The following is a 248,963-nucleotide window of genomic DNA, read 5'->3' on the forward strand; positions in this document are numbered from 1 at the left end:
CTATCAATCAGACCAGGCTTGGACCGGGTCTGATGTCAGGAAGTAAGCTGTCGATATTGGAGAAGGGGAAGACCTCAATGATATGATGCTCATGTGCACTTCGATTGACAATTGCACCAGACATGCAGTGTGTAAGGTCTTTAAATTCTAATTAAAGGCAATTGAATCGAATCGAATAGAATAGAATAGAATAGAATAGAATAGAATAGAATAGAATAGAATAGAATAGACAACCCCTGTGTTTGTAACTGTGGTGCAAAAATATGGAATTGTATTCCTTTGTATGACGCAAAAAGAACAAAGAAGAAAAACACAAACAAATATGGCAAGTGAAAACAATCAAAACATTCTAATCAAATGAGGCAACTGAAAGTCATCTTTGTTTTTATTAAATTATTTTAATTTGAAGTCCTATTTCATGCATTATTCTCTAACGTCACGGGAACTGACGGGAACGTCTTCTCGCGAGAAATAAGCGTCGTCGTCACCGGTTTTTATCACGTGTCTCGGTTTGGCCAATCAAAAGGCTTTTCTCTGGCGCGTTACTTGAATCATGATTTTCCGTCCCTCCCCGGAAAACTACTGCGGTCAAGCCAGCCGCCATAAAAACGAAGTCAAGGGAGCCGCCACTTCGACTGACAATACTGTGCATTACGGTAGTGTGCGGCAAGCGAGCGGCGTGAGCCACCTTCAAAATGAAAGAGACACAACGAGTTTAAAGACTTTGATGGTTCTCTTTATTTGTAAGTATGTTCGTTGTCAGATCTCCCAGGTGGGTGATGCGCAGAACTTGATCGTGGCGTGGAGTCGAGCAAGTCGTGCTGTGAAACTCCGTGCGATGCTGAGCAGGTCTCTGCGAGCGGTGTGTCTGTCTGGGTCTGAGTCCGAGATGATTGTGCCCCGTGGTTCGCCCAATCTCTCTGCTCCACGCTGGCTACTTATATACCCTTGGCCTGCGTGGGAATGAGTCAGGGTCACTTGAAAGACATCACGGACATCAAGGAATTGAAAGACATGAAAGGGTTGAAAGGTGCACTTCATAATCATACACACGTGTGACGCCACAGGGCTCCCCTCCTGGATCCGAAGTCGGTGAAAGCGATGAAGGAAAAAGACATAAAAACAAAAGTCATTCTGCGACATGGTGAGGCCAGGCAAGATGACGGTCACCGGGCATGGCAGGCGTCAGTGGGGTGGTTGCCGAGGAAGTTTCGTGGTGCCTGAAGTCGTTGTACGGGGGAGCACGGCAAAGAGTGCTCTACGACTGCCAGTCTGAGTCGATCGATGAGGGATGGTGAGGACGAAGAAGCGTGGGGTTGGTCATGCTGCCGGGCACGGACAGGCCGGTCATCGGCGACGGTGGCGATGATCGCGCTGCCATGGCGCTCTGCAGGACGCTGAGGAAGAACGCTGACGCCGGCGGCCGTGTCGGCCATGAAGCGTCTTCCCGAAGTCCCATCGTGGACATAAGCGATGTCCGACGATGTCCGATCGTGGACATATACGATGTCCGATCGTGGACATAAACGATGCAGCTAGTTGCAGAGTCGCCAGGCGAATTGGACGATGTTGGCCATCAGGGTGCGGCAGGTTTCACGGTGGGGTCGGGGCGCCCACGGGTGGTGGCGGCCCATCGGGAGCTCGGATCGAGGGGTCTTGCTGTGAAGATGCCGGATCACGGGCGGCTGGGAAATCTGGTTCTTTCCATTTGGAGAGTTGATTGGGCTGAGGAGGATTAGAGAAAAAAAATCCCATTGGCTGGCTCGCCAATAAAGAGTTTGATGGTTCTCTTTATTTGTAAGTATGTTCGTTGTCAGATCTCCCAGGTGGGTGATGCGCAGACCTCGATCGTGGCGTGGAGTCGAGCAAGTCGTGCTGTGAAACTCCGTGCGATGCTGAGCAGGTCTCTGCGAGCGGTGTGTCTGTCTGGGTCTGAGTCCGAGATGAGTCTGAGACGATTCTGCCCCGTGGTTCGCTCAATCTCTCTGCCCCACGCTGGCTACTTATATACCCTTGGCCTGCGTGGGAATGAGTCAGGCTCACTTGAAAGACATCAAGGACATCAAGGAATTGAAAGACATGAAAGGGTTGAAAGGCGCACTTCATAATCATACACACGTGTGACGCCACAAGTTCATACCTGGCAGTGGTTTGGATGTAAATAAACAAACAAAATGTAAAACAAACACTTTCTTGGCTGTCGGTCACCTAGAAAAAATAAGAACTCTCAGAGCACTCCCAAGAATGGAGATCGAAAAGATAGTTATCATATTAATATTAATAATAATAATAATAACAGTGGCGGTCCGTGCATTTCACACCTCGGCCTTCAGTGAAGTCCTGCTTAGTCCGACTTGAACAAATATCCCTCGTAATACTGTAATTTATGACACAACGGCTTGAGATATCATTTACAAATCACACGCACGCAGGACTGGGCGTGGCATCACCTTAATCGTCTACAACACAGGCTATTTTCCGGAGCAATTACACATCAATAAATCTGCATCAGCAATTAGAACTTGTCACTATATGTGATACTGCAAACACTTAAAAATACAGTAAAGTCTTGTTATATCGATATCCAAGGGAGTCCGAAAAAATATCGATATAACCGGGACTATCGATATATCCGACCCTGTTTGCATGTAATTTTCCCCATGCGTGTATAGAAATAGTATCGATATAACCGGGACTATCGATATATCCGATATCGATATAACGAGACTTTACTGTAAAACGAAATTTAAAATCATTTGTCCACAAAGTTTTATTAAGTCCACCAAGAATATGCAATCTTTAACAAGATTTGACGCTAAATTACAAAATGTCAGTTTAATATAAGAAAAACAACAAGACGTTCACAAAACGAACTATTTGTTGAAAATAAAAGTAAACAAATCTTTTTCATTTGTTCTTGAGAATAGGCCTACATGCGACAGCGAGTTGTCCTCTCCTTCAGCCATTGTGGGTTAAAAAAGCGAGTAGATATGCTTGGTTTTTCTGCTAAAGTTTCCGGGTCTGATCTGTTGTAGCTTGGTTGATTTGCATAGCGCTGCCTCCACTGAGGGCTGAGGTAAAGTGAGTAACCAATCACAGGACGCGAACATGTCATGTTCAACGCGAGGCCCTCTAGCTGGCCTTACTGTGCCAACTCGTGATCTGATTGGCTATCACAACTATATAGCAACTACATGTGCCCGTTCATGTACAGCGCACAGACGCCCTCACTGTTGATTCTGAAGGCGTCGGTCAGATTTCATACAGCCTGGCGACACAAGTTCGCTGAATTCTGATTGGATTAAAAACTGACCTAAAACTACAACACTGAAAGGAGCATAACCAAATGGATATAATATAACATCAAGAAAACAGTATGTAGAATAATTATATATATATTTAGAAAAAATACTTTTTTAATGAAATTGACTTTTATTATAATTATGATAATGATGTCTGATTATGTTAGGCCAGCAGAGAAGGCCTTGCTGGCTCTGATGGCCCACCACTGAATAATAATAATAATGATACATTTTATTCATAAGCTCCTTTCAAAACTCTCAAGCGCCTTTAAAAGCACTCAAGTACACTTTACAATTAAAAAAAACAATAAACACCTTCATAGTTGAGTGCATGCTGACATGTTATTTTTCATCAATTTTTAAAAACTTCTGTCTTCCTAGGTGAACGTGACCCTTACACGACAGCCAAGAAACCGCTTGTTTTACATATTTTTTGTTTATTTACATCCAAACCACTGCCGGGCATGAACTCGTTGTAACACTTTTATTTTGAAGGGGCCCGCGCTGCTCGCTCGCTCGCTCGCCTCAGACTACCGTAAAGCACAGTGTCGTCAATCGAATCGATTTTGCGAATGGGAGCTGCCTTGACGCAGTGAAAGATTGCAGTAAAGAAGCAAATTTCAGCCAAATATGTGCGAGGAATCGGTGGTCGCTGGGGGAATGGCGTTTGGAAAAGATGACAACGTGTATAAACAGGGTGAGAAAACAGACCCGTGTTGTTTAGTTGCTTTGCCGTTGTGATCAAATGCACTCGCTAATGCATGTCGTTGGACCTCCCCACAGTTTTGGCCTCTTTTCCACTTTGTGACATGATAGAGGAGGACCTGATCCAGAACCCCCAATTCTGTAAACTCATGACTAGCCTGGCACGTCATGTAGATAAAACAGGACTGACTCGCCCACTGAAAACTGACCTGGAGAAGGTATAAACAGGCATTCATAGAGTTAACTCCATCTGCAACACATTTTTGTCTCTTTTAAGTATTATTTTGTTATGCCCTCCTCTTTATTTCTTGCAATTTTCTTCAGGCTGAACAGGAACTGCTAAGCCAGCGGCGTGTCTGGCTGCAGTCTGAGAGCCTTCACAGAGCGCTGCAGGAGATGAGCCAAGACCATAGGATGCGGAAGCATCATTCTACTGTATCGCCTGACGAGAGCATGGTACAGTACAAACACATCCAAGATGAACAAACATCTATGGATCAATTACAGCATTTCTCCCTTTTCACCTGTTCTCAGCTTTACGAGACAATGGAGAAGTGCCTTCTTGTTACCCAGTGTGCAAGAATGCTGGATCCGAGCAACACCACCAATAAGGACCGACCATCCATTCTGGGTTTGACCCCGCAAGATGTCATGGTGCTAATGCCTCCTGAGAAAGTATGTGATCAAAACGCACTTTCGCAAAATGTGGATTGTTCCAATGTTGCTTGTAATTTGCAGAATATACAAAGAATGAAGCAGAGTTTACCCGGCGCACTGGAGAAACACCTCAAGACAAAATGTTTTACTTTCCTCTCCTACTATCGGCCGGAATGGGGTCTGTCTCCCCCCCCCCCCCCATACATAAATTAATCATATGTTGTTTGCCACGTGTGTATGGACATTGATGTGTTTGTGTTATTATTTTTTTCTTAGAGAGTCAGAGTGATCATCTGAAGACCAGTACATTGTCTCATCTCTCAGCGATACTGGATGAAGAAAAAAAAAAGGTTGAGTGTCTGAAGGAAAGCTCCTGGGAAAAGAAAGTGCTCCTCCAAAGGCAGACACAACTTTACCTTTCTGTAAGATGCATACAGAACATTTTGCATTCATTACAGAAACTCAATCATTGTACATGAAGTAGTTTGAAAAAGTGTCAAGCGTGGCATTTCAAGCTTCTATTTCCACTCTCCAGGAGATGACAAATTGTGTCCGGCTTCTTCAGTCCTTCATCCTGGAGAACCGCTTGAAAATCCAGCCTGATTTGGACCGGAAGAAGTTGGAGTATTTTGAAGGCAAATGCGAATTAATCTTGCAAAAAATCATGTAAGCAGTTTAATCTCCATCTCCTAATAGTTTGATCTGTGTTGTCATTGTTTTATTTAAATACAGAATTTATCTAATTATTCCTTCATTATTTTAGGGCTGAAATGGTTTCAATTCAGCTGGATACCTACACAACTGACTCCCTATCCGCCCACAAAGAAATAAGGCAAGAGGAGTTTGGGGAAAAAGAATTTTACATGTTACTGTCTGGTTTTGAAAAACATTCATTTTTTAATTTTCTTTTTATGCCCAAATTGCAGAAAAACCCTGCAATCGGAGCTAGCAGCTTGCCAGGTGGAGAAACAGGTTTTGGAGTCGAAGTTATCTTCCTTTGAGACCCTTGGCAAAGAATTTGGAGCACTGGTGGCAGAATATGGGAAATTACGAGAGAAAATTGATATCAAGAAATGGGCTCAGAAGGAATTTACCAAATACAATGCCAAGTGATGATTCTAGCTGAACTGTGGTGACTATGATAATATCATCAACCCCCCTCAGAAGGTTCTGAATATATTTGTCCAGATTTGGAATCAATCTTTGTGATATTTGATATACACTGTATACTTTACGTGTGTTCCAAAAGTGGACTCAATTAATAAACGTGACATGAGGACAGGTTCATTTTTAGGGCTTGTCTGCAATTTTCCCCTTTTAATTTCACCATTTTATGCAAATTCTTGATGTTCTTTTTTATCTGAATCATAACCGAATGGCAGTGGTTAACTGGACAGTAAATCAACATGTTTTTTAAATCGATTGGTGCATCATTTCATCAGGTCGGAGATCGTTCATATATTTATTTATTTTTCACTTTGTGTTTGTCTTTAACATTCTGATTGTGAAAAGCTTAATTTCAGCGAATTGCTCTAAAATATTAACTTACTCCAAATATACATTTGCAGCCGCAAATGGAGACCTACATCACTGATTTTGCTCGAGATGGTATAAGTCCGATCGACCCGTTTCCACCTGCTGCCATTCATAAAAAGGCAATTATGGATTTATTTTACTTCATTTCAACTTCATTCCGCCGTTTGCTGCTGGGCTGTAAGACCTTTGTAAAATAGTGTGCCTTGCCTCAGAACCGCGACAAACGTACGTACGCAAAGATTGGGAATACAATGAAAGCGGGCAAAACAAACGCGAGAAACGGAATTTTATGTGGTGCACATTAAATTCCACAAGAGGGCAGCAAAAGACCATATAAGGAAACATTACAATCAAACCCCAGCGACATTTTATTTTTGTTCCACGCCTATCGTGCGTTACTCAAGCCTTGTTTTTACAACTCTTTCTTTAGCATTGCTAAATTTTCCAGCGACAATAAACAGAACTGAGTAGATTTGGAGCCGGAAGTGAGCGCGAGGAAAGCATCCCGCTTAGCCCCTCCCCCTGTTTGGCCTCCTCTCATCAGCATCACGAGAAGCGGCCGCCCCTCCGCGACGTCGAACCGCTGCAGCTGGCTGGCTGGCTGGCTGGCTGACTGGCCCACAAGGGACACACACGCGTCGTGGGTGTTTATACACGTACGGTATACATCTGGAAATCACTTTACATCGTTATGTCCGAGGTCCGGAAATTCACCAAGAGGCTTAGCAAGCCCGGGACGGCAGCGGAAGTCCGACAAAGCGTGTCTGAGGCGGTGAGGAGCTCCGTGGACCCGGTGGTGAGCAATAAGATTTTTTTGTTGTCTTTTTATTGCCGAGCTAATGTGCTTTACTACGCCAAAAGACAGAGGTATCCCGTCATTCACAAGCAGTCACTTCCTGTCAGTATTATGATTTTTAAATCGGATTACATCTACGAAAGTTTACATGTATATTAAAGTACCAAAAAAATGGATAATAAAAAGTGATAGAATATTTTATGGGGTCCATCCACTGATAAAGTGAATTGAAGCACAATATCGTCCAGCTTTCCGCAGCTCCTTTTGTCTGCCTGTTGGACAGGACATTCTTGCCTTGTCATGTCTGATGGAGTCAGCCACATGGTGCAGTGAAGCACAGTGTAACCATGGACTCATTCATTCATATGCAGCGTTTTTTTCCTTTCTTGAGTTAATAGCACCCGTAGCTGGCTGCAGTCATGAGGGGATTAGGCGGTCAGTGGTTTGATGCAATCCTAGAAGAACCCTGCTGACCCAGCGCTGGTTGCGCATGGATTTGGTTCCACAGTGTCAAAAGTGTCGCTTTGCTTACTCCGATCATCTGGAAAAGTAGAAAGTGATCACTTTTTTTGTGATTTGCTGTAAATTTGTGCGTTCGGTTTTATAAGGTCGAGCCCATGGTGGATTCGTGATTTCGATTTGATATGTGAGAATGCAGTTTGGATCATTAGTGGGAATTCCTTCAAATGTACTTCCTGCGACTCTGTGTTTAGCGGTCCTCTCTTTTTGCCCCTCCGGGGTGTTTTTGTGGTATGTTGCTACATGATGAGTCTCATTTTTTTGTCTGTACTGGGATTATAATAAATCGTGAATTTTATGTCATTTACATTTTTTAAGTTACTTTTTGTTTATTTTTTATTAGCTTTAGCAGTCGTTCTACTTTTTGTTTTGTTTGTTTGTTTGTTTTTTAAGGGTAAATCCAGTCAAAAAAATTCTTGAAGATAATGTGTTCTCTGCACATTAACTTGTCTGAACACAGCATTCTGATTAATTTTCTATTTGTGAAATATGAATTGAAGTAGTAAAATACACTCATATTTATCCATTTCAAGGAGGCGGCCATTTTGCCACTTCCTGTCGCCTGAAAATGACATCACAGTTGGTCAGGGTTCAACTGTTTTCTGACTTGGCTCATGAGACGTAAGTCGAGGCGTGATTGGTCGCTACCTGAGCCACGAGCAGCTATGATGTCATTTTCAGTCCACAATCTGTTGCAAAATAGCGTCCCTCTGGGTCCCCGGATAGTAAGTGATGGATTTTTTTGTGCTTATTTTGTATTCTACCTAAATGAAATATTAATCACAATACTGTCTTTACACTTGTGGGGCTGCAGTATTTTAAACACCATTTTTGACTTGTCCTTAGTATGCAATACATAAATGAATACATAGACAAATACATAAATAGATAGACAGGTAGATCAACTGCAATTCTCAGACTGTTTGACCTTACTTCTTCCTCACAGACATATTTGTATGTATTTTTAGTTTGCTAAATGTAGTGTTTGTCCTCTATATGCACATAACAACTATTAAGGAGCATCATGGTATTCACTGGACATGTGTACGCATACAAAATCAGATTCATTGTATGAAGTGTGTCAGAAATGTTCCAGGACTGGTTGGTTGGGTTAAAAAAAGGGATACAAATGACGCTTTGCTCTTGTTTTTATTTTTCTGCTATTGTTGTTGTTGGTGTTGTGAAACTGCTGCTCATGAACTGACAGGGCTTGTCATGCTGGTAAAAAATTTGTTGGATGCACTCATCCGCACGCTTGCATGAATGCACATGTTGCCCCCCTTATGTAAAGCTCACCGATATCATCTTCAAAACCCCAAGTGTGTCCTTTACAAGACATTTCTTATAGCCCGCAGATTATTTACACGTACGTACAAAAAAGTAGCAAAGTCTTTTGACTGCCTGGCCCCCTCCCGCCGTCACCTTCTTGTGTGTAACATGATCTGCCCCGCCGGTCCTGCTCAAAGCTGGCCCGTGACTTATGGCTCTGCGGTTGAGCTTGTTGCACATGACAGGAAGGAGGACTGCTGCTTTTGGGCCCGAGCGTGTGCGCCGACCTCAGCAGACTATAACCTTGCGCACAAGTGGCCAAGTTCACACAGTAAAAAGATTTGTGAGCGTTGATTTTTTTAATATTATCATTTTTAAATCATTGCTGCCTAAAGTGATTTTCTTGGGAATCAATATGATTTGACAAGTGAGGATCAACCTCACTTTTCAAGGAAACTCAAAAAGTGGAAGTTATAGTACGGCATCCTGTGTTACGTTGTCTGTGTTTTTATGTCTTCACATTTCCATTTCTTGTGAGTTCAGGGTAGATTTCAAAGCACAATATAACTGTCAGACTTTAATATCCACTCCCCCCCCCCCCACCAGGAGCAACCCAAATTTATCGAACCCCTGGACTACGAAGCGGTGGTGTTCCAGAGAAAGGCTCAAATCCACAGTGACCCCCAACGAGATTTGCTGCTCTGCCCCGTCGACGATGTTTCGGTGATGTCTTATTTCTTCCGCTTGAATGAAGTGTAGCTGCGAGCCAATTGGCTGAGACAAAAAAAAAGAGGGGGTGGGGGTGGTGAACAGCGACATGCTACTCAACCAGACTTTGCAGTAACACATTCCTAAAAATGTCATGAGCCTTTTCCGTACCCAAAAAAACATTTCCATTCATAATAAAGTTTTTGGAGCCACAGTCTATGATTATATAATGTTTGCGTTTACCATTGAGGGATTTGTTTCTACGTAACTAACAACAAACACACATTTTCCTTTTTTGCTGTTTTGGAGTCCAAATTGGACCATACGGAGGGTGGAATTTATTTTCTTCCCCCCAAACTTTCTCTTAAATGAGATCCAATACAATGTAGCCAGACACCACATATGTTTTGATTTATTCATAAAACTACTTTCACCCTGAGACAATCGATGTGACGCTTTTGTTTGCTTTCGTTATTTTTTTTCTTCTTTCCATGCACATGCAGGAGTCCCAAATATCCCGACAGAGACGGACCGTGGTTCCCTCTGTGCCGCAGAATGCTGAGCGGGAAGCCAGGAGTTTGTTTGCCAAAAGGGTACGACAGTGCTAACTATGACAATGTGTTGCTGGTTAAAGGATCGTAACGTAGAAGAACATTGCTTCAGTGTCAGTCGTGGGTTGAAAGTGAAAGTCAACATGCCAAATATGTGCCTACCCTGGCATTCTGATTAATACTGATTTTGTGGCATATGAGCAAAGCAGCAAAACCCACTTTTTTTTTAACAGTGAGCGGCCATTCTTCTTCCAGAGGTCAGGTAACGATCAATCGCAGCTCATCTCCTATAGAACTGAGCTCTGGTTGGTTGTTAATTGAGGCCTGAGCATCTGTGATGTATTTTTCAGTCGACAGAGGACTAGAGGGCTGCCTAGAACATATTGTTAAAAAATAAAAATAAATAAATAAAAAGATAGATAAATAAATACATGGCGAAATAGATAAATAGGTAAAGACATAAATAAATAAGCAGATACATAAATGAATATGAAATAAATCTAATACTACTACTACTACTACTACTACTAATAATAATAATAATAATACATTTTATTTATAAGCGCCTTTCAAAGCTTTCAAGGACACTTAAATACATAAATAGGTGTGTTGACTCATTTACTGCCAGACGATGTGCAAAAATGTGTCCACTCCTGTGCCAGGGTTTTTGTCATTTTCACTCAAATTGCAAGACCCACAGAATATTGACTTCTAGGACTACATAAACATTCAATGCAGCGTAAGAAACCCTAGACTCTCTTCTTTCATCAGAAAATAAAAGTCCATTTTGATCTTACTTGGTTGTAGAGTTATCTGCATTGAAAGTGGGGGCAGCTGTACAAAAGGTGAATACTGCCCCCTCGTGGGAGGGAAAAACATTGCCAGAGGTCTGACCGAAGCTTGAAACGCACACCCCCGCAAGAAAAAACAAAACTCAATCAAATGGCGCTCCAGGTCATGCTTTTTAATTCCGGAATAAGTTCGGGATTGGGAGCGAATAAATTCATAAATAAATTGCCATATTTTCTGTACTATAAGGTGCACCTAAAACAAAAGTTATTTTTAAAAGCTGACAATGGCCCTCATAATCCAGTGTGCCTTATGTATGGAAAATGTTTTAAAATATGTCATTCATTGAAGGTGCCCCTCATAATACGGTGCTTACCTTATGTATGGAAAAGGTTTTTAAATATGTCATTTGTTAAAGGTGGGCCTTATATTTCAGAAAATACGGTAATTAATTAATACATGAAAAGGGGGTGGTAGTTTATGTCCCCTTTAAGGAAAGCATTTAGCGATGCTTTGTAGTCCTAACTGGCAGGATTTTAACTTGTGTGATTTTTAGTGGACTCCTGCCAAGCTGCGTTAAACAGATCCGTGTGTCCTTGTCGTCTGCTCGGCTAAGCACTATTAAAGCTGGCTTAGGTGAGGTTTCCCAACATGTGTAAGTAGGTCCTTTTTCCCCCAACAATGCCCCAGAAACAACTCAACTTTAGTCCAGGCCTGTGAGTCACAGTCAGAGGACAGAATTTTCTTGCAGTGGTGTGCTCCTGTCATTAGCGTGTGTGTTTGTGTGTGTGTGTGCGTGTGTTTGGCAGTGCATCAACATGTACAAGACCGACTGGCATGTCATCAACTACAAATACGAGGCCTATTCTGGCGACTTCCGCATGCTACCGAGGTAAGGTGGGGGAGGAAGTTGTGTTTACTACCATGGCGGTGGTTCGCAGCTGAGTTGAAGTGAAAGCCGAGAGCTGCTTCGAATCATTCTCCCCATGTGGCTCTCTCTTTCCGTAGCAAAGGCCTCAAGGCAGACAAGCTAGCGGCTCAGGTGTTTGAGGTTGATGAAGACGCCAAAGATGAGGTATGGGGAATGCGTGTATGTGTTGGGGGGGTGTCAACTAATTTAACGTCACCAAGCTCTCAATCATCACACATGCCTTAAACACACGGGGTGTCCAACTGATGCGCGGTGCTTCAATCCAGGAAGCAATGTGATCAACACAGGGCCGTAAAACCAGAAGCCGTCTGTGAAAGGTCTATAAATAGCCCCGCCCTTATTGATTTCCCCCTCGCAGTCCCTCTGGCCGGATGCGCATGGATTCAAATAGAGAAATTAGAGAAAATAACTGCCGCTCTGTCATATAGGAAGGAGATGGGGTGGGGGGGCGGACGCATGGGTGGCTCTGTTGCTTCATGAAACCACGTCATCGCCAGCGTTTGGCATTTTTCAAGGTTTTTTAAATTCACTTAATTTTTAATTTGTAATCATTTTTTGGAGCTGGTATGTCACTTCATAGTTTAATTATTTTTTTAATTGTAATTTCTTTCTGAAAAATGGTTTGTTTTAGTTTAGTTACATTAGTTGTAGTTTTTTTGTTTTATTTATTTACTTATGTATTCAATTATGTATCTATTTATTTATGTATATGTGTATTTATTTATTTATCTATTTATTTATATGTGTATTTATTTTTTGTTTGTTTATTTAGTTATATTATTATTTTTAAAACTATGCAGCATATGTAAAGTGCAAGATATTTTTAAAAAGTCACAGTGGGGTCTAACAAACTCAACGACAATTCTCTGTTTGGCTTTCCTTCGCCTGTCAAGATGTACAGCGATAACGAGATGAATGCATTTGAAACCTAAAAAAACTTGTGAGTGATATCAAGTGCCAAATACAAAAAAAAGAACATCTTTGCCGTAACTATCATTTTAGTGAGCAAATGTAAAATGTAGTTTCACTTGGTTTTAGTTTTGGTCACAAACATTTTCGTTGTCATTTTGTGTCATTGAAAATAGTTGTTCAATGATATTTCTTTCCAAGATTTAATTGCTGTTATGGAATATCATCGACAGCTCATTTCCAGAAAAAAACAATCGACATTGATTTTGTGTGTGTCAGGACACGTCGTCACTGTGCTCGCAAAGGGGCGGCATCATGAAGCAGGGCTGGCTTCAGAAAGCCAACATTAACAGCAGCCTATCTGTCTCCATGAGGGTGAGTCACCACCACCGACATGGTGGCTCGCACACACAAACAGAAGCTTACACGTCCACCGCCGTCCTTGCAGGTGTTCAAGAGAAGGTACTTCTACCTGTCCCAACTTCCGGATGGTTCCTACATCCTCAACTCGTACAAGGATGAGAAGCACTGCAAGGAAACCAAAGGCTCCATCTACCTGGACTCTTGCATTGACGTCATTCAGGTCGGGGGAGCGTGAATCGCAGTGTTGCATTTACGACGTCCACATCCGCTTAGATTTTTCTTTTTGAGATACGAGCGCTTTTAAATCTGCTTCTCCTCATGCCGTGCATGTGGCTGCCTGCTGCCAGAAAGCTTTTTGTTTGATGAAGCGACTCACAAGATGAATGGGAAAGTCTCATTCGGGCTAATGGGTCCCGATGGGAAATCTTGTAATTTATCCCTGGGCGTGTGGATTCAGTCCCAAACCCCTCCCCCCCACGTTCATTGATAATATGAGTTTGTCAATTCTAACCCATCCAAAGTACACAAATCTTCCTCTCTCCTCCAGAGCCCAAAAATGCGTCGGAACGGCTTTGAGCTGAAGATGCAAGAGCGCTACAGCCACTTTCTGGCAGCTGACAGCGAAGCAGAGATGGAAGAGTGGGTGACGACGCTTAAACAGGCCCTGCAGAACAGCACCGAAGCCTGCCAGGAGAAGCGGAATGGAGGAGAATCCCTGGATGGTGCCTTGGGTGAGACGAGGAAAACCCGGTTTAAAAAAAAACAACAACTTTTTTTAAACTCAACATTGCAATATATTTTAAGGCCCTCGTCCCATTTATTTTTATTATATATATTTTTATTATATTTATTAATTGTATTTATTTATTATTTGTTTATTATTGTTTAGTTTTAAACAAACAGCCAATAAGAGCATATGTGTTACAATTAACATCTACTATTTTTTGTTCTTACAGGCGAGCCAAAGCGGCATTGTTTATATTTCATATTTCATACACAAGTCAACTCAATGTTCTTCACACCAAATTTTTTAGCGACCATAACAGTAAAAGCCATTGGAGAGCAAAGCAGAAAAAAAACAAGAAGCTTACAAAAATTACTCAAAGAACGTATATTGTAATGTGCAATATACGCAAAAATATATTCAAATTTAAGAACATTTATACTATTTTTTAATTTCTGTTAGGAGCGTATTCCACTTGCGAACAGCACAACGGCTTAATGCAGCTTCACTGTGTTTACTTTCACCTCTGAGCACCACTAAATGGTCCCGAGTTTGCAGATTTCTATTCAAGAGATTCAAGATATCATCATATATCCAAAGGCAGTTTATTTGTCTATTTCAGTTCCTTTTTGTTTACCAAACCTGTTGGCTTGTGGCCATTTTAAGTGTTCACGTTGTTTAGCCTCTATAAGAAATTAAAGTGGCTTCTTGTTGACGTAGTCTGCACCATGCCTGATTTTTTTTTTTGCCATCCCAACCACTGCCCTGTCCAATCAGATGATGACACCACCAGCAAAAGTGAGAGCCTGCCAGAAGGTCTGGGGAGGAACCTCCAACCCGAACTTACAAAGGTACATATTATCTACCTACATATTATATCCATAATATTCATTGCGTGTACACAAATGCAGAACTGCTCAAAGGATTTATTTCCACTATGTTGGTCCATTTTTCTTTTTAGATGCCTTAACGCATCCTAATTGAAATGGATCCCAGAACCGGTCCGATTTTTTTTCATGTCATAAATGAAGAATAAACTCTCTCAACCTTTTTTGTGTGTAGTATGCGCGGGAGACGGAGCAGCTCAATAAGATGAACCGTAACGAAGGCAGGCAAAAGCTTTTCTCCCTCGACCCCGAGACACAGAGGTTGGATTTTTCCGGCATCGAACCGGACGTGAAGCCATTCGAAGAGCGTTTCGGCCGGCGTATTGTTGTTGGCTGCCACGATCTGACTTTCAGTCTCCAAGGCTGTGTCAGTGAAAAGGGTGATGGTGTCCTGACCAACGTATGGTGTCATTTTTTTTTCCACTTCATTTGTCTCGCTCGGCCCGTCAGATAAATGTGTGATTCGATTTCCAGGTGGAGCCTTTTTTTATCAGCCTTGCGCTTTTTGACATCTCCAAAAACTGTAAGATTTCCGCCGACTTCCACGTGGACCTCAACCCGCCCTGCGTGAAAGATATGCTAACCGACGCCGTGGGCCAGCTGTCGCCTTGCTCTGACTCCGAGGGAAGCGGAGGAGGAGGAGGAGGGAGCAAGCCTTTAATGAGCTGCGACCCGGGATGGGGGGACTGCCTGCCTGTCCTTCAAAGAGTATCCGTGGCTCTGCTGCATTTCCCGACGCAGGTACAAACGTGCCCGTAAGCCTTGATCAGCGACGGGACTTCAAGGGCAAACCTGACCCGATGCTCGAAACAGTCGCCCGCAGATTTCACCAACGTCTTCTCTATCTACTCTTAGGCCATTTTTTCAGTAACCAACCCCCACGCTGATATCTTTCTGGTGGCCCGTGTGGAAAAGGTGTTGCAAAACGGCATCGCCAATTGCGCCGAGCCGTACATCAAGACGTCTGACACCAACAAGGTCTTTGTTTGCCCTAAAAAGACACTTAATAGTCATAATGCCATCCCCATTGCTCATTATCCTCTGTCTTCCCAGACCGCTCAGAAGGTCCTCAAAGCGGCTAAGCAGACGTGCCAGCGCCTGGGCCAATACAGGATGCCCTTTGCTTGGGCTGCTAAGTAAGACCGCGGCACATTCCAAACATTTCGTCAAGATGAGACTTTCAGATGTCGCCATAATGTGTCACCCCCGCTAGGCAAGTGTTTAAGGACGCGCAGGGCAGCCTCGACATGGACGGCAAGTTTTCTCCTCTTTACCGCCAGGATAGCGGAAAAATCTCCACTGATGACATCATCAAGCTGCTGGCTGACACTAGGAAGTGAGTCACGGACACACCCATGTTATTTTAACTTTTTTTCAATCCAAACAGAATTGTTTTTTTTTTTTTTCATTTATTAAATATAGTAGAAAGCCTAAAATAAATAAATAATATCGTATTTATTCGTTCTTTCATATATATATATATATATATATATATATACAGTAATCAGAATCATCTTTATTGCCAAGTATGTAGAACACACAAGGAATTTGTTTCCGGTAGAACACGCTGCACTAGTATCGTTGTCAAAAAAAAAACTGCTAAGTGGCACTATACAGTTCCATTTTGGCTACTGTTGAAAGAGTTCAAAGAGTTAATGGCTTGGGGGAAGAAGCTGTTTAAATGTCTGCTGGATTTGGTGCGCATGGATCGGTAGCGCCTGCCTGAGGGGAGTAGCTGGAAAAGGTGGTGGGCAGGGTGCGGAGGGTCCAGTAGGATTTTCCGCGCCCTAGTTTGGATTCTTGCAGTGTGCAAGTCCTCGAGAGTGGGTAGGGCGGTGCCAATGATTTTTTCCGCCGTCCTAACTGTCCGTTGAAGTCGGATTTTGTCCATTTTTGTGGCGGCCCCGAACCAAACGGTGATGGAAGAACACAGGATGGATTCGATGACAGCCGTGTAGAAATGTTGCAGCACCTCCTGTGGCAGGCCATGCTTCTTTAGCAGCCTCAGGAAGTACATTCTCTGTTGGGCCTTTTTCAGGATAGAGTTGGTGTTGACCTCCCACTTCATGTCCTGGGAGACTGTGATTCCCAGGAACTTGAAGGTCTCAACGGTTGACACCAGGGAGTTGGATAGTGTGAGGGGTAGCTGTGGTGATGGATGTTTCCTGAAGTCCACGATCATCTCAACTGTCTTGAGCGTGTTCAGCTCCAGGTTGTGACGGCTGCACCAGAGCTCCAGCTGCTCCACTTGTTGTCGGTACGCAGACTCGTCGCCGTCTTTGATGAGACCGATGACCGTGGTGTCGTCTGCGAACTTTATGAATTTGACAGCTGGGTGCGTTGAGGTGCAGTCGTTTGTGTAGAGAGAGAAGAGCAATGGAGAGAGGACGCATCCCTGCGGGGCTCCAGTGCTCGTGGTTCGTGTTGTGGATGATATATTTCCCAGTCTGACCTGTTGTGTCCGTCCTGTCAGGAAGCTGAGGGTCCACTGGCAGATCGTGGGGGACACACCAAGCTGGAGAAGTTTGGGGATGAGGAGTTCTGGGATGATGGTATTGTAACAGTAAAGTCTCGTTATATCGATATCGGATATATCGATAGTCCCGGTTATATCAATACTATTTCTATGCACGCACGTAGAAAATTACATGCAAACAGGGTCGGATATATCGATAGTCCCGGTTATATCGATATTTTTTCGGACTCCCTTGAATATCGATATAACGAGACTTTACTATATATATATATATATATATATATAGGAGCCCTTGGCTCCTCTCTGAGCCAAGGGCTCAGAGAGGAGCTGGAGAGAGCCTGGAAGGTAAAGGTGACAGTCGTGCCTGTGGTGGTCGGAGCACTTGGGGCAGTGACCCCCAAACCCGACGAGTGGTTGCAACAGATCCCGGGAACAACATCGGATATCTCGGTCCAGAAAAGCGCAGTGCTGGGAACAGCACGGATACTGCGCAGAACCCTCAAGCTTCCTGGCCTCTGGTAGAGGACCCGAGCTGAAATGGGGACAGACACCACCCATGGTCGGTGAGATGAGGATTTTTTTTTTTTTTAAGGGGGGGGGCAACACGTAAACGGGGGAGCTTTGATATGGCATGTCATTTTATCATTGGGTTCATGGATTGCGTATCTAACATGCTTTTTGTACAGTAGTGAAGTGAAAAATAAATTTGTGCATAAAATAAAAACGTCTTTACACTTTTTTAATGACTATTTCCTTTCAAAAATGCCACCAATGCAAAATCCTCACGTTCTATTTACACGAAACCACGAAAAAAACAGTGATTGTTGCAAGTGATATAGATATCTGAATGCTACACAATTAAATACAGTACATGCATGAAAAAAACAAAACTGCAACGTTTACATTATTTACGTTGATGAAGTATGTTTGGTCTGAGAACCGTGTTGCGCCCAAAAGCCGCCATTATATGGCATCCAAGCGCCATATAAGAAACGGAGGTCGCCTTTGTGCCTCTTTTTTTGGGGGGTGAGAGATGTTCCCCCAATGTTGCCTCAAAATGGCACATATAATTCTTTAATCGATTGCAAACATGTCTGCCATTGTTGTCGCCATTGTTGAAGACGGTAGAAAATGTCGGCTGCCACACACGAGCTGGCGTCTGCTACACGGGAGCTGGTCACGTAACAAACTCATGTGACCACGTCACGTGACCAAGTCGACCAATGGCGCGACCGATACAGCGACCGATATAGATTTCGATAATGGTGGTTCTGTGTAGAAACCCCTAAGCAAATATCGATTCACCTTAAAGAGCAACCGACGTCCCCGGACAAGTCGTGTCCATAATTTGTAAAATCACTTCAAATGACTTCTACTGAGCGTATTTTAATAAGATTCCACCGCATATAGCTATATTTTATGTTTTAAGACTCATGCTGAATATTCAGGAAGTCTTGTTTTTGAGTTGGTGACGAGTCCGTCCGTGACGTCACGAAAGGACCACCCACTGACCGTGAAAAGGACGCATTGTCGCATTGTCCTTCCATCACGTCAATGTATTTTACTGTAGTTGTTTTGTCTGGGGACCTCGTGTTGCACCCAAAAGCCGCCAGAGGGCGTCCAAGCACCATTTAAGAATTTATCAGCCTGTGGAAACGGAGGTGGCCACAGGATGTCGCCATTTTGTGCCTCTTTTTTTGTGAGAGATTGTCCCCCAATGTTGCCTCAAAATGGCCCAAATAAATTCTTTAATCAATTGCAAACATGTATGCTTTGCTCTTCAGAACTATTTGAATCATATTCTTAACTGGATGTGTAACAAGAAAGCATATTCTCCAAATCTGAAGCCATTGTTTTGATTCACAAGCAATGCAAGACGTCTTGGCGTGACGTCACGAAATGGGGGCGGGACTTTCTGCCCAATTCGCAGCTCAATTTTTTTGCAGATTTTGGACACTTTAAGTCATTTTTATTGGTGTTTTGCATTTGACTAAAAATATCATTCTTATAAAACAACAAAATCCTTCATTAAACCGGTCTGGTGGGGTGAGGTTCAATTTGGATCGTTCATACAATAGCCTGCTTATAGCTGTGTCCGGCGCCGCCATGGCTGGACATTAGGGATATATAAATAGGGCCGATACGACCAGTCAGACTTTAGTTCGCTGACGACTCCCTTGAATATCGATATAACGAGACTTTACTATATATATATATATATATATATATAGGAGCCCTTGGCTCCTCTCTGAGCCAAGGGCTCAGAGAGGAGCTGGAGAGAGCCTGGAAGGTAAAGGTGACAGTCGTGCCTGTGGTGGTCGGAGCACTTGGGGCAGTGACCCCCAAACCCGACGAGTGGTTGCAACAGATCCCGGGAACAACATCGGATATCTCGGTCCAGAAAAGCGCAGTGCTGGGAACAGCACGGATCCTCAAGCTTCCTGGCCTCTGGTAGAGGACCCGAGCTGAAATGGGGACAGACACCACCCATGGTCGGTGAGATGAGGATTTTTTTTTTTTTTAAGGGGGGGGGCAAACGTAAACGGGGGAGCTTTGATATTGCATGTCATTTTATCATTGGGTTCATGGTATCTAACATGCTTTTTGTACAGTAGTGAAGTGAAAAATAAATTTGTGCATAAAATAAAAACGTGTTTACACTTTTTTTAATGACTATTTCCTTTAAAAAATGCCACCAATGCAAAATCCTCATGTTCTATTCACACGAAACCACAAAAAAAACAGTGATTGTTGCAAGCGATAAATATATCTGAATGCTACACAATTAAATACAGTACATGCATGAAAAACCAAAACTGCAACGTTTACATTACTTACGTTGATGAAGTATATTTGGTCTGAGAACCGTGTTGCGCCCAAAAGCCGCCATTAGAGGGCATCCAAGCGCCATATAAGAAACGGAGGTGGCCTTTGTGCCTCTTTTTTTGGGGGGTGAGAGATGTTCCCCCAATGTTGCCTCAAAATAGCACATATAATTCTTTAATCGATTGCAAACATGTATGCCGTTGTTGTCGCCATTGTTGAAGACGGTAGAAAATGTCGTCTGCCACACACGAGCTGGCGTCTGAAAATGAATATGGCGTCTGCTACACGGGAGCTGGTCACGTAGCAAACTCACGTGACCACGTCACGTGACCAAGTCGACCAATGGCGCGACCGATACAGATTTCGATAATGGTGGTTCTGTGTAGAAACCCCTAAGCAAATATCGATTCACCTTAAAGGACAACCGACGTCCCCGGACAAGTTGTGTTCATAATTTCTAAAATCACTTCAAATGACTTCTACTGAGCGTATTTTAATAAGATTCCACCGCATATAGCTATATTTTACGTTTTAAGACTCATGCTGAATATTCAGGAAGTCTTGTTTTTGAGTTGGTGACGAGTCCGTCCGTGACGTCACGAAAGGACCACCCACTGACCGTGAAAAGGACGCATTGTCGCATTGTCCTTCCATCACGTCAATGTATTTTACTGTAGTTGTTTTGTCTGGGGACCTCGTGTTGCACCCAAAAGCCGCCAGAGGGCGTCCAAGCGCCATTTAAGAATTTATCAGCCAGTGGAAACGGAGGTGGCCACAGGATGTCGCCATTTTGTGCCTCTTTTTTTGTGAGAGATTGTCCCCCAATGTTGCCTCAAAATGGCCCAAATAAATTATTTAATCAATTACAAACATGTATGTTTTGCTCTTCAGAACTATTTGAATCATATTCTTAACTGGATGTGTAACAAGAAAGCATATTCTCCAAATCTGAAGCCATTGTTTTGATTCACAAGCAATGCAAGACGTCTTGGCGTGACGTCACGAAATGTATCGGGGCGGGACTTTCTGCCCAATTCGCAGAACACTCAAATTCCTTTTTTCTGCAGATTTTGGACACTTTAAGATCGATTTTTATTGGTGTTTTGCATTTGACTAAAAATATCCCTGCGATGTTGATAAAGTCTTTTTTTGAGAATTTGTTGAGTCTCCCCAATGTACTGCTCTTTACAATTTTCATTCTTACAATGTATCGGCAGTACATTTGCACCTAAAAGCTAGCAACCACTCATTTGACGACAATGAGGTTAAAATCTTAGCGAAAGAACATAGATGGTTTGAAAGGGGGGTAAAAGAAGCGATTCTTATAAAACAACAAAATCCTTCATTAAACCGGTCTGGTGGGGTGAGGTTCAATTTGGATCGTTCATACAATAGCCTGCTTAGGCAAAACAGGTTAGGCAACATTCGTAATGCTGATGAGGTGATACCGTTGGGAGTGGGGCAAATAGGCCAGTCGTTACTCAGGAACGTAGGAACAATCAGTGGGGCCACAGGGAGGGCTTCTCTGCTCCCCCCAACCTGAGAGTAGGGACCTATCATAGCCGTGTCCGGCGCCGCCATGTCTGGACATTAGGGATATATAAATAGGGCCGATTCGACCAGTCAGACTTTAGTTCTGTGACGACGCTCGAGTGCAAAAAGGCAGGACTCGAGCGACGGGGTTTGGCGAAAGGGAAGGACCCGAAATACACGACGTGACAGGCTTGGAAGGAGCAAGAGTCTTTACTGAAACATGCATCAAAAATAACAAATAGGGAAGAGTGGAGGAAGATAACTAACTAATAGCAGACCTGGCAACATCCAGAAATACTCCGACGGCGACGGTAGTGAGCGATAGGCAGATATAGACAGAAGGCACAATCAGTGAATGACAATCAGCTGTGGGAACCCAGGTGAGTGATGATTGGAGGGGCCGTCTCCCGGGAGTGGCGGAGGAGGTGACAGGAGGGGCGGGGCACGCCCAGGATGGCAACGAGATGTGACAAGTTCGCTAACGAAGCCTCTTGGATAGGAGGCGAAACGTCCGAAACCTTCAAATTTGTACAGATGACGGCTGAAGAAACCTTCTCATCGATATTTATGTATTTATTTATTTATTTATTTATTTATTTATTTATTCATTCATTCGTTTGTTTGCTTGCTGGTTTGTTTGTTTGTTTGTTTTTTGTTTGTTTGTTTGTTTGTTTGACTGTTTGACTGTTTGTCTTGATTCCAGACCCGAGAAGAGCAAGCTCCCGACCATCCCGGGACAGCTGAATGTCACCATTGAGTGTGTCCCACCTGATTTTTCAAGTATGTGCTTTTGTTGTCAACACGCCCCAACCAGACTCTTCATCATTTCAATCTCACCGTTCTATCCGAGAAAGCGTCTTATGCGAAGGTTGTGCAGATAAGACACTGCCCGATTGGGACAACATTATCTAAAAATCACAAATTGCCGTAGCAGTGCGCCGCTGTTGCATTACGGTTTCTCTTTCATAGCAGTATTGGTCAATTTCTGTCTAGAGAGGGAAGTTGTGTGCTGCAATGTTACTGTTTTCGTTATTTACAGCGCATTTTCATTGAAACCAGCATTGCATTTGAAGCGACGGAACGTGTGGTTCAATTGGAATGTCTGAACTAAAACAAATTCATGCATGCATCATGTAGTGGAGGACAGATTCATGATAACCAGCAATTAGACAGGCCAGGCTTCGCTCTGATCTCTTCATTTGTCAGAAAAAAGGTTCTCACGCTGAATCTCACATGCCAAGAGTACGTGATTCCCACGGTTGGAATGCAAACAAAAAATTGACAGATGGACAAAAAATGCTGGAAACCCAGGTAACACGGCGTGTGCACGCTTCCCTCCCCAGACACATTGACATCCTCTTACATTCCCTTGAAGCCCTTTGAAGAAAAGTGTGAGCGCTTATCCGTGGAAGTCGAGGAGTTCCTGCCCGAGGAGGCCAAGTACAACTACCCCTTCACCACTTACAAGAACCAACTCTACGTCTATCCTCTGCAACTCAAATATGACAACCAGAAAAGCTTCACCAAGGTGTGTGCGCCTCAAGAATCAACGTTCCCAGGGGATGATTCACAGTTTTTGATAGATGTGAACATTTTTACCGACGCTAGGCACGAAACATTGCTGTCTGCATCCAATTCCGGGATTCTGATGAAGAAGGTGCAAGCCCTTTAAAGGTGAGCAAAGCAACTCTGTTGGATTTGTCGTTGGACTCTCAAAGGAGACCCATCCATGTCTCAATTATTTATGGGTGGAAAGAGCCGCCACAGCACAGCGGATTGTTGTTCGTACTTGTCCCGATTTATTTATTTTTGGCCTTATGTTTTATCATGGTTTGAAAATGCTGGCACATAAGATGCTGGCCCCCTCGCCTTTCACTCGAGCGGGTAATCTGGCTTCCCATCTTATCACTGTGCCAGTCTTGCAATTTTGCTTTGATGGTATGAGGCAGCATGTTGTTGAGACATATCTTCCATCCATCCATCCATCCATCCATCTATTTTCCTTATTCCTCATTAGGGTTGTGGGGGTGCTGGAGCCTATCTCAGCTGTGTCCGGGCATCTCCACCTTTTTAAATAGGAAGCTTGAAACTCATCCAAAGTTAGTGTTTAGAAAATGAAGCTTCAAATATGCTTCATGAACCAGTTGTATTTTTATCATTCCACTGTTGGTTTTTAATAAAGTATTTTAAATGTACTTTCAGCACATAGTGTTAAGAAAATGAAGCTACAGATTTGTTTCATGAACCGGTTGTAATTTATGACCCCACTGTTGATTTCAATAAAGTATTTTAAGTGTATTTTTAGCACAAAATTAGTGTTGAGAAAATGAAGCTTCAATTAAAAAACAAATAAATAGACAGGTCATTAATTAATTAAATAGATATGCAAATACATAATTAGAAATAATCACAGATATGTTTATGCTTCAGTGCATCTATGGAAAACCGGGAGACTCACTCTTCAGCGGCAGTGCTTATGCCGCTGTCCTGCACCACAACCAAAGTCCGGAATTCTACGATGAGGTGAGATGCTTTTGAATAAAATCTCTTATCTTTCTCTTTATTTCTCTTTATTTCTCTTTCGCTTTCTCTTTCTCTTTCTCTCTCTTTTTCTCTCTTTTTCTCTCTTTTCTCTCTTTTTCTCTCTCTCCTTCTTTCTCCCTCCTCTCTCTCTCTCTCTCTCTCTCTCTCTCTCTCTCTCTCTCTCTCTCTCTCTCTCTCTCTCTCTCTCTCTCTCTCTCTCTCTCTCCCTCTTATGTAAGGGAATATCATTGATCATTGTGAAAAGAATTAATAAGGATCTTTGAGCCTCAAATTCCCTTGGGACTTACTGCCATGCTGTCGCTTTGATGATCCAATTGTCATTTAGTGTGAACACATACCGAGTGACAGAGATTATCAGTATATGGCCAAAAAATTAAATGGATTATGATTTTAAGACCCCCCCCCCTGCACAGTTTTAGGTAGACATGCATGAACACACAAGATTTGTGTGCTTCAAATCACGGGAAACAATACATGACATGAGTATTTAAGTCTCATAGATTCCTGTCTGTAAATTTCTGAGCTTTGTTGTCTTAACATTTACTGTACATTATTCCATTTTGCTCGTTTGCTACCCCCTGGTGGTCCTTCCAATGCCTTTGGAAAGTTTGACTAACAGAGTAGCATGGGCAGAGGTCCCTATTCATTCTAGTGCTGTGTGTTTTTTTGTGGATTTTATAAGCGTTTAGAGCAGGGGTCTCAAACTCAATTTACCCGGGGGCTGCTGGAGGCAAAGTCTGGGTGAGGCTGAGCCGCATCAGGATTTTCACAAGAAAAGCACAGATAGAACATTCCAATGTTCTCAAAATCATTATTTTTAACACACCAAAAATGAATTAAATGAATAAATGGAAAAGTGAATAAAAACATACATTAACCAGTAATAAATAAATAAATAAATAAATAAAATAATTATAATAATCATAAGGCAGATACAAACGACTGAAAAAAAAAACTCAGGAAACTAATTATTTTAATAAAGTCTCAAATGTCTGTATTCACAGTTCTTTAACCTTTAACTTTCTGAACATAAATAAAATATTAAATATGAACTGTCCTAAACATGGCTTCTCTTGCCTACTTCTTGCTGCTAGAGACCTGGCAGTGCTTCTTTTCACAAAGCCGAGAAACATTTGGCTTGAGGGAGGAGGCAGTGGACACTCTGAGTAGGGCTTGAAGATGCTCATCAGTAAGTCTGGACCTGTCCTTGGACTTATTGAAGTTCAAGGTGGAGAAGAGCTTCTCACATAAGTATGTGCGCCCAAAAAGACACATGGTCCGCTTGAACATTCGGGAAAGTTCAGGGAAGCTGGGGGTTAACTCTCTCAAACATTGCCCAAGCTTGTCTGCTTCTCCATTCGCATCCCTGAACTTGTCTTTGAGTGCAGAGTGGCACTGTAGGTCACAGAGCTTCATTTGGAACACAGGAGGGGCATCTTGCACATCAAAAGAGAATGGGTCGGCAAAAATTTGAAAAGTGGCTTTGTGCATCCTGAAGTCTGCAAATCTGTGATTAAATTCCCTCTGTAGCTCCAAAATGGTGGTTTGTTCCGTGGTTTGTTCAGCTCCACGCACAAGTTTTCATTCATATCAATCATGCGGGCCGGACTAACATTAATCTTTCATGTCAAGGCAGGCCGCAAAACATTCTTTTGGGGCCGCAGTTGGCCCGCGGGCCGCGAGTTTGAGACGCCTGGTTTAGAGAGTCTTTATTTGAGTACCATTGTCGTCTGCATGTTTCATAGAAGATAAAATATCATTTTGGTCAATAGGTGGCAGTAAAAGACTGTATTTCTGCTTGGTTCGCTGGGGTTAAAGATGACTTCGAGTGCATGGGCAGCCATTTTCCTCATCGCCAAGTCGAACTGACTTTGGACAGCGTCACGAACTCTATTCAGGCCAACATTTTAGTTGTCATTTTACTCTAGTAAGGTGACATTTTTTAGTTACTTGAGGATTATTAATGACAAATTTATAGTTAACCATTTATCTAACTACCTACCGACCGACCGACCGACCGACCTGCCTACCTACCTAACCTACCTACCTAACCTACCTATAGCCATATTTCCAGCCAACTATCTGTATTATATCTATATACAGTAGTTATATATTGCTTTTCTTTTTTTCATTAACTGATAGCACAGTAGGATGCAACATGTGTTTTTTTCTTGAGAGGAGTGGGAGTGAATTCATAACTATTTGTAGTGGAGGCAACATCAACATTTCTGTTAAGATTTTGAGTTTAGCGTTGATAGATTCATTGCTGAAAGCAGGGTTGGAAACAGGGGTGCCAAGGCTTTTTATCAAATTGGCGGATGCCACCCTTTCACACCCCGTCAGCAATACATGGCCTTTTTTTTTATCACGCAGGTAAAGCTGGAGTTACCTGTCCATTTGCACGAGAAGCACCACATCCTTTTCACCTTTTACCATATCAGCTGTGAATCGAGCAGCAAAACCAGTAGCAAGAAAAGAGAGGGTGTGGAGTCGCTGGGTAAGTATTTATTTACTTTAAAAAAAAACGTATTTTTTGCACTTGACATTTGTTGCTGTTCATCATTTTCTTGCTGTTGTGTTGTCAGTTGGTTACTCCTGGTTGGCTTTGCTGAAAGACGGCAGGATGCAGTCAACTGAACTGCAGTTACCCGTTGCTGTGAACCTGCCTGCCGGATATCTGGGTCAGGATATCAGAAAGGTTCGTTGGGTGGGGGGAAATAAATCAATACATAAATAAAAATCACCACATTTGCATCTTGCTCACGCGCTGAAGCTTAAAAATCTCAATATCTGCACAGTCTCAGCCAGATATCAAGTGGGTGGAAAATGCCAAGCCGCTGTTCAAAATGAGAAGCCATGTGGTATCTACGATTTATGCTCAGGTAAAAAAAAAAAGGCAAAAAATAATGTATTGGGTCAGATTCTTGGGCTTTTTAGAGATGGTTGGGTCAAAATAAACCCAATGTTGAGCTATTGGGTTATCAAATTATATTTGCTCGAGCAGACCTGATGAACATTTACAACCCTAAGAGCCATCAACATCCCTAATGCACTTTTTTGGGTTATTGATTTAACTCAAGAGTGTCAAACTAATTTTTTGCCACAGGCCACATTGTACTTCCGGTTTTCTCTCAGAGGCCGTTATGAATTCATGACAACAAATTGCTCAATGACTAGTTTTCAAATCAGAAGTCAAAAATAATGACGGTTATTGTGGAAATGGAGTTACATGGGACAATTTGAAATTTTGGTTCGGGCTTTAGCGAACATCATGGCACTTGACATGTTTTATTTGCTTTTGCGGACCAAATAAAATGATATGGTGTGCTAGATCTGGGCCCCGGGCCTTGAATTTGACATCAATTATTTAATCCATGAACCCAAATGAAGGTTAGTTTTGTAATTTTTTGAGTATGGCCATTTTATGGCGTTTCCGTTTTCATCCACAGGACCTCCATCTCCACAAATTCTTTCTGCACTGCCAACTCATGAGAAACACATCAGAGGACAACCGGGCGGAGCTTATCAAATACCTGAAGGTCCGATTCTTTAAAAAAAATTGGGTGAAGATGTCGCAATCGTGCCACGAGTTCTCTTTTCATGCTATGCTTAGTGCCTACACGCCATGGAGACGCAGGCCATGGTCCACTTCCTCCCCACTGTTCTCATGCAACTGTTTGAGGTGCTCTCAGCAGCCGCCAAGGAAGCCCAGGAAATTGCCGTCAACTCTCTCCGGTTAGTTCATCGCTTGTTTGCGTGAAAATACGGCCTCACGTTTGTATTCCATAGCCACAAGCCGACATCCTTCTCTGTCCCTGCAGTGTGATCATCCATATCGTCTCTCGGTGTCACGAGGAAGGACTGGAAAACTACCTGCGTTCTTTTGTGAAGGTTTGGCTGCTTTCTAGGTTTGATCAGACATGGTGTTCATATTTTGACTTTTTTATTTTGTATTTTTTCTCAGTATGTGTTTGTATCCCAAAACCCTGCGCCTGGGAAATCAGCATTTCCCCACGAGGTATTGGCCACGGCGGTCACAGCCGTCCTCAAGCAGACGGCGGATTTCAACACCAGTAACAAACTGCTCAAGGTGCGAGTTGTCATCACAACATTAAACAGCAGGTGGCACACTTGTCCGTGAAATCACATTTTGCATTACAGTCGCTAACTTTCGAAATTCATTTGTCGTCATCCAAACCCCTTCCTCATTTTCTTCTGTAGTATTCTTGGTTCTTCTTTGAAACAATGGCCAAATCGATGGCCCAGTACCTGCAAGAGGACCACAGAATGAAGGTTGGTCCTTATTCATCACATTCGCATATGCGCAGCAAAAAAAATCACGTGACGCGACGTGCTTTCAGATGCCGCGAGCACAGCGCTTTCCCGACACGTTCCATCAAGCCCTTCAATCCCTGGTGCTGTCTATCATGCCTCACATCACCATTCGCCACATGGAGATCCCTGAGGAAGCCCGCTGCATTAACCTGAGCTTGGCCAATTTCATCAAGGTGTGCTGGAAAATTAAAAAACTACCCCCAGCGCAGCTTCACTTCATCTTCCGGCTCCTGTTTTTGCTCCGCAGAGGTGTCTCACCTTCATGAACCGTGGATTCGCTTTTGGCTTGGTCAATCACTACATGTGCCACTTCAGTTTCAAAGACCCCAAGGTACTTATGCAACAAACGTGTGGATTTTGATTTGTCGGATACCCACGTGTCTCCTTTCTGCAGGTGTTAATGGAAATGAAGTTTGATTTTCTGATGGTCGTGTGCAACCACGAGCACTTCATCCCGCTCAACCTGCCCATGGCCTTTGGGCGTACTAAACTGCAGCGGGTGCAAGGTGAGCAATGTGCACCTGTTGAACTCTGATCATAAACCCAAGTCTGTCACATGGTCACCCCATTCTCACATTGATCCCCTATTAACCGTTCCACTTTCTTTGGCCACTTCATTAAGAACATTTTTTTTAATATCGTGCAAAACAAATGACGTTGTTGTTTTAAATTGCATTTGTGTCGTGTGTCATCACGATCCTAATGTTGATGCATTTTCCTGTACTCTAAATGCTGCATGGTTGATATAAAGCATCCCAGATTTTCTTGATTTGTACCCAACACCCGTCCCGTCTGCCCCCCCCCCCCTTCCCCCTTGCTTGTGGTCAGATTTGATTCCATATGCGACGGAGCTTTTTGGCCCTGTAGGTAGGTGATGCTCACCGTGCCGTACCTTTACTTCTAATCACAGCGTGATCATTGGCTCGTCCTCCTGCACTCTCGCTTCCATTAACCCTCACTCGCCGAGTGCACGGCGCCAATGCTTAATTGAGGCTTTTGCTTTTTTTTTTAAGAAATATTTTTTGTTGTGAACACTTTCATTAATTAATCATTTGATATGTCAATCATCTGAACCCATTCAATTGCCTCCATTCAATGTCCAATTGTAGGCTACGGACCCGCGTGGATTTTGACCACTGAGTCGATACGGCTCACTATTTTAATCCACAATATGATGACAAATTTTGATAAGTATTGCTTTCAATCATAAAATCTATATCACAGGGACCGTTCAATGTACTTGGTTATCTGGGATGCCTGTTCTGATATTAACACGGCATTATGGCCTTGCGCACGGTTGCTTTCTGACTTTAGATTTCTCCTCATCTACGCCGTGATGGAATTATACATTTCCTGTCTCAGGAAATATATAATGAACTGAATTCTTCTGAATGAATCACTTTGTGGAGAGGTTGGGGGGGTGTCAGCCTATAACAATTTGACCACTTGCACTTTTAATTGAGTGCAAGTGTAGACTTTGAAATGGTACCAGAATACCGTATTTTGCACACTATTGAGCGCACCGGAAAGCCTTCATTTTCTTTAAAAGATGACATCGCACCTGATACGCCGGTACGCCTTATATGTGAAATAATATTGAGCCGCAACAGGTGTCGCAACTACTGTACGGTCAGCATCCACCAACTCCATTTCCCCTTCCGAGAAGAAGTAGTGCGCAGTCCATATTGGGATGTATAAAATGCCATTTCATTTCGGTAATCTCTTAAAATTACTTTGCAGGTGGAATTTTTTTTCTTGATTTTGCCCTAATTTTCCTTTTATTTGGCGTACTGATTTTAAATGTAAACATTGGAAATGTATTTATTTATATTTATTAATATTTATTTATCCATTTATGTATTTGTCCATTTATTTATTTGTTACTTTTTGTCACAAACATTTTTTTTATTTGTGCAAATTTTAAGGCGAAAATATTCAATTAAAAATATTAAACATAAAAGTTTTAAAGAAGAAAAATTGGTAAATTCTGACAATTCTATTTATTATTGTATTGTGATGAACTAATAAAACCCTAGAATATTTTTGAGGTCATAAAAATACAGAAAATACCACACATAGTACTATTATCCAGTTTCTATTTTCATGTTTGACATCAAAAAAGAAAAATGATGGCAAAATTGACGTTTTATAATATGTAATTTCTTAAAGTTGCGCTTTATAATCTGGTGTGCCTTACAGTGCAGAAAATACGGTAAATAATATTGCTGGGAACTCTTTGAATGTGTCACTCAACTGAATCGATTCTGAGATATCTCACAAAAAACCCGGTCAAGTTTCACTGGGTAAGTCTCATTTGATTGCTTGAACCTGACCCGCTGTGTTTACTATCCCGGGCGGGGGGGTCACCACAGACCAGAGTCTGGAATTCAGCCTGACTGAAGACTACTGCCGCAACCATTTCCTGGTGGGCCTGCTCCTCCGGGACGTGGCTGCGGCCTTGCAGCAAGGACCCGAGGTGCGGCAAATGGCAGTTAGCACGCTCAAGAACCTGCTGATCAAACATGCCATGGATGATCGCTACACAGCCTTCAAGGTGAGTAGAGTGACAAACTGGATCCTGACCTCAAATTGTGTTTTTTTTGTAACTCATTCACTGCCATTCACGAATTTATTCAGGACTTTTTTCCATGTCAGCTGACTGTTCCAGCTTCAGTTGTTTGTTAAAGCGCTATATCAATCATCATGTGTGTATTGCATTGCATTTTGGACTACCATCCTCATTTCAAGCTCATATAACTCCAGACCCGTATAATTTAGGAATTAACGTTAAAATGAAATATTTGAATTTATTTTGGATGAGTCAACACATGAACACTTTAGGCTACATTAAAAATCATGCTAATGTCTCACAGGCAACAATCACCTCTTTATTAACTCATTCGCTGCCATTCCCAAATTTATTTGGGTTTTGTTTTTTTCTTGCGGGGGAGCAAGACGCTAGTCAGACCATCGGCAATGTTTTTCCTCTTCAACCAGGGGGTAGTATTTGCCTTTTGTCCATGTTAGCGCTTTGTTACAGCTTCAGCTGTTGTTAAAGCCCGATATAAATCAATATGTATGCATTGTATTTTTTACAGCAGATAAGACCTATAAAACTTAATTATTATTAACTCTAGTCGAAGGTTTTTTACGATGCATTGAATGTCTATGTCGTCCTAAAAGTCAATATTCTGTGGGTCCGTTAATTCAAGTGACAATGACGAAAACCCTGGCACTGGAGTGGACACATTTTTGCACGTCTGGCAGTGAATGAGTTCACATATCATATATGTGTGTGTGTTATTTATTTTCACCAGAACCAGCAAGGCCGAATTTGTTTGCTCTACCTGCCACTATTTGAGTTGCTTTTCCAGAACTTAAAGCAACTCTCCGCCCAGCCATCAGTTTCCAATCTCAATGTGAGTAATCCCCCCACCTCCCTGAAATAAACACACAACCGTTTTTCAATTAATTCCCCACAAAGTTGACATGTCACTTTCAAAGGGCTCGAGAGACGACTTGGTGTCAGGTGGCTCGGCGGACAGCAGGAGAACCAGCGCTGCTCTCGACAAGGACCACGGTGAGTTGACAGACATCAGAGGAACTGGTTGTAGACATTGAGACAATCTCAATCAATCCCTGTCCTGTATTCTCATGGTGATCGTTCGTTGTCGTCATCAGGCCCGCCTCTCCTGAATGGCCACGTGGTCAGGAGGGACGACTCCAGAGGATCTTTGTTTATGGATCCTGGGACACCAGATAGCATTGACGTGAGATTGTTTTTATATCCACTGTATTTGGCGTTGCCCTGGCAACAGTTAACCTAGATTTGTTTGAGCCGAATCATTACTCACACCTCAACAACGCTGTTAATCATCAATGAAACACATATACGCTCACGCAATGATTTGAATACCATTTATTGTGTTCACATTTGGATCCCAGCTTATATGTTGAAATGGAGTTTAATGATTTACTACGTGATAAATTTTCATTGTTTTTTTTTGTTGTTGTTGTCACGTGCGGTTGCAGCGACGTTGTTCCACCGTGAGCAGCAGTCCCGGGCCCCCCAAAAGCAGACTGGGCGCTTATGAGATCAAGGGTCTCCTTCTTACCTTTTTACATGTAGTCAAGACCTTGTCAGAGGGTTGGTACACAAGCGAAACGCCGCACAAAATGAGTCGCCCTAAATGACATGTCAACTACGCTTTTTTTCATTTTTATTTTTTGTCCACAGACACTCTCATGGCCTATTGGAACAAACTCAACCCTCAAGATGTTTTGAACTTTCTCAGCTTGCTGGAGTGAGTAGCTTCTAGTTCGGTGTCCAAAATGTCACCTGCAAAGGCTAAACTGTGCTCACTTGCATCCTCGCAGGGTCTGTCTGGTTCAGTTTCGATATATTGGGAGAAGGAACATCGGCAGGTGAGACGTGACAGGAGCAAAACAATAATGTAATTTGCCTGATACCCCTCCCCCATGTTTGTGTATGTGTGTGTCTGCCATCAAGGAGTCAGGAGATGCACGCGTCCAAATTGTTCTCTTCGGATAGGAAGTCGCAGACAATGCCGACCATGCGCTGCAACCGAGCGAGCACCATCCTGACCAAAATAAACCAGTTCGGCACCATGGAGGCCTCGCTCACTCTCAACATAGGTGGGATGTGCTAACTACTTTATTTCCGGCATGTTGGAATGAGGCCTAATGCAGGGGATGGTAAAAAAAGCGAGCCAGAAGCAGTACAGAAGGCAAAAGTGCACAGTGAGTCATGTTTGTTAGACATTCCCTGCTCAAAAGTGGGTTCACCTTTATCAGATTGGCCTGGAATGTCTACACAAACATAAAATTCAAGTTAGAACACGACTTTCAAAGCCATTAAACTCAGGATGAACGATTTTGACCAAAAAAAAGCATTCAAGGACCTCGTGTTTTCATAAAAGCAATGAATGGATTTCTATGATAAATAAATGTATATTTGTATATGTTTGGTCGCTGAAATAAAGATGTGTGTGTGTGTGTGTGTGTGTGTGTATATCAGGTATGGGTGCATCCGAAGCAGAAATCCATCACCAGGCTCTACTCGAGGGCAACATTTCCACCGAGGTCTGCTTAAGCGTCCTGGATGTTCTTTCCCTTTTCATCCAGTGCTTTAAGGTGCGCGCACGTTCTCTCTTTGCGAAATCGTCGCAAAGAGCCGTTTTCAATGTTTTGGCCGTGTTCCCATCAGACGCAACTGACGGAAAGCGAGGGTCACAACGCGCTGATGAGGAAGGTGTTTGACGTTTATTTGACCTTCCTCAAAGTGAATCAGTCAGAAGCTGCCCTCCGGCACGTGTTTGCCGCGCTGCGAGCGTTCATGAGCAAGGTCTGTGCAGCAGCAGTGCAAGGCTTCAGTTGATTTTAACATATCAAAAAAAATAATTGACCAAAACATTTTCTGGTCAGTTCCCCGCCGTCCTATTCAAAGGTCGTGTGACCCTTTGCGAGCTTCTGTGCTGCGAAGTGCTCAAGTGCTGCGTGTCCAAGTTAGCCTCGCTGAGGGCGGATGCCTCTGGGCTACTTTACCTGCTTATGAGAAACAACTATGAATACACCAAGAGGAAGACATTCCTGCGTACACACCTGCAGGTAAAGCCTAAGCCTAATTTTTACTTCTGGCTCGATTTCGCCTCCACTTATTTTTCTCGACAGATTATCATTGCGGTGAGCCAGCTGATCTCCGACGTGGCTCTCAGCGGAAGCTCGCGCTTTCAAGAGTCGCTCTCCATCATCAACAATTTTGCGAACAGCGACAAGGCCATGAAGGTACTGTTTAATCACTGGACCGTTAGGCTGTCCAAAAACCCAACCAAAACGTCATATTAAAAAAAAATCTGCATCGACGTTCAAAAATGTGATGATTATTACACGATAAATGTAGAAATAATGGTATATAAATTTTGACAGTATTAACAGATAAACGTGTCAGGCGAATATTTATTTTAAGTGAGGTCTAGAGCCGGTTGTATTCATCTATCTATTTATTTATTTATTTATTTATTTATTTATTTATTTATTTATATTTAATGCAAATGCAACATTTTTTCTTTTTTTTGTGAATTTTTTTTTTTTTATTATTTAACCAATTATTTTTTATTTGTTTATTTATCACTGTTTATTTAATAACACAATTATTTATTATCCATTTATTTATTTATCTGTGCTTATTTATGTATTTGTTTATTTCTCTGTTTCTTTATTGATTTATTTATCAGTGTATTTATTTATAGACAATTTATTTATGTATTTATCTGTGCGTATTTGTTTATTTATCTGTGCTTATTTGTTTGTGTTTTTTGTTTCTGTTTATTTATTTTTAAAAAACAACTAAAAAAGAATCATGTTTTACCTGTAAATAATTGCTGGTTACTAATTTAAAAAAAATGCTTGTCTTTATTTATTTATTTTTTTGAACAAAAACCTTTTCAAGCCAAGCCTTCAGTTACTTTTTCACGGTCACTGTGGCTTCACTGATCCTCTCATCTTCAACATCTGTAGTCCACAGGCTTCCCTTCGGAAGTCAAGGGACTCACCAAGCGCATCCGCACGGTGCTGATGGCCACGGCCCAGATGAGGGAGCATGAGAAAGACCCGGAAATGTTACTGGATCTGCAGTACAGCCTGGCCCGTTCCTATGCCAGCACACCCGAGTTGAGGCGCACCTGGCTGGACAGCATGGCTCGGGCGCACGTCAAGAATAACGATCTCTCCGAGGTCAAATTCGCTCATCTGTTCCGAGGTTTGTGAGATCGCGGTTGGATTTGCATTCACGTGTTGGTGCTTGTCTCCGCAGGCTGCCATGTGTCACGTACATGTGGCTGCGCTGGTCGCCGAGTACCTGCACAGGAAAAGTATCCAACCCATTTTCAAAACATATTCCAAGATCTTTTAATTAATTTATTAATTCTTTTAACTTTTGCCTTTGGTTCCCAACGAGCAGAGTTGTTCCCCAGCGGTCTTTCTGCGTTTAAGAAGATCACGTTTAATATTGAGGAGGAAGCCGCCATGAAGGAAGACACGGGGATGCAAGACGTTTATTACACGGAGGTTCTTTCTGACACAGTGTTGGCGCAGAATGTTGACGGCCATTGAAGTCAACCGTTTTGCATTTGGTGCTTCTCGTCAGGAAGTACTGGTGGAGCACCTGGAGGTCTGCGTGGAGGCTCTGTGGAAAGCCGAGCGCTACGAGCTCATCACGCACGTGGCCAAATTGGTGATCCCCTGTTACGAGAAGCGCCACGAGTACGAGGTAGCGGAATGGGAATATTGTCGCGTGCCGTCGCGTATGACTATCCGTCCAAATGCAACAGTGTCCTTGCAGAAGCTGAGTCGACTCTACAACACACTGCACAGAGCCTACAATAAGGTCATGGAAGTGATCCACACGGGTCGCAGGCTGCTCGGGACCTACTTCAGAGTCGCCTTTTATGGACAGGTGGATTTTTGGAAAAATATTTTTTATGTACCAGTACTCTAAAACAGCACTTCAAAAGATGACACCACATACATACATACATACATACATACATACATACATACATACATACATACATACATACATACATACATACATACATACATACATACATACATACATACATACATACATACAGCCAGCGAGACAGACAGACAGGTAGATAGACAGACAGACAGGTAGATAAGTAGATACTATAGGCAGAAAAGCGAGTGAACAAGCAAATGAATAAATAGATATCTAGACAAATAAATGAATAAGTAAATAATCAAGCCAATAAATAAATAGACATGAATGAAGTAATCAGAATTAGAATCATCTTTATTGCCAAGTATGTAGAACACACAAGGAATTTGTTTCCGGTAGAACACGCTGCACTAGTATCGTCGTCAAAAAATACTGCTAAGTGGCACTATACAGTTCCATTTTGGCTACTGTTGAAAGAGTTCAAAGAGTTCAAAGAGTTTAAAGAGTTAATGGCTTGGGGGAAGAAGCTGTTTAAATGTCTGCTGGATTTGGTGCGCATGGATCGTAGCGCCTGCCTGAGGGGAGTAGCTGGAAAAGGTGGTGGGCAGGGTGCGGAGGGTCCAGTAGGATTTTCCGCGCCCTAGTTTGGATTCTTGCAGTGTGCAAGTCCTCGAGAGTGGGTAGGGCGGTGCCAATGATTTTTTTCCGCCGTCCTAACTGTCCGTTGAAGTCGGATTTTGTCCATTTTTGTGGCGGCCCCGAACCAAACGGTAATGGAAGAACACAGGATGGATTCGATGACAACCGTGTAGAAATGTTGCAGCACTCCTGTGGCAGGCCATGCTTCTTTAGCAGCCTCAGGAAGTACATTCTCTGTTGGGCCTTTTTCAGGATAGAGTTGGTGTTGACCTCCCACTTCATGTCCTGGGAGACTGTGATTCCCAGGAACTTGAAGGTCGACACAAGGCAGTTGGATAGTGTGAGGGGTAGCTGTGGTGATGGATGTTACCTGAAGTCCACGATCATCTCAACTGTCTTGAGCGTGTTCAGCTCCAGGTTGTGACGGCTGCACCAGAGCTCCAGATGCTCCACTTGTTGTCGGTACGCAGACTCGTCGCCGTCTTTGATGAGACCGATGACCGTGGTGTTGTCTGCGAACTTTATGAATTTGTCAGCTGGGTGCGTTGAGGTGCAGTCGTTCGTGTAGAGAGAGAAGAGCAATGGAGTGAGGACGCATCCCTGCGGGGCTCCAGTGCTTGTGGTTCGTGTTGTGGATGATATATTTCCCAGTCTGACCTGTTGTGTCCGTCCTGTCAGGAAGCTGAGGGTCCACTGGCAGATCGTGGGGGACACACCAGCTGGAGAAGTTTGGGGATGAGGAGTTCTGGGATGATGGTATTGAACGCAGAGCTGTAGTCCACAAACAGGATCCTTGCGTAGGTTCCTGTGTTGTCAAGGTGGTCGAGGATGTGGTGCAGTCCGATGTTGACTGCATCCTCCACAGACCTGTTTGCCCGGTAGGCAAACTGAAGAGGATCTAGCAGAGGTCCGGTGATGTTCTTTAGGTGGTTCAGCACGAGGCGTTCAAAGGACTTCATGACTACAGACGTCAGAGCAACAGGTCTATATATATATATATATATATATATATTTATAAACCAGTGAACAAATAGGCAAATAAATAAATAGCTCAATAAATAAATAAGCAAGTAATAATGCATTTTTATTTAAGTCAATGACAGGCTGAATGAATGAACAAATAAATAAATACAAATAAATAAATACATAAATAAATAAACAAATAAATAAATACATACATAATAAGGGTCAAGTGAACTTCATTTGACCTTCTCTAAACTTGTGAACATTTGCAGGGCTTTTTGCACAACTTCCTGTTCACTCAGAGTCATCATCAAAATTTCCAAACCTCAACCACGATCACCCCCGTAAGCCCGCATGTTTTGTCCGCAGGGCTTCTTCGAGGAGGAAGATGGGAAGGAGTACATCTACAAAGAGCCCAAACTCACTGGCCTTTCGGAAATCTCCCAGCGCCTGCTGACGCTCTACGGCGAAAAGTTTGGACCTGAAAACATCAAGATCATTCAAGACTCCAATAAGGTGCGTCCTCGTTTGTCACCAATCTAGTCTCAAAAAAGCCCTACGAGAGCTTGCGTCCCTACAGGTGAATGCCAAAGACCTGGACCCCAAATTCGCCTACGTGCAAGTGACCTTCGTCAAGCCCTACTTTGAGGAGAAGGAGGCGCCGGAGAAGAAGACGGATTTTGAAAAGTGCCACAACATCAACCGCTTCGTCTTTGAGACGCCGTACACGCTGTCGGGCAAGAAACGCGGTGGCGTGGAGGAGCAGTGCAAGAGGAAGACGGTGCTCACAAGTACAGTACCAACGTCGGCTCGTCGGAGCATCCACAATGGAATCACGACCACGCAGAGATGCATTTTAGGGCGTATCTATTTCACTCCAATGCCTTCAACAGTGCACAAAATGGCTACACGCTAAACACTGGTTCACTAAGCCATCCAATAACATGACCAAAACATAAGATTTAAGAAAAAATAAAAAATCTTAGATCACCGTTCAAAAATGTAATGATTATAATTATCCATGCTGTACATCAGGGGTGTCAAAGTCATTTTTTGCCGCGGGCCACATTGTAGTTATGGTTTCCTCTGGAGGGCCGTTATGAATTTGGGGAACCCATTAGAATGTTTAAATCCCTTCAAATATTACATATAGAGCACACAGCAAATTAATGAATAACTCATTTTCAAATCTGAAGTCAAGAATAATGACTTTTATTGTGGTTGACATCCAAAAATATGAAATTTTGGCTCAGATTTTAGCAATCATCATGGAATTTAACAAGTTTGATTTGCTTTCGCAGGCCGAAAAAAATGATGTGGCGGGCCGAATTTGGCCCGCGGGCCTTGACTTTGACACCTGTGCTGTACATGATACATATGTAAATAATGGTTTTCTAAATTTTGCCATTATAACAATTAAATATGTCAGGTGAAAAGTGACGTCTAGAGCCAGTTTTATCTATTTATTTATTAAATACAAAGCGCCTGCGTATACTTTCGCATGTACACAGCCGGGTTCGAACCCATGACTGATGCACAGTGGGGCCAGTGCGCCAACCACTTGCAACCAGGCTGTCCAATAAACATGACCAAAACGTCATATTTTAAAAAAAAATCAAAATTAAAAATGTAATGATTATATTTACCCACAACTTACATGATAAATATGTAAATTATGGGTTATAAAATTTGCCATTGCCACATAATATTTATTTATTTAAATAATAATAATAATCATGTTAATCTAATTACTGATGTTAATTAAAAAAAACGCTTGACTTTATTATATGTAATTTATTGTATCTATTTATTTATTTAAAAACTCTTTTTTTAACTCATTCACTGCCAATCAATTTAGCAATTTAATCGGGAATTGAAATTGACGTACAGCGCTATTCCCGAATTTGTTCAGGTTTAGTTTTTTCTTGTTTGGGTGCTGATGAAGCGCTGGCCATGGCCTCTGGCAATGTTTTTTTCTTCATTTCCACAAGGGGGCAGCATTTCCCTTTCTTCCATGATAGCGCTTTGTTCTAGCTTCAGCTGTTGTTAAAGCGCTAAATAAACCAATACAGTCAAGTATCGATATTCTCAGGAGTCTGAAAAAATATCGATATAACCGGAGTATCAATTTTTTCCCATCCTACGCCGAACTGCATTAAAAAGGGACAATAAATGGGGGATATTTGATATGGCATGTAATTTTCTCCTTGAATTCATGGATTACGTATCTAGCATGCTTTTGTACTGTAGTGAAGTGAAAAATAAACTTATGCATGAAATAAAAACATCATTTATTATTTTCATAACGCACTCTTGCAATCGTGACTCTGAGTAGCACTCGACATTGTAGACATTGTACACACGAGAGAAACCACGAACGCCAGCATGTACAAACATATGAAAAACGGTGATTATTGCAAGCGATAAAGATATCTGAATACAACACAATTAAATACATGTATGGGAAACAAAAACTGCAACGTTTACATTGCGTACGTTGATAAAGTATTCTGCGGCACGTCGAACTCTTTCGCGATGGAGGATTTGCTCCTTGTTGGATTCTCCTCGACAGCCACTATTGCCTTGTACTTCTTTCCGAGGTCACAATTATTACGTTTCCCCATGGTTGAAATTGGTGTTGAACAACTGTACTGTATATAAGAAGACTGCAGTATGTTTCAGATGCTATTGCAGCTCTGCTACAATGTGCAAGACTCGAAAGCTGGTCATGTGACCAATGGTGTGACCGATACAGATATCGCTAATGGTGGTACTGTATAGAAACCCTTAAGCAAATATCAATTCAGCTTAAACTGCTTTTGTATTGATATAAGCAGTGCAAAATGGCTGGTGGGAGAGGAAAAGGGCACCGTAGTAACCGGATTATCGTAATAACCCGGTATCGTACTAAATGGAACTAAGTATACATAAAAGACCAGAAATTTGCCGGGACATGAAAATAGTATCGGAATATGCAGTACTATCAATATAACCGATATCGATATAACGAGACTTTACTGTATGTATCTATTGCATTGTATTTTGGACAGTCACCACCCTCATTTCAAGATCAGATAACTCCAGACCCATATTACTTAGGAATTAATTCGTCCTAAAACTCAATATTCTGTGGATCCTAGAATTCAAGTGACAATGACAAAAACCCTGGTACTGGAGTGGACACATTTTTGCACATTGTATGGCAGTGAATGAGTTAAACAATTACTGATGTATTTTTTTTTTGTTTGTCTTTATTTTATTTAGTTATCTATTTATTTATTAAAAATAATAACAATCCTGATTTAAACAGTTACCGATATAACTTTTTATAAAATGCAAGTTTTTATTTATTTATTTATTAAATACAAAGCGCCTGCATTTACATCTGCATGTAACAGATTGGCGACTCAGCGTTTCTCACTAACCCCTACCGATCCCCCCAGCGGCCAACACCTTTCCGTACGTGAAGAAACGCGTGGAGGTGGTCGGTGAGAAGCATTTGGACCTGCGGCCGGTGGACGTGGCCATCGACGAGATGAGGTCTCGAACGGCCGAGCTGCACAAGCTCTGCTCCAGCCCCGAAGTGGACATGATCCAATTGCAGCTCAAACTGCAGGGATGCGTCTCCGTGCAGGTCCGTGTTGGTGTCCAGGTGTGTCGTCGCACTTTGCCTCATGCTGTCGTCATCCTCGCAGGTGAACGCCGGGCCCATGGCCTACGCACGAGCTTTCCTGGATGACAGCAAGTGCAACCAGGCCGGCAAAAAAACCAAAGAGCTCAAAGATGTTTTCAGGTAAGTCACCCGGACGTGGAGCAAATCAATACGGTCATGCGGTGGATTGAGTGTCGCCTCTTCTGATAGACGTTTTGTGGAGGCTTGCAGCGCGGCTTTGGATATCAACGAACGTCTCATTAAAGAAGACCAATTGGAGTACCATGAGGGTCTCAAAGGCAATTTCAAAGACATGGTGAAGGAGCTCTCCGAGATCATCCATGAGCAGGTAACCCAGATTGCAACCGGCTTGCACTTTCATTCCAAGCCCCCCCTTTTTTTAAGCATACTCGGACATCTCTGTCCATTCCGGTGTTGCTGTTGTTAAAATATCGAGAAATTGAGCAATGGCGCAAAAGACACTCCTACACATCATTTCCTTTACCCCTCGTGGTTCCCAAAAAATGTATTGTAATGTCACAAAAAGTCAGACATGCCAACTTTCCGTGTGTGTGTGTTCGTGCGCGCATGCCGTTGCAATCATTTGTGCAGTCTGCGATTGTGACATCACGGCACCCTCTGCCATGTTCAAACTTAGTTTCCTAACTCGACTTTTTCTTTTTCCATCTGTGCTTAGCTTTAAGGAAAACAGGTAAAAATGAAATTTGAAAAAACTTTCAATTAAATGTCAAGAATTTTCAGGCATGATTTGACTGAGCATCCGCATGCATTTTTTTCCTCTTTCATCATCCGCAGATCTACCAAGAGGGCATGATGCGCTCGCTTCTGAAAAACTCCCTCAACGTGTTCCGAGCTATCAGCGGCACCTCGGCTGACCACGGCTGAAGCTCCGAGCAGGGAGGTTGGAGGGGTGCCTCTCTTACCCAACGCAATACGCAGGACACAACTCGGAGCACGTTTGGGGTGTCACGGTCAAGCCCTAACTGAAGAATGTATCGCGGCATGTCAGATTAAAGTGATGCTCAGATGCACTGCTATTTTTTATTTTTTACTTCTTTTCAAACGATGACACACCACAGACCTTGTGTACCTTTCCAGTCTCGACAAGACATCATTTTGTTCCACCCTAACAAAGCTGCAAATGGCCTTGCACGGCTTTCATTACACCAACCTGTCAATGTAAACAAACGGGTCATTTTGAAACAGTCACGTTGCTTCAAATGTCAACAAGGATTCATGCAAGACTGGACCTGCGTCGTAGCCTGAGAGTCGCTTTTAATGTATGCAGTATTTCACAAGTGCTACACTGAATAATAGCCAAGCAGATGTAGATAAGGTGATGTTTTTCTGTTTTATTCTGTGGTCCTGCTTGTAAGTATAGCGTATATTTATATTTGTCACATGCTGGACTTTGGAGTCCCAATGTGGGATTGTTGACTCTTTTTTTTTGTAGTTGTACACAATATATATAAATTTGCTTTTTACACGCACTTAGTTGTACAGTTGTCTCACCCCGCCATTAAAGCAACTGAAAAAAATCCTTCCTTCTTTGGACAATAGGGGGGCTGGTGGATTGTTTAAAAAAGTGTTGTCTTCTCTGTGTGTGTGTGTGTGTGTGTGTGTGTGTGTGTGTGTGTGTGTGTGTGTGTGTGTGTGTGTGTGTGTGTGTGTGTGTGTGTGTGTGTGTGTGTGTGTGTGTGTGTGTGTGTGTGTGTGTGTGTGTGTGTGTGTGCGTGTACTTGACGCCAAGTGTGTTTTTTTTTGCTACAATTTGCCATGCGAACACTAAACTACGGAAGATGATTAGGGCCATGTAATATAGAAAAATAAGGTTGGCAAGACACATTAGACTTTAAAGTGAGAAATTTAAAGTGATCATTCTTACTTTAATCTTAGAATTCGAAATGTATCTTCAGAATTCTCACTTTAAAATGAGAAGATTTTTAAAATTAAGATTCTCAATTTAAAGCCGGAATTCTCAGATTAAAGTCAGAATTCCCACTTTAAAGGACAACCAATGTCACTTTTTTGTTTCTTAACTGACATCAGAAAAACGTTTTATAACATCTAAAATACCCAAAACACGCAGCATGATATTTTTATTCAAATGCGAAACACCAATAAAAATGACTTAAAGTGTCCAAAATCTGCAAAAAAATTGAGCTGCGATTTGGGCATTTTCAGAAAGTCCCCAGTTTGTGACGTCATGCCAAGACATCTTGCATGGCTTGAGAATCAAAACAATGGCTTCAGATTCGGATAATATGATTTCTTGTTACACCTCCAGTTATGAATATGATTCAAATAGTTCTGAAGAGGAAAGCATACATGTTTGCAATCGATTAAAGAATTTATTCCATGCCATTTTGAGGCAACATTGGGGAGAAACGATCACCAGAAAAGAGGCACAAAATGTTTCCACAGGCTGATAAATTCCTTATATGGAGCTTGTACACCCTCTTCTGGCAGCTTTGGGTGCAACACAAGGTTTTCAGACCAAACAATACAGCAAAATACATTGATGTGATAGAAGGACTGCTACAATGTGTCTTTTTTCAGTCAGGGGGCATTCCTTCAGTGACGTCACATACGGACTTGTCACCAACTCAAAAACAAGACTTCCTGAATATTCAGCGCGAGTCTTAAAACGTAAAATATAGCTATATGCGGTGGAACCTTTTTTAAAATACGCTCAGTAGAAGTCATTTGAAGCCATTTTACAAATTATGGACACAACTTGTCCGGAGACGTCGGTTGTCCTTTAAAGTCAACATCCTGATATAAAAGCGAACATCTTGCCAACTTTATTTTCTATTCTTTGTTGGCCCAAATCCTCTTCCGTACTCAAACCAGTGGCTTAATATAATGTACATTCATTACAAACGCAACAGAATAATGTCGTACAAGCCGACATGACACCCGACGTCGCTGCGTTTTTCAACCGGCGTGTGCCGTGTGGGTGGGAAAGTGTTAGGAAACAGCTCGGACTGACGACCCGTCACTTTCCACTCACTCTCCACCCACCGTTTTCCCGGCACACAAGAACGGGGTCACTTTCCAGTGTGCCCGCCTCCGCTCCCCATGTTTTTCACTGACCAGTTTCCCTTAGCGGTGTAAAATGTGACAACACGAGCAGGAGAGAAGACGTCGGCGACCAAAACATTCAGAAACGAGAGAGAATGTGTTTCGCGGTGGCCGTTTTCTTCCATTTGGTGTTGTATTTTGCTCTGCGCGGCGAAGCAGGTAAGACATACGCGGTAATGTTTGGGTCGGCAAGACACTGTAGAAAAGGTGGGCAATTTGGTTCAGTTCGGTCAGAAACCCCCGTGACGGTTTTATGACGTACACAAACGCCGTGAGCTTCGCATTTTGATGTATTAAACTAAGCGGTAAAATACTCCTCGCTTTGTGTTTCAGTGTTTATAAGTTTGTGTTTTCGACGCATACCGTTTCGGTCCCGGCTGTTCAAAGCTGCTGTCAAATGAAAAGTGCGTTTTCCGTCGCTTGAAGGCAGTGCAACTTGATTCCTGCACAGTTTTGGTTCCAGTTCGAAAATCTTTTAAAGAGTATTAACTCAACTCAATTCAATTACAGTAAATTCTCGTTATATCGATATTCCAGGGAGTCCGAAAAATATCGATATAACAGGGACTATCGATATATCCGATCATGCGCCGAACTGCATTAAACAAAAGCCGCCAAAAGAGGGCAGCCAAGCGCCATATAAGAAACGGAGCTGGCCATTAGCTCCCTTTTTTTTGGGTCAGAGATGTTCCCCCAATGTTGCCTCAAAATGGCACATATAATTCTTTAATGATTGTAAACATGTATGCTTTAATCTTCAGAACTACAGTGTATTTGAAACATATTCATAACTGGATGTGTAACAAGAAAGCATATTAATCCGAATCTGAAGCCATTGTTTGGATTCACAAGCAATGCAAGACCTCTTGGCGTGAAGTCATTTTTATTTGCATTTGAATAAAAAGTGACATCGGCTGTCCTTTAATACACAGTATGGAATGTTAATAATTTTCAAAATCATCGCGCTTCAGCAGACAAAACAAGAAACATTGTTGCAAAAAACGATTGCATTCATATACAGTACAGTGGGCATGTACATAACACAACAGGGAAACTGCAACGCTTACATCTTACTGTATTATGTATACAATTTAAAAAAGTCATCAATCTTCTTCTGCTTCCCATTTTTACCTTTTAACACAAACACTTCAATCTCGTCTGCTACACACGAGCTAGCGTCTGAAAATGAAAATGGCTCTGCTACACGGGTGCTGGGCACGTAACCAAGTCATCTGACCAAGTCGACCAATGGCGCGACTGATGGCGTGACACGTAACCAAGACACGTGACCAAGTTGACCAATGGCGCGACCGATGGCGTGTCACGTGACAAAGTCACTCGGCCAAGTCGACCAATAACGCGACCGATGGCGGCTCATGTGACCAAGTCGACCAATGGCGCGACCGATGGCGGCTCACGTAACAAGACACGTGACCAAGTTGACCAATGGCGCGACGGATATATCGATATAAACAACAAAAATGGCCGGCGGGGGATGAAAAGGAGCACCGTAATAACCGGATTATCATAATAACCGGGTATCGTACTAAACGGTACTAATTATACATAAAAAGACTAGAAATGTGCAAGGGAAATGAAAATAGTATCGTAATAAGCGGTACTATCGATATAACCGATATCGATATAACGAGACTTTACTGTATATTTAAAGGACAACCGACATCACTTTTTTGTTTCCGAACTAATATCAGAAAAACGTTCTATAGAATCTAAAATACCCAAAACACACAGGCTGATATTTTTAGTCAAATGCAAAACACCAATAAAAATGACTTAAAGTGTCCAAAATCTGCAAAAAATGAAGCTGCGATTGGGCATTTTCAGAAAGTCCCTCCCTCAGTTCGTGACGTCACCACAAGACGTCTTGCCTTGCTCGAGAATCAAAACAATGGCTTCAGATTCGGAGAATATGCTTTCTTGTTACACATCCAGTTAAGAACATGATTCAAATAGTTCTGAAGAGGAAATTATAAATGTTTGCAATCTATTAAAGAAGGTCTTCAGGGTCATTTTGACGGATCAAGACTGATGTGTAGTGTCACAGAAAATACAGAAGATGGCGGCAGAGCTCAGTTGGAAATAGTTTTATTCTTCACCTTGGAATTTTTGTCAACGAATATCAAAGAGTTGTCTCGGTGTAAGATACAATGATTTACCATTGCGTTATTTATGTGTTTTCCTTCTAATTTCGCCATCAACACGGATCAACACGAAGTTTTCAGACCAAACAAAGGACCACAAAATGCTTTGAGGTGATGCAAGGTATGTCCTTTCTCGCTCAGGGGCGTTCCTTCAGTGACGTAGGGTGAGGACTCGTCACCAACTCAAAAACAAGACTTCCGGAATATTCAGTGCGAGTCTTAAAACGTAAAATATAGCTATATGCGGTGGAATCTTTGTATAATACGCTCAGTAGAATTCATTTGAAGCCATTTTACAAATTATGGACACAACTTGTCCGGAGACGTCGGTTGTCCTTCCAAGAGCACATTTAAACAACCATCTATGTTTCCAAAGAGCCAACCATTGAGCAAACAATTACATGTACAAAACGAAACAACACCCATTGATACATTGGCTTACGAACTTAATTGCTTCCCAGACAGTGTGTGAGGCGAAAAGTGTGTATCCCAAAAATTAATTTCCCATAGGAAACCATTTAAATGAGAATAATCCGTTCCCAGGTCCCCATAAAATATATTTTTCTAATTTTCTAAGCCTTAAAACTACACAAAATATACCTTATTTTATGTCTAGTAAATGTGCTTTGGTATTATAATTAAAGAAATAAACTGTATGTATAATAAAGATGTTTTATTTACCTTTGTGATGGTCATTGAAGGCTTTATGGAACGGAGTGGCCGGTTTCATCAGCATCAAACACTTGATGAGGAACGTAACCTTTCACCATCTTGAGGAATGATCCCTTGTAGGTGCTTTCTCTGTGATAATTGTATCTAGTTCCTCATCAATTGTGTTCTGTTTAACTGGGTTGATAGCGTTTTGCATCAAGTGTACAGACGGCTTGTGCGGGTTGTTTGTGGAGCCTGATTTATGGGATATTTTAACCTTGCAGTCTACACTCTGCCTTTGAACAATCCAAGTCTGAACTCTCTTACTGTCGTCTTCCTGTCTCTTTAATGTTTAAACCACCCATCCTCACTGCTGCGTTCTTGACCAATCATGTGGCTTTAACCGAAGACTGGGGTAATAGAGGACAAAAACAGTCGGCTGCCATTTTGTTGTTAGAAGAACAGGCTCGTTCGCGAACGACGCATCACTCATTGAGGCGGCTCCGTGTACGAAGAAAGTTCGTATGCCAAGGTAAATTTCGTATGCCAAGGTAAAATCTTCGTTCGTAAACCAAAAAGTAAGCCAAGGGGTTCATAAACCAAGGTATCACTGTAATTGATAACACAGACAGTAAAAAGCACCAAAAAAATAAGTCAAAACTGAGTCATGTGGTCTCAAATGCAAAAAAAAGAGTTTTGAGACACGGCTTGTGAATGTTCTATGAAAGGTCATTCCAATGAGTTGCGACCTCGATCAGCTGAGTTCTTGGTACTTGGTACTTCTAAATCATTCACTGCGAGACGATGTTCAAAATGTCTCCAATCCAGTGCCAAGGTTTTTGTCATTTTCACTGAAATTGCAGGAAACCGGAGATTATTGAGCTTTACGACTACATAAACATCCAATTCAGTGTAAGAAACCTTAGACTCTTCTTTAATCAGAAAAAAAGTTCATGTCAATTTTATTAGGCTCTAGAGTTATCTGCAATGGAAATGGCTGTACAAAAGGGAAAAACATTTCCAGAGGTCTGACCGAAGCTTGAAACGCACCCCAGCAATGTATTTTTCTGTTTCATGTAATATTTGTCCTGTTTTTAAATAGATATTTCTTTTAGTTGGCGGTGGGGGGACAGTTTTTCAATTTTTTGTTACCATTTTTCATAATCTTTTTTTCTTCTCTTTTTAAGGTAAAAATGTTTCTCAGCCCGATATATACTTTATCAGTTTTTACTAAATATTTGTATCCCCTAAGCTGGCCCAGTGATACAGCGGTTAGCACGTCGACCTCCCAGTACAGAGGTTGTGGGTCCAATTAGCCTTCCTGTGTTGAGTTTGAATGTTCTCCTCGTGCCAGAGTGGTTTTTCTCCGGGTACTCTGGTTTCCTCCCATATTAAAAAAAAAACATGAATAGCAGGGAGATTGAACGCTCAAAATTGTCCCTCGGTCTGTGTGCAAGCGCGGATGTTCGTCTATGAGTCTGTGTGCACTGCGATTGCCTGTCCCAAATACAATTGGGATAGGCTCCAACAACCCCCGGATAAAGTGGATCAGAAAATGGAGTGAATTTTCAATTTGTTCCACCAAATGTTCCAAATGTGCCACCACTGGTCATTATTTATTTATTTATTTATTTATTTATCTATCTATTTATTCGTATGTTTATTTATGTACACATTTAATATGTATTTATTATCTATTTATTTATTTACTGTTCATGCTCTAAAGGTCCTCTTCCTCCACCCACGGGGCTCTCGCACAAGTGGCTTGACCCGTTTACGGTGAACGTGTCTTGGCGGAGACCCAGCAGGTTGCCAGATTCCTGTGACGTGCAATACAGATATGGGCCTCACAATGTAGGAAACGCATCAGATTATTTTGAGATCCCGGCGGTGTTCAATGACTAAAATATTTATCGTATTATTTGTGGTATCAGTTCTGTACAGAATGGACAAACTTTACCGAGACCCTTTTGACGGATGAAACGAGCTCTTCAGGCTGGACCGTCACAATCCGAACTGAGGAAGTGCAGAACTATGGAAAGAACATAAGTGCGCCAGCCTCCATAATCTTTGATGCCCCGCAACCTCGAGGTACAAAAACAAGGTCACCATTTCAACAGAGAGCCGCGTTGCCTTCATTCACACAATTGTCAGCTGTTATCAATGAGGCGTTAGCATTGTTTGATTGTAGTACAGTATAGTTAATGTAGCGTGTAGCATAAGATGTTCATATTTGAATCCAAAATGAATTAAAATATTTCATTTCAATGTTGCTGTCATGATCTGGTTGGCGACCAACGGGGGGCGCTGTCAGCCCCGCCTGCACCTGCACTGGTGCTGGTCGTCCCGATCAGATTGGCGACCAACGGGTAGCGACGTCAGCCCTGCCTGCAGCCTCGTAGGTGCTGGTCGTTTTAATCACTGACACGTAAAAGGACACCCGGCACGACCATCCGGTGTCGGTTCATTGTTTGCTGCATGTTTGTTGCATGCTTTGTCTGCCATCGCATGCATTGTATGCTGTGCATGTGTTTGTTTAACCTTGGCGGACTTTTACACTTGATTTTCTTTTGATACTTTGTATTTTTCCCGTTCTGATGATTTAGATGTTTTACATTTTGTTCCTGCTGACCTTTATTTGAATACAATTTGTCAAACAACCTCCTGCTCCCTCCTGCCTGCTTCTTGGGATCCGCACCCGCCATCACCACCTTGCAAAACGTGACAGTTGCAAGAGCATTATTGTCTTCACATCTCATTTTAACTCATTCACTGCAAGACAATGTGCGAAAATGTGTCCGTCCACTCCAGTGCCAGGGTTTTTGCCATTTTCACTCAAATTGCAAGACCCACAGAATATTGAGTTTTAGAACGACATAAACATTCAATTCAGCGTAGGAAACCTTATCCTCTCTTCTTTCATCAGGGAAAAAAGAGTTAATACCTAAATGATATGGATCTGGAGTTATCTGAGCTTGAAATGGGGGTGGCTGTACAAAATACAGCACATAAATATTGATTTATATTGCGCTTTAACAACTGCTGAAGCTGTACCAAAGCGCTAACATGGACAAATGGCAAATGCTGCCCCCAGAGGTCTGACCAGCATTTTATCGGCACCCCCGCAAGAAAATAAATTCGGGAACGACGCTCCTCGTCACACTTTTCATCCATTCATCCATCCATTTTCCGTACCGCTTATTACTCATCAGGGTCGCGGCGTGTGCTGTTGCCTATCCCAGCTGTCTTCGGGCACAAGGCAGGGGACACCCTGAATTGGTTGCCAGCCAATCCCAGTCACACTTTCAATTCCTGAATAAATTCGGGAATGGCAGCGAATGGGTTAATAAAGAGGTGATTGGAAGGTATCGCCTGTGAGGCATTCGCATTGTTTTGAATGTAGTTCATGTTGCGTCTAGCATAAAGCGTTCATGTTTTGACTCATCCAAAATAAGGTCAAATATTTTATTGAAACGTTACTAGAGCACTATAGTCTTCATATGTCATTTTTATAAAGACATGATTGTAAGATGTCACCGTGAGGCGTTAGCAATGTTTGTTTTTTAGAATACTTCACGTAGCATGAAACGTTCATACTCTGAGTGATATCAGAGTGACACCGCAGAAGACGACTTAAACGATTTTTCATCGTCAATCATAGTGAGATTAATGATGTTATTGATATTTTGCCTGATGTTTTTCCCGTGACCTTGTTACCATTATCATTTCCGGCCAAGTATTCTTTACATTTGTAGCTATGATTCTACGTAATTAGCAGTGAGTTGTCATCAAGCTGGCGGAGTGGATGACTCGAGTAAATACAACAACACAACACATCGAGGGCGATGCCAGTCAGTCAGTCACTTCTTTTTTTTTCTTGTACTTGACAGCTCAGCTGGTGGCTGACTTCAAATGTTTACACCGAGCGGAGACGACGGATTGTTCCTGGATCCCGCGTGATCCCGCCGTCAACCTGACTTTCTCTTACAGGTGAGGAAAAAAAACGAACAAATGCTGAATCAGGCAAACACATTTGGACCATGTGTCTCAATGCCCCCAACTATGCCTCTTTCTTTGGTCGGTGCAGAATTTGTGGCATCTCTGCAGAAACAAGGCAAACTTTGCAAGAGTGCAATCGGCCTTATCGTCACCGGGGCAGAGACGGCTGCTACCTGAGCGCCGATTTTGTCTTCGAAGACGTCTGCGTGCTCTTCAGGAGCAACTCTTCGATGAGAACGTTTAAACTTCAGGGAGGTCTGTTCCTGCATTCATTCCGCAAATTTCAAAAGTGCACAATGGGAATTTGCCCACTTTCCCTCAGCGGTTGACCCTCCAGATCTGAGCATCCGCGTGGAAGGTGACAAGCTGAACCTGAGTTGGACCCCCCCGCAGGTGTCAAATGACTGCAGTTGGACCTACGAGTTGTGCTACAGCAAATGCGATGAGCACGAGGTACTTTTATTGTGAGTTTAACCCTTTCAGGCCCACCCGCTGTCCCTGAAAGGGTGAAACAAAATATTATTTTTTCAACTTTTTTCATCTATTTGATACCTAGAAATGCGAGCGCTTCATTCCACATGGAGAGACGAGGCAGATTGCTTATGATAGAAGGTGCCGGTATGAGTTTCGTTCTCGCGTCACAAGTGGCAACTACTGCAGAAAAGTGCAAAGCGACTTCAGTGCCGTTGTAGTTCATGGTAAGGAAAAGTCAATGATATGCATGTCGGATTTATACGTTTATGAGTTCAACAAAGTCACAAATTTGCCATTTAATTTTCAGCCAGATCGTATTTTTTTTGCCTTTTTTTTAAAAAACATTCAAGTCTAAAAAATATTCTAATCATACGCATACCGAGAGATAATATTTGGCCATAAGTAATATTTTTATTGGTCTCTCCTACTCTCTCTCTCTCTCTCTCTCTCTCTCTCTCTCTCTCTCTCTCTCTCTCTCTCTCTCTCTCTCTCTCTCTCTCTCTATCTATCTATCTATCTATCTATCTATCTATCTATCTATCTATCTATCTATCTATCTATCCCTCTCTCTCTATTCAAAAGGTTGCTAATTAAATGATTCAATGTGATTCCACCCCCCCCCCCCCAAAAAAAAACAAAATCAATTGTCATTCTGGGCTATGAGAAAATGTTTTGTTCATTTAGTTAAAAACGTTTTATTGTCATCTACAGAAGCTCAACAGAAAAAAAATATTATATGAATACTTTATTCATACAATTGAAGTATGATTAATTTTCTGTTATTCATACCTCGGTTGTTTGAATAATTTGGGGTTGACTGTTTAAACAGTCAAAAAAATCTTCACTTTTTTCCCCTGAAAAAGTATATACTATATATATTTTTGAACTTCAAAAGTCTCTCCATTTAAATTGAAATTTGTATTTATTTATTTAAATCAGTGATCTTCTTTTGCGCCGCAGGAGTGAATGAGCACAGGGTATCACTGACAGCCGTGGCCATCGCCGTCAGCGTCGTCATGTCCGCCGGGGTCCTTTTGGCTTGCTATTGCTTCCAAAGGTGGGCTCGACAAAAGTGTATGTTCAAGTCTTTGAAGGATTTGGGTCTAAAGCTGTCATCTGGGGATATCTTGATAGGCACTGGGCCGTTCTCTTTCCCGTCATACCCGATCCATCAGCAATATTAAAGGACATGATGATGAGTGGAAGCACGGAAATTCAAGTAAGTAAAAATATTTGAGTCCATTATTTTCTGACCACTAAAGCACTCATTTGGTACTTTTTTTGTCTTTTTCTTAAAAGGCTTGCACACATTTTTACACCCCTGTGCCCGAAGCCATACAACCGTGTAAAATTATGAGAGCCTGTGAAGTCATCACCCCCTGTGAACACAACCTGCAGCAGGAGCTCCCGTCCTGACGAGAAGCTGAAATGGTCCAAGTTGGACCACAAGGATATGGACCTTCTCACCCTCAAAAGATTTTGCCACTCAGGGCGTGCAACGAAGGTGTTTTTTCACTGGCCCTGGGACTTGTTGGCATGATCAGTGTGTAACTGCTGCGTTAGAAGAAAGCCTAAAGCTGCTGCGTCTGTCAAACTTGCACTTTGGTCCAACTCAGGAAAGCTGTTATTGTCATCGTAATTAAATTATATGACAGTGCTCACCAAATTATCATCTTCCTTTGGATATGAAACATGTCAATAAATGAGTTAAGATGAGCCGCCATCATTCAAAAAGAACAGAGCTGTAATTAACCTGTTGTCTTGCTCATTCACCAAACACTATGTTAAGTGCAAAAAAGCTAACTTTAAGTCGTCAAATTTATTTATATAACACTTAATTACAAAAACGTCACAAAGGGGTTCGCATGCCCACAGTTGGCAAATATTAACACCATCCATTGATCTTAACCCTCCAGGAGAGCAAGTAAAAGAAAAGAAAGAAAAAAAACATCTGGGGTAAAATTACCCACCTTGAGAAGGGGTGCAGATGGGAGAATTCCCCTCCTAAAATGACCAGTTTGCAATGAATACCAAGTGGGCAAAATTTTACACAAAATATGATGCTACTTATACCGAAAGAACTAAATCCCGGGTATAAGCTTATGAAATTAATTTTATTTGCAGGGTGTCTGGGCTCCCCTTTCGAGATAAGGTGCGAAGCTCGGCCAATCTAACATTCATATTTTCTCATAGTGCTACAGTTGATCACACGTTCAAACTGTTTTTCAAAGCCCCCAATGGGCAAACTTAAGATCACAAAATCGGGAACTGGGAGTACCAGCTTGTAAAAAATATCATTCTTAATCTCAGATTTTTTTTAATGTTCAGTATTAGTAGCGCGTGTTTTGGCGTTCTACTAAAAAGGAAACTGGCCGAAAAATGTTTGGGGGAAAAAAAGTTTTTATTTTTATTTTTAATGTGTTCTGCGTTGGTTTTAATGGGAGCTCTGCCCTTTCCAATATGGCCACCATGCCGGCTTCGAGGACCCTTCTCGCTTCCTTATTTTTCACCAATCACACAACACGCCCGAACCAAAGCCGAAGTCTCCGGACAGGTTGTGTCCATAATTTGTAAAATGGCTTCAAATGACTTCTACTGAGCGTATTTTACAAAGATTCCACCGCATATAGCTATATTTTACGTTTTAAGACTCGCGCTGAATATTCCGGAAGTCTTCTTTTTGAGTTGGTGATGAGTACTCACCCTATGTCACTGAAGGAACGCCCCTGACCGAAAAAAGGACACATTGTAGCAGTCCTTCCATCACATCAATGCATTTTGCTGTACTTGTTTGGTCTGAAAACTTCATGTTGCAGGAATTAATCAGCCTGTGGAAATGGGCTGATTAATTCCTTACATGGAGCTTTGTCGCCATTTTCTGCCTCTATTTTAGTGCTACATTTCCCCCCCCCCTATTGCCTCAAAATGGCACGGAATAAATTCTTTAATCGATTGCAAACATGTATACTTTCCTCTTCAGAACTATTTGAATCAAATTCATAACTGGATGAGTAACAAGAAAGCATATTCTCCAAATCTGGAGCCATTGTTTTGATTCTCCAGCAAGGCAAGACGTCTTGGGGTGACGCCACGAACAAGGGGGCGGGACCTTCTGAAACTGGCCACTTCCGGGTTCATTTTTTTGCAGATATTGGACACTTTAAGTCATTTTTATTGGTGTTTTGCATTTGACTAAAAATATCATACTGCGTGTTTAGGACACTTTAAGTGTTTTGCATTTGAATAAAAATATCATCATCAATGTTTTGGGTATTTTAGATGCTATAAAACGTTTTTCTGATGTCAGTTAGGATGCAAAAAAGTGATGTCGGTTGTCCTTTAAGCGCCACTCGGAATTCAAAAAGACCCACTTATTCCAATGGGACTTATGATTTTATTTGCATCTGTCGTTAGTCAATTACAATATATTCGATGCACAATTGATGTCATTAATGGTTTAAAGTGATAGATTGTCAGCAAGCACCCGGCATCAAACTCCACCCATTTTCCAGCAACCATTACGCTTTCCCTTTCCTCGGAAACCCAAATCGGTCCATTGTGACCGATTATGACATGCGTCCGAAAACATTTGCGTGAAAACGCGAGTTTCCCAACATTGAAAATCGGTGTGATAGGACTTCAAACCATTGTGTTTCTTTGTAAAACTGAGGATGTCTATGAAAAGTTTATTTTTATCCGTAGGAATTTGCTTCTTTGTTGAAGTTGAGTCTCGAACACAAACAGGTAAGAAAGTGAATTTGTACCCCAATATAATCTTTAAAAGTATCATGACTGTTTTTTGTTACTAATAGTTGTGTGAAAGGCGCTTATACATTAAATGTTAAATGTATCATCATTATTGTTGTTATTACGTTGACAGCATTATTGACGCCACAACAGGTTACCCCAACGTCACAATAGGTTACCTGAACAGCCGTGTTTACTGTTGTATTCCCCTTTTACAATATGTTTATTTTTCCTTTGATGCTGGCAATATGTGTCCACCACAATGAGTGAAAGGGGCACTGAATGTGGTTTCGTGGAAAAGGATGAGGGGAGAGGAAGTTTCGAAATAGAAACAACTTCCTTCAAGGCTCGTAGTTTTGCAATTTTGCAATGGCACTCACATTCAAAATAAGTCATTTGAATATATGAAAGCAATTGATTCATCTGCATCACACCCAAGTATGACCCCGACGTTCGTGTATTTGTGTATTTCGTTTCCGTGATGCAGTCCTCCTCTGTTCTAAGACAAACTCTCGGCTCCGAGCAACTTGACCCTTCGGTGGCTGAGCGACTTTGAGCCTCAACTGTGGTGGCGACATGAACATTTACCGCCAAACTGTGAATACACAGTGTTTAAGAGGACAATGGAGCAAAATAGCGAGGAAGAGAGTGTAAGTAAACAAAATCATCAAGGCGCCCCTTATTTTTTTTGTTTCCAAACTCATAGTGTGAGGAAAACCCTTTGAACCAATCAGAATGCAAAATGACTTAAAAAAAGGACATCCAGACCTCTGCAGCTACTTTAACCGATTTGTTGTCCCTTTCAGATCCATCAAACTCCTCCTTTAGTGTACAACCTCGCAATGGAGGGGGGGTCCCTGTTTTTCTCTGTCCAGACCGCTTGTCGCCACGCAGATAGCGAGCCCGCCTTCCTCAATGTTACATACCCAGGTTCAGCGCAAGCCTGATTTGGATATTTTTGGACTGACCTTTATGGTTATTATTCGTTTCCTTCCACTCAGATCTGGTTAGTAATGTGCAATGCAGCATCATTTCGTCGACGCTGACTCGGTGCGCATGGGTGCCGCTGGGCTCTCCTCCAGATTTCGCGTTCTATTATCGGTATGATTTTTATTTTTATTTCTCCTCTTAGTAAACATGATGATAGTAACGGTCAATTTGTTTGTCATGTACATAAGGTTAGTGAATGAGGTGGAAGACGTGCCCTCCGGTGTCATGTCCTTGTCAGAGTGTCCGCGGTACACCATCACCCAGGGCGTGAGAACGGGCTGCAATCTGCAGTCCAAAGTCTACCAGTCCATCCACATGTTGTTTAACGCCACCCTGAACGAGATCCTCGTCAGGAACACCTTTGAGAAGAACCCTGTGACAGGTAGACAGCTTATAACATGCCTCTGAGAAGTATCTCTTAGCCTTTATGTGCATGGTTTGACACTTTGAATAAATTTTCTGCTCAGTGACTCCGCCGCCTCTAAACTGGAGCGTGAGCAAGGTCGCAGGCAAATTCAACCTGACCTGGATTCCACCGGATGTGTTAAGTCTGACTCAGTGGACGTTCATCATAAATTACACAGAGTGTGATAAAGAAAAGGTAAGAGGACTTGTGTGGCTAAATAGTCTGTGTAAGCTCTCAGTCGTACAGGTGGTCCATCGATGAGAAGGTTTCTTCAGCCGTCATCTGTACTTTTTGAAGGTGTCGGACGTTTCGCCTCCTATCCAAGAGGCTTCTTTAGCCTTATTGTCGTCAATTGAGGTTAAAATCTTAACGAAAGAACATCGATGGTTTGAAAGGGGGGTAAAAGAAGCGATTCTCATAAAACAACTAAATCCTTCATTAAACCATTCTGGTGGGGTGAGGTTCAATTTGGATCGTTCATACAATAGCCTGCTTAGGCAAAACAGGTTAGGCAACATTCGTAATGCTGATGAGGTGATACCGGTGGGAGTGGGGGTAATAGGCCAGTCGTTAGTCAGGAATGTAGGAACAATCAGTGGGGCCACAGGGAGTGGTCCTCTGCTCCCCCCAACCTGAGAGTAGGGACCTATCATAGCTGTGTCCGGCGCCGCCATGTCTGGACATTAGGGATATATAAATAGGGCCGATACGACCAGTCAGACTTTAGTTCGCTGACGAAGCCTCTTGGACAGAAGGCGAAACGTCCGACACCTTCAAAAAGTACAGATGACGGCTGAAGAAACCTTCTCATCGGTGGCTAAATAGTGTTAATGTGATTTGACATTTGTGTCTATATATAATAGTCTAAATCAAGGGTGTCAAATTAGTTATTTTTTTCCACAAGCCACTTTGTGGTTTCCTCTCAATGTTCATTATGAATTTGGGGAAGCCATTAGAATGTTCCATCTCCACTACATATTACATATAGAGCTAGCAAAAAATAGTTTTAAAATTAAAAGTAAAAAAATAATGACTGTTATTGTGGCTCACATATGACAATTAGAAATGTTGGTTCTGATTTTAGCAAGCATCATGGAGCTATCATAGCTGTGTCCGGCGCCACCATGTCTGGACATTAGGGATATATAAATGGGGCCGATACGACCAGTCAGACTTTAGTTCGCTGACGAAGCCTCTTGGATAGGAGGCGAAACGTCCGAAACCTTCACTTTTGTACAGATGACGGCTGAAGAAACCTTCTCATCAAGCATCATGGAATTTCACAAGTTTTATTTGCTTTCACGGGCCGAATAAAATGACGTGGCGGGCCGTCTTTGGCCGCAGGGCCTTGAGTTCGACACCTGTGGTCAAAGTTGTTGTGAAAAGACGCTGGAATTCAAATACTAATATTAATAATAATAATAATAATAATAATAATAATAATAATAATAATAATCATACCTTTCATTTATAAGTGCCTTTCAAAACTCTCAAGGTCACTTTAAAGTCACAGGATAAGTTTTTCTGTGGGTGAGCGGTGGCAGCCACACGCGCCAGCGTTCACTCAACCCGGAAGTAACTCAAATAGATACAAAGCTAGCTCGCTAGGTAATAGATACATTCGCTAATAGATAGCTACCTAGCCAGCTAGATGGCTAAATGATAGCTAGCTAGATAGCTAGCCAGCTAGACAGCTAATAGATAGCTAGGTAGCTAGCTATGTAGCTTGCTAGTGAACTAGACTGTCATAAGGTAAACTAGTTCAGGCTGTCGGGTATGTCATCCAATACTAATACCATTTCACCATTCCTTTCTGACAATAACATGCAGAACATGATCGGTTTTGATTATGAAATGCGCTTCCAACATCCTCTCGAGGCATACCATGTACTCACATGACCTTTCGACACCCCAGTTTAATCTACAAACGGGACACCACACCATTCCCACTTTACAATCGGAATTTTTCAACCTCCCTGCGTCCTTAACTCACTCACTGCCAGAGCTGGAAAAATGTGTCCACTCCAGTGCCAGGGTTTTTGTCATTGTCACTTGAATTCCTGGACTCACAGAATATTGACTTTTAGGACGACATAAACATTCAGACAGCAGAAAGCAAGCGTGCAAGCTATTGAGCAGTGTGCAAGCTAGCTAGCAGTAGCTTGGCCAATGGACCCGGCAAATTGACTTTTATTCCGATCGTTTGGCTGGATTTTTTTTACCAATCATGAGGAACGGAAAACTATTCTTATTAATGGTGAGTATTATCACAAATTTACTTTAAATCATATATTCTCACATTTTGTTGAAATCGCGTGTGTGTGTGCGTGTGCGTGTGTGTGTGTGTGTGTGTGTGTGTGTGTGTGTGTGTGTGTGTGTGTGTGTGTGTGTGCGTGTGTGTGCGCGTGTGTGCGCGTGTGTGCGTGTGTGTGGCTCTCACTGAAAAACATTTCTAACTATTTATATTTATGGCTGTCTTCGTCAAAAAGGTTCCCGGCCCCTGACCTATACTCTCATATTTCATCAAAAAAAGTGTTAATTCCTCAATTATATGGGTCAGGAGTTATATGACCTTGAAAATAGGGTGGCTGTCCAAAATACAATGCAGTACATACATGTTGGTTTATATAGTGCCTTAACAGCTGAAGCAGGAACAAGCACTCACATGGAAAAAGCTAATTCTGCCCCCTAGAGCACTTTATCAGCACCCAAGCATGAAGAAACAAAATCCGAATCAATTCGAGAATAGCGCTCTCTGTCATATTTTCAATTCCAGAATAAATTAGTGCATGGCAGTGAATGAGTTAATGTCTTCTTCTCTCATCTTAGATTCAAATGGTCGTGGGAGAGACGTGGAAAGTAATGAGCCGCGTATCTCACTGCCACTACCGTATGACCCTTCAGGCACACAGTGATCGCGGAGACTCTGAATGGAGCGACGTCAAATATTTTGGTATGTCACCAAAGAACCATGACGTGTTTTTGTCCAACCTCGTCTATTTATGCTTCCTTTGCAGAGGCAGACATAGAATCAAATTCCATGTTGTACGCTGCCATCGTCATCCCGCTGCTGTGTGCCAGCCTGGTATCCCTGACGTGTGTGTCCTGCAAAAGGTGGCTGAAGGCGCCATTTTTTTTTCAAAGATGACTTGCCGGATTCTAACCGTCACTCTTCCCGTGCAGGAATAAGGAGAGCATCTTCAGAAAGGTGCCAGAACCTCGGGATCTCCTCAGCGATATTTGTAACAACACCAAGGTGATGCTTTAAAATGTGGACAGCAATATAAAATATCAGTTCATTCACTCGATAATATAATAATTCATAAAATATCATCTCTGCCTTCCTTTTTAGAGTGAGACAATATTCAAGCTTTATTTTCCGGAAAAGGAGGAGCCGTGTCAAATCAGTGTGGTGAAGGATCAACAGCGACAACCATACATGACACATTCACATCTTATATGTTGAATTGAGTTGCATTTCAATGTTTTTGAGTAAGAATCTTTTTTTTGTTTGAACTGCAGTCTGAATGTAATTTATACTTTCTTAAATGTGTTTTTCTTGATGCTTTTTTATGGTTAGATATTGTTGTCTTAAAATTTCCAAAACAAAACGCCAACATGCTGCATTTCTGGGAGGTCTCAACGGATGACGGCGTTCTAGCGCCCTGCCGTGGTTGTTTATAGAACTACATAATGTATATGGCCACTCAGCTCGGTCCTGATGCTGCACAGACGGAGGAAGAACGCTTGGCGATGCTTCGGGTTGCGTTTGCGTACAAATTCGACTGTGTGTCGTTATTTTGACGCAGTCTCTGTGGCGCAATGGAATAGCGCGCTGGACTTCTAATCCAGAGGCTCCGGGTTCGAGTCCCGGCAGAGATGGTTCACGGGAAACCTTGATTGTGTGTCGGTATCTTTTTTGCGTTATCTGGCATCTTTTGGTGAATTGTCGACTCGATCGTGTTTGCATGTTTTTTTTCTGGGTCGAGAGACACGTCTATTAAATATGTTTTAAATATTATTTTTCATCTACACGAAGCAATTAGAAAAATGACGCAATTGTTCATGACAGTAAAATTCTATAAAAGAATGCTATGTCGTTCCTTCTCATTGAATGAAGATTGAGATTTATACCAACACACTAAAATCTAGAAATGTATTCGATGTGTTTCAATAAATGAGAATATAGCAGAAGCATCACCAACGTTATTAGAGATCGTTTTAGAAAACAAACACTAACAGTTCCCTGGGTTTAGCCTTGACACGAGTAACAAAACGACGCCAGGGGGCGCCCCGGCCTCACGTTCTCTGCTGGCGGTCAGCTGACTGACCCGTATCCAACCTTCTTGATGGGACCGCAATTAATCACCGAGACTTGTGTGGATTTGTCTTGAAGCATTCCCAACTCGTCATTGGTGGACATCTGGTTAGGCTTACGGACATTCCGACACCGGTTTTGTCCCTCTTTGGCTTTCTTATTGAGCTAAATGAGGGTTGTAATAGTAGTAACGATGACGTCACATTCACCAAACGGCGGAGGATTCGATTTTGAAATAAACGTGATTACGGTAATCATTTTGTTTCCACTGTATGCGTTGCAAATGTAACTGACTAATAACACCCTCCCCACGACAAACGTACAATTTAAAACGTTCCAAAAGGCAATCTAGATTTTTGCTGCGACAACACAAACTATCTACATGTTGTTGTTTTTTTAAGCGGTCAACTAGCGATTTATAATAACTCGAACGCTTCAAGATTTGATAAGAGTTTTTGGACACAGTTTCGAAGACAAGAAACATTGACCAATGAGACAGCGAGAGAAACAGAAGCAGAGGAAAAGAGATAAAGAGAGAGAGAGAGGAATGTGCCTCTAATGAGGATCTGCCATCAAGTTGAGCAACTTCATTACCGGAAGTGGCTGCTCGCAATACGAAAATTTAACATTTAAGAGAGGCGTATTTGTTTTATTCTTCCGTGATTTTGCTTAATTTTAAGGAGGGTTTACATTACGACGGGCTATTTTATACATTTGTATTGGCCAAGTGCTGCCTAAATATTCAAAATCGGAAATAGAAAGTGCTTATTCATATGTGCCCCCACCAACAACTTAAATTGCTCATCCCGGTTCGACATATTTGGTGTGGAATGTGGCCTAAACCTTTTATTTTGAAGAAGACTACCGGAAACCAATCTCCCATTCTCATTTTGGATGCGAACCGTGCGCAGCAGAAAGCGGACTGCTGCCACTGAGGGAAGATGATAGTAGGGGAGACGAAACGCAAAAGCAGCGGAATGGTGTAAAAGCCGAGTGAGAGCTAGCAAACATCGAGGACGTTGCGAGTCTTTCTCTTCTTCGTTTTTTCTTTCCTGTATGTCCCCGTCCAGCCTTGCCTTTTTTGATGCCGGCCTCACGGAGTTTTTTGGGCCCGATACTGGACTTAATATTACTGGTGGGCTGAACCATGCAGAGGCTGCTGCTGCTCCTCACTTTGCTGCTGACTTTACAAACTGGTAAGGATGCATTTTAATGCAGCGTTGAAATGAAATGACGACTAATGTGGACTCACACCGATGAGGCACTGTTGGTATTCAGTGTGACGTCGGTTGGGGGATATTGGAGCGGGTGTGGGTTATTTTCTCCCTCCCTTTCTTTCTTTTTAAAACCACGCAATCCGATGTCCCGACGTTGCACAAATGACCTTTGCAGATGTGTGAACAATGCAAAGCGCCTACGAGGACGCCGGGACTAACTGACCGACCGTGAACGTGACGGGAATGAGTTTGAATGATCAGCTGTACGTGGCTTGTCACTTGCTCTAAATCTACTTGTCACTATCTTACCTGGGTGCACCTTAGAATGCCCCCACTCCTGTAGACTTTGTCAGCATCCTCCCGCAACCCAATCATTTTTTTAAATGTAATTTATTTCGTACCTGTGGTAGGTATTTAATACAGTTGCTAGGCGACAAAGGCTGCGAGGATGTGGAGCATGTAAATGCAACCTGTTTGATGGGACTACCGATGTATGTCCCATTGTCTACTGTCATAGGTAGCGGGCGATTGGGGAATGGGGTGGGGGATTAGGGGTTTTAAGGGGGCGGGTTGTGGTAAGGGATGATGTCACCTGAATTAGGGAGGGTGGTTTAGGTGCAGCAACCGCCTATGCCATTGAATCCACATTTGGACACATTCCTTTTTAACACCCCCCCCCCACACACACATATGCACCTCTTTGTTCACATCACATGTTTTTCTACCCTTGAGTCCACATGACAATCACTCACGCGTGCGGCATTGTCTGTAAGGGCATCAGCCCTTATCACTTGCCAAACACCCGCGTTTTCCCTCCTACGATAGCCGAACATTGATGGGACGATGTCGCGCCGGGTATGTTTTTCCCTGCCTTTAAATGAACCATATTTCTCGGTCCGCAATTTGAACACATGAGCAAAAAGGATTCCCGGAGGGCAGTGTGGGGGGTGTTATTAATGATAGTGTGGTGATTAGCGCAGCAGCTCATTGTTTGGCAAGTTGTTTTCGATAGTACGATACAGCCGTGATAGAAATCAACGCCAGCGGCCTTGAAACGACATGCAAGGTGAGGAGCCTGCATAATCAATCAGGGCCAACGCACATTTGTGGAACACTTTTTGAGGACTGGGAGGAGGTCTGACCTGCGTTATGGCGCTAGAGGGGGAGGAGGAGGAGTGAACTGAAATGACTGAAAAAGGTTCAGAAATGCAGGTGTGCTTGGTTCAGGGTCGTGAAGAAGACAAAGGGAGAGAGTGTTGTTGAAACGACAATGACAACGAGCCTCCGGAAGTGCGGCCATGCGATAGCCAAGGTGCTCAAATAAACCGGCAAAGAGTATTATGGTGTCTTCTGGTCTGAAAAGGTAGACGAGGACTTGGTGTTGGACGCCGCAAAAGTAGGAAAGCATACAGGCAAGCAAGTTAGCAAAGAAGAAATGGAAAATAGAGGAAGTGATAAAAATCCATAATGATGTGATGAAAGGTCGAAGGTCGCGGTGACAAAAGGCCAAACGAGGCACATGTGAGCGTTTTTTGAACATGACGATTCAGCAAAAAATAAATAAAAATCCCTCAACTTAGGTTTGATAACAAATTCTCAAATGTGTAGTCATGGGTAAAGCAACAGCTGCAACGTTTTTTTATTTTATTATATTTTCTTTTTTTAAGCCCCAATAATGTGATCGTGTTTGACGGTCTGGAGGCTATCGTAGTTATAAAAAGAACGAAGCAAAGGAAAAACAACACATCCCTCTAAAAAGGTTTCTTTATGCACAGTCCCCCAAGCAAGAGAGGCGCACTTAATCACATCTGACTGAACCTACCCCACAACCCCCCCTCCTCCCGCCAACCCCCCCATATTACATACACGGTCACATCCTGCAGACAATATCTGTTTTTTGGACGGGGGGGGGGGGGGGATTGATGACGGGCAGGTGGGTCTGATTGAGGGTGGTTAGACAGAGGTGGTAGTGGAAAGCTCCATTGAGCGGAGGGTTTTGGATTAGCAAAGAGAAGAGAATTGTGTGTGATGGTGGGGGTGATGATGGGGTTGGGAGGGGGGGGGGGTCTGTCAAAAGAAAGAGACCATTACTCGAGGTCGACTGCCCTCTCAGCGAGGCTGCTCATTCACATGTTGCCATCGCCGCTTCAAAGTCGGCGTTGCGCCGTCATCGCCATAACGGGCCTCTGGCCCGATTTGTGGGAGTTACTTGTAACATTCCCGTTTTTTTCTTCTTCTTTACTTGGGCTTCTTTCTTTTCCCCTTACGCCCCCCCACTTCTCTTTCCATCTACCCCTTCCTCTCTTTGGCTCTCTTAATAGGTTCCAGATGTGTTTCTCACATTCCTCTGGTCGGTGGAGAGGGGAAAGAGGAGGAGAGGGGAGGCGAGAGGCGGGAGTGGAGGGCTTGTGGGGCAGTCGGGGGGGGGGGGGGGGGAGGAGATGGGGTGGGAGATTGGCGAATACACAGACCAAGCATATGAATTAAAACTGGGAACACATGATGAGACGGCATATGTGTACTGTCTCAAAACACACACACACACACACACACACACACACACACACACACACACACACACACACACACACACACACGTTTTCTGGGGACCATTTTTTCGGATGATCACTTTCGAGGACCACCCTTTCCAAATGACTTTCAGTTTAAAAAAAATCAGGCATGCACACAGTGGCTTTGTCAGCTTAGAGTTAGACACACCTTCAAATATTCATCTGTCAATTTCATCTGTGCTGTATGTCATGCATATTAGCATATTTGACAATAAAGCTGACTTTGACTTTGACTTTGAAATAAAAGACTTTATGAAGTCATGTTTCGACCATGTCTTTTAAGGACTTGAGAAAAAACGATTTTACACACGTATGACTAAATTTAAATACAGTGATACCTCGGTTTTCGACCATAATCCATTTCAGAAACCTTTTCGAAAACCGAAACAGCACTTTCCATTAAAATCAATGTAAAAAATCTTAATCCGTTCAAAGTCTAGAAAACAACTTTTTATTTCATCGCATAAACCAGATAAAAACTTAATAGAGCAGGTCATGTGTAAAATTCTATAAAAACAAACTTTTATTTTCACCAATTTTTAACATCAACATTAATATCTGTACATAAAAATCTCTATCTTTCTGCCACGGGGCGTGTTGGCACCTATTCAATGTCAAGGTTTGCAAGGTGGTGATGGCGGGTGCGGATCCCAAAAAGCAGGCAGGAGGGAGCAGGAGGTTGTTTGACAAATTGTATTAAAATAAAGGTCAGCAGGAACAAAATGTAAAAAATCAAAATGATCTGAACAGAAAAAAAGTATCAAAAGAAAACCAAGTGTAAAAGTCCGCCAAGGTTAAACAAACACATGCACAGCATACAATGCATGCAATTGCAGACAAAGCATGCAACAAACAATGAACCGACACCGGATGGTCGTGCCGGGAGTCCTTTTAAGTGTCTCTGATTAAAACGACCAGCACCTGCGAGGCTGCAGGCAGGGCTGACGTCGCTACCCGTTGGTCGCCAATCAGTCCGCCACTGATCGGGACGACCAGCACCTGTGCAGGTGCAGGCGGGGCGGACAGCGCCACCCGTTGGTCGCCAACCAGATCATGACACAACTTGTCCGGAGATGTCGGTTGTCCTTTAAAAGACTAAATTTTAGTCTACCAAATATTAGAACCTGCACCGGCCTAAAAAAATCTATGATCGATCGGGCCCTAAAACGCACTTAGATAAGTTTTGTCTCTCAAAACACTCTTCCCCATTAAAACGAATGGGAAAGCCATCAATCCGTTCTGGCCTCCCAAAAATAAATATTAAAAAATATCTCTCATCTCATCTCATTTTCCGTCCCGCTTATTCCTCATTAGGGTCACGGAGGTTGTTGGAGCCTATCTCAGCTGTCTTCGGGCACGAGGCGGGGGACACCCTGAATTGGTTGCCAGCCAATCGCAGGGCACACAAAGACATACTGTCACTGTCACACTCACACCTAGGGACAATTTGGAGTGGTCAATCTGCCTGCCATGCATGTTTTTGGAGTGTGGGAGGAAACCGGAGGACCCGGAGAAAACCCACGCGGGTCCGGGGAGAACATGCAAACTCCACACAGGGAGGCCGGACCGGGACGCGAACCAGCGATCTCTGCACTGTGAAGCCGGTGTGCTAACCACTCGACTACCGGGCCGCCCTATTAAAAAATATAAATATCATTATTATAAAGAAAAAATAGTGGATCATAATCCAGTCAAATCTCGGTTTTCAACCATAGACCGTTCCAGAACCCTGTTTGTTAAGGTCAGGGACCGATTTTCCGTTGTGATTTTTTTGCATGAAATAAAAAAAAAGATAGTTACAGTATATGTTGTGATTCACTCTGTTTAGTTATGTGATCTGGAAATGTATCGAGAAATATTTGCTGCTTGAAGGACCGTGGCATCCCAACTATTGATGCTAATTATTAGCCTTACATGATGTTTGTATGAAGCTAGCAAAAGTTATCTTCATTGTTGTTTTAAATCATCCATGCACACACTCACACCTAGGGACAATTTGGAGCGTTCAATAAGGCTGCCAGATGTTTGTGGAATGCGGGAGGAAACCGGAAGACCCGGAGAAAACCCACGTGGGACCGGGGAGAACTTCACACAGGGAGGCCGGAGCTGGAATTGAGCTCTGCACTGTGAGGTCAACGTGCAAACCACTTGACAACCGAGCCTCCATAATTGTTTTTTTTAATGTTCATGTCATGATCTGGTTGCCGACCAACGGGGGGCGCTGTCGGCCCCGCCTGCACCTGCACGGGTGCTAGTCGTCCCGATCAGATTGGCGACCAACGGGTAGCGACGTCAGCCCTGCCGGCAGCCTCGCAGGTGCTGGTCGTTATAATCACTGTCATTTAAAAGGACACCCGGCACGACCATCCGTTGTCGGTTCATTGTTTGCTGCTTGTTTGCTGCATGCATTGTGTATTTGTTTGTTTAAGATTGGTGGACTTTTACTTTTGGTCTTCTTTTGCTACTTTGTATTTTTTCCATTCAGATGATTTTGATGTTTTACATTTTGTTCCTGCTGACTTTATTTTAATACAATTTGTCAAACAACCTCCTGCTCCCTCCTGCCTGCTTTTTGGGATCCGCACCCGCCAACACCACCTTGCAAAACCGTGACAGTTCAATTTGCTAATCAACTTCAACTGGGAGTAGAATTCAAAAACTTGAAATGGCTCTTTTTTTAAATTCTCTCTTCGAAAAGTGAGCTAAGTTCGCTGCCATCTCAAGTTTGCACAAACTACAATATGGTCGACCGCCTGGACGGCCATAATAACTAATTTCCATGGTGACGCTATACGCCATAATGGTGATGGGGGATTTGGGGGCTGTTCAATGAAAGTAGACGACCTACTGTGCGCGCACTCACACTTGAAACACAAAAGGGGACACTTGGGCTATGTGTGTGTGCGTGTGTATTTTTATTTTTTGGGGGGTGAGTCAGGTTTTGGACAAAAATGGTGTTTTTTTTCTTTTCTTGCCGCATTGTCCACCAGCTTGCTTCTTTCCTCTGTCATTTTACTTCGCAGCCCCCCCCCCCTTTACAAGCAGTCGGAAACCTCTCTCTCTCTCTCTCTCTCTCTCTCTCTCTCTCTCTCTCTCTCTCTCTCTCTCTCTCTCTCTCTCTCTCTCTCTCTCTATTTTTGTCACCTACTCAATTCCCTTTTGATTAGCTTTTGTCCTCCAATCACCTTTCTGTTTCCACTCCCTTCCCACCAATTTTTTTTTACGTGATTAAAACGGCTTGTAGACCCACCCAAAAAAAAGGGGGAACGGGCATTTTAGTATCATGACCGCATGAATGGTTTCCACCCACTCCTCTCATATGTGTATCTGAAGAGGGCTACAGTATGTGTGCTGGGGGCGGGGGGTAAACCTCTGTAGCCGCTGTCGTTACCATGGTGACAGCCCGCGAGGACCACAGACACAATGATTGGAAGTGTGGCCATGGCAACTCCAGGATCACTGCAGGATAATATGATAATTTTGCAACGATGCATCTGACACAATACGAACGAATGAATACGTTCAAGAAAAGCCGAGCGCAGCCGCGCGAGCGCTCCGCTGGCGGCTGACAAAGACAACTCCGCTGTAACCAAGGGCGACCCTGAGTAACAATGGCCGATCTCTGGACACGCTCGAATGAGGCAGACATGCGCGCAATCGATATGATGGCGAATCGATCGCTTGCGGTGGTGGTTTCCGATTGATTTTGGGCAGCGACGCGTCCCTGAATAATGTGGTCACCGTCATTGTCTTCAAAGGACCACGTCAGTTCGACAGTGTGAAAATAATTTTCGCTGATGAAGTGAGCGGTTAACCTCGCCGAGCGGGTTTTAGCTATTCGCATTGCCACTGGCAGCCTTTTGCAATTAATCGCTAGCCAATCACTAGCTTCCATTTAGAAAAAGGTCGGCGACCCCCAGCTTGAAAGTCACTTGGACGTCACTAAACATGCGACGCGGGAGTACAGCGTGACTATTTTACAAGCAACATCACGTCGATAAATGATCTCTCCCAAGGTCCGATTTAATTGAATCCGCCGCAATCGCATTTCATTGGTATGTACTGTCGCTAGTTGCAATGTCATCAGTCACTGGAGGTGGGGGGCGGCAGCCAATAAAAACCCTGAGGCCTCGACACTTCCGACCTTTGGAGCTCGGCAAAAGCGTTCATCTGGGGACTCTTGCCAACGTTACGGCGCGAGCTTTCTTCAAGGTGAGAGTCTCTTTGCAGATGGAAGTGGTATCAAAGTCAAAGATTGAGCGCGTCTATACTCTCTGCGTCTTGTGACGTCCGAGGAATTAGATTAGCGACACAAACTTAACTGACTGCGGCAAGAATTTGTCCAGAGGGGATTTTTTTGTTTTGGTGACCAGGACATAGATGATCAGGAATGATCATCTAATGAAAAATGAAAATCACAAAAGTTTAGGAGCAGTCAAGGTCACGAAAACGCTCGGCGGGTTAGGTTCTTGGTAATCATACAATAACATGACCAAAAATTTGCATGAAGTTGCTTCCCGTTTGACATTTCCGTCCAGATAAAGAAATCACGGGATTGAATTAGCCTTTAATAGTCTCGCAGTGGATAATTTTATATTTCACAGCATCAGTGATGGAAGTATGAGGAAACGGAAAGGAAGAAGTAGAAAAATAAAAGTTGCTGTAAAGGCCCTCTTGAAGTCAAAAGAACAACAACAACAGAACCTAAATGACAAATAATGTGACGCAACACAAAAAAACAATGACAGTCCCTCAATCTTAAGCACTTTCTGCACTCTCTTTGTTGTATGAAGCACTTCTAGATGAAAGAGGAGAGGCTCAAAGCATCCTTTTCATCGGTGGATCAGGGACGTCATGGTGAAAGCTAATTGTTGAAAGCAAACCATTGACAAAAAGAGACTGTCTCACATCTCCTGTCCCACGTAAATCCGCTTCAATTCCAAGCCACGACATTTCCACATACGCATCGCGGGATCCTCAAGCCATGCATTCTTCCAGCCGCAGGCTAGATGGATACAATAACAACCAGATCAGGACCTTTTGAGAAGATCAGAGATCTGATTTTAAGGTACATCTAATACCCCGTAGCCAGCGGCATCTGGAAGGCCTCCGTGAGGTCAACGTCCTTCCGACATAGCGGGCGGTCCTTTCAACAAAACTGAAGCTGACTGGCATAATACGGAAAAGTAAATTAATTAGGAAGTTAGAGTCAAGGTAAACGCGACCTCCGGGGCATGATTAGGTCAACTAGGGCCGGATCTGACATACAAAAAATGAAACATGTGCACGGCATCGTTTTAATGACCGTCGATGATGGGAGCGTTCGCTCATTATTAGTTGCGCAATCATCGAAGGGCCCCCGTGGGCCGTTGCGATTCGAGGCGGGCACACTAGCGTGGAACTGATTTGGGTGGACGGCTGACCCTAATGTTATCGTCAAGGGAAGACGGATGGAGTCTCTCCAGCTCTTTAGCCCTTAACCGCCCCCCCCTCCCCCCACCATGCCCCTCCCTCCCTCTCCTCGTCCCTGGTGAGGAGCAGAAAGTGGGAGAGTGCCGAAATGAAGTCACATCATCAGTGTCAACCGCATTCCTGTGGAGGGAGGGGGTGGCTGTAGAGAAGGAGGAGGAGACGAGGACGAGGGAGAACAACTTTTGAGGTTACGGGGGCCGTTATCCCCCTCAACCCACTCCCCCGATCATCTCGCTAACACGCATTCTCAAACCTTACTACCACCGTGTGTTTGTGCGCGCACTCTAGTTTCTGTATGGTTATGGGGACACAAACCTGTTTACAGTTACGTCCTGGGGACCATTGACGTATGGCGACAAAAACCTGGTACCCAAAGAGAAAACAAAAACCATTACAGGAGCTGCTCTTATGGTGATTGTGAGTTTTTTAAAATACATTACAATACATTATTAATACAATATACAGTCCAACCTCGGTTTTTGTACGTCTCGGTTCTCATCCCATTCGGTTTTCAACCAAAAATGTCATATTTTTTATGCCCCGGTATACAACCGAAATTTGTTTGTCAACCAAACTGAGTGCATCTGAAAGCATCACTCGACTACCCTCTGCTTCCTTATACGTCACGTCTTCCTCATTGTTTTATTTTTGTGAAAATGCTGACATATTTGGTTAAGATCTCCTGAATAGCATGATTTTAAAGCAAAGACAGCTGGAATGTCATGATCTGGTTGGCGACCAACGGGTGGCACCGTCGGCCCCGCCTGCACCTGCACAGTTGCTGGTCGTCCTGATCAGATTGGCGATCAACGGGTCGCGATGTCAGCCTTGCCCGAAGCCTCGCAGGTGTTGGTCGTTTTAATCAGTGACACTTAAAAGGACTCCCGGCATGACCATCCGGTGTCGGTTCATTGTTTGTTGCATGCTTTGTCTGCAATCGCATGCATTGTTTGCTGTGCATGTGTTTGTTTAACCTTGGCGGATTTTTACACTTGGTTTGCTTTTGATACTTTTTTTCTGTTCAGATCATTTTGATGTTTTACATTTTGTTCCTGCTGACCTTTATTTTAATACAATTTGTCAAACAACCTCCTGCTCCCTCCTGCCTGCTTCTTGGGATCCGCACCCACCATCACCACCTTGCAAACCACGACAACTTGTGTCCATAATTTGTAAAATGGCTTCAAATGACTTCTACTGAGCGTATTTTACAAAGATTCCACCGCATATAGCTATATTTTACATTTTAAGACTCGTGCTGAATATTCCGGAAGTCTTGTTTTTGAGTTGGTGACGAGTCCGTACGTGACGTCACTGAAGGAACGCCCCTGACGGAAAAAAAGGACACATTGTAGCAGTCCTTCCATCATGTCAATGATTGTTTGGTCTGAAAACCTTATGTTGCACCAGAAAGAGCCAGAAGAGGGCGTCCAAGCTCCATGTAAGGAATTTATCAGCCTGTGGAAACGGGCTGATTCATTCCTCACAGGAGGTTAGTGGCCATTTTCTGCCTCTTTTTGGGTGAGACATTTCCCCCCAATGTTGCCTCAAAATGGCACGGAATAAATTATTTAATCAATTCCAAACATTTATGCTTTCCTCTTCAGAACTATTTGAATCATATTCATAACTGTATAAGTAACAAGAAACCATATTCTCTGAATCTGAAGCCATTGTTTTGATTCTCGAGCAATGCAAGACGTATTGGCGTGACATCACGAACTGGGGGAGAGACTTTCTGAAAATGCCCAATTTGCAGCTCAATTTTTTGCAGATTTTGGACACAAAGTCATTTTTATTGGTGTTTTGCATTTGAATAAAAATATCATCAATGTTTTGGGTATTTTAGATGCTATAAAACGTTTTTCTGGTGTCACTTTTTTGTTTCCTAACTGACGTCGGTTGTCCTTTAATTCTTATAAAAATACATTATTTAACTTTGGAGGCAAATAAAAATTGGCAAAAATGACACATCCTGACGATGTGACGCTATCGTTCGTCACGCGCCTCCCGAGGGTTGACTGAACGGCTCCCGGCGGTGAGTAATGTAAGTTTTGTCCTCAAACGATGACGTCACCCTCCTCTACGGCGCCGTCTGCGGGCCGCCTCGTCTCTTTGTTCTCTCTACCATATAGCGCCACCGCACACCGCGGCTGCACCGAATCGCAGAATTGATTTGAAGGAGCGAGGGCCGAGTGTAGTTGGATATTCCTCCCCAGATACATTGGGAGTGTTTCGGCAGACCACCAGATGCGCTGGGGAACACACCGGTGTGCAAAAGTTTTTTTTGGGGGGGGCTGGCTAATTTCCAACGTCATCTGTTGCTATGGTGACCCCAGACTGTCATCCAGCCAAGGCGTGGGATTGGGTGGGGAGGTGCAAGCGTGAGCGGGGGCACTTTGTTGGACAATAGAGGGGAGGCGGCCAGAAATAAAGAGGACGCGACGAATATGTAGGAATCCACGCGAGATGGAGAAAGAGGTGACGCAAGCCGGGAGAGGAAGGCTGAAATCAAGCCAGCTTTGACATTTGCAGCATAGCGTCGGAGGGTACGCGGGGGCAAATCGTCAGCATGCTGGGCTAAAAATAGATCCAGATGTCTTTGCATGCATCTGCTGTACCCTCTCGTTAGTTTAGGCACCGACGGATGCGCTGCCGCCTTGTACGGTGGTGCGAAAGGCGCTCGCCGGCCGAAACGCCCCGCGGCGTCTCACGAACGTGAGTCACCTGGTGATGGTGTGCTGGCTTTGGGTCGGGTTGATTTGACAGGCTGTGGCTGGTGTCAAAATGTGGCTTTAGTTGGAGACGACTGGGACGCAGAAAGTCAAAAATATGATTCCTAAGATGCATTTTTGCCGTCAAATGAAAATGCCCCCCCACCCCGAAAATGTATTGTCTTGCTTTGGGATCCAAGTGACACAAAATTTTTAACACACAAGCCAAAGTTGAAATGAATTTTTGCATTGACTTGCAAGCAAATAATGCCATATTCTTTATCCTCTCTGAACAACAACAAACAATACTGTCATACATTTGTATTACAGTCAAACCTGGTTTTCGACCATTGTCGATTCCAGATCACTGTTCGAAAACAGATTTGTTTGAAAACTGAAACATTTCCCATTATAATCAATGTAATCAATTTTTTGTCTTGATTGAATATTACAAACATGCCTGCTCACAATGGAACGCTACACGAGTATAACACACCAGATTTTTTTTATGTAAAAAAAAAAATAAATCTTGATTCAACAACAATAATGCGTCGGCTGTGTAATCACTCAGTCGTACAGGAGTGGTCCATCAATGAAAAGGTTTCTTCAGCCGTCATCTGTACTTCTTCGTCAGCAAACTAAAGTCTTTCTAGTAGTTTAGGCCCATATATATATATATATATATATATATATATCCCTACTGTCCATACATGGCGGTGCCGGACTCTGCTATGATAGGTCCCTGCTCTCAGGTTGGGGGGAGCAGAGGACTCCTCCCTGCAGTCAGAACAATAGGAACAATCAGTGGAGCTGCAGGGAGTAGTTCTATGCTCCCCCCAACCTGAGAGCAGGGACCTATCATAGCAGAGTCCGGCACCGCCATGCCTGGACAGTAGGGATATATATATAGAGGGCCTAAACTACCAGTAAGACTTTAGTTTGCTGACAAAGTTTCTTGGATAAGAAGCGAAACGACACTTTCAAAGAAGTACAGATGACGGCTGAAGAAGCCTTTTCATCAATAATGCGTCGGTCACAATGAGACGCGACACCAGGAAGTGACGTATAAGGAAGCGGAGGGGAGACCAGTGGTGCATTCAGGTGCACTTAGTTTGGTCGGGAACCCATTTTCGGTTGTAAACCCAGGCATTAAAAAAATGACATTTTTGGTCAAAAAACGAATTGGTCGAGAACTGAAACGGTCAAAATCCAGGTTTGACTGTACAACCACAGCTTCGGATAAATAGATATAGTCATGACAACAAAAATGTCTCATAAGAGCTCATTTATTTACCATTGATGGCAGTGAATGAGCGAGATATCATATCTTACCACTTTCTACCTTTCACTTTAGTTTTTACATTAAAACCTTTGGCACTCTACAGCCACCAAGTGGAAAAAACATGTTCAATTCTTGACATTTTAGATTTAATATTAATTTTTATGAAGTCTACTCTTACAATGTTTTATATTTGTCACGCCGAACGGATTCATGACATTTCTATTCATTTAATTGTGGAAAGATGATTTGAGTTACAAACTTGTAAATGTGATTTGTTTGTATTTTCCTGACAACCAACCATTAAGTTTTGGGCGACCTGCTTTTTTTTGACCGATCCAGCTCGAGCGGCGAACCGCCTCAATGTGTTGATTACACGTTTGGGGCCGAGTGCGGTCGTGTTTGCGTGCGTCCACAGGAAGTGGCTTGCCAGCCAACAGCGGCGGCTTTGTGTGTGTGTGTATAGGTATGCGTGTGTGTGTACGTGCGGTCACGGTCTTAGTTGTGCGCGACCTCTTTGTGTGGACGAGGAGCTCCGGTGGTATCTTGGGGACGAGTGACTCAAGGAAATCAGGACACACTCTAAATTTGTCACTGCAGCATAACCCACATTGTGAAAGAATACACATCGGCTTTGCACCGCTGCATGTGCCTTCATTTTATTTTTTATTTTTTTTGTCTTTTAGCACCTAAAACCAAACACACAAACATGTTCACTGTGCGGTGATGACAAGTGTTAAGTGGATAATATGCACATGTTTCAATGAGTCAGTCATTTTCTCTGCAAATTGTTCATCTTCTGTCGGGGACTCTATCACTTTGGATTACATTTGTTGGTTTACCGTTGAGGGAATACATCCAAATGGCCTCGCTGAGGTAGCTGAAGAGAGGAGGGCCGCCGTCGACTTTGCGGTATTAAAAAAAACAAAGGGAGGGGGAGAAAAACTGCCTTTTGGTGATTTTTAAAATTATTTATTTATATATGTATGTATTTATTTATCCATCCATCCATTTTCCTGGCTGCTTCATCCTCTTTTATCTATTAATTTATTTATATTTATGTATTTATCTATTTTTGTATTTGTTTATTTATTTTGCATGTATTAATTTTTTTATTTAATGTATTTGTTTGTTTATGTGCTAATCTATCTGTTAACATTTATTTATTTGTTTACTTGTATATTTATTTGTTAATTTGTGTGTGTATGTATGTATTTGTTTTTATTTATGTTTATTTATGTATCTATCTGGTTATTGTATTATTATTATTATATGGATGCTATTTTTCCCATTCAACCATTTGTGTCTCATTCATCCCGTTGATTTCAAGGGCACAAATGATCAGCTACAGTGTTTTCCCTCTTTTTCCCTCTCTTCTCGTTTTTTTAGCTCATTGTTGAATTATTCGAGGTATGCATGCCGCAGAGCCCCATCTGCATCTGATTCCCCCCTCTCGGTTCTCCGTGTAGCCTCGCACATCTTCTTTATCTTCAGAATATTAATGTGCGGCACTGTCAGAAGCTATTGTTGTGATTGGTGCCCGATTCTTTCTCTCTCTCTCTCTCCCTCTCATTTTTTTGCACGACTGACTGACTTCGATTGCATTAGTGGGCATAATGTACCTCGGAAAATCACAGCCAGTCTGTTCGAATATGCAATAACAGATCGGACGCGGAGAAGAAGGACTGAGGGTCATGACTGCGCTCGAATGAGACATATGGCGGTGTGGATTAAAAAAAAGTCAAAAGTGAGAAGCGGGGTGGCAGCCTTCACAAAAGCGCTTGAAGGCCTCGGAGGGAGACGTGTGAGGGAATGGGCCGGAGAGAAGGAGGGAACTGGGAGGGGTGGCGGGAGAGGAGAATTTCGTTGGGCGTTCAAATGGAGTGAAACGCCAACAGTGGGAGGCGACAAGCGCGACTGAAGGAGGGGGAGAGAAAGAGCCGCAGGGCTGATATTTAATGTGATAAACGAATTGTGACAGTGCGACTCGAACCCCCTTCCAACCAGCAAGGGGGAGGAACACAGAAATAGAAGGCGTGATGGCTGAAAACGTTTCTCACACGCACACACTCACATTTTTTCCTCTCTCTCTCTGTCTCTCTCTCTCTCTCTCTCTCTCTCTCTCATACACAGTGAGACCTCAACTTACGAACTTAATTGGTTCCCAGACAGAGTGTGTAAGTCGAAAAGTGTGTTTCTAAAAAAAAAAATTCCCATAGGAAACCATTAAAATAGGAATAATCCGTTCCCGGGTTTCCATAAAATATACTTTTCAACTAAATAAGCCTTAAAACTACACACAACATACCTTATTCTATGTATAATAAATGTGCTATTGTATTGTAATGAAAGAAATACACTGGATTCTATCATAGTCACTTTATTTACATTTGTGATGGTCATTTATGGCTTGATGGAATGGCGTTGGAGGTCGAAGGTCAAAGGGAATTGCTGTTTGGAAAGAGAGGTGCATTACATGACGACTGTAATTAAAGAAATAAACTGTGCTTTAAAATAAAGTTTTATTTACCTTTTTGATGGTCGTTGATGGCTTATGGAAGGAGAGTCACCTTCCATAAGGACTGTTGGTAACTTAACCTCTGGTGCTGTTCGGTCGTGTGCTTCCGCCGAAGATCACTCCGCCAGCCGTGGTGGGTGTGTATTATGAAAATAGTGCTTATTATAAGGTTTTATTTTCATAAATTTGACGTTTGTAAGACAAAAAGTTTGTAAGTTGAGGTCTCACTGTATATATATATATATATATATATATATATATATATATATAAATCCGAGAAAACTTGCTCCCCACACTGTGCGGGAGGGCTGTCTCAGAGGGACAGCTAATTACAATGTGTCATCATAAAGAGAGACACACAATGGCGTCTCTTGCTCTTTTTATTTCTTGATTTGCTCCATTTTCCACACCGGGCGGTTACCGCCAAGCAGCACCGCGTTGCTTCATCTGCCGGGGCATAATCGTGGGGTCCAGGCGCGTACACAATGATGGCCACTGTAGCTTGGGAAGCCTGCGAGATGACTCACAGGGAGGAATGAGCAAGAAGGGGGTGAGGTCGGGGCGGGGGATAGATGCGCACGGGGGTGGGGGGGCTCCCGAGACTTTGGTTGGAATAAGGAGGCGGGGTGGGGGGGCAAGACCCGAGGCTGGAATTGCCTTTTGTTATCTTCTTGACCGAGTCAGCTTGAGACGCTGCGCCCTCCTTCCGCTGAGTGATTTCCTCGTAAAATGGCTGAAAGTCAGCGTGTGATCAAAGATGGAAATTGCAACATTCCATTGCAGCGTGGTCAATTAGCCCGAAATAAAACCTCGGTTCAAAATGTGCTTTTCGTTGAAGGAAATTATATCGCTCGTCTGCCATCCGTGAGGACTCACTCTTGTTTTTTTTTTCTCCTCTGCTTTTCAAGTGTGGACCGCCAGGTTCTCCCAGGAACCAGCAGATCAGTCGGTGGTGCGGGGCCAGAGAGTGATCCTGTCCTGTGTCGTCTTTAACTACTCAGGCATCGTTCAGTGGACCAAAGATGGCCTGGCGTTGGGCATCGGCGAGGACCTACGGGGTGAGACATCAAGGGTGTTTTTCGTTGGCCGCATGTAAATGGGAAGGCTCTCATAAAACTGCAAAATCGTTTGGAATCCAGAGGCGCTCTCGGGACCTTTAGGGCCCTCAATCAATTTGATTGAAGAGACATAAACCTTGTGAACATAAAAAGTCCACCGAGAAGCGTTGCATCTGGCCCAAACACGTTTTTATGTACTTTTGAAAGTCACCCTTGTACGCTGCTTCCCTTTTTCCCCAGGTAGTTTTATTTCCATGAAAGTTCCAGGACATGAAAGTCCCTGTCAAGTGAAAATGAATGTATTAGAAATTTGACTTTTGAAAAAAAAATCCCAAACTTCACTCATTCACCTTGGTCTTTCTGAAATGTTTACTCACAGCTGACAATGAGGCACTCTAATGTGGCCACGCCACTCCAAAGCCTTAGTACACACGCCGGCTGACAAGTCAGACTTATTACCTAGCCTATTCCTCGCCCTTTTCACCTTTTATTCCATGACATGCGTGCACTCACAGTGGGCAACGTAGCGCTCTAATACTGCTGCACCAGTACCATGCTCCTGCCACATGATGCCTGTCGCTTTGGACTAAAAAAAGAAATCATCTGTCTTTACATGGCATACATACACTCATGGATGACAATAAGGCACTCTAAAGAAACCACACCAACCAAGTTTAATGTATTTAGAAAGACTCTTTGAGTGTTAATATTGCACTCACATCTATTTATTGGACCATTTTCTTGTCAAACTGAAAATGCAACGAAATCAAAATACACTCTTTAATTGGAATTTCCAAAAGGGCAGAGCACATTCAGCCCCAATAGAGAATATTTGTCGAATTTGAGATGCTAGATCAAGGATGTCAAAATCATTTTTTGCCATGGGCCTCATTGTAGTTTTGGTTTCCTCTCAAGGGCCGTTATGAATTTGGGGAAACCATGAGAATGTTTAATCCCTTCACATGTTACATACAGAGCGCACAACAAATTAATGAATAACTACTTTTTAATTTTGAAGTCAAGAATAATGCCTGTTATTGTGGTTTACATGAGACAATTTGAAATTTTGTTTCAGACTTTAGTAATTTGATGGAATTTCACAAGTTTGATTTGCTTTCGCGGGCCGAATAAAGTGATGTGATGGGCCACATTTGGCCCCCGAGCCTTGACTTTCACATATCTGTGTGATAGTATAGTGTAGATGATTGCACACAACCACCTTGGGAATTTTTGTGCATAAAACAGACCTGTTTTTGCACAGTTGTGTCTTCTCCGCCTTTTCATAAGTTGTCTTGCCCTCCACATTCGACATGCAAATGCACATACAAGCAAGGACACACAAGGTTAGAAGGCGAGCAGGCTAACAGCGCGGGAAAACTCTGGCTCACGCACCGCCACCGTCTGTGCCTGTAAATTGTGTGCGACACGCCACCGAGTCACTTGCAGTGCTCCAAAAAGAGTAAATAAATACATTACTGCTTGGTGACTGAGCACGTCAATGCCACCTTTTGGTGAGAATGTGCAGCAGTGGCGCAGCTGGCGGATGAGGGGAAGTGTGGGGGGAGGGGGGGTAGTGGATTTTGTGCAATGTGGGGGTGGGTGATGGTGTGATGGGCTTGTGTGTGTGCTTCACACATTTCAAAATAGGGCTAAAAATAAATAATGAAAATAAGGATTATTTCTGCTTAATTTAAAGACCCTCTAAAGTGACTAGTCCGCTGACATGGCCAATTTAGAGCGCCTCATTGTACACTGTGAGCGCACGCATGTCAAGGAGAGAAGCCATAAGAGAGGCGGAGTGGGGTGGTGGAGGGGGTCTCGACTTGAAAGTCAGCATATGGAACGAGGCTTCAGACTACTGTTTCCACTTTAGAGCGCCTCATTGTCACCGCATGGGAAAGACCCAGGATGACCTAAAATGCGATTTCACAATAAGAAGAAAAAAAGTATCTCAGCAGACAAAGATCAAGAATATTTTGCCTCCAGTTGAAATATTTCATCGTGGTTAGATTTGAGAAAATGCACCTTAGCAAAGCATCCCATTCTCCTTGGGAAACCTTATTTGACTTGCCATCGGCTAAACATGAATCGCGTTCAAAAAGTTGCGTTGGAAATTATATGAGGTGAACAAGGCGGCTCACTTTGTTTTTTTTCCTTCCCCAGCCTGGCCTCGGTATCGAGTACTGCGGGTCCAGGAACTGGGCCAGTACAACCTGGAGATCCTGTCGGCTGACCTGTCTGACGATTCGTTGTACGAGTGCCAAGCCCCTGATGCCGCCTTGAGGTCCAGGAGGGCCAAACTCACCGTCCTCAGTACATATATTTTTTTTGTTTTATGTACACGGTTTTACCCATGTATTCATTTATTTGTTTGTTTGTGTGTGTATGTATGTATGTATGTATGTATGTATGTATGTATGTATGTATGTATGTATGTATGTATGTATGTATGTATGTGTGTGTGTGTGTGTGTGTGTGTGTGTGTGTGTGTGTGTGTGTGTGTGTGTGTGTGTGTTTGTTTGTTTGTTTGTGTTTTTGTTTATTTATTTATAGTGTGTTTATTTATTAGTGTATGTATTCATTTATGTATTTGTTTTGTTTATGTATTTGTTTATTTATTTATATAGTGTGGTTATTGAATTATTTTTTCAATATTTATGTATGTTTGTATGTGTGTGTGTGTGTGTGTGTGTGTGTGTGTGTGTGTGTGTGTGTGTGTGTGTGTGTGTGTTTTAATTAATTTATTTATTTATCTGGATAGCCGTAAACCACTATTGCCCCCCACCTCCCCAAATTCTACCTGCAGTCCCGCCAGACGACCCGGTGATCGACGGCGGTCCGGAGGTTTTGCTCAACGCTGGAGAGTCCTACAACCTCAGTTGTGTGTCTCGGGGTGCGAAACCGCCCTCCATGATCGAGTGGCTTAAAGATGGATTGCCTATCGATGGGGCCGTCAGTGCCACTGTGAGTCACAATTCAAAACTAACATACGCGCACACAAACACATATACACACACAGATGTAGTCTTTAACCTGTTCTGTCATGACCTCAGGAAGTTCTTCCAGATCGCAAGAGGGTGACCACGCGCAGCTTCCTTCCTATCCATCCCATCGACACAGACACAGGGAGGAACTACAGCTGCATGGCTTCCAATCTGGCGGCCCCAGCGGGCAAGAGCACAACCGTTACCCTCAATGTGCACCGTAAGCACATTAACAGTCCCTTCAGCAAAAATAAATAAATAAATACAGGATGTGGTGTGGCTGATATTCAGCTAAGCAGTGAGTGTGACTTTTGGATTTAATGTTGCCATCTGTGTTTCACAGATCCACCAACAGTGACTTTGTCCATCGAACCTCGCTCAGTCCTGGAAGGTGACAGGGTCACCTTCACTTGTCAGGCCCATGCCAATCCCCCAATTATGGGCTACAGGTTAGTGCCTTTTGTGCATCTATCTTTGTGCAGTTGTACAGTTCAGTCTTCTGACCTTTTTTGTACATGCAATACTTTGTTTTGTTTTTTCTTTTCAACCCCCCACCCCTCCTTTGAATTTTGCTGATGTAGATTGCTAATTTCCCCATTGTGGGTCTATTAAAGGCTTTCTAATTCTTATTCTGATTCTGATATGAGTGCCTAACCAAGATCTGGTGAACATCAGACCTTATGTACTTAAGCACAGTGACTAATTAAAAAAATATCAAATAAATGAATCAATAAATATTAGTATGAGTCCAAACACTGATAAACCCCCTTAACTTCAGTTCTAAAATGTACCTCGTATAAAATACACATTAATTAGAATTAGCTATCATATAAAATATTATCATGCTAACTAGCTAGCTAAGTGGCTTATGTTTGGTCAGGCTTTTATGCCATCAAAAGAAAGTAAAAAAGGCTTCAGTGTAAGTCGACATACTGATTCAACTACTCAAGTTCTGAATCTTCAGTGTAAAAAAGTAGTAGTCTTAAAATTAAAATTTAAACTGTAAATCATAAAATATATTTGTGCTAGCTAGCGTTGGCTCGGGCTAACATGCTATCAAAACAACATGTCATACAAATCAAAAACAAGTTTCCTCACGACAACATGCTGAAGGGATTTTTTATTTTATTTTATTTTATTTTATTTTACAATGAGAATCTTGGTTTTTTTTGGCCAAGACAAATCATACACGGAGCGGAAAATATAAAAAAAAAACTCTGGTGGCTGCGTATGACAAGCACATTTTTTAAAAATTAGAATCCGTTACGTAGCAATTATTTTTCCATCTCAATACCCCAGAAATCATATTCAATAAAAATCTCAACCACATTTGAGTGTACCTGCCTCCAAACTTTATGTATGTATGTATGTGTGTGTGTGTGTGTGTGTGTGTGTGTGTGTGTGTGTGTGTGTGTGTGTGTGTGTGTGTGTGTGTGTGTGTGTGTGTGCGTGTGTGCGTGTGTGTGTGTGTGTGCGCGCGCATGTATGTATATATGTATGTATGTATTTTTTCTTGTTTGTTTGTTTATTTATTTCTTTTCAAATGTATTTATTTGTTTGTTTATTTATTTTGTAAACATAGTGGTCGTCATTTGAGGTGTTCGAAAAAAAAGAACAAACTTATTTTGATAATGCAAAGTGATCGAAAGTCGCGGTGGTAAAACTGCCCCCTTCTTTAGGTGGGCCAAAGGTGGCGTGGTACTACAGGGTGCCAGGGAAAGTGTGTTCACCACCAAGGCGGACCACTCCTTCTTCACCGAGCCGGTCTCATGCTTGGTCTTCAACGCCGTGGGAAAGACCAACGTCAGCATCCTTGTGGACGTTCACTGTGAGTGTAGACTTGTTTACACTGTTCCATCTGTCCATGACCTCCCCTTATGACTCATGTTTTTCTCCTCGCTAGTCGGTCCCATTCTCTTGGTGGAGCCCCAGCCCAAAACAGTGGACGTCGACTCAGACGTCACCCTCAACTGTAAATGGGCCGGAAACCCTCCGCTCACTCTCACCTGGTTCAAGAAAGGTTCCAACATGGTAAGAAGAAATAAAGCTCAACTTTTGTATAGCTAGCACAAATAATGTGACATAAATACATTTTGTCTTGCCTCCTCTCATACACAGGTCTTGAGTAATGGCAACCAACTGTACCTGAAGTCGGTGAGCCAGGCCGACGCTGGCCAGTACGTTTGCAAAGCCATTGTGCCGCGAATCGGGGTCGGAGAGACCGAGGTCACCCTCACTGTTAACGGTCAGGAAGTGAAAAGTATTTCAATGTGCTAATCATTCTTTTTGTGGGGTGTGGGAATTACAATTTCTATCTTTTTTCAATCCTCGCATAGGACCACCCATCATTTCCAGCGAGCCCATTCAGTATGCAGTGCGAGGGGAGCGTGGTGAAGTGAAATGCTACATTGCGAGCACACCTCCTCCAGATAAGATTGTAAGTTGTAATGAAATGGATTGAGCACCTTCTTTAGAAGACACCGCTTGGTTATGCACCGCTTTGACACTGCCCAATTCCCCCCACCCATAAATTCTAATTATTTATTAAACTACATACCCGTTGCGTTAAGTCGACCTTTTGCTTTTAGAAAAAAAAACATTTTGATCACTTTTAATAAAATCTACACTGTCACATAAACGGTACATTTATATTTTTTACCTTGACCAAGGCACATATTTACCCGAGGGGACTTTCTCTTTCAGGGATGAGCAACGTTAAAATAAATAAACACATACATAATTAAATACATAAATACATGGGTATGTACATAAATTAAATACATTAATAAAAACTAAATAAATAAATCAATCAATAAATAAATAAACAAACAAATAAATAAATAGGTGAGTAAGTAAATACAATAAATAAATGAATGAATTCACAAACAAAAAAAAAAGAACAAATAATGAAATAACTCATTAAATAAATAAATCGATAAATAAATAAATCAATAAATACATACATAAATAAATACATAAAGCAAGCTTCCAACAGCACAACTGGTTGTCATGACGGAGTTCACAGTCTTCTGCAGGAGAACAAAAAAAAAAAAAAATATATATATATATATATATATATATATATATATATATATATATATATATATATATATATATATATATATATATATATATATATATATTTCTCCTCCATCCCATATATCAACAAAACCAACACTAAGCCACTTTTAGCTTGTGCGTCAGAAAAGCGTCCCCGATACTTCCTCCGCTCAGCTGCATTACACGGGCGTCGCGGTGCCTTGACGGATGCGTCCTGACTGCCGGTGCGCTCCCCTAATGCAGCCACCGCAGCTTGGGACACGAAAAGATTTATAAAATATAAAACGGCAGCGGGTGGAACAGTTGTCCCAGTAAACGGCAGTGCCGAGAGAATCTCCTTTTCCGGAACAAGTGGCCACATTATGGGAACATGTGGGCTTATGCATAATTAATAAGCCTCAGTACAGTATATGCTGAATAATACAGCTGCTTTTAGTGGCTTTAAAGATGGAGGATATGCACATGTCCCCTCACCTTCAAACTTGCCCCTCTGCGTGCGGTGCAAATATATTTGTGACTTGTGCATGCTTGGCATTGGATGGAGAAGGCAAGTTATACAGTAAAGTCTCGTTATATCGATATCGGATATATCGATAGTCCCGGTTATATTGATACTATTTCTATGCACGCACAGAGAAAATTACATGCAAACAGGGTCGGATATATCGATAGTCCCGGTTATATCGATATTTTTTCGGACTCCCTTGAATATCGATATAACGAGACTTTACTGTATTTTGCCTCCCTGCCTCCACGACACATAAACTGAATATGGGATGGTGCGCAGGTGTGGGCGTGGAAGGAGAACGTGTGGGAGGAGGAGAAGGGCACACTTCTGGAGCGCTACACGGTGGAGCAAAGCAGAACGTCTGCCGATGGAGGCGGCGTGCTCTCCACCCTCACCATTAACAACGTGATGGAGTCTGACTTCTTGACCTCGTATAACTGCACGGCCTCCAACTCCTTTGGGCCCGGCACCATGATCATCACCCTGGAGGAGACCGGTAGGTTGGGTAATAAATCTGGAATGATTTATGATCAAGGCGATTTAATTGAATGCCTGCGTTTGTGGAAAAAAATGATATAAGCAAAGACCAACTCAAAATCGTGCGGATTAACCTGAACTGTGATTGTGGGATTTTAGAGGAGGTCCCTGTGGGGATAATCGCCGGCGGCACGGTGGGCTCCACCATCCTCTTGTTTATCTTGCTCCTGGTCCTCGTACTCATCTTCTACCGGCAACGCAAAGGCAGTGAGTCACACCGTCACCCAACACAACACATGCCGCTATTGTCATCATGAAACAAATGAAAATGATAGTAGTTGATAATAGGTGTGCCCGCACTAACATTGAAATATATGTATCATGTTAATAACAAATACAGACACACAAGTATGTATATGTACATAAATATACATTATCCATTTCTCTGTCTGTCAGTCAGTCAGAGACTCAGTCAGAGACTCATTCAGTCAGTCAGAGACTCAGTCAGTCAGTCAGAGATTCTGTCAGAGACTCAGTCTGCCAGTTAGAGATGCAGTCAGTCAGACACTCAGTCAGTCACAGACGGATGGACGAGGGACGGACGTTCCGCCCGTCCTTCCGTCCGTTTTTGTGTGCGGATGCAACTGTGTGACGTTGGCATGTTGTGCTTCCAGGTCGGCGAGGAGTCACGCTGGGAAAGCCGGACATTAAGGTGGAAACGATAAACAAGGAAAGCCACAGCTTGGAAGAAGACTCGGGTAGCGTGTCCACAGCCTCGCGCATGGTCAAGGCCATGTACTCGGTGAGCTGTGCGTGCATGTGTGTGTATGAATGAGTGACCTCGCCTCACCGTTAGTGCTCCTTTATTAACACCTTGAATTCCATTGTCTTCTTTTGTGTCACATTTCGTTGCATCCTACCCTCACTTCCTCATCTCCCTTTTGGTTTGGTTCTCCTCTTTGACCGTTTAGTTTCTCCCCTCTGTGTCCTTCTCTCCCTCCAATCAGCCCTTTAAGGACGACATCGAGCTCAAGTCGGACCTGCGCAGCGACACCCTGGACACCCGCCAGGACTATGACCTGAAGGTGAGTGTTCCTCGTTTATCTTTTACCCGTGCCAAGCGCAACTCGTCATAAATCACAGAACTGAGTCTGAAGACAAGTCAAGCCGACGTGCATATTTTCTGCATTCTGACCCCGCAGACTTGGACCGAGGTAATGAAACGACTTGATTTTCATGTAGCTGTCAAAATGTTGCCCGCTGCGCACGACCAGGCCTCCAGTCGGAGGACCATCATTTTAAAAGAATGTGGACGTGAATCCACCCTGGGAGGTGATGAGATCACCCCCTCTGCCCCAAACCCCCTCCCTCAGCCGCCTGAAGCACCAGCGCAGTGAAACAATGGCCCAGCGAGGCGTCTGGTTTCGTAAGAGATGACGGGATGGAAGATTTGTGTCAGGAATAGTCAGTATTCCTGTACCCAGTTTGTTGGCCAGATTCCAGTCTGGTTCATGCACTTGGACCATAGCAAGGATCTGAGTCAGGGGCAGTGTTAGGACTAGAAATCTAGGGCGGCCGAGCCTCTGGCCAGTCAAGATATGTTTTGCACATTGTAACATGATTTTGATGAAGTGGAAGCAAAACTGTTTGGTCTAGTGTCTGACCAAACAAACAAACCGTCATTGTAACCATTCAAATTTCTGGAGCAGGACAATCCATTTTGCTACAGTAGCACATCAACCTACACATTGGTAATGTGCTTTTTTCCTGAAGTAAACTGGAATACTTTGACAAATTTAATCTAAAAATCCCCATTTGCCTGTCCATTTTTCTCTAAAAGGGATCTATGATTACTACTTGCTACTTATACAAGAACACGTGCAAGCTTGTCCCATTCCAGGTCAACCAGAGATTGTGCTACCTCTCAGAACCTGAAATATTTCCTCACCAGAAAAAATGCCAGCTAACCTAATAATATATTAAAAAAGTTCAAAAATGAAAAAAAAAAGACAATTAAAATTATTCGTACCAGATACCACGACGGTATGCAGGGTATCACTTCAAGGACGCTTTTTGGTCTGTACAGATTTTTATGACTGACGTAGTCATGCTACATCTGAGATTCAATTTTGATTTGTGTTTTCCAAGGATCCCACCAATGGCTACTACAACGTACGCGCTTCCACGCTTGACGAGGGCCGCCCCGCTTCCCGCTCCACTGTGCACTACTCCGACTACCGCTCCCCTACCGGCACCCCAGGGGGCGCCGCATCCATCAGCGGCAGCAGCGCGGGAGGTTCAGGGGCCACGGCGAGTGGCGGCGCACCCGGTCCGCCTGGTCCCCTCACGTCCCCGGGTCGACCCCAAGCCTGCTATGACCCGCGCCCTCCTTCCAGACTGTCCCACATCAGTTACGCCCAGTTCAACACTTTCACCCGCGGAGCCCAGAACCAGCAGGCGCCCAGCAATCCGCCCCCGGCAGCGGGCGATTTCCCAGGCGACTGCAGCCTCCTTGACTCCACCTCCCAGCTACCGTACGACAACTATGGATACCCCTCACACTACCAGACCTATCGGATGGGCTTCGCCCCATCCAGCCTGGCTCCGCTGGAGGCCGGACCCTCTTATGAGATGTACGGTGTGGGATCAGGGGTCGGTGTGGGATCGGGGGTCGGCGTGGGTCCAGGCGGCCCCGCGCCCGCGGGCTCGGACGCGGGACTCGGAAAGTACGGCAGCTCCACTCGCTTCTCCTACACGTCGCAGCATTCCGACTATTCCCACAGCCGACACACACAGAGGATGCAGACTCATGTGTGAAACCGACCCAGCAGCACGAGGAGTGTCTTAGGCATAGCATTGCAACTAAAACCAACACGCACATATTTACACTCACACAATGACAGGCCGCAGTGAACAGTTACGGCGCACGCTCACTTATAGTGGTGCGTGCCCGAAAACGGAGACGTGTTAGAAAACGGGAGCTGGGAAAGAGCAGATGGCGGAGATGACGAGGAACCAGCCACAACGCTGAGAGTGTGAAGCCAATTTTGGTTTCCAATGTTTCCACGAAGCAGCACACCTAATAGGCAAGACAAACTGGTCGATTGATTGGCAGTCAAAGTGGGTAAGTTGCCAAGAAGAACGAAAGGGGGTTCCTAACCCCGGTGGAAGCCCAACTCGATCGACTTTTGATATGGTACCTATGATCGGGCAAAACCGTTCGCCTTTTTCTCTGATGCTTATTCGTAGTTATGTTCAATCACCTTGTTTTAGACCACTACAAGTACGATTATTCGTGAGTACGAGTCGATACCAGGTACTAAAACCACTACAGGCTTGAGATAAGTGGTTTCATGTCACGGTTTGCCAGGCAGTTTTCATTGAACGCGTCTACAAAACACATTGAATGGCATGACTCAAAAGCCAAGATGGCTCCAAAAAGCTGAACTGGGCTCACATCGTTGTCGGAAGTTGAAGGAAATTGTCCCCAAGCAACCAACCGCTAGCTAGCAAATGCTAGCTAGTAACCACTAGCTAGCAACCGATAGCTATCAACGACTAGCTAGCAAGCCGCTAGCTAGCAACGACTTGCTACTATTATGTCTAAACACGTTGCAGAGTCGCTCCTATATGAGTAATTATTGCTACTGTGGTGGCAAATAAGAAGCTTCATTTCTGTCATGTATAACTCCCACAGAAGGATGTTGAGAAAAGACGGCAAAAATAAATTGCTAATATAACACCAGAATTAAGGACATGGGGAATTTGGGTTTACTATTCTCAGACGTCTGGAGCTGCATTAAAGGACAACAGACGTCACTTTTTTGTTTCCTAACTGACATCAGAAAAACGTTTTATAGCATCTAAAATACCCAAAACATTGATGATGATATTTTTATTCAAATGCAGAACACTTAAAGTGTCCAAAATCTGCAAAAAAAATTAGCTGCGAATTGGGCATTTTCAGAAAGTCCCGCCCCCAGTTCGTGACGTCACGCCAAGACGTCTTGCATTGCTGGAGAATCAAAACAATCAGATTCAGCTTCAGATTCGGAAAATATGCTTTCTTGTTACACATCCAGTTATGAATATGATTCAAATAGTTCTGAAGAGGAAAGCATACCTGTTTGCAATCGATTAAAGAATGTATTATGTGCCATTTTGAGGCAACATTGGGGGAAAATGTTTCGCCAAAAAAGAGGCAGAAAATGGCGACCAAGCTCCGTGTGAGGAATTAATCAGCCCGTTTCCACAGGCTGGTAAATTCCTTACATGGAGCTTGGTCGCCCTCTTCTGACTCTCTTTGGTGCAACATGACGTTTTCAGACCAAACAAGTACAGCAAAATATATTGACGTGATGGCAGGAGTGCTACAATGTGTCCTTTTTTCGGTCAGGGGCATTCCTTCAGTGACGTCACGTACGGACTCGTTACCAACTCAAAAACAAGACTCCCAGAATATTCAGCGCAACTCTTAAAACGTAAAATATAGCTATATGCGGTGGAATCTTTGTAAAATACGCTCAGTAAAAGTCATTTGAAGCCATCATACAAATTATGGACACAACTTGACCGGAGACGTCAGTTGTCCTTTAAAGCGGAGAACATCCAACTTTGAACAGAAGACAAATTAATGTGTATAAATTCTCAAGAGCGAATAATTATCGCTAAGAAGAACCATGAACCAGAAAAGTTCAGTGATAGTGACCTTCAGTGAGGAAGAATCGTGTCAAATCTTTATCATATGAGTCATTTCATTTGTTTGTTTTCACGATGGAGTCCTGACTTTTGATTTGGACTTTTATGGTACAGCAGATCTCATATTTTTGTTATAATCAATACAATTTAATGCTATTTTGCGATGAAACTCCCAAAAAGCTGCTCAGTATGGCTACTCAGTATAGGACCAAATATTGTCAAGGAATCAAAGTTGGATGTTATTTTTTTTGCTTTAAATATCAGTTTCTGGCATCAGCAACCTTGAAAAGTACCCAATACCTTGAAACAAAATCAGTGTCAGCCCGATACGATACCTGGAATTGGTACCTGCCTTTCCCGACTCAACAACCATTGGAAACCATCATCCTTTTGCACTGCATCAACAGTATTCACGCTTGAACGTCTCTCATCTATATCTGTCGTTTTTTTAATTTGCACACATGACTAGAGCTTTGTATTCTATTTTTAACATTACAGAATTATTTTTGTCAATGTAAAACATGAAATGATGTGTATGTATGGACCAAAAGTTTGAAGAATTGTGCCATCAAAAAAGGGGTATACCGGTGTATCAAGGAAACCTAGTGCCAAGTGTATTGTTCTTCACCTTAGATAATGTACAGTAGATGCAGTAGAAGCTCCTTCTATTGGCGACTGTTGCTTTATAAACCAGGTGAGGGACCCTGGGTCAGACTTTTTCCTCAGCTTGGGCCTTTTATTTAATGTTTTTCCCCCTCGCCGAGCTCTCAAACTTAAAGACTGGTGCTGGCGGTGAGAACAACAAAGACGTGGGGTTTAGAACTGAGTGGCCTTATCAGGAGAACATTATCGTTTCTCATCGTCTGCCTACCAGAAGGGCCGGAAGAGAATGTGTATGGGGAGGTTCCATGAAGGCTGTCTACAATATTGACATATGTTGTGTGTGTGTGTGTGTGTGTGTGTGTGTGTGTGTGTGTGTGTGTGTGTGTGTGTGTGTGTGTGTGTGTGTGTGTGTGTGTGTGTGTGTGTGTGCGTGTGCGTGCGCGCGTGCGTGCGTGTGTGTGTGTGTGTGTGTGCGTGCATGCGTGCGTGCGTGTGTGTGTGTGATAGAGAGAGAGAGAATTCAAAATCGAGTGTGTGGGCATTGGCGCGCACATCAATTTGTACAGTGTGTTCGTATAGATGTGTGAATGGATACACGCATCCTCCAAACGTGCCGCGTCTGATTCATGTGTGCGTGGGACTGTTGTATGCATGTCCATATGTATACAATATGTACCTGTGTATGTGAGTGTGTGTGTTTCAATATATGTATCATTTCTCTCACGATCTAGTACTTTTATACCTCTGGTAGGACTGTATCCTGTATTACTGTGTCTTTGAATTTAGAATTTATGTTATTGTACTGTTCCGTAGCAGGAAAAATATGTTATTAAACTGTTTTTTTCTCTACCTTTAATATTTTTTAAAAATGTATGTAATTATTTTTCCACAGTATTACATAAATAAATACACTGTTTTTTTTTAAATAAAAAAATATTATTTTTTTGTGTTTGTTTTGACCATTAGTCAATCATATTAAACGATACATCCTGTGATTGGCTGACAAGCAGTTCAGGGAATCCTCCGTCTACTGCTTGAGGACCGCTGGGGTTCGGCTCCAGTTAGTGACAAACTGATTTGGATTGAATTTAATTGAATTTACCTCTATTAGTACCGCAGTGGAGAAATTTCAATGGCTTGATTATCGAAGACATTAATGTAACGTACATCTCCATAAATCACTTTGGAAATATGCAAGATACATCTGGATTATTATTATTATTATTATTATTATTATTATTATTATTATTATTATTGTGTCAGGAAGGGCATCCGACGTAAAAACATGCGAATCAAACTTCTGAAGATGGAGGATACTAATTTGCTGTGGCGACCCCTTGAAGGGAAAAGCCGAAAGGAAAAGTTGTTTTTATAACGGTAGGGATTCCAATGAACAGTTGGTGGCAGTCGCGGACGCGACGTGGCCACTATGACCACAGAAGAAGTCGTTCTATGCCGTCACTCACCCGGTCTGGCCTGACAACAAAGATGGCGGCCACATTGTTGAGGTCGCTTACTAAACTGGGACGTCCTTCAACAAAATTAATTTTAAATCCAATAAATAGTCACATCGGAAGCCCTAGCTGCGCTGTGCTTCAAAGCAGGTAATTTGGTGCAAGGTTTAAAATGTTCATTCGAACGCACCTTTTTACTGTCAGTCGCGTTCGTTTAAGCTGCAAAACTGGATGCCTGCACGAAAGCTAATGGTAGCAGAATGTCAAATGTACCGATGATCTTGTAACAGCCTCATCACGCCCGGTGCAAATAGATGCACGGCGGCTACTCACCTTACATGAATGTGGTGACAATTCTGTTATTGATTAGGAAGAAGCAGTGGCAGCCTGATGTAGAATGGACTGAGCAATTTGCCGGCGCAGTGATGTATCCCACTGCTCTAAATGCGAATTGGAAACCACCCCCATGGAATGGTATCATTAACATTTTCTCTATTGTCAAGTTTGTGCTGTGGTTATTTTCAAGAATTGCGTTTGTTTGGCCAGACAAGGATCCTCCGGCTGAGAAGGACGTCTCCAACCTAACCATCAACTTTGGGCCGCAGCATCCCGCTGCTCACGGGGTGCTGCGTCTAGTGTTGGAGCTTAGCGGCGAGTCTGTTAAAAAGTGTGACCCCCATATTGGCTTGCTTCACCGTGGCACGGAAAAACTAATCGAGTACAAGACTTACCTCCAGGTGTGACTCAGAGTATGTCAGCAGTACTACATTATTATTAAAAAAACAATCTGACGTCCTCCTCCTGACTCAGGCTCTACCCTACTTTGACCGCTTGGACTATGTTTCCATGATGTGCAACGAGGAGGCATACTCACTAGCTGTAGAAAGGCTGCTCAACATCAGGGCTCCGCCCCGTGCTGAATGGATCCGAGGTAACGCATTGCAAGACGGGCCAGTGTGCCTCGATGCAGAGTTTCCAGCCCAATAACGCTTCTATGACAAAATGGCAGTTCTGTATGGAGAGATGACCCGCATCCTGAACCACATCATGGCTGTTACCACTCACGCACTTGACATTGGTGCCATGACCCCATTCTTCTGGATGTTCGAGGAACGAGAGAAGGTGACGGCCGAAAACACATTTTTCGTCGACACGCAAAGACACTAAACATTGCGACTTCCCTCTCTTAGATGTTTGAGTTCTACGAGCGAGTGTCCGGAGCCCGGATGCACGCCGCCTACATCCGACCCGGTGGTGTCCATCAGGTAACCAAAGCTAATCTGAGTGAAACAGGTGCCTGAGTGCTGTTTGGCTGAATTCTCCATGCTGCAGGATCTTCCATTGGGCTTGATGGACGACATCTATGAGTGGTGCAAGAACTTTTCCATTCGCATCGACGAGGTGGAAGAGGTGCGTTCTTGCGTCTTGGGAGATGTGATGCAACATCGGCGGCAACTCTCAGTTGTTTGTTGTCCGTTTTTTTTCCAGATGTTGACCAATAATCGCATCTGGAAGAATCGTACTGTAGACATTGGTGTAGTGACCGCAGAGGAAGCCCTCAATTACGGCTTCAGGTTCGAGCAGCACAACCCCCTCTTCCATAATATGATTTATTGTGCATTTACTCTATTAATGTATGACAATATTTACGCATGACTGCTTTGCGGACCTTTTCATCCCCTCGTTCCTCCTCCAGCGGTGTGATGTTGAGAGGTTCAGGCATCAAATGGGACTTGCGCAAGTCCCAGCCGTACGACAAGTACGACGAAGTGGAATTCGACGTCCCAATCGGAAGCAACGGTGACTGCTATGACCGGTGCGTAAACGACGGGGCGCTCTACGTCACCCCTCACCCCTTCGCGCTCCTCGTGCTCAACCTCGTCTTGTGTAGGTATCTGTGTCGAGTGGAGGAGATGAGGCAGTCGTTGCGAATCATGCACCAGGCACTGAACAAGATGCCCGAAGGCGAGATCAAGGTGGACGACGCTAAAGTGGCTCCGCCCAAGAGGTCTGAGATGAAGGTGAGCGGAACGCAAAACGCAACAAAGACCAACCTCGCAACGCTGACACGCGTGCTTTTTTTGCCAGATGTCCATGGAGTCCTTGATCCACCACTTTAAACTGTACACCGAGGGCTACCAGGTACCCCCAGGGGCCACATACACCGCAGTGGAGGCCCCCAAGGTGAGGACAAGTTTACTTCAAGCTCATTGGACTGAATTAACCTATTCACTGCCAGATGATGTTCAAAAATGTATCCACTCCAGTGCAACGGTTTTTGTCATTTTCACTCAAATTACAAGACCCACAGAATTTTGAGGTTTAAGACTATGTAAACATTCAATGCAGCGTAAGAAACCTTTGACTCTCTTCTTTCGGCAGACAAAAAGAGTTAATTCCTAAATCATATGGGTATCGAGTTATATGAGCTTGAAATGTGTGCGGCTGTTCGAAATACAATATAATACATATTGATTCATATACAGTAAAGTCTCGTTATATCGATATTCTCGGGAGTCGGAAAAAATATCGATATAACCGGACTAACGATATATATCCGATCCTGCGCCATGTAAATTTTCTCCTTGCGTTCATAGAAATAGTATCGTAATAAGCAGTACTATTGATATAACCGATATCGATATAACGAGACTTTACTGTAGCTCTTTAACAACTGAAGCTGTAACAAATCGCTAACATGGACAAAAGGCAAATGCTGCCCCCTGATGGAAGGGAAAAACATTACCAGAGGTCTGACCAGCGCTTAATAGGCACCCCTCGCAAGAAAAACCAAAGCCCGAATTAGTTCCACGTCATGCTTTTCAATTCCCGAATAAATTCGGGAATGGCAGTGAATGAGTTAAGATTTGCGCATCAATTGTGAAAAATGGGAAAAAATCATCATATTGTTAGACTATTAAATTTGGCACTTCCCTAAAATAGAGCTGCAACGAATGATTATTTTAATGTTCAATAAATTGGATTTGTGATCTATTTTAATTTGCATCTCTTTTTTCACCAACATTTTTTTCAAATTGACCGTCAAGGAAAATACGACAACAAATTTTTCGTGATAAAGTGACGGTTTGGTGAGGTAGCATGTCAGAAAACAGACGAATCGATTTGCGATGGGAATGTGCTGACATGCATTGGTTTTGCATGTGACGTCTCCCCCCCTCCCCCAGGGAGAGTTTGGTGTTTACTTGGTGTCGGACGGTTCCAGCAGACCCTACCGCTGCAAGATCAAAGCGCCGGGATTCGCCCACCTGGTACGTACTTTCAAGACGACGCTGCAATATTTCAACACAACAGTCGCGTGGTGCTTTGCGCCCAAGGCGACGCTGACTTCATAAAATACAGACGGTGCTGTTTTTATTTATATGCTACCTCCTTCCTTCCGGCCTAGTTTTTAATCGAGTTTGCTTATGAAGTAACGGTTAATATTTTTCTTTCTTCTCTAGGCCAGTCTGGACAAAATGGCCAAAGGACACATGCTCGCAGACGTCGTAGCCATTATTGGTGAGTGACATCATCAACGGGCACGTGATTCCAATGGTCACCAACGTTTTTTTTTGACAGGCACGCAGGACATCGTGTTTGGGGAGGTGGACCGCTGAGCAACACCACGCCTGCCTGATATTTAGCTAACGCCGAATAAATATTTTATGCTCAGAATCCGAAAGAAAACTCTTGTCATTTGTAGAGTGAGAAAAAGAGAGAACAATTTTTTTTGACTTCGCTGTGGTTTGGTATTCAAAAGAGGGTGTGGCCTAAGCAGATCTGAGCCAGATGGACTTCAAGCTCAGACCACAACTTCCCCCTTATGGCAGTGACTTTTTTGTGCACTTCGTCATTCTTCAGCGTGCAGTAAAATTGTGTTTTGGACTTAATAGAACCATGACCTTATGGAGCAGGAGCTCGATACTAGCGGTCGTTCCTCTGTGGATGATGTTCGGTCGAGCTGGTGAGTCGCAGAAGGCTTGTTGATGCCCCCTCCCCACCTTTTGGAAACCAGCTTTTGCTAAGAGTGTTCACCTTGACGCGTGTCCTATTGTTTTGTGAGTGAAAACAGAAGTTGAAGCTCTGAGACGATGAAAAAAGTAACACTCTGTAATATCGAGGGGGTTGAATTTGTTCACAGAAAGGAGCAACTGGTCAAGTTGCTTCAACAAGTCGACACTATTTCCAAATTCAAGACAAATGACATTGCGGACATGTGATCACTCCACTGAAGAACGATTCAGTTCCGTTCAATTTTGGGTGGGGGCCAAAAGTTGGGTTGCTCGATGTGACATTAACTTGGGCCATTAAACAAAATATTTGCTGCTTTGCTGTTCTGAAAAGTGGCTGTCGCCCATTTCACAAGTACGAGAAGTAAATGTCCGTGATATTGTAAAAAGGAAACAACCAGCTCGCTTAAATATATTGCCAGAAATGTCAGAAAACTCTATTTTTAAGTTGTTTTTTACAGTTATTTTGTATTTTTTTATGGTGTTACAATTCAGTGAAACCAATGTCATCTCTTTGCAGCAGCTCTCGGCGAACCAGAGATATGTTATGTGATGGATGGTATTCTGTTTTTGTATGGCATCATCCTGACTGCACTGTACTGCAGACTTAAGGTCAGCATCCCATTTTTCCCCGAGCACTAAACTCTAAACTCAAGAGTCGACACCTAAAACTAAATGCTCACATCTAATCCAAAACATAGTGTCACGGTTTGCAAGGTGGTGATGGTGGGTGCGGATCCCAAAAAGCAGGCAGGAGAGAGCAGGAGGTTGTATTTGAGAAATTGTATTAAAATAAAGTCAGCAGGAACAAAATGTAAAACATCAAAATCATCTGAACGGAAAAAATACAAAGTATCAAAAGAAAACCAAGATTAAAAGTCCGCCAAGATTAAACAAACACATGCACTGCACACAATGCATACAATTGCATCCAACAGCATACAATGTGTTCAACAGCATTCAATGACATTTAACAATTACCCGACACCGAATGATCGTGTCAGGTGTCCTTTTGAGTGTGACTGATTGGAAACGACCGGCACCTGTGCAGGCGGGGCCGACAGCGCCACCCGTTGGTCGCCAACCAGATCATAACACGTAGGCACCTAATCCTAGCCTTGACACATACAACTACAACTAATCCGAACTCCAAACACAAACCCTAATCCTCACCCCTAAAAACCCCATCATCAACCTCAAACCCTCAACCAAACCCTCACCCCTAAACTTAACAATAACCCTAACCCTGAACTGTAACACAAACCATAATACTCACCCCTTAAACCCGGACACTAAGCCCTAACCACAAACTGAACCGAACCCTGACCCTGAAACCTAACCATCACCCTTAATCGTAACCGCAACGCAAACTTTAACCCCCTAACCCCTGACCATAACCCCCTAACCCAAAACCCTAACCGTAATCCTAACCCTAACTCCAACACCTAACCCTAAACCCTAACTCCTTACCCCTTATCCCTAACCACTAAGCCTAACCTCTAACCCTAAATCACAGGTGGGCAATCCTAGTCCTGGAGGGCCACCCTCCTGCATGTTTTCCAAGTCTCCTTGTTGCAACACAACTGATTCAAACGAGCAGGTTTAAAGTAAGGCTTCGGCAGAGCTTCGTGATTATGATCATTTGAATCAGTAGTATTCTAACAGGGAGACTTGGAATACATGCAGGAGGGTGGCCGTCCAGGACTAGGATATCCCACCCTGTGTTGATTTGTGTAAGCGGGTTCTGGATAGAGTTGAGGTTCTTTATTAGGATTGCTGTGTTGGTTGGAGGGACAAGGCAATTGGCATGTGTGGCTCTCGTAGGCTCTCATCAGACTCATTTGCAGCAGCGCGCATGCTCCTTTGGTGTATAGCCAGGCATCACTAGTCAAACATGCAAATACGATTTGCTCATATCATTACATCTCCCTTTCTGAATTGAATTCTTTACTTTTGACAGTCTAGACAGAACTTTCCACCAATCCATTGGATTGTGGATAACGTGGACTTGAGGTTATGTGTTTAAAGTTCCACTCCTTTGCAAATTTTCTGAACTTCTCATTGGCGAATTGAGGACCGTGATCAGAAAACACTTGGTTTGCAACCCTGTTTCTATCAAATATGGCCTTCATGCATGTTGTCACTGCTTCTGCTGTTGTAGCTTGCAGTCTGCACACTTCTGGATACAGGGAGTAGTAGTCTGTGACCAAAAGATAATCTTTAACTGGACACGAAAACGGGTCGGCACCCACCTTCTGGTATGGTCTTTCCGGTGCATGGTGTGGATGTAATGGTTCTGCCGGTTGATTTGCTTGATATTTGAGGCAAATTGTACATCTCGACACTTGATCTGTGATGTCTTGATTCATTCTAGGCCAGAACATCAGTTGTCGTGCTCTTGCACTTTTCAATTCCCAGATGTCCTTCATGAATCTTTTTGAGCATTTCATTTCTCAAAGTCTTTGGAATGACAATCTTACTGCCTTTGTATATAATGTCATCCACTTCAGATAACTCCATCCTGTAGATCCAATATTCTGTTGCGGTGGGTGAACAATTTTGTTTCACTTCGGGCCATCCATTTTTGATGATTTATTTCAATTGTTTCAGTGTTTCGTCTTTGTTTCCATCCGTATAATCTCCATCGTTGCATCTGCAACTGGCAATGCACTGGTGATCATGTCAATTTTCTTTATCACATGCCTGTTCTCCAGTTGTCCAATTCTGATTTGAGCTGCTTTTGTAGCGCAAATGACACTTTCCTGCATGGATGTATGACTGGTGGCACACTTTTGTCCACTCTGATTGTGTGTTCTCCTGGTAAGCAGCCTAACCCTTGAAACAAGTGTTTGTACTGCTCCATCAGTTGATCATATACTGTCTCTTTTTGTCTGTCCACAACAAAAAAAACTCTCTTCACTAGGTGTAGTCTTTCACATGCCGACAATCCTAGTAGACCCTGCACATCCCTAGGAACTTTGATGAAAGATAGCTTATGTAATTGACCTTTATGTGTCACATTCACAATGCATTTTCCTTTCATTGGTATGAATGCACCCGCATAAACTGTGACTTTCATGTTTTTGGTCATGAAATCAGTCTCTGAAATGACATTCACATTGGCTCCAGTATCCAATTTGAATTTTAGATGAATGTCATTCACTTTCTTCAGTGTAGTGATCCAATCTTTTTCTTCTCTTTCAACCATGTTGTATACAGGTAAAAGGCAATTGACATGTGTGGCTCTCGTAGGCTCTCATTAGACTGACTTGCCGCAGTGTGCATGCTCTTTTGGTCTGTAGCCAGGCATCACTAGTCAAACATGCAAATACAATTAGCTCATATCATTACACACCCCTGCCTTAAACTCTAACAACTACAACTAAACTGAACCCCAACCACACCTCCTAACACAAACCCTAATCCTCATCCATAAAACTCTAACACTAACCCCAAACCTGAAACCGAACCCTAACCCTAACCGCGATACCTAACCATGACCCTAACCCCTAAACTGAACCATAACTTAACCCCTAAACCCTAACCCTAACAGCCTGACCCTAAACCCTAACCGTAACTCCAACCCCTCACTCTAACTTCAAATCCTACATAATTAATAATAAAAGCTGGGTTTTGAGATGGCATTTAAAGGTGGTAAAAGAATCAATATTACGGATGTTAGGAGGAAGTGAGTTCCAGAGTTTGAGGGCAGAGCGCCTGAAAGCTCTGTCCCCCATTGTGCTGGGGCACATAGAGGTGGAGGGAGGATGAGGATCTGAGGCAACGAGAGGGAACAGAAATTTGAAGAAGGTCAGATAGGTATAGGGGGCAAGGTTATAGATGGCTTCAAGTGTATATAAAAGTATTTTGTCGTCCATTCTAAGTTTGACCGGGAGCCAGTGAAACTGTTGGAGGACGGGAGAGATGTGGTGATAGGAGGGGGTTCTGGTGGTTATCCGGGCTGCAGAATTCTGGACTAGTTGGAGTTTGTGGAGAGATTTGTGAGGGACACCAACGAGACGTGAATTGCAATAACCTAACCCCCTAACCTCCAACCTTAACCCTAACCCTAATGCCTACCATGAACCCCTAACGCTCTTCCCTAATTCTGGACCCCACCCCCACCTGATTATTTCATTACACCCCAATTCACAGTAAAATGAATTCCTGGTTTGGATTGCAGCCTTACTACTTTGTGCATCACTTGCATGTGGAGTGTCTGTGGATGTGGCTTCACTTCCTGTTTGATTGTGAAAAAACCTGATTTTTTTTTTTAAGTGTTGATACGTATAAAGGCGGAAAATGCAGTTTGATGCTTCTCAATGATAGACGTAGACAATAATGAGTAAATAATAAACTTTGCTATTACAGATTTGCACTGCTAAACAGAGGAAGGCAAAAGTGAAGCAGGTAAAAATGCAGTACATGTACAATACACATGAATAAACTTGTCATTATAAAAAAAAATCTAATGATTTTTACCCCTTTTCTCTGATAGAGTCCCCCAGAAGGCATTTACACTGTAAGTCTTCGATAACACTGTTAGTGATTGATATTCAGTCACCAAACTCTCTGACTTTTTGTATGTTACTTATCGTCCACTCAGGGTTTGACTCCTCATGTCCAGGAGACATATGCCACAATTGACACCAACAAGTGACAAGAAGGAAACTTTGTTTCTATTTTTGTTTGGCTATGCTTATTTCAGCTTACTTTGGGTGTAATGCAAATTTGTGGTCAAGAAAAAACAATGTTGCGGTACTCACTTTTCGAGCAAGTGTTATTGATTATTCTATTGAGCAGTTACTTATAACAAGGAAAGACACTTTCCTTGGCATTGCATTAATCAGTGACGATTAAAATGGAAAAAAAGTGATTAAATGGTGGCCACTTTGGCCACATAGGGGCAGTATAACGAGATGTCGCCATACCTAGCAACAGTACAGGGTGGAAGTCTTAAAGTTAGCAATGAAACTGTTCATATTCATCTCACTATGATGAAAATAAAGAATAAATGCCAGTGAGTACGGTTTTGGTGAGATTCTGCACTGTTTTGATTTACTCAATTGCTTAAAACAATGCAACATTAGCTTTAGCCATTGGGCTGGTAGCAAGCTCAGGTATAGATGTATAAAAATGATCCACATTTTAAGTCAATTTCAGTGAAAATAATACTTTTTCCATGTTAAGTATCAGGCAAGTTCTTTAATATATGTGGAAATTCACTGAATAGCCAACGTCTTAAAGGACAACCGACGTCTCCGGACAAGTTGTGTCCATAATTTGTAAAATGGCTTCAAATGACTTCTACTGAGCGTATTTTACAAAGATTCCACCACATATAGCTATATTTTACGTTTTAAGACTGCCACTGAATATTCAGGAAGTCTTGTTTTTGAGTTGGTGACGAGTCCGTACGTGACGTCACTAAAGGACCGCCCTTTACTGTGAAAAAAGACGCATTGTAGCGGTCCTTCCATCACGTCAATGTATTCTGCTGTACCTGTTTAGTCTGGGAAACTCGTGTTGCACCCAAAAGCCGCCAGGAGGCCAGAAGAGGGCGTCCAAGCTCCATATAAGGAATTTATCAGCCTGTGGAAACGGAGGTGGCCACAGGAGGTCGCCATTTTGTACCTCTTTTTTTGGGTGAGAGATTTTCCCCAATGTTGCCTCAAAATGGCAAAAATAAATTATTTAATCGATTGCAAACATGTATGCTTTCCTCTTCAGAACTATTTGAATCATATTCATAACTGGGTGTGTAACAAGAAAGCACATTCTCCGAATCTGAAGCCATTGTTTTGATTCTCGAGCAATGCAAGACGTCTTGGCGTGACGTCACGAACTGGGGGCAGGACTTTTTGAAAATGCCCTATTCGCAGCTCAATTTTTTGCAGATTTTGGACACTTTAAGTCATTTTTATTGGTGTTTTGCATTTGACTAAAAATATCATACTGCATGTTTTGGGTATTTTAGACGCTATAAAACATTTTTCTGGTGTCAGTTAAAAAACAAAAAAGTGACGTTGCTTCGTCTATTGTGTGACAAGATTTACATTTAACGATCATTTAAAAAAAGAAACATATTTTAGAAAGACTATTACATTGAAATTTTGTGCAAAATTATCTTTATTTTACTAAAGCAGTTTAATGTAAAATACTGTAGATCAGGGGTGCTCACACTTTTTCAGCATACGAGCTACTCATAAAGACTACCAAGTCAAAATGATCTACCCACGACAAAAATGCAAAACATAATTATTTTCAAATGTTTTAAGAATTCTTTGTATGTACAATGTATGTTGATGTACCTTGCATAACTGAATAAGCCAATATTGCACAACACACATAATAACTACATATACATAACATAATAAATAACTATTAACATTTTTTGTAATTACCTGAGTTTATCAGAATCCGAATCAGAATAACTTTATTCGTCCCACAATGGGGAAATTTGAGTTTACTTTGATGACTTGCACTGAATTGAATCAGCCCGGGATGCATAGTCCGGACAGTAGCTGCTGACAGCCAGCCTCAAGCCCATTTCCAAATGTTCATCATTCATGGTGGAATGGTATTTGGACTTAATGATCTTCATGTAGGAAAAGACTGACTCACATAAATAAGTGGAGCTGAAAAATGCAGTCAAGGAGGTAGCACATTTCCTCATGTTGGGGTACTTTTCCTCTGTGAGTAAGTTACAGAACTATCCATGAGCCCTGAACTTCAGCAGTGAGAACACTCACAATCTCTGATGTCTTTCCACATTTGCTGGGTTAAATCCTGAGCCGTGGCTTCACAGCGCCGTGTAACTGTATGTCTTGACAGCGGCAGAGCTTTGATTGAAGATAATATCTCTGCCTTACTTTTAAAGTCTCTGAACAAGGAGTCAGCTGCTTCAACGAATACTTCTTTTACCATCTCTCCGTCTTGGAAGGACTTATTGTTTTTTAACGATGGCGTGACTCACCCGCAACGATGTTTTGGTGGCGGCTTTCGCTTTTGAAGTATGTTGAGTGAAAAATGACTGCTGTCCGGACAACTGGGATTTTAGTTCGTCCACCGTTCTCTTTCTCAGCTGGCTTTTCGGCGGGAAGTCAATGTCGTATTTTCCATGAACAGTCCGAAAATGCCGCTCCACATTTTCCCATTCCGTATGAAAGTAATATGTTTTGCCCCCTTACTCGGTCCTGCTTTCTCACTCATTTTGATCGCCATATGTTTTAGCAAGGGCTTAAAATCTGAGGTAATTCGCGGACTAGCGTGTAAATTTTGCTGCGTTTAGCGCCGTTGTTTACGCATGCACGGCGACCTAAAGGTAAAAATTCAGTTTTGAATGGTTGCCCTGTATGTCAATCAAGTGATAGGCTGACAAATGTTTTTTTTTACTGTCACGCTGCGATCGACCAGTACTACCTCCGCGATCGACCAGTAGATCGCGATCGACGTAATGAGCACCCCTGTTGTGGATTAAAAAAAAACGACCAAATGGGAGGATTTAATGACTATTAGCTGATTAAATACAACGCACAGTATAGGCTAGTTTGAATCGGGTAAGAAGGAATCAGTTTGTGAGGATAGAATGTTTGTTGTGTGATGTTCCACAGGGTTCAATGCTCGGACCATTGTTATGTATAAATGGTCTTTGCCATGTGCAAAAGCTCAATGAAATGCATCCAATGTGTTTTTTTAACAATAAAATTTGTTGAAGCAGCATTAATTGTTTTGTCAGAAGTGTAGAACATGTATGTGAGTATGCAGGGGCCCACTGTACTGCTCAAATACACCAAAAGGTGGCAGGTTTTATGGTATTTTTATTATTCATTTGTTTGCTGGAGGGTTGTTGTTGTCTGCAGCCTCCGGTGTGAACAAGTAAAGACGAGAGCCGAAAAAAAAAACTGTCAACGGGCCTCCACCAAACCGGTAAGTTGACTCAAAAGGTCGAAAGGGAGGTGGAAGCACAAGTGTGCAGGTAATGCAAACAGGTGTATCCCTGACAGGTGAGCTTTGTGCTCTCACCATGTTTGTGACAAACCACCACAGAAAACGGACCGGATGTTAGGACTTTTACTTTATTCAGTATTTAGGGCTCTGGATACCAGTACCATGGTTGCATTTGGCAGCACAGGCTGATGATTTGGCGACTCAAGTGTTGCAAAAACTGTTGGGAGGATGACATCCTGGCTCAGAGGACTCTCCCTGTGTCTCCTGGTCCCATGGATCTCTGGTAAGAAGTATTTTTATTCTATGTGTTAAGATGCATGTGTCCTACGGATCCAGGTCATTCAACATATGCTTTTATTCTCATTAATATCAGGATAATGGCAATCAAGTGTGTCAACAATAAGACTTGTTTGCTCCAATCATTAAAAAATTCTGAATAGGGTATCAGCGCTAAAGAAGTCCAAACGAAAGCACAGTTGAGTGTCAAAGCCTTTCAATAGCTTGAGCAAAAATAACAGTGGCGTGCTGTTCGCTGCCTGACGTATCAGGAAAAACAGGTTGCTGTTGATCACTTATAGTGTTGAGGAAAAAAAACAACATCTCAGTAATCAGTCACATCAACGTAGTGTATGTTTATATATGTACATTTCCTTCATCTCTAGAGGATTAAAATCAGGCTCATATCAATGAAAGTGGGCTTTGTTTGGCCACCCAAAAAGTTTTGGACAACATAGTCTGTTGTTTCTTTCGGACCAGCAATCAATTCAGGGCTATGCCCACCCTGTAAATTTGTTGATTTAAGAGTTCAGGATGAACAAAATTAGCCCAGATGGGTTGGGGGTGGGACTCGTTTGCTGTCCTTTAGTCTTTGTTTTACTTTCAAACAGAAAGAAAATTGGCAAATATGTTGAGTGTGAACGTTATTACCTGAGTTTTACAGTTCTCTGTGTGGATGGGCAACTAGATCCCACAATGTCTCTATCAATACTCCCAAAATGCCACGTTGGGACTTCCTAATCAGATAAGGTCCCAAAATTCAGATAAGGTCCGAAAAATGTTTTTGCTGTGGACAAAATATGCGCAGATATGTCTTATAACCGATATTTGGCCTGATGCACATCTATTTTTTTTCCACGCGTCAAGTCTTCGAGATAGACACAATGAGACCATGTGTTGCCGGTGAACGGGGGCGAGCCTCCCTTCACAGGAAATGCATGAATCATGGCCGCTGACGACACGAGCAGTCTCGTTCTCACCGCGCAAGGTTGTGAATCATTTGCTGTGTTCGTGTGTCCAAAGAGTTGCGTTTGAAGATGATACCAAACGAATACCAAGTGTATAAAAACCTCATTCTCATCAACGGCGATAGTTTTAAGCAAATTTTAAGCTGGATTCAGCGTTTTTCTTTCTTCCTCCACTCCAAAATAAATACAATAGGATCTACGCAGTGTATGTTTGCGTTTTGAGGTTCTCCAGACACCTGATCTGTACAAGGAATGACACCGTATCAGCCACTTACTGTACGTCTGTCGTTAATTCCGGCCCTGTCCAGACACGATGCGCTACGACAGGTTGTCTCGTGTAACTTGTCAAGCGGCATATCTTCGCTTGTATTGATAGCGCCACGTCGGTCTCTGCAACATAGAGCCTCTTGTCCCCAACGCACTCAGGAAAAAAAAAATCAAGACTTCCTACAAAGCAGCGCTGGGGCAGGAAAGCATTTCCTGACGATCAGAAGCAGACCTACATTTACAAATTCTCATTTTTGCTCCATGTGACAGTGATAGGGCGAAATCTGGCCCGCCGCATCATTTTACTCGCCCCACAAAAGCAAATCAAGCAGATCAAGTGCCATGATGCTAACTGAAATCCGAACCAAAATTTCAAATTGTCGTATGAAAACCACAATAACAGTTATTATTCTTTACTTCAAATTTGAAAAGTTGTCATTCACCAATTAGTTGTGCACTCTGTATGTAATATGTGGAGGGGATGAAACATTCTAATGGCTTCCTCAAATTCATAACGGCCCTCGAGAGGAAAGCGTTTACTACAATGTGGCAAAAAATGACTTTGACACCCTTGCTCTTTATGCTATTCCATCCTTTTCGTCGCGTGACCCTCAAAAGCCACCGTCGTTATTCGTTGCAGTGACTGGGGAATTTGTCAAGCGGCCGCCGAATGACTCCATCTACTCCTTGGCTGAAAAGGAGACGGTCCTGCCCTGCCATTTCCAGCCTGAGGAAACGCAGTTGGTGGTGCAAGTCACGTGGTACAGGGTGACCCCAGAGGGCTGGGAACAGATCATCACCGCTCATCACATTGACGGCCAGACTGGTAGTTACATGTGCAATGAAATGAACGTGTGTGTGCTTTTTCAACACAACAAAGTCAAATATTTTCCACGTTGGCAGCTTTTGGAGCCTGGTCTGGTCGTGTTCGATTCAACAGCAGCATCCCTACCGAGGACTCATCTTTAGTCCTCTTCAGCACAGACGTCTCAGATGAGGGGCGCTACACCTGTCACATCAATTCCTACCCTTTGGGAAACTTTGACCAAATAGTGAACCTCATGGTGTGGAGTGAGTATCTCATCTTTTTGCAAACGCCAATATGGAATCAAACAACTGAGCAGTTCCAATGACAACTGGTCTTGGGGAGTTGGACTGGATTGCATTTTCGAGTTGTCACGTGTGGTGGTAGGAAGGAGGCATCAATGATTCGGATTGGTTGAGACATTGAGAGAGCGTGACTATTGAGAAATAGCTGAAAGCAATCATGGCACAGGTGAAGCCTGTCAGTCGATTGATAAGGTGGACAAAAAAAAAAGCCCAGGATTCAAAATATCAACGTATTTACGAATCAGCGGTTCTTTCACATGACATTTCATAGTATTATTCCCAGCAAAAAAATTGAATATATATTTTTTACTGATGGTAATACAGGTATTAGAGGTGTCAAAATTAATCAATTTAACACCCAGCCATTTATTTTCTGATATGCTTCTGCTTACAAGGGCCGCGAAGCGAGCCGGGGTCTGTCCCAGCTGTAGGTGGGGAACACCCTGAAATGGTTGGTCGACGAAACAACAAATCAATTTGCAAATTGATCGTTAATGATTTGAATTGACTGTCTTTTCCTGACATTTAGGCAAACAAATAATCTAATAAAATCCCAAATGCTTTGGACATGAATGTATGGCGTCCCACAGGGGTCAATGTGAGATCCAATGTTATTCATAAATATTTGTTTATCTTTGCACACGGGGGGTTTAAATCAGGGGATTTTGTGGTGTTGCAAGCCGTGGGCCTATGACGCCCTTGTGAATAAAGGCCAATGTAATTGACATTTACAACAATAATAATAATAATAATAATAATAATACATTTTAAGCACCTTTCAAATCTCTCAAGGACACTTTACAGTCACAGACAAGCATAGGTACTATAATAAATAAAATATAATCACAAATACAATGCAATAAACAAAATACAATTATAAATACAAACAAGAGAGAGAGCTACATAGAAAATTGAATTTTAAATAGGTGGGCCTATGACGCCCAAAGTCAAAGTCCTTGAAATGATAGATGACACAAACTGGTTTTGGGCCATACTTATGAATTTGCAGTAACTTCTGTTCTCACTAACCACATGGAAAATTCAACATGAATAAAACTGAAATCATGACCCCCATCTGTAACCGAACGCATCCAGGTACAGATAGAAGGTGCAAATTTAGAAAGGGTGTAGGAATCCAACGGTGGTTTCTGTACAAATTAATAGATATTTTGATATGTTTCTCATTCAGCCATCCCCATCTCCTCTGTGGATCCTGTGATTCTGGTCGAGGGCCAGTCATATCGACAGGCAGCGTCGTGCCGCTCTTTGGCCCGCCCGGCGCCACAGCTGTCGTGGGACACCGAGCTGCACGGTCAGTCCATGAACCGTTCCTGGGCGAACGGGGCCATCACCACCCACTTCTCCTTGCACCCCCTGAGGAAAATGAACGGGAAGAAGCTAGATTGTCTGGTGTGGCACCCGACACTCACTGCGGGGCCGCGTCGGCACAAAAACAGGCTGGTCGTACACTGTGAGTAGGATCAAATTTGGGATGACCAAAGTGGGTTCCAAACATTGCTCAACATATATATGCCTTTTAGTTCCTCCCGATTCTGAGGTGTCGGGCTATAACGGGGACTGGTATGTGGGCCTGGAGCACGCTGCCCTGACATGCGTGAGTGGAGGAAACCCCAAACCGCAGAAATTCACCTGGGCAAGGTACAGTTATACCTGACAAAATATTGGATGTCCGTTGACTAAGCGTCTGGACGGTTGTTTTTCCCATAACTCCGAACGTGACTACACCGTGATATCAACATTGGCCTATAACTGTGACGCTGAAACTGATGTACTCTAGTCATTGTGTGCTTACTCACTTTGGAGGATGAAAATCAGTCATCGGGGTGTGGCCAATGCGGTTCGGTTTAACAGAAAACCATGTGTCACCTAAAGTTAGTCGTGTCAACTTGTTTTGATTGCATGCGACGTGGTAGTTGCTGTTCATTTGACTTCATTTTCACTGACCACACCCAAGCCTGATTACCTCTCGACTTGTTCAATCACGAAATAATTGTTATTCAACCAGTCTGACAAATTAGGGTCTGTCAAACGATCTCAGCAACAAAGTCAAAGAGGTCAGTTTTTAATGATTCAACTCTTAACTCATTCACTGCCAGACGATGTGCAAATATGTGTCATCTCCAGTGCCTGGGTTTTTGTTGTTGTCACTTAAACTGCAGGACTCACAGAATGTTGAGTTTTAGGACTACAGAAACATTCAATGCAGCGTAAGAAACCTTAGACTCTCTTCTTTCATCAGAAAAAAAGAATCTTCTTCTTTTCCTTTCGGCTTTTCCCTTCAAGGGGTCGCCACAGCAAATCAGTGTCCTCCATCTTTAGAGGTATGATCCGCATGTTTGTTTTGGCCAAGCTTTTATGTCGGATGCCCTTCCTGACACAATCGTCTGTATTTATCCGGGCTTGGGACCGGCACAAGAAGACTTATGTCCCTTTGTGGCTACAGACCAAGCAACTCGCTCAGTAAGAGCCTCCCAAACACAAAATAGTTATCGGCACAGCAACAATCACAAAAGCAAAACTATACTCACCATTTGATGACAATGCTCTGATCTTACCATGAAGTACCAAAGGTATTTATCCAGGATTAACAATTGAGAACAGATTCTCTTGCAATGCTAACCTGGCTGCAATCAAAATTTCGATTGTAGTGGAAAAAAAAAAGTTGAAAAAAGAATGAATTCCTAAATTATATCGGTCTGGAGTTATATGAGCTTGTAATGAGGGTGGCTGTCCAAAATACAATGGACAGTAATATGTACATACATATTGGTTCATATAGCACTTTAACAACAGGTGAAGCTGTAACAAAGCACTAACATGGAAAAAAAGGAAGAAAAAAACATTGCCAGAGGTCTAACCAGCGCTTTATCTGCAACACCCGCATGAAAAACAAAACTCGAACAAATTCGGGAATGGTGCTCCATGTCACATTTTTCAATTATGGAATAAATTCAGGAATAGCAGCGAATGAGTTAAAAAAACAAAAACTGGGTCAAGCAAGGCAGGCAGATTGACCACTCCAAATTGTCCCTAGGTGTGAATGTGAGATTGACTGTTGTACGTCTTTGTGTGCCCTGCGATTGGCTGGCAACCACTTCAGAGTGTCCCCCGCCTTGTGTCCGAAGACAGCTGGGATAGGCTCCAGCACCCCCCGCGACCCTAATGAGGAATAAGCGGTACGGAAAATGGATACGGAAAAATGGGTCAAGCATCAGTGGCTGATGACCACGAAGAAGAAAAGAGCTTTGTGACACGACAACAACATTTTAAGAAGAAGGGTGTGTGTCGTGTTACCGCTAGTGTAAATATAACAGCATTTGAGATAAACGTCAATCATCTCAGCGGTCAAACATGGTGGTGGTAGTGTGATGTCTGGAGCTGCTTATCACTTAAGGACCTGGACAAATTGCTAAAACTGATGGAACCATGAATTTGGCTCCTTACCAGGAAATGTTGAGAAAGAATTTTCAGCCATCCTCATGCTGAAGCTGACTTTGGTTTTGCTGCATGAAAATAATACAAAACACACTTCTGAATGGCTTTAAAAATGAATTGAAGGTTTTGGAGTGGCCTAGCAAAGGTCATGCTGTTGCATGACCTTTTGTGACAATGATGTTGGAAGATCGATCATGCTCAAAAACCCTCCAAGGTGTTAATGAATTAAATCATTATACAGGTACTTGGAAAACGTGTCCAAATAGACCCACAAAGATTCAAAAGTCTTATTGGAAGTTATAAAAGTCAAATGACTTTATTTGTTGCTGCTGACCATTTAGGGGGCAAGTAGAGCCGATCATAATATTCTGTATGGTAACCAGGGAACTTTTGGAGAAAAAAAACATTGAAATGTCCCGCACTGGAAATTTGGCCCTAGTGAAGTTTCATTGTTATTTTTTATTTTTTATTTTTTTTTATTTTGTAACGTCAACACGGTCGCCATAAAAACCCGTAAACAAGACTGTCAGCCTGCCGAAGTTCAGCGCGTGCACGCAGCGGGTCAAACCAGTTGGCTTTGTCAATAGCAGGCATCTGAAGCAATTGCTGGTGGTACGCCGTCATGTTTAATGGTTGCGCAGTTGGAAGACGGAGAAAAAAGGGAAAAGTGGCCCCAATTGAGAAGGGAACCGAAAGACAGCGAACGAGGAAGGAAGAGGAACAAAAAGGATGAATGTTTCATTGCCTCAAAATGACCTCAATAGTCATGAGAAAGATAAATATAAGGCTTGACCATCGGGACTTTGGGTTGTTCTGAACAATCGTCCTGTAAACCGTCAGTCCGACGAACGCCCCATTGCCAACTACATTTCGCCGCATAACGCCCGTCGGCATCAACTTTTCAGCTTAGAGCAAAAAGTCACAAGTTTTTTTCTCATCAGACCTGTTCCTTGTGTCAACCAATCAACTCCCCCCAGCCACTCATTTCTTGTCCAGGTGTACCTGAGACCAAGACACATCCTTTCACAACGTTTTCAACTTTTGATGCAACTCGCATCATCTACACTGTATGTGTTTGTGTCCGAGTGTGTGTGTGTGTCACCGCGTGGGCCTTTTAAAACCTTTTAAGAAGAGGAAGTAAAAATAACCAAGTGAAATAATGCGGTTGTTGCACAAGTGTTAAATCATATGTTGCAGTTTCCAGAATTATCCAATCACATTGACACGCATGTTCGGCGGGAGTCAACAACATCTGCGTCCATTTTTCTTTTGAGTGACCTCAAATCAATTTCAGCAGTTCGTTTCTTTGTTTTTTTTTTCTGTCAAAAAAGAAAAAAAAGGGTTTGTATTTTGCACGAGCACTGTTGAGACTATGTTCGAAAACCAATTTGGTCGAAAACCGAAACATTTCCCATTATAATCAATGCAATCAATGTCTGCTTTTTTATTTCGTATTTTGTATATTTTTTTGTATTTTGTATATTCTTTTGTATTTTGCATTTTGCATTTTGCATTTTGCATTTTGTATTTTGTATTTTATTTTGATTCATATTTTATTTTTTATATAATTTATTTATTTATTTTCTATTTTGTATTTTGTATTTACTATTTTGTTTTTTGTTTTTTGTATTTTTTGTTTTATTTTTATTTATTTACAGTAAAGTCTCGTTATATCGATATTCAAGGGAGTCTGAAAAAATATCGATATAACCGGGACTATCGATATATCCGACCCTGTTTGCATGTAATTTTCTCCGTGCGTGCATAGAAATAGTATCGATATAACCGGGACTATCGATATATCCGATATCGATATAACGAGACTTTACTGTATTTATTTATTTATTTATTTATGTATTTTTTATTTTTTTTTTATTTTTTATTTTTTATTTTTATTTATATTGTATTTTTTATATAATGTATTTATTTTGTATTATGTATTTTGTATATATACTATATATTTTTTGTATTTTTGTATTTTTGTATTTTTTATCATGATGGAGGACACTGATTCGCTGTGGCGATCCCTGAAGGGAAAGCCAAAAGGAAAAGAAGAAGATTGTCATTGAACAATACAAACATGTTAGCTCACAATGGACACAAGTAAGTGACTTATAAGGAAGTGGAGGGGAGTATAGTGGTGCATTCAGGTGGAGAACCCATTTTCGGTTGTAAACCAAGACGGCAAAAAAAACCCTGAAATTTTTGGTCAAAAACCGAATTGGTTAAGAACCGAGATGTTTGAAAACCAAGGGTTGATTGTATATGAGTTGAATGAGATAGGCCAATTCCCAAAACAGCCATGTTGCAGTTTTGAGAGGGTGTGCACGCTTTTGAAAACACAATCAGATTTTTAAAAATAGTTTTTTGTTTTAATCTACCTTTGAAAAAAATGCATTTTGTGGCATGTGAAGCTACACAGCGAGAATTTGTTTTGATGACTGTTGTTTCATGTTGCATTTGTGTTTGCAGACACGATAAGGCTTTGCCCGATGGTTTGGTCCATCACCCCAACGGAACACTGGAGTTCCGGCGTCCCCTCACCCTATCAGATAGCGGCACCTACCAGTGCGTGGCGAGGAATGAGGTTGGCGTGGGGACGGCAGAGGTGGAGATTTTCGTATCAGGTAGCCGTCGAGAGTTGACCACCCCCGACGCTGCTCAGCATCCTTCACAGACTTTTGACCACTTCCTTGCTTTGCCTTCCCACAGAGTTTCCAGAGAGGCAGATGATGTCGGAGAAGACGACGATGGTCGTCGTCGGGGTCATCGCTGTCGGGCTGCTCCTCATGATGCTGGTCATCATCATCACAGTCACCTGTCATCACAAGAAGAAGAACAAGAAGCTGAAGAGGGAACTGACCGAGAAGAAGTAGGAAGCGGGATTATCGCATTTCCGTTTTTTTTCGTGATCGTTAGTCAAAATTGGGTTCTTGAACGCCTCGCTTCTCGACCAATTCGGTTTTGGTTCAAAAATGTTGGTTTTTTTTATGGCTTGGTTTACAACCAAACTGAGCGCAACTGAATGCACCACTCGACTCCCCTCCGCTTCCTTATACGCGTGTCATTCCTTGTGTCGCATCTCATTGTGACAGATTTATTATTCTCCTTCCATCGTGAGTCGAGATGTTTGTATTGTTCAATCACGACAAAAAAAATATTGATGACATTGATAATAATCAAAAATGTTTCGGTTTTCGACCAAATCGGTTTTCGAACAGGTTTCTGGAACGGATTCTGGTCGACAACCCAGCTTTGACTGTATTTTATTTTCTTTATTTATTTTACTTTTTTTTTTTGAGAGGTTTAATTGTTTTAGTGTTTCAAAAAAGTATTCATTTTTCTACATTTTTATTGGTTTTAGTGTAATTTAAAGATAAAAATAAATCAATCCAGATGGCAAAATCCTGAAAAATCAAGGAAGGTAAACGAAAATCCTCCAAAGGCTCATACAGTCATACAAAAATAGAAATACATTTTTAATATTTAAAATGAGCGCCGAAAGACGACGTCTGATAGACAAAAACGAAAACAAAGGACAGTTGCCTAACACGAAACATGTTTCAGTTACTTTTCTCGTTTTCTTTCCTTTCCACTTTGTTTCAAAAACGAAAATGTTCTTTCAATTTCAGTTCCAATTATTTTGTTGACGATAATGTCCGCAAATTGGATGAATACGCGATACGGTTGTTGGAGAGAATCGCGGATCTCATTTGAGCATCTTTTCTTGTGCACAGGGAGGAAATAAGCACTCTCTCCTGGCAGGCTTCTTTGAGGAGGATCAACTCGGTCAGCACAGATGCAAGAGGAGCAGTAAGGAATTATTCTCGCCACAACTGCAGAGCAAACACAATGACATTTTTTTCTCGTCCGTCTATGCGACCCAGTTCTGTCTGGGAGACAAAAACCAGCAGATTGAGTCAGTGATTCTTTGTCAAGACATGAAATGAAGACATAATGAACCACTCGGGATGCGACAGAAAACGGAGAAGCCGCTTTGTTAATCTTGAGGGAGCGGCAAAAGTGGGAAGTTTTGGCAAATTTGTGCGCAAAATTAATCAAAGTGTGTCTGCTTGCTGTCATTGCAGACGGAGGAGAGCATCCCGCTGAGGGTGGAGGGAACCTTGTCCTCCCTTGGGGTCAGTCCTGCTCGTCGCAGTGATCAAACTTGATGTTGAATAAAAGACAGCGAATCATTTTCAGTTCACGTAGCGTTCCGCTCAAGAGTAAAACTGCCCGTGCAAGCTAGCTACTCATCCACCATTTTGTGATCTGCGTCTGTCTCCTGTGATGATAGGAGCTGGCCCCCAGCCGTGACAGCCATTCCACTATCATGGGTGGGAGGTCGGGGGGAGGAGATGGAGGAGGGGGAGCGTACGACTACCTGGGTCGGCCGGTACTACTCAACTCGCAGAAGGGCAGAGAGAGCCTCTTGGACCACGATGAGGTGAGCGAAACGTTGCACACGTTCTTGAATAACCATCAATTTGTCGCTATATGGTATTTGTTTAAAGGACAACCGACGTCTTCGGACAAGTTGTGTCCATAATTTGGAAAATGGCTTCAAATGACTTCTACTGAGCGTATTTTACAAAGATTCCACCGCATATAGCTATATTTTACGTTTTAAGACTTGCGCTGAATATTCCGGAAGTACTCTGGGAAAGAGTAGTTGAAGCTAGACTAAGAGCAGAAGTGAACATTTGTGAGCAGCAGTATGGCTTCATGCCAAAAAAGAGTACGACAGATGCAGTGTTTGCTTTAAGAATGCTGATAGAGAAGTACAGAGAAGGTCAGAAGGAATTGCATTGTGTCTTTGTAGATCTGGAGAAAGCATAGGATGGTGCCCAGAGAAGAGCTGTGGTATTGTATGAGGAAGTCTGGAGTGACAGAAATGTCAGAGCGGTGCAAGACGTGTATCATGACTGCAAGACAGTTGTGAGGTGTGCTGTCAGTGTGACGGAGGAATTCAAGGTGGAGGTGGCACTCCACCAGGGGTCAGCTCTGAGCCCCTTCTTGTTTGCTATGGTGATGGACAGGCTGACAGACGATGTTAGACAAGAATCTCCTTGGACCATGATGTTTGCAGATGACATTGTGATCTGTAGCGAGAACGGGGAACAGGTGGCAGAGAAACTAGAGATGTGGAGATATGCCCTGGAAAGGAGAGGAATGAAGATCAGTCACAGCAAGACGGAATATATGTGTGTGAATGAGAGAGATCCAAGTGCAAGAGTGATGCTACAGGGGGAAGAGATAAAGAAGGCGGAGGATTTTAAGTACTTGGGGTCCACTGTCCAAAGCAATGGAGAGTGTGGAAAAGAGGTGAAGAAGCGTGACCGGGCAGGCTGGAGCGGCTGGAGAAAAATGTCAGGTGTGATAGAAGGGTCTCAGCTAGGATGAAAGGAAAAGTGTATAAAACCGTGGTGAGACCAGCCACGATGTTTGGACTGGAGACAGTGCCACTGAAGAAAAGACAGGAAGCAGAGCTGGAGGTAGCAGAGCTGAAGATGTTGAGGTTTTCTGTGGGAGTGACCAGGTTGGATAGGATCAGGAATGAGTACATTAGAGGGACAACTCATATTCGAGGCTTTGGAGAGAAAGCCAGAGAGGCCAGACTGAGATGGTTTGGACATGTCCAGAAGAGAGAGAGTGACTATATCGGCAAAAGGATGCTGAGCCTTGAAATGCCAGGCAGGAGACCGAGAGGAAGACCGAAGAGGTTTATGGATGTGGTCAAAGAGGACATGAAGGTAGGTAGAAGAGGATGCACAAAACCGGGTTAGATGGAGGACATTGATTCGCTGTGGCGACCCCTGAAGGGAAAAGCCGAAAGGAAAAGAAGAAGCCGAATATTCAGGAAGTCTTGTTTTTGAGTTGGTGACGAGTCCGTACGTGACGTCACTAAATGACCGCCCTTAACCGTAAAAAAGACGCATTGTCGCGGTCCTTCCATCACGTCAATGTATTTTGCTGTACTTGTTTGGTCTGGGGACCTCGTGTTGCACCCAAAAGCCGCCAGAAGGCCAGAAGAGGGCGTCCAAGCACCACATAAGGAATTTATCAGCCTGTGTAAATGAAGGTGTCACTATTTTGTGCCTCTTTTTTTGGGTGAGAGATTTTCCCCCAATGTTGCCTCAAAATGGCACAAATAAATTCTTTAATCGATTGCAAACATGTGTGCTTTCCTCTTCAGAACTATTTGAATCATATTCATAACTGGATGTGTAACAAGAAAGCATATTATCTGGATCTGAAGCCATTGTTTTGATTCACTAGCAATGCAAGACATCTTGGTGTGACGTCACGAACTGGGGGCGGGACTTTCTCAAAATGCCCAATTCGCAGCTCAATTTTTTGCAGATTTTGGACACTTTAAGAAATTTTTATTGGCGTTTTGCATTTGACTAAAAATATCATACTGCGTGTTTTGGGTATTTCAGATGCTATAAAACGTTTTTCTGGTATCAGTTAAAAAACAAAAAGGTGACGTCGGTTGTCCTTTAAGTAGATGTTGTTTTTAGATTTTTATTTTCACAAATTTAGGAATGAAGGGCCATGCGTATTGTGTTTCGTTGATTGTTTTTATTGAGCAATGTACCAAATTTTCCGCACAGTAAGGCCCAACTAATAGCAGTCAATTTTCTCAAAAGCCGACAGTACTCTTTTTATTCAGACACGCCTCGTATCTAGATCAATATTCTGAGTTTTCGGGTGCAGTATTTTAAATCATTCGCTGCGAGACGATGTGCAAATGCAATAAAGTCTCGTTATATCGATATCGGTTATATCGGTAGTACTGCTTATTACGATACTCTTTCTATGAACGCAAGGAGAAAATTTACATGCCGCAGGATCGGATATATTGATAGTCCGGTTATATCGATATTTTTTCCGACTCCCGAGGATATCAATATAACGAGACTTTACTGTATGTGTCTACTCCAGTGCCAGCATTTTCGTCAATTTCACTCAAATTGCAGGACCCACATAATAATGAGTTTTAGGCCTACATAAACCTTCAATTCAGCGTAAGAAACCTTAGACTCTATTGTTTGATCAGAAGAAAAAGTTCATTTTCAGCTTACTTGGTTGTAGAGTTATCTGCATTGAAAGTGGGAGCGGCTGTACAAAAGATAATGCTGCCCCCTCGTGGGAGAGAAAAACATTGCCAGGAGTCTGACCGAAGCTTGGAAACGCACCCCAGCAAGAAAAAAAACAAAACCCGAACAAAATCATGCTTTTCAATTCCAGAATACATTCGGGAATGGCACTGAATTAGTAAAATATTCTGTCAAATGCATTGTTACACTTGCAACTGTTGTGAATGCTAACATAAATAACACTGTGTTGCATTGTATTCTCTTTAGTGTAACTCCATATAGTGGATGCTTAACGCAACTGCAGCCACTATTGTAGCTTCTATTCCATGTACAGTACTTTGTAATGCGGTATATATGAAAACAGTTTTAAAATAAGCCTTTTATTGAAGGTGCGCCTTGTAGTGTGCAAAATAGCAAAAATTCTGGAATATATGTTACTTTGAACATTGTTATATTACCTGTTCTTACAGTGCTTGTGTGTTAATACTTGTTATTTGACAGAATATCAGTCCAGGAGCACAAAGCTAATTCGCCGTTAGCATGTCAATGGAATTTTTACATTGACATTAGCACTGACTATTTAAAAACAGAAATACAAATACTAAATAAAAAAATATGCAATTATTGTTCTGTGTTTAATTTTATAAATCAATTCCAACTCTGGTGTCATTGATCAGTTTAAAGCACAGGTGTCAAAGCAAATCAAGCATCTCAAACCAAACTGGAAATAAAAAACATTAAACATTAAAATCCATTTACGTTGGTTTGTACATTTATAGGAGGGAACTTCCTTTCCGTGTCACGTCCCGAGACCGTTCACCATCAGATCCACTGAAATACTGGGGCAGCAAAACGACGAATGGTCACGTCCGGCGAGTTCCGTCAGGTCTCTGCGCCACCCCTCCCCGAGTTACTGCACTCCGTCGGTGACGGACAATGACGACGAGGTGGATGAAGGCCTCGGGGGTCCCGCCAGCCAGGAGCATCCTGACAACCGGGAAAGCCAAAGCAGTCTCTCTCAGGTGTCTGAGGCGCATAGCCAGAACCAACTCACCATTGGCACAAAGAGGTTCAAACCGGAGTTAAACCACACCGTGGTTAGCCCTCATGCCTCGCTGGTGCACAAGGTCCAGATTGTTTAGGTGGGAAGTTGCCCGCAAAATGCCAAGATGCTGTTTATTTGTCAAAACTGACAAGTGTTTACAGGACGTTTTGAAAACTATCTTGTACTCTCTGGACTCGAGGAAATGCAGATGGGACATTTGGAGTTTAGGATATTTTTTTCTGCTGTTTCTATTACAAATATGTATATATATTTTAACATATCTATTTTTATCGAGCATCTTCATCTTTATTAAGCTCATCGAATGGCTTGTTCTGTAGCCACAAGGGGACACAAGCCAGTGTCTTATTGTGCCGGTCCCAAGCACGGATAAATACAGACGGTTGTGTCAGGAAGGGCATCCAATGTTAAAAGCTTGGCCAAAACAAACATGCGAATCAAACCTCTGAAGATGGAGGACTGATTCGCTGTGGCGACCCCTGACGAAGCTGAAAGAAAAAGAAGATCTCTCGTATATCCAAATACAGTGAGACCTCAACTTACGAACTTAATTGGTTCACAGACAGAGTGTGTAAGGCGAAAAGTGTGTATCTCAAAAAGAAAATTCCCATAGGAAACCATTAAAATGGGAATAATCCGTTCCCGGGTTTCCATAAAATATACTTTTCAACTAAATAAGCCTTAAAACTACACATAACATACCTTATTCTATGTACAATAAATGTGCTATTGTATTGTAATGAAAGAAATACACTGCATTGTATCATAAAGTCACTTTATTTACATTTGTGATGGTCATTTATGGCTTGATGGAATGGCGTTGGAGGTCTAAGGTCAAAGGGAATTGCTGTTTGGAAAAAGAGGCGCATAACATGAGGACTGTAATTAAAGAAATAAACTGTGCTGTAAAATAAAGTTTTATTTACCTTTTTCATGGTCGTTGATGGCTTATGGAAGGAGAGTCACCTTCCATAAGGACTGTTGGTAACTTAACCTCTGGTGCTGTTAGGTCGTGTGCTCCCGCCGAAGATCACTCCGCTAGCCGTGGTGGGTGTGTATTATGAAAATAGTGCTTATTATAAGGTTTAATTTTCATAAATTTGACGTTTGTAAGACGAAAAGTTTGTAAGATAAGGTGTTTGTAAGTTGAGGTCTCACTGTATGTATGTTAGTGTATCTCTCTCTCCCTATCTCACCCTCTCCCCCCTCTATCTTTCTGTCTGCCTGTTTCTCTGTCTCCCTTTCCCTCTCTCTCTTTCTTTTTTCTCTCTCACTAGCTAGCTATACAACTAGCTATCTAGCTAGCTATTTAGCTCGCTATCCCTCCCCCATATCTCCCTCTCTGATTTCTGGATTATTGTCCTCCTTCTGCCATTGCAAGAATTCAAAATATGGCAAATAGAGTATAAAGTATTATTCTGTCTCGAGTGTGAACTTGAGACATGTTTTTATGATGATTTTTTTCCTTACAACATTAAGATTATATTTGAATGCAATTGATCCCCCAATTCTTTTAACTGGTATACTGTATTTTCTTTGCTCCTGCTGTTACAAATATGTGCCACAGCAGGAACCCCAGGCAGTGATGTACTGTATTTCAAATATTCTCCCCTAAGAAAAAGATTTGAATACAATTTGGCGAAAACAGGGTTATTTTGGCCATAAATACGTTGAAATATTGTCTGCTCACAACCGTTCTTTGTCTTCAGCGTCCTTTAGTGGCGTACTTGGAAACTGCACGAAATCTGACAAGACTAATGCATACGAGTTCAAACTGACAAACGTTGCATCACGGTTCAATAATCACACTTAAAAAACATTTGTGTCGTGTGCCTGTGTATTTGATTTTGACCCAGTTTTTAAAGGGCACTTTTGTGTGTGACGTCATCATACTCACAGATGCCAACTATACGTTTTTATTTTGTGTAAACGAATTTTTCTTATTCACACGCGATGTTGGACGCACGTCACTGGCTTTGTACGTTTGTAAATGACCAATAAAGTTATGGTTGACAGAAAAAAACAGGAAATTGATCTGGACAGCTAAAATGGCGGAGGAGCAGCAAGAAGCATCACAGGGGGAGATGGAGGGTGAGGAAAAACAATGTGGAAACACACAACAGCAACGCGCAACAAAGCCAGTCGTCTGTTCAGGCAAAAATCATCTCAAACCACAGCTTTTTGTCGCTTTTGGCGCGATGTCCTTGCGTCGGACTAAGCGGTTAATCCGCAGCGTCCAAATAGAGAAAGGGGCCATAGCTTGTCGGCTAATGCTAATATTGCTTGCACAAAGAAACACTTGTTTGGACACTTTCGCGGCCGACTTTCAGTCTTCCGATTTGGGACATGAAATAAACATTAAAGGGAAATGCTCACCGTTCAACATAAACGACGTGTGGGGGAGGCACGAAGTCGCAGGCGTTGTAAACGCATTCAGGGGCACGTCATCCGCATTTGACCATTAAAAAAAACATTGAATCAGTTCATCTGAGAAATTTACACACGGATATAATTTTGCCTTTTTCATAGGAGTGAACTGCTTGGCGTATGATGAGGCCATAATTGCACAGCAGGACAGAATTCAACAGGAGGTAAGAATTTGACCCCAAGGATCTGCTTTGGTTTTAAATTATGGGTTCTAATTAACATAGTTCCTCTTCTAATCAACTCGTGGTTGGCCATGTAGATCGCCAACAGTAACCCCCTCGTGTCAGAAAGAAAGGAACTATCCGTGCTGCAGAGGGAGTACTCAGAGGAAGACACAGTTTATCAGCTCAAGATCAAGGTCAGTGGCAACCACATCGATATGTCCCGTGTAACACCAATACTTTTTCTTTTTGCTGCAGGACTTGTACAAAAAATATTCATACATCCGCAAGACAAGACCGGACGGCAACTGTTTCTACAGAGCCTTTGGCTTTGCACATCTTGAGTCTCTACTAGATGACAGCAAAGAACTGCAGAGGTGAGTGCTACACTGTAAAAAAAGAGATTAATAACAATATAAATAGGATGAGCTCAAAATTTAAAGGCAAAACAATGTTGAGAATATTTGAAGTTGGGGGGCAATTGACCAAAATGTTTTAAGTTGTGATAATGTGAGAATTGGCTTTCCGGCATTAAAAAAATCTCCCATGTCCCCCAAAATTAAAGATATTGGGGGGGGGGGGGGGGGTAAAAATATAAAAAGGGTGAGTTCAACATTTTAAGGCCAAACTATGTCAATAATATTTGAAGTTGGGCAATTGACCGAAATGTTTGAAGCTGAGATAATGTGAAAATTGGCATTCATGCATGCCCCCCCCCAAAAAAAAAAATCTTGTGCCCAAAAATTAAACATATTGGGAGGGAATACTGTATTTTTTGGATTATACGTCGCTCCGGATTATAGGTCGCACCAGCCAAAAAATGCATAATTAAAACGAAAAAAATATATATAGGTCGCACTGGAGGATAAGTCGCATTTTTGGGGAAAATGTATTTGATAAAATCCAACACCAAACAACATACATGTCATCTTGAAAAGCAATTTAAAATAAATTAATTAAAATAAAATAGAGAACATTAGGCTCCGTTTCACTTCTTTTTTTTCCAATATAACACTGCAGCTCTCGCTCTACGCAACTCCGATAGACACACCTCCTTTTTGCCAGAACAGTCTTTTACAAGAGTTATTCAGATAACTCTAGCACAAAGAACATGCTAACAAGTTTACCAATATCAGGTTTTACTCCAAATCACCAAATCCAAGCAAATCTTCATCCTCTGTGTCACTTTTAAATAACTCCCCCAACTCGGCAGGTAGACAAGGCGCCACTTCCTCTTCTCTGCGCTCTTGCGGTTTAATGTGAAAATAACACGCGAAATGATATACAGTAATAAAAAAAAACATATAAATCGCTCCGATTTATAAGTTGCACCCCCGACAAAACTATTAAAAAAAACTGCGATTTATAATCCGAAAAATACGGTAATTAAAAATTCAAAAGGGTGAGCTCAAAATGTCAAGGCAAAACAACATTGATAATATTTGAAGTTGGGCAATTGACCAAAATGTTTTAAGTTGAGATAATGTGAAAATTGGCTTTCTTCCATAAAAAAAAAATCTTGTTCTCAAAAAATATAGATATTGGGGGAATAATAAAAATATAAATAGGATGAGCTCAAAATTTCAAGGCAAAACAATGTTGAGAATATTTGAAGTTGGGCAATTGACCAAAATGTTTTAAGCTGCGTTAATGTGAAAATTGGTTTTCCTGTATTAAAAAAAAAATCAATCAAAATTTCAATGCATTTCAATCAGTTGTCTTTGAAAATTCCAACTAGTTTGAGCCCCCCCCAAAAGAACCAAGTTGTCTTTATGTTTTCTTTACAGCGTAAACTTTAATGGCATATCCACATACATATGTTCAGGTTCAAAGCGGTGGCAGCGAAAAGCAAACTGGACCTGGTGAATGAAGGATTTACCGAGTTTACCATTGAGGACTTCCATCACACTGTGAGTTTGCTTCGACATCATCGCTCTTGCCTTGCGGACTTCCTCACTGACTCTCCAATGTCTGCCCAGTTCATGGGGCTGATTGAGCTGTGCGAGAAGCAGCCCAGCTTGAAGGAGCTACTCAGATCCTTCAACGACCAGAATGTGTCGGACTATGTGGTGGTGTATTTGCGGCTGCTCACCTCGGGCTACTTGCAGCGGGAGCACACTTTTTTCCAGCACTTCATCGAAGGAGGACGCTCGGTCAAGGAGTTTTGTCAGCAGGTACCGTTGAACTCGCCTTTGAGGGAATGTTTCTTGACAATGGCAGATTATGACTGCGCTTTTTAAAAATTTCTTATTGTTGCTTTGCCCCGCAAGGAGGTAGAGCCCATGTCGAAAGAAAGCGACCACATCCACATCATCGCCTTAGCGCAGGCCCTGAACTTATCCATCCTTGTGGAGTACATGGATAGAGGCGAAGGCGGAACAGTGAATCATCACGTCTTCCCCGAAGGCGGCGACCCGCGCATCTTTCTCCTCTACAGACCAGGCCATTATGACATTCTGTACAAATAAGCCCCCCGCCCCCAACACCGCCGCCTCCTGCCCCGCTTCCCCGCCACGGCCATGCGGATGAAGCAGAATCTCGCCCGACATATGGGATGACATGTCAAAAAGTTCAAAGTACCCCCACCCGCCCACCTGCCTCCCATCCCCTCCAGGTATCACCAAATATCTAAAAACATGTTTGAGAAAATAGAAGTGACTCCAGGCGTTTAGAATTGTACAGGTTTTCTTTTGTGGTTGTAAATGTTATCTACTTGCTTTGTTGGATATTTTTCCTTTGTTACACTGCATTTCGTTTGAGTTTTATTAAAGGGATTTACATCTTATTTCTTGTGCTGTGCGCATTTTGGTGCCAACCAAAATGGGAAAAAAATGGAGTAAAGAAAACAGTTGACAATGTTATGAGTCATTTTAATGCATACAATGGGATGCATCGATCATCAAACCAATTGTTTTCACTTGTGGGGGCTTTGTTTTTTTGGGGGACTTATTTTGGGTTCTGGTTTTCAAACAATTTCATTTGATATGGAATTTTTTGTTTTAGATTTTTTTAGGGTGATTATTCAAATCTCTGTTTTGGGGAGCATAATATTTAAAGATCCAAATATCACATTACAAACAAAAAAGTAATGCACCCACAAAACAAAAATATATTTTGGAAACCAAACTGAAAACAGACCTAAGAAACTTTTCAAGAAGAAAACGAACGTGAATAAAAAATGCTACTGTGTATAAATAAATATGAATGTATTTATTTTATTTATTATTAATCTATTTGAACATGCCGATCAAACCTCTAAAGATGGAGGACACTGACTGATTTGCTGTGGCGACCTCTTGAAGGGAAAAGCAGAAAGGAAAAGATGAATCTATTGTAATTTATTTCTATAAAATATTTAAATTATTTTAAATCAAAAATATTAATTATAAATTAAAATGTATAAGGGCACTGATTTGCTGTGGCGACCCCTTGAAGGGAAAAGCCGAAAGGAAAAGAAGTATTAATATATTTAAAGGACAACCGACGTCTCCGGACAAGTTGTGTCCATAATTTGTAAAATGGCTTCACATGACTTCTACTGGGCGTATTTTAATAAGATTCCACCGCATATTGCTATATTTTACGTTTTAAGACTCGTGCTGAACATTCAGGAAGTCTTGTTTTTGAGTTGGTGACGAGTCCGTACGTGACGTCAGAAAAGGACCGCCTCCTCACCGTAAAAAAGACGCATTGTAGCGTCTTTCCATCACGTCAATGTATTTTGCTGTACTGTTTTTTAAACCATGTCTTACACCCAAAAGCCGCCAGCAGAGGGAGGCAAACTCCATGGAAAGAATGTATCAGAGCTGTGGAAACGAGCTGATTCATTCCTCACCGGAGCCGGTCGCCATTTTTCTTCCTCTTTTTGAGACATCCCCCCCTCGCCCGTTTGCCTCAAAATGGCCCAAATAAATTCTTTAATCGATTGCAAACATGTATGCTTTGCTCATTAGGACTATTTGAATCTTATTCATAACTGGATGTGTAACAAGAAAGCATATTCTCCGAATCTGAAGCCATTGTTTTGATTATCCAGCAATGCAAGACGTCTTGGCGTGACGTCACGAAAGGGGGGCGGGACTTTCTGAAAATGCCCAATTCGCAGCTCAATTTTTTGCAGATTTTGCACACTTTAAGTCATTTTTATTTGTGTTTTGCATTTGACTAAAAATATCATAGTGCATGTTTTGGGTATTTTAGATGCTATAAAACGTTTTTCTGGTGTCAGTTAGTGACGTCGGTTGTCCTTTAAAATGTTTTAAAGTTCGATGTAATTCATACATTTAAACTAAATGGTAACATTAAATTTAAATTAGTAATTATTTTTATTTTAAATACATTTATTTTAAAATAAATTATATTTGTTTAAATTAAATATCGAATTTATTTAAATGTGACTAAAAATTTTTAAAAAACCGAATGCCCCCGCCTACAAATATATATATATATATATATATATATATATATATATATATATATATATATATATATATATATATATATATATATATATATATATATCTTCAGAGGTATGATACGCATGTTTGTTTTGGCCAAGCTTTTACGTCGGATGCCCTTCCTGACACAACCCTCTGTATTTATCCGGGCTTGGGACCGGCACAAGAAGACTTATGTCCCTTTGTGGCTACAGAACAAGCACCTCGCTCAGTAAAAGGCTCCCAAACACAAAATGGTCATCAGCACAGCAACAATCAAAAAAGCAAAAAACTATACTCACCATTTGATGACAATGATACAGTATTCATATTCCGTATCATCATAAAGAAGGAAACCAAAATTTAGTCATGATAATGACGCGCAACAACGATCGTCTATTCACTGAAGAAAACGAACAACGGATTTGTAGTTCATGATTTTCTTTTAAAATCAAAGTCAGCCCTCTTCCTCACAATCTTTGGAGCTCGCATCACAAGTCGCAATGACTCCGTTCCTGGCGAAGTCGTTTTTGACAAGACCGAGAATATTTTCAGCATGTTTGCGACTTCATTCTTCTCTTAGCTGTACGTTTCACGGTGTGATTGTATTAATTTTGTTATTTTGTCGGGGCGTCTTACGCTTTTTAGTGCTCTAACGGCACCTCGCGTAATGCTATTTTAGCTCATATGCTTTGTTGACGGAAGTGCCCCACATTTTAATACCCGCAGAAACCGTAATGTATATTGTGTTCAAATTAAAGTTTTTGCTTCCTATTTATCCCAATACAGTATACAATAGAGGTTTGTTTAAAAAAAAAATGCACATTAGCAGTAAAAAGAAAAAAGGATAATAGAAATGATCCTTTATTCTGTGTGTTCCCAAACTCGATATTTTGTATAGAGCGCAGACGAATATCAAACAAAATCACGATGATGCACAAATTAGATAAAATAAGACAAGAAAAACATTGTCTCACGATGGAGAAATTTGCGATTTACAACAGAAACATTATGAATGGATTAAGCAGAAGAATAAAAGTATACATATCTTTAAAAAGCATCTGTCTATATATCCCGCGGAAACAAAAAAAAAAACAAAACAATTTATATGACCAATACACCAGTACATAATGGTAAAAACAATCTGTGAATGACAGTGACGTGTGGTGAGGTTCATGGCTGGTGAGGCACTGACGTCATCACAGTCAGATTTACAAACATGAACTCCACAGAGTAGCGTATTCACCATTTGATTGGCAACAGTTTACGTGTTTTGTTAAAAATGTCATGTCAGCATTCTTTGTATACTGTATACAAACTACCAGAGAAAAAAATAATTCGAAAAACATTATTATCATGTTACCTTTACTTATAAATGAAGTCCAAGTCTCTCTGTCTCTATGGAGATCACTGCCAGTGAAGAAAGTCGTCCTTGATCAGTCCTGTTCCGACTGTATGTTTTCAGTCTTTTGTGCTGAGAATGAGCGCTCCTCTGATGCTGTAGTAGCTGGAACAGTGAGCACGAACTGGAGCAACTTCGTTGCTTCAGGAATAGTTTCAATGAGATCCTTCTTGGCCAAAAAGCTGAGAAGCTGTCCAGGAGATTTACATTAATAATAATAATAATACATTTCATTTATAAGCGCCTTTCAAAACTCTCAAGGACACTTTACAGTTCATCCCTCACTGTTTGTGAGCTATACAGTTGTTGGTCTTCCTTTAATTATTATCTCCTGCTTCGATTGAAAGTCCGGTTTGGAAAATTATTTCAATTTAGATATGTAATCCACCATTCTGAAAATAAGGCCAAGAAACACGAAAAAATGACTGGATGGTTGCACTTAACTTGCTAACTGTTTACTGTAGCTTGCAGTCACTAATTCTATTATTCTGCAGCCGAGGAGTCGCAAGAAGAATCTCTAATCATCAGCACCCCCTGTCATGAGGCAGGAGAAATGTGTGCCTCACCAATGCACACAGTTTTGATTAAAATAAAATAAACACTGTAGTACAGTGTTTATAATGTCCAGTGCCTGTACATTATATACACCAGCTAAACTGGCGAATGCCTGATTTTTGAAGGGCCATAACCAACCCATTAAATTGACCTGCCACGCCTAATGTATTATAGTCTAAATCTCATCTAACCTACCTGTCCTTCTGTGTGTCCATCCAGCTGATATGATTCAAAACATGGACAAAAAAGCGACCTGGGACCGCTTCTATGCTGAAAGCAGCCTCAAGACGTTCAAGAACTTTGAATGGTTCTTTGGCTTTGAAACAGTGCGAAACTTTATCATGCCTGTATTACAGACCACGGACAGTCCCGATGACAGGCTGCAAGTACTGGATATAGGTTGCGGCACTTCCGCTTTGGGTCCATCTGTTTACCAGTGCTGTCCCGTGCCTGTTCGGGTTACATGTGGAGACATTTCTCCTGTGGCCGTACGGCTCATGCAGAAACACGTGCGGGCTGAAGCAGTCAAACCTGGCAACCCTTCTTCCCAGCTGGACTTTGTGGAGCTGGACTGTACGCAGCTGCACAATCACTTTGGTCCTGCCAGTGTGGATCTCATTGTGGATAAAGGCACCACGGACGCCTTGTTGAAATCCGAGGAAGGGAAAGAGAACGCCGGCGTGGTGCTGAAGCAATGTTTGAAGGTGTTGCGCCACTCGGGGACACTGCTCCAGTTCTCGGATGAGGATCCAGATGCTAGGATGGTATGGCTGGAGATGAAAGCGCGGTCTGCACGTGTCACGGTGCAGGAAGTGGGAGAGTGGAGGGGAGTATGTTACTACTGCTATCAATTGACCCCCCACCACTCTCCACAACCATGCAACACTGACTGATAGGTGACTAATTCTGGTTTTGCAGCGCGAAAAAAAGAATACAAATATTAGTCAAGCTATGAAGCATTTCCGTACATTTTTGATGGGAATTCAGTGATGCAATCATTGTTTTGAATCTCTTTTATTCAGTTAACTTTGTTAAAAAGCAGATAAAATTAAACACGTTTGATTAAAAAAAAGACCACTTTGGGTCATTTGAACAAGGTGCAAAGATGTATTCAAGACAGGAGGACGACTAAATTAGCATCACGGTGTAACACGAGATGATTACAGATCAGACGAGTGATTCGCTTGCACATACGCTCATTTCATCTGGAACAAGCTGAAAAAGTCGACAGGCTCCTCGTCCATTGCGTTGTGGCAGAATTCCGGGGGGTTGAGCTGGTTGGGGTCGGAAATGCCAATGACGTTGTTGAAGAAGCTGTTGGGAGAAGCGGAAAAAAAAAAAAAAACACATTAGCCATCCTATCATCAAAATCAAACAAATAACCTCATCCATAACTTGCCTTGTCACCATCCATCCAAACGACGAAGTTCTATAAGACGTGGAAACAGGAATGCATCCAAATTCCGTCACTGTGACCAAGTAAGGGGCTGCAGAAAAAGATCAGAGATGATGTTGACCACCGCCGGGGGCCCAAAAAATAATTTCCAATCTCACCGTTGCCAGGTAGCTTCCCCGTCCACGTGTTGACTAGCAGACCCTGACCCGGGCCCGACGAGCTCCCCACGACCGCCTGGCCCAGAAGTGTCGAGTTTCTCGGGACTGCCATCGGGTGGAAATCCACCCGCAGGGCTCTTTTCCTACACGTGTGGTCTCGATGGTTAATCTCGTACATGACAGCCTGGTGGACAGAAGACAGTCCTCCGTGTGCTTTTTGCCTTTTTCTAATCTTTGGAAAACATAGCGTGGGCTGACTGACCTCTCTATAGAGAAGAAGAGCATCGTAGGTGAAAGATTGATTCTGGTAGAATCCCATTTCCTGCAGTCTGATCCTCTGTCCCACTGCATCGTACAGGTAGCGGGCAAAAGCCCAAAGCTGTTCATTCTGTGTGGCCTATAAAAAAAAAAGATCTCAGTGAGCATATTGAGCTCCCTTGACAACACAATGAGATTTAAAAAAAATACCAAAGTAAGTTGGCCGCTCAGAAGAGGAGGACTCGCTGTCGGGAAGAAACAAAACAAAGTTGAAAGAGAAAAAAAGTGTTAAAAGGAAGTAGTCAGATACATCTCAGTATATTTACCGCACGGATGAGGCTTCTGGGCCAAGCATGTTGCCAGAAAGCACACCAGCACAAGAACAAGTTTCATCTTTGCACGCCGTCGCTGCTCACAAGGGGGAAGAATAAGCGAGTGAAGGCGGAGTCACTTCCTTATAAGCACGCGCAAACTGGGATAAGGTTCGTCCTCTTCGTGCCGTTTAATTGCCACCTGCCTTGTAAAAAAACATATTCCACCTAGTCACTCATTTCAACTATTGAGAGCGTGAGTTGCTTAGTGGATCTCGGGAAGCCAAAAAGGTCACGGATGTTTTTCAAATGTGAACATGGAGTCACATCAGTGAACAAAAGTGGAAGTATCACAGGTATCAAAAATGTTTTTTAATGAATGAAGGAAATAAGTACATTTAGTTCACCATTTTAAACATTGTAGGGTGAACATTAAAGTCGTGATTTGTTCAGTAGAAATAGTGCTTTGTTTTCAACGAATGAATGAGCGAACACACATCGAGTGTTTGTTGTGAGTGATGTTTTTGCAGGCGCTGGAGGTTCAAGGGGTCAGCTGGTTCTTATCACACAGGGGAAGCGAAGGAATACAACATGGCCAAGGCTGTATATGGAGGAGTTCAATGCTACAACAAAAAACAACACTGTTTGATGGGGACGCAACTTGAGATATCCGCCAAAGAGTGAGATGACATCACAGACCAGTGAAGGAGAGGGATACAATCAACTGTTGATTTATTTGTTTAAGCCAGATTTGAATAAGCATGTAGTACTCTTTAAAAATGGGCCCCTATCTCTCTCTGCCTTGTCTCACCCTACTGATTTTGAGGGCACACAAATATTTTCAGTGTCAAATAGCTGAGACCCAGAATTCTGCATTACATCAAATTGTTAGGAATAAATCATCTGTAAGTAACTTGCCAGCTTCTTCGGTGATCTATCTCACAAGAAACATACCGATTGTTCGGTTATAGCGTTGCACAATAAGGCAAATATTTAATTCCGTTCATAATATTTACAATTTTAAAATTAACTGTTAATGCGAATATTAGCTTGTAATATTGTAACCTAACATGACGAACCTATCCCATAACAATGCTGTCTGGTGGCTGTTCATTTTGTTGCCAAAAAGTGCTAGCACCCACCCATCGAACAAAAGCGGAAGTACAGCGTGACCCAAAAAGATGCGTTCGCATGAAAATGACAAGTGACTGAGTGAATGACTAAGTCCCTCACTGCAGCAATGTTTTCTCCCGAAAGAGGAATGTGTAATAATAATAATTCATTTCATTTCTAAGCGTCATTCAAAAATCTCAAGGTCACTTTACAGTCACAGGATCGGTTTTTTCTGCGGTTGAGAAGCGGCAGGCACATGTGCCAGCCACTCAACCCGGACTTAACTCAAATAGATAGAAAGCTAGGCAGCTAGCTAACAGATAGCTAATAGATAGCCAGCTAGACAGTTACCTAACTAGCTAGATAGCCACATAGCTTATAAATAGCCAGCTACATAGATAGCTAGTAATAATAATACATTTCATTTCTAAGCACCTTTCAAAACTCTCCAGATAGCAAACGGAGAGCAAATAGATAACCAGCAAGGTAGCTAGCTAATAGATAGCAAATATATTGCCAGCTAGGTAGCTAGCTAATAGATAGAAAATTGATAACAAATAGATAACTAGCTAGGTAGCTAGACAGATAGCTAATAGATAGCAAAAGGATAGCCAGCTAGGTAGCTAGCTAATAGTTAGCAAATGGATAGGAAATAGATAGCGAGCTAGATAGATAGCATATAGATAGCAATTGGGTAGCAAATGGATAGCAAATAGATAGCCAGCGAAGTAACTAGCTTATAGATAGCAAATAGAACTCCAGCCAAGCGGCACAGTCTGATTGGCCTTTTTTGGTCCCGGAAACACACCAAAGTCCTTTTCTGGGTCTTGGGTTTGCGTTGGAGGCATCACCCGCGCCAAACAAAATTTGATTGACAACTTTGTCAATCTCTGGTGAATGGTCTTCCATAAACTGAATAATGTGTGGTTGTAATTTGAAATAAATATCTTTTTAATCAAAGCCACAATTGAAATGTTGATGGGTACGCATCTTTTTGGGTCACCCTATATTACAGCTATTAACATTTTCGTAGCTTCTCCTTTTTTTATGACGGAATCTATCCCATAACTACATACCGGTCAACTTATATGTTAAGTTTTTTTTCATCATTTTGAATTGTGTACGCCGTATAACAACTTTTATACGATAAAAAAAATTATGCGGTTATCGAGTCTTTGTCGATGAAGCGTGAGATGCGCATGCGGGTCACATTGTTTTCGTTTGATTTTGTATTTCCGTTTCCGTATTTGAAGTCCGGCACTTGTGTTGCAATCGAGGAATCAACTAGTTATAACATAGAAGTAAGCATAGGAGAACTGCCAAGTAAGAAGAGAAAAACTAGGATCGGGTCGACACCAAAAAGAATGGGAGAGTCTCCAGGGTGAACACGCTGGATAGACCTTTGTTTTTATTCTTGCTATAAGCGTACGGTCGATTATAAAAGCATAATGTGCGCATGCGCGGTAAACTGTATTTCCGCTTGTGTTAGCGTTTTTTTTTTTATCATTTCAAATAATGTACGGCGTACTACAACTTTTATACGGGAATTGTAATCATTTATAAGGGCAGCTATTAGCCAAGTTTGACAGGTATGTAAACTATGCTTGCTGTTAGCTCCCCCGTGGGTTGATTGCTAGCTAGCTCGCGGGTCTGGTGGCTGTTCCTTTTGTTGCCAAAAAAAGCACCCCCTAATCCAACCCCCAACTATTGTTTAATAACACCCCGCAAAAAAGACAAAACATTTCAGTATCAGCTCTAGCATATGACAACACACACAGGCCAGACACATCTCGGAAGTGGTGCCATTGTGCAATCACTCCAACTACATTTACAGTACACCATGTGCTAAATAGATTGCCCACACCTGATTTATTCTCAACATGACAGTCCTGAGGTCAAAGCATACATTTGGGTAAGGAGAATGGTGAGGTTGGATTCATTTTTATGATTATTTATTTTTACAACACCACCTGTGATATTTTTTTCCTGGATCAGTCAGTCTACATTTTATGTGAAATCACATGACAAGCAAGAAGCCTGACACAAAATGACAGGAAGGTCAATCATCGCTGATAAAGGAATCACATGACTCGTGTAGACTCGTGTACGTGTGTGTGCGCGTGCAAGTGTGTGTGTCTGTGCACGTGCGTGTGTGGAGGTGTGGTTGCGTTATGCAGTACACCAAAGATGTATTCAGGTCACATTCAGTTGACTTTTGCTCATGGTTTGTGTTGGCCAGGAAGCCCAAACCAGTCAGACCACAACTGAAAAGTATTTGTGAGACTAACAAATGGCGGTGAGAACTAGTTCCATGTTGAAAAATGATTAGACACAAAAACAGATAATCCCATAAACACATTTGTAGGATATTCTGCGCCACTGGATGGCCCGGTGTGACAGTGGTAAGTAAGTTGGCCTTACAGTGTAGAAGTCGTGGGTTTGATCCCGACTCCAACCTCCCTGTGTGGGGTGTGAATGTTCTCTCCGTTGCTGCACGGATTTTCTCAGAGTACTCTGATTTCCTCCCACAGTCCAAAAACATGCATTGAACACCCTCAATCACTGGTGTCAAACCTGAGGTCCGAGGGCCAGATTTGAGTCACCACATCCTTTTATGTGGCCCGCAAAAGGAAATCAGCCATGTCAACTTCCATGATGTTGACTAAAATTAAATTAAATTTAAATTATGACATTGAATAAATATGTCATATTGTCAGCATTTTCTTGTTACCAAATCCGTCATTACAGTAACAAAAAGTATTAAAAAATATTATTGCCTTTTCGGCTGGTTAATATGTCAACCTTATAATGCAGAGGGACTTTGTTCAATTCCAGCTCCAACCTCCCTGTGTGGAGTTTGCATGCTCTCCCTGGGCCTGCGTGGGTTTTTTTCCAGGTACTGCAATTGCCTCCCACATTCCAAAAACATGCACGGCATGCTGATTGAACACTTCAAATTGTCCTGAGATGTGAGTGTGAGCACAAATGGTTCTTCGTCTCTCTGTGCTCTGCAATTGAATGCAAACCGGTTCAGGGTGTCCCCTGCCTACTACCCATAGTTGGCTGGGTAGGCTCTAGCATGACCCTGGTGAGGAGAAAGCAGATCCAAAAAATGGAGACGTGGATGGATCTTCACATGTGGGTAATCTTGCGTCACCATTTTTATTGATTCAAGGGTCAATGTTAGAAACAACATCAAGGAAGGATGCATCACCGTTATTGTTTGGGCAACGGCGGCAAGTTAAGGAGCCGGCAAACGCTGTTGCACTCTGGTCCGTGTTGCTCGCGCAGGAACGACGTGATGCCCCTCTGGGCGAGGTTGGAAGGGCCACGGGGGGTTCTAGTAGAGTGTATCTGGGGGTCGGTGAGGTACGTCAGTCCTTTGCCGTTGGCCGTCACCCACCCTGGCAGGACAGCAAAAAGTGTTTGTGGTTTTCTAATTTCAAAACAATAAGTCCATCTTTCCCCTCTACGGACCTTGCAAGTCCACCACCACGTCCTGGCAGTTGGAGTGCAGGTAGGTGAAATGCCCGAAGGCCAGGCCGTATTCTGTCGCAGGGAGAGCTTCGTTCTTCTTTTTGATATTGTTGGTGAGTTTGACAAATTGGCCTAGCATATAAGGCTCCACGGTGATGCAGCCCACAATGACATCTCCATCCAGAATCTGCTCACCGCCATGGACAAGAACCCGTACTATGTTTGCATGACGGTAGGTTCCGGGTTACGATTTTGTCTTACCAAAAGCGCCTCTGAGGGAACGAAGAACATCTGGGCCATGACCTCTTTGTCGTAAAGGCTCTTGTTGAATTCTGTCACATAATATTGGGCCGTCATTTGCCTCTCTACGTCTCTCAGGTGAAACTGGATCTGCGTGGGCTTCCGGTAGTCCTTCCCGACGTAACTGCGGATTGGCAGAAAGTCAGAAATCATCGCAGAGACGACGGGCGTTTAATTTTCTTTGGGCACCTGCTCAGCCGTTCTTCCTGGTGTAAGAACTGGACCCAGATGGCGGTCCTGTGGGTGCCATGCAAGCCCATTGACTCACCGATATAGACACAGGTCTCTCTCGCGGTCCATAGTCCAGAGGCTTTGGAGAACTTTAAATGTAGAGCGTCTGACAGAGGGGATAGTTGTTGTGAACTATGGCGTGGATAGACCACCATATTAAGTTCGGACTTAGAAACTTACCGTGGGCCGAGCCGTACTGCTCAAGTTTGAATTTCTCCTTGTCGCTGCTCAGTCTCTTTAGCAGACATTCGTGGCAAACCCCAGCCAGGAGGCTGCGGTAGTCCTCCTGGGACAATTCGTACTGCCTCAACGGATCAATCTGAGCCAAGGTGTTTCCCTTGAAACAGCCACTGCAGCGGGGTTTCAATGTTTGGGGATCGATAATTAACTCCTGTGGTATCCCATGAGATTCTTCCGTAGAGGGTTCTGTGGTCTTGCAACTGACACCATCGGCTTTTGGAATCTCCAACGGTTTGGGCGGACTGAATAATTCCCACCCGGAGGCTGGGTCAGATTCGGAATCGCTAACTTCACAATCTTGTGTTCTCATGAGAAAGAAGCTCCCGCTCGACTCGGATGATTTGTGGCTTCCGGAGTATCTAGATGATCTCGGCCCTGCTAAAATGTTTTCCCATGATGACTTGGAGCCAAAACTGTTACTGAGGGAGCTTGATCTGAATGTTAGCTGGGATAATGACCGCGGTAGTCCATCAGCCAATGGGCCCATTGGCCCCAGGTCATCATCGCCGGCATCAGAGCCCGCCGTCGGTATATCTGCTTCGAGAATTTCAAACCTCTCGCCGCTGCGATCCAGACTGGAGGAAACGTGGCTGTCGGGTGTTTGCGGTGTCCATCTCCCCGACACACAATTTGTCAAAGAGAGCTTCTTCCACGAAGAGCTGAGGCTGTCTGCACTTCCGATACTGCAGCGGAGAACAGGCGGTCGGGAAACATCAGAGGATGACTCTCCAGAAGGTTTAGAAACGATGCACTCAGGGTCGGAAACATCCACGGTGGTCCAGAGTGCTGTTATGCACAAGCTAGCACCATCCACTTCATTGTTCCTAGCCTTACACTTGCCGTTGAAGGTCTTACACAGTGACATGTGATACTTCCGGAATCTCTGCAGCACTTTGGAGAAGCCATCCAAAGATAAACCGACCATCGTGTCATTCACGTCTCTGAAGCTATCAGGGATAAAAGAGCCACTGTCGGAATTGACGAAGGGCTCCACGCGCAACTCCAGTTTGACCCGTGTCATTAGCTGCATGATTTCGGCACACAAGCCGCTTTTGTCCTGGACGTTTGTGTGGCAGTAATCATAAAAACGCGTCAAAGCTTCCTGGCAAGCCAGCATCGCTCTCGATAGAGCATCAGAAGCTCCGCCGAGCCATTTGTGAGTGACAACGAGCGAATAAGCCGCCTTGATGAAAGTGTGCAGCTCCTGCTTGCTAGTGACATCGTCTCCATTGGTTTTGCTGAGGAGCCCCACTTCGAACGCCTCCTTGGCCTGTTGGAGGAAGGATTTCCTCTTTGTGGGGGGACACTCCGCAGAGAAACTGTATGACAACAAACAGGTCCCGAGGGCCGTCTGCAATGGCGGGGAGGAGTCAGACTCAACAGGGCATGACGCAGACCATTGTGCCAATAAAACTTACCACATTGGTCAGCACATAGAGCGACGTGTACTGGCTGTATACCACTGCCATTTTGGCCACCTTAGTCGCCGACAAAAGGCGATGGGTTGGGTCGCCGAGTAAAGTCTGCATATACGGAAAAATAGCCTAAGTCAGGGGTGTCCAAAGTTTTTGCAAAGGTGTCCAGATTTGGTCTGTTAAAAATGTAGGTGGGGGGGCTACCTGTGCGGACGTTCTTCCCATATACTGCAACAGCAAGTTATTAAAGTAATTTTCAGCGAGCCATTATGTGTTTTAAATTTGTTTTGTTTTATTTTATCTATATCACTTTGCTGCTGTGAAATGTAAATTTCTCCACTGTGAGACTAATAAAGGCATATCCAATCCAATCCAATAAGGCATGTGTTTTGGTTCATTTGAAACATGTATACGAAAATCGAATTGACATTGAAAATTGAAATTGAATATTCACTTCACTTCACTTTTTTAACCCTAACTTTTTTGTAACAGTTGAAAAGAAGGCGTTGTTCTTTCACTTGATTGTCACCATTTTAGATCTTTTTTTTTTTTTAAAGAAAATCACCATTTTAGAAAATTGGGGGGCTCATTCAGTCAATGACTTCTATACTATTTTGCTGATCCTAATTGAGCCTATAGATGGCACTTAGCACACGCAGATAACAGCGTGACTGCATTTTACTATTCATTCTACATGCGGACCAGACATTATTGATTTTATGACGGAGGCTACGGGCCCGGAAGAAAATAGTCCATGGGCCGCATTCGGCGCCAAGGCAAATTTTAGACATGTGTAGCATAAGTGGTCCAATTCCTTTAAAAAACAACCGTCAGAAGGTATACTCACTAAATCCTGGGTGATCTTAAAAGCATGGAAGTCCTCATCATTCATGGAAAGCAGGATGTTAGCGAGGATGCCAAGGGAGGTCCCAATACCCTTTGAGGTCAACCCAAGTGCATGGGTCAATTACAGGGCACACGGCAGATTCTAAACCCCACCAAAAAAATAAAATAAAGGAAGTCGGGTCACCTTTTTATCAGGCTCAAGCAGTGTGTCGTAGCCAACCAGTGAAGCCCAGATGAGATGTGCTGCTTCCAGCCACAGTCCTGCGAGCACATTTTCATGGCGGAGGTGTCAAAATGATGTGACAGACACACAGCGGGAGAAAAGAATCACACCTAGTTTTTGCAAAAGCATTCCACGCACTTGCAGGCTGACAGCCTGGACGAGAGCACGGTCACTTTCCGAATGGTACACCCAACATCCTGACAAAAGAAGGAGGGTGAGAATTTAAAATGACATTGATTCGTTTTCCACAAGGGATTTGTCAGAAGACATTAAATGTGTTTTCACCCGTGGTCCCGCTATTGATGATAAGATGGCTCAATATGCGCTCAGCCTTCTGCAGTTTGCCTGAAAGACACATGACGATTCCAGTTATCCGCCGTCTTTCAACTGTGCGGGTCCAGCATAGTTTCATCTACCTAAGTTTAGGTACACCCGGGCCTGTCGTATGATCAGCTGAGGGGCCACCGGGGCATCTGGGTAGCGCTTGTGAAGCAGCTTGCAGATCTTCAACAACTTCCCTGATTCGTCTGTCCAGTAGAGAAAACGGTCCAACAAAAAGAGGACCGCGAGAGCCGCTTGTGCATCCTGGGCTATGATCGCCACCTCCAGGACATTCTGCAAATGTGAGTAAAGTCAAGGGACTAGCGTGGAGACGAGGTGAAGATCGATCACAGCAGGTTACGGAAACGTCTCTGTGCTATTTTTCCAGAGGCTAACCAGTCTTATTGTGACTGACAAGACGACTACAAGGCCTCTGCGACGTCTCTGAGATGTCCTCGGGACCAAGTAGACTATGTTTGCTACTTCACGACAACTCTAGGTGAGACCACGTAACGGAGTCTGGCACAATAATCACAACTAATGGAACATTTTGAGTCTCCCCAAATCACCACGACTGATAAACTTATCGGATCAGTCGCCGCAAGAGACAAAGTCACAAGGTGCAACCATCACCAGGAGCTGAGGTAGATGCTGGTTGACAAGATCGCTCGAGTTGCTCTTGTCATCGGAGCTGATGGACTGCTTGTACTGCCATTTCTCAGGCACAAAGGGCCACTTCATTTCCAGGGCCTCTCGTAAAAGTAAAGTCAGCTCCACACACAGGGAATCTGGAACAAGAACGCAAAAACGTCATCAGCCGTGGCTCTGGCGAAACACCGCCCTCCCGTGTCCGACCTCTGACACTGCAGTAGTTGTGCCTCACGGCCTCAGTGGGTTGAGTGGAATCATTTGCCCCTGCCGCCCTGAGGCATTTGTCCAGCAAACCTGCCACTTCCTGGTTGGCCATCCTGGAAAAGTCAATCAACACAGAATCATAAGATTGTAGTTTCGCCGCTCACCTATTCAAAGTCTTTTTTGGTCGCGTTAACTAGTCCAATGAGTTAATTCGACAACCTACCTGGCAGTCGGTTTCAAGTGTTGTTACACTTTCTAGTTAAAAGGGCGGACTGTGGCATGATGCGTTCACCGATATCGGAAATATTAAAACTACACAAAAGGAGCGTTTGTAAAACCCCTCAGCCTGCGTTTCGATTTAAACGTGCTTCATAGTGGGGAAATAAACGTTTATTTAGTGTCGGATTAGTGGTTACTCTAGTTACTAGTGGTTAACATGCTTGACTGCAGCACGCGACTCCCGAGCACGCAGCGGCCGCCCAACTCGTGGGTGTCTCCGTGACGCCACCAAGAGGCGGGACCGCAGAGCTGCAAGTGCGAGTCTCACGCAGCTGGAAAGGAGTACCTGGCATGCTGGCCAGATGACTACAAGGACCGACACGCATCCTTCGGGAGAAGTCGCTGTTTTTGCACCAAGGGATAGCAGGCGGTGAAACGGAAACGCTTCAGCTTTGGGAATTCCAAAACACACGCTGCTGATAAGTTCTCATTTCAAACGGCGTTTAGATAACCGTTTTTTGTTTTATTTTTGTCGGGGGAGCGAATGTCCCTTCTCACCTAACAGTGTGTATCAGTGTTTCAGTTGCATGCATGGGAACCGTCCGACTGTGAAGGTAAGAAACGTGCACGGTAGTTTTTCTGATTTATCGATGGCAGTTTTTCCTGGAACTGCGCTTTTTTTTTTTTTTTTTTTTTTTTTTTTTTTTTTTTTTTTTGGGGGGGGGGGGGGGGATCGGTTCGAGTGAGAAAAAATTGTGGGTTGATCAATCTGCTATGGTGCTTCGGTTCATTTAGTAATCATTAATGGTCGTTTCATCACAAAAGCCTGTTTGTGTGTCGGTTGGACTGCTTTGCAAAAGCAGAGGCGGTGATATATTAAATAAACAACTAAACAAACAAGTCATGAATAAATAAATTCATGAACAAATAAATAAATTCATAAATTGATGATAAGATAAATAACGAATACATAAATAAAAATAAATATAAATAGACAGATATCAATATATAAATAAATAAATACAGACATGCATGCATAAATGAATACATACATGAATAAACAAACTAAATAAACAAAAACATAAATAAATAAAATCGACATTCCATACATACACGAGAAGATGGAGGAATGCCTCTGCCGAAAATAGAAATTACTAGTTGGAAAAAGTAAATTGGACATGTTAGGGAATTGCATCGTTTTTGCTTTGGCACCACTTGCCTGCACCCTCATGACCCTTGCTTAATTGAAGCAGGCTGCAAGTGTCACGCAGATCTGAAAACGTATTTCGTGGCATGGCCTGATGATTACTTCAGTTCCTGGGTCTTTGCTGGCAAATGAACACATCTTTATTTTTGTTTTTTGGTAATCAGAGCAGAGGGATTTAGGCACTAATCTGCAGCCTTAAAGTCTTAGCAAATGTCCGGAGGAATAAATACAGAGGGGAGAAAAAAAAAGATAATTTTCTGCATGTGATAAACAAGATGCTCCAATTTTGGATGATGGTTCATGAGGCCGGATACCATGATAGCATACTGCCAAAAATGAAGGTATTAATCCCTAATTGATTTCATGAAGCATTTCCATCGACAATATCACAATATAGCCATAGCGGCGTCATCCCCAATCTTCTTTTCATCTTCCCCCACCTTCGTCAAGTGCTGCAGCGCAGTTACTCCAGGCCACCCTTGACATTAACGTTGCCCATCGCTCACCTCCACCGCCTCCACCTGCATCAAGGTTGCACTTATCAGGCACCCCCCCCCCCCCCCCCTAATTGGCTTCATTGTTGAAGTGTGGATGCCCAATGCCAGAGTATATTAGAGGGGGGAGAAGAACGGATAGAAGGCATGGATTTCTTTTAATTGAAGTTCGCCTTTCGCCAAAAGGGCAAAGGCTGCAGAATCACTTTATCAAGGCGATCCGTTAACAAGAAGAGGGCAACCGGGAAAGTGTGTGAGGTGCAACTCTGGGAGCTATCAAATCAAGCCATGGTTTAAGAAGGATGGGTCCAAATGCTGGACACAATCACACAATCCAACTTCAGTCAAGTCAGAAAAGTGTCACTGGTGTGAAAGTATGATGGGTGACGGTTCTGAGTTTTGAGGTCTGTTAATTTTACAAGGTTAGAGAGCATAAACAGGAACTAATAGGAGCTGAAATTAATTTTCAGGGGTGTGTAGGTGGGTTGGGTGAAATGAATCGAATTATTCAAAAGCCAGCCAAAAATTACAGCACTGTCAAGATGAAAAAAAAAACTTGGGTGGACTGGAGGCAAAAAAAAACCCACATAGATTCAACCAAGTATTTCAAGTTTAGCTGGAAATTGGCTTTTTTTGTGCTACGCTAAGCCATTGTTGCCCATCAATGTTCATATTTTACATTTCAAAGTTGCTCCAAGATAAACGCCCGCTTTGGCCTGCACCCTAAGATGCAAAATGCAATTTTGTTTTTCATGGTGAGGAGGGAAATGAAGCATGCCTCAATATTTCTTCGCCTGTTATACGCAGATAAACCGGAGCAGTAGATGCACAAAGCCACATTCAAAATAACACTTCCCAGCTCATTTAGAGATTTATCTCTTCGCGTGAAGAGCTTATCCCAGCAAAAAAAAAAAAAAAAAAAAAAAAAAAAAAAAAAGGAAACAGAGGAACTAAGATAAGCAAAGCCGGCAGCGGCCCCTTTTTCAATTCACTTGGGATCCATAACTCTTAATGGCTGTCCCAACAAATATCTGTCTGCGGAATTTGAGGACGTCAGCAGAAACAGGAAGTGACTTTGATGGATTCAGCATGTCCAAATGATTAGAAGATGACAGAAATTTTCAACAGAGTGTAAAATAAAATAAAATAAAATACAACGAAAACAAAGACGTTAGGCGCAATTGCCTTTTTCATCTTTGTTCTTCGACTCCTCCCGGCTGCAGTCGGAGTTTCACAAAGGAAGTTGTGTGATCAAAAAGAGGAAGTGAGATCGCAAGTCTCTTTACATTGCATCCATTCTAAGTGTGTCAACAAACACACGCACACACACACACACGGACGGATGCACAAGCGCACCTTTCCTGTGTTTGTTGTGGATAGCATTTAGCCAAACGACAGACGTTTGAGCAGGAAGCGGGAAACCAAAAGCGCCGCAGAGCCTGATGCAGTGATCCATTGTTAGCGGCAAGTTGTCGCAGGCTTTCACATTTTGGAAGTGGAGGCATGTGCTAGATTTTGCATCGCCTCTCCTTTCCCGAGAGAACATCAGTCATTAATGCCTTCATCATGTTTTCGCTGGATGACTGTCATGCACTTTAACATTGGAGTTAGCTAATCCCCCATCACAGTATCTCCAGTTGCTCCAAAGTGCTGCTACTCGCTTCTTGACTGGTACCCATAAGAGGGAGCATAGGTAGAGTTCATTTTCAAGAATTAAGCAGAGGTGATCGAATCTTTTCCGTTGCTGGTGTTTCTCTTTGGAATGCCTTTAGACTACACCCCCACAAACCCCCCCCTCCCTCTCACACACTATCTTTAAAGCTCATCTTCAAACTCATTTTTACATACAGCAGTTGTTAAACTGCTCCTGAAATACAGTTGGGTTCAAGTGTTCGGTCAAGTAAAGATCAGGTGCTCATTGAATATAGCCTGCCGCCGCGAGGTAGAATGAATTGTAGACCACCATAAAAATGACAGTAAACACAAGCATAGTCAAGCTGACCCGTTTATGGTATCAACTGCATGTACAGCGGTGAAAGCTCAAGCTAGAAAACAGCCAGCCCTCCATACGTCCTCATTTGCTGATTTCCATGTCATTCACCAGGCCCGGCCTGTTTTCTTAATACCATCCTGAAAGTTTTAGTTATCCAACACTTGGCGACCAGATCAACATTTCAATTCCTGGGGGCGACCTAGAGGGCATTGAGGTAAATCGATAGCTGCACACATGAGGATCATCTCGAGGAAATGAACCCATTATGGATCATCAATCAATGTCTCATGGAGCTCAAAAAGTCTTTTGTTGGTCTCTTTAGAGAGCAGAATACGAAAAGATGCAGAGGTTAAAAACTATTATGGCCAGCAAACCAGGGGTGAAGGTGACATTTTGCAGCCGCGTTGCAGATGGCGCGCAGCCAGAACGGACCCCGTTAAGCTGCCCTGACTCCCCATCCCGTCGCTCTCTGTAAGATAGCGGATCGAAGGGCTTGACTTGCCATCGCCAGGCAACCACACATGACACAAAAGCTGCCTCCCAGTGTGCGCAAGCTGGCACAGCTCAGGGGCAGCGACTGAGGGGGAAATGCATGAAATGCCACATGGAGACAAGAGTGAAATGAGATTGTGGCGAGTGCTCATTTTTAGGACAATTTGTTCTGTGGAAGGGATGTAAATTTTCTGCTCCCATCCACTGCTGCAGCAATGACCTGACCGGTGGACAACACCATCAATATATATTGGGGCATGTGTTTTCCCATGTAATAATTGTCAGCGACTGATTTTACTGACCTGGAAAAGTCAGTCTAGGGGTACCTTGACTTATGAAAGTAATTGATTGCGGAAGAAATTTCTTCACTTGAAAATCTGTAAGTCAAGACGCTTTTTCCATGTAAGTGCCCTAATCTGTTACAAGAACCTCCTAAATTAAGACAGAAATGTTTCCTAAAGCATAAAAATTCCCTATAAGCAAATATGTTACAATTGGATTACTGGACAATAAATGAGAGTTGCGCATCATGAAAAAAAAGAATCCAAATAATGGTCATTTAACTTTTAACTGCGTCCTTGTCATTTTTTGCGCCCTCTTTAGGTCATATTCTCTCTGAGTGGTTTTATATAGGGTTTTGTAAAGAAATGAGAAAATGAGGTTTGCTTTTTGTCTGCTCTTCACGTTCCTTTATAAATGTCTACGGCAAAAATCAGCATAGCGAGTGATCACCCGACTGGCCAACATTTTTTTTCCCCTGGGTGATTCACATTTACGTTAAACTATCGGAGCGCTTCATGGCCCGAGGGGCAGACAGCGAGGATGCCGCATAACCACGTAAAGTAGAGGTCTCACAGAGCCAATAAGGTGCCAGGATGATTCTCAGAAATAGCCGATGGCAGAGCAGCTGTGACTATGTTGCAATCAGGAAACTCGGAGCTGGGAGTTGCGACCCATATTGTATTTTTACCTTTGATATCTTGAAATTTCTTTCGTAACAAGAGGCAATATTTTCCAGTTGAGGCATTTCGGAACTTGATCTTTTCATATGAAGTGACATTCATAAGTAGAGGTGCCACTGTATACAAAAGTGACTTCAAAAAGGTATAATCAGCTACGCCCATTAAATGGAGTATAGGACTTTGTTGTCTCTTATAGGACAACGGGGTCTTCCTCATGCTGATTTGCCCGCAGAGACACGGGCATGTGTGGCTGTGCGCGAAAGCAGGGAGTCGATGATGCCTATAATTGAGTGTGTCCGCCCACCGTTCTGCAGCAGAGATGGTACAGCGGGCGCATTCATTGCGCCACACGTGCGCAATGGAGGCTGATGATGGGGTTGGGTGTTCGGGGTGGTACCTTCGCTGAAAGCTAATCAAAACCAACTGAATTAAAAAAAGTCAAAACAAAATAAGATCGAACAATCTTGAAAAGACCCAAATGATTATAAGCCCGGAGACCCCCTGAAGTTATTGAAACTCTTTTTGTGTGCCGCGTGAAACAGCACGTGAGTAATCTGGGAAGGAACCGAGACGGAGGACAATTATGGAGCCCGTCACGTGTGAGCAGTCCGCCACAGTGGACGACTTGGTGGAGGCGTGCATCCAAGCCTTTGGTTTGTCATTTTGAGCTATTTTAATAATAACCACCTTAGCGGTCGATGTACAAAACATTATGTTGGGGTCTTTTTTTTAGATGAGAAGGGGGTGTTGGCAGACCCTTCCCTCGTGCGCATGTTCCTTATGATGCATCCTTGGTACATCCCGTCGACTGACATGGCTGCCAAGTTGGTTCACAAGTATCCTACATTTTGAGTGGCTAACTTATATACGTATGTGTATATATAGTTTGCATCTCTCTCTCTCTCTCTCTCTCTCTCTCTCTCTCTCTCTCTCTCTCTCTCTCTCTCTCTCTCTCTCTCTCTCTCTCTCTCTCTCTCTCTCTCTCTCTCTCTCTCTCTCTCTCTCTCTCTCTCTCTCTCTCTCTCTCTCTCTCTCTCTCTCTCTCTCTGTGTATATATATATATATATATTTTTTTTAAAGATCAAAAGCCTTCTGGCAGAGGGTTTCCCCTTGACGCTTTTGTCCAGATCTCAAGAGGGATGCAAGGAGCAGCGCCGGAGCAGAATATGCCACCTTGTGAAGTAAAACTAAAAAAATATATAGATTTTTTTTCATTAATTTGAGTTTTTTATTTTAGATTAAATTAGCCTTTATTAGTCTCGCAGTGGAGAAATTAACATTTCACAGCAGCAAAGTTATGAAAGGAAGAGTAAAGGAAAGAAACAAGTACAAAAACGAAATACAGGAGCTGCTGTAAAGGCAGCCACTCTCGCGGTGCCATCTTGAATTCAAAACAACAAAAAGAAATAAATAACAAACAATGTGACGCAGCACAAAAGAGACAGTAATTCAATCTTAAAGACTTTCTGCGCCCTCTTTGTTGCATGAAGCAGTTCGTGATGAAAGAGGAGAGGATGAAAGCGTCTTTTTCACCAGTGGATCAGGGATGACATTTGGAATTTTCCCGTCAACTTCAAGCTTAATGTTGAAAGCAAACACTGAACTGTAGCATCCATTGACAAAAAGAGATTGGCTCACATCTCCTGTCCCACGTATATCCGCTTCAATTCCAAGCCGCGACAGTTCCATATAAGCATCTGTGTATTTTTTGTATTTTTGTATTTTTTATTATTTTTTTTTGCAAGAGAGTCACACGATGTTTATGCTTGACAGGTATTGGATCACAGAGTTTCCTGCAGAGTTCAACCTCAACCCGGAACTTGCCGAGCAGATGAAGGGCTTTAAGGACCTCCTCAGCACGGAGGGCAACGAGCGCCAGAGCCAACTCATTGACATCGAGAGCGTGTAAGGAAGGATTCTCAGCCCGGCTGTCGTTTTTCCTTTATCGTTCTCGTAAAGCTCGTAAAATTGTTGGCGCCACATCAGCTGTCCTTTCATGGCCCTTACGGGGAAGATTGGAGCAGATGTTATGGAGGCAAATGAAACCCGGCCTCCACCGAGATCTGTATTTTTTTTTTTCTCCGACATCTATTGTCCGTTTCATGAAATCCTCTCGTTCTCCTCCTAGGCCGTCCTACGAATGGAAGCGTCAAGTGACTCAGCGTATCCCATCCGTCTCCAAGAAGCGAAAAATGTCCCTGCTCTTTGACCACCTTGACTCCTGTGAACTGGCCGAGCACCTGACCTACTTGGAGTACAAATCCTTCTGCAAAATTTTGGTCAGTAGGCTCATCAGTGTATGGTAGGATCACGCCCCCCCTTTCACTGATTCCAATGGCTCCTGTTGTTATGTTTTTGTTTTTTTGTTTTTTGTTTTTAGTTCCAAGATTACCACAGCTTCGTGATGCACGGCTGCACGGTGGACAACCCCGTTCTGGAACGCTTCATCACGCTCTTCAACAGCGTCTCCCAGTGGATCCAGCTCATGGTGCTTAGCAAGCCCACGGCGCCTCAGAGGGCTTTGGTCATCTCGCACTTTATCCGAGTTGCGCAGGTCCGTCTTTGGTTTCGTTCACGAGTATCTTTTGTCGACCTTTTTCTTTGGTACCAAATCATCTTTGTCATCTCCGACCTTTTCCGCGCCACTACCTTATATGGCTCCCCCTTCCCGGCCGTCCCGTCGCTTTGCCATAACTGATCCTGCGGTGGCTGATGCTATCGTTTTTGTTTGGTCTAGTCGTCGGATTTGGACTTTTTACCTTCTGTCTGCCACTTATCTGACGTTAATGATGTTGCGGTTAAAATGGCCGACCGGTGGCGCTCATGCAGGGACGAAAACGATGTTGGGCCGGATTTTGTTTGAACAGGAGGCAGCGCCACTGATGACAACCTGAAATATTTCTCTGAGTTTAACACCCCTCCCCCAGATCCCCCCCTCCAGGGTGCAATTGTTGTGTTTCATCTGAGGCTCACGCGGCAACTTATTTCATTTGGCGTGGAACGAATGCAGACTCCAATTTCAATAGCCATCGCGACGAGGCGAATACAGCCCCCCCCACACACAAAAAGAAATAAAGATTCATGGGTCCATGAGAGTGCCACGTTGTAGTTGTCGCTCAACAAGCGCACAGTTTCACAGTTGATTGCAAACGGGCGAACTGAATGAGTTCATCCCCCTCAGGCGAGGCGGCCCATCAACACAGCTGCGACCAGATCGATTATTTTGCACGGTGACGTCACGCAAGCTGAAGGGCATCAGGCGTTAGCATGGAGGACCATTCGCAACTCTCGTTTTTAATGTTGATGCATTTAGATTTTTTTTTTTTTTTTTTGCGGTTGTCGCCCTTTGCACCTATTCAGTCATTTAAAACCCCTTCTTGAAGACCCAACAGTGGAATAATCATGCACTCCTCAACAGAAACTGCTGCAGCTGCAGAACTTCAACACTCTGATGGCAGTGGTGGGCGGCCTCAGCAACAGCTCCATCTCACGCCTCAAAGACACGCAGGCGCACATCAGTGCCGAAACCAACAAGGTGCGCCTCACCGAAACGCCACAGATCTGCTTTGCTGGTTGTCTGATTGTTTGATTGTTTTGATTGCGTAACTCCCAATCTCTGGTCTAACCTCTTCCTCTGATCGATGAGAAGGTTTCTTCAGTCGTCATCTGTACAAAAGTGAAGGTTTCGGACGTTTCGCCTCCTATCCAAGAGGCTTCGTCAGCGAACTAAAGTCTGACTGGTCGTATCGGCCCCATTTATATATCCCTAATGTCCAGACCTGGTGGCGCCGGACACAGCTATGATAGGTGCCTACTCTCAGGTTGGGGGGGGCGCGGGACCCCCCCCTGTGGCCCCACTGATTGTTCCTACATTCCTGACTAACGATTGGCCTATTACCCCCACTCCCCCCGGTATCACCTCATCAGCATAACGACCCTCATCAGCATTGCGAAAGTTGCCTAACCTGTTTTGCCTGAGCAGGCTATAGTATGAACGATCCAAATTGAACCTCACACCACCAGACCGGTTTAATGAAGGATTTTGTTGTTTTATTCCTCTTCCTCCCTCTTCCTCTGATGTGGCAGCCTGGGGCCCTTCACCTCAGAATTTGTGTTGTACCTCATCAATCTCAAGTTGTGATAGAAATTGCCGTTTGTGGATATCGGAACACTGAGCTACAAGTTGTTTCCTGGTCAACCATGACTGTGGGTTTCGCAGTAACCATTCTGCCCCCCCATTCTCACGCCTCTGACTAGTGTTGCTTGAGTAATAGCATCCCAACAGAGCCATGTTATCGCATCTCGTCCATCTCCGCTTTGTATCTCTCCCATCTCCCAGTAGCCCATTTTTCATCAAGGTGCTCTGGTTCCCCAGCACCTGACGCAGACCTTGTTTGGCCAGCCGGGCGACGTCCGAGCCGGCATGTGATTCGATTTATTGTCTCTCGTCATTGTATGGGGTAGCGTGACGGGTCTTGCCCAAGGACCCACACTGGATGATGTTTTGTGCTCATTTTCCTCTGCCCCAAGAGGGATTCGAATCCTCGTCTCCCAAACCGATGCCTTATCACGTGAGCTATCCAGCCGCTATATATACAGTAAAGTCTCGTTATATCGATATCAGATATATCGATAGTCCCGGTTATATCGATACTATTTCTATGCACGCACGGAGAAAATTACATGCAAACAGGGTCGGATATATCGATAGTCCCGGTTACATCGATATTTTTTCGGACTCCCTTGAATATCGATATAACGAGACTTTACTGTATATATATATATATATATATATATATATATATATATATATATATATATATATATATATATATATATATATATATATATATATATATATATATATATATATATATATAATTGAACGTTTATTTTTCAGTACAAACCAGGTTACTGTTTAAGCCTTAAAGGACAACCGACGCTTCAAATGACTTCGACTGAGCTTATTTTACAAAGATTCCACCGCATATAGCTCTATTTTACGTTTTAAGACTTGCGCTGAATATTCCCCACGTGACGTCACGTTTGGAACGCCCCTGACCGAGAAAGCGACCCACAATGCATTTTGCGGTACTTTGTTTGGTCTGAAAACTTCGTGTTGATCTGTGTTGATGGCGAAATTAGAAGGAAAACACATAAATAACGCGAGGGTGAATCGTTGTGTGTTGCACCAAGACAACTATTTGATATTCACAGACACAAATTCCCAGCAGACAAATCATCCCATTTCCAACGGAGCTTGGGCGCCATCTTCTGCATTTCCAGATGCCTCAAAATGACACGGAATAACCTATTTAATCGATTGCAAACATTTATGTTTTTCTCTTCATAACTATTTGAATCATATTCATAACTGGATGAGTAACAACAAAGCATCTTCTCCGAATCTGAAGCCATTGTTTTGATTCTCGAGCAAGGCAAGACGTCTTGGCGTGACGTCACGAACAAGGAGGTGTGACCTTCTGAAACTGGCCACTTCCTGGTTTAATTTGAAGTAGTTTTTGGACACTTTAAGTCATTTTTATTGGTGTTTTTCATTTGACGAAAAATATCAGCCTGTGTGTTTTGGGTATTTTAGATGCTATAAAAGGGTTTTCTGATGTCAGTTTGGAAACAAAAAAAAAATGGTGTCGGTTGTCCTTTAAACTTAGATGCCATACAAAATATAGCACTCAAGCAAGGAATGAATTTACCTTACGAACAACCGTTTGGAGCATATCTTGTTCGTAAGTTGGGGCGCCTCTGTAACAATAAAACATGAAAAATCATCCATGGCATTGAATGATGTCTACTTTCCAGGTTTTCAACAGTCTCATTGAGCTGGTGACATCTTGCGGCAACTACAGCCAGTACCGCAAGCGCTTTTCCGAAAGCTCTGGCTTCCGATTTCCCATCCTGGGTGTTCACCTAAAGGATCTTATCGCCGTGCACGTGGCGTTGCCGGACTGGATCGACAAGGGGAAGACGCAGGTCAACCTGGCCAAAACCCAACAGCTCTACGTCATTCTGCAGGAACTGACGATGATACAAAACACGCCTCCCAACGTGGACGCCAACACAGATCTGCTGAATCTGTTGACGGTGTGTGCTTGGGGTTGCGGGACTGTATTAGAACCCTTCATCGGGTTCTGATCAGCAATGCTATGCACAGGTGTCTTTGGACCAGTACCACACAGAGGAAGAGATCTACCAAATGTCTTTGCAGAGGGAACCTCGCAAGGCAGCGGTAAGCCACCACGCGAAATGACGCTTCTGTACGCACGAAAATGACACCAATGTTTTGCAGCAGAACTCCATTGCCGCTCCAGCTCCCGACCCCAAGTCCACCATGATTGACGAGTGGGCGGTATCAGTGAAGCCCAACGCTGACCCGACACTCATCAAGAAACACATCGAGAAGATGGTGGAGGTATTCCAAAAATCACAAATAACTTTTCTTCCTTTCACGCTGAATCAATGTTGAAAATCCTCATTGCGCTTCGCAGTCCGTCTTCAAGAACTTTGACACGGACGGTGACGGCCACATATCCAGGGATGAGTTTGAGGCCATCAGGAACAACTTTCCCTACCTCAGCAAGTTCGGGGAACTGGACAAGAATCAGTGAGGGGCCATTCATCGATTCCCAGGTTGGTCCGAAACCCGAGATGCGCTGATCCGAGCGGCGTCCGTGTTCCTCCGTCCACAGGGATGGTAAAATCAGCCGAGAGGAGATGATCGAGTACTTCATGAAGGCCAGTTCGCTCCTCAACTGCAAGATGGGCTTCATCCACACCTTTATCGAGGCCACCTACGTCAAGCCCACCTTTTGCGAGCACTGCACCGGCTTTGTAAGATTTTCTCCTTGATCCAAAACTACTCTCCGAATCCTCACTTTGGAGCCCTTCTGATCTTTCTCTTCTAGCTTCTGTTCTCTTGAGTGCATTGCTCTCCATTTCGCAAAGGTTTCTTTCCCTCCGACTGCAACTGAGCTACAAAGCGTTCGTTAACTGCCAGGTCAGCTAAGGGCCAATTATTCTGATCCGTAGCCATTACCCAGCAAAGAAAGATAATTGTGTATGATGAACTGTTTGTGTGTATAGGGAGTGGGGGGTGGGGGCATTGACATTTGCCATGTAAGTGAGTGGGCTAATTGTATTATGTATTTTGGATTTGGCAGCTGAGATAAGGACTCAAGCACACACACACCCTCCCCGCCCCTGTGTCTTCCTTTCAGGCCAAATGACGATAATTTTGACATCACGTCATGTGCAAACCACTTTCGTTGTAGATGCAGCCCGACGCAGATAAATATGCGCGCCAATTGAATGAACAGCAAAGCTGGTGAGCGGAAGTGATCTAGCGTAGAACATTCTTATCGTCTGTCTGCAGCGGACAATTTGGGAAGCCGAGGGACAAAATGGCACTTCATTTTAGTCCCTGGGGAAAGAGATGAAAGGCATTCAGTATTCATTCATTCATGTATGTGTGCGTGTGCGTGTGTGTGTGTGTGTGTGTGTGTGTGTATGTATGTATTTAGCATTCAGTATTTATGTATTTAGTTATTCATGTATTTATTTATTTATTTATTTAAATATGTAGTGATTTATTTTGTTATCTATAATGTATTTATCAATATTATATTAATTAACATTAATATTATACATTAATAATACATATATAAATATATGCATAATATGTGTTCATAAAATTGTAATCAATAATATTAATAATATATATATATATAATAGTGATATCTATGTCTATATCTGTATCTATATCTATATCTATATCTATATCTCGCTCTCTCATAGAGAGATGGATGGATGGATGGATATTGATGACAAAACAAAAAATGCTATTCTGTGGTGGATTGTAGAGACACGAAAGGTCAGTGAGTGTTAGCCTAGTTGACCCCCCCTCACTTTGTTGCCTACTGGGTGTGTTGGTGTGTGTGTGCTTTTATGGTCAAAGTGTGTTGAAGAGGTCATGGTATTTTTTGCCTCTTTAGATGTTCCACCGGGTCGTGTTTGATCTCCCTTTCATGGCATCGTTCCCCCCGCCATGCATCCTCATACATTCCCTCCGGTTGCACCCTTGATGTCATCCGCCTCCATCTTCCGACTGTCCTACCAACCTCCTTTCTCATGCTATGCTGGTGTCCATGGGTTATCCGTTCCCCAAACCTTGAATCATCTGGGCCTTAGTTCAACCTTGGAGCCCTTACTCGTTTTCACGTTTTCTTTTTTTCTTCTTTTTTTAATGAAAAAAATAGTGTGTGTGTGTGTGTGTGTGTGTGTGTGTGTGTGTGTGTGTGTGTGTGTGTGTGTGTATAAAAAATAGAGTGCCTCATTGTCCATGAGTGCTTCCCATAGAAAATAAACCAATTATTTCATGGAAATATACCTATGTCACTAGCGACTTCAAGCAGATGCATATATTATGGCTTGATTGACAGTTGACGGGTGAGCTGGGATGCGGGAGTTATGTGAGAACTGAGAGAAGGGTTGCATTTGTTTTCACCATTTCAAAATCTCGTTTTAAGATTTCAAGGTCGACACATCATCATGTACTGTATGACTCATTTTTTTGCAGAGATTGTAAACTCTGTGTTTCTTTTTTGAAGATATGGGGTTTCTACAAGCAAGGTTACAAGTGTAAAGGTAAGTCAAACGTTCGATTTCAAAGCCGAGAAATGGCTCAAGTTGACAAATACACACAACCATGGCCTGCCGTGTCAATGAGACAAGATGACGTTCATTGGAGAAGCCAAACAGCCACCAATCACCATTTTTGTCATTTACCTGCACTCAGAGCTCTTTAGCGCCGTCTGCAGGACGATACCTGAAATAAATGATCTTGTGACGCAAAAACCTTATTTGCTACCCTCAGCTGTCATCGCAAATTCCAAATAACCCCACCCCTCACCCCAAAGTAAATAAATGAACATTTCCAGTTCACACGAGGACAAAATGTCCCTCCCCCTGTATTTAGACACCACCACCACCCTAGTCTGGCTCCAGTTTGCCTTGCCGTGCCTTTTACATCTGCGTGACGTGTTGCAGCAACTTCCTCTTGTGCTATCTGACCCCCTTTCTCCACCCCGCCCCTCACCGTCCTGGCACCCCTCTTCCAACAACCCCGCCCCCCCCATCCTCCCTCCCTGGACTCAGCCTGCGGGGTCAACTGCCACAAGGCCTGCCGCAGCCGCCTGGCTGTCGAGTGCCGGAAGAGATCCAAGAGCATCAGCCACGAGACGCCGCCTGCTCTCCAGGCCAGATCCTATAGCTTCCCACCACCTGCCAACCCTCCGGCGAACCTCCAGAACACTGGTAAGCTCTCACCTTGTTTCGTTTGACCGCCAAAACCGGGTATTTCGGGTAAGTGGCAGCCATTGGAGGACTGGAGTCACATGACTTGACAACCGTCACAACCTCAGTCCCAAATGGCGATGAGACACGACGTCAGCGAAAGGCTCCAGGGTGCCTTGAGCTTGTCCAAATGAAGCCACGAACGGGACCATCACCCATACGGGAAAGATCTCGCCTGGATTAATTGCAATTCATCTGCTGCATCGCGGCACTTTCATGTCATAGTGCCAACAGCCATCTACGGCGCTTTAGTCTCCTTAGCATACGGTGCATTTGGAAGATATAGTCCTAAAAACAATGGAGATTCATTTGCAATGGAAATTTAATTGCACTGCTGCGGTGATGCCACCAACACACAGACACCCCCTTTTTTTCATCCAACGCCAGACAAAGTGTTGCGCTGCCTCCGGCATCCGCCAGCTTGTGGCTTTTATGTCGGCAGGTTAAGCGCCACTGCCAGCCCAGCGCAACTAAGTGACAAGATAAACACAAAAAAGCCCCGCAATTTATTGCTTTTTTTTCCGCCTTCAAAATTTGACACTCCAACCAATCTCATGTTTCTGCTGTCTTCTTTGCTTTATCCAGTCATTGCGGAGGATGATTTAGAGGGAACGGAAGAAGGCATATATGACGTTCACCTCTAACAGGTGAGGAGACACTCTTGTTTGACTGAATGTGAGAAAATGTCAAACGCAAAATGAAATCACTGGCAAGTAGAACGAAGAATTCATCCAATGTCATTTAAAGGACAACCGACACCTCCCGTCAAGTTGCGTCCATCATTTGTAAAATCACTTCAAATGACTTCTACTGAGCGCATTTGACAACAAACCCACCGCATATAGCTATATTTTACGTTTTAAGACTCGCGCTGAATATTCATGAAGTCTTGCTTTCGAGTTGACGATGATGCCCGAAGTGATGTCACATTCGGAACGCCCCTGACCGAGAAAGCGTCACACAATGCATTTTGGGTATTTTTTTTAATCTCAAAACACGGTGTTGATCGGGAAATTAGAAGGAAAACTACATCAATAACGCAATGGTGAATCGTTGTGTGTCGCAGCCAATTGCGGTAACACACATAAAGAAGGTGTAAGTTTACACAAATTCCCAGCGGACAAATCACCCCATTTCCAACGGAGCAGAGCAGAGCAGTCAACCAGCGGGGGCGAACGAGGGAGCGAACCAGAGTTAGCGATTTGGCGCTTGGATAGCGGAAGTTTGATGCATGTTTACTCATTTAGTCACACTGCATGGTAATGTGAGCTCACCTGGTGAAAGAGAGCAATCGCCATATTAGTGGAGCAAACCGATCGGACAAACATCCACTGTGTCATTTTTTTACTCAGGAGCGCTGTAAGCGCTTTCATCTTGTTGCAACATCTGATGTTCATGTGCTTGTTTGAAGTGTGGCGGTCTCCTTTGTGTGTGTGCGTAAAACCCACCCCTCTGTCTTTTGCCACGGATTTTAACTAATCACAGGCAGCTTTACGGCTCTGATAAGCCACTTCATGTACTGGACAAACGCAGCTTGTGCGCCATCATGTGCATTTTCTGGGTGCTACATCGGAGTCCAAATCTTCACCGGTTTCATTGCTTGCAGGCGGCTCGAATTGATATGGGAGGACTTCTTTAATTGATTGCAAACATTTATGCTTTCATCTCCAAAACTATTTGAACATTCATAAGTGGATGAGAAACAAGAAAGCATCTTCTCTGAATCTGAATTCTTTGAAGCCATTGTTATGATTCTGGAGCAAGGCAGTGTGTGACCCATCGTGACGTCTTGAACAAGGGGGCGGGACTTTTTGGATTGGATTGGATATGCCTTTATTAGTCTCGCAGTGGAGAAATTTACATTTCACAGCAGCAAAGTGATGAAAGAATCTCCCCAGTTTCAAGCCGTCAAAATGCACAAGAGGGCGCCCAAGCTTCGTTGGAAATGGGCTGATTTGTCTGCTGGGAATTTGTGTCAACTAGAATCAAATGGTAGTCTTGGTGCAACACACAATTCACCATTGCAGTATTTGTGTTTTCCTTCTAATTTCGCCATCAACACTGATCAACACGAAGTTTTCAGACCAAACAAAGTACCGCAAAATGCATTGTCTCTCGCTTTCTCGGTCAGGGGCGTTCCAGACGTGACGTCACGTCAGGCATCGTCATCAACTCAAAAACAAGACTTCCTGAGTATTCAGCGCGAGTCTTAAAACGTAAAATATAGCTATATGCGGTGGAATCTTTGTAAAATACGCTCAGTGATTTTACAAATTATGGACACAACTTGTCCGGAGGCGTCGGTTGTCCTTTAAGGAGTAAAGGCACGCTTCACACAAATACTACAGTGTTGTGTGTTTTTATAGAAGTGTTGGAAGCACACCTGTTCTTTGACACACCTTTAAACTTGATTGTATCCTCACTTTGACATGCTTCTTCTTCCACTTTCTCAATCGGTTTTCTTTTCCAAATTTAACATATTTATATAGACTGTATATATTACTTTTGTCATTCCCCAAAAATTGCTTTTTCACAAATCATTTTTCATCGCAAAACCTTTTGTTCCCAGTGACACATTGAAAACATTCCACTATTGCAATTCAAAATGCATCCAATCAATTCACCTCGATTGATGATTTTCAACATTCCTTAAATTCCATCTCCCCCCCACATATCCCCCAAAAAAATAAATCCAAAAGATATTACACATTTTCACAAATGTAATTTCATATACTGTGATACCTTGGCTTACGAACACTTTAGCTAACGAACTTTTCACCTTACGTACGTTAAATTCGCGATAATATAATTTTGCCATACGAACAATTTTTTTGGGAAACACACAGAGTGCCACGGCTGGCAGATTAATTTTCGGCGGAAGAACACCAAACCGCACTGCCGAACAGCACCACCTTCAGCCTACTTTTCCACACCCCCTTTCTCTGAGTGCATATGTGGTATACGTGGTTTGCTATCAAGTGGATACTTTTGCTTTTTTGGCACCAAAAAGGCCCCACCACAGGCTAGTCTTCAGCCGAAGAGGACACAAAACAAAATTACGGTCGATCAGAAAAAGGAAATCATGGAGAAACATGAACGAGGTGTGTGTATGTGTGACTTAGCGTCCCACTACCAGTATGCTAAGTCAACCATTGCTACATGTGGCTAAGGGCGTTTCTGTTCGTCATCCATTGACAACGACCATCACAAAGGTAAATAAAACTCCTTTTCCTTTCAGTTTTTCCCTTCAAGGGTCGCCACAGCGAATCAGTGTCCTCCATCTTCAGAGTTTTGATTCACATGTTAGTATTGGCCAGGCTTTTACGTACGTCCAGACGCAACCCTCTGTATTTATCCAGGTGGGCTAGGGACCGGCACACGAAGACACTGGCTTATGTCCCCTTGTGGCTACAGAACAAGCAACTCTATGAACTTAAAGATGAGGATGCTCAGTAAAAGGCTCCCAAACACAAAATGGTCACCGGCACAGCAACATTCAAAAAAGCAAAACTATACTCACCATTTGATGACGATGCTCTGATCTTACCGTGAAATGGGCATCTCTCCCTATATTTCATCACAAAATAATTGACTTTGTCACTGTGTGAAATTCAGCCATTCTCTATTACAGATGATGGCCACCGGGGGACAGTAGAGTACAACTATGTGTATCATAATGGACATGTACGTATGTGTATGCATATCATACTGGACAAAGGTAAATAACATGACTATTATACCGTACAGTTTGTTTCTTTAATTACAATACAATAGGACATCATACATAAAATAAGGTATATTTTGTGTAGTTTTAAGGCTTATTTAGTAGAAAATTGTTTTATGGGGACCTGGGAACGGATTATTCTCATTTTAATGGTTTCCTATGGGAAATAAATGTTTGGAATACACACTTTTCACCTTACACACACTTTCTGGGAACCAATTACAGTAAGTTTGCAAGCCAATGTATCACTGTATTTGAATACCATAGCAGGTTCCATATCATTCCACATTATTCTATCTTTTTTCATTGAGCTTCTTCTTCTTCGTCTTCTTTGTTTTCTTCATCTCCTTCTCCTCTTCCCCCTTCAGCTTCTTCTTGAACTGCATTAGCTTGTGTTGATTCATCTTCAATTTCATTTACAACCAATATAGTACCTTTCACATTCGACTGCGCTCTTAAATATGATTACCTTTATTACACCTTTGCAGTCTTTTTGAAGTTCGCAAGATTTCGGCTGCCTTCCAGCTCAGAGAAGTCACAGAAAACATCCACTGCTGCCACACGGTGGTGGCACACTGTTCCTGCAACACTTGCAACGGCTCCTCCACTGGCCACCAACCACATGCCGGTTGGTCAGTTACTATTTGTGGAATGTGAGTGCAAAATGTCCGCGTTGGGGCTCGGGCCAGTGTGTGGCTCATGTACAGTGTGAGATTTGTGTCTTCGCCTCCCCATGCTTATCGTGGAGTGAATCACTTCATTGCAGATTAAAACAAACAAACAATCAAAAAAATCCAGGGAAACTACCTTTGACGCACTTGTGTTTTTGTTGTTGCACGTCAAATGATAATTTTCACGGGGGGGCGCACGCGCACTTGCACCAATCTCAAAAAAGGAGCGCATTTTGTCTTCTAGCAGAGAAACGCTTGCAGCCAGGAGGGCCATATTGCGAACATCTGGTATGCCGTTTCCTGCGTGAATAGCTTGGAAAGCTGCTCCTGCCTTGATGAAGAATGTTTGTAATGAGTATTTCTGTTTATGTATTCTCCACTGCAAATGCCTGAGTCTAATAAGATTAAAAAAACACATTTGTGCGAATGTTTGGCCTCCTTGTCTGTGCAACAGTATTTGCCTGTCGGTGCAGATGAATAAAAAGCAATGCTGATGTTAAAGTGAGCGGAGGCACAAGTTATTTTTGTCTAATCTATCGATCTACCGATTTAGCTATTGATTTAGCTAGCTAGCTAGCGAGCAAGCTTGTTAACTAGCTTTCTCTGTCTCTCTTTCTCTCATATCAATAGATGTTTCGAGCTTTCTAACTTTCTAACTATCTACTGTCTAGCTCTCACAGCCTCTCTCTCTCTCTCTCTCTCTCTCTCTCTCTCTCTCTCTCTCTCTCTCTCTCTCTCTCTCTCTCTCTCTCTCTCTCTCTCTCTCTCTCTCTCTCTCTCTCTCTCTCTCTCTCTCTCTCTCTCTCTCTCTCTCTCTCTCTCTCTCTCTCTCTCTCTCTCTCTCTCTCTCTCTCTCTCTCTCTCTCTCTCTCTCTCTCTCTCTCTCTCTCTCTCTCTGTGTGTGTGTGTGTGTGTGTGTGTGTGTGTGTGTGTGTGTGTGTGTGTGTGTGTGTGTGTGTGTGTGTGTGTGTGTGTGTGTGTGTGTGTATATATATATATATATACACACTTACAAGTGTAAAGGACATCAATCAAACAGAGGGTTAGGTCAGAGAGGCAGCTTTACAACATTCTTTCGCTTGTTGGTCTTTACCGTAACCCCCCATGTGTATATATATATATATATATATATATATATATATATATTATATATTGTATATATATATACGCACCTCTTACTACAGCATCCAGCATCTCCTTTTAGCTGGTTGATTGATAGCCCCCACCCACTCCCACCACCACCCCCTATTCAACCTGCTTCAAGGCCCTCCTCGAGCGACTGCCGTTCATAACCCGCAGAGTGATATTGATCCTGCAGGAAGAAAAAAAATGAGAAATGAAGGAAATGGAATAGCGTGATTGCTAATTGTGCCCGGATGACAGCAGAATGGAAATAAAGCCCCACGTTGGCGTCTGCCTCTTGCTGAGACTTTGATTGTGAGAAAAGATTAAGGCCCTGATAGCATGCATGCACTTGGGCAAAGATGTCGTTCGCCCCGTCGAACAGATGGAGGTGAACTAATACAAGCACATTTGCCTTGCCGCTTTAACCGGGAGACCATTCCTGCGCTAGATATTGTCAATAAAACATGAGGACAGGTGAATGGCACGATAGTTCTGATTGATCAGCACATTTTAAGCACCCAAACGAATCAACAACTGTTGGCCTCCCCATGCAGTTCACGACCAAGCCTGACCACATGATGGCAATGCTGAGCCATGCCTGTTCATGCATAGGATGGGACCAGTCCAATGTACAGTCACTCACCTCCCAAAGCAGATGAAAACAACAAATGCAATCAGACATATGCACACAAACACGCTGCACAGATGACATCCGTACACCCCTCTCACCCCCACCCGTTGGTTATTCACAACGTGACCTTCATACCTTGCACAATTCTGTGCGACTTGTGTCTTTACAAAACGCTGACTACCAGGTCATTTTTTTGACAACGTTGTCTGTATTTGTGTACAAAAGACTAAAATCTCCGTTTTCGAGGCGTCGGGCAAACTCAAAGGCCCACCTCGTCAGACATCGCACATGAGGAGTGGCAGGAAGAGAAGAGAAGAATGGAAGGATGAACCCTACTAGGGGGTGAGACACACTCCGTTGATAGATGCTCAAATCATGGTCAAAGAAGGACATTGAGGTTTTTACAAGCCCATAATCCAGGATTACTCACCAACCTCCATTAGTTTTTTACAAGAAAGCGTCTGAAAGGCATGTTAAACCGAGCGTTCATAAAGTCCTCCGTACACAACAGCAATTGCCGCTTTACTCAAGCACAACCTTGCCACACGCTGCCTTCACGGCAAGTTGACCGGAACCGAGCAGACGGTAAGAAATGATGGGGAAACATTTTGAAACAGCAAAAGTAGAAAACTTGACGTGACTTACAAATTGTGGAGCGAGACCGTTCAAAGATTTAGAAATGGAGTTACAGTATGTGCTCCCTTTTACAAGCTCCAGTGAGAAAGTTAGAAGCACCGCTTTGGGCCAACTGGAGAGGCTTGAAGGACGACTGACTGACTACAAAATAAAGCCAAAATGTAACAAAGGGCAAAATTACTATTTCTAAGTCCTGTTGTGAAGGGGACTATCTTAAAAAATGCAGTTCGCAACAGCATTTCACGCATTAAAATTCAAATATGAAACTGTTAGTCTCAATTCAACAGTACAAGGCCAACCGTGATCAAACACTTTTACGATCTGTTTATATTCATCCAAGTGCTTTCGGACTCCTCGGGTGGCGCTTCACAGCACAGATGGACAATGACCCGAAGCATGCGATGAAATAAGTGATTTTACGTCCTCTTTGTCGTCGTAAAAATGTTACGAACGCGACCATGTACAGGTCCAGAGAAAGAGTCCACTTGACTGATGACTTCTTTGCTACCCGCAAGTAGAGACATTTGGGTTTTTTTAAAGCCTCCAGACACTTGTTCGCGTATCCTCAGGTTTTCTTGTAATAAAGCGAGAATAGACCCGAGGTCTTGTGTCTCTTTCACTCGCAGCCTCCCTCCGCTCGCAGCCTGGCTTTTAATTGGTTTGAAACGCAGCGCCCACCTCGGGGAGCTCAACAAGATGTTTTACAGAGCATTGGGGAGTCTTGACTATTAATAAATAATACCTCCCTCGTCTTCTCCCCTCACATTTCTGGCGGAGAATCCAAGTCGGCTCGTAGGATACAAAAGGTGTCGGGCGTTTGCGTTATGTTTTTTAGTAGCGCAGCACAGTCGGATGCGGTAAAGTGTACATGACGCGCATTCTATTTCTAATTAACGCCTTGATTCAGTCACGACACCACGTAAAGTGTAGATGACAGCCCGGAATTTTTATACACATGTCACCACTTGACACTTGGTGGGTCGAGTAGGCTTGATTAAACCCTCATCAAAACACTAATTATTGCTCCATAGTAGCCTAGCAACGTGATTTCCGTAGCATTTTAAAGAGACGAAAATCTTTGAACAGTCTTTCTTTGGAGGATGGGGTTGTTTTTGTAACTTGAATACATGACATGCTTTTAGTGTTCGGGAGGGGTCAAGATTTTTATCAGGTTTGTTTTGCTTTTATAGCTCCGCTGACCTTATCACAGAGCTAAACACGATGTGGTAAAACCTTGGGTCACTGCACTGAAAGTCCGTCCATTCGCACTTCAAATCACTCTAGTAAAATAAACAAGCTGACAGATATAATTGCAAATAATACCTTCTGACTTTTGAAAGAGTGAAACAAGAAGATGGAAACTATTTTCTATTTCTGCCAAATAGGAAACAAACGATGAGATATGCTCACTGACTCGACACGATTTGGTCCTATTGTGAAAATCCTGAACTACTGCTAAGCTATGTGACCAGTTAGATGTTGTGGCAAACACACACACACACACACACACACACACGCACGCACGCATGCACGCACGCACGCACGCACGCACACACACACACACACACACACACACACACACACACACACACACACACACACACACACACACACACACACACACACACACACACACACGCACACAAACACAAAGGGGTATAATTGATCACTTCCTGGCTAAGTGATTAGCAGTGGCGCAACAGCGATAGCCTTGCCTAATGAGGACAGATAGTTTAATGGAATAAGCAGATATGGGGGCCAATCGATCAGTCTGGATTTTCATTTAAAAACAAAAAAAGGTAAAAAAAAAAGATATTTTGGGATGGATATTTATCCCGCCTGGTGTGGTCACTCACACAATGATAACAAACTCCTTGAAGGCACCTTCTTACTCCGCAACAAAATACTAGTAAGCTAACTCCTTGAAGAGACCTTATAACTCGGCAACAAAATGCGACCGAGCTAACTCTTTGTAGGCATCTTCTAACTCGGCAACAAAATACTAGAAGCTAACTCCTTGAAGGCATTTTCTAACACCACAACAAAATATTAGCAAGCTAACTCTTTGAAGGCACCTTCTAACTCCACAATAAACTCCTAGCAACTAATTCCTTGAAGGCATCTTCTAAATGAGCAACAAAATGCTAGCAAGCCAACTCTTTGAAGGCATCTTATAACTCGGAAACAAAATGCTAACAAGCTAACTTTTTGAAGGCACCTTCTAACGCCACAACAGATTCTTTGCAAGCTAACTCTTTGAAGGCACCTTCTAACTCCGCAACAAAATGCTAGCAAGCTAATTCCTTGAAGGTATATTTTAATTCCGCAAATAAATGCTAGCAAGCTAACTCCTTGAAGGCACAATTTAACTTAGCGAGGGTTTGCAAATTCCCCACCAAAAGTGTTATGAATTACACGACTTGATGTCAGCAGAAATTCATTTCAATTTATTTTAATGCTAGTACATTGTTGTTTTTTTTACGTGTCTGAGTTTTTTTCCCTACTCCTACTTTGCCCCTCATTTACAGTTTGGAGCTTTGTTCCCACCTTCCTTTCCTTCTTTTTTCTGGGATAAACAAGGCATTGTGTTTTTTTTTCATCTCTTGGACTGGTTGTCACTGATAAGTGTAGTGACAGACAGTACAGTACATTTAATTCCATTCCATTTTGTGTGTTTTTGTGAGTGTGTATGTGTTTATGTCTGAATTATCTGTCAGGCGGGTCATTGTAATCCACAAAAGGCTAAAATAAAAATTTCCCCTCTTGTTTTCTATTTAAAAAACAGAAGTTTCCTGATCTCAACCACTGGCATTATTTGTTTTTAACGCCGCAGAGCGCGTTCTTCCCATTACCCGTCACTTTGTTTACAAGCGTCTTGCTTTAGTGTCGTAATCGGCTTGAATGATTGCATATCATAGACACAGCATTATTTTGCACAGGAGGCTATTTGGATGGCGGCATTTGCCCCGGATGCGGCATGTTAATGTGATTGATGTATCACGCACGCAGGCACACACACGCGTCTGCAAAGAAAAACAAAATCAATGGCCTTTTGTTAGCATTTATATGGCTTTTGCTCGGCGATGGCCAAGAGAGTGCCTGCGAAGCCTCATAAAAAGCACAAAGGGTGTTAGCCGTCACAGCTGATAGCGATGAAGCCGACGAAGCAATGTTGTCCACTTAGCAGAGCCCATTAAACATCATTCCCGCACTAAATGGCCTCTCTCGCGCTAACGCACACTCACAACAATCATAAATGCTTTATTGCCACCTCCGGTCAGTCCGAAATCCCATCACCAAATTCCAGAGTAAAGACGCCAAACGCTGCGTGGCTCTCGAGCTGTAATCGGCTGTAAAATGCGCAACGAGGTTGATGCCATTCAAAGTGTGTCATTTGCAAACGCCAATCCGTGTAATAGGCCTGAGAAATACAAAGCGTGCGGGAGCCGAATTTAGATCGCAGGTAGATTTGATCGCGCCCCATCTGCCTCTTATCTGCATCATCCGGTGTGAAACTGCACGATCTGAACATCCCGACGTGGAGGAAGCGAGACTGACTGAGCATGAAAGTCGAACATAATCCATATCTCTTGGTGCTAATCTCTTTGATTTAGGCAAATTTTCATTCCGGAGCCAACTCAAAAGGGCCAGATCCATGTGTTTTTTTCCTTCAAAAATATTTAAGATTTTTCACAAGCGGCAAGCTTTTCATTCGCGCACTTTGTCGGATTAGCTCAATTCAAATGGAAGAGATGTCTATCGCAGACATTCCTTCATTCATCTCACCTCATCCAAATTCACGCACTCAAGGTTGTCGCCTTTCATGCCGGATCCCCTCACGCTAAATTATATTTGGACGGATTAGTTTTCTGTTCAATTGGATATGCTAATCAGGCTCTTCCCTTTACCAGCGTTGAAAAAAAACAAGGAAATGTGCAAATGCGAAGAAGGGAGGTTTTTACCAAAGGACGCTTGTCTAACATGCTCCCCTTTTTTTTTTTTACAAAAATCCATGCAAATCGACAGTCGCGCAACACTTTGGGGTGCAACTTTTCGGCGACGAGATTGCCACGTTTGGTGCGACTTGGGTAAGGGTGAGAGCAAGGAGGGCTGAAAAGCAATTAACGTTCACAAATGGCGGCGTCAGGGAAGCTATCCGCCGAGGTTACGCAGTCACTGAATGTCACCTAGTGCCTGAGCTCGCTTCCTTCATTAAACCTTCCCACAAGGGCAGACACACTTAAACACATATTTGCATACAAATGCAGCCATTAACCCTCCCGGTGCCGACGCAACATTCCACGATAGAGAAATGTGCCAATTTCATGATGCTTTCTCGACACGCCTGATTGTTTGATCAACTCTTTGTGGCGTTTTATGGATTGTTTACGGTGCCTCAAGAGCCTGGTCTAGCTTAAGTACAAATAAACAATCTCGTCTAATTTTAGCGGCCTGCCATTATTTAGTAGCGACTCACAAAGTACCACACAAATATTTATCAAATGACTTCTACATATGCTTTACCACCCTCCCCTCACTTTAGATAAAATTTCCCATGATTCATATAAACACTTCCAAACAGTACTTAAAACTAAAAAAAACACTGTTCTCAATGTCATTCAAACAATCACTCCAAAAAAATGATGCGCATCATGGTGAAACAAAACATGATGCGAACCGTCGGTTTTTTCTACCTACCTACCTACCTACCTACCTATCTACCTACCTACCTACCTACCTACCTACCCGCCTACCTACCTACCTACCTACCTACCTACCTACCTACCTACCTACCTACCTACCTACCTACCTTCCTACCTACCTACCTACCGACCTACCAACGATAGCTAAATGATAGCTACGAAAGCTAGATGATACCTATGAGAGCTAGATTGATAGCTATGATCGCGAGATGATGGCTATGATAGATGATCTTTCTACCAGTTACGTGCAGTCAGGGTAGGCAGGTGAGGCACCTGTCATCATGGAAATATCAAATGACAAAATAAATTAAACAGTTATATTTATTTAGTGATTTGTACTTTAAAGTTGTTTTCCATTTAACTGCACCATTTTTTGATTTTTTTTTTCAAAATCGCTGAATTTTCACATTTACCGTTCAAATACTAAGTAGAGACGAGCGGTGAGGCAGCAGCCGGCTGAGCCTCAGCACGGATTGTGCAATGACTATGCTAACTGTACTGGGTTGCCCTGCAGTGAGACCGCATTGCCCTCTGCATATCGCCATTAAAGTGTTCAAACACTTTTAGTATGTGAACTAAATTTCTACAGTTTAGCCGTTGTATATAATGTAGAGTCACTATACATTATAAACACTGTATACATTATAAACACCGCCGCTATCTCTGCCCGTATCTCTCTGTGTGTGCCGCTCGTTGGCGGCACACACAGCCGTGAGCTGAGCTAATTAAATGCTTCTAAGTGAGTCGCCTCGCCTGCCATCTCCGCCTCGGCAAAAGGTCATCCGACTCACAGGCATGAGGCAGACATTTCTCATCGCTGTTTTCCTTTTGAGAAATTTAGCAGATTGTTAATTATCATATTACAAGTTTGCCTTTCTAAAGGCCAGCACAACCCCCCCTGCTATGCTCCCCCAAGTGATAAGAGAGAGAGAGTGTGTACCGAATCAAGAGAGCATTCAGCTTTCAGGCATCCCCTTCCTTTCGCATGAGTTGAGTCAGGACTATGATTTGCTATCATCGAGGAAAAGTCAGATAAGCAGAGGACGAGAGCTCTTTCTGTCTGACGCTGACCTCCATGCTTCTGTCAGCCGAACATCAGCCCCCGAGCATGCGCACCTTCCACCTCTGCGTCGGCTCACTGGCTCAACATCCAGCACAAACAGCTCCGATCCACACTCGATTCTGGATGCATTGCGGCATAAACCTAATTTTTAAAGCAATAATCGCCACAACAATCTATATTTTTTAGATAAATAACTCTTTCACAATGTCAGTTGCATGTGTTGCTAAAGAAGTGCCCAGTTGAGCAAATACATTACTGATAACAGAGGCCATTTAATGAGCTGATTTTCTTTTTATTTTCCCCCATTGCTATCGCCAATGTCACTCTATCGTTGCAAATGAGCAGCAGGATGCTTGAAATCTATTTTGGAGCAGTTGACCCGGCACTGCCCTGCAGCTCCACTGCCTGTCTGCCTATCAATATGTAGATTTAAAGGTGGTCTAATGGAGCTGTGATTGACACCATGTGTGTGCACTTATTGATAGGTGAGCAAGGAACATCAAAGAATTGCTCGACTGCATTTACGAAAAGAGTAAAGTTCAGCGAGCGTATGATTGCGGTGTTGACTTGAAATAAAAAACGATCGGAGGCAAGTGAGCAGAGCGGCGGGTTGCTGATTTGCGAATGCAACAAAAATGGACGAAGGTCGCTCACGCCAGGTGTCATGGTTTGCCTGGGCAAAACAAAGCCACAAAGAAAAAAAAGGGAATAGCAATAGAGCAAATTACTTTATAAATCTTCTTGGTTTAAAGGACAACCAACACCATTTTTTTTGTTTCCTAACTAACATCAGAAAAAAACATTTTATAGCATCTAAAATACCCAAAATACACACAGGCAGATATTTTAGTAAAAATGCAAAACACCAACAACAAGTGTCCAAAATCTGCTACAAATCAGCTCGAAATTGGGGATTTTCAGAAATTCCCGCCGCCAGTTCGTGACGTCACGCCAAGTCATCTTGCCTTGCTCAAGAAACAAAACAATGGGCTCACGGAGCAGATTTGGAGAAGATGCTTTCTTGTTACTCATCCAGTTATGAATATGATTGAAATAGTTCTGAAGAGGAAAGCATAAATTTTTGCAATCGATTAAAAAAGTACTTGCGTATCAATTCGAGCCATCAGGACTCATTTGTAGCGTCCCAGAAAATGCACAAGATGGCGCCCAAGCTCCGTTGGAAATGGGCTGATTTGTCTGCTGGGAATTTGTGTCAGCTAGTATCAAATAGTAGTCTTGGTGCAACACACAACGATTCATCATCGCGTTATTTATGTTTTCCTTCTAATTTCGCCATCAACACGAAGTTTTCAGACCAAACAAAATACCGCAAAATGCATTATGGGTCGCTTTCTCGTCAGGGGCGTTCCAAATGTGACGACACGTAAGGGATCGTCATCAACTCGAAAACAAGACTTCCTGTGTATTCAGCGCGAGTCTTAAAATGTAAAATATAGCTACATGCGGTGGAATCTTTGTAAAATACGCTCAATAGAAGTCATTTGAAGTGATTTCACAAATTATGGATACAACTTGGCATCGGTTGGCCTTTAAAGGAGAAGGCGGCACATAAATAAATACAGAGTCTTCTTAAAAATAATAAAGGAACAAAAAAGAGGCAACAACTTTCACGGCAGGCTTTTTAAGAATGATTGGACGCCGTGATGAGAATATCTAGTGACTGGGTTTGCTTGTTTTATGCAAGAAAGGAATATTTTTTTTTAAATTCTGCACTTCCAGAGTAGCAACATGGAGTGTCTACCCTAAATTATCAATCTCTGCAGAGCACAAGAGGATGTCTGGGAATAATTTGCATCTCTGGTGAGTAGCATGTGGATGAATATTGATTGAGAAATGCTGACAAAGATTCAGAAGCGACATGGAATTTGCATCATTTCATCTATGCAGATGTTCTTATCACCTCTTTTGTTGTTGTTGTTTTTAATTGCTTGGTAGTCCCCCCCTACCCAGTAATTAAACTCTTAACAGTCTGCTTATAATCACAGTAAATTACAAATACGTCACGCTTGTAGCAGCCATGGCCAACGTTAGCTTGTTTACAGTATGAGAACTACTTTGATGATGAAGCTGGATGTACGTTTTCTTTGTCTCAACAAACTTTCAGAATGTCTTCATGAACGTCGAAGTGAGGCAACATTCAAATCTGGCTAGCAGTTTTGACACTCTAATGATCCCTATTTGCTGGACTGTTTAGTTATTTCCGGCAGCTCGGTAGTCGAGTGGTGAGCACACCGGCTTCACAGTGCAGAGGTTGATGGTTCACGTCCCACCCTGGCCTCCCTGTGTGGAGTTTGCATGTTCTCCCTGGGCCTGTGTGAGGTTTCTCTGGGTCCTCCGGTTTCCTCCCACATTCCAAAAACATGCATGGCAGGCAGATTGAACACTCTAAATTGTCCCTAGGTGTGAGAGTGACTGTTGTACGTCTTTTTGTGTGCCCTGCTATTGGCTGGCAACCAATTCAGGGTGTCCCCCGCCTCGTTCCCAAAGACAGCTCGGATAGGCTCCAGCACCCCCCATGACCCTACTGAGGAACAAGCAGTACCGGAAATGGATGGATGTTTAGTTATTTCTGTGAAGGGAAGCTACATTCAAGTCTTGCTAACAGTTATGACACGATACAGCTCCCTATTTGTTGGACTGTTTATTTATTTCTGCGTAGTGAGGCTACATTCAATCTTGCTGGCAGTTTTAACCTGATAATGATCCCTATTTGTTGGACTGTTTATTTATTTCCCTGAAGTGAGGCTACGTTCAAGTCTTGCTGGTAGTTTTGACACTCTAAAGCCCCCTATTTGTTGGATTGTTTATTTATTTCCGCTTCTCTGACCTCAACCTGTATTTAGTAACATTCAGCGTTACAATTCTAACACATTTTAAGTAGCGCCACCAGCCGAGCAGCTATTGTTGGCTTATTTACAGCTAACCTATGATGCAGCAGTGCTGTTTTGTTTTGGAGTTGGATGTGGATTTTCTTCTAACAATTCATGATTGCACGCGTTCAGAATGGGAATGGTTCATGAAAGTAAAGCTACATTCGATTTTTAGTTTCAAGACTCTACACTGATAATTTATTAAATGCTGATTTCCCGCCCTCTGACCTCAACCCGCGTCGGCTATTTGTAACTAATGTGAAGAAAGAAGTTATTTGTTCGGTTGCTCGAGGCAGCACTCTCTGTCCAAACAACCTGCTTCTGGGCCAAATAAGTCAATTAACGGGACGAGAGCAACAAATGGACAAAGAGATGAATGCTCTCCTCTAAGGGACACACACACTCACCCACAAACCTAATTTGAGGTAATAAAAGACCCCGTCAAGCGTGACCCCCTGTTGCGGAATGGAGGGTCGATGGATTGTCTGACCGGTCTGTGCAATTTCGAGTCAATTGCTCACAGGTGCAAAGATCTCATCGGCGTGATGTACACAAGCTGGCCCAAGGGGGGGGGGGGGTGTCGATGGGGGAAGGAGAATAATACTTGACCCTTAATGTTCATTTTCAATCTTTTTTTTCGCTTGATAGAACTTAAATATCAACTTGCAACTGCTTTTTTTTGTTATTTTTCGTGTCTGTCGCTCCCTCTTGTCTGTAATTTTTAGAAGAGGGGGATTTTAGGGCAATGGCTGGAGTACTCGCCGCGTTGGTTGTGTGATCCGATTTGTGGCAGAGGGCAGCCAATTATAACCATCACGTCACTTTGCTCAAGACCGCGGCTGCCCGCCTGCAGGAGCCAGAGGCTGAGGAGGGAAACTTTAATCCGTTCAAGGCCATCCTCCCGGTAGCGTACAAGTGGCTCGCAGCGGCTTTGATGGGAGGAAGACAGCGTCTCCGCCGTTGCCATGGAGACGCCGCATCACCTACACTTGAGCTCTATAAATTCTCATTCTTACAAAATCGCGACTCAAACCTATGACGACATAGAAGAAGAACGTTGACGCCCCTCTTTGGCTGTTCCTTTGTAAATCTGCGCTGAAATTACTTCCCCCACCCCAATTTCCTGCGCTAAAGCTAATATCCTCTGCGTGCTTCCTTCATTAGTGCCCATAAGAGCTGGCGAATAAGATAATTGAGGGCTTCTTAGGATTTTCTAGGTGACATTGAGAGGGAGATTGGCTTCACCGTTTGGGTATAGGCTTTGCATAATATTTAATGACCACTCGTGCTGCGGTGTCACTATTAATTAATTCCCACTTTAGAGAAGCTGCATATGCACTCGTGCGTCTGTGTGGAGCTCTTACTTGACTGTAAGAAGCATGGGGGGCGTCTTGTCTGCTTGAGTTCGGGCCACGCACGTGAGCCTTGAGCATGCGCGCATCCCAGAGCGGCGGCCGGACAGCTTGATTAGCTCGCTACCCGGCAGGAGATGTCCTTGAATAACCTTTTGGTGCACCTTTAAAAAAAAAAAAACATCGCCTTTGCATCAGTACAGGAGGAAGACATTATGGCGAGTCTTGGAGAAAATTCTCAGTGGGACAAGGTTTTTTTTTGAGCAAATCCTCCCGATCTGTAGAGTGATGGATTGTCTACTATGTTCAAAAAATAGCGCAACTGCTGACAGCTGCTTGCTATTCCGCATGTCATCTTTTTCAGTCGCTCCCGATTACCACCTGAACATATCTATTGGCTAGAAAATTAAATATTGATCTATTTTTTATTCTTCTTGGTTCTAACCTGCCATCCCATCCGAACAGCGTTTCGGGTTTTTGATGCTACGAGCTGACAGAATTTCAAATGGGGGTTAGAGAGATGTTAACCATGATGAGAAATTGTGGAACAATGACATCCTTTAATGCCTCGTTCCCAAGATGGCATTCATTTTCTGCTCGGTGCCGGCAAAGAGTGGTACGAAGTGTTTCAGAGAAAATTTCCAGAACTCGTGTCACAAACGATATTCATTGTTGCTACTAGTCGAGACTGAAAAAAACTTGTCAACATTTACATGGATAGTTGCGATTTTAGAACCCTTTAAGTAGAAAATATAACAGTACACCCGGTCATATATTTTTTATCCTCTATAAAAATGACTTGCGTTGATGTCGGCATGGCTGAGCTATACTGCCTCCAGGTGGCCAATATGGGCACCAGAAGGAGAAGCAGATTAAAGATGCACAGATGCTTTACATTATTTATTTTTCTATCTATCCGTCTGTCCGTCTGTCCCTCTGCCCCTCTCTGCCTCTCTGTCCCCCTCACTCTCTCTGTTCAATCTTTATTTAGTTATTTATCCATTTCTGTTTATTAATGTATCCATTTATTTATTTATATACCCATTATGTATTTATTTTCTTATTGATCCATTCTTTATTTATTTATTTATTTATTTATTTATTTATTTGGTTATTTGTACATTTATTAATTAACGTATTTCTGTATTTAATTATTATGACAAAAGACAAATGACATTTTTTTTTACATATTTAAATTTTATTTTTTTTATGTTAATGTGACCCACTAAAAAGAGCAGTGACAAATACAAGTCATTTACATTTGAATCACATGTTCACCCCCCTCATCCCAACCCTTCTCCACTCTGGTTTCTTTTTAGTGAGAATCGACTTTGGGCTGCGACGGCCTCAGCGGCGAAGGCGCAGAGTGTTTGTGACGGGTCGCGATGGCGTCGGCTCGCTGCTGTCGCGAAGAATTACTTGACATTCCGGCGAATGAAAAGACCGCCCGCCCGCTTGCTCGCTCACTCTCTGCCTCGTGTGAGAAAGGCCATTGCCAACCTCCCACAAGAGATCAATGGCACACTGATGATGATGTTTAAGAAACGTAATTCCAATGTTTGAAGGCCCACCAAATCTATTCTAATCTAACAATTTCTGTTCTTCGCTCATGGGCGTAACGCTCGGTGCCATCAATCCTTTTTTTTGGTGAGGGGCCGCAGTAGCAGCGCAATCAGTGTTGCACTGCACCATGCGACGATCATTACTTATGGTGCCTTGCAAGATAATGCAACAATTTGACCTTTGTTTTTATCCATCATTCACACTCGGCGAAAAATAAATAAACAAACAAACAAAAAAAACAACACTCGAGCCTTTGTTTCAGGTACTACCTTTCTTGCCCATAAAAATCCTGCTGAACTTTCACACACCATAAACGACCACATTGAAGTCAGTGCCATTTTGTAAGCTTGCAGGGAAAAAAACAAAACAAAATAAAAGACGCACATTAAAAGACGGCAGCAGAACAGATGGGATGTTGTGCTCTGTTGACAAAGCCTAGACTCTGTCCATTTATGCAGTTCACCAAGGATTGTGCGGCTGGGAGAAGGAGCAAACGGCAACTGGATGAGATGTTACCGTCCAATTACTCAGCGTCAGGCAGAGCCTCTCCCCCGGCAAAGGCTTGACTCTATTTGAAGAATTTCAACAGAGCAAGCCGCAAATGCGCTTTCATTTGCGGCGGAGGCGGCAAGGCGCCATGATTGAATACCATTTTAATGAGCTTTCCCAATGAGGTGCCACCTGTTTTGTCCAGATAATTGGATGATTGGCCACCCTTAAACGACCCAGGCTTGGCGACTGACTCCTTTCCTTCCCGTCACATTACAATCCGCGGATACTGAAAAATAGCTCTGCCGATGTAAATGATTATGTCGTCCACAAACCCGCACTCAGGTGAGATGTTTTCTTTTTGCCCCCTGTGAGTTGATGGTTGCCATGGCTCCTTGCTGCCTGTCTGCTAACTCCACTTCATTTTGCCATAATAGGTCCCAATCAGAGTAAATTAAGAAACTCAGCGCTTCCTGATGATACTTTGCCACCGTCGTAATGTACACACTGACAGTGAGCTACCGACTGCACCGACTGATATGATTGCCTTCGTTTCGCTTTGCTGTCTCGCCAAGTCGACCCGAATATGATGGCCTGTGTGGCCAAAATAGATAAGTGCAGAATTTCTAGTGCACGACGTGAGGGACTCAAAACCCAAGTACAGGTTACAATAGTGAAGTGGATACCTTCTTTTTGGAACACTCCCCCAATACTTTAAAATCACATCACATTACAAATTTTAAAATAAAATAGCTTGCACTCCTGACGCTGCATTTTGCACTTTAACAGTGTGGTTACAGATTAACAGAATGCAGAATGATCCGTTAATCCTATCAAAGACTTCTCCAGAAGCACTCCCCCCTGAATCAGCCAAATCCCACCCACTGCCTTCTTAAACCCTTGAGACAATTGATTTGAGGTTACAAAAGTCACTACCCCATTCGTCTTCTATCTGTTCAGCTAGCCAACTCACTTATTAGATAGCTAACATCTAGATGGTTGGCTAATCAGATAGCTGGTTGGCTAACTGTCTTGTTGGTTAGCTAACTCTCTAGCTCGTTAGCTAACGTGCTAGCATACTATATGGATAGCTAAACAGCTAGCTGGCTAGCAAACTGGCTACCTGGCTAGCTGTCTGGATAGCTATGTGGCCATTTGCTTTAACTCATTCACTGCCAGACGATGTGCAAACGTGTCCACTTCAGTGCCAGGTTTTTTTGTCATTTTCACTCAAATCGCAGGACCCACAGCATATTCAGTTTTAGGACTACATAAACATTGAATACAGCGTTAGAAATCTGAGACTCTCTTCTTTCATCAGTTAATTCCGAAGTTATATGGATTTGGAGATATTTGAGCTTGAAATGGGGGTGGCTGTACATAATACAATAAATACATAATGATTTATATAGCGCTTTAACAACAGCTGAAGCTGTAACAAAGCGCTAACATGGACAAAAGGCAAATGCTGCCCCCTGGTGAAAAGATTGCCAGAGGTATGACCAGTGCTTTATCGGCTCCAAGCCTGAAAAAACAAAACCCAAACAAATTCGGGAATGGCGCTCTACGTCACACTTTTCAATTCCCGAATAAGTTAAATGTGTGTGTTACAATTACACCAAATTGAGTGGAAATTTTTATATCGATTTTAAATTTTTAGATTTTTATATATTTGATCAGTTTGTCCAAGCCTTCAATGCGTTTTTATAACTGGCGTGATGTACAACAGCACTCACACATATTTGATCGAGCTCATAAATGTCTCGAATAGGATCGCTGTTGAACATAAATCTGAAACAGCCCAGGTAAGCCGAGGAGAATGAGACAGAGGTTTTTTTTGTCCTGCTAAAGGGGCAAACCCCAAGGCCAGTAAATACTATAGTAAATACTGACGCTTTTATTCCCCAACACTCCCATCTGTCTGGCCCAGGGAGGAGAAATAAATACCGTTGGAGTGGAGGGGCGAGCGAGCGAGGGAGGTGGCGATGGATCATTCAGCAGGGCCTGCAGCAGATGAAAAATGCAGATTTGAGACAAAAAGAACATCCGTTTGAATTGCGAAGCCTCCCGGGAGGGTCTGGCATTAGCAAAACCACGTCTGTATGCAAGCAACTCTCCTCAACGCTTCGGGCGGGCGTTTGGGATGGCCGCGGACTCAAAGAAGACTATTTTCACACGATTGCAAGGGGTGGGTGTGTGTGTGTAAATGTTCACTCTGTGTTAGAACGTGAAAGACTTGAGGCATCGCAATGAGCTTTGCCAGTCGCGCTTTTGGAACCAATCGAAACTTGTGATGGATGTGGGAAGTGGGTGCGCACTGAATGGGCTTTTCAAAAGACATCATACTTGGATGGCTACATCTATCCGTCTAGATCAGGGGTGTCAAACTCATTTCGCATCGCGGGCCACATACGGCCTAGGGGAGATGTCCAGTGGGCCGGACCGTTAAAATTATACCATACTCTGCTAAAAATAGCAAAAATATCATGTACAGTAAAGTCTCGTTATATCGATATCGGATATATCGATAGTCCCGGTTATATCGATACTATTTCTATGCACGCACGGAGAAAATTACATGCAAACAGGGTCGGATATATCGATAGTCCCGGTTATATCAATATTTTTTCGGACTCCCTTGAATATCGATATAATGAGACTTTACTGTATTTCCTTTGTTTCGGTGTAAAGAAGCACAAGAACATTAGGAAAATATTGACATTTAATGAACTTAAATTAGCTGATTTAAAGAACCACCTCAGATTCAATCTTAGATGTAGACAGAGCCGGTTAATTCCTAAATGCTTGAAGCAAGCACCCCTGGAACCCGGATACTTAGCCGACAAAATGCAACAAAATTATACTAGGAAAATTCTAAATTTGCGAATTAGGAGACTTAACATAGAGATAAAAAACAAACAGTCAGAAATAGAAACTTATTATCAGCGATTACAAACTAATCTTACCCACAAAATCTATCAGGAAGTGTGTGAATTTACTAAATCCGGTTATATGAGGCACCACAGCAAAACCAAAGAGAGACAAAAGGGTAAATTTCAAAAATTACTTTTACTGAAACAATCTCAGCTACTGGTAAACACGCGTAAAATTAGGTATGAACAGTTTGCAAGGGAGAATTGGATCAAAAATTTGTCAGACAGAGATCTCTCAGAGACAGAAAAGGCAGTACTTACCAAAGGTTTAAATTTCTCAGTGACTCCTAAAACTATACCTACAATAGATTATATCACAGCTACTGAATCGGCTATTAAAAATAACAAACTTTCGTATGCAGAGGCAGATGATCTACGCATTAAAATATCAGCTCTTCTCAGTAGTGCCAAACTTCCTCCGTCCAACATAACATTAGAAGAGAGAAAGGCGTTAACTACTCTACAAAAAGACAAAAATATTACTATTTTGCCAGCAGACAAGGGCAGATGCACAGTGCTGCTCAACACATTGGATTATGAAGACAAAATAAATAGGTTAATCAGTGATTCTAACACGTATGAGCAACTAAAAAGGGACCCTTCCAATAGATACAAGAAAGAAATGATTGACTGTCTCCAAAAGCTAGAGAAAGGAAAACATATAGATAAACAGATGTATTTTAGATTATACCCGGGAGAGGCCACGCCATGTATCTATGGCCTGCCAAAAATACATAAAGAAGGGTTCCCCCTCCGACCCATTGTTTGTAGCATTGACTCCTCTACATACAATGTAGCCAAATATTTAAAAACTATTTTAGCTCCGTTGGTTGGTAACACAGAATACCACGTAGAGAACACCACAGGGTTTGTAGAGAGGATCAAAGACCTCATATTGGAACCTGAGGAAACTTTGGCATCATACGATGTGACTTCTCTCTTTACATCTGTCCCAACCCCAGCAGCAGTCTCAGTGGTGAGGACGAGGCTGCTGGCGGATGTTTCTCTGCATGAAAGAACCAAACTGAAACCGGATCACATCTGCCAATTATTAGAAATCTGCCTTAATACTACGTATTTTCAATTTCGGGAAAAATTTTATAAACAAATCCATGGTTGTGCTATGGGCTCACCAGTTTCACCCATAGTGGCTAATCTTTACATGGAAGAGATGGAGAAACAGGCCCTCACATCCTTCCCAGGGACAAAACCTAGACACTGGTTTAGATATGTGGACGATACTTTTGTCATAATTAAGAAACAAGAAATTCAATCCTTCACAGATCATCTCAACTCTGTAGACTTCAACATTAAATTTACTCGTGAGGACATTCAAGAGAACCAACTAGCCTTCTTGGATTGTAAAGTAATTATAAAAGAGGACAGAGCGCTAAAAACAGAAGTCTTTAGGAAGGCTACGCACACTGACCAATACTTACTTTTTGACTCTAACCACCCTTTACAACATAAACTAGGAGTTATCAGAACCCTCCAGCATAGGGCTAAACTAATACCAACTAGCACTGAAGGTAGAGAAAAGGAGTCAAAACATATCAGGAGAGCACTCACTAACTGTGGGTACCCTCAGTGGTCATTCAACAAATGTCAGAAAGAAAGAATAGCGAACGAAACCAATAATTCTCAAGATTCTAAAAGGAGAGGAGTATCAGTACCGTACATTGCAGGAGTTTCTGAAAAATTACAAAGAGTCCTTTGGCAACATAAAATTCCTACTTATTTCAAACCGATAAACACGTTAAGGCAAAAATTAGTGCATCCAAAAGATAGGCTACCAAATGAAAAACAAAGTAATGTAGTTTATTCCATACATTGTAAGAATGAAAATTGTAAAGAGCAGTACATTGGGGAGACTCAACAAATTCTCAAAAAAAGACTTTATCAACATCGCAGGGATAATACTAGTGGGCCTCAATCGGCAGTACATTTGCACCTAAAAGCTACTAACCACTCATTTGACGACAATGAGGTTAAAATCTTAGCGAAAGAACATAGATGGTTTGAAAGGGGGGTAAAAGAGGCGATTCTTATAAAACAACAAAATCCTTCATTAAACCGGTCTGGTGGTGTGAGGTTCAATTTGGATCGTTCATACAATAGCCTGCTCAGGCAAAACAGGTTAGGCAACTTTCGCAATGCTGATGAGGGTCGTTATGCTGATGAGGTGATACCGGGGGGAGTGGGGGTAATAGGCCAATCGTTAGTCAGGAATGTAGGAACAATCAGTGGGGCCACAGGGGGGGGTCCCGCGCCCCCCCCAACCTGAGAGTAGGGACCTATCATAGCTGTGTCCGGCACCACTAGGTCTGGACATTAGGGATATATAAATGGGGCCGATACGACCAGTCAGACTTTAGTTCGCTGACGAAGTCTCTTGGATAGGAGGCGAAACGTCCGAAACCTTCACTTTTGTACAGATGACGGCTGAAGAAACCTTCTCATCGATGGACCACTCCTGTACGACTGAGAGCTTACACAGACGTATTTAATGAACTATCCTTTTACAAAACATTTCATGAAACACCTCATATTTCCTTAGACAAATGTGCAATTTACTTTTATCATTCACAAATATGCATTGCAACTGATCCCACTGATTGTACAAAGGCACAAAACTTTAATTGGTACTGAAAAATATAGTAATGCACTTTAAGATTAAATGAGACTTTTAAAGAAAGGGAATTTTTAAACCACTTACACATACGCATATAAAATCTAAATGTAATCCCTGCGTACACCTTACAAACTAAGGAGAGTGATTTTAAATGTGTAATGAAGAAAGTGTTTACCTGTCCTGTAAATCTGTAAACTTCATACATGAAACATACATACACATACAATACATACTGAAATTTTATGGAGTTGTATGAACAGTAGAATTCCATCACAGAACTTTTGTTTTGAAGCTGCTGACTAACATTAAAGTGTGGTATGGCAGGCTGTGGGTAATGTTGCTGTCGCTGAGAAGTTTGTCAAACTGACGATGGTTCAGACCTCTGGACCGGATGAAATTTACAGTGCGAACAACCACCTCCATGACGTCGTCCATTTTCAGCAACTTGCAACACAATGCCTCCTGGTGCAAATACAATGAAATGTCCAGAAACGATCTCCTCCATTAAGGGCTTGTACTTTGTCTTTGAACTTTGTCGCGACACCTGCTTTCTTTCCGACCATGGATGACGCGCCGTCTGTAGCGAGGCTGACAGCGCGGGACCGGTCCACTCCAACTCTGTCCAATACAGCAACGACAGAGCCGAAAATGTCCTCGGCTGTTGTGGTGTCCAACTCAAGAAACTCTTCAGTAACAGTCAATGTTTCATCAACTCCTCGAATAAATATGGCCAGTTGGGCCCCGTCTGTGATGTCAGTGCTCTCGTCAATTGCCACGGAAAATGCAATAAATCCTCTCTGCTTTAGTATTCCTCGTCAGGCTAATATTGGCAAAAGCTTGTCGCTTCTCGCAACATACAAGTTCAGCCGCCTTCATCGTGAATTGTTTAACAAAGTCACTGTCGAAATACGGCTTCGATGCTAATGCTATTTCGCTAGCAATTAGGTAGCTGGCTTTTACCGCTGCTTCATTGACTTCTCAGCTCCGAATGAAAGTTGACTGCTGTTTCCTCAGACCCGCCAGCAATTCGTTAATCTTTTCTCTTCTCGGTTGTCCTTGCAACCCGGCATATTTTTCGCTGTGATGAGTCTCGTAGTGGCGTCGAATATTATATTCCTTCAATACCGAAACTTGTTGCAAACACACCAAGCACAAAGGTATTCCGTGCATCTCTGTAAATAAATAGGACGTGGTCCATTTTTCTTTGAAAATTCTACACTCCTTATCTACTTTTCTCCGTTTGGATAACGACATTTTGGCTAATGAGGGTGTAGCGGAGAGGCAGAGACCAAGGTATTAACGTCGTAACAAGCAGCAGATGGCGCATTGACACCCTCTGCTCTTTTCTGTGTCTCAGTGATGCGGCGTGTCTTCTACTCTGATGGAACGAGTGCGTCCCGTTGAGGATAATCCATGAATTGCAGCGAATTAAAAATATCAATTCCATGTCTTTTATGCATCTTTCCACATTCAAATTATCCTGCGGGCCTGATTGAACCTCCTTGGGGGCCGGTTCCGGCCCGCGGGCCGTATGTTTGACACCCCTGGTCTAGATAATATGCAGCTTTCATTCCTGGACGCAAGAGCCTTTCTTAACTTTTTTTTGTTTGTACATATTCCTCCAGGTTGGAGGAAAAAAGCCGAACGAATGGGGACAGCTGTACAAAAGGCAAATGCCGTCCCATCGTACGAGGGAAAAACACGGACCAGCGCTTTATCGGCACCCCCTCCCCACAAGAAAAAACAAAAGCCGAACAAATTCGGGAATGGCGCTCCAAGACTTGCTTTTCAATTCCCGAATAAATGCGGCTGGCAGAGATTGAGTTAAAGATGAAAAGTCCAATGTGCGTGGAATCAGGATTGAATCCCAAGTCTGAAAGTCACAGTGGTTAAAAAGAACAGGGAAAACACCTACAATGGGGAACTAAATAATGTGAAAAGGTATGCTCAGTGAATAACCAGTTTTTGCTTTTGGTGCTGCTTTGCTACACCAGCCACTAGTTTACATAAATGATGAGTTTGTTTGCCGACCCCAGTTTTCACCATTTGATACACAAGAATATCTTCTTCAACATGAAGAAAAAAGGTCGAACTTGCGCGATGGTGCTCTTGACTCTTCATCAAAACCTTGCTCCCTGGCAACCTCGTCGCCAGGCAACACGCACTGAGGTTCACCAAAGGGAAGAGCACCTCTTCTGAAAGTCTCCTCTTAACATCCACTTTGTTAACTCTATTCGAAGCCTAAATGACAGCGTTAGAGACTGAGAGAGAGGGACAGACACATCAAAAGCGAGCGGTAGTTTTTGCGAGAGATGCGCCCGCACCCAGGGAGAGGTCGCCCCGACCACCACAGCTCGCTTGCTGCTATACACGGGTACTTAGAGGACTTGAAGAGTCTTGGTTTTAAAGCTCTTACGCTGCAGAGCTCCAATTACGCATTGATGTCTACTCACTGCCGGGCAATCAACACTCCATTAGCTTGACATGCATATGACACACACTCACACACACATACAGAGATACATACAGCCACGCAGGAATAAGTACAGGCTCCCCTCTCTTCGCTGCAGGCAAGCACCATTCTAGAGGGAACACAAATCACGACTGACTGCTGCAGCTTTTATTCCCTTCCTCTCTGTCATCGTCTCCTCTTCTTTTTCTCTATCTCTTCAGAGTCCTTTAATTCATACAGCATCTCAGCTTCCCAAAGGGTAACCCCCCCTTTTTTTTCTTTTTTTAATCATATTCCCCGCACAGGAAAACAATCAGGTAATACTCAGCCTAAGGTAGCCACCAAATGCGTTTGCACCAACAGGTGATTGGCAGAAACCAATCAGACACAAATAATGCTAATGAGTGAAGAACGGTTGCCAACGCAGAGCTGAATGAGCGAATGTTGTCGTCAACGTACATTTCTTATGCCGCTTAGCCTTCAACATTGCTTTTGAGGAATCCTAACCTCCAGATAGGCCGTGATTCATTCCGTTCACTGACAAAGGACAAAAAGGAAGTCTTATAATCTGAACATCACACTTTATTTTTCCCTCAAGTTTCGAAAATAGGATCCACTCCTACCTGGCCTCTTACTAGAATCACCTGTCGTACAAATGGGGCGGGAGTAAGAAGTGGGAGGAAAAACAAAAACAAAAAAATGTTAACTCCAACAAGTCGCCATGGGATTTGTCACTCTGATTGCGTAGCCAGTTCGAACCCCTGACACACAGTGGGGACACACTTTACGACAATTTCCACCACACGGGACACACACACTTGTGCCCAAGCTCTTTTTATGTCTGTCTGTCTGTCTGTCTGTCTGCCTGCCTGCCTGCCTGCCTGCATGCATGTATGCATGCATGCAGGTATGCATGCAGGTATGTATGTATGTATGTATGTATGTATGTATGTATGTATGTATGTATGTATGTATGTATGTATGTATGCATTTACATAATCATTCATTCACTTATTTATTTATTTATGTATTTATTTATGTATTTATATATATAATCATTCATTCAGTTATTTATTTATTCACCAATTTATTCATCAATTCATGTATTTTTTTATTTCTTTACCTGTCCATGTATGTATGTATGTATGTATGTATGTATGTATGTATGTATGTATGTATGTATGTATGTATGTATGTATGCATGTACGTATTTATGTATTTATTTGACGAGAGTTTTACAGTCAACATGTGGTGCAGCAGGGGGTACGACTCGCTTCCCGGCTCATCAAGACTCGCAAAGTGCCGCATGCGGCGGCGCACTTCAAAGTGGCTGATGCATCTCGTCACCCCCCCCCATCCCCCCTGCTGCCCTTTGCCCCTCCCCGCCTCTCCCACTACCTCCAAAATATCCAAATGCCACAACAAACTTAATGCAAATGCACCCTAAAACCCAGCCTTGCTATTCCTGTCACCAATTCCTTGGATGAGAACTTGTTTTTGCTTTTTTCCTAAGGTCGACCAGACCTATATAATGGAATGATATCGAAATTGGTCAGTGCACATTTCACGAGTACAGAGGGAGGAAATTCACTTTACAGTTATAAGGCATCCAAGACGTATCAAAATAATGACAACCAGGGGGAGACGGAATGGGAAGTTTGACGGGTCGCTAGGCGATGCCAGGATTTGATGGAAAAGAGAAACAAAACAAAGCGGCAAATTGCAACTTTTTATAGGCCACGAATTTCAGATCTGTACTGCTTTGGCGTAGAAGATGAATTTTTGGCCTGCCACGTCAAATGTGAGGCAGAGAAACGCCAACATGCGAAACGTTGGACTAGTTCAAGCACCTGGCGCTCGAACGCCGAATGTCTATAAATGATGCAGGCGGAGAACGTGTTGCGGTAGATTGTTGAAAGTGCGAAAAAGAATGACATGCACAGTGTAAAAAATGCAACAGACCTTCAACTTGAGCCATCTGGCAAGCCAGGAATCGGTTTATTTGCATTCCAGTCCCCATACAGTTGCTAGATAAATGTTTTTTTTTCATGGTACAGCATACTGGAGGTACCCAGGTGTGAGAGCCGTTCATGTCGTTCGAGCAGAGAGCTGATAAGAAACACTGGTTCACAGTTTTTAAATGATCCCATATTCAGCACTTGTGTTGTCATGGCTCAAAAAGCTTCTGTCGACAGAAAACAATTCATGTATCCACTTGGCTTTGCGAGCATGGCTTTCTTTTGACATTTAAAGACGCCATCGTGTTCTTTAATGGCCTCCAATTCCACCCACCCTCTCCCTGTCGCTAGACCGCCGCGATCCACGCGCTTAATGTGACGTATGATAATGACTTTTTTGTGCACTCTTCCCTTACTTGACATATGTCTCTGTCACGCGGCGATAAATACAGACGCTCTCTCTCTCTCTTGGCCAGATTGATTTGTTTTATTCGGTGATTCGTCGGATGAAGTACAACAGCTAAAAACTATGTTTTGCTTTTTGTTGAACAACAGCAACGAGTGCAACCCGGCATATTTTTCGCTGTGATGAGTCTCGTAGTGGCGTCGAATATTATATTCCTTCAATACCGAAACTTGTTGCAAACACACCAAGCACAAAGGTATTCCGTGCATCTCTGTAAATAAATAGGACGTGGTCCATTTTTCTTTGAAAATTCTACACTCCTTATCTACTTTTCTCCGTTTGGATAACGACATTTTGGCTAATGAGGGTGTAGCGGAGAGGCAGAGACCAAGGTATTAACGTCGTAACAAGCAGCAGATGGCGCATTGACACCCTCTGCTCTTTTCTGTGTCTCAGTGATGCGGCGTGTCTTCTACTCTGATGGAACGAGTGCGTCCCGTTGAGGATAATCCATGAATTGCAGCGAATTAAAAATATCAATTCCATGTCTTTTATGCATCTTTCCACATTCAAATTATCCTGCGGGCCTGATTGAACCTCCTTGGGGGCCGGTTCCGGCCCGCGGGCCGTATGTTTGACACCCCTGGTCTAGATAATATGCAGCTTTCATTCCTGGACGCAAGAGCCTTTCTTAACTTTTTTTTGTTTGTACATATTCCTCCAGGTTGGAGGAAAAAAGCCGAACGAATGGGGACAGCTGTACAAAAGGCAAATGCCGTCCCATCGTACGAGGGAAAAACACGGACCAGCGCTTTATCGGCACCCCCTCCCCACAAGAAAAAACAAAAGCCGAACAAATTCGGGAATGGCGCTCCAAGACTTGCTTTTCAATTCCCGAATAAATGCGGCTGGCAGAGATTGAGTTAAAGATGAAAAGTCCAATGTGCGTGGAATCAGGATTGAATCCCAAGTCTGAAAGTCACAGTGGTTAAAAAGAACAGGGAAAACACCTACAATGGGGAACTAAATAATGTGAAAAGGTATGCTCAGTGAATAACCAGTTTTTGCTTTTGGTGCTGCTTTGCTACACCAGCCACTAGTTTACATAAATGATGAGTTTGTTTGCCGACCCCAGTTTTCACCATTTGATACACAAGAATATCTTCTTCAACATGAAGAAAAAAGGTCGAACTTGCGCGATGGTGCTCTTGACATACAAAAACTTGCTCCCTGGCAACCTCGTCGCCAGGCAACACGCACTGAGGTTCACCAAAGGGAAGAGCACCTCTTCTGAAAGTCTCCTCTTAACATCCACTTTGTTAACTCTATTCGAAGCCTAAATGACAGCGTTAGAGACTGAGAGAGAGGGACAGACACATCAAAAGCGAGCGGTAGTTTTTGCGAGAGATGCGCCCGCACCCAGGGAGAGGTCGCCCCGACCACCACAGCTCGCTTGCTGCTATACACGGGTACTTAGAGGACTTGAAGAGTCAATTGGTTTTAAAGCTCTTACGCTGCAGAGCTCCAATTACGCATTGATGTCTACTCACTGCCGGGCAATCAACACTCCATTAGCTTGACATGCATATGACACACACTCACACACACATACAGAGATACATACAGCCACGCAGGAATAAGTACAGGCTCCCCTCTCTTCGCTGCAGGCAAGCACCATTCTAGAGGGAACACAAATCACGACTGACTGCTGCAGCTTTTATTCCCTTCCTCTCTGTCATCGTCTCCTCTTCTTTTTCTCTATCTCTTCAGAGTCCTTTAATTCATACAGCATCTCAGCTTCCCAAAGGGTAACCCCCCTTTTTTTTCTTTTTTTAATCATATTCCCCGCACAGGAAAACAATCAGGTAATACTCAGCCTAAGGTAGCCACCAAATGCGTTTGCACCAACAGGTGATTCGAAACCAATCAGACACAAATAATGCTAATGAGTGAAGAACGGTTGCCAACGCAGAGCTGAATGAGCGAATGTTGTCGTCAACGTACATTTCTTATGCCGCTTAGCCTTCAACATTGCTTTTGAGGAATCCTAACCTCCAGATAGGCCGTGATTCATTCCGTTCACTGACAAAGGACAAAAAGGAAGTCTTATAATCTGAACATCACACTTTATTTTTCCCTCAAGTTTCGAAAATAGGATCCAACCTACCTGGCCTCTTACTAGAATCACCTGTCGTACAAATGGGGGGGAGTAAGAAGTGGGAGGAAAAACAAAAACAAAAAAATGTTAACTCCAACAAGTCGCCATGGGATTTGTCACTCTGATTGCGTAGCCAGTTCGAACCCCTGACACACAGTGGGGACACACTTTACGACAATTTCCACCACACGGGACACACACACTTGTGCCCAAGCTCGTTTTTATGTCTGTCTGTCTGTCTGTCTGTCTGCCTGCCTGCCTGCCTGCCTGCATGCATGTATGCATGCATGCAGGTATGCATGCGTATTTGTATGTATGTTAGTTATTATGTATGTATTTATGTATACGTATGTATGTATGTATGTATGTATGCATTTACATAATCATTCATTCACTTATTTATTTATTTATCATTTATTTATGTATTTATATATATAATCATTCATTCAGTTATTTATTTATTCACCAATTTATTCATCAATTCATGTATTTTTTTATTTCTTTACCCCCCATGTATGTATGTAATTATGTATGTATGTATGTATGTAATGTAAGATGATGTATGTATGTATGCATGTACGTATTTATGTATTTATTTGACGAGAGTTTTACAGTCAACATGTAGGCAGCAGGGGGTACGACTCTCCGAAAAATCCAGCCAAATGATCGGAATGAAAGTCAACTTGCCGGGTCCATAGACGAAGTTACTGCTCGCTAGCCTTCACACGGCTCATTAGCTTCCACACTTGCTATCTGCAATATACTTCTCGCAGAAGTATATTGATGCTAATGTTAACATGGGTCTTGTTAAAATGTCACTGACATTCGACTGTTTCATCGATGGTATTGTTTCATTGCAAATTAGAAACAGAACTTTTTCTCTCCACAAAGGCGAATCCTCTGGTGCATTCAAGCTGGAGTGCACTCGTCATTTTTTTTACTCACCGGGCTCATTTAAAGGGGCGTTTACCTGTTTCAACATGACGGCCAGTATCATCATTTCCGCAAACTGCAGCCCCGACAGGAACTGAACGGCGAAAAGGCGAGAATATGTATTTAGTTTTATCGGCGAGCCATATGCAATCATCAAAGTATATGGCTCGCGAGCCATAGGTTCCCGACCCCTGTCGTCGCTGATAGGCCCCTTTGAAATGATGTCATACTCGCCCTCTGTATAAATAAACATCTTGGGTGAGGGGAGAGCAAAAGCTTCTCACTCAATGGCCTCCTACTTCGACCTCACAATGTCTCTGCTGTCCAAGATTAAAATAATCTTTTTGTTCATCACCTTGATTCCTGCTGATTTTACTACCATCTTCTAACAACGTGAAGAGCCATGAACCAGAGAAAGAGATCTATCAGAGCTTACTCCCCAAAGATAGACTTCATCAAACCTGCTACCCTTTTAGCCCCTCCCACAAATGGTGAGCTACAGGAGCGAGCATTATACACCAATTTTTAAATCCCCATATTTTTACAAAAAGGGAATATTCCTATTTTTTTAATTTTAAAGAACATTGTGGCTCTTTGTTCATCTCACTTCCAAGGAGAATTTATCGGAAAGAGTGCAGTAATTGTGCTTGTTGAAACATACACCAAATGACGGATGAGGAAAAGTCCCTGGCGCTTGTCAGTTACACATGGAGCAGTTGCTGGAGCCGTGTTTGATGCCTGTGCTGCTTTTTAATACACCCCTCCCCTCCCCCAAGTCCAGGGAGGGTCGGGGGCTTTCATGTGCCAAGCTCAAAAAGTAAAGTCAGTTTAGATTCGCAAGCGTGGCAGCGAACATCAGAAACAGATGCTTGGAGGTTTTTGGTGTCTCCTTAAGTGGTTTGTTTTCAACAGGAAAAGGTGTTAAAAGGATGATGCCGGGGGCCAATGTGGGCTCCCTGCATTGGAGCATTGCAGCATTTTCCATCATCATTTTTTTCTTTTTGCCCTTATTTTCACACAATAAAATAAATACTCACTAAGCGAAACCTTTTTTCCCCCCCATGTATTTATCAGATGAGATTTGTCTTCGATAGTCCGAAACACACAAGTCCTTCATTCTCCCTTTACACACACGCGCACACACACACACGCGCACACACACACACACACACACACACACACACACACACACACACACACACACACACACACACACGCACACACACGCACACACACACACACGCGCACACACACACACACACACACACACACACGCACACACACACGCACACAAACGCACGCACACACACACACACACACACACACACACACACACACACACACACACACACACACACACACACACACACACACACACACACACACACACACACACGCACACACACACACACACCCGGACAGAAGGCAATGTGTGAACAAATGGTCAAATAAAGCAAAGGACGGACTGATGGACTGTCTTCATTTTGTTCCAGTCAGTCTGGAGACCACTGGGAGGCCGTTTTAAATCAGCGTCATCCATTTTCTGTGCCGCTTGCAAATACCTTTTGCTTCCATTTTATTGTATTTCTCTCTTTGTGGCCACAGCAGAGCACAGTAGTAAATGTATTTTTTTTAGTCCGTATACTTTGGGTCCTAGTGTGCGTGTGCATTCAATGCGATGCATTATTCCGCAATTGCGGTAAAAAGAAATCCTTTGCAGGTGAGACACTTTGACAAGATTACCTCCGCACACAATTGATCAGTGGCAGACTTGAGTCAGCGCTCAACCTTTCGGGAGCGAGAGAGGCATAATCACGGCAGATGGCTTTGCTTCTGGGATGTGCACGGAAGCCTGAGAGCACTCAAAAAAGCTATTATTTCTTCCGTACATTTTCATTACTCTTTATATATATGTACATATACAAAGTGTGTGTGTTCCAGGTGAAATGGATACAAAATATATAATTAAAAAATAAACACTACCAAAGAAACAATCAATCAAACAATCAAACAAACAAACGAACAAACAACAATACATAAACAAACAAATCAACACACAAACAAACAAAAAACAAACAACATTCCTAAACACATAAACAATACATAAACAAACAAATAAACACACAAACAAATAAATACATAAATAAAAAAAACAAACACAAATAAATAAAAACAGTATACTAACTAACTAACTAACTTATTAACTAACTAACTAACTAACTAACAGGTGGGTGGACTGGCAGATCAAATAACTGATGAACTAACTAACTAACTAACTAACTAACTAACTAACTAACTAACTGACTGACTGACTGACTGACTGACTGACTAACTAACTAACTAAGGGTGAATACATAAATGACAACAACTTTCGCTTTGTAACTGTGAGGCAGCAGTTTTCGACCGTGCATTCGAAATACCGCTACCTCACGGTGCGCAGATCATAGCAACGTTTAGTACCCCACAAAGATGTCCTTGTGCCTTTATTCCTTTTGCCGCTTTGAAATTCTGCCGCGTAACAGATTATTTTGCTATCCAAATCCTTCCACTGGACCAGACAAGTTAGACACTGATGCATTTGTTTGCCGTTGATGGCCGCCTGACTGCTGATGGACAGCTGACAACTTCATTTTGTCGTGATTATTACACAAACATTCAGTCATATTCTTCATCCTCTGCAAAGAATCAACATCAGTGCTGTACTGATGAGCTCAGACTTTTTAGAGGGAAATGGCGCCTTAAGGCTTTTGCATTTCCAATCTTCAAAATTACATTTGGATCTTCACGGTTGAAGTGGTGCACATAGGTTTTCAGGCCTCGTGGTTTTTTTCCCTACGGTGTTCGGCATGGCGGATGTGGAGAGGTGTGGGCGAGTGAAAATCGATGCCACTGCGGCGTCCTTCGTCCAAGGGGTCGCCCATCAAATGCCAGAGGGCACTGAGACAATTCACAACATCCCTTCGGGGTGACGCTTTTCATGAGCTTGTTTCTCATTAAGCTCTTCCCCGAGGAAGGTTGCATCCACACTCGGGCGGTTTGTTGACTGACGGATTCGTATCGAAAGGAAACAAAACGCGCTGTCGTCTACGGGAGAATACGAGCTGTACACACATCTTGAATTCTAATGCCTATTTTTTGGAAAATGAATTTCATTTTCTGCCTATGTTAACCCCCGCGGGCGCATTGAGAAGAGCGCTATGGCGCTTTGCGACACATGCTCTCGCCAGATATGAAATATGATTTCAATTGAAAACGCCGCGGGGTCTTAATACTGGCGACGGTGGCGTTTGGAGAGCGTGAGAGGTGCAGCAGATTCAGCCCTTGGTGAAGTCAACATTATGCAGAGCAGGCAGTCACTTGATGCTCTTTCCTTAATCATGGTGTCTTTTTGGAGGCTTTAATAATCCATTTGCAAATGTGAGAAAACGGCAGGTGTCTCTGCCTGCGAGCAAAACACCACTTAGGGTGCATTTGCAGCTTTGACAGGGGCCGGTTGAAATGGCGTAAACGGGGAGGGGTAAGAAAATTGCCTCGCACTTTGCGGCATCGGCAATTCAATGAGATGCGATGACGGGGAATGGAAAGATGTTGACATCCTCCCAAATTCTAAAGTAAAACCTCTCATTTACATATCGTCTCATTCACCAGCTGTTGGCGTTGCCGCATGTGATCGAGGGTGTTTTACTAAAGTTTGTTAAGTACAAAATAAGAAAGACTCCCGCTCAGACTCTTCATTCAAAAATAAATAAATACAATTTTGCCCACTGCTTAGCAAATGCTTTGGTCCTCACACTACCGTTGTCGTTTTCAAGACAACTTTTGTAGCGTCTCGCTGTCAACTCAGAATCCAAAGTATTCTTACCAAGTGTTAAACACTGGGTTTTTTATCAAGATCAGTGGAGAGACCAGGTCAGTACACCTGTAAACATTGTGAAACTCAAAATTCTCCCCATTGTGAAAGATCACACTGGAGTGGGCAGACGAAGACTGAAATTATCATTTTTTAATCCAATCTCACTGAGAGAGATTTAATGAAGTTTTAGTGCAATGCTTCTCAAAAATTGTAAATTTATCCACTGTGAGACTAATAAATGTGAATCCAATCCAAAAGCCTATGAAATAACATGTGGTGTGCCGCAGGACTCAATTTTAAGTGATATATTGTTTGATCAATAGATGGTTCTAAATTTAAGATTTGGTGTCAGGTTTGGCCAATAATATATTGGTATTATTGTGGCAAGACAAGGAGCGCAATGTCCTCTGTTTACTACCATCTTCTAACAACGTGAAGAGCCATGAACCAGAGAAAGAGATCTATCAGAGCTTACTCCCCAAAGATAGACTTCATCAAACCTGCTACCCTTTTAGCCCCTCCCACAAATGGTGAGCTACAGGAGCGAGCATTATACACCAATTTTTAAATCCCCATATTTTTACAAAAAGGGAATATTCCTATTTTTTTATTTTAAAGAACATTGTGGCTCTTTGTTCATCTCACTTCCAAGGAGAATTTATCGGAAAGAGTGCAGTAATTGTGCTTGTTGAAACATACACCAAATGACGGATGAGGAAAAGTCCCTGGCGCTTGTCAGTTACACATGGAGCAGTTGCTGGAGCCGTGTTTGATGCCTGTGCTGCTTTTTAATACACCCCTCCCCTCCCCCAAGTCCAGGGAGGGTCGGGGGCTTTCATGTGCCAAGCTCAAAAAGTAAAGTCAGTTTAGATTCGCAAGCGTGGCAGCGAACATCAGAAACAGATGCTTGGAGTGTTTTTGGTGTCTCCTTAAGTGGTTTGTTTTCAACAGGAAAAGGTGTTAAAAGGATGATGCCGGGGGCCAATGTGGGCTCCCTGCATTGGAGCATTGCAGCATTTTCCATCATCATTTTTTTCTTTTTGCCCTTATTTTCACACAATAAAATAAATACTCACTAAGCGAAACCTTTTCCCCCCCCCCATGTATTTATCAGATGAGATTTGTCTTCGATAGTCCGAAACACACAAGTCCTTCATTCTCCCTTTACACACACGCGCACACACACACACGCTCACACACACACACACACACACACACACACACACACACACACACACACACACACACACACACACAACACACACACACACACACACGCACACGCCACACACACACACACACACACGCACACACACACGCACACAAACGCACGCACACACACACACACACACACACACACACACACACACACACACACACACACACACACACACACACACACACGCACGCACACACACACACACACCCGGACAGAAGGCAATGTGTGAACAAATGGTCAAATAAAGCAAAGGACGGACTGATGGACTGTCTTCATTTTGTTCCAGTCAGTCTGGAGACCACTGGGAGGCCGTTTTAAATCAGCGTCATCCATTTTCTGTGCCGCTTGCAAATACCTTTTGCTTCCATTTTATTGTATTTCTCTCTTTGTGGCCACAGCAGAGCACAGTAGTAAATGTATTTTTTTTTAGTCCGTATACTTTGGGTCCTAGTGTGCGTGTGCATTCAATGCGATGCATTATTCCGCAATTGCGGTAAAAAGAAATCCTTTGCAGGTGAGACACTTTGACAAGATTACCTCCGCACACAATTGATCAGTGGCAGACTTGAGTCAGCGCTCAACCTTTCGGGAGCGAGAGAGGCATAATCACGGCAGATGGCTTTGCTTCTGGGATGTGCACGGAAGCCTGAGAGCACTCAAAAAAGCTATTATTTCTTCCGTACATTTTCATTACTCTTTATATATATGTACATATACAAAGTGTGTGGTGTTCCAGGTGAAATGGATACAAAATATATAATTAAAAAATAAACACTACCAAAGAAACAATCAATCAAACAATCAAACAAACAAACGAACAAACAACAATACATAAACAAACAAATCAACACACAAACAAACAAAAAACAAACAACATTCCTAAACACATAAACAATACATAAACAAACAAATAAACACACAAACAAATAAATACATAAATAAAAAAAACAAACACAAATAAATAAAAACAGACAACTAACTAACTAACTAACTAACTAACTAACTAACTAACTAACTAACTAACTAACAGGTGGGTGGACTGGCAGATCAAATAACTGATGAACTAACTAACTAACTAACTAACTAACTAACTAACTAACTAACTAACTGACTGACTGACTGACTGACTGACTGACTAACTAACTAACTAAGGGTGAATACATAAAAAAAAAAAAAAAAAAAAAAAAAAAAAAAAAAAAAAAAAAAAAAAAAACCCCCCCCCCCCCCCCCCCCCCCCCCCCCCCCCCCCCCCCCCCCCCCCCCCCCAAGGGGTCGCCCATCAAATGCCAGAGGGCACTGAGACAATTCACAACATCCCTTCGGGGTGACGCTTTTATGAGCTTGTTTCTCATTAAGCTCTTCCCCGAGGAAGGTTGCATCCACACTCGGGCGGTTTGTTGACTGACGGATTCGTATCGAAAGGAAACAAAACGCGCTGTCGTCTACGGGAGAATACGAGCTGTACACACATCTTGAATTCTAATGCCTATTTTTTGGAAAATGAATTTCATTTTCTGCCTATGTTAACCCCCGCGGGCGCATTGAGAAGAGCGCTATGGCGCTTTGCGACACATGCTCTCGCCAGATATGAAATATGATTTCAATTGAAAACGCCGCGGGGTCTTAATACTGGCGACGGTGGCGTTTGGAGAGCGTGAGAGGTGCAGCAGATTCAGCCCTTGGTGAAGTCAACATTATGCAGAGCAGGCAGTCACTTGATGCTCTTTCCTTAATCATGGTGTCTTTTTGGAGGCTTTAATAATCCATTTGCAAATGTGAGAAAACGGCAGGTGTCTCTGCCTGCGAGCAAAACACCACTTAGGGTGCATTTGCAGCTTTGACAGGGGCCGGTTGAAATGGCGTAAACGGGGAGGGGTAAGAAAATTGCCTCGCACTTTGCGGCATCGGCAATTCAATGAGATGCGATGACGGGGAATGGAAAGATGTTGACATCCTCCCAAATTCTAAAGTAAAACCTCTCATTTACATATCGTCTCATTCACCAGCTGTTGGCGTTGCCGCATGTGATCGAGGGTGTTTTACTAAAGTTTGTTAAGTACAAAATAAGAAAGACTCCCGCTCAGACTCTTCATTCAAAAATAAATAAATACAATTTTGCCCACTGCTTAGCAAATGCTTTGGTCCTCACACTACCGTTGTCGTTTTCAAGACAACTTTTGTAGCGTCTCGCTGTCAACTCAGAATCCAAAGTATTCTTACCAAGTGTTAAACACTGGGTTTTTTATCAAGATCAGTGGAGAGACCAGGTCAGTACACCTGTAAACATTGTGAAACTCAAAATTCTCCCCATTGTGAAAGATCACACTGGAGTGGGCAGACGAAGACTGAAATTATCATTTTTTAATCCAATCTCACTGAGAGAGATTTAATGAAGTTTTAGTACAATGCTTCTCAAAAATTGTAAATTTATCCACTGTGAGACTAATAAATGTGAATCCAATCCAAAAGCCTATGAAATAACATGTGGTGTGCCGCAGGGCTCAATTTTAAGTGATATATTGTTTGATCAATAGATGGTTCTAAATTTAAGATTTGGTGTCAGGTTTGGCCAATAATATATTGGTATTATTGTGGCAAGACAAGGAGCGCAATGTCCTCTGCTTGGCCGCTTCAGGTCCTGTATTAAAGCTTTGTTGGCGTCTCAAGAAGAAGCTCCACTCCTTCCTTTAAAGAAAATGCCATCCAAATTCTGAATTTGGAGGAATCCTATTCACAAAGCCACCTAAAAGCAGACATTTTAGGTGTGGCTTATCATCTGCCAGCAGTCATGACATGTCTCCTCACAAAAGTGTGACCGTAACAAGCTCATTTGCCATAAGACGAGTCGACGACAGAGAAATATGTCAGATTGTCAATGCACAAAGCATCCTAAGCCTGGATAACGCCGCTAAATTTTTGACTACGTCCACCTAGCGGAGATTCTATTACAAAAATTCCTAATTGGACACAACTACTGCCTGATTAAGAAATAAACCCCTTGGATAGGTTGCCTCCCCCTCCATCCCCTGCAAGGTATCTCTGTCCAAATGGCTCAATTGTTTCATCTGTTCAGCTTCAGGGCACCCGGCAGAAGGACCAAGTCTGTGTGTGCTGCACACCATTCGCTTCCATTTACTCCATCATCGGGTTCCTGTTTAGACCCCACTGTCAGAAGAAATACGCTGAGACAAGGCGCAGTGCGGTGGTTGGTGGTGGCCATAGGCTGACGTGGGGTCTGCCTGAAAGAAACAGGACAAGACCAAAAAAAGGAGGGGAGGGTCGTAGTGGGAATTCACCACATCGGGATAACAACGCTTATGTGGGTCCGGCGACGTGTGTGAGTAAGTAAAGGCATATGTTGGTGGTGTTGGCCATACTTCCACGGGCAGCCTGTTTTTGGCAGGGGCTGCAATTTTCCTGGCTGCCGGAAAAAGTGGTGAGAGTGTCCGAATCAGGAGGAGGAGTCAGTGTGTGTGTGTGTTCAGGCCACATGATAACGTCAGTTGTCACATCACGGCTTGGCATTCATTGAAGTGGACCATTTTTTGGACCTGATTATCTTGAACTCAACACACACACAACACACACCACACGCACACGCACACCACACACACACACACACACACGCACACACACACGCACACAAACGCACGCACACACACACACACACACACACACACACACACACACACACACACACACACACACACACACACACACACGCACGCACACACACACACACACCCGGACAGAAGGCAATGTGTGAACAAATGGTCAAATAAAGCAAAGGACGGACTGATGGACTGTCTTCATTTTGTTCCAGTCAGTCTGGAGACCACTGGGAGGCCGTTTTAAATCAGCGTCATCCATTTTCTGTGCCGCTTGCAAATACCTTTTGCTTCCATTTTATTGTATTTCTCTCTTTGTGGCCACAGCAGAGCACAGTAGTAAATGTATTTTTTTTTAGTCCGTATACTTTGGGTCCTAGTGTGCGTGTGCATTCAATGCGATGCATTATTCCGCAATTGCGGTAAAAAGAAATCCTTTGCAGGTGAGACACTTTGACAAGATTACCTCCGCACACAATTGATCAGTGGCAGACTTGAGTCAGCGCTCAACCTTTCGGGAGCGAGAGAGGCATAATCACGGCAGATGGCTTTGCTTCTGGGATGTGCACGGAAGCCTGAGAGCACTCAAAAAAGCTATTATTTCTTCCGTACATTTTCATTACTCTTTATATATATGTACATATACAAAGTGTGTGGTGTTCCAGGTGAAATGGATACAAAATATATAATTAAAAAATAAACACTACCAAAGAAACAATCAATCAAACAATCAAACAAACAAACGAACAAACAACAATACATAAACAAACAAATCAACACACAAACAAACAAAAAACAAACAACATTCCTAAACACATAAACAATACATAAACAAACAAATAAACACACAAACAAATAAATACATAAATAAAAAAAACAAACACAAATAAATAAAAACAGACAACTAACTAACTAACTAACTAACTAACTAACTAACTAACTAACAGGTGGGTGGACTGGCAGATCAAATAACTGATGAACTAACTAACTAACTAACTAACTAACTAACTAACTAACTAACTAACTGACTGACTGACTGACTGACTGACTGACTAACTAACTAACTAAGGGTGAATACATAAATGACAACAACTTTCGCTTTGTAACTGTGAGGCAGCAGTTTTCGACCGTGCATTCGAAATACCGCTACCTCACGGTGCGCAGATCATAGCAACGTTTAGTACCCCACAAAGATGTCCTTGTGCCTTTATTCCTTTTGCCGCTTTGAAATTCTGCCGCGTAACAGATTATTTTGCTATCCAAATCCTTCCACTGGACCAGACAAGTTAGACACTGATGCATTTGTTTGCCGTTGATGGCCGCCTGACTGCTGATGGACAGCTGACAACTTCATTTTGTCGTGATTATTACACAAACATTCAGTCATATTCTTCATCCTCTGCAAAGAATCAACATCAGTGCTGTACTGATGAGCTCAGACTTTTTAGAGGGAAATGGCGCCTTAAGGCTTTTGCATTTCCAATCTTCAAAATTACATTTGGATCTTCACGGTTGAAGTGGTGCACATAGGTTTTCAGGCCTCGTGGTTTTTTTCCCTACGGTGTTCGGCATGGCGGATGTGGAGAGGTGTGGGCGAGTGAAAATCGATGCCACTGCGGCGTCCTTCGTCCAAGGGGTCGCCCATCAAATGCCAGAGGGCACTGAGACAATTCACAACATCCCTTCGGGTGACGCTTTTCATGAGCTTGTTTCTCATTAAGCTCTTCCCCGAGGAAGGTTGCATCCACACTCGGGCGGTTTGTTGACTGACGGATTCGTATCGAAAGGAAACAAAACGCGCTGTCGTCTACGGGAGAATACGAGCTGTACACACATCTTGAATTCTAATGCCTATTTTTTGGAAAATGAATTTCATTTTCTGCCTATGTTAACCCCCGCGGGCGCATTGAGAAGAGCGCTATGGCGCTTTGCGACACATGCTCTCGCCAGATATGAAATATGATTTCAATTGAAAACGCCGCGGGGTCTTAATACTGGCGACGGTGGCGTTTGGAGAGCGTGAGAGGTGCAGCAGATTCAGCCCTTGGTGAAGTCAACATTATGCAGAGCAGGCAGTCACTTGATGCTCTTTCCTTAATCATGGTGTCTTTTTGGAGGCTTTAATAATCCATTTGCAAATGTGAGAAAACGGCAGGTGTCTCTGCCTGCGAGCAAAACACCACTTAGGGTGCATTTGCAGCTTTGACAGGGGCCGGTTGAAATGGCGTAAACGGGGATCAAGATCAGTGGAGAGACCAGGTCAGTACACCTGTAAACATTGTGAAACTCAAAATTCTCCCCATTGTGAAAGATCACACTGGAGTGGGCAGACGAAGACTGAAATTATCATTTTTTAATCCAATCTCACTGAGAGAGATTTAATGAAGTTTTAGTACAATGCTTCTCAAAAATTGTAAATTTATCCACTGTGAGACTAATAAATGTGAATCCAATCCAAAAGCCTATGAAATAACATGTGGTGTGCCGCAGGGCTCAATTTTAAGTGATATATTGTTTGATCAATAGATGGTTCTAAATTTGAGATTTGGTGTCAGGTTTGGCCAATAATATATTGGTATTATTGTGGCAAGACAAGGAGCGCAATGTCCTCTGCTTGGCCGCTTCAGGTCCTGTATTAAAGCTTTGTTGGCGTCTCAAGAAGAAGCTCCACTCCTTCCTTTAAAGAAAATGCCATCCAAATTCTGAATTTGGAGGAGTCCTATTCACAAAGCCACCTAAAAGCAGACATTTTAGGTGTGGCTTATCATCTGCCAGCAGTCCTGACATGTCTCCTCACAAAAGTGTGACCGTAACAAGCTCATTTGCCATAAGACGAGTCGACGACAGAGCAATATGTCAGATTGTCAATGCACAAAGCATCCTAAGCCTGGATAACGCCGCTAAATTTTTGACTACGTCCACCTAGCGGAGATTCTATTACAAAAATTCCTAATTGGACACAACTACTGCCTGATTAAGAAATAAACCCCTTGGATAGGTTGCCTCCCCCTCCATCCCCTGCAAGGTATCTCTGTCCAAATGGCTCAATTGTTTCATCTGTTCAGCTTCAGGGCACCCGGCAGAAGGACCAAGTCTGTGTGTGCTGCACACCATTCGCTTCCATTTACTCCATCATCGGGTTCCTGTTTAGACCCCACTGTCAGAAGAAATACGCTGAGACAAGGCGCAGTGCGGTGGTTGGTGGTGGCCATAGGCTGACGTGGGGTCTGCCTGAAAGAAACAGGACAAGACCAAAAAAAGGAGGGGAGGGTCGTAGTGGGAATTCACCACATCGGGATAACAACGCTTATGTGGGTCCGGCGACGTGTGTGAGTAAGAAAGGCATATGTTGGTGGTGTTGGCCATACTTCCACGGGCAGCCTGTTTTTGGCAGGGGCTGCAATTTTCCTGGCTGCCGGAAAAAGTGGTGAGAGTGTCCGAATCAGGAGGAGGAGTCAGTGTGTGTGTGTGTTCAGGCCACATGATAACGTCAGTTGTCACATCACGGCTTGGCATTCATTGAAGTGGACCATTTTTTTGGACCTGATTATCTTGAACTGACTCTCATCCCATCACATTCATGCACACACACACACACACACACACACACACACACACACACACACACACACACACACACACACACACACACACACACACACACACACACACACACGCGCGCCGCGCGCGCACACACACACACACACACACACACACACACACACACACACACACACACACACACACACACACACACACACACACACACACACACACACACATCACACATTGTGTCTAAATATAGAAAGGCCATTAAAAAGAATACACAAAAAGGTTTGTGAAAAATAAGACGTGCATTTCGCAATCACACTTTTTCACCCACAGATCAAATGGCACCGATAACGGCACTGGATTTGTATTTTTGGGGGAGCAAAAACAATTGGTAAATTGAATTGTAATCCGGTGGACTGAATGTCATTAATTTCCTTATTGGGTGAAAGACTGCATCATCAATAGAATAATTGATGAGTTAACATTGTCATTGTGGTCGGCCATTAAAAGACTAAACAAAAAACTTGCATATCATTACACTGCATTATTTTCTATCTGCTTTTGTGAGATGCGTCTGCTTCAAGGCAAGTACTTCATGGAGCGCTTAAACATCGGTTCTCGATTGCTCTAGACTAGCACAAGATTGGTCGAGATCAATACTGCTGGATTGCTTCTTCATCAGACGCTTTCCGGCCTCTCTGCCGTGCAAGTGTGAGCCTTTCCCCGCCTGCCTGTATTAGGTGATGGAGTAAAGAAGGAGGGTGAGGCGATTGGGAGTCGTACAAGCCCCCCCGCTTCCTGCTGATGGATGGCGGACATTATGGCTCATGGGGACAGGTGCCATCCACGATTAAAGGCTGCAGCCAGTGGCTCGGAAAAGAGTGCAAGTGGAACGAGGAGATGGAAAGCAAAGTGAAACTGTTGCCGCAGAACAAGTCAAAACAAATGCTTGCAGGGGGTAGGGAGTGGGGGGTAAGGAGGGGCGTGGTCTTCCTTCACGCTCAGATCTAAGTCCGTGGAGGCAACGGCTCATCAAACAGCAAGACCTTCTCGCCATCACCCCCCATATGGCCGCATTGCTCTTTGGATGACAGGACGTCAAAGAAGGTGCAACTTTGTATTTTTCTTTTTGAAAAAAAAAACACATGATGAGAAACCCTCTGAGAAAGATCCCCGATTTTTCCACGGCAATGGTGAAATGTTCCCATCCTGAGCAGGGTTTTACCCAAGGAAGAGAGCGAGAGTCTCGAAGCATTAAGCCTTCATATTTGTTGAAGTACTACAGACTGATGTGGAATTGAATTATTTTTTTTTTTTTGATGGGACAGAGGCGAGCGATAATGGGGCCCTGCCTGAGAGGAAGGGAGCTCCACTTTTTGGTTTGAAACTACATTGTGGAGTGGCAAAATAGAAGGAGCGCCGTCTATCTCTGTAACACGGGTGATTATCTGGAAATTGCCTTGACATTGGAGCGTAATTTGGTCGGCCATGACCGACCGGGTCTTGTTCCATCGCTACGTTTTCAAAGAAAAAATAAAAAGGTTTGATCATCTGCAATCAGCAGGCGTAAGCGCTTTTTTTTGGTGAAAAAGCGACTTTCTTGGGCAATGCTCGAGGTGCGGCTGTTTACCGTGAGACTGTTTGCTCATCTCCTTACCCATAATCCCTCTGTACACAGTCACTCACCTCCTTGGCCTTCATATTAAGGTTCTGTCGTCACTGACGGATTAAGTTCTCAGATTCGGAGCAGGCGTGCTGCTTGCTGCCATCCACACTAACATGCTAGGTTGCGGGAGTGCGGGATTGTGGGCAAACGGGCTTGTTGACGATTCGAGGTGATCGAAGAAGATCTGATCTGATCCATTTTGAAAGCAACCAGCCTTGCAATTTAATATCTGTTTACTTCATTTCGGCGTCAGAAACCATTTCGGGTTGAATTTTCAAACAACAACAGCAAAGTTATGAAAGGAAGAGGAAAAGAAAGAAAGAAGTAGAAAACTGTCATGATATGGTTGGCGATCAACGGGTCGCGCAGTCGGCCCCACCTGCACCTGCACAGGTGCTGGTTGTCCCGATCAGTGGGAGCCTGCCACTGAAGGGGGGGTACTGTCATGATCTGGTTGGCGACCAATGGGTGGCGCTGTCTGCCCCGCCTGCACCTGCACAGGTGCTGGTCGTCCCGAACAGTGGCAGCCTGCCACGTTCTGATTGGCGACCAACAGGTAGCGCTGTCAGCCCTGCCTGCAGCCTCGCAGGTGCTGGTCGTTACAATCAGTGGCAGTCAAAAGGACTCCCGGCACGACCATTCGTGGTCGGGTCATTGTATGCACGACAGAGAAATATGTCAGATTGTCAATGCACAAAGCATCCTAAGCCTGGATAACGCCGCTAAATTTTTGACTACGTCCACCTAGCGGAGATTCTATTACAAAAATTCCTAATTGGACACAACTACTGCCTGATTAAGAAATAAACCCCTTGGATAGGTTGCCTCCCCCTCCATCCCCTGCAAGGTATCTCTGTCCAAATGGCTCAATTGTTTCATCTCTTCAGCTTCAGGGCACCCGGCAGAAGGACCAAGTCTGTGTGTACTGCACACCATTCGCTTCCATTTACTCCATCATCGGGTTCCTGTTTAGACCCCACTGTCAGAAGAAATACGCTGAGACAAGGCGCAGTGCGGTGGTTGGTGGTGGCCATAGGCTGACGTGGGGTCTGCCTGAAAGAAACAGGACAAGACCAAAAAAAGGAGGGGAGGGTCGTAGTGGGAATTCACCACATCGGGATAACAACGCTTATGTGGGTCCGGCGACGTGTGTGAGTAAGCAAAGGCATATGTTGGTGGTGTTGGCCATACTTCCACGGGCAGCCTGTTTTTGGCAGGGGCTGCAATTTTCATGGCTGCCGGCAAAAGTGGTGAGAGTGTCCGAATCAGGAGGAGGAGTCAGTGTGTGTGTGTGTTCAGGCCACATGATAACGTCAGTTGTCACATCACGGCTTGGCATTCATTGAAGTGGACCATTTTTTGGACCTGATTATCTTGAACTGACTCTCATCCCATCACATTCATGCACACACACACACACACACACACACACACACACACACACACACACACACACACACACACACACACACACACACACACACACACACACGCGCGCGCACACACACACACACACACACACACACACACACACACACACACACACACACACACACACACACACACACACACACACACACACACACACATCACACATTGTGTCTAAATATAGAAAGGCCATTAAAAAGAATACACAAAAAGGTTTGTGAAAAATAAGACGTGCATTTCGCAATCACACTTTTTCACCCACAGATCAAATGGCACCGATAACGGCACTGGATTTGTATTTTTGGGGGAGCAAAAACAATTGGTAAATTGAATTGTAATCCGGTGGACTGAATGTCATTAATTTCCTTATTGGGTGAAAGACTGCATCATCAATAGAATAATTGATGAGTTAACATTGTCATTGTGGTCGGCCATTAAAAGACTAAACAAAAAACTTGCATATCATTACACTGCATTATTTTCTATCTGCTTTTGTGAGATGCGTCTGCTTCAAGGCAAGTACTTCATGGAGCGCTTAAACATCGGTTCTCGATTGCTCTAGACTAGCACAAGATTGGTCGAGATCAATACTGCTGGATTGCTTCTTCATCAGACGCTTTCCGGCCTCTCTGCCGTGCAAGTGTGAGCCTTTCCCCGCCTGCCTGTATTAGGTGATGGAGTAAAGAAGGAGGGTGAGGCGATTGGGAGTCGTACAAGCCCCCCCGCTTCCTGCTGATGGATGGCGGACATTATGGCTCATGGGGACAGGTGCCATCCACGATTAAAGGCTGCAGCCAGTGGCTCGGAAAAGAGTGCAAGTGGAACGAGGAGATGGAAAGCAAAGTGAAACTGTTGCCGCAGAACAAGTCAAAACAAATGCTTGCAGGGGGTAGGGGGTGGGGGGTAAGGAGGGGCGTGGTCTTCCTTCACGCTCAGATCTAAGTCCGTGGAGGCAACGGCTCATCAAACAGCAAGACCTTCTCGCCATCACCCCCCATATGGCCGCATTGCTCTTTGGATGACAGGACGTCAAAGAAGGTGCAACTTTGTATTTTTCTTTTTGAAAAAAAAAACACATGAGAAACCCTCTGAGAAAGATCCCCGATTTTTCCACGGCAATGGTGAAATGTTCCCATCCTGAGCAGGGTTTTACCCAAGAAAGAGAGCGAGAGTCTCGAAGCATTAAGCCTTCATATTTGTTGAAGTACTACAGACTGATGTGGAATTGAATTTTTTTTTTTTTTGATGGGACAGAGGCGAGCGATAATGGGGCCCTGCCTGAGAGGAAGGGAGCTCCACTTTTTGGTTTGAAACTACATTGTGGAGTGGCAAAATAGAAGGAGCGCCGTCTATCTCTGTAACACGGGTGATTATCTGGAAATTGCCTTGACATTGGAGCGTAATTTGGTCGGCCATGACCGACCGGGTCTTGTTCCATCGCTACGTTTTCAAAGAAAAAATAAAAAGGTTTGATCATCTGCAATCAGCAGGCGTAAGCGCTTTTTTTTGGTGAAAAAGCGACTTTCTTGGGCAATGCTCGAGGCGCGGCTGTTTACCGTGAGACTGTTTGCTCATCTCCTTACCCATAATCCCTCTGTACACAGTCACTCACCTCCTTGGCCTTCATATTAAGGTTCTGTCGTCACTGACGGATTAAGTTCTCAGATTCGGAGCAGGCGTGCTGCTTGCTGCCATCCACACTAACATGCTAGGTTGCGGGAGTGCGGGATTGTGGGCAAACGGGCTTGTTGACGATTCGAGGTGATCGAAGAAGATCTGATCTGATCCATTTTGAAAGCAACCAGCCTTGCAATTTAATATCTGTTTACTTCATTTCGGCGTCAGAAACCATTTCGGGTTGAATTTTCAAACAACAACAGCAAAGTTATGAAAGGAAGAGGAAAAGAAAGAAAGAAGTAGAAAACTGTCATGATATGGTTGGCGATCAACGGGTCGCGCAGTCGGCCCCACCTGCACCTGCACAGGTGCTGGTTGTCCCGATCAGTGGGAGCCTGCCACTGAAGGGGGGGTACTGTCATGATCTGGTTGGCGACCAATGGGTGGCGCTGTCTGCCCCGCCTGCACCTGCACAGGTGCTGGTCGTCCCGAACAGTGGCAGCCTGCCACGTTCTGATTGGCGACCAACAGGTAGCGCTGTCAGCCCTGCCTGCAGCCTCGCAGGTGCTGGTCGTTACAATCAGTGGCAGTCAAAAGGACTCCCGGCACGACCATTCGTGGTCGGGTCATTGTATGCTTTGTATGCAATTGTATGCATTGTATCATGTGCATGTGTTTGTTTCACCTTGGCGGACTTTTACTCTTGGTTTTGGATTGGATTTGGATGGGATTTACCTTTATTAGTCTCGCAGTGGAGAAATTTACATTTCACAGCAGCAAAGTGATGAAAGGAATGAAAGTAGAAAAACAAAATACAGGAGCTGCTGGAAAGGCAGCCACTCTCGTGGCGCCGTCTTGAAGTCAAGAGAACAACAACAAAAAAACTAAATAACAAATAACATGACAACACAAAGACACAGAGAGTCATTCATTCTGAAGCACTTTCTGTACCCTCTTTGTTACACAAAGCAGTTCCACATGAAAGAGGAGAGGATCAAAGCGTCTCTTCAACAACGGATCAGGGACATCATGGTGGATTGTGCACGTCGACTACAAGCTAAATGTTGAAAGCAAACACGCAGCTGTAGCATCCATTGACGAAGATATTGTCTCACATCTCCTGTCCCACATAAATCCACTTCAATTCCAAGCCGTGACAGTTCCACATACGCATCGGCACTCCTTCTTATCGTGGGCTCCTCAAGCCATGTATTCATCCATTTTCCTTTTGATACGTATTTTTTTCTGTTCAGATGATTTTGATGTTTTACATTTTGTTCCTGCTGACTTTATTTTAATCCAATTTGTCAAACACAACTTCGTTGTTGTTGAATGTTGAAAGCAAGCAGCTGTAGCATCCGTTGACGAAAAAAAAAAAACCAACATGATTGTCTCACATCTTCTATCCCACATAAATCCACTTCAATTCCATGCCGCGACAGTTGCATATACGCATCGGCGCTCTCAACTGACGCTCCTTTCTTCTTATCGCGGGCTCCGCAAGCTATCCATCCATCCAGCCGCAACAGATCCGACCTTTCCGCTGAACAAAGCGAGGCTGTGAAGATGCTGCCCTTTATAGGCGCAAAAAAGCACAATGGACCGAGAGCTGTCCAGCGATGACAGTCTAATGGCACTGATATTTCTCGCATTCAAACACAGTACCGGCATCTTCATGCTGCCGAAAAGGCGCAACCGCTCATCACAGTCTCCTTGTTGATGACTGCCTTGGCCAAAAATGCTGAAAAGCGATCTGCATAACAACACAAAGTGACAAAAGAAAACACAAAAACAAAACAAAAACATCTTTTCGTTTCGGCTTGTCCCTTCAAGGGGTCGCCACATCAAATCAGTGTCCTTCATCTTTAGAGGTTTGATCCGCATGTTTGTTTTGGCCAAGCTTTTACGTCGGATTCCCTTTCTGACAAAACCCTCTGTATTTATCCGGGCTTGGGACCGGCAAAACAAGACAAAAACAACAAAAAAAGCAAGGCTCATGAAAGCACTTGCTGCCTACTCGCGCCATCTTGGACTTCTTTCAAGACTCAAGTTTTGAAGACTTTGAACACCAAGTTAATTTATCGTCTGCCAGCAGTCCTGACATGTCCTGAATTGGCATAATATCTAGACAACGATTATAAGACGACTTTTTCAGTCTTATTTCAGTGCAAAAAAACAACAACACTGTCTTCTTGTGCTCTGGGGCCATTGTGTTTTTTTGCGCCTGTAATGGGCAGCATCTTCACAGTCCCGCTTTGTTCAGCGGAAAGGTCGGATCTGTTGGACAGTCTGCGGTTGGATGGATGCATGGCTTGAGGAGCCCGCGATAAGAAGAAAGCAGCGTCAGCGCAGAGCGCCTATGCGTATGTGGAACTGTCGCGGTTTGGAATTGAAGCGGATTTATGTGGGACAGGAGATGTGAGACAATGTCTTTTCGTCAATGGATGCTACAGCTTCGTGTTTGCTTTCAACATTTAGCTTGTAGTAGACGTACAAATTCCACCATGACATCCCTGACCCACTGCTGACATGGATGCTTTGATACTCTCCTCTTTCATCTAGGACTGCTTCATGTTATCACAAAGAGGGTACAGTAAGTCCTGAAGAATGAATGACTCTGTGTCTTTGTGTTGTCATATTTGTTATTTTTTTTTTTCCCCAAGATGGCGGCGCGTGAACACGCAGCGGCTCCCCTCTGCTGACAAATTGGCGTTTTCATGTTTATTATGTTTGTTAAAGTCATTATAAGTGCCTTGCATGCTGGGTCCGAGAGGACAATAATTTCATCTGTGCTGTATGTCATGCATATTAGCATATTTGACAATAAAGCTGACTTTGACTTTTGACTTTCTATTTGGGCCAATAGGTATTTTTGATGACCGGAAGTTTCAGTTCATTTTGTCACTGGAATTTTGACCATGCAACCTAAAATAATACATTAGCATGTAAATAGCGTTTCAGTGTCTGCCTCGCTGTCACGTCGGTTTCTCTTCCACCTGAAAATGTCCTATTTTTAGCAAATAGACACAACGCAGCTCACAATGTCTTGCCGGCTTATCTCTGTCGGAGCGCTAATTAGCGCCGAGTGCAGCAATTATACTGGAAATCTTTAATGCAACAGAGACACAAAAAATGTCCAGCTAGCCTCGCCCCGCTCTTAAAACCCGACCGGCTTCTCACAAACGAGGGCAATGACGGACGGCCGATTGGAAGGAAGAAGAGTTAGTGAGATAGCACAGCAACAAGCGGTACTCAAGATAAGGCTTAGCTGGCGGTCATAATTGGTTTGTCTCTCCAGAGAGGACCCCTGGATCTGGAAAGTTTGTGATTATGAGCTACTTTTTTTCTGTTTGCAATGCCTGCAACTAATGCTTGTGACTTACACCGGTGTCCGTTTCAGTCTTGACTTGCCCTATTTAAGATTTATAGGATGACGGTTTGGTCAGCGAAGTGGAGGTGTATTGGTTTGAGCATTGAAAAAGGCTGTATTAGCGTGTTGGGTCATTGGTGCGTGCGATGAAATAGCTGATGATCTATCGGAAGCTAACTGTTTGTACAACACCTTGCTTGCCTTTGACTGTGTCTGACAGTGCCCGAGGGGGCCCGCGTAGGCCCTGCGCACTTGTATATTCGGCTGCTGTTTGAACAGCTGACGAGGAACCGGCAAACCATCTGGCGTCGCCGTAGCGTTCAGGCAGAAGTGCAGAACTCCGGCTATGGATGGTACTGAAGCAGGACCTTTTTTTCTGTCTGCAGGACAGAATCAGGGTTGTCAAGTGGTTCGCGTGTTGACCTCACAGTGCATGGGTACTGGGTTAGATTGCGGCTTTGTCATTCCTGTGTGGAGTTTGTGTGTTCTCTGCGTGGGTTTCCTCCCGCATTCCAAAAACATGCAAGGTAGGTTATTGGAACACTGGAATTGTCCCTTGGTGTGAGTTTGAGCGCTAATGTTTATGTCTGTGTGCTCCGCGATTGGCTGGCAACTGTTTCAGGGTGTCCCCCGCCTACTACCGAAGACAGCTGGTAGAGGCTCAAGCACCCCCGTTCAACTAGCGACCCTCATGAAGATAAGATGGTCCTCAAAATGGATGGATAGATGGATAGATGGACAGAATCCAAAAGATCTTCATGTTGAGGTCAATGTTGTTTCCATATAAGAAATATCAGCAATTTGCATTCAACAACCGGTATCAGAATCAGAATCATCTTTATTGCCAAGTATGTAGAACACACAAGGAATTTGTTTCCGGTAGAACACGCTTCACTCGTATCGTCGTCAAAAAAACTGCTAAGTGGCACTATACAGTTCCATTTTGGCTACTGTTGAAAGACGGAGTTTCACAGCACCACTTGCTCGACTCCACGCCGCGATAAAGCTCTGCGCGTCACCTGCCTGGGAGATCTGACAACGAACCTACTTACAAATAAAGAGAAACATCAAACTCTTTATTGGCGAGTTAGCCAGGAGGATTTTTTTCCCTCCTCCTCAGCCCAATCAACTCTCCAAATGGAAAGATACATACACATATAAGCCTTAAACATGCATTCCATACAAAATATAACACTGAAACAACTTACGAACGAATTAATCTTACGACGATCTCTTACGACAATCTCTTTCGTAAGTTGGGGAGCATCTGTATTCAATGATAGCAGATCATTTAATACAAAAATCTGTGGTGCAACTTTCCTCTCATCAACCCAGTAAGTCAACACGTGGTTTGTGTTGACTTTTCAGATGTCTATTGTGTGTTCTTCTTTGCTGAATGCTTTTTTTTTTTTTTAATATCCTATTTCCCATCATTTATTTTTTCCCCTTGAGAATCCAACCGTTGTTGCACTCTGAATCCCAACATTATTCTCCACTACTGTTGCGAGACAAACAGTGCTCTGAAACATCATCATACTTGAGGCCAGACCCAGATATCAAACGACAAAAGGTAAAGCACATGTCTCTTTCACTGATGCGGCGGCAGATTGAAAATATCCTCACACACAGCGGATCTCTGTTTCCAGTGAATCAACTAGGGGAGGCTCACGAAAGAGGTCGGTGAAAAAGAAGCAAGCATGGCACATAGCATTTAGACGCTTGAGGATTCAGTCTTTATGAAAGCTCATACGGGAATGTTTAGAGCTCGTAATTGAAACCTTCCTAAATGGTCCTGTAGTTTGGCGTTTTGGATGTTGTTTTTAGGTCACAGTGACATAGTTGTCTTCCTGCATAATCAAGACAGGAGTCTTAATACCCAATCCAAGGAATATTGTTAGCTAGCTTGATCAGGGATAGGGAACCTTGATTCCTCGAAAGCCGTATCCTGCCGATTTTAGATCCCCCCTACTCCAGCTCCCTCTAGTTTATGTGATCGTGATCATTTCACGCTTCTACACATGTTAAATGTCGTGAGAGAGCTCTAAAAGAGGCATGATGTTGCTTTCGACGAACCGCAGTTCTGTACCCCAGGGTTTGACGGACAGGGTGGGACAGACTAGAACTGACAGAAATATACAAATTCTGGACTGCTCCTTCTATCCAGGGAATCATTCAACATTTTAGCTTGCACACATATTCATCTGAAACATGGTGTTAATTTTTGATGGTCACTAGTGGTTGCCATGTAATCATGCAATAAACGGATTGATTGTTCTCTTACTCTCCACTAGGTGGCAGGATTTCTCTAGAAATAAGGTTCAGGTGAAATAGCCTGTGAAGAAAAAAGGGCCACTTAGTTATTTTGCTTCCCGAAAACACGTACTTAATCCGGTTTGGGACGATTTGGGAAATCTGCAAATCTGCGAATTGGGCATTTTCAGAAAGTCCCGCCCCCAGTTCGTGATGTCACGCCAAGACGTCTTGCATTGCTGGAGAATCAATACAATGGCTTCAGATTAAGACAATATGCTTTCTTGTTACACATCCAGTTATGAATATGATTCAAATAGTTCTGAAGAGGAAAGCATACATGTTTGCAATCGATTAAATAATTTATTCCGTGCCATTTTGAGGCAACATTGGGGGGAAATGTATCACTCAAAAAGAGGCAGAAAATGGCGCCCAACCTCCTGTGAAGAATTAATCAGCCCGTTTCCACAGGCTGATAAATTCCTTCCATGGAGCTTGGTCGCCCTCTTCTGGCGGCTTTTTGGTGCAACACAAGGTTTTCAGACCAAACAAGTACAGCAAAATACAATGACGTGATGGAAGGACTGCTACAATGTGTCTTTTTTTCAGTCAGCCTCGTTCCTTCAGTGACGTCACGTACGGACTTGTCACCAACTCAAAAACAAGACTTCCTGAATATTCAGCGCGAGTCTTAAAACGTTAAATATAGCTAGTAGAAGTCATTTGAAGCCATTTTAAAAATTATGGACACAACTTGTCCGGAGACGTCGGTTGTCCTTTAAAGGGATGGAAGAAAATCCACTTCTGTCCTTTAAAACAAAACAAAACAAAACAAAACAAAACAAAACAAAACAAAACAAAACAAAACAAAACAAAATCTTCTCGGTCGCTGTCGCAAAAATTTAGCATAAGAATTGACGTGATTCCCATCTCTGCTGTTAACCTTAACTCTAACCCTAACCTCGACCATAACCAAAACTTCATTTTGATTAATTGTTCTGATCTAGCCTCTGCTCCGAACTCACTTGATTTTATTTTCATCCCACCTTCTTCTGCGACACGCCGGACTTATAATAGAAGCTACAAAAGCTCGCCGAGGACAGATGAAGATAGTCAATGTACAGTATGTGACTACTGGATAGACCTAAAGATGATGGAGCAGCAGTAACCACACCTCAAGTCCTTGCCGCCGATAAGCAGAGGTCACGATTCTCACTTTTGGCAGAAATTGACTTCTGGAAAAAAAAAGAAACGGGCGCAAAGGATTTTCAAAGGGTTTTCAATGATTGCTTTTTCTCAGAGAAAAAAAAGATATCTGCGTTGTGCGAGTGGAGACTTTCTCAAATCAATATCAGGAGCATCCAATTAGGGGTGGATGAAAAAATGGGAACAAACCAGTATGTTTGCATCAATGGATTCAATCTCATGACAGAGTTAAATTGTGCAAATTGTAAGCCGTGATGACAGTGTGAATAACAAGCTTGGCTGTTGGTAAGAAATACACGTCGGCCATAATTTGTACTTCCTCCAAAGAGATCGCTGGGCCGGGTTCAGCCTTAATTATTCATGTCCCTGCAAATCAGCCCGTTTGTGAGTTAATACCAGTTCAAGGAGTTCATCTGGACCTGTAGTGAAACCACTCGAGACCATTATGAAATTAAAACAAGTAAAAGCTTGAATCCGCATAGAAAAACCAATGTCGAAATAGGTCATTAAGCTGTCCAAAGATGTCATTTTCCGAATGAGCGCACCTGTCAGGATACCAAGGGGGAGTGCATTAGAGAATTTTTCATTCTGATGTTTTGATGCATTAAAAATATATCTATATATTTCGATTAAATGAAAATAGCATCCTTGTTCGCCTGAAAAATTTAGATATTTGACAGACATTTATGGAACACTTTAATAGATTTTTTTCATTCTAAACAGCACACGAGGCAATCCAAACCAACCCACCTGCCCACAGCAAAAAAAGAGTCTGGGATTGATTTTTGTTGGCCCCCGCAGATCTCTTAACAGATCCTCTCGCTAACTGTGACAGTAAGAAATGTCATTAAATGCGCCTGGAGCGCACGGGGAGATGTTGCAACGGGAGGCTGATGAGGGTGGCTCTTGTTGCGCTGGATGAATCGGTCAATCGCGACGGAGCTCGTCGCTGGCAATGGATCGAAATAAGAGCCTGTCGCCCAGCAATTATGCCGTCTCTGCGTCCCCAGAGCCTGCTGCGTTTCTCTTGCGGCGCACGTCACGCAGTCACAGACCGCAGACGTAAATGTGGAGACACGAGCTTCCGCTCCACTTCTCTCACGAAGCGTGGCGAGACCCGGGTGCCCTGTAACCACGGTGACCATATAACGTCTTGCGGCCATGTTTGTTTCCAGGCCACAGTGAGTCAGCACGCTTGATTGGGTGACTCACTGCCTCCTCGGGGCGAGGAAAGGCCTTTCAACAGCTATCTGGATCTTCTTTCTCCGACTTTATTTCCCCCTGCTCTCCCCAACACGTATTCCTCTCCCAGGGAGTCAATTCTGATTTTATCCCAGTGCAATTTTTTAAAATTCAAAACAGTGAATGATTCAACTTCAGAAAAGGACAGGACGGTATGTCCGCATGTAATCAAGAGTTCTGCCTAAATAACCTCTGCAATGTTCAGTGTCTCGAAATATTTCTACGACAGGTATTCATTTTTGCATTCTTCCCATTCTCTAATGGGGATACAGCCTTATTAAGTCTACATTGCAACTACAGTATTTTTTGGTATGTTGTCAGTCCACCACGTGTCTGTCTGTCTATCTATCTATCTATCTATCTATCTATCTATCTATCTATCTATCTATCTATCTATCTATCTATCTATCTATCTATCTATCTATCTATCTATCTATCTATCTATCTATCTATCTATCTGCCTACCTACCTATCTACCAAGCCCACCCACCCACCATCTATCTATCTATCTATCTATCTATCTATCTATCTATCTATCTATCTATCTATCTATCTATCTATCTATCTATCTATCTATCTATCTATCTATCTATCTATCTATCTATCTATCGACGAAGCCATCGACAAGGTAAATAAAACTTTATTTTACAGAACAGTTTATTTCTTTAATTAGTCGTCATGTAATGCGCCTCTCTTTCCAAACAGCAATTCCCTTTGACCTTCGACCTCCAACGCCATTCCATCAAGCCGTAAATGACCATCACAAATGTAAATAAAGTGACTTTATGATACAATGCAGTGTATTTCTTTCATTACAATACAATTGCACATTTATTATACATAGAATAAGGTATGTTGTGTGTAGTTTTAAGGCTTATTTAGTTGAAACGTATATTTTATGGAAACCCGGGAACGGATTATTCCCATTTTAATGGTTTCCTATGGGAAATTTCTTTTTGAGATACACACTTTTCATCTTACACACTCTGTCTGGGAACCAATTAAGTTCGTAAGTTGAGGTCTCACTGTATTTACTTATTTATCTACTCAGATTTTTTTTTATTATTTGGGCCACCCAATGACAGGCGTGTTCTGGCCTACGGCACATACATTCGACACCTCTGGTGTGTCCATCAAAAGCCAATAAAGTAACTACCACTATGCATTAAAAGTCAGTGTGAATTTTGTGCCGGTGTCGGCTCATCCTGGCTTCTGAATCACAACAAATCCCGCTATCTCATTCTTCCTGACTTTTGTCCGACTGTTTTTAGTTCATCTACTTACTATTGCCCTTATCTCGCGTTCTCACAGTTTCACTCTAATCCCATTTTCTCTGGCTGGCTTTCAAGTTCTATTCTTGCCCTCTTTTTTGTAGTTGGGCCTTTCACTGCCCAATTTTCCTTTCACCATCTCAGCTCCCTGTTTACTGTTATACTTTATACTCAGTTATACTTTCATCTCTTCCTGTTTGCCAAATACACAGTTAATTCTTGCAACTGGTACAGTTGTAGAAAATAACTTGAGCCATTGGTTTTCCAGTTTGGATGACATTCCGTCCGTTTATCGGAAAGCTAGCACCAACATATCTGTGTTATTTGGATCAGCTCATTGGTCAATCTGAAGTTGCTACAAGGGCATAGCAATTAATAGAAATGGAATTGGAATACTGTCTTTTCACGATCTCAAAACATTATTGAAAACAATACACGTATTGGTAAATTTACGTGTGTGTACAAAAAAATATTTTAAAGGCCAAATTTAGTGGAACACAGTACAGGACGTGCATAAAGAAGCACAATAAAGGTTTGTAGTACAGTACACAACTCTAATGCAGTGGTTCTTAACCTTGTTCGAGGTACCGAACCCCACCAGTTTCATATGTGCATTCACTGAACCCCTCTTGATTGAAAAATAAAATGTTTTTTTTTCAAATTCAAGCATTAGATACGTTTTTTACTGCTACACAAAATGAGCTGTGCATGAACATCACCTTGTTCAAAGAACAAAACCAACACAATGTATCAACTTTGCTAACAGGTACAAATCCAAGAGCAGGCAGAGTGGCCCTTTCATCGAATATAGCTCTCTTAACCTTGAATTCAGCAAGTGTTGTGTTCTTGTATTCCCTGTCTCCGTTTAGCTTGAAGTGTTGCTTTAGTTTTGCTGATGCTAGACCAGAGTTGCTCAACTTGGCGATGCAAATCATACAGGTAGCATGCTATCAAGTAAACAATGCAATCAAGTAAACATTCCACTATCAACATACAGTATATACAGGATGCTATTTACAGATACACTACTCGTGTTTCTTGATGTAACACACCATAGATTTATTGACATTGTAATGGCATTCAACAGCGGCGCAACATTCGCCTTCCCCATAGTTTGTCAAGTAATTTTACTTTTTCACTTACTATCATCATTTTCCTCTTTTTTTGGGGTTCCCTGGTTGATTTTGAAGGCACATGGTGTTTTGTAGCCATTGTCGGTGGGGAGGGGGGGCATATTAAGTACGAATGAAAATACAAGAATATGTACAGTACGTAACCTTAAATAATGCGATGCAAGAACAGGAGGAGGTATACGCATTCAGGTAGGTTGAATGCCGTCCAGTAGTGTCATCTCTCGGCCAATCAGCTTAGGCCTGAGTCAGCACGAAAACAAATGGAAAAATAAAAACCATAGTTGACAGTGCGGCGTCACATGAATATAAAAAAGTCAAAACGATTAATGGACAATAAGCAAAATGATAAAAAATGTGTTTACATTAATCGTCGAATCAGGTGTGGCCAAACGAAACCGATATTTTTTGTTACTGAACTACTCCGAACGCACCACACGCTTTGCTTGCCGGAAGCGTAATGCCGTAATGTGTTTTAGCTCCCCCAACAGATTTAAGACGCCTCAGTTGGGATTGACTGTAAAATTCAAAACGCAATAAAAATAATTTCACATATTAAATAAAAAAAGCTTCGACATACACTCTGCTTTGCTGGAGTCTCAACCCATTCAACTTTATTTATAGTCACTTCTAAAAACAAACACGAGAGGCTACGTCTATCCCGAGTGTAGTGATGCAGTAAAGTATATTTCATTCTCATAGCTGAGAGTATGGTTAACTTTAATTGTTCTTTGAAGCAAAATAAAAGGTAATTTGGCGTTAGTCAATGAGATTTCACCACACTGCCCTGCAGAAGCCACAATGCTCACTGCAGGAAGAGTCCTCGTTGATTTTAATTTGCTCATATTTTATTTTGTGAGTTTTCAAGCTATATTTAAAATCGCGCGTCCAACGATCAAAAAAAGTTTTAATGTCATACTATCAGAAATGTTCACACGCGATGACATGAACTACAATCTTTGAGGTCCCATAGCACAGTGATTCTCAAGACTTGTGATCATAGAAAAAAATGAATAAATAAAAGCAAAATGAAAAGAATACTCCCAAAAGAATCTCGCAAAGGAGAACACCGAGGAAGTGAGAGAGTGAGAGTGCGAGGGGCTGTAAACTATGATGCCTGCTACACACTCAGGTTACTACCTTCTCGCGTTGCATTCTCACTCATTTCCTAATGAGCCTAATGGACTGAGAGGAGAGTCTCACCTCTTTAAACCCGATTAGGTCGAGCAGAAAATTGATCTGCATGGTGAGCTAATAGGAGCAGCTCGGGCGTAATGAGAACCACACTGTGCACGTTTCTTTCCTCTGCCGTTTGAATCCTGACAAAAAAAAATGTCATAGTACGTTGTGTTCCAACAAGAAATTACTCTGAAATTCGAGCCAAGTTGAGATGATTATGTTTCTACCTGGACTGTTTTCAAGCAATTTCTTGTACACCTTTTTCATATGGCAAAACTTCACCAAATGAATATTATGGATCTTTTAAAATGGGCATGCCTCATTTGAGTCCATGCTCGTGATTAACTGGCAATGGCGTCTCTCTATTAACCGGCAATTTAACCCTCCACTTGATAAAATCATAGTTTTTTTTTCTTCACCCCTCAAAGGTCACCGCTTTAGAGTGCAGGAAGTAAAAGCTGGACTCCTCTTCAAATCAACACTGGCGGTTCCCTCCAAACGAAGCGTTTCATTGACCAATTTTCGAGGTGGCCTTGAAGCCCGAAAGAACACAAATGCTCGACGGCGGCGCTCCGTCGGCGGAGTGACGAGCGGCGGCCTTGTCATCTCGAGGCAGGGCCAACCAACGGGCGGCTCATCCTCACTTGTAAAAATAAATAAAAAGAAATAAATTAATAAATAAAACATCTCATCAAATAGCGAGTCACACCAAGGTTGCTTTGAATCTGTGGTTACAAACACACCAGTGGAAAGATGTGAGCCATGACCGTGAGCTGCCTGCGGTTGCTCCGGCGTGATCAGAGGCTCTCGCGTGGTCTCTGAGGGTCCGATTCAAGAAAAAAAAGTTCGGGGTTCCAACATCGATAAAATCATAAAAGTCAACTTGTATACTGGGGACACGACATGACACTGTACCTTGACTGAGTCAACCCCCTTAACCCCTTAAAAAAATACAGTGTACCATATTCATATTTGTGCACAATCAAATGAGGTACATAAATGGCCAAAAAAATAATCTTCACAGAAGATAAAGAATACAGTGAGACCTCAACTTACAAACACCTCAACTTACAAACTTTTTGTCTTACAAACGACAAATTTATGAAAATTAAACCTTATAATAAGCACTATTTTCATAATACACACCCACCACAGCTGGCAGAGTGATCTTCGGCGGAATCACATGACCGAACAGCACCAGAGGTTAAGTTACCAACAGTCCTTATGGAAGGTGACTCTCCTTCCATAAGCCATCAACGACCATCAAAAAGGTAAATACAACTTTATTTTACAGCTCAGTTTATTTATTTAATTACAGTCGTCATGTAATGCGCCTCTCTTTCCAAACAGCAATTCCCTTTGACCTTCGACCTCCAACGCCATTCCATCAAGCCATAAATGACCATCACAAATGTAAATAAAGTGACTTTATGATACAATACAGTGTATTTCTTTCATTGCAATACAATAGCACATTTATTATACATAGAATAAGGTATGTTGTGTGTAGTTTTAAGGCTTATTTAGTTGAAAAGTATATTTTATGGAAACCCGGGAACGGATTATTCCCATTTTAATGGTTTCCTATGGGAAATTTGTTTTTAAGATACACACTTTTGGCCTTACACACTCTGTCTGGGAACCAATTAAGTTCGTAAGTTGAGGTCTCACTGTATACTTGTGAGAACTGTTATATCTGTCTAAATGTGTCATTCCCTTTGTGTGATGTTTAGTTTAACAGTAGACGAAGACTGGCATTAAACTGCTAGAAGCATCTTCATGAAAAATTGTTCACAATCTATTAACTCATTCACTGCCAGACGATGTGCGGAAATGTGTTCACTCCACTGTAAATGTTCGGCATTTCCACATAATATTGAGTTTTAGCACAACATAGCGTAGTAAACCTAAGACTCTCTTCTTTAATCAGAAAAAAATAGTCAGATAGGTCTGGAGTCATCTGGGCTTGAAATGGGGGCAACTGTACAAAATACAGTGATACCTCGGCTTATGAACGCTTCAGCTAACGAACTTTTGGCATTACGAACGTTAAATTTGCGAGAATATAATCTTTTTTTCAGGAAACACACGGAGTGCCACAAAGAATGATGTGTCATTCGCTACCGAGCCGGTTCATGGAGCTGGATCTCTAAAGTGAACGAGAAGCTGGAAATGGCAGGTTAAAGCCGCACGTGATTGGTTAAGACCCGTGGTAGAGGAGGGAGGGGAACACGCAGCAGTGGGCGGGGGGAGGGGTTACAGAAACAGAGCTGCACATGCACATGAAAAGGCAGACGACAGAGCTTGAAACAAAAAACAAAAGTGAAAAAAAACAAAAAACAAAAGTGAAATGCTGAGAAAATGGACAGCAAACACCATTACATTTGGACTTGTTTAAACTTTATTGATAGATCAAAGGCAGAGTTTAGACTGCAAAGTTAAAATAGCCCATCAATCAGGCTCTACAAAGACCCGCACAAGTCACCTGTACAATTTGAAGAGTAGACAAGCAAGGGAACCAGCTATTAATGAAGTTTCTAGTGTGTCTGCCTGCGTCTGTTGCAATATCACACATTCCAAGATGTACAACCCAGAGCTCCATTCCATCAAGCCATCGACCATCACAAGGTAAATAAAACAACTTTATTCTACAGTACAGTTTATTTCTTTAATTACAATGCCATAGCACATTTATTATACATAAAATAATATATTTTGTGTCTTTTTAAGGCTTATTTAGTAGAAAATTATGTTTTATGGGGACCTGGGAAGTGATTATTCTCATTTTAATGGTTTACTATGGGAAATTAATGTTTGAAATACACACTTTTCGTCTTACACACACTTTCTGGGAACCAATTAAGTTCGTAAGCCAAGGTATCACTGTACAATACAATACATATTGATTTATATAGCGCTTTGACAACAGTGAAAGCTGTAACAGAATGGTAACATGAATAAAAGCTAAATGCTACCCGGTCGTGGAACGGAAAAACAGAGGTCTGACCGGTGCTTCATTGGCAACCCCATGAGAAAAAACAAAACCCAAACAAATTCGGGAATGGCAGTGAATGAGTTGCGCAAACGTATGGAATATAAACTTGCGCAGAACTGAATTAGCGCGGAATGCTAAATAAAGCACAATCCCTGTGACTAGCGCCACACGTTAGCCTCGCAGTATTAGCTTGAAATATTTAACGTTTTTTTATGCTTTTGCTGGCAAGGTGTCACCATCTTCCTCCCACCCAACACCCACTTCTCACTTAGGTCTCTTTGCGACAAGTGACGCAAGGCGACGCATCAAAAAAAAAAAAAGCCAATTGAACGAGCATCCATCTTTTTTTTCCCCAAGCTTTGAGTATAAGTGTGAGGAAGGATCCCGAATTAAAGGAAGACAAGGCTGCAATTTCATCTCCCCCCACCACCCCAGTGCGGATATATACAAAGCGTCTCGGAAATGGAAGCCCTGCAGGGATGTCTAATGAGAAAGTGCGGCGAAGGCGGCGGCTGACGTGAAGTGTGTCATGACACGCGCGCTGTTGACGTTCCAAATCCACGCAGAGGCTGCGCCGCCTGTCAATCACGCACGTCGGCAAGATTCCTTTTGTATTCCTGTTTTGTTGTCGGCGCCTTTTTGTTTTGATTGAAGCAACCGGTCCTCTAAGAGCGAGAAATTGTGATTGCACCAGATTGGATTTGGATCGCGAGGCCTTTTCCATCGACTATTGTTTGCATTGTCAATTTGTTCGGAGAGAGAAGACTTCTCGCTTGTGCTGCTTTCCTCATTTTTGCACCCTGTAAATCACAGGTGTCAAAGTCAAGGCCCACAACATCATTTTATTCAGCCCACAAAAGCAAATCAAACTTGTGAAATTCCGTAATGCTTGCTAAAGTCAGAACCAAAATTTCAAATTGTCCCTTGTGAACCACAATAACAGTCGTTATTCTTAACTTTAAATTTGAAAACTAGTTATTCATTGATTTCTTGTGGGCTATGTATGTAATATGTGAAGGGGATTAAACATTCTAATGCAGGGGTGGCCAACCAGCCAGAGACTAAGAGCCACATTTTTTACTATGTTACTGCAAAGAGCCACATCATAAACATGGGCACGCATGAACACCCCATCACCCCATCGCCCCATCCCTCACACACGCAGACCTCTGTTCAGCCAGATTTATTATAAATATCAAATTTTAAATACAAATTATATATCCGAAATTGACTCATAGAGTACTAAAACCTCAGGAACATTTCCAACAAAGAACACTGTCTTTACACACACAAACTCAGTTCAACCAAGTCCACAAACAAAAATATAATAGTTTACAAAAGCGTGCATGTTGCTTAGTGGGACTTCTGGCATTCCTTGTCTTGAACAATCTATTCGGTTCTAATTCCTGTTTCTCATCTGATTTGGAGTTCAACGAAGTTTTGTGATGAAATACCAGCGGGGACGATAGATGGTGAACAGAAAAAAAACTACTTTATTCTCCTAAAACAAAAGGAGAACATTTCCCGTCTGAAGCGGGAAGCCAAGAACACACACAGCCCGCCTACTCAAACTAGTTCAAAATTACACCGCAGCAATCTGTTTTCCAATCAGCTATGGACAAGTATTTGAAAGAACATTATACTGAGAGTTGGTGCTTGTTATATTCTGCTTTCGCAACTATTCAACTAATAAGCTTCATAAATCCTTGTAGTCTAAGCTAAACATGGAATAACATAATATGTTTACTAATCTAAGCATGAAATAACATAATATGTTTACTAATGTGCATAAGCTCTATCATTCCCTCCTCTTGCACATTTAAACATCAGTACATACATTTCCAAAATGGTTTTCATGCATGCACGTCATACTAACTGCACGGGGAACCATTTTTTTTTTATTTTACTTTACTTTACCATTGAGAAGGCGAAAAACCTCAGTCATAACTTTACTGCTGTGATATGCAACCTCTCCATTGCGAGCGTCTTAAAGATAAATTCAATTCAATCAAAATATTGACGAGGAAAATTCCTTCTCGGCTCTCCGTTTTTGGTTGGAGCAACCACACTCTGGCCATGGTTTACAATTCCAAGCTACAACACAGGGTCCCCTTCACGCATTTGTTGATACAAAACCTTTGCGTAGTTCACCTGAGAATTAGTTATCATATTCATTAGCGTTGCTCTTAAGCATGGAATAATACAACCAATGACTAAGAAAAGTACAATCACGATCGCGATAGGGATAAACAGTCTAAGCAAAGTCGTATACCACGGGCCCCCGAAGAGCATGTCAAAGCTCCACGGGTGATCAATCCGTCGATCTTTGGCCATAGCATCTCTGAGATCCCTGATAACAGACAAAGCATTAGTCATGTTTATGGAATTTGCTTCTTCGGGTATGTACGTACAACAAGTGTCACCCATAGCACAGACACCCCCTTGTGGGGCTGTCAAAAGCTCCAAAACCATTCTATTTTGCAGCACCATTTGTCTAATTGCTGGAATTTCGGTGTTTTGCATTTCATCCACTTTCAAGCTGGCATTTACAAACACTCGAAATCTGTAATCAATTATTTCAATCCGTAACATGTTTTTAGCCACTCAAATTTGTGGAAAAAGAGCTAACATTACCTTACTACCCGTGCTATGGTGTTTGAATTGTTCTGGAACATCAGTTCCCCAGATCGAATCATGGGGCTTAAACGATGCTCTTCTTTTCACATGATGGTGCACTAGACGACTGGTAACGATGAAAGTATTGTCAGTTACAGTAACAGGTGCGCACAAACCATAGGCTCGCAGAGGAATAAAATAATATACTTTCCAACTGCATAACCACCAAAGATGTGAAGATACGGGCAAAACAGTGACATTAGTGTTTAACGGTAGCACATATAAACATCTATCCTCATCTATAAAACCTAAGTCTTGATCCGTACTGTACATCGCAACGCATACTGGTAATCGCAACCCGCTCTCGGTCGTAACCTGATTTTCAGTTTCCAAAATGGTATCTAAACCTGGAACAATCTCTCCTCTCGAAGCATTGCGAAGAACCGGAAAATGTTGATCAGGTTTATGCAAAAACATTAACATATATGCAGCTCGAGCCATCTTATCTCCAAATACCTTTGAATGCACGCATTGTTGTGTCACAGAATGAGGCATATAAGAGCATACACAACAATTACTTTTCCTATTTTGTTTAGCAATTAGTGTAGCATAACAATACCACGTGTTTGATAACAACGGATTCCAGTCAAGTTTTTCTCCTGCAAACGGTTGATATAATGCGTCCATGACACCTGAATTTTTGGCCTTTTTGTCAGGTGTTTCCATATAGGCTGTCAGTTTGATGTGTGGTTTACGCTGGAGAGACGATGTTACGACTGGTGATGTCACAGATGACATCATGCATATAGTTACGGGAAAACCAATGTGATGTTCACGAAACTCAGGACAGAGTCTCAAGTCCATGCATCCTGCAACCTTGTGGGTTACGATAACACGTTGGATATCTGTCATTGTGCCAGTTCCAGTTCCTAACCAGTTCCCTCGAGCTATCTTGACGACAGTTCGTTTTGCTTCTTGGGCACAGCTACCTCAAACCTATTTTGTGTTGGGCTTAGAATGGACCACAACGGAATCCCAACCAGTGGTCCAAGCCTTCCCTAACTTGATATGAGCGTACCAAGAACCATGAGGATAATCACTTACATTTTGTTGTGCTTCGTTCACGAGGGAAATGAGACGATTCGCGCATCTTGTAGTGGCAAGCAAGCTACAGGATGTGCCATGTTTGGGCACTTATCTGACGTCATATGATGTAATAGTGGAATTTCGCAGGCTGATGCAATGGGGGGCTCTTCGTGTGTCATCTGGATTGCCCCCACAAATCTGTACAGCAAGATGATGTGGACCAAACCCATAGCTATTGAGTAGTTTAGCTCCGTCTCCCTTTCACCTTGATGGCAGTTGGCGTTGTGATCAGCATGGTGAATGGCCCCTCCGACTTTGGTGCAGACCTTGATCAGCACCTCGTCTTCGGGGCGCAGCAGCCTCTGTTCCTGTGGAGGGAACAAAGAGGACTGCGGCAGTACACATGCTGTGGACCTCTTTTTGTTGTAAACATTTCACACACCGATTTTGCCAACAAAGCGCTTTGATCCGATTCATTCTTTTGCCGGGGCACACCTTCCCATAATAGGAGGATGAAAGGTGTGCCATACACAATATCAAAAGGCGTTAAGTCGTTATTAGTGGGCGTTATTTTCATAGATAATTTAACCAAAAACAGACATTCAGGCCATGGTTTGCCTGTTTTCTCCATCGTTTTTCTGAGTCGATTTTTTTATCGTACCATTCGTTCTTTCAACTAATCTTGCACTCTGTGGATGATATGCACAGTGGTTCTTTAATGTAATACCTAAATGTTCGGAAATTTTGGTTATTACGTCATTAACAAAATATGGCCCATTATCACTCCAAATTATTCTTGGTATGCCATGTTCTGGAATAATATGTTCGCATAATGCTTTTAGCAACCGATAATGCGTCGGATTTCTTTGAAGGCACAATTTCCACCCATTTGGTGAATGAATCAATTAGCACCAAACAGTATTTTTAAGAACCACTTGTGCTTAGTTCAATGAAACTCATGTGGACCACTTCAAAGGGGTTTGACCCCTGTGGAAATTTTCCTCTTTTTGGTCGCATATTACCTTGTGGATTATGTTTACAGCATACCAAACAAGTTTTTTTGCACATGAGTTGAAACCTCTGCTTAAATGGAATACCTTTCCTGCTACAAACACCATCCCTCCTGTTGATACATGTGACCTACCATGGCTCAACCGAGCCACCATAGGAAACATGTTTCTCTGTAAACATGGTTTATTGTCTATTTTATACAGCCCATCAACTAGCATAGCACCATCGGCCAGCCACAGATCTTTTTCAGATTTTGTACCTGACGCTTGCACGTCCTTCAAAACTTGTGTGGGCACTAATTCACATGTCTCTTGATTTACTAGATTGAAAGCAGTCCGAGCAGCCTTTTTGGCAGCTTTTTGGCAGCCTTTTTGGCTCTACCATTACCTGAGCTAATCCTGTCTTTAGCTCTTGTGTGCGCTGCACATTTGCATACAGCCACACTTTTTGGAAGGAGGATAGCTTTCAACAAGCCTCTCAATAAATCTGCATGTTCAACAGTCTTTCCTTCTGCCCATTTACACGCTTCAGTCAATGCAACCGTTTCTGCTGCTTGCGTTAAATATGTTTGGTAATGAACCATAAGCAATAATTTCAACGTCAAGGTAAATGTGTTTTCCTAATCAGGTTGTAGAAATGTCACCATCTTTTTTTTATTTTTGTTTTTTTATTTTTATTTCCTAGAAGTTCAACTTCATTTTTGGCAAACGGTAACATAGTCAAAGAAGTTATATTACATATACGTTCTAGATTTTGGAACAAAGCGATTGATACAGTCTCGTTTTCGTCTTCAGTCCGTGAGACAATTAAGATGTCAATGTACAAAAGAATTTGAGAAGTCGTATTTTTTAAAGTCAGCAATACATGAAGACATTTCTTGTGAAAAAAAAAGTATAACGACTGAGTCCCCCAGTAGGGGACGTGTGTGCTCCAGTCTGCTCTTTTCCTGAAAACACATCTGGTCTTCTATAAGCAGCAAGGGGGGGGGGGGGGGGTGAGAGGAAGAGTGGGGGACAGAGAGGGCAGCCGTTAGAGGAAGTTGTGGAGTTGGACCCCACGCGCAGATCCCCCCCCCCCCCCCCCCCCCCCCCCCCGACCTCTGACTCCCAAGCTCAAATTCCCCAGCCCACAGCTTGCCCCTCTTCCTGCAGTGGTTAATTCTGTCTGTCTTAGCAATGGCGATTTTAAGACCATGAGCTCTTTTGTCCTTTTAAGGCAGGAGGTACTCTATCAGCGGCAATCTTTGAAGACCTAGCTTTTGAATTCTTTCCATTCTGCTTCAATTGGTCAACATATATGGAATCCTCATCAGCAGATTCAGGAATACAGCTGGGGTGTCTGAAAACATATCAAAAGCGTCCTCTCAATATGTTTTCACATCTACCCCACTTTTTTATATATTGAATTTCATACCCCGGTGAATTGGAGCTTTTCTTAAAAAAATTTTTGCACACATTTTTCAATTCACCAGAGAACACTTAAGAAATCCCTCCTGTTAACTGTCTCCCAGAAAGGCACACACCCAGTGTTAAGTCAAACACAAAGAACAAAGACACCTGTTGCGTTAGTCTCCAACCGCGAGACGCACTCACATACACACACACTGAATGCACATGCACACGCACACGCACGCACACGCGCACACACTCACATGCACACACACTCACTCACTAACGGCTCAAATGCCTCCCTCGCCCCCAACTTTCTTTGTTCAAGTTCTTTGTCGCTACTTTGTGTCAACCAAATTGAATGTATTAATATCACAGAGAATCCACGATCGATTGCAGCTGCATTTTAAATAACACATAACGTCTGGATCAAAATTAAAAAAATCTTTCAATTTTCCAATTTCTTCACCAGCCCTCGCACAGACCTGAATTCTAGGAAATCACCACCTTGTGAAGAATTTTTCACTGGAAAACTCCGAATCTAAGTCGGCGTGCGGTAAACCAGATATTTCTCGATCTGTATTAGCATCGATCAGTCGCGCGTATAGTCCCGTTAATACGCATTGGGCCCGGCTTTATGGAGATCCGCCGTGATCCGAACCATCAGAAACAGAACCAGAATCGAACTGGAACCAGAATCAGATGATAATATCCAAAAAAGTTGTGTTACAAGCCCCCAGATACGTTGATTAACATGAATAGGATACCCTCTGGCCATAAAAGTATCCCACAATACATTCCAACAATGGCTGCTGCGTGCTAGCGAGTCACCCACCTTGCGAACTTCGTCGAACACAGCCGTATTTTCAGTCAGTCAGAATGCCGAGGAGCTCCACCGCGTCACGACGAGCAGGTGCCACCAAAAAGGAAAGAGTCTTTTTGTCTCTTGTGAGAATTCACAAGCAGGCTCCACCGAAAAAAGAAAAACTTTTCGTCTCTCGTTCCCCCATCAACAAGCAGGCATCGCCGAGAGGGAACGACCCCACCTCCCGTCTCTTGGGGAGAATATACAAGCAGACGCCGCCAGGAACAGAAAGCTCCCGTCGCTCGTCAACTGAGGCACGCAGGCGAGCACTCCTCAACCGCTCCGGGACCGACTGTTTGGCTCGGGTCTTTCGGCAGCAATTTATGTTCAGTTCTAATTCCTGTTTCTCATCTGTTTCGGAGTTCAATGAAGTTTTGTGATGAAATACCAGTGGGAACGATAGATGGTGAACAGAAAAAAACTACTTTATTCTCGTAAAACAAAAGGAGAACATTTCTCGTCTGAAGCGGGAAGCCAAGAACACGCACATCCTGCCTCCTCAAACTAGGTTAAAACTACACAGCAGCGATCCGTTGTCCAATCAGCTACGGACAAGTATTTGAAAGAACATTAGACTGAGAGTTGGTGCTTGTTACATTCTGCTTTCGCAACTATTCAACTAAACTTCATAAATCCATGTAGTCTAAATTAAACATGCAATAACATAATATGTACTGATCTAAACATGAAATAACATAAAATGTACTAAGCTAAACATGGAATAACATAATATGTTTACTAATCTAAGCATGAAATAACATAATATGTTTACTAATGTGCATAAGCACTCTATCACCATCCTCATTAAATCTGGCTTGCATTCTCTTGTTGCCACTCGAAGCAATTCTTTTACATGAGTGTCAGTCAGAACGGATCGATGCTTTGATTTCACATGTTTCAGGGTAGAAAACACAGACTCGCAGACGTATGTTGACCCAAACATTGACAGTATTTTAAGCGCAGCCGGTTTGACATTGGGGTATTTTTCCATTGGTACGCGTTTCCAGAACCCAATGGTCCCTTCCCTTACAGCAGGTTTCAGTTGGTCTTCCTCACAAAGATCGACCATCTCCAACTCAGCTTCCTGTGTGAAGCCATCATTGTTTCTTTCACATCTATGCCATGGGTGGTCTTTTAATGGCACAGTAGCAAGGAGTTCTTCTTTGATCACACAATCCTTTTTCACCGTGCAAATATTGCCAACTGATGCTTGTCTTGTATGTCACAACTTTCATCCAATGCGACACTAAAATACTCACACGCTTGAAGATCTGAATGCAGCTGTGATTCAATAGCTAATGTCTGATATTCTGCGTTCAACAGTATGGCGGGACAGTTAGACATCTGCTACCATTCGTTTCAGTTTGTCGTTTTCAGGAGCCAAGATTTCAACATCGTCACTGAGGCATTTCTTAATAAACTCCCCTTCATTGTATGGCTTGTGCTAGCCAAGTTCAGTCCCTTTGGGAAATTCCTGGTCGATGTTTGCGTGGAGTGAGTTGAAGTGGCGCTGAAGATTTGACGCTTTGAAATGCGCTAATGACGCCTGACAGATAAGGCAGAATGGCTTGCCTTTACGCTCAACAAAAAAATATAAAGTCTCCCACTCTGTTAAACGTCTTCATATTTTCGTTTAGCTCTGCATTTCTCCCCTGCCATTTTGAGAGCGAACGTGACACAAATTGTTTAGGTCGTAAACCAAAAGACCTCAGTTTCCTGAGGAGGAAGAGGCGACTCTGTCCCTTTTTGATTAGGGCATCCGTGTTTGTTGTCCAGTCCAGTTTATTGTTGAGAGTAACACCCAGGTACTTGTAGGAGGTCACCCTCTCAATGTCCGAACCCTGGATGTTCAATGGTGCAGGTGACGATTGTTTCCTGCAGAAATCCACCACCAGCTCCTTGGTTTTGCCAGTGTTGATCTGGAGGTGATTCTGCTGGCACCAGTCCACAAAGTCCTTTGTCAGTCCCCTGTACTCCCTATCGTCTCCCTCTGTAATGAGGCCGACAATAGCTGAGTCGTCAGAGAACTTCTGAAGGTGGCAGGTTGGGGTGTTGTAGTTGAAGTCCGAGGTGTAGAGGGTGAAGAGGAATGGAGCCAGGACTGTTCCCTGCGGCGCTCCGGTGCTGCAGAGAAGCCTGTCCGACTCACAGTTCTTTACCCTCACGTACTGTGGCCTGTTTGTGAGGTAGTCTGTAATCCAGGATGTGAGGTGATGGTCGACTCCGGCATGCTGCAGCTTGTCCCCCAGTAGACTGGGCTGGATGGTGTTGAAGGCACTGGAGAAATCGAAGAATGTGATCCTCACCGTGCTCCCAGCATTCTCCAGGTGCAGCAACGCCGTATGGAGGAGGTAGATGATGGCATCCTCCACACCGATGCTGGGCTGGTAGGCAAACTGCAGCGGGTCCAGCGATGAGCTTGCCAGCGGTCGCAGGTGGGTGAGGACGAGTCTCTCCAGCGTCTTCATCAGGTGAGACGTCAGCGCCACCGGTCTGTAGCTGTTGAGCTCTTTGGGGTTGGCAATCTTGGGCACTGGGACCAGGCATGACGTTTTCCACAGCTGTGGAACTCTGCCCAGCTTCAGGCTCAGGTTGAACAAGTGCTGGACAATGTCACACAGCTGGTCGGAGCAGGTCTTGAGGAGTCGGGAACTGATGTCATCCGGACCTGCTGCCTTCCTCACCTTCATCCTCCTCAGTTGGTTCCTCACCTGCGCAGTTGTGACAGACAGGCAGGAACCAGGAGGCAGAGTGGCGGCTGAGGGTGTGGCAACGGTTGGGAGGGCAGATGTTGGTTGTGGAAAGCTGGTCGTGAGAGGGGGCAGGGAGGGTAAGGCCACAGTGAGAGTTGGTGCAGGTGCAGCTACAGGTGAAGTTGACGGTGGGCCGGGGGCGGCTGGCGTCTTGTCAAACCGATTGAAAAAGCGGTTGAGTTCATCTGCCCAGTCCTTGTCTTTTTCGTTCAATGTCACTGGGCTTTTGTGGCCTGAGATGTTTTTCAGGCCCTTCCAGACACCAGCGACATTGCTGGCTTGCAGCTGCTCCTCCATTTTCATCCTGTAGGCCTTCTTCCCCTCTCTGATCTTCCTCCTCAGTTGGATCTGCACGGCCTTCAGTTCCTCTCTGTTGCCCGACACAAAAGCCCTTTTCTTCTCCTTCAGGAGGACTTTTATGTCGGGATTAATCCATGGTTTGTTGTTGGCAAAACACCGCACAGTCCTGGTGGGTACGGTGTTTTGTTCACAAAAGTTAATGTAGTCTGTGATGGTGTTGGTGAGTGAGTCAATGTCTTCCCCATGAATCTCAGTAAAGAGCTCCCACCTGGTTGAATCAAAACAGTCCCGCAGAGCTTCTTCAGCTTCTGTGGACCATCTTTTGATCGTGCGGGTCACAGCTGGTTGCCTCTGGACAAGGGGTTTGTACACAGGCTGGAGATAAACCATATTGTGGTCTGCTCTTCCGAGAGGGGGGAGGGGGGAGGGTTTGTATGCATCCTTGGCGTTTGAATAAAATAGGTCCAATATGTTATTGTCTCTGGTGGCACAAGTTACATACTGTGTGAATGTTGGGAGGGAGAATTTCAGGGAAATGTGATTGAAGTCCCCTGAGATGATAAACAAGGCGTTGGGGGACTGGGTTTGCAGCTTGTTTACAACAGATATGAGGGCATCGGAGGCAGCGCCGCCATTTGCCGTAGGTAATTTGTGTCAAGTCTGACTGGTTGGCCACCCCTGGTTTACGACATAAATGATTGCTTTTCATCCCACGTTCATGCGTGTTGACGTCACATGGTCAGCTTGATACCGTATTTTCACGACTATAAGGTGCATTCAAAAGTCTTCACGACTATCAGGTGCACTTAAAAGTCGTAAATTTTCTCCAAAATGCGCAGCGCGCGCAATGGTTGTGATATCACGGTACATAGGGGATGAATGGCAGCACCAGCGCCAAACATTTTTTACGCTTGTCATGTGGACGCTCCTTAACAGACGCATGAAATCAGCCAAAGAGCCGCATGTGGCTCGGGAGCCGCGGGTTGGCCAGGCCTGTTCTAATGGCTTCCCCAAATTCAATGTGGCCTGCAGCAAAAAAGACTGACACCCTTGCCGTGTATGGGTTGCGTGAATATGAAATGTGAATCAGATTAGATTAGATTAACTTTATACAATGGAGAAATTTACATTTCACAGCAGCAAAAACTACATACATTCGCTGCTGTAAAGGCAGCCATTTTCGTGGCGCTATCTAGTCAAAAACAAAATAGCAAATAATGTGACAAAACACAAAGGACACACACAGTCATTCAATCTTAAGCACTTTCTGCACCCTCTTTGTTGTATGAAGTAGTTCTAGATGAAAGAGGAGAGGTTCAAAGCGTCCTTTTCACCAGTTGTTTATAGAAGTCATTGTGGAATGTGCACATCTGCTACAAGCTAAATCTTGAAAGCAAACACAAAGCTGTAGCATCGATTGACCAAAACAAATTGTGTCACATCTCCTGTCCTGCGTAAATCCGCTTCAGTTCCACATATGCATCGGCGTTCTGCACTGATGCTCCTTTCTTCTCATCACGGGCTCCCCTAGTCAACAATTGAGAACTCGCCGATAGACAATCGCCCGTCAATCGGGTTCTGGCATCGCCCGGAGGTGGGAGTGAGGGTCTTCGTTCACTTTTATTTGAGATCATGTGATCATGCAGTCGGTCTGTTTTTAGATTTATTCTTGCACTTGTATTTTTTTCTGATCTCTCAAGTCGATTTGTAAGCACGTGACATCATCTTAATATAGTTTTATCGTGATGTGGTCCCTCAAGACCGAGGCAAAACGTCAACTTGCACTCGCTACTTTGTCCTTGCCAGTGTCCAAGTTTGTTTTTCGGTGTGTGTCAAATCACCCACGGCGACCGTGATTGGCAGCAGGGCGGTGGGGGGTGGAGTGACTGGCAGTGGTGTGTACGTGTGCGTGTCAGACACAAAATGTTGAGTCAGAGGTGACGCGTGTGTGGAAGGGCAATTTGAGAGTAACCATCTCGGTCACACAGAAATAATGTGAAGGGACGGCTGGTTTGTAAAAATCCGGCGAAATGTACGTCGGCAATCGGCTGGATCTGCTCAGCATTTGTGCTCAAATGACAGCTGGCTTGTAAAAATAAAAAAAAAAAATAAAAAAAAAAACAATGTGAAAAAAATTAGCAAACAAATTAAAAAAAATCAAAAATAAACTAAATAAAGGGAGCGTAGAATTACACCCCGAGGACCAACACAACGCACTTAGCTTAGCCTTTGTAGGGAAATCGACACTGGCCCATGGTTGACGAACTTGAGCACTGTTAAAAAGGGGAAGCATTTGATTGCGATGGTCAAATTGGTCCACGTCGTTAAAATGTCATGATGGGAGGTCACTTTGGATAGTGCTAACAAGCTGCGCAGCTAAAGACCGCCTCTCAAATGTTAGACATTCCCCTTTGGGGTTATGGTGATGTTTAACCGCTGGCCGCACATTCATTCACTCACACCCGCCATAGACGAGAGGCTACGAGTGACTTTTGGACCGTTCCAATCAGGAAGTCCAAATATGGACGTGGCGGAAGTGCCTCTTTCATGAGGTTTCTTTATAGTACATTTCCTCAGACAGACGGATACAATATTTTTGGGTGTGTTTTATGAAACAACACATTTGCCATTATTTATGAATGGACGCTGTGTGACTCAAGTTATCGAGAACGGCTTTGTTAATTATGCCTTTGTTAATTATGCCTAAAATAACACAGTAAAATCGAGGTAGACAAATACACTTGAGCCGATTTTTGTCCCCGTCACAAATCTCTTTTCAATGTTTTATTTTATTATCAAGGTGATTAGAAATGTGAATGGAGATTTCAAGACAACATTTTTCCCAGCGAATTCCCCTCATACCCCATCTACCTGTGATATTGATGCATCGTGACACATCGGCACCACACTTAGCAATAAATAAGGCTTTCTTTCATCGTCATCTTATAAAACGACCTTTCGTATCCTCTCTCACCTGCTCCCCCGCCCATCGCTACTACCCAGCAGTCACCGGGGCAGGTGAGACAGACTATAATCAAGGCCCCCCAGGGGTCGTCGCAAGACATCGATTCCTTTGACCTCTCCGTGACTGCTCTTCTTCCTCCACTGAACAAAGTCCCCGGTGCTTCTTCTTCAGCATGCTTAGCCGCACAGCTAATTTCCCAAGGCTCGCTATGGCTCGCTATGGCTCGACTATTAGCGTCCGGGCTAAACATTGGCTCCCACACACCGCTGCCTCGACGGGATCTATGAGCATGCGGCTGGCTGGAGAGCGTTTGCAGACTCCCGTTGGCGGCAACAAATGGTCTCTAAACACCGATGAATTTTGAACCGAGGTTGTTATGGTCTAAGTCGTACCATGTTTTTTTGTGTACAGAGTGAGTTGGAAAAGGAGACTGTATTTTTGAAACTATAATCGAGATATGCCAAACAGCTAGGTCAGATAACCACCCAAAATCTGTCAAAAGATCACTGACCCAATTTTTGGGAGGGATTCAATTAACCCCAAAAAATGTGGGTTGGTCCGAAAAAATTATATACAGTGATACATCAGCTTACGAACTTAATTAATTCACAGAAAGTGTGTGGAAGGCGAAAAGTTCGTCTGCCAAACATTTATTTCTGACAAGAAAGCATTAAAAATGAGAATAATCTGTTTCCAGGTCCCTATAAAACACACTTTTCTACTAAATAAGCCTTGAAACTACACAAACTGTATCTTATTTTATATATAATAAATGTGCTATTGTGTTGTAATTAAAGAAATAAACTGTACTATATAATAAAGTGGTTTTATTTACCTTTGTGATGGTCATTGATGTAGTTGCCTCTTAATGATATTTGAGTGAAGTTGCCGTGCTTTCTCGGCAATAATCCCCTCACACAATGTCCCCGGCAAACTGCTTTTCATTAATCCAAATCAACAGAAGTTTTTCAACCTCTTCTATTGCCTGAAACCTCTGCTTAGACAAAACAGAAACACACTTCGCCACACGTAGCAATGGTCGACTTAGCGTACTGGTACTGGGACGTTAAATCACACGAACGCACACCTCATTCGTGTTTTTCGATGATCTTCTTCCGCTCGACCGTGATTTTCTTTTGTGTCCTTTTCGGCTTAATACTAGCCTGGGGTCTTTTTTGGTCCCGTCATAGAAAAAGTACTCCACTCGATAACAAACCACGTCTCCACTGAGTGCACTCAAAGAAAATGGGTGTGGAAAACATGTCCGCCTGCCACTGTGGCGATATTCGACTGTGTAGTTTGGTGTTCTTCTGCCAAAAACTAGTCCGCCAGCCATTGTGGCGCTCCGTGTGTTTCCCGAAAAGTAGTTCGTATGCCAAGATTATATTCTCGTGAATTTAATGTTTGTAAGGCGAAAAGTTTGTAAACTAAAGCGTTCGTAGGATGAGGCATCTCTGTATATATTTTTGTTTGTTCCAGAAATCCCCCACAAATGGGAGGTTTGGGTAAAAAATAAATTAAATATACCTTTTGTTTTGTGGGTTATTCATTTGACCCACCGTTGCATAACTCAAAACGCTCGTCCAGATTTGGGTCATTATCAACAGTCGTTTTTTGAGGGGTGTTAAAAGATCAATGCACTTATTGTTGGGGAATTTAGCGCCCCACAGTCACTGATTCTGGGTTCGAATCTTGTTTTTCCATTTGGATTGGATTTAGATGTATCTTTATTCGTCTCGCAGTGGAGAAATTTACATTTCACAGCAGCAAAGTTATGAAAGGAAGAGGAATGAAAAGAAAGAAGTAGAAAAACAAAACAAAGGAGCTGCTGGAAAGGCAGCCACTCTCGCGGCGCCATTTTGAAGTTAAAAAAAAACAAAAAACCATTAATAACAAATAAAATGACAACACAAAGAAGCAGACAGGCCTTCATTCTTAAGCGCTTTCTGTACCCTCTTTGTTACATGAAGCAGTTCTAGATGAAAGAGGAGAGGATCAAATAGTCCTTTTCACCAGTGGATCAGGGACTTCATGGTGGAATGTGCATGTCTGCTACAAGCTAAATGTTGAACGTAAACACGAAGCTGAAATATCTATTGACGAAAAGAGATTGTCTCACATCTCCTGTCCCACATAAATCCGCTTCAATTCCAAGGTGCGACAGTTCCACATACGCATCGGCGCTCTACGCTGACGCTCCTTCCTTCGCGGGCTTCTCAAGCCATGCATCCATCCATGATTTTGCATTGTTCATTCATTCATTCATTCATTCATTCATTCATTCATTACAATTTACTGTACAATTGTAAGCGGGTGAAGTTCCCAAAAATGTAAATGTGGTAATTTGATTTATAATTATTTTTTTTTTCCATCATAAATAAAATGGATTAACTCACTTTTGTCAGGGATATTGACACCTATTTCATTGTTGGTGACACCTTTGAGTTGCGGCTTGTTTTCTTCGACAAAGTGTGACATTTTGCAAATGCTGATCTAGGACAGCCCCGTGTGTGTTTTTCTTGTTCCAAGTGGAATTGCTGTTGGCTGAAACGTTGACATTTTTTGGCACTCACAGATGACAATGCACAACAATTGTGATTTTTTTTGTTGTTGATGTTGTCATTTGTCAACCATAAGTCCATTTTGTAAAAAACATAGGTCAGATTTCAGGTGAGCCAAAGCTATTGGGGAAACAAAATTACCAAAATCTGGCATATTCAGATGTGGTGCTACTATGACAATCGTTGCAGGCTGGTAGCATCATACAATTAAAATCTGACCACACCTGGACCCTAGTCAAGACATCCCCTCGGAAGAGGTGACCAGAGAATTTGAGGGGGGGGGGGGTGTTGTGACATGTGTTTCCTGGAACCTTTGAACCTCTTTGGCTGGCCTTCAACACTCATTCCAATCCTCAGTGATCCTCCTAGATGAAGTGAGACAAAATGAGAAGATTCCGGGTCCAAAAAGAGGCGATGGTAAACAATCAGTCCTGTCGCAAAGACGCACAAGTGGGCAGTGGTGAGAAAGGGTTGCACTGAGGGGCGGGGGTCAAGTTAAATGAAACGAACCAAAGCTAAGCGAAGCTCATTTAAAAATACAATGGCAACATCTTTTGGGAAAATTTGACGGACAATCTCTATCAATGTAATTGCAGCAATGTTATTTGTTTTGTCTCCGTCATTTTTGTAGTCAACTTGCCTTTCAACATTTTTCATGCTAATTGTCCCGTTTGTCCCGCGCGACATGGTGGTGTCCAAAGGTAACAAATTATGTCCCCGCCATGCATTATGTATGCATGAAATTTAGAATGGAGCCAATAGAGATGCGGTTGAGTGACGAATGCTTAATTTCACAGATAAGGCAGATGAGGTGGGGTCAAAACAAACAAAACACACAGCCACAAAAAATGAGATTGAACACAACACTGAAATACGAAATGAACATATCGAATTGTCATCCATGTTGCGTTTTTTTTTCAATTCGAAGGAAACATTCTGCTGCATCCAATTATGAGGACGCGATTTCCACGAACGTAAACATCTTCTCATTTAGTCCACAGCTGGTGCCATTTTGCTAATAATGGACAAATTAAATGATATTTGGAAATAGCAAAGCAGAGCACACAAATTGCCCGCGGTGTGACACATTCCAGTCCAATATTGCAATATAATTGATTAAATGTACACGGATAGTTAGGAAAAAAAAGGGAAATGAGAGCATGGAGAAAAAATGTAACGTATCAATTTCAATCCAGATTTCATTGATGTTGAATGAATGCAGGGGCTATGCCCCCCCCCCCCCCACTCCCCACCCCTCAATATGAGCCAGACTAGAAATGGATACAGGTGATTAAATAAGTTGTGTGGCATTTTGTGAGTCATTGCCAAGCGCTTTCATGCAAGCGTTATGACCCGAGCAAAATGTGGGAGGTTTTATCAGCCTACTTAAATTGATTTTCTTCTTTCACGGACTGCTGGAAGACGTTCTGTCCCGAGCCATAATTAAGACTCAGCTACTGTGCACCATGCCGAATATCAATGGTTGAACGGCATTATTTTGCATCCTATTTACTTCCTTCTGTTTTTTTTCTTCTTCTTCTTCGGAAGGAAGGCAGTGAAAGCTGCACATATGTACCTTATTCAAGTCAGTTTATCTGAATGCTAACAAATGAGGCCATTGATGGGCTAAGTAGGAGCAGCGGATATTTATTCTTTCACCTCTGCAAAGAACCAACCAATGTTATCGCGACTTATAGAGCAATAACTTTATCTCTTTGTGCTTTATATCTCAATGGCTATAGGATACTACCCCCTGGTGGCCAGGGCGCACATGTCATAAGGAGCAGCACAATGTCCATTGTCAGATGCGCAGGGTGGCGTGATCAGGAACTCATTTCTTCTCTCGCAAAGTAAATGAAGCAAACACTGCAGGATTTCATCATGGAGGTGCTTCAAAATTAAAATAGTGACGTGCAATCAGGGGAGGCAGGTGAGGCCGTGCCTCACCTGTCATCATGGAAATATCAAATGAAAAAATAAATTAAACAGATATATTTATTGAGTGATTTGTACTTAAAAAGTTCTTTTCCATTTAACTTCACCATTTTTGGATTTTTTTTCTCAAAATCGCTGAATTTCCACATTTACCGTTCAAATACTAAGTAGAGACAGCAGCCGGCTGAGCCTCACCATGGATTGCGCAATGACTATGCGAACTGTGCTGGCTTGCTCTGCAGTGAGACCAATATTGCTGTCCCTCTGCATATCGCTATGAAAGTGTTCAAATACTTTTAGTATATGAACTAATTTTCTACAGTTTAGCTGGTGTATATAATGTAGAGTCACTTTACATTATAAACACTGTACTACAGTCTTTATTTTTTTATTTTATTTTATTTTATTTTTATCAAAACTGTGTGCATAGGTGAGGCACACAGTTCTCCTGCCTCATGACAGGGGGCGCTAGTGATTACAGAGATTCTTCTTGCACCACCTCGGGTGCAGAATAATATAATTAGTGACAGCAAGCTACAGTAAACAGTTAGTAAGTTAAGTGCAACGAACCAGTCATTTTTTTCTTGTTGCCTGGCCTTATTTTCAGAATGGAGGATTACATATCTAAATTGAAAGAAATAGAGAGACTTTTAAAACTGAAGAAAGATAAGGAAGGCTTCTACAAAGAAGGTATCGATGCCTTTCTTAAGAAGGGGCGGCGCATGGACTTCATTTATAAGTAAAGGTAACGCGATAATAACGTTTTTATATAAATAATGCTGGCATGACATTTTAAACAAAACACATTCACTGTTGCCAATCAAATGGTGAATAAGCTACTCTGTAGAGTTCATATGTTTGTAAATCTGACTGTGATGACGTCAGTGCCTCACCAGCCATGAACCTCACTGCACGTCACTGAAAATAGTAAATATTTTTGAAAACCACAACATCCACCGCTGTATTTGACTATTAATGGTGTATTAAAAATTAAAAATTAAATTAAAAAAATAATTAAAAAATAATTAAAACTTGACCTACAGCTACTAGTTGATGTCCACGGATATACTTCCTGTTCTAGACAGTAAAGTCATTTATGGTGCAAAGAAAAAAAAACATGTGTGGGTCACTGGGGGGAGTCAATTTGCTCCAAGAAAGTCACACGGCACATTGAACACTGCCTTATTTAATGCTCCACTGGTGATACCTTCTCCCCCCCATGGCCCCTCCCACACTGTTTGAGAGCTTTGTTCCCCCCCCCCCCCCCCCCCCCGAGGGTTGAAGCATCCCTTCCCCTCTTGCAGACGGCCGACTGACATATACTTCCCTGTGGCATAGAGCCAGTCCAATGGGACATGAGGTTAGGGGTGAGGGGTGAGGGGGGTGATACTCGGTTGCCGTTTACGGCGCAGCAATTTTCAAAACACACTCCCCAGAGAGCTCACGCAATTGCTTGTTAATAAAATGAAAATTGAAAAGACATTGCATGAGCTGTTTGGGACATTATTACACAATTATTTATTTATTTACTTGAGACATTTTCTAATGTATTTATTTATTGATTTATGTGTGACAGTTTTATCTACAGTATCCATCCATCATCCGTCCATTCATCATCCATCCATCCATCCATGAACACTTTGTGACCCTACACTAAAAAGTACAGGTAAATATTTATGTAAAACAACTAAACTGATAGTTTAGTTGTTTTTTAATATTTTGTTTTGACTTTTGTTGTTTGAATGCAGTTTTAATTTGTTTTTCGAACAGTTAGTGTGTTGTCGTTTTTATTCGTCTTTTCGTAAAGGGTTTGCTTTAGTGTAGTTTTAGGATTAGTCTTAGCTTTTTTATAAGCACGTGGGCTATTCCTTGGGTAATGACAAATATAAATGGTTGAAATCTCGCAGAGCGCCGACGCATATGTGGAACTGTTGCGACTTGGAATTGAAGCAGATTTATGTGGACAGGAGATGTGAGACAATCTCTTTTCGTCAGTGGATGCTACAGCTGCGTGTTTGCTTTCAACATTTAGCTTGTAGTCGACGTGCACGTTCCACCATGATCTCCCTGATCCATTGGTGGAAAGACACTTTGATCCTCTCCTCTTTCATCTAGAACTGCTCCATGTCATCACAAAGAGGGTACAGCAAGTCCTGAAGAACGAATGACTGTCTGTATCTTTGTTTTGTCATATTGTCTTTGTTTTGTCATGTTATTTGTTATTTAGTTGTTTTTTTTTGTTCTTTTGACTTCAAGCCGGCGCCGCGACAGTGGCTGCCTTCCCAGCAGCTCATGTATTTTGTTTTTCTACTTTCATTCCTTTCATCACTTTGCTGCTGTGAAATGTAAATTTCTCCACTGTGAGACTAATAAAGGCAAATCCAATCCAAACCAAATTCGCATTGTGTAATAGTATAAACCACCATTTCCAAATAACTGTTTGTCCTTTCTTTTTGGCAATGAAGAAATAAATACATTTAAATTAAACCCTGAACACTTATGTTTGCAATAAACTGACAAGGACGAAAATGAAGGACATTTTCACCGCTATTGTAGTTTTATAAACGTAAGACATACTTGATTTTCATTTCACCTCTTTCCTGCACCAATAAAGGCTGTCCACTGCAGTAACCTCCATCCATATTAACTCATTCACTGCCGTTCATAAATTTATTTGGGAATTGATAATATGACAAAGTGTGACATTCCTGAATTTGTTCGGGCTTTGTTTTTTCTTGTTTGGGTGCCAATAAAGCGCTGGCCATGGCCTCTGGCAATGTTTTCTTCCCTTCCACAAGGGAGCAGCATTTCCCTTGTTTCCATGTTAGCGCTTTATTGCAGCTTCAGCTGTTGGTAAAGCACTATATAAACCAATATTTATGTATTGCATTATATTTTGGACAGACGGCCTCATTTCAAGCTCATATAACTACAGACCCATATAACTTAGCAATTAATTCTTTTTTTTCTGATGAAAGAAGAGTCTAAGGTTTCTTATGCTGCATTGAATGATTATATAATCCTAAAACTCAATATTCTGTGGGTTCTGGAATTTGAGTGACAATGACAAAAACCCTGGCACTGGAGTGGACACATTTTAGCACAAACACCTAAAATAATGTTTTGCTATTTAGTTTTTATTAACTTCAATAATGTAGTACTGGAAGATGTAGTAAGACACAAAGACATTGATGATAACAGTTCTCTAAATCATATATTCCTTATCTTCCCCGACAAGCTGATATATCTGATTATTAAAAACAAAACTAAAACAAAATCACAAGTTACAGCTGTGACAGGATAAACAATCAGACTCCTCCAATAAACATTCACCTTCCTCCAGCCCATGTCATTTCAATATGCCATCATGGCGCTGTGAGCTTGCTCCCGCCATCTGCAGGTTGGAGGGGGCCGGGGGGCTTTGAAAGAGAGGGGGAATAATTGCTTACCCTCACACCCTGCAATAAGTGTCCCCTAACAGCCAGCCGCTGCGATGATGGCGATAAGAACACTCTTTGCTCAAGAATGCTCTTCTCACAACGTACCAATGGGACTATCTGCTATAGTAAAACATCTAGAAAAAAAAGAACCCAAACACGGAATGGTATATCATGATATTTGCACCCCCCACCCCCATAAGCAGATGCAAATAAACTGAAGTGCACCACACAAGAAAACAATCTCACAGTGTTGTGCTTTCTGCACCGGTGCAAAATGTGCTGAGGTTTGCATCGCTGCACAAACACTTGCAAATGAATGTCTAAAGGTCTCTGTAGGTTAAATACGGTGGGAGTCATCATCCTGGCGACTCCTTCAGGGGGAGCTCTTTTAATAAGAACTTTCAGTGTTGGACCAATGGACATTTTCTTAGCTTAACCATGAAGTTTTGCACGCCCTAAGCACTGTAGGAGTAGCTTGGTCTTCGAACTGTACTTCTTGAAAAGAGCACCAAACAGCTGCGCTGGGTTTTACTCTTACTCCCCGTCAACTGTAGAATATATTTTAAAATTCTGCAACTGGTCTACAAAGTGGTGAATCGTTGAACTCCTGATTGGATTCGAGTATTTATTTCTCATGAAATATAAACCCAGTCAAGATGTACGTTCTGTCGAGTCAATTACGGGACACGCCCAAATGTCAAAGCAAACATGGTGAAGCAGTGTTTAGCTCTTATGCCGTCTAAAAAAAATAATCACATTTCATTTGCTGATAGAGAAGTTATCATATTTAAAAATTTCATGCTGTTGTATACTTAGTAAACAATTGAAGCACAGACAACCTGGGGTCAATCAGCTCAACCGACACAGCTTGTTAAATTGTCATCTTTATCTACGAGAACTGGCCTTGGACAGAATTTAGGGCTTGGTGAACAACTTATCACAGAAAGAGGTAATTAGCCAGGTTACAAACTGATCAGTTCATGGGAAACACAACGTTTTATTGCTTACAGCTGTTGGCGCTCAGAACGTCCAAAGGCGTGATATTATAAGCAAGAAAACTATGTTTTACTAATGTATCACTTTAATTTGCATGTATTCTCAATAAATGGCTTGGCAGACATATGTCATCAGAATCAGAAAACCTTTATTCGTCCCACAATGGGGAAATTTGCAGTCCACAGCAGCAATTGAAAAGGGATGGGGTTGGGGTGGGGGTGAAAGGATAGAAAACAAGATATTCTAAGCATAACAAAATAAGAATGTGAACTGTATACTGTGCAAATGTAAATGTGCAAAACCGTTCCATAAAAAACTGTACATAGTGCAAGAATAAGAAATGCATTTTGATATATTGCATCAACCCATATTTACAAGTGTCCAGTTTGTTTTTTTCACATGTGATCATTGAGAGTTGCAAAGCCTGACAGCAGTCGGTAGGAACGAGCGGCGGAACCTTTCCTTCTTGCAGCGCGGGTGTAATAGTCTCTGGCTGAAGGAGCTACCCATTGCTGTCAGGGTGGGCAGGAGGGGGTGGGAGGGACTGTCCATCATAGCCTTTAGTTTAGCTAGCGTCCATCTGTTGCCCACCTCCTCCAGAGAGTCCAGTGAGCAGCCCAGGACAGAACTTGCCCTCTTGACAAGGTGCTCCAGTCTTTTCCTGTCCCGGGTGGTGATGCTGCCTGACCAGCAGACAATTCCATAGTGGATGGCTGAAGCCACGACAGAGTCATAGAAAGTCTTTAGGAGTGACCCCTGAACTCCAAAAGACCTCAGTTTCCTGAGTAGGAAGAGGCGACTCTGTCCCTTTTTGATTAGGGCATCCGTGTTTGTACACCAGTCCAGTTTATTGTTGAGAGTAACACCCATAGATGACTGCGTTCCCTGCCGGCAGTAGGGACAATCTTTCTGGTTCCGAGTCTCTGTCCACAGTGTCTGACTGTCATATCTCTGACATATGCTGAGCAGCACATTGGGTTAACCTATGTATGAAACGCACTGTAGAAGTAAAGATGCCTCGCCTTTTCCCCCCACCTCACCTTCAACAGCCACCTTTTACCTACCAGCGCAAAAGTAAACAGCTTGATTCTACGAGTGGAAGAGCAACGGTGGCGCTGTATTGATTTGGTTATATTTCCCTTTTTGGGAAGGATGGGGGGAGGCAAGGCTTCTGTGACACCAGACTGTAATTGATGACGGCTCCTCCATAAGTCAATTGAGCCTGCACGCTTGCCTCACATTGTAAAGGCTCTCCAAGGCCTCGCTATTGACGAAGGTATCAATAAGTGGAGGCGTGTTCAACGGTTCCCAATGGCTTCAAATTGATCTCGCGCTCAAGTGTAAGGTGGCCTATTGAAAGTTTAACAATGTCGTCGATGTGCCCGGGAACGGCCATGTGACTCTATGCAATGTCACCTATCAACGCAAGTGGTGGTGATGAAGGGAGCATCGGAATTTTGTTTAAAAAACAACAATATGTCACGTTTATATTTTTCAAAAATATCTGAATTGTCCGAAATGAATTTCTAGGCTCTCCTTGAGAGATAGAATGAGAAGCCCAGTCATCCGAGAGGGGATCAGAGTCAAGCCGTTTCACCTCCACATCGAGATGATCCACGTGAGGCGGCGGCGGATCTGATTAGGAGGCATCTGATTAGGAGGCCTCCTGAATGCATGAGGTGTTCCGGGCATGTCCCTGAAGATACGGAGGATGACTGAGAACACGCTGGAGAGTCTATGTCACCCACATGCCTCTGGATCCCCCACAAGTGCTCGAAGAAGTGGCTCGGGAGAGGAAAGTATGGGCTTCCCTGCGAAAGCTGCTGCCCCCGCAACCTGACCCAGATAAGGCGCCGAAGATGGATGGATGGATAAATATATGGAGTGGGGAAAAAAAAGATGGAGTCTCTGCCTATGTCTCCTCAGGCAGGGTTATGCATGCGCACACACAAACATGCAGCTATCATGTGTGCCTCATGCATCTGCCTCGCAAGCACATGCCCAACTACCGCTTTTTCTCACTGCAGTGAGAAAAAAAAATCAAAGAGAGAGGCAAGAACAAGGTCTAGTTTCTTATCCTTGCACTTAAACATGAGGTTTAAATTAATATCCGGCAGATTTGCAAAGATCAAGGAATATTTGATGGTGAATGTTTTAGATTTTCAGAGCACTGCATGCAAGATTTAAAATGGTTGATTGACAAGCTCTACAACCACCAGTGTAAAACATATACATTGAAAAACCAATCTCCAAAAATATCACTGGATTAAAACTACACCTCTGACTTTTTTAAACAGCATTGAAAATGTACACAACATGTACAATAAGAAATATGTACCTGGTTACACTTAAATGAATAATGAATGTTAATATTCATCTTCCATTATAAGGCGTCTTAGAAAATCACAGCATTCCATTGTTTCCCTTTTTTAGGATGTTTATATTAGAAGTTTGGGTAACCCATGTTTTCCATTTTAAATAAACATGTATGTATGTATGTATGTATGTATGTATGTATGTATGTATGTATGTATGTATGTATGTATGTATGTATGTATGTATGTATGTATGTATGTATGTATCAGAATCAGAATACCTTTATTCGTCCCGCAATGGGGAAATTTGCAGTCCACAGCAGCAATAGAAGAGGGATGGGGTTGGGGTGGGAGTGAAAGGATAGAAAACAAGATATTCTAAGCATAACAAAATAAAAATGTCAACTGTATACTGTGCAAATGTAGATGTGCAAAAACCGTTCTATAAACAAGACTGTACATAATGCAGAATCAAGAAATGCATTTAGATATATTGCAACAACCCATATTTACAAGTGTCCAGTTTTTTTTTCACATGTATGTATGTATGTATGTATGTATGTATGTATGTATGTATGTATGTATGTATGTATGTATGTATGTATGTATGTATGCGTGTGATGCGTGTCACAACAGTGACTGTCTTCATCTCCACGATGCTGCCGTCTTAATGAGACCAGGCGCGTGAATGTGTCTTTTTATTTATTTTATTTCTGCAACACAGTATGGCAGAAGGGATGGGTGAAGTCGCATGGGTTTCGTCTTGTGATTAACATGAATCTCCTCCAGATTGTTCTCAATATGCAAAACATTGTTGATAACAAAACAGAATGAACAACGTGTGATCGTATAGTGGTTATTTACAGAAAAAGAGAATACAACACAAGTTCAGTGTTATTTATATGATGTCCCTGAACGCATCATACACGGAGAACGGCAGAACAGGCGGTGCGCTTGCAAGGACGCACAGTTCAACCCGCCACGAACATTCACGGGCAAATGAAACACGACACAAGAAACTAAATATTGTACAATAAAAACGAAATGAAACAATTATTACCTGCAACACAGTATGGCAGAAGGGATGGGTGAAGTCGCATGGGTTTCGTCTTGTGATTAACTGCGCAACAGAAAAGCACTATGAAGCACATGTGCTTCAAAGTTCCACTCGACAAAACGTGAAGTAAAAATGACACAAAAAGTAATCTGGACTCAAAATGAATAAGGGAACTAATTAGATAACACTAGACAGTACAAAAGGGGAAACAAAATAATACATTGTCATGAAAATGCGCGTTAATCGAGACCATCAGAAAATTGCCACTCACCATGAATCTCCTCCAGTTGTTCTGGAAACTATGGGCGGAACATGGTGCCACACTGTGCGCCGTTACGTCACTTCCTTCATAATTTAATAATCTAAGTGCACAACTCCGTTACATATTGTAATGCCCCTCAGCGTGACAAATGATGCGCAGAGTCGCTGGTATAGCGAGTCGGTCTTTTATTAACAAATTTAGCAGTTTTATCACACAAACAGGAGCTGTTGTTACGCCACAACTCACGCGCAGACAATCCCTCAGGCATACTGCCTAACCCCCGTTCTTGGGTCCTCCCTTCTCTCCCTGTGTGTCGTCACGGGACCCCAACAAGCCCAGCCCCCAAACATGCATAACACAAGCACTGAACGTTACACTATGTATGTATGTATTTTTACCGGTAATTCATCTCCTTCTATTCTTATTTGTTTATTTAATTATGCATTTTTAAATGACAATAACTTCTGCGAGTAGTTGCAGTTCCCGCCACCAGCCTGCAAGAGGCACTACCGCGCATTTCCACTCGGCAGTCACTCAGGCACGCCCCCCCCCCCCGTCCCCGCCCTCCTCCCAAGAAATGCCACCGCAGTACGCGAAGACAAAAGCTCATAGGAGACCCAACAACTGCCTAGCTTTTATTTTGGAAAACGCGTCCTTTATTCACTTCCGGTTGTGTCTGCAGGTGGAGCGCTTCGTGCGTCCAGGAGCTTTCACATCTGTCTTGGAGGACAGACGCTGTTCTTCTAGGTGAAAGGAGGGAGTAGATGTGGAAATCTGCTGTGGATAAATAAAGACGCGGACACATCCACACTGGGAATTTGTTTTTTCTTTTTTTCAGGGGGGGGATGCCCACCCCTCAAAATCTGGACAATAACAACGCGAGGATCGCAGCGGAAACGTAAGCAGGCACTTTTTTTCAATTCTTTGTCGCCGTTTAAAGCTGACAGGTGTTCCCGTGGGGAGTGTGTAAAAAGTGTGTGTGTGTGGGGGGGGGGGCAACAATGCAATGATGTGACCAACAGAGGCACGACGACAGCAACATTTGGGTTGGTTGCAAACGGTGCGTAATTGCTCCTCGGTGGTTGATTGACGCTTTTGACGAAATCGCCGACGGGGTTTTCATCGGTCAATGTGTTTCATAGCCACGTGCGTTGATTAAGTGACGTCAAAAAGCGCGTGGATGTCTCGCCAACGCGAGTGTTCACGAAAAAAGGGGGGGTACAATGTGGCACACTGGACTGTAATCCGGTAGTCTGCTTTGCAGGTACGCACGCATTACGTCCAATTTTTACGCACACGCACACCGGCTGCACCAAATATTTTTTGCCTTGTATGTGCTGTTTATTTTGAATCCTTTCTTTCTATTCGTAGTGGAAATCGATTCCGGAGCCAAAGGAACTGGGGAAAAAAAAAACAAAAACAATTTAAGGGACTCTGTCGCAGCTGCGTTGCCTCATTCTCGTTGTTCCTAATCATTTGACCAGCCGTTCAACAACTCCAGTGTGGTTGGCTCCAACTTTTGCATCACCTCTATATCCCCACCATTAAAAAAAAGCAAAGCATTAAAATATGCTGCCGAACGGGTCCAAGTGGGACTCCAAAGCCCGACGGAGACTTTGCCGCTCCTATTTTTCCATCATCCATGTCGACGGCGAGTGTGAAAATTGGAGGGACTGGCGGACGGGGAATCGGGTAATCTTGCTGTAATCCCTGGCATGGCGGGCCGAGAGACATGCAGTCTGCCTCATTAACTCCCTTCTCCGCCGCTCCCTGCCTTGCCCTCGTTCATCTTTCCCCTCTCATCCGTCCAGTGTGCGAGCATGGAGAGAGGTTAAAGGATCTTAAGGGACTCATAAAGGCAGACAATTGAATAAAAAGGCGAGGATATATACACAATATGAAATAGATGGATTCTGCCCCCCCCCCCCCAACCAAATTGGCTCTCCGTTTGGGCATTTGGAGCACGCAGCGATGGAAAACGTGGCCGCCACACTCCTGATGCTGCACTTTTTCCTTCTTGATGAAGCGTCTAGGAAAGCCCACCGGGCACGCTGAAGGAGCTCTCGTTGTTTCTGAATGATTGCATGAGTGAATGTGGGAGAGAAGGACACTAGGTGGGAGGGGAGGGGAGCGAAGGCGAGGATTCAGCGGTGACTTATTTCTGATCAGGTTCCTCTTTCCTTTGGGGTTGCTATGGCGGCGAGATCCTGACTGAGCTCAAATCTTTGGTAATATTCACAAAGTCGACATCGACACATGTTGGCCTTTGATTGACATGTTATTCAGACATATTAACAATGATCCTAAAACAACAGCAATAATGATGTCATACATGATGCCCACCTTGATTCCCAGTCACTTGAAGGTGGACTTAATTAATTAATTAATTATGAGTTTATGGGGAAAAAATGGTGCCTCCCCGCACTGCCACAAAACATGTTAAATATAGGTGAATCTTGAAGGCTTTTTGTTGTTGTTTTCTTGAACAGAAAAAAATGGTGGCTTTCCCATGGGTTTATATGTGATTGCCCAACAAGGCCATGGTGAGAAGTGTGTCGCCGGCCATCTTGCGTTGCCATTCGCTAATTGACCAATCTAAGAGACATTGAGTTGCTGGCAGCGTTTTTACGGTATCTCTCTCTGGGGCAGGGGGGATGCCACAGCATGTGGAGTACGCAGTCACGGTGCCATAATTTTGCGATGGGTGGGGGCTTGGCGTGGGGGGGTGACGGATCTGTGGAGGTTGCTGAGAAAAAAAAATCATGACTTCAGGAGTTGAGGTTCTCTCATTTTTGTATCCTTTTTTCTTGGGGGGATGCACACTTCATGATACCCATACAAATATATTGTGCCTATAAGTCTGGGAGAAGCATGAGATGCAAATTTTATCAGCGAGAAGCCGATTATAAATTCGAATTTACAAGATAACGCCTCGAGTGCGACTCAAAGATTCGGAGACATCATTATGTCAAAACCATCGAAAACAAAACCTATCAGGAAAAAATATTGCCGCAAAACCGCACTGAGATAATGTACTCTGCATTTTTGAGGTAAACAGTTACAATCCGTTCCCAAAATATAAGCAGAAGTGACTGTGGCAACATAAGATGGCTGCCTTCTAGGCCAACCATTAATCTAACCGTTTATGAATTATGGCACTTCATAGTTTTACATTTATTCTTGGCCGTATAATGACTCCCAGTCGGGGGTAATAGCGCCACCTGTTGCTTTGGCATTCACTCGACAGCCAGCAAATCTTGCCGTCGTGGGCCGCAGAGGACATCTGCCAAAGTGGTCGTGTTGATGGCGCCGCTTGAGTTCAAAGCGCGACACCGCTTTTAATAATGCGCCTTTGGTCTTCCTAATTGAGGATCTGTTGAGGGACTCACCCGGAGTATTCTGGGCTTTGCATCTGAGCGTATTCCGCTAAATATTGGCTTATGAATTAATTTAGCATGGCGCGCAAGTATATCTGAATGTTTGATGATTTTTTTTTTAATTCCGCCTTCAACTATGTAATCCCAGACCCTTTTTATTTTTCCATTTCTGAGTAACCCAGTAAAAAGCGTACACCGCCAATGAATTAATGAAGATGCTCTTTATAGCCTCTGGCACTTGCCTGATATGGAATCTTCGCTCTCTCCATATTGCTCAACTTTTCGCATAGAAATTCTTGGAAGTACACTGAAGTGAGAAGAGTGTGTATGTGTGTTTTCTATTTTCAAGTTTTATGGGGAAGGCCCTTTTCCGTGCGCATGACGAGATCAGGTCCAACATGAGCGAAAATGTTTGGGATCCGCGATTGGATGGAAATGCCACAAAGTGGAGCAGGTTGTGTAACGGCCTATATGGGACGCGCCTAAGAGTGTTACGCTCATAATTGATGAGTGGGTGTTTATCACTAATCCGTGCGCGCTGTGGGATATCAGTCATCCGCACAATTTCCACTTGCCGTCACCCAGTTTGTTTGCATAAAACTCGCAATGCGATTCGCCGTATTCAACGGAATGAAGTGTGAAGCTGAAATAGAACTAATTCACTGCCATTCATGAATTTATTCGGCAATTGAAAAGTGTGCCGTGGAGCGCCATTCCCAAATTTGTTCGGGTTTTGTTTTTTCTTGCGGCGGGTGCTGATAAAACACTGGTCCGACCTCTGGCCGTTTTTCCCATTCACCAGGGGGCAGTCTTTGCCTTTTATCCATGTTAGTGCTTTGTTAAAGCTTTAGCTCAGGGGTCGGGAACCTATGGCTCACGAGCCATATATGTCTCTTTTTATGATTGCATATGGCTCGCCGATAAAACTAAATACATATTTTCGTTTTTTTGCCGTCCATTTCCCGTTGGGGCTGCAGTTGGCGGAAAGTGCAATTTTGATTGGATGTCACGGAGCTAGGTTGGCCGAAAGCACCATTTTGATTGCATGATAGTGGCCGTCGTGTTGAAACAGGTAAACGCCCCTTTAAATGAGCCCAACTAGTGCACTTCAGCGTTAATGCACCGGAGCATTAGAGGAGAGAAAATGTTCTGATTCTAATTTGCAATGAAACAACACCATTGATGAAACAGTCCAATGTCCGTGACATTTTAACAAGCCCCATGTTAACGTTAGCATCAACATACTTCTGCGAGAAGTAGATTGAAGATAGCAAGTGTGGAAGTTTATGAGCCGTGTGCAGGCTCGCTAGCAGCTACTTCGCCTGTGGACCGGCAAATTGAATTTCATTCCGATCGTTTGCCTGGATTTTTACCAATCACGAAGAACGGAAAACCATTCATGTTAACGGTGAGTACTATCACAAAGTTATTTTAAATAATACATTCTGATATTTTGTTGAAAAGTGGCCACACCTGTGCGCGTGTGTGTGTGCGCGCGCGCACGCGAGCGTTTGTATGTGCGCGTGCGTGCGTGTGGCTCTCACTGAAAAACATTTCTAAATATTTTACTTTTATGGCTCTCTTAGTCAAAAAGGTTCCCGACCCCTGCTTTAGCTGTTGTTAAAGCACTATATAAATCAATATGTGTTGTATTTTGTACGGCTGCCCCCATTTCAAGCCTAGATAACTCCAGACCCATATAACTTAAGAATTTTTCTTTGTGATAAAAGAAGAGAACCCAAGGTTTCTTAAACTGAATTGATTCTTTATGTAGTCCTCTGAGTCCTGCAATTTGTGTGAAAATGACAAAAACCCTGGCACTGGAGTGGACACATTTTTGCACATCGCCTGGCAATGAATGAGTTAAAACAATGTTGTCAAGGAAGAATGAGAATTTCTTTTTAAAGGCTTGTCACCGCTTTTATTACCTTGACACTTAGTGTCAACGCTTTTAGAACTTGGAAAAAGTGTAAGCGGGTACTTATGAATAATAATTATCCCCATTAATGGACAAAGTTGATGTGTGATGTTAGGGCTTTAGCTCGGATGAAAGGAAAAGTGTATAAAACGGTGGTGAGCCCAGCCATGATGTTTGGACTGGAGTGCCACTGAAGAAAAGACAGGAAGCAGAGCTGGAGGTAGCAGAGCTAAAGATGTTGAGGTTTTCTTTGGGAGTGACCAGGTTTGATAGGATCAGGAATGAGTACATTAGAGGAACAACTCATATTAGAGGCTTTGGAGAGATAGTCACAGAGGCCAGAATGAGATGGTTTGGACATGTCCAGAGGAGAGAGAGCGACTATATCGGGAGAAGGATGCTGAGCCTTGAACTGCCAGGCAGGAGACCGAGAGGAAGACAGAAGAGGAGGTTTATGGATGTTGTCAAAAAGGACTTGACGGTACCTGGTGCGAGAGAAGAGGATGCACAAAACCGGGTTAGACGGAGGATGGCGACACTTATTCGCTGTGGCGACCCCTGAAGGGAAAAGCCGAAATGAAAAGAAGAAGAACAAGTGGACAATGTTTCTTGAAGGAGTGGTTTGGACAATGGCTTATTATTTCTGATGAGGTTGCTGTGCGGATAATTTCGGTTGCCTTGTAAATTGTCAGCCGTCGGATCTGCGGCCATACAACTTCAAAAAGTTGAATTCGAATGAGTCTTCATTTTTTTTGCACTTTTTGCAGTTTCTAGATTTTTTTTTCATTTGGTGGGTGTTAGAAATGTGATAATTAGGGAAGATTTGACTTTTGTTGGTGATGGGTTAAAAGTGATCGTTCGTTCCTGGTCCATCGCTTCTCAGGGTGTTGGTAGCGGAGGATGGTTAAATCAGCAGGAAGCCAGGTTTTGAACAGAAGTAGTTATTTTAATCTTGGAGACAGCAGAGACATTGTGGGAGGTCGGCCGAGGAGGGACAGAAAGTAAAAAGAGCGAGAAGACGAACTGACCCACAAATGCTGCCAATAGTCCGCCCCTGTTCCTTTGTCTCAAGGCAGCTCACACACAAGGCACCCCCACTACTCAGCGAAAACACAAATAAGAAGTGCCCCCATTGCTCCGGCAAGCAACGTGCACACATACACACAATGCACACACACACACACACACACACACACACACACACACACACACACACACACACACACACACACACACACACACAGACATACGGCCCCTCCCCTCTGCCGACAATGAAACTACCTCGGAACCCCGGAGCACCACATGGCATGCAATGCTGATAATGCGCTAATGTTGATGAATGCATTAATGTTACGGAAGATCCTCAATCTATTGCAGCTGCATTTAACAAAAAAATAACACATAATCGTCCAGTAAGGATCAAGTCCCCTACGGCCCTCGCACGTAACCCCCGGTCTTATAACTCTCTGTGGTCTGCCCGGCGTGTGGCAGCAGACGTCGTAATCCGTAAAGGCCTTCACGAGTCACACGCAGCAACTCTACGCCTGGCCTCGGCTAAAAACGATCCACTTGACCAATTTCATCTGCAC

The 248,963-nt window shown here is 42.9% G+C and overlaps 14 protein-coding genes and 1 non-coding gene across 32 annotated transcripts in view; 13 read left to right on the forward strand and 2 right to left on the reverse strand.

Moving 5' to 3' along the window:
• The first annotated feature begins 3,831 nt into the window (after positions 1–3,831).
• Positions 3,832–5,951, forward strand: haus4 (HAUS augmin-like complex, subunit 4). Its single transcript, XM_089018096.1, has 9 exons — positions 3,832–3,999; positions 4,086–4,225; positions 4,332–4,463; positions 4,542–4,682; positions 4,746–4,842; positions 4,941–5,086; positions 5,200–5,330; positions 5,428–5,496; positions 5,591–5,951. The coding sequence occupies exons 1-9, from the start codon at positions 3,933–3,935 to the stop codon at positions 5,775–5,777; spliced, it is 1,110 nt and encodes a 369-aa protein (XP_088874222.1). The 5' UTR covers positions 3,832–3,932; the 3' UTR covers positions 5,778–5,951.
• Positions 5,952–6,750: 799 nt separating this feature from the next.
• Positions 6,751–42,224, forward strand: dock11 (dedicator of cytokinesis 11). Of its 2 annotated transcripts, XM_088990571.1 has the most exons (53): positions 6,751–6,996; positions 9,391–9,507; positions 9,996–10,085; positions 11,642–11,724; positions 11,841–11,907; positions 12,952–13,047; positions 13,121–13,255; positions 13,583–13,766; positions 14,537–14,610; positions 14,822–15,046; positions 15,121–15,387; positions 15,502–15,624; positions 15,700–15,782; positions 15,860–15,982; positions 22,185–22,261; positions 22,825–23,009; positions 23,090–23,155; positions 23,912–24,004; positions 26,399–26,522; positions 26,611–26,723; positions 26,824–26,907; positions 27,475–27,564; positions 27,639–27,760; positions 27,847–27,916; positions 27,990–28,115; positions 28,247–28,318; positions 28,387–28,533; positions 28,608–28,691; positions 28,755–28,866; positions 29,189–29,227; positions 30,733–30,914; positions 31,678–31,779; positions 31,865–31,940; positions 32,042–32,130; positions 32,393–32,507; positions 32,598–32,664; positions 32,738–32,785; positions 32,871–33,016; positions 33,399–33,514; positions 33,588–33,725; positions 33,806–33,988; positions 34,052–34,165; positions 34,898–35,113; positions 35,193–35,250; positions 35,340–35,446; positions 35,526–35,648; positions 35,721–35,834; positions 37,812–37,958; positions 38,023–38,233; positions 40,886–41,076; positions 41,138–41,235; positions 41,305–41,443; positions 41,911–42,224. In XM_088990571.1, exons 1-53 carry the CDS (start codon positions 6,892–6,894, stop codon positions 41,998–42,000), a joined length of 6,246 nt encoding a protein of 2,081 aa, XP_088846697.1. In that variant the 5' UTR covers positions 6,751–6,891; the 3' UTR covers positions 42,001–42,224. The 2 variants fall into 2 exon arrangements, with proteins under 2 accessions (XP_088846697.1, XP_088846698.1); XM_088990572.1 differs by lacking the exon at positions 29,189–29,227.
• Positions 42,225–44,143: 1,919 nt separating this feature from the next.
• Positions 44,144–53,222, forward strand: LOC148902225 (interleukin-13 receptor subunit alpha-1-like). The gene is made up of 10 exons (XM_088990573.1): positions 44,144–44,358; positions 48,739–48,866; positions 48,947–49,103; positions 50,903–51,002; positions 51,100–51,266; positions 51,334–51,464; positions 51,568–51,709; positions 52,446–52,542; positions 52,620–52,704; positions 52,785–53,222. The coding sequence occupies exons 1-10, from the start codon at positions 44,295–44,297 to the stop codon at positions 52,899–52,901; spliced, it is 1,188 nt and encodes a 395-aa protein (XP_088846699.1). The 5' UTR covers positions 44,144–44,294; the 3' UTR covers positions 52,902–53,222.
• A 1,707-nt stretch (positions 53,223–54,929) lies between these two features.
• On the forward strand, positions 54,930–60,822 carry il13ra1 (interleukin 13 receptor, alpha 1). Of its 2 annotated transcripts, none has more exons than XM_089018108.1 (10): positions 54,930–55,229; positions 55,737–55,882; positions 56,039–56,162; positions 56,234–56,333; positions 56,411–56,604; positions 56,690–56,823; positions 59,458–59,581; positions 59,646–59,742; positions 59,812–59,884; positions 59,981–60,822. In XM_089018108.1, the coding sequence occupies exons 1-10, from the start codon at positions 55,157–55,159 to the stop codon at positions 60,092–60,094; spliced, it is 1,179 nt and encodes a 392-aa protein (XP_088874234.1). In that variant the 5' UTR covers positions 54,930–55,156; the 3' UTR covers positions 60,095–60,822. The 2 variants fall into 2 exon arrangements, with proteins under 2 accessions (XP_088874234.1, XP_088874243.1); XM_089018117.1 differs by having other exon boundaries at positions 54,931–55,229; positions 55,720–55,882.
• Positions 60,437–60,510, forward strand: trnar-ucu (transfer RNA arginine (anticodon UCU)). The gene has a single exon. It is a non-coding gene; the product is annotated as a tRNA-Arg (tRNA).
• Positions 60,823–61,859: 1,037 nt separating the features above from the next.
• kirrel1a (kirre like nephrin family adhesion molecule 1a) lies at positions 61,860–90,960 on the forward strand. 2 transcript variants are annotated; one of them, XM_088990575.1, is made up of 15 exons: positions 61,860–62,142; positions 77,625–77,774; positions 79,938–80,087; positions 80,581–80,738; positions 80,828–80,978; positions 81,102–81,207; positions 82,438–82,586; positions 82,662–82,789; positions 82,877–83,003; positions 83,095–83,195; positions 84,606–84,822; positions 84,963–85,070; positions 85,478–85,605; positions 85,775–85,888; positions 86,952–90,960. In XM_088990575.1, exons 1-15 carry the CDS (start codon positions 62,094–62,096, stop codon positions 87,618–87,620), a joined length of 2,505 nt encoding a protein of 834 aa, XP_088846701.1. In that variant the 5' UTR covers positions 61,860–62,093; the 3' UTR covers positions 87,621–90,960. The 2 variants fall into 2 exon arrangements, with proteins under 2 accessions (XP_088846701.1, XP_088846702.1); XM_088990576.1 differs by having other exon boundaries at positions 85,811–85,888.
• A 597-nt stretch (positions 90,961–91,557) lies between these two features.
• Positions 91,558–95,245, forward strand: ndufs2 (NADH:ubiquinone oxidoreductase core subunit S2). The gene is made up of 14 exons (XM_088990578.1): positions 91,558–91,708; positions 91,929–92,032; positions 92,105–92,295; positions 92,369–92,489; positions 92,568–92,680; positions 92,749–92,823; positions 92,891–92,968; positions 93,047–93,132; positions 93,255–93,374; positions 93,450–93,579; positions 93,647–93,742; positions 94,744–94,827; positions 95,020–95,077; positions 95,138–95,245. Exons 1-14 carry the CDS (start codon positions 91,593–91,595, stop codon positions 95,173–95,175), a joined length of 1,410 nt encoding a protein of 469 aa, XP_088846704.1. The 5' UTR covers positions 91,558–91,592; the 3' UTR covers positions 95,176–95,245.
• Positions 95,246–95,347: 102 nt separating this feature from the next.
• fcer1g (Fc epsilon receptor IgFc epsilon receptor Ig) lies at positions 95,348–100,607 on the forward strand. Of its 2 annotated transcripts, none has more exons than XM_088990579.1 (5): positions 95,348–95,522; positions 96,089–96,180; positions 99,940–99,978; positions 100,067–100,090; positions 100,175–100,607. In XM_088990579.1, exons 1-5 carry the CDS (start codon positions 95,348–95,350, stop codon positions 100,226–100,228), a joined length of 384 nt encoding a protein of 127 aa, XP_088846705.1. In that variant the 3' UTR covers positions 100,229–100,607. The 2 variants fall into 2 exon arrangements, with proteins under 2 accessions (XP_088846705.1, XP_088846706.1); XM_088990580.1 differs by having other exon boundaries at positions 96,092–96,180.
• A 2,916-nt stretch (positions 100,608–103,523) lies between these two features.
• On the forward strand, positions 103,524–119,580 carry LOC148902231 (nectin-4-like). Its single transcript, XM_088990577.1, has 11 exons — positions 103,524–103,801; positions 105,670–105,855; positions 105,933–106,100; positions 107,329–107,610; positions 107,681–107,798; positions 112,068–112,222; positions 112,308–112,467; positions 113,333–113,408; positions 113,684–113,734; positions 113,893–114,042; positions 117,478–119,580. The coding sequence occupies exons 1-11, from the start codon at positions 103,747–103,749 to the stop codon at positions 117,838–117,840; spliced, it is 1,764 nt and encodes a 587-aa protein (XP_088846703.1). The 5' UTR covers positions 103,524–103,746; the 3' UTR covers positions 117,841–119,580.
• A 191-nt stretch (positions 119,581–119,771) lies between these two features.
• otub1b (OTU deubiquitinase, ubiquitin aldehyde binding 1b) lies at positions 119,772–123,134 on the forward strand. Its single transcript, XM_088990581.1, has 7 exons — positions 119,772–119,852; positions 120,291–120,352; positions 120,448–120,546; positions 120,608–120,726; positions 122,175–122,259; positions 122,329–122,523; positions 122,620–123,134. The coding sequence occupies exons 1-7, from the start codon at positions 119,810–119,812 to the stop codon at positions 122,815–122,817; spliced, it is 801 nt and encodes a 266-aa protein (XP_088846707.1). The 5' UTR covers positions 119,772–119,809; the 3' UTR covers positions 122,818–123,134.
• A 2,028-nt stretch (positions 123,135–125,162) lies between these two features.
• cskmt (citrate synthase lysine methyltransferase) lies at positions 125,163–127,636 on the forward strand. Its single transcript, XM_088990590.1, is given in 3 exon segments — positions 125,163–125,370; positions 126,962–127,594; positions 127,597–127,636. Coding segments are annotated over 3 exon segments (750 nt in total). The 5' UTR covers positions 125,163–125,288; the 3' UTR covers positions 127,632–127,636.
• A 104-nt stretch (positions 127,637–127,740) lies between these two features.
• Positions 127,741–129,003, reverse strand: epdl1 (ependymin-like 1). The gene is made up of 6 exons (XM_088990592.1): positions 128,881–129,003; positions 128,765–128,799; positions 128,559–128,693; positions 128,297–128,480; positions 128,142–128,229; positions 127,741–128,056 (listed from the first exon to the last, which is right to left on the reverse strand). Exons 1-6 carry the CDS (start codon positions 128,945–128,947, stop codon positions 127,939–127,941), a joined length of 627 nt encoding a protein of 208 aa, XP_088846718.1. The 5' UTR covers positions 128,948–129,003; the 3' UTR covers positions 127,741–127,938.
• A 2,681-nt stretch (positions 129,004–131,684) lies between these two features.
• On the reverse strand, positions 131,685–169,560 carry alpk1 (alpha kinase 1). Of its 5 annotated transcripts, XM_088990587.1 has the most exons (15): positions 169,432–169,555; positions 137,887–137,999; positions 137,665–137,819; positions 137,127–137,325; positions 136,996–137,055; positions 136,821–136,907; positions 136,672–136,748; positions 136,489–136,578; positions 135,645–135,749; positions 134,167–135,577; positions 133,945–134,092; positions 133,717–133,879; positions 133,456–133,642; positions 133,193–133,382; positions 131,685–133,063 (listed from the first exon to the last, which is right to left on the reverse strand). In XM_088990587.1, the coding sequence occupies exons 1-14, from the start codon at positions 169,506–169,508 to the stop codon at positions 133,195–133,197; spliced, it is 3,060 nt and encodes a 1,019-aa protein (XP_088846713.1). In that variant the 5' UTR covers positions 169,509–169,555; the 3' UTR covers positions 131,685–133,063; positions 133,193–133,194. The 5 variants fall into 5 exon arrangements, 4 of the variants coding, with proteins under 4 accessions (XP_088846713.1, XP_088846712.1, XP_088846714.1 ...); XM_088990586.1 differs by lacking the exon at positions 131,685–133,063 and having other exon boundaries at positions 133,074–133,382; XM_088990588.1 differs by lacking the exons at positions 131,685–133,063; positions 169,432–169,555 and adding an exon at positions 138,110–138,283 and having other exon boundaries at positions 133,074–133,382.
• Positions 138,439–157,703, forward strand: LOC148902236 (RAS guanyl-releasing protein 2-like). Of its 4 annotated transcripts, XR_016114265.1 has the most exons (18): positions 138,439–138,719; positions 143,796–143,906; positions 143,987–144,089; positions 144,382–144,435; positions 145,028–145,159; positions 145,383–145,533; positions 145,635–145,808; positions 146,673–146,789; positions 149,075–149,356; positions 149,427–149,501; positions 149,562–149,684; positions 149,761–149,876; positions 149,962–150,103; positions 151,879–151,915; positions 152,426–152,584; positions 153,209–153,270; positions 156,255–156,307; positions 156,836–157,703. XR_016114265.1 is itself a non-coding variant. In XM_088990583.1 (17 exons), the coding sequence occupies exons 2-16, from the start codon at positions 143,837–143,839 to the stop codon at positions 153,265–153,267; spliced, it is 1,794 nt and encodes a 597-aa protein (XP_088846709.1). In that variant the 5' UTR covers positions 138,439–138,719; positions 143,796–143,836; the 3' UTR covers positions 153,268–153,270; positions 156,836–157,700. The 4 variants fall into 4 exon arrangements, 3 of the variants coding, with proteins under 3 accessions (XP_088846709.1, XP_088846711.1, XP_088846710.1); XM_088990583.1 differs by lacking the exon at positions 156,255–156,307 and having other exon boundaries at positions 156,836–157,700; XM_088990585.1 differs by lacking the exon at positions 156,255–156,307 and having other exon boundaries at positions 149,565–149,684; positions 156,836–157,700.
• A 73,187-nt stretch (positions 169,561–242,747) lies between the features above and the next one.
• Positions 242,748–248,963, forward strand: part of nrxn2b (neurexin 2b) — a 406,291-nt gene continuing 400,075 nt past the window's right edge. For 5 of the 7 annotated variants that reach the window (XM_088990595.1, XM_088990594.1, XM_088990593.1 and 2 more), the window contains exon 1: positions 242,749–242,977. The gene's annotated coding sequence lies outside the window, so the exon portion shown is untranslated. Of the gene's footprint in view, positions 242,978–248,963 lie in introns of all 7 variants that reach the window. The other 2 variants (XM_088990599.1, XM_088990598.1) reach the window with 1 other exon arrangement.

The sequence above is a fragment of the Hippocampus bargibanti genome, linkage group LG02, assembly GCF_051943395.1.
Source record: "Hippocampus bargibanti isolate YZ-2025 linkage group LG02, ASM5194339v1, whole genome shotgun sequence".
NCBI classification, from domain to species: Eukaryota; Metazoa; Chordata; class Actinopteri; order Syngnathiformes; family Syngnathidae; genus Hippocampus; species Hippocampus bargibanti.

What these genes read in the sequence shown, in the direction of transcription:
- LOC148902231 (XM_088990577.1), top strand. Translation starts at nt 103,747, where the DNA reads ATGACATCCTGGCTCAGAGGACTCTCCCTGTGTCTCCTGGTCCCATGG. An exon ending in TCACATTGACGGCCAGACTG is followed by an intron (nt 105,856 to 105,932) that starts GTAGTTACATGT and finishes CCACGTTGGCAG; the next exon opens with CTTTTGGAGCCTGGTCTGGT. An exon ending in AGTGAACCTCATGGTGTGGA is followed by an intron (nt 106,101 to 107,328) that starts GTGAGTATCTCA and finishes TTTCTCATTCAG; the next exon opens with CCATCCCCATCTCCTCTGTG.
- kirrel1a (XM_088990575.1), top strand. Translation starts at nt 62,094, where the DNA reads ATGCAGAGGCTGCTGCTGCTCCTCACTTTGCTGCTGACTTTACAAACT. An exon ending in GCTGCTGACTTTACAAACTG is followed by an intron (nt 62,143 to 77,624) that starts GTAAGGATGCAT and finishes CTGCTTTTCAAG; the next exon opens with TGTGGACCGCCAGGTTCTCC. An exon ending in CTACCGGCAACGCAAAGGCA is followed by an intron (nt 85,071 to 85,477) that starts GTGAGTCACACC and finishes TTGTGCTTCCAG; the next exon opens with GTCGGCGAGGAGTCACGCTG.
- haus4 (XM_089018096.1), top strand. Translation starts at nt 3,933, where the DNA reads ATGTGCGAGGAATCGGTGGTCGCTGGGGGAATGGCGTTTGGAAAAGAT. An exon ending in TATCGCCTGACGAGAGCATG is followed by an intron (nt 4,464 to 4,541) that starts GTACAGTACAAA and finishes ACCTGTTCTCAG; the next exon opens with CTTTACGAGACAATGGAGAA. An exon ending in TCCGCCCACAAAGAAATAAG is followed by an intron (nt 5,497 to 5,590) that starts GCAAGAGGAGTT and finishes CCCAAATTGCAG; the next exon opens with AAAAACCCTGCAATCGGAGC.
- ndufs2 (XM_088990578.1), top strand. Translation starts at nt 91,593, where the DNA reads ATGGCGGCCACATTGTTGAGGTCGCTTACTAAACTGGGACGTCCTTCA. An exon ending in TGTTCGAGGAACGAGAGAAG is followed by an intron (nt 92,681 to 92,748) that starts GTGACGGCCGAA and finishes TCCCTCTCTTAG; the next exon opens with ATGTTTGAGTTCTACGAGCG. An exon ending in CCGCAGTGGAGGCCCCCAAG is followed by an intron (nt 93,743 to 94,743) that starts GTGAGGACAAGT and finishes CCCCTCCCCCAG; the next exon opens with GGAGAGTTTGGTGTTTACTT.
- LOC148902236 (XM_088990583.1), top strand. Translation starts at nt 143,837, where the DNA reads ATGGAGCCCGTCACGTGTGAGCAGTCCGCCACAGTGGACGACTTGGTG. An exon ending in ACTTTATCCGAGTTGCGCAG is followed by an intron (nt 145,809 to 146,672) that starts GTCCGTCTTTGG and finishes ACTCCTCAACAG; the next exon opens with AAACTGCTGCAGCTGCAGAA. An exon ending in ATCTGCTGAATCTGTTGACG is followed by an intron (nt 149,357 to 149,426) that starts GTGTGTGCTTGG and finishes TGCTATGCACAG; the next exon opens with GTGTCTTTGGACCAGTACCA.
- il13ra1 (XM_089018108.1), top strand. Translation starts at nt 55,157, where the DNA reads ATGTCTATGAAAAGTTTATTTTTATCCGTAGGAATTTGCTTCTTTGTT. An exon ending in CCTCAATGTTACATACCCAG is followed by an intron (nt 56,163 to 56,233) that starts GTTCAGCGCAAG and finishes CCTTCCACTCAG; the next exon opens with ATCTGGTTAGTAATGTGCAA. An exon ending in GAGCGACGTCAAATATTTTG is followed by an intron (nt 59,582 to 59,645) that starts GTATGTCACCAA and finishes CTTCCTTTGCAG; the next exon opens with AGGCAGACATAGAATCAAAT.
- epdl1 (XM_088990592.1), bottom strand. Translation starts at nt 128,947, where the DNA reads ATGAAACTTGTTCTTGTGCTGGTGTGCTTTCTGGCAACATGCTTGGCC. An exon ending in TGAGCGGCCAACTTACTTTG is followed by an intron (nt 128,694 to 128,764) that starts GTATTTTTTTTA and finishes TTTTTTTTATAG; the next exon opens with GCCACACAGAATGAACAGCT. An exon ending in CTCTTCTTCTCTATAGAGAG is followed by an intron (nt 128,481 to 128,558) that starts GTCAGTCAGCCC and finishes TCTGTCCACCAG; the next exon opens with GCTGTCATGTACGAGATTAA.
- dock11 (XM_088990571.1), top strand. Translation starts at nt 6,892, where the DNA reads ATGTCCGAGGTCCGGAAATTCACCAAGAGGCTTAGCAAGCCCGGGACG. An exon ending in AGACGTCTGACACCAACAAG is followed by an intron (nt 15,625 to 15,699) that starts GTCTTTGTTTGC and finishes CTGTCTTCCCAG; the next exon opens with ACCGCTCAGAAGGTCCTCAA. An exon ending in CCAGTAACAAACTGCTCAAG is followed by an intron (nt 28,116 to 28,246) that starts GTGCGAGTTGTC and finishes TTTCTTCTGTAG; the next exon opens with TATTCTTGGTTCTTCTTTGA.
- LOC148902225 (XM_088990573.1), top strand. Translation starts at nt 44,295, where the DNA reads ATGTGTTTCGCGGTGGCCGTTTTCTTCCATTTGGTGTTGTATTTTGCT. An exon ending in AACCTGACTTTCTCTTACAG is followed by an intron (nt 51,003 to 51,099) that starts GTGAGGAAAAAA and finishes TGGTCGGTGCAG; the next exon opens with AATTTGTGGCATCTCTGCAG. An exon ending in GTGGAAGCACGGAAATTCAA is followed by an intron (nt 52,705 to 52,784) that starts GTAAGTAAAAAT and finishes TTTTCTTAAAAG; the next exon opens with GCTTGCACACATTTTTACAC.
- alpk1 (XM_088990587.1), bottom strand. Translation starts at nt 169,508, where the DNA reads ATGCGCGCATGCTCAAGGCTCACGTGCGTGGCCCGAACTCAAGCAGAC. An exon ending in CAACTACTGCAGTGTCAGAG is followed by an intron (nt 137,820 to 137,886) that starts GTCGGACACGGG and finishes TTCTTGTTCCAG; the next exon opens with ATTCCCTGTGTGTGGAGCTG. An exon ending in CCGGGTGTACCTAAACTTAG is followed by an intron (nt 137,056 to 137,126) that starts GTAGATGAAACT and finishes TGTGTCTTTCAG; the next exon opens with GCAAACTGCAGAAGGCTGAG.
- fcer1g (XM_088990579.1), top strand. Translation starts at nt 95,348, where the DNA reads ATGGACTTCAAGCTCAGACCACAACTTCCCCCTTATGGCAGTGACTTT. An exon ending in CACTGTACTGCAGACTTAAG is followed by an intron (nt 96,181 to 99,939) that starts GTCAGCATCCCA and finishes TTGCTATTACAG; the next exon opens with ATTTGCACTGCTAAACAGAG. An exon ending in GGAAGGCAAAAGTGAAGCAG is followed by an intron (nt 99,979 to 100,066) that starts GTAAAAATGCAG and finishes TTTCTCTGATAG; the next exon opens with AGTCCCCCAGAAGGCATTTA.
- otub1b (XM_088990581.1), top strand. Translation starts at nt 119,810, where the DNA reads ATGGCGGAGGAGCAGCAAGAAGCATCACAGGGGGAGATGGAGG. An exon ending in AGGACAGAATTCAACAGGAG is followed by an intron (nt 120,353 to 120,447) that starts GTAAGAATTTGA and finishes TTGGCCATGTAG; the next exon opens with ATCGCCAACAGTAACCCCCT. An exon ending in TTTATCAGCTCAAGATCAAG is followed by an intron (nt 120,547 to 120,607) that starts GTCAGTGGCAAC and finishes TTTTTGCTGCAG; the next exon opens with GACTTGTACAAAAAATATTC.